Source organism: Cimex lectularius, unplaced genomic scaffold (genome assembly GCF_000648675.2).
Source record: "Cimex lectularius strain Harlan isolate CLEC.00 unplaced genomic scaffold, Clec_2.1 scaffold10, whole genome shotgun sequence".
NCBI classification, from domain to species: domain Eukaryota; kingdom Metazoa; phylum Arthropoda; class Insecta; order Hemiptera; family Cimicidae; genus Cimex; species Cimex lectularius.
Window position 1 is genome coordinate 3381020 of NW_019392665.1, and position 245048 is coordinate 3626067.

The 245048-nt window shown below is 35.4% G+C and overlaps 19 protein-coding genes, 5 long non-coding RNA genes and 1 other non-coding gene across 40 annotated transcripts; 5 read left to right on the top strand and 20 right to left on the bottom strand.

Annotated features, from left to right (window-relative positions):
* The first annotated feature begins 5509 nt into the window (after positions 1-5509).
* Positions 5510-10916, top strand: LOC106667443 (eukaryotic translation initiation factor 3 subunit L). Of its 2 annotated transcripts, none has more exons than XM_014395398.2 (6): positions 5510-5683; positions 8959-9131; positions 9193-10000; positions 10064-10210; positions 10277-10660; positions 10730-10916. In XM_014395398.2, the coding sequence occupies exons 1-6, from the start codon at positions 5639-5641 to the stop codon at positions 10868-10870; spliced, it is 1698 nt and encodes a 565-aa protein (XP_014250884.1). In that variant the 5' UTR covers positions 5510-5638; the 3' UTR covers positions 10871-10916. The 2 variants fall into 2 exon arrangements, with proteins under 2 accessions (XP_014250884.1, XP_014250885.1); XM_014395399.2 differs by lacking the exon at positions 5510-5683 and adding an exon at positions 8707-8872.
* Positions 10917-14497: 3581 nt separating this feature from the next.
* LOC106667464 (longitudinals lacking protein-like) lies at positions 14498-22446 on the top strand. Its single transcript, XM_014395425.2, has 4 exons — positions 14498-15245; positions 19597-19990; positions 20056-20169; positions 20250-22446. Exons 1-4 carry the CDS (start codon positions 15072-15074, stop codon positions 20504-20506), a joined length of 939 nt encoding a protein of 312 aa, XP_014250911.1. The 5' UTR covers positions 14498-15071; the 3' UTR covers positions 20507-22446.
* A 4957-nt stretch (positions 22447-27403) lies between these two features.
* On the top strand, positions 27404-35201 carry LOC106667408 (protein abrupt-like). Of its 7 annotated transcripts, none has more exons than XM_014395339.2 (14): positions 27404-27520; positions 31846-32053; positions 32111-32372; positions 32434-32514; positions 32572-32625; positions 32692-32778; positions 32845-33318; positions 33381-33425; positions 33741-33852; positions 33918-34419; positions 34483-34556; positions 34620-34787; positions 34851-35127; positions 35185-35201. In XM_014395339.2, exons 2-9 carry the CDS (start codon positions 31880-31882, stop codon positions 33821-33823), a joined length of 1260 nt encoding a protein of 419 aa, XP_014250825.1. In that variant the 5' UTR covers positions 27404-27520; positions 31846-31879; the 3' UTR covers positions 33824-33852; positions 33918-34419; positions 34483-34556; positions 34620-34787; positions 34851-35127; positions 35185-35201. The 7 variants fall into 7 exon arrangements, with proteins under 7 accessions (XP_014250825.1, XP_014250824.1, XP_014250823.1 ...); XM_014395338.2 differs by having other exon boundaries at positions 34623-34787; XM_014395337.2 differs by having other exon boundaries at positions 33918-34013; positions 34273-34419; positions 34483-34787.
* Positions 35202-43412: 8211 nt separating this feature from the next.
* LOC106667409 lies at positions 43413-48335 on the bottom strand. The gene is made up of 2 exons (XR_001340571.2): positions 48059-48335; positions 43413-43729 (listed from the first exon to the last, which is right to left on the bottom strand). It is a non-coding gene; the product is annotated as an uncharacterized LOC106667409 (long non-coding RNA).
* A 1248-nt stretch (positions 48336-49583) lies between these two features.
* Positions 49584-58363, top strand: LOC106667380. Of its 2 annotated transcripts, none has more exons than XR_001340557.2 (2): positions 49584-50498; positions 58213-58363. It is a non-coding gene; the product is annotated as an uncharacterized LOC106667380 (long non-coding RNA). The 2 variants fall into 2 exon arrangements; XR_001340558.1 differs by having other exon boundaries at positions 50463-50502.
* On the bottom strand, positions 52646-53886 carry LOC106667378. The gene is made up of 4 exons (XR_001340553.2): positions 53718-53886; positions 53287-53457; positions 53004-53162; positions 52646-52877 (listed from the first exon to the last, which is right to left on the bottom strand). It is a non-coding gene; the product is annotated as an uncharacterized LOC106667378 (long non-coding RNA).
* A 12906-nt stretch (positions 58364-71269) lies between the features above and the next one.
* Positions 71270-72467, bottom strand: LOC112126273. Its single transcript, XR_002909863.1, has 3 exons — positions 71977-72467; positions 71741-71911; positions 71270-71488 (listed from the first exon to the last, which is right to left on the bottom strand). It is a non-coding gene; the product is annotated as an uncharacterized LOC112126273 (long non-coding RNA).
* A 1175-nt stretch (positions 72468-73642) lies between these two features.
* LOC106667268 (zinc finger Y-chromosomal protein 2-like) lies at positions 73643-77699 on the bottom strand. Its single transcript, XM_024225042.1, has 6 exons — positions 77657-77699; positions 77285-77404; positions 75618-75807; positions 75363-75457; positions 74250-74419; positions 73643-73930 (listed from the first exon to the last, which is right to left on the bottom strand). Exons 1-6 carry the CDS (start codon positions 77697-77699, stop codon positions 73643-73645), a joined length of 906 nt encoding a protein of 301 aa, XP_024080810.1.
* Positions 77700-80300: 2601 nt separating this feature from the next.
* LOC112126280 (putative nuclease HARBI1) lies at positions 80301-81574 on the bottom strand. Its single transcript, XM_024225043.1, has 4 exons — positions 81532-81574; positions 81339-81490; positions 80969-81274; positions 80301-80904 (listed from the first exon to the last, which is right to left on the bottom strand). The coding sequence occupies exons 1-4, from the start codon at positions 81572-81574 to the stop codon at positions 80401-80403; spliced, it is 1005 nt and encodes a 334-aa protein (XP_024080811.1). The 3' UTR covers positions 80301-80400.
* Positions 81575-84660: 3086 nt separating this feature from the next.
* On the bottom strand, positions 84661-97800 carry LOC106667269 (zinc finger protein 184-like). The gene is made up of 10 exons (XM_024225044.1): positions 96305-97800; positions 95130-95332; positions 90988-91350; positions 90225-90333; positions 89813-89987; positions 87379-87527; positions 87135-87239; positions 86698-86891; positions 84964-85348; positions 84661-84876 (listed from the first exon to the last, which is right to left on the bottom strand). Exons 1-9 carry the CDS (start codon positions 96537-96539, stop codon positions 84995-84997), a joined length of 1887 nt encoding a protein of 628 aa, XP_024080812.1. The 5' UTR covers positions 96540-97800; the 3' UTR covers positions 84661-84876; positions 84964-84994.
* LOC112126272 lies at positions 90636-91793 on the bottom strand. Its single transcript, XM_024225031.1, has one exon. It carries the CDS (start codon positions 91483-91485, stop codon positions 90979-90981), a length of 507 nt encoding a protein of 168 aa, XP_024080799.1. The 5' UTR covers positions 91486-91793; the 3' UTR covers positions 90636-90978.
* A 4702-nt stretch (positions 97801-102502) lies between the features above and the next one.
* Positions 102503-103454, bottom strand: LOC112126281 (zinc finger Y-chromosomal protein-like; the record flags this gene model as incomplete). Its single annotated transcript, XM_024225045.1, has 2 exons — positions 102503-103056; positions 103225-103454. Coding segments are annotated over 2 exons (648 nt in total), but the record flags the coding sequence as incomplete, so codon positions are not given.
* Positions 103455-106952: 3498 nt separating this feature from the next.
* Positions 106953-122044, bottom strand: LOC106667284 (zinc finger protein 91-like). The gene is made up of 19 exons (XM_024225046.1): positions 120238-122044; positions 119882-120171; positions 118617-119806; positions 118181-118492; positions 117506-117664; positions 117005-117106; positions 116582-116766; positions 115996-116293; positions 114052-114247; positions 113679-113944; positions 113285-113450; positions 112650-112675; positions 112164-112315; positions 111867-112110; positions 109881-110051; positions 109476-109665; positions 109241-109407; positions 109046-109160; positions 106953-107422 (listed from the first exon to the last, which is right to left on the bottom strand). The coding sequence occupies exons 3-19, from the start codon at positions 118663-118665 to the stop codon at positions 107146-107148; spliced, it is 3075 nt and encodes a 1024-aa protein (XP_024080814.1). The 5' UTR covers positions 118666-119806; positions 119882-120171; positions 120238-122044; the 3' UTR covers positions 106953-107145.
* Positions 116642-117435, bottom strand: LOC106667285. Its single transcript, XR_002909862.1, has 3 exons — positions 117183-117435; positions 116835-117106; positions 116642-116766 (listed from the first exon to the last, which is right to left on the bottom strand). It is a non-coding gene; the product is annotated as an uncharacterized LOC106667285 (long non-coding RNA).
* A 624-nt stretch (positions 122045-122668) lies between the features above and the next one.
* On the bottom strand, positions 122669-128161 carry LOC106667270 (zinc finger protein 135-like). The gene is made up of 10 exons (XM_024225047.1): positions 128110-128161; positions 127808-127993; positions 127531-127731; positions 126045-126319; positions 125980-125986; positions 125741-125920; positions 124310-125675; positions 123931-124180; positions 123075-123164; positions 122669-123003 (listed from the first exon to the last, which is right to left on the bottom strand). The coding sequence occupies exons 1-7, from the start codon at positions 128159-128161 to the stop codon at positions 125626-125628; spliced, it is 951 nt and encodes a 316-aa protein (XP_024080815.1). The 3' UTR covers positions 122669-123003; positions 123075-123164; positions 123931-124180; positions 124310-125625.
* Positions 127952-134697, bottom strand: LOC106667282 (zinc finger protein 62-like). The gene is made up of 11 exons (XM_024225048.1): positions 134668-134697; positions 133197-133315; positions 132612-132856; positions 132158-132211; positions 131710-131844; positions 130882-131016; positions 130404-130475; positions 130176-130310; positions 129192-129437; positions 128486-128691; positions 127952-128419 (listed from the first exon to the last, which is right to left on the bottom strand). Exons 1-10 carry the CDS (start codon positions 134695-134697, stop codon positions 128501-128503), a joined length of 1362 nt encoding a protein of 453 aa, XP_024080816.1. The 3' UTR covers positions 127952-128419; positions 128486-128500.
* On the bottom strand, positions 133279-141030 carry LOC106667271 (gastrula zinc finger protein XlCGF57.1-like). Its single transcript, XM_024225049.1, has 7 exons — positions 138851-141030; positions 138549-138779; positions 138225-138430; positions 135820-135822; positions 135707-135740; positions 135448-135642; positions 133279-135120 (listed from the first exon to the last, which is right to left on the bottom strand). Exons 1-7 carry the CDS (start codon positions 138873-138875, stop codon positions 134810-134812), a joined length of 1005 nt encoding a protein of 334 aa, XP_024080817.1. The 5' UTR covers positions 138876-141030; the 3' UTR covers positions 133279-134809.
* Positions 141031-145022: 3992 nt separating this feature from the next.
* LOC106667283 (zinc finger protein 425-like) lies at positions 145023-145933 on the bottom strand. The gene is made up of 3 exons (XM_024225050.1): positions 145846-145933; positions 145460-145606; positions 145023-145231 (listed from the first exon to the last, which is right to left on the bottom strand). Exons 1-3 carry the CDS (start codon positions 145931-145933, stop codon positions 145023-145025), a joined length of 444 nt encoding a protein of 147 aa, XP_024080818.1.
* Positions 145934-151138: 5205 nt separating this feature from the next.
* Positions 151139-154029, bottom strand: LOC112126282 (RE1-silencing transcription factor B-like). Its single transcript, XM_024225051.1, has 4 exons — positions 153797-154029; positions 152170-152193; positions 151830-152123; positions 151139-151770 (listed from the first exon to the last, which is right to left on the bottom strand). Exons 1-3 carry the CDS (start codon positions 153897-153899, stop codon positions 151918-151920), a joined length of 333 nt encoding a protein of 110 aa, XP_024080819.1. The 5' UTR covers positions 153900-154029; the 3' UTR covers positions 151139-151770; positions 151830-151917.
* A 2629-nt stretch (positions 154030-156658) lies between these two features.
* Positions 156659-160034, bottom strand: LOC106667272 (zinc finger protein 333-like). The gene is made up of 10 exons (XM_014395120.1): positions 160025-160034; positions 159446-159582; positions 159235-159310; positions 158975-159145; positions 158777-158920; positions 158244-158378; positions 157395-157576; positions 157311-157331; positions 156996-157047; positions 156659-156882 (listed from the first exon to the last, which is right to left on the bottom strand). Exons 1-10 carry the CDS (start codon positions 160032-160034, stop codon positions 156659-156661), a joined length of 1152 nt encoding a protein of 383 aa, XP_014250606.1.
* A 1886-nt stretch (positions 160035-161920) lies between these two features.
* On the bottom strand, positions 161921-188253 carry LOC106667280 (longitudinals lacking protein, isoforms A/B/D/L-like). Of its 4 annotated transcripts, none has more exons than XM_014395140.2 (6): positions 187850-188253; positions 175250-175535; positions 175139-175171; positions 164210-164374; positions 162451-162618; positions 161921-162315 (listed from the first exon to the last, which is right to left on the bottom strand). In XM_014395140.2, exons 1-6 carry the CDS (start codon positions 188018-188020, stop codon positions 162113-162115), a joined length of 1026 nt encoding a protein of 341 aa, XP_014250626.1. In that variant the 5' UTR covers positions 188021-188253; the 3' UTR covers positions 161921-162112. The 4 variants fall into 4 exon arrangements, with proteins under 4 accessions (XP_014250626.1, XP_014250625.1, XP_014250627.1 ...); XM_014395139.2 differs by having other exon boundaries at positions 161921-162321; XM_014395141.2 differs by lacking the exon at positions 164210-164374 and having other exon boundaries at positions 161922-162321; positions 187850-188248.
* Positions 188254-190040: 1787 nt separating this feature from the next.
* On the bottom strand, positions 190041-193749 carry LOC106667273 (ATP-dependent RNA helicase DDX24). The gene is made up of 10 exons (XM_024225062.1): positions 193631-193749; positions 193210-193448; positions 191966-192095; positions 191730-191908; positions 191483-191625; positions 191248-191420; positions 190855-191185; positions 190540-190769; positions 190255-190429; positions 190041-190191 (listed from the first exon to the last, which is right to left on the bottom strand). Exons 1-10 carry the CDS (start codon positions 193704-193706, stop codon positions 190041-190043), a joined length of 1827 nt encoding a protein of 608 aa, XP_024080830.1. The 5' UTR covers positions 193707-193749.
* Positions 193729-199623, top strand: LOC106667420 (phosphotriesterase-related protein). Of its 3 annotated transcripts, none has more exons than XM_014395365.2 (9): positions 193729-193778; positions 197884-197919; positions 197996-198097; positions 198270-198429; positions 198488-198669; positions 198747-198878; positions 198937-199101; positions 199155-199372; positions 199434-199623. In XM_014395365.2, exons 3-9 carry the CDS (start codon positions 198064-198066, stop codon positions 199566-199568), a joined length of 1026 nt encoding a protein of 341 aa, XP_014250851.1. In that variant the 5' UTR covers positions 193729-193778; positions 197884-197919; positions 197996-198063; the 3' UTR covers positions 199569-199623. The 3 variants fall into 3 exon arrangements, with proteins under 3 accessions (XP_014250851.1, XP_014250854.1, XP_014250852.1); XM_014395368.2 differs by having other exon boundaries at positions 193757-193783; XM_014395366.2 differs by lacking the exon at positions 193729-193778 and adding an exon at positions 197087-197184.
* LOC106667421 (transcription initiation factor TFIID subunit 13) lies at positions 199551-205293 on the bottom strand. 3 transcript variants are annotated; one of them, XM_014395369.2, is made up of 3 exons: positions 204992-205293; positions 199854-200015; positions 199551-199792 (listed from the first exon to the last, which is right to left on the bottom strand). In XM_014395369.2, the coding sequence occupies exons 1-3, from the start codon at positions 205028-205030 to the stop codon at positions 199619-199621; spliced, it is 375 nt and encodes a 124-aa protein (XP_014250855.1). In that variant the 5' UTR covers positions 205031-205293; the 3' UTR covers positions 199551-199618. The 3 variants fall into 3 exon arrangements, with proteins under 3 accessions (XP_014250855.1, XP_014250856.1, XP_014250857.1); XM_014395370.2 differs by lacking the exon at positions 204992-205293 and adding an exon at positions 203599-203703; XM_014395371.2 differs by lacking the exon at positions 204992-205293 and adding an exon at positions 200164-200267.
* A 35504-nt stretch (positions 205294-240797) lies between these two features.
* On the bottom strand, positions 240798-240870 carry Trnay-aua. The gene has a single exon. It is a non-coding gene; the product is annotated as a tRNA-Tyr (tRNA).
* Positions 240871-245048: the final 4178 nt, after the last annotated feature.

Sequence of the window (245048 nt, forward strand, 5' to 3'; positions counted from 1 at the left end):
CATTTTTTCAAGACGTGGCTGATAGTCTCTCTTCGCTCGAGGTGGAAGTTGACCGCAAGCCTCTTGTCGTTGCACTTGATCCACCCTCGCCCTTTGAGGTCGTACGGTATGTCGTTGAAGACCTTGTAGTCGTACGGCTGGATGAAGTGCTCGTCCTTCTCATAGGACGTCGCCACGTAGATCGTCTGGTTGTTCGCGTTGAAGAGCCTGACCTGGGAGGTGAACGATGACGGCGTGTACGGCAGACTGGGGACGATCACCGCCTGCAAGACGACCATGACCGAGCACGAGAGCAGCAGAAGCCCGTAGCCCAAAAAGAAGAGGTAAAAGTCTTTCTTGAGCCACTTGGACACGGAAGGCCGCAACAGCTCGACGACTGGGAAAAACACCAACTGGAATAAGAGGAAGTACGAGTACACGTCGAAGCGGTCCAGAACGTCCATCGAGGTTTTCTTCATCATGTCGCTCTGTGACATGGTGAATAACAAAATCATGTTGCTGATATGAGAGAAAAAAGATGACAACAATACAGCAGGAAGAATCCTGTAGAACCGCAACGTCTGCAATATCACGTATTCCGAACTTTCCGGCCTCGATTTGAGGAGCCAGTGTTGTATCCTCACCATATAATTCTTTTCCTTAATCACGTAAACGTTGACATCGGGTACGATCGCTCTGAGAAATCCGTACAGACACTTTCTGGCCTTCTGGTTATCTTTGAACTTGACTCGGTCCCGGTCGGTGACTTCCAGAATCCCTACGACTATTTCGTCCTTTCTATAATACACCGGCCTTTTTCGAGTAGACCACGCGTTTGTGAAACAAGCTAAAACCTTGAAGTTTATGCATTTGTAGGTCGGCTCGTAGTACAAGTCTTTGAGAAACGTCGTGAACGTCAAATGGTACAAGATGAAAAAGACGAGACTCGACGCTGTAAAATAGACGTGGAACATTTGCTCGAACCCTTTTTCTACGAGCAGGACCGAAAGGATCCTGACCCAAAGCCTCGTGTAGCTCAGACGGAATACGAAACTCTTCACTTCATCCAATTGCCTTCGATCCTTCTGTTCGAGCAGGAAAACGTTGCGGACCGGCGAGCTGGAAAAGTAGACGAAGAGGACCAAAGCGAGGAAAGAGACTCCGTTGCCGATGAGAAGGAAGACGCCGGACATGAAGCAGGAGAAGATGCCGATCAGGACGACGCCCGGCCTGCCGACAGGACTCAAAGAGTCGGACACTACCCCGAACACGATGGTCAACAGGCATACCCCGATTAAAACATAACTGTTATGACTGAACGGTAAGGCGGCCGTCAAACTCAATTCACTCACGACGGTGATGTCCGTCCTATGGCTCAGGTAGACGAGGAAGAAGGTGAAAACGGCATCTGTCAAAATCAAAACTAATCCGCTCTTAACCATTTTCTCCAAGAGAATAAATCTATTTTAACACATGTTTATATTAATGATAATATCATATTATTTATACTTGACGTAACCTAAACCTAAAGCTAATATAACACGCCGCACCATATGTTAATCCATGCTGTACACTGCATTAAAATAACAAGGGTTTTTGAAGCTTTACACTTTAAACATTCAATAAATCAGGTTAAAAAGTAAATTGGCTGAAATTTATCACTTGCAGCTCCTGTTCTGTCCATACACACCCAATTTATTCAAGAAAACATCTTCTACATGAATTTCTGCTTGCATTTCCAGCTGTTATGTAACCCTAAGATTCTATTTAACTATCCAATTGGGAAAAAGACTGGCACGATGTTGGGGAAAATAAGCTTAGGGAAATAAAACTAACAGTTAAACCTTGGCTGAGTTCAATCAGGACTAACGTAGGGAAGAGGTGATACAAGATTACGAATTGGCCACTGTAGGATCACTAAGAGTCATCTGATGGCTAGAGAACCACCCCCTGTCTGTCCTTGTTGCAATGAGATTATTACAACAAAACACTTTCTTCTGCACTGTCCAATCTACTCAGCCTACAGACACCACATCTCTTATCCGCAAACCCTCTATAACATTCTAAAAGACGATCCAGATACCATAGATCAACTTTTTCAATATCTTAAGACTGCTGAATTAATGAACAGGATATAAATTAGTGTGGCCTTTGCCGTCTGTGTGGGCGGGGGGCCTTATTCCCTGGGGGTGGCTGCCGGGGGTCGGGCGCGGCGGAGGTTCGGGCGCTTTGCGTATGGGTGAAAAAGAATACCCCGGCTCTTGAAGGATGTGGATGTCCACAGCCCATGCACATCCTTCTGGAGGAGCCGAAACAACATTAGTTCAGCTTCAGCGATAACATCACGCTGTTTATATAGTGCTCGTCCCTCGGCAATGCGGCTGGCCCTCCGGGCCTCCTCCTTCCTGGGGCCGTGGCCCCTCTGGTTCGTGCGGTGGGGAGGCTGCATTGGTTGATGCTTTAAGGCAGCTATGAGCTATGACCCTTAGTGGTTTTATGCCTTAAAAAAAAAAAAAAAAATAAAAAAAAAAAAAAAAAAAAAAAAAAAAAATCTATCCAATATGGAAACTTGTAAAATTTGATGAGTACTGGTCTTTCTTCTGACAACATTTTGATTAAAATGCTTAGACACTTTCACAAATTAATTTCAATTCTTCTTTTTTTGGACCTTTTCCCGCCGGACGTTTTTGGACAAAATCAATGGACGCTTGAACAATATTTCATCCAAGATTGTTCTTCTATTTTGCCTTTACTCTTGTCTATTATAATGTAACATACTTTTCTTAATTATAGTCCAATTTTGATAAAACTGGCCCCAATTGGCGAAACGTAACTAACCGTAATATTTAACCATAGCAAATTTTCGCTTTGAGTGTCGTATCAACGCCTAAACCGTTGTGGCCACCAGGTATTTTTTTTAAAATGACCAAATATTTTGCACCGTATTTGATTCTTAGGACCTCAATAAATGGATTCAACTTGATACCTTTTGAAATATTTGACCGTTAAGATCACATTAAACAGTTCTAAAATGTTATCTTGCGACATATTTAAATCTTAAAAATTATTAAATGGAGCAAAATTGTTTATTTGTCTATTAAGACTTCATTAAATAGATTCAGGCTTGTTAATAGAAGTCAAATATGTTCTAAAAAATACAATTTTGATTCGTTGAATGGAGTCTTAAGGGTCAATAAGAATTTACTTATCAATGGAGCTGTAGTTGATTCTATATGTTGTTTTATTGACTCTTAATTCAAAGTTCAGGGATGTGGTTTGGACCATATCTTTGATGCAAATTTAGAATCGACAAATGCTGGTCGATAACTACACATACTGATTACCAATGCTGGATTGCTTTCTTCTACCTCCACCAACATATTGAACGAAATCATTTTACCTTTTTCTCTTTTGGCTTTTCTTTTGTAATGTGGTTTCATCATCCTATTATAAATAATTGATACTTACTACAGTGCCACACCCCCATGAGCTCTACCTCCTTCAGAAACCTCAGCCTCTTTAGAAAAAATGTTGTAACCTCTCAACGTAAAGGATTCCGTTTTCTTAAGGTGAGTCTCCTGAAGAGCAATGATAAAAGGAGTATGATCCACCATGATCCTCTTCAAAAAGCAATAATTATTCTTCAGTCCTCTCACATTCCATTGGATGATTGATTCCATATTAATCTAAAATTTCAACCTTCTACCTAACAGGAGTCAGCTAAACTGACTACTTAAGATTTTCTACAACTATTTTCCTTGGCCTCCCCTTTTTCCAGCCCCTCTTATTTTTGGGGGGCGTCGTAATTTTGGGGGGNATGACCTATTCGCAATCTAGAGAGAATCACAAGTTCTTTTCTCTCAAGTTCCTCAGTTGGCCATTTATGTACAACTGGCTTAATTTCTTTCATACTATCTCTACAGACATTCCATCTTGCCGCCCACTTTCGTTTGATAATGTTTTTCACATAAACGACTATATCATCTGGACGGAGAGTATTATTATTATTAAATAAATTTATTTCTAATACATGTACAAATTATAGCTAATTATTTGAGATGTTCGTTTTTAAAAAACGTTTATTTAAAAAGTAGCAGCTCCGCCGATATACATTCGAGGAAGCATACACAGAATCTAATCTAATTACCCTCAATCCATCATTAAGTCACCTCGGTTTAAGGGAGAGAAAAATGCAATTGTGCTTAATTGACATCTGATAAGTCAAGTGCCTTTTTCTGTACAACTAATGCTATAACTAATATTGTTTATAATATAACATATAACTTGCATGTAAGGGGGTGTAAAGCTCTATTTGTACCTTTAAAATAAATAAGTTAAATTATAAATTGGTCAAATTGTTTATTTTTTCTTACCTTATTAAATGGCTCCAAATTGTTATACTCTTCCATATTTCACTCATAAGACCTCATTGAATGACTGAAAGTTCTTTATTTGACGACTAACTTTCATTAAATTGATCAGAGTGATCAAATTGTTTATTTGACTCTTAAGACCTCATTAAATGGCTTCAAATTGTTACCTTGTGACTTATTTGACTCTTAAGACCTCATTAAATGGCTGCAAATTGTTATCATGTGTCATATTTGACAAATAAGACATTGAATGAGTGAAATTTGTTTATTTGACAATTAACATTTCAAAATTGATCAAATTGTTTATTTGGCTTTTAAGACCTTATTAAATGGCTTCAAATAGTTATCTTGTGGCAAATTTAACTCTTAAGACCTCTTTAAATGGCTCCAAATTGTTACCTTGTGACTTATTTGACTCTTAAGACCTCATTAAATGGCTACAAATTGTTATCATGTGTCATATTTGACAAATAAGACTTTAAATGAGTGAAATTTGTTTATTTGACAATTGACATTTCAAAATTGGTCAAATTGTTTGTTTGGCTCATAAGAACTCATTAAAATCAAAAGTGTATTATTTTAGAATACATTTGACCTTTATCCCAGAATTAAAGGATCAAACCTATTTCATTTTGTGACTGATTAAATCTTCTAAAAAAATAAAGATTTTGTTCTTTTACAAAAGGTTTGGAACATTTTCCATTCGATATTTAGTCTGAACCGCCGTCTTATGAGTGCGCCACGTTCCGGCTCATAATTTCTCGAATTAAGTCAAATAACATAAAACTCTCAAATGTTGATCAGTATCGTCAAAAGAGATAAAAAGCGAGACGAAACGGGCCAAAAAAAAGATTTTCCGTCACAATTAAACATAAATAATGTGTCCTATATGAAGGAAAGATGTGTGTGGCACGTGGTCCTAAGTAAAATCGATGTTCCAGTATCGATTGTTTTGAACAAAATAAACATTTAATTGTAAAATTAGCACTTAAAAAATAAATTTTAATAAATCAATTTTTACAAAATAACTAAACGTTGTATTTATTTAACAGCTCGTTAATTATTTTAAATACATTTGAATATATTTAAAATTTTGTTTAATTAAAAATATAAATTGATTTTGAATCGATTGTAACCTTTTCGATTTAGACATCGATGTGGCGTACACTCAAAGTCTGTGTGGTTCGAGGTTGGAATTTTGGAAAGCGTAGTTCGTCCGATCCACTGATTTATTTACAAAAAAAAGTCAATTTTCTTGTGGTTTCCTGTAAATTGTGAAATTCGAGATGTACGCGATTACGCCTTACGACACGCCATACGATAATTACGAAGTGAGTGCAATTTAATTTAAATATAGTTGTACATTTACCCTACATAAATTGCATGAGGGTGGCATATTTCGCCGGTCTCTGGCCATAAATATAGTCTTTTCTTTATCGGTTTAACCGTTGGACTTTTATAAGGGAAATAAACGGTGGAAAAAAGTTAAAAAGGGCCAACCAAAAGGTGTCAATATTGATTTTTTTAGTGGCTAACTACCTTTGGACCTGATATGGTTAAAAGGTTCCAGATTGTTACCTCATGGAACATATTTGACTCTCAGTACCTTCTTTAAAAAGCTCAAGTTATTTCACTGTTGTACTAAAAAGGTTTCATGCATCATATACAAAGGATACATCAAATGGATCCATGTTGTTACCTTGTGATAAGTTTATCATTTAAGACCTGATTAAATGGATCAAAATTGTTACCTTGTGACATATTTGACTCTTAAGACCATATTAAATCTATATAAGTTGTTATCATATATGCTTGCCTTGTAAAAACAATAAATAAATAAAAATTGTTTCCTAGTGCAATACTAAAAAAAAAAGAAATTAAATGGATCCAAATTGTTACCTTGTGAAAAATTTATCACTTCAGACCTCATTAAATGGATCCAAGTTGTTACTTTATCACATACTTGTCTTGTAAAACCATAATAAATAAATCAAAAAATTGTTTCCTTGTGCAATATTAAACAAAAAATTAAATGGATCCATATTGTTACCATATAATATAGTTGTTTTGTAAAGCCATAATAAATCAATCAAAATTGTTTCCTTGTGCAATATTAAAAAAAAAAAAAATTAAATGGATCCAAATTATTACCGTGTGATACTCGTCTTGTAAAGCCATAATAAATCAATCAAAATTGTTTCCTTGTGCAATATTAAAAAAAAAAAATGGATCCAAATTATTACCGTGTGATACTCGTCTTGTAAAGCCGTAATAAATCAATCAAAATTGTTTCCTTGTGCAATATTAAAAAAAAAAAATTAAATGGATCCAAATTATTACCGTGTGATACTCGTCTTGTAAAACAGTAATAAATCAATCAAAATTGTTTCCTTGTGCAATATTAAAAAAAAAAAAAAAAATGGATCCATATTGTTAACCTTGTGACTTATTTGACTCTTAAGACCCGATTAAATGGATCCAAATTGTTACCTTGTGACATATTTGACTTTTGTAGATGTAGATGTAATTTTTCCAGGGTCTGGTATACTGCGCCCTTTAAGAGCTATTGTATCCCCCAAAGCACATCGGTGAGTCCTATTTCATCAAGAAACTTGATTAATAGGCCCAGTTTCAGTAGTTCTTCTATGGTCACATTGTACATCCCAAAACACTTCCTCCTGCGGGCTAATGTAGCTCCGCAGTTTGTTAGTAAATGTGTTGGTGTCTCTTCTGCCTCCTTGCAGAATCTACATGTGCCATCTTGGATTGTTCCAATTTTCTTTAAGTGTCCTGTTAGGATTCGCAGTCTGTTCTTGCTTCCTTTGACACATTCTGTGATTTCTTTCTTACCAAAATTGGTTAGAAGATTCTTGGATTGTTTATGTCCAGTTAGTGAATTCCATTGTTCCTTCATTTTCTTTTTGTCCTTCTGTCTGAGATATTTGTTAATAGTGTGGATTCCTATGCCACAGAAGTGTTCGGGTCCTATCAACGGTGTAGCAGCCCCTTTCCTTGCAAGGGTGTCTGCTTTCTCGTTGCCTTCTACTCCCTATTTGACTCTTAAGACAGTATTAAATGGATATAAGTTGTTACCATATCATATTTTTGTCTTGTAAATCCATAATAAATCCCCCATTAAATGGATCCAAATTGTTACCTTGTGACTTATTTGACTCTTAAGACCTCATTAAATGGATCCAAATTGTTACCATATATTATACTTGTTTTGTGAAACCATAATAAATCAGTCAAAATTGTTTCCTAGTGCAATATTTAAAAAAAAAAAAATTAAATGTATCCATATTGTTACCAAAGTGACTTATTTGACTCTTAAGACCTCATTAAATGGATCCAAATTGTTACCTTGTGACAAATTTATCCCCTCAGACCTCATTAAATGGATCCAGGTTGTTACTTTATCGTATAATTGTCTTGTAAAACCACAATAAATCAATCAAACTTGTTTCCTTGGGACATAATTTTTTAAATAAAACTACATTAAATGATGTTGTTAAGTGTGGCCCTGTTCTTGCTGTGAAATTCATAATGGTGGTTTTATAAATAAATATAAGCCTTTAGTTCCAGCTTATATAAACCTGCTGGAACTAAAGGCTTATATTTATTTATAAAAAGCACCACTACATTAAATGAATCCAAATTGTTACCTTGTGATATATTTGACTCGTAAAGCCACATAAAATGATCAAAATTGTTAGCTTACGATATTTTTATTGTACAAAACCACATTAAATGGATTAAACTTGTTACCTTGTGATATATTGTACTCTTGAGACCTTATCAAATGGATCTAGATTTTACCTTGCGATATATTTGACTCTTAAAACCAAATTAAATGGATCAAACTTTGGAACATGTTTGGCTGCATTAAAAGGTTAAATGTTTAAATTTTGTGGCAGATTTGCCTATGAGCACTGAGTTAAATTATTCCCCACCTAATGTCCAAGCAAGGCTGTAGTACAAAGTTAGGAAACACAAATTTCCTTTCTATGCATGCAGCTTAAATTTACATTCACAAAAAATTCATTCTTCCAATAATAAATTCATTAAATTTTTCAAAAATGTACATGCCTTGGTTTAAAAAAAATTTAAGACCACACTAAACACGTTCTCCTAAGACAATTTTTCCATTGGTTCTTTTTTATCTCTGTGCACAGTTCATAAGTTTCTAGTGGGTAGTTTTTAAAGCTTTTCCCTGATTGAGATGGGAACTACAGTGAAAACACTAAAAAAAAGTCAAAAATAAGTAGGGACTTTTTTGAATTATAATTTCTTCCAAAATCAAACAAAAACAAAATAATGGCTTAATTTTAACACATCTGTTTTCAATAACTGTCATTGCTAAATTCATAAAATATCTGCAGAATGCATACAATTAATTTTTTAATCTATAAACTATTATCCAATTAAAAGGTGTCAAATCCTGAATTGAAAAGATAACACGTTGGACAAATATTTTAAACGTTACAATGTTCACCTATGACCAAATTAAAACATTACAAGTGCATAGTATATTTGATTTTATACAATTAATCGTTTTGTAACCAGGCCGTCAGAGAAATACGCTAAAGATTTATTATCTTTATAGGGAGTTGATGATAATGGCTATGACTATGACAGCGGCCAGCATTACGATTCTGAAGGGGAAAGGGGCAAGAGCGTTTCACATATGCACGAAGAGGTCGCGTCATTCATCACGTACTTTTTTAAATGTATCAACGAAGGACGGGTGTTCGAAATTCAGAATATGTATGAGAACAGGTAAAAGTTGTTAAAAATATTATTTTTTTAAAATAATAATTTAAAATGATTTGTTTTAAAGCTTTACGAGGTTTTCCGAGATCTACTTTGAAAAGAAGCCCTGGCCGAGTGAGCAAGAAGTGATGCAGATTATGGGAAAGAATACGGCCGAAAGCATCCCCATGGTGCTCTACAAGGAGCTTTATTTCAGGCACCTTCATGCCAACCTGCCTCAGACGGTGACACTAGAATATCGTATCTCCTCGTTCTCAAATTACTGCACCTTCATCAATAAGGTCATGACCGACGGTGAGCCCGTCAACCTCGTCCTCCCTGACCAATGGCTTTGGGAGATTATCGATGAACTCATCTACCAGTTCCAATCGTTCATACTCTTCAAGGCGAGATTATTTAAAAACAGTCCAGACGAATACAACGCGATCGTGAACGACTGCCCGCCTACGACCTGGAATGTACTCTGCGTTCTCAACATCCTCCACTCGCTCATCGACAAGAGTAATATCAAGAAACAGCTCGAAGTGTACGCCAGGGGCGGCGACCCGAACTCAGTCGCTGGAGACTACGGAAAGCTCCCGTTATACAAAATGCTCGGGTATTTCAGCCTGGTCGGGCTCCTGAGGCTTCATTCTCTACTTGGCGATTATTATCTTGCCATCAAAGTCCTCGAAAACATTGACATACATGAAATGCACAAGAAGACACAGTATGCACACGTCCCGGCGTGTCAAATTTCGACTTCATACTACGTCGGCTTTGCATATATGATGATGAGAAGGTACTCAGACGCCATTCGTACCTTCTCGTCCATATTGTTGTACATCCAGAGGACTAAGCAGTTATTCCAATCAAAAACCTACCAGAATGATCAGGTGAATTTAAAATTAAATATTGTGGGAAAATAAAAGCCAAGAAATATTTTGTTTTTTCATCAGATTAAGAAACAGACAGACCAGATGTACCATCTTTTGGCCATTTGCCTTGTCCTTCATCCACAATGCATCGATGATTCAATCCAGCAGTACATGAAGGACAACAAGCTTTATGAAAAAATGTACAACATGCAGAAAGGAGAGCTGGAGGTAATTAATTACAAATATATTATTTATCCTTTATTTTTCATTTTTACACCAGTCCTTCATTTTCAGGAGTTCAAATCGTGTTTCCAATTCGCTTGTCCTAAATTCCTGAGTATCCCGCCGCCAAAAGCTCCAAGCAGTACAGATCACGATTATGTGATGGAGGCGATTAACCACCAGACAGATGTCTTCATGCAGGAGGTGACGCAGCAGATCCGCCTGCCGATGATTCGCAGCTTCCTCAAACTGTACACGACGCTGCCGTTGATCAAGCTGACAACACTCGTACTCAACGCCAACAACTGCTCGACGCCCGTCATGTCGAGCCAGGCGATCGAGAAAGAAAAGGTGAACCTTCGCACGACCCTGTTATGCTTCAAGCACAAAATGAAGAATGTCGTCTGGACCAAGGGGACTTCGGGGCTTGAAGGCTCCTTCCAATCAGGATCAGAAGTAATTTTCAAATTATTTTATTAAATAAAACAACCCATTATAATACATTTATTTATTTTTTTATGACAGCTCGACTTCTATATTGATCACGACATGATTCACATCGCCGACACAAGAGTCGCCAACAGATACGGAGATTTCTTCATTAGGAAAATTGTCAAGTTTGAAGAATTAAGCAATAAAATCTATGCTCTCAAACTTTCTTACTAATGAATTTTGTAATTATATTTTATAATATAAAAATGTTGTTTCTCCATTTTGTTTTATTTTTAATTTTATAACGGTTACCATTCAGATTTTTTTTTTTTTTTTTTTTTTTTTTAATAAATAGAGAATGTGATACTGGTATATACTCCTATAAGAACGTACAAAAAACACTGGTGTTTGAGAAGCTCCTGATGTTCCAATTTAAAACCAAAATTTATAGTTAAACAATGTTTAAACATAAAAAATAGTAACCTTAATAAAAAGATAAGTTAATCTGGCCCAAATAAAAACTAAGTTCAAAACCTGTAGTTACAAAGCTCATCATGTATTTGTTGTACTTATTTATGATAGCTGATGGCACAACGCCTCCTTCCTACAATCAGAGGACTCGCATATAGACAACCTTATTTGGCTCTTAAGACTTAAGGTATAAAAGTTAACAAATTGTTACTTTTTGGCTCTTAAGATTTCATAATCATATTTATTTAGAAATTGTGAGATGCGGTCTGGTGTGATGTCGGTTTCAGAAAAACATTTTCTTTATCGTGCCAACGTTTCGATCTTTATTGAGATCATCTTCAGGGCCTGGGATTTACAAACATTGTTTACATATAACAATTACATTTTGGATGTGGAAAAGTGAATTTATACAATGCAAAAAATATATTTTATATATTCAATTTCTACTCACTCAAAGTGTCTTCTGTGTAATTGTGCCATTCTTGCGTGTCGTGTCGAGAGTGCCAGTGAGATTTTGCTATTTTGTGTTTAAATACGTTGGATTTTGAAGGGGTGGGGAAGGAAGTCGTACAAAAAAGACATTTTTGTATAAGGCGTCGGCTTCTTTGAGGTGAAAATACAGATAACATACCCATATCATCACATTGCATTCCACACATCAAATATTTTTCACAAAGTCTAATTTCCCAACAATTTAGCTTTCCTATTCCTATTTATCCCTTTCTATATAATCCTGAAAGGATAATCTGGCCGAACCATTACCAACACATTTTTTCCCTTCATCGGCTCTTTTCACATTTCATAAACATTTTTCTATATTTGCCTATTGGAATATATTATACTTTTAAGTTTCAAGATAACATTGGCTTAATCAAAATGTGAACCTTGTGATAATCTTTGACATAAAGCTGCGTTAAAATTACCTGGCCAACCAAAAGGTGCCAATATTGACCCTAACCATTCCTTAGTGACCGACTACTTTTGGACCTGATGTTAAAAGGTTCCAGATTGTCTCTGGAACATATTTGACTCTCAGAACCTTTAAAAAGTTTTATTTATTTCACTATTGTACTAAAAAAAGTTTGCATCATATATGAATGTTAAGGATACATCAAATAGATCCAAATTGTTGCCTTGTGACAAATTTATCACTTAAGACCTGATTAAATGGATCAAAATTGTTACCTTGTGACATATTTGACTCTTAAGACCATATTAAATGGATATGTTACCTTATCCATATACTTGTCTTGTAAAACCACAATAAATAAATCAAAATTGTTTCCTTGTGACATATTAAAAAACATTAAATGGATCCAAATTGTTAACTTATGACATATTTGACTCTTAAGACCTCAGTAAATGGATCCAAATTATTACCGTGTGATACTCGTCTTGTAAAACCACAATAAATAAATCAAAATTGTTTCCTTGTGGCACATTTGTCTCTTAACACCTCATTAAATGGATACAAGTTGTTATCTTATCATATACTTGTCTTGTAAAACCACAATAAATAAATTGAAATTGTTTCCTTGTGACATATTAAAAAAACATTAAATGGATCCATATTGTTACCTTGTGAATTATTTGACTCTTAAGACCTCATTAAATGGATCCAATTTGATATCTTGTGACATATTTCACTTTTAAGGCCTCATTAATTGGATCAAATTTGTAATTCTGTGATACACGTGTCTTCTAAAATTACAATAAACAATCAAACTTGTTTCCTTGTGACATATTTTTAAAAATTCCACATTAAATGCATCCAAAATGTTACCTTGCATTTAAAACTGTGAAGCTCATTAAACAGTTCTAAATTGTTATCTTGTAACATATTCGACCTAAGATGTCATTAAATGGTTTTAAATTATTACCTTGTGACATACTTCACTCCACATTAAATGAATGAAACATGTATTCCGAAACAAATTTGAATTTAACACCTTCATAAAATGTATCAAACTTGTTACACTGTGGAACACATTTGACTTTTTTACTATATTAGGTCTAAAATTTGATTGGTTCCTAGATGTAAATTTAGATGTATTAGTTGGTGTGTGTATTATGCTGTGCCGTTTAAGAGTTATTGTATCCGTTGTTCTGTGCTTATAGCACACTAGTCCTAGTTCATCAAGGAACTTGATAATTAGGCCCGGTTTCAGTGGTTAAATTTCTTCTATGTTGTAATCCCAAAACACTTCTTCCTGCAGGCACAACAGTTTGTTAGTAGGTGTGTTGGCGTTTCCTCTGCTTCTTTGCAGAATCTGCATTTGCTGAGTTGAGCAAATTCAAAGTCCTGGGAAGACTGAATCCTACCATCCCAAGTAAATTAATTTGGCAATTTACTACAAATTGTTATCTTTGGGACAGATGTTCTTCACATGTCCATATTGTTTGCTGTATCCTGTTAGCATTCTCAGTTTTTTCCTGCTTCCTTTAATGCATTCTATTATTACCTTTTACTTACTAAGTTTTTCAGTTTGTTCTTGGATTGTTTGTGTCCAATGAGTGAGTTTCATTGTTCCGTCATTTTCTTTTATACCTTCTGTCTGAGGTGCTCATTGATTAGTGTGGATTCCTCGAGGAGGGCTTCAGCTCCATCAGCGGTAGATGTAGATGTAATATTTCAGGGTATGGTATACTGCGCCCTTTTAGAGCTATTGTATCCCCTGTGCTCTGCCTAAAGCACATCGGTGAGTCCTATTTCATCAAGAAACTTGATTAATAGGCCCAGTTTCAGTGGTTGTAGTTCTTCTATGGTCACATTGTACATCCCAAAACACTTCCTCCTGCGGGCTAATGTAGCTCCGCAGTTTGTTAGTAAGTGTGTTGGTGTCTCTTCTGCTTCCTTGCAGAATCTACATGTGCCATCTTGGATTGTTCCAATTTTCTTTAAGTGCCCGTTTAGTCTGCAGTGTCCTGTTAGGATTTGCAGTCTGTTCCTGCTTCCTTTGACACATTCTGTGATTTCTTTCTTGCCAAAATTGGTTAGAAGATTCTTGGATTGTCTATGTCCAATAAGTGAATTCCAAAGTTCGCTCATTTTCTTTTTATCCTTCTGTCTGAGATATTCGTTAATAGTGTGGATTCCTATGCCACAGAAGGGTTCGGGTCCTGTCAGCGGTGTGGCAGCTCCTTGCCTTCCAACGGGTGTCCGCTGTCTCGTTGGCTTCTACTACCATGTGTCCTGGGACCCAGCAGAGGCTGTCCATCAGCCCCTTTTCTTGCAAGGGTCTTCTACTCGACACATGTCCTGGAATGACTGATTCCTACCATCCTGAGTTAATAAATATGGTAATTTATTACAAATTGTTATCTTTGGGACAGATTAGACTCTTATGAATGCTTCGTCTTATGGGATGGAATATGCTTAACCTTTGGGATTATAATCTGCTCTATTCTTCATTCTTTCTTAATGCTTTTCTACTAAATTATTAACAGTTGATACAGAATAGACCAAAAACAGGCAGTTCTCTGTTTTCATTGTATGTTCTGGTCATTGTTGCATGGTGTTTATGATTGAACCATCTAAGTGATGGATTCTGCTTAGTTTTTAGCTTTTTTTCAAAAGGATGTGGTAGTTTAAGTTTGTAATTGGACTAGTTGTAGCATTTTACTGTAGCATCAAGTGGTAAAAGAGTGTAAGAACACATCAGGATATGACATATAATGTCAATAAGGGAGAGTAAGATCAAGATTCTTTTTGGTCCGATCCTCCCGTTTTGGTGTTTTTCCAGCATATTCTAAGGTATCAAGGAAGTCACTGCGTTTCGAATGCGGGTCTTATGTTTTCAGGACGGGTAATAGGTCATCGAAGGGCAGAGAGGTTGCTAAAGATACGTGTTAGTGTTATTGTTTTTCTGTTTCTTGGCTCTGCCGAGTTTTCCCACCAAGAATTTCCAGGGGACCCAAAGGCGAATCTGGTCTTTTTTAAGGTTTTGGATACATTTCCACCAGAATGACGGCGAATCAGCACTTCTGCCTCAAGTGGAACAATCACCAGGACACGCTCATCTCCCTCTTCTCGTCGCTCCTCGATTCAAACACATTCGTCGACTGCACACTGGCAGCAAGCGGAAAACAGATAAAAGCTCACAAAATGATACTTTCCGCCTGCAGTCCTTATTTTAAGGTAAGCCCAAGATCGCTTTATCGATTTCACAAAAGTGACTTTATTATTAATATATAACCTTAAACAACACATACAAAAAATAATACTACCTACACCTTACATTAAAAAAAATACACCACTTTAGAATACCGACTGGAAAATTTAAAAAATCAGAGGAAAACGGACCTATTTGAGAGTTAACAAGTAACAAAGACAATCACAACAAACAAAAGATAAATTTGCAACCTACACCGGGCTCCGTTTTCGCTCCAAATCGTGCAAAAACAAAGATACATTGTGCAGAACCGGTAGATTTCGATAGGCCCTTTTGAAATTTTCGAAATGTTTGCACTTCTTCTTTCGAACTGCATTCCGAAGATGGCAACATGACAGAATCACTGATGAAAAATGAATCTGTCCATTGTTACTGGACAGCACGAACCAATGACGTTCTGCAAACCGTAGTTTCCTTCTGTTCCTTCTCGTTCCAAGACATCTGGAGCTCATTCTAGCCTTTCCTGATCACATAGAAACCCCTTGAATTAAAAAAAAAATCCTGCCCTTTTATTCTAGACTGTTTGATTCAATGACATTCTGCAAACCGTAGTTCCTTCTCGTTCCAAGACATCTGGAGCTCATTCTAGCCTTTCCTGATCACATAGAAACCCCTTGAATTAAAAAAAAAATCCTGCCCTTTTATTCTAGACTGTTTGATTCAATGACATTCTGCAAACCGTAGTTCCTTCTTGTTCCAAGACATCTGGAGCTCATTCTAGCCTTTCCTGATCACACAGAAGCCTCTTGAATTAAAAAAAATCCTGTACCTTGTTACTGGGCAGCACGAACCAATGACATTCTGCAAACCATAGTTTCTTTCTGTTCCTTCTCGCTCCAAGACATCCTTTCCTGACTAGCCTTTCCTGATCACTTAGAAACTTCTTGAATTAAAAAAAAATCCTGAACCTTGATATCAGACAGCACGAACCAATGACATTCTGCAAACCATAGTTTCTTTCTGTTCCTTGTCGCTCCAAGACATCCTTTCCTGACTAGCCTTTCCTGATCAGTTAGAAACTTCTTGAATTAAAAAAAAATCCTGAACCTTGATATCAGACAGCTCGAACCAATGACATTCTCCAAATCATAGTTTCCTTCTGTTCCTTCTCGCTCCAAGACAGGTGGAGCTCATTCTAGCCTTTCCTGATCGCATAGAAACCTCTTGAAATGAAAAAATCTGAACATTTAGTATTTTTGTATAAGAATAACGAGAAAACCAAACTATCAGTTATACAAGAATCCTCCGGTTTCTTCCTTCTTCAGGGTCATCGATGAAGAAAATCTCCCATTCTTACACACCAATATAAACAATCTATGATTGAATTGACCCTTCTTTATTAACCAACTTTGACAATTCCACTACTTAAGGTAATTTAGCACTACCTAGAATTCCTTTTCTCTTATGTCTTTCCAAAGTTTTTGCCTCTTCATGAAGTTGGCATATTTCATTCTTATTTCACTTCAAATCATGCAAAACCGAAGATAGATTCTGCAGAAACGGTGGATTTCAATGTACCGTTTGAAATTCTCATAATTTTTGAAATTGTTCTTTTGTCATGCATTCTGAAAATGGCAACATGACAGAATCATTGCTGAAAAATGAAACTGTCCATTGTTACTGGACTGCGTGAACCAATAACATTCTGCAACCCATAGTTTCCTTCTCTTTCTTCTCATTCCAAGACAGGTGGAGCTCATTCTAGCCTTTCCTGATCACATAAAAACCTCTTCATTAAAAAAAATCGGGCCACTTTATTCTAGATAGTATGAATCAATGACATAATGACATTCCGCAAAGCGTTGTTTCTTTCTGTTCCTTCTCGCTCCAAGACATGAGGAACTTATTCCAGTCTTTCCTGATCACATAGAAACCTCCTGAATTTAAAAAAAAAATCCTGCCCCTTTATTCTAGACAGTGTGAATCAATGACATTCTGCAAAGCATTGTTTCCTTCTGTTCATTCTCATTCCAAGACACGTGGAGCTCATTCTAGCCTTTCCTGATCACATAGAAACCTGTTGAAATAAAAAATCTGTACATTTAGTATTTTCGTATAAGAAAAACGAGAAAACCAAACTATCAGTTATACAAGAATCCTCCAGTTTCTTCCTTCTTCAGGTCGTTGATGAACAAAATCTCCCATCCTTATTCTCCAACATCTATTGTTAAATGGACCTTCTTTATTAACCAACCTTGACAATTGCACTACTTACGGTATTTTAGCACTTTCTGGAATTCCTTTTCGCTTTTGTCTTTCCAAAGGTTCTGGCTCTTCATGACACTTGGCATGTTTAAGTGTCATTTCACTGCAAATCGTGCAAAACCAAAGACACATTCTGCAGAACCAGTGGATTTCAATGTACTGTTTTGAAATTTTCATAATTTTTAAACTTCTTCTTTCAAACCACATTCTGAAAGTGACAACACGACAAAATCATTATTGAAAAATGAAATTGTCCATTATTACTGGACAGTATGAACCAATGACGTTCTGCAAAGTGTTGTTTCCTTCTGTTCCTTCTTGTTCCAAGACATCTGGAGCTCATTCTAGCCTTTCCTGATCAGATAGAAACCTCTTGAATTAAAAAAAAATCCTGTACCTTGATACTGGTCAGCACGAACCAATGACATTTTGCAAACCATAGTTTTTTTCTGTTCCTTCTCGCTCCAAGACATCCTTTCCTGACTAGCCTTTCCTGATCACATAGAAACCTCTTGAATTAAAAAAAAAAATCCTGAACCTTGATATCAAACAGCTCGAACCAAGGACATTCTCCAAACCATAGTTTCATTTTGTTCCTTCTCGCTCCAAGACAGGTGGAGCTCATTCTAGCCTTTCCTGATCACATAGAAACCTCTTGAAATGAAAAAATCTGTACATTTAGTATTTTTGTATAAGAATAATGAGAAAACCAAACTATCAGTTATACAAGAATCCTCCAGTTTCTTCCTTCTTCAGGGTTGTTGATGAACAAAATCTCCCATCCTTATTCTCCAACATCTATTGTAGAATGGACCCTTCTTTATTAACCAACCTTGACAATTGCACTTCTTATGGTAATTTAGCACTTTCTGGGATTCCTTTTCGCTTTTGTCTTTCCAAAGGTTCTGCCTCTTCGTGACATTTGGCATGTTTCAGTGTCATTTCACTCCAAATCGTGCAAAACCAAAGACACATTCTGCAGAACCAGAGGATTTCAATGTACTGTTTTGAAATTTTCATAATTTTTGAACTTCTTCTTTCAAACCACATTCTGAAAGTGACAACACGACAAAATCATTATTGAAAAATGAAATTGTCCATTGTTACTGGACCATATGAACCAATGACGTTCTGCAAAGTGTTGTTTCCTTCTGTTCCTTCTTGTTCCAAGACATCTGGAGCTCATTCTAGCCTTTCCTGATCACATAGAAACCTCTTTAATTTAAAAAAAATCCTGTACCTTGATACTGGGCAGCACAAACCAATGACGTTCTGCAAACTGTAGTTTCCTTCTGTTCCTTCTCGCTCCAAGACAGGTGGAGCTCATTCTAGCCTTTCCTGATCACATAGAAACCTCTTGAAATTAACAAAAAATTGTACATTTACAAAATTACGTACAAACTATCAGTGTTACACAAGAAGCTTCCAGTTTCTTCCTTCTTCAGGGTGACCAAAGTCTTCCTTTACCCTAAATGATTCATTATCTTTTCTATTCTAAAAGATTAATGATCAAATTACTGCTTCAATTCCCGTTTGCAAAATTGTGTCTACTCTCAGTATTATTTTTGCTCCTTGTCTTTTGCAGTTTTCTGGTCCTAACTGATCATCTTAGCCTGCCAATTCTCACACATTATTTCAGTATAGACACACTGAAGATGGCGATGCGCATCTGACAGACCAACCCAGCAAGGATCAATGTCAATGAAATGAGAGTGTTTCCTGTCTTTTGTTTTGGTTTTCTTTAATTAATTAAAGGCCTATAGGAAATTGTTGACAGTCAGGAAAACAAAATATTAAGTATTTTTTAATTATAATTTATGACTGATTCTAAGATCAGTTATATTTTTAATTTTGCACTTATTCTCATTGAATTATTTAATTTATGATAGACCACGGTAGCTAAGTGGTTTGTGGGTTAGACTCTTGGCTCTTAAACTGTCATGGGTTCGATTCCCACTGTCACCCCTGGAATTTTCTTTCATATTTCTCTTCCTTCAAATAAATATATGAACACATGATCACTTCTCTGGCTATATATATTTTTAAAAAATCATAAGAACAATAAACAAAGATTTATTCTTTATTTTTAATATAAATATCTTGTTGCTTTAGGAGATTTTAATGGAACACGGAGACATGCATCCGATAATAATCCTCAACAACGTCCAATTCACTGAGTTGGTGGCCATAGTCGAATTCATGTACCGGGGCGAGGTGAACGTGTCTCAGGACCAGTTGGCGATATTCCTCAAGGCGGCGAACGCCCTTCAGATCAAAGGGCTGACAAACGACGAGGAAGAGAGGGTCACGACGACGGAAAAGAACGACGAAGGCGACGATGAGGCAGGAGACGCAGAGGCGCCCAAAGATCTTTCGGTGAGCGACGGCCTGCCGAGCAATTACCACTCGAGCGACGAATCATTCCAAGAAGGCTCGATACACAAGCTCGACAATGAAAACGACGATTCTCACTCATACCCTGGGCCGTCAAATCAGACAAATCAAGGTATTTTTCTATTTTAAAATCCTGACAAGATTTCTTAAAATTCAATTGTTCTTGATATTTTTCAGGTGTGATTTTTCCAGATGCAAACACTTTTCCTCAAAATCCAACATTTTTAGGTTTATTACAGCAACAGAAGAGATTCTCGGAGGAAAATATCTCGCCTATTGTTAGTTTCCCAGGTAAAAAACCAAAACAAAAAAAAATTATTAAACCTAAACCTGAATTTATATAGAGTTTATTTTCTATGTAAATATTCCAGGGTATTCGAAAATGATCCAGTTGAGAAGGCCGAATGCGACGGAAAAGGACGCCAATTTCAAATGCGACGCCTGCTCCAAGTTTTACCGTTCCAAGACGAGCCTGAACCTCCACAAGAGATGGGAGTGCGGGAAGGAGCCCAAGTTCGCCTGTCCGTACTGCGACAAAAAGTGCCACCAGAAAGGAAACCTCAAAGTGCACATAATAAGCAGACACCGCGACCGCATACAGCAGCCTCATAGCAAAAACAACACTTGAGCTTCTTTCGTCGGCCCGCTTTCGGTTTTTCCTCCCTCTTGTTCCTCGATAACGTCTCCAATAAGGTCTGATCTCTCTTTCTACTTATCGAATCCTTGTATCGCAATGGAAAAAGTGCTGAACAAATTTTATCCATTCTTTTATTTTATTTTTTCTATTTGAAAAAGAAATCTGCGTTTTTTTAACCCATTGAATGAGACGTGTTGAAAAAAAAAATTCCCCTGACAGGACCAAAAAATCAAAGACAATATTTCAGTACAAATCCACTCGGAAATTTTGCCATTTTGATTCCAATTGCAAAGATTCAAGTCAACTTTGTATCATTTCAATGTACCATCTGAATTCAACCAAATTCGCAGAAAATGTGTCGTCTCGTTCTTCTCATTGGGTTCGAAATGGAAAAATCCCATGACTAGAAACGATCAGGGATGAATAAACAACGCGTAAAAATGAAAAAGCGCAGTTTTTTTAATCATTTCCAATATAAACTACCTCATAAAGTTATTTTCTGTCAAAATTTAACTGTCTAAGGTAGAAAATTATCTTTTTAACAGAACCAGAGGTGTTCCTAGATGATTAACATATACAAAAAAATAAATAAAAGGCAGAAATTCAAATCCTAGGCCTTTTCTGATAATCAATCCCTGATTTACCGTAAGACGAACATCAATGTTTTATCCATGACAATAATTTGAAGTACTTAGCTTTTATTGTATTGGGAAATTATTCTCTTTGTCCTGTTTTATCATGTGCTATTGACGTTTTTATAATTTACCATAATTTATTTATTCTTTTGTTTTTTCTTATGTTTTTTAACACTACAATCTCTAATTTTTGTCGCAACAACTGGGATTTTACGATTTGTATTTCTTCAAAATCCGAACACATTTTAGCTCGATGAAATTCCGTATTTTTCTAGAGAAACATTATGTTGAGCGGTTAATGCTGGCAGGTGAAGCCAAAAAAAAATTTTTTTACAACAAATTTGAGCAAATTTCTGGCAATGAGTGTTTTTAATGTTGATAATTTTGTTCAGATCTTTGATTTTTTTTTTGTATATAGTTTTGATACAAATTTTGAACAAAAGAGAAAAAAATTTAGTACTTAAAGATCAGTTTCTTATTGCATGACGTTAAATTATGCTCTCTATCTTATAATTTAAAACAAAAAATATATATAAATATGTATATCATTAATTATTATCAATTAAATATAATTGCTATTATATTAGGCTGATAATATTTAAAAAGAAGGGAAAATATTATTTAAAAAAAATAATTAAAAATCCAAAAAAAAAAAATTATTATTATTCGGGAAAAAAAGATAGTTTGTAGGTAGACATCTTCCACCGTGTTTTGTATAGATTATACGGTCAGAGAAAATGGTAACTTTGCAGTATCACCAAAGTATTTAGTAGTTTGTAAAACTCGGTTTTAAGCGGATACGTAATAAGCGGCCAGCCTTGTTCTCAGTACAATACAAAACTAAAAGCATCCTTTTTTTATTTTAGTTTTTATTTTCGTTTTCGAGAGGCTGTGAGCGAAATCATTTGAACAATAACTTTTGTACAAATAGGTGTTTCTCCGTTTGCCCCCCCCCCCACAAATACTCCCAACTACAATCCCACGGATTAGAATCTATATTTTAGTAAAACAAAAAAATTTTATATAGACACGAGACTTTCTTATAGTAAAAAAAGGAATAATTAAAGAATAAAAGACAAATGATCATTAGTATTTTTTAGATGGAAAAAGGTTGTTTTTACAATAAGTATAGCGGAAAGAGAAATTCCCACTCGCAAGATTTTTTAAAAACCAGCTATTTTTTTATTTTATGACTGTACATGATTACATTACAACAGGCTTGATCTTTTTTTTTTATTTGTAAAATCGAGCCTCGAGTCAATTAAAACTGTTGTTACCAGTGGTGAAAAACCCTTACCCGTAATTTTCCTCAGTATACCATTCAGCGCCTTATACAATAATAATAATAATAAAAAGTTGCATTATTAGACTCTTCCTGGAGCATTTCTCTTTCTCCGTCTGGACAGTTTGGTTTTTCCCGAAGGAGAAAGGCTGGTCTTTTTTTTCACAAATTTATTTCAAAAGATGAAAAACCAAAAAAACAAAAAATAAAAAGGAAGCGTTTAATACTGTGCAATTAATTATAATTAAGACATTTAAAACAAACAAAAAATACAAAGTTAGTATACGATTTTTGTAAATATTATTTATTAAGGCAAATTGTTTAAAAAAATTAAAAAAAGGAAAAAATTAATAAAATCTATAAAAAAAAGTTAAAAATTGGATTAAGGTCCAGAGAAAAACCAGTGATAATAGATTAGATTTTCAAATACTCAAGAATTTCATTCAGAGACTACAAGTTATCCCATCGATATTGTTTATTCAGGATAATAAAAACAATTTTAAAGAACAGTAAATTTAGGCTTTAGATAATAAAATAATTAATTATATAGTAGATACATTTCAAAAAACAAACTAGGTTGTATAATTAATAAAAACAAACATATCTTTTGCTTTCTTTGTGTTTTAAGGTTCTTTTTTATATTATTTTCTATTTTTTTTTTTGTTAACTCAAAATACTCAAGTTACTATAAATTAAGACTTTTTACTCCTCAGTATTATTTGCAAGGTAAAAGAAAATACTCCTCGAGAAGAACAATTTTTATACTCTTTTTAACTCTAGTCTCTCTTTCTCTCTATTATTTTGTGCCTAGCTGCGTACTCATCCTTTACATCACTTACTTATTTTTTCCCCTGTGTGCGAACCGCAGCCTTTGCATTTTTTTAATTTTTATTATAATCGAATGCAAAACATGTTCCTTCCTTTTATTTTATAAAATAATTTGTTCGTTTGTAAGACTGCTTATATGTCTTTTTTTGTTTCTTTTTTGAAAAAAAAAATCATTTATTATGTAATCTGCTACGGGTAGTGTTGCAATTGGATATTTTTGCAGATTTTTGATATGACAAAACTATAAATAAAAAATATTAAAAAAAAAAGAATGTATATAGGAAATAGATAGTTATTTAATTGGTAAGCAATACTTTTTAGGCTTAAGTTTCTTTGATAATTTATTAATGCAAAACATGTATAATTCTTGATCATATGTTGCATTAGTTGCATCTATATTCGTTTTTTATTTTTCTTCTTTTTATTATTATTATTATTATTATTTTTTTTTTTTAAGCTTCTGCTATCATGAAATATTTATTTTCAAATATATTTTATATTGCAAGAGAAGAGTTTTATTTTGTTAACCTTTGGTGACTTGGTGGATGATTGTGAAGGGAAATTTGGATCAGTTTACAAAATGTCCTAAGCATAGAAAGATCTACACGAGGAGAACGTTAAATCTGAAGGTACCCACTGTAAAATGGATGAAGCCTAAATCTTCCAAGAAACAAAGTACCAACCTAATGACCAAAAGCTCAAGTGAAGTCACATAGACGACAAGGTCAAGACACTACTAAGCATTAGGTAGAGATGCAAAAACTGGCAATACACCAAATGGTCAGATCCCAGATCATACATGGAGCACCATAAGAAGACACAAAAGAAAAAAAGTCTACAAAGACATCTTAACAAGGTCGGAGCAATGACAACTTGTCCCACAACAGAGATGAAAACCTTCGTTACACACTTACAAAAGGTTTTCGAATGTGCCAACAGACATCTGGGAAACAAGAAAATAAAACAAGACCTAAGGAGAAACTTTTAAAATTTTAGATAGTATTAAAATAAACGAGATGACTATGACAGTACCTGACAAAATGAAAGGAAAACAACTTCGCCAGATGCTTTCAAATGATCGTAGAGACCTTTGAAAGAAAGGCAAACTAAATTTTCAGAAAGGGGTCCTAGAATGGCACTCTGATGTATCAAAGGTGGAGGGAGAAGGTATATGATTTATGAGGACCATTATCAAGTAAAGCTTCAAGCAGATAGCTGAAGATGCCTGTTATGCTACCCTAAATGAAGATTTGAAAAACAATTTCAAAAAAGCAAACAGTTCAGTTAATGCTGATCATATCTAGTATAGCTCGAAATCGAGGAGTTTGAATCAGGAGCTTTTACATAAATAAACCAAGGGCTTTGGGCAAATTGCTACTGTCTTTCAAGCAGAAAATATGGCTTTTGAACATTATGCCAAGGAGATTAAAATGCTAGTTAAAAGAAGAGTAGACGTCTACTCGGGTGGTCACAATGAGGGCTGTGGTGACCATCAAGTCTTCCAGTAGGCATCACAACCGGTTCAGGAATGATCTTGCTCTCCACTTTCCAGCCAACCAGCATTGGGCGATTTTGTATATAAGCAGGGGCACTGCCTGCTGATTTAAACTTTTGACGAGGTGTTATTATACACTTTAAGCAAGTCGACCATACCAGCTCAACAGCAAGTGGTAGGACTGCTACACAAGTCCCTTCTTCCGCTGTTTCTACCGACATCACTGTATCTAGGTCCCAGAACTTGACCATCAGCACACACAGTCCTTAACTCAACGATCAGCTCACCAAAACTCTTGGTCACTACATTGGTAGTAAAAGTCCAGAGCAGTTTAGTTTGGGATGGCATTAGGGCCATTGGCAGAGGGGGGGAACTCTTTGTTTTGGTACCAAAGAGGCTGTTTGGCCAAGGAAAGTTAGATGAGGATAACATTTTGTGGCATACCAAACTGCCAAAAACATGAACTCATCTGACAATGGATTAGAAATAAGCCCTCCATTCAACGAGAAAGTAGAGGACATGCAAAAAGTTCATCAAGGACAGTTGTAGAAACTAATGGCAGAACTACTAAATATAGGACATGTTAGGACTACAATAATAATTGGACTGCTAACTGGACACTGCAGACTCTGGAGATGTATAGACTCAGAGTGAAGGAAACAAGCCTGTGCAGATATTGCCAGGAAGAAGAGGCAGCAGAATATTTCCAGTTCAAAGGTAGGCTAAGAAGATTCCTATTCCTGGGAGAGGAAAAGCCCATGGCCTGAAGGATACCCAGTCGTTGAAAAAGCTTTGGGATCTTGTAAAAAACCTTAAACAACAATTTTGGAATGTTGCATGTGTGGCCAGGGGTCATGCCTCACTGTCTACCTAAAAAAAATTTTTCTCCATTCGGTTGAGAGACCAATATAAAAAAGGAGGATTGGAAAATGAGAGTAGAGAATGCAGAGTCCAGTAAAGACAAAAGGAGGGTTAGAGCCATTATTAGTATAAATATGTTGTAAAAAATGTTTTATGTTGCATTAGTTTCATTAGGAGCAGCTCTTGGCTAGTGAATGATCCTTGGATGATTACAGTGCCAAATCCTCAGCCATGTTGGACCACCTCCTATATTTCTGCCCCGTGTATTAAAGAGAATGGCTCTTAACCTTAAAACCGTAAAAGATTGTTGTTAAAAATATATATACATATTTCTTATAATGAAGTCCAAATGATTGGTCAAATTGAACAATGTTTCATTTTTTTATATTGTTCTTTTTCTCCTATAAGGACCTGTTAATTTTATTTAATGACTGATTACTGATATAAGTTCAAATCTGCACATGCATATGTACAGAGTTGAGCCTTCTTCTTCCCACAGTTCATCGGTGATTCCAGCTTTCATAATGGACAATATTTACCCTGGGTATTGACAGTCTCCTCAGTCATCCTTCCAACCACCGAGTTTGGGTTCCAGGTCCTGTCAACAGCTAGGTCAGCTAATGCGTGCAGTTCTTAGATCCAAATCCATTCATTCCAAAAAAACATCTTTCCTATTTACAAACCATGCACATTGGCGGTGGAGTACTTGATATTCCTTTACACCTATTATAAAACAAACCTAATTGAGCGTCGATGTCAATATTCTGCCATTGGCCCTCTCGCATCCACGCCAATAAATACATTCACTAGAGGAAACAACATTATCAGTACTTTTTTCCTCCTAGAATTGGAACAGAGTACCCAGGTACTGCCATGTCAAGCACATTTCTCATATCAAGCGGCATTCCGACACGCTCTCTATATGGAGCCAAGGAATTGCACTCTTCAAATAGGTAGGACACAAGTGGCAGGGTTTGGCCCAAAAGTGTCCATGTGTCAACCTCACACGGCCTATTCTTAATCAGGTGAAGATGACCCCTCTTCTACGAATCAAGTATTCTGAGACCTATCAACATTACTCTTGATACATGAGATCTGGCTGATCCAGCTCATCTAATGATTTTTTAAATCATGTTCTTTATTATTTTTTTTAACGTCAATGGGCCGGTTTATTTAATTAAATCATTACATATGTTTATCTTTATAAATACATATCCAGTATAAATTCAAATAAAAGTCGGCTGATGTTTTTAGTCCTAAATGACCTCTTTATCTCGATTATCTTTGCATAGAAAAGTTTCTAATTTTAACAATCAAAATATTGGTATTTTTAACTCCTACATAAATCAAATAAATCGAAAGTTCAAACATTTTATGGATTTTTCAACCAAAATGGGAGTTTTTGTTCTCATTTCAAAAATCGAACGTCATCATGACTGGAGCATAAGCCTTCATGAGATTGATTTTGCGCCAGTGATGACAGTTGACATAACATTTTACCAATTTAAACATAATATATTAATTAATTGATTGATAATGATAAAAAATACATCAATTAATTAAATATTGATAATAGAAGAGAGTCTATGTCTATTTTAAGGGATTTCCTACGTGTTCAATTGCGTATAGGAGGGTATTTCGAGGCAAAGTTCCGCTTAAAATTAACACACGACTTAAAAAAATTAAATAAATTTTTCGTTAAATTTCGTATATATTATTTTTTTAAAGTTGTATTATGAAATATAACGAGGAAAATAAATATTCGGTAATCACGGCCGGCGGAAGTTCGACGAGGCCCATCCACCATCATTCATCTTTTGCGACCGACTCGTTACACATCTACAAACTTTTTTTTTTTTAATTTAATTGGGACCGACATTGTCAAGGCCAGAAAAATTTATAAGGTAAGTCTGTTTAAATTTCATTTTTTTAAATTTATTAAAAATGTATGCGTTTGGATTTTTATTACTTGGGGTTTTGAGGCTATGGATTTGGGCGAAAACCGTATTGAAATTTTTTTCCCGATGGAAAAATAATGTTATTTGTCATGCGTAGGATTATGTTATTTTGCTTGGTGAAAATAACTTTTAATAGTTTTTAATAAAAAACTATCTCTGGGTGGCATGAAAGTACGAAACGTAATTTGGATTTTCCAAACTCGTCCTTGTTTTCTCGTCAAATATTTGATAAATACTTAAATATATGACATTATTTTCTTTTGGATTATTAACTGTTTTTTTTTACCCAGGAAAAAGGAAAAATCTTTTATTTTTCCGAGTAGCACGTGGCCGGTTGTGCCCTGTGACCGTTAAGGCTAAAATCAAAATGGCCGACTTTTGAAATTTTCAAAATGGAGAACTACCTATTGGCAATGAAATCAACCCCGTCAAAAACTCTCAGCCTTTTTACCTGAAAATACTTTTTTTCCTCGAAATTATCCTAGCCAAACTGATACCACTGAAAAGCTGGAAGCCGGAAATAGGGGCTTGCCAAATATACTGACCAGTGTTTTTCCCAAAGGGGGGCAGTTTTGAAAATAACTTATATTTTTAGTCAAGTATGCGCCGATTATCATTTGTAATTTAATTGAAAAAAATCATCGAGTATAGTAGCTTCTGTTCTCCATGAAATAGCTGAATTTATTTGTCGAACCTAGGGTTACCCTTATCCTCAAACATTCCGTGCTATTTTTCAATACCCTGTAATAATTATTTTATGTATTTTGTTTTCTCAGCATTTCGAGTAAGGTTTATCGTCATTGCTGTAGAAATTTAAATTATTGTTCGTTAAAATCTTTGTAAAGTCTCGCTTTTTCATAATTCTGTATATTTTGTTAGTGTCATATTAATGGTATGTATATTAAATTGTCAAGTTGTATTAATTCAGTTTTTAATGGTCCTAAATCTAGAATAATGACAAACAAAAAATTTTTAAATTAATCTTTCGGTAAATTTAGCATTAATGTTAGGTAGGAGCTTTTCGCGTATTTATGAACAGGAAAAAACAAACTTAAAACTAAAATTTTATACATATTAAATAATACCAAAAGGCAAAAAGGGGGAAAAATTCAAAAGGTGGGATTGAGATGGGAAGTTGGGTCCGAGTGGATCGAAGTCACGATAGCTCAAGTGGTAGAGCAGCGGCGTATCAAGCGGAAGGACGTGGGTTCGAATCCCGCTTGAGACACTGACTTTTTTATCTCAACTAAAAACCTTAATTAATTGAAATATAATCAGTATCTTTTTCTATCATAATTTTAATGTGGGGTGTTGAAGGTTAGTTAATGATTATTCGGAAATCGTGAGATGAGGTCTGGTGTGACGTAGGTTTTAGAAAAAATTTTCTTTATTGTGCCAACTAGTTTTCGTGATCCGCTTAACCAATTAATATCTGTCAATTAATTAAGGTTTTTAGTTGAGGTAAAAAAGTCAGTTTCGATCTTTATTGGGATCATACAAAACAAACACTTTGTGCCCTGAAGATGATCTCAATAAAGTTTGAAACGTTGGCACGATAAAGAATATGTTTTTCCAAAACCTACATCACACCAGACCGCATCTCACAATCCCTGAATAATCATAATTTTCATGTTAAATGAAATTTATGAGCCCGAGCCGCATAATTTAAGAAAAAATCTATTTATTCACACAAAACTCGATAATCGAGATCAATGCAATTCACAATTTTCCTACTGAACAGAATAAAGCAATATTTTACACGAAATAATATTAATAAGTATTTTGCTATTGCGGACTAATATAACTTGGTTTATCAGGTGAAGGAAAACAAATTTAATGAAATATATCCCGAGAATCGTATTACTTTCCAAGATAATAATTTACACGAGAAAAATTGCATTTTATCTGATATTTTGTTAAATTCGGAAATTTCAACCAAATCTTTTTTTTGAGAAAATAAGTTTATCAGATCTACGAATTTCCCTTAAATGAACTATTTTTCACTTTATCTGGATATTAATTAATGTCCAGCAAATAGTTTTCAACGATGCACCTGCTAAAATGCGAAACGTCAACTATTTTGTGACGAAGTATAATTTGGATCTACCAGATGCCTTTTTTAAAAGTACTTTGGACTTGAAATCAGACACTTATTTATTTGTATATTTTCGATAATAATTATGCACAAAGATTAATAGTTGATTTAAAGCATAAATACGGCATTAATAACTTCATTCCCTTTAATAGAGTGTTACTAATGTTTTTACACTCTTTAGATAATTTTTTAAAAAAAAAAGCATGGTTTTAAGTATCCTGGGAGATGATTTGGCCAACAATGGACAATCACGTTTTACCATCCACGATGGTCCACAACGGTTTAGGGCCACCGGAAATTTCTGTAAATCTTCATTCTAATGTTCCGGTGGTTTGATTTTTTTTTTAAGTGGTACCATTTTTAAGTAGTAAAATTTGAGTGATGGTTTTAAGTGACACAGATTCGGCCAGAATCATAACTTTGTTGGAAGATGGAAGAAGTCAGTTGGATGTTGCCAGGGTGCTTAATATTCCCAGATTCCCATTCGCCATTGTGTCAGAGAGATGATCGTTTTATTGTTTCTAATTTGCTCTGTAATTGACATTCTACTGCTGTTGAGATCAAGCAACGATGTAAGTTTCCACACTCTAAGGCAAGGACTTTCAAAAGCTGGATTACGTGCGAGAAGGCCTGCATCTGATCTATAACTTTTACAAGGCACAAGTCGGTTAAGTTTCACAAGAACCGCGCTGACGCTCACGTAAGTTGGTCTGGATTAGATTAAATTGGATGGAAAGGTTGGATTAAAATTTTGTTTTTGAATGAGTCGAGGTTTTGTTTGGGGCCTTCTGACGGTTGAGAGAGGGTTTGTTGAAGAACAGGAGAGCGATATATCCCCACAATATTTTCACTTTGGAGAATCCATGGAGGTGGGTGGGCATTTCTTTGGAAAGTCGCACAAACTTGGTTTTCTAAAAGCTATGCAATACATTTAAGATGTATCTGAAGTTACGCCAGTAATTAGTCACGGTTTTATTTTTATGCATAATATGCATTGTTGATGACTACTCGGAATGGGCTTAAATTCAATGTTTGGAGTGGCCAGCGTGACTTTCGATTTAAACCCTATTGAACACTTTTGGGATGAATTGTTAAAGAGAGAAAAAAGTCGCCAGAGATTTTGCACAGATTAAGAATGGTGCTGTTAGAGGATTATGAAAATATTTCCACCTCATAGAATTTATGTCGAATGCGAGCAGTGATCAACGCAAAAGGAGGAAATTCTGAATTGAATATTTTCTTCATTGGCTCTGTAGCAATATTTTTGATAAAATTGTTTTACTCAGTTTAATTTTTTATTTATATCTAATATTTTTCTTGAAAAATATCCAGTAAACGACTAAAAATTCAAATTATTACAAGTATCTTATTCCGATGGTGGCCGGTTTTTGGCTCCCAAGTGTTTGTTTTTTTTTGGAAAATTCTCATTTGATTCTTTGAAGTCAGATTATTGTTGTTTACAAATTAATTAAGGTTTTTAGTTGAGATAAAAAAGTCAATGGCACGAGCGGGATTCGAACCCACGATCTTCGGCTTGATACGCCGCTGCTCTAACCACTTGAGCTATCGTGACCTCGAACTCCCACTCGTGCCATTGACTTTTTTATCTCAACTAAAAACCTTAATTAATTGTAATATATTAATTGGTCAAGTGGACCACGAAATTAGTGAATTTAATGATTCACTTCAATAAAATGAAGTATACTTCACTAAAACTCTCCGTGGCCATTTCATTTGTTGTCGAGAATCCAATCTGATTACATGACATTTGAAAAATGGCAAAAAGGAGGGAAAACTCATAAGGTGGGGTTGAGATAGGAAGTTGGTGTACGAGTGGATCGAGGTCACGATAGCTCAAGTGGTTAGAGCAGCGGCGTATCAAGCCGAAGATCGTGGGTTCGAATCCCGCTTGTGCCATTGACTTTTTTATCTCAACTAAAAACCTTAATTAATTGTAATATATTAATTGGTCAAGCGGACCACGGAATTAGTGAATTTAGTTGTTTACAAATATTATTTTCAGTGCATTTATGCTTTGTAATGTTCACATAGCATGGAAAATATAATCATGTTTAATTAGCTGCTGACTCTGCGTTAAATTTGTAGAATCCTTGTTCAAACCTCTTAGGTGTAAATAATCGTTTAATGTATTTTTTGTGAAATTTTTTTTTTGTAGTTTTACAGGAAAGTTCCAAGTGAAAAGTACTGTAATGATGACACAAGAATTATACTGCTTGAAGTGGAATCTCCACAAGAGCACATTGCTGGACGAGTTTGAGAGCCTTTTCGCTACGAACGAACTGACAGACTGCATCCTCGTATCAGAGGGTCAGCAGATGCGAGTGCATAAAATCATACTCAGCTCATGCAGCGCGTATTTCAAGGTATGCTCTATTTTTCTTAAAAATTGTACATTTACTTGATTATTATTAATTTTTTAGAAACTCTTTGATAAGTGTGAGGATAAGTGTCCGATGATCATATTTAACGACATCACCTTCCGCGAGCTTCGCTACATCATCGAATACATGTACAGAGGTGAGGTGAACATCGAGCCGGACATGCTGCAGCGTCTCCTGCGTGTCGCACACGCTCTGCACGTCAAAGGACTGGCCGACGAGCCGCCCAGCTGTCCTCCTGTACCGCCTGTGTTCCCCTTCCCGAGAACCATCGGTGCAGGCGATTATGATAAATTCGATAGAAGTAGGATTATACCAAGAAGTAAGAAGTAGTATAAGTACATTAATTTTTTTTTCTTCTGCAGCAAATATCTGGGCTCCGTCAAGATCTTCATATTCAATTTTCAACCAAGACATAGACCAAATTCAGTTTAAAGATGATAAGGGTATTTATTTTAAAATTTATATTTTCATAAATTGTTATTTATTTATTTTTCTGTTAGATAAGTCAACGAAAAACACCTGCGCTGGGAAAGACAATGGAATCGATATTAATGGTAAATTGGTTTTATGTTGCTTAGCCCATTATCAGATACGGTTTTGAAATTTTTTTTTAAATTTAGGATTTTCTAATATGTCATCTATTTCATTGACTAAAGAAAATGGCAGTGAGATCGACAATTCATCACCAATGGCAACAGTATCAAAAAGTAAATCAGTTTATTTTTGAATATTAAAATTTTGAAATATAACTCGACTGGTGGTTTTAAATTCAGTTGTAGAACGTACAGAGAACAAAACGGCTTTGGAGACAGAAGATAAAAGCGTTGCGGGAAAGAGAAAGGTGAGCGTTACGAAAACGACGCCACCGATGGTGCGTAAAAGGTCGAAGCCGAAGCCCAAGTCGCCCGAGCCGGCGGTCAAACCGCCCAAAACGCCGGATCCGTCTCAGGCGAGCACGTTGCCCGAACCCGCCCCGACCAAACCTTTGGAAATAAAACCTGTCGAAGCTGAATCGTCCAAAAAGAGTCTTCCGTCTCCGAGGCCGCTCACGCCTATCCTCTCTTCGGCGAATGATACGCCGAGACCGGAAATTTCCCCCATCTCTACCAAGCCCACGACCACTGACTTGACAGCCGATGATATCGAACCTGAAGACGTTGACGATCTGACCATTGATGACGACGACGATGATCTTGTTTCACCTGGAAACACCACGGCTCTAAACACCACTGTCAGCAAAGCAAGCGGTAAATAAAACAATTTAATTCTCATCAAGGCTTTACTTACTTTTTTATTTTATATTTTTTAGAAATCAACGAGGAGACTACAGACAACGATAAACAGAATTCAGGAGGTAAGCATTTTATTTTTAACTTTATGGCCGATGCTGTTCATCAGCATCGGCCCGAGTGGGAGAGACAGGTAAGGGCTCGCCTCAGCCTTCTCCCTCACTCTTTAGTTTTGATCTGCACCTGCACGGTAGGCCTTTTTGGTGATGGGCTTTTTGTTTTGACATAACAACACTTGACAACACTAACCGCCTGGACGCGTTCCTTAATCCGCGATTTAAAAAAAAAGTTAATCTTTACCAATTTTTCTTTGTATTTTTTTTCCCTCCTGTAAACGGTAATATTTGATCATAAGGTAAGTAAAAGTTAATAACATTAAGATTTAGATGCATGCTACATGACAGAAGAAATTTTATATTATCAAGATTACGTTTCAGAAGGCTTGAAACATTCAGCTTTGTAATCAACCCGATCGACGCTAATCATAAAAAGGTCAGTTGTAATATAGCTTAAAAGTTGAAAATATATATTCTAATTAATATTTTTATTATGCGCAGCATTTTGACAAAGGCGATGCACCAAGAAAATAAAATTGCAAGGCAATGGTTCAACCAACCGAATAACAGCAGAGAAGAAAACACTACATAAAATTGGTAGGTATATGTATATTCATTTTTTAAAGTTTATTTTATGTTTAATTTTTATTATTAAAATGTTAAAAAAAGCTGAACAGGTAATTTGTTTAAAAATATTTATTCTTCATCGTACAATATGTATCTTTTTCAAACAACATCAGGTATGTATTTTCCTCTTGGACTATATCACAAAAAAAAAAAAAAAATTAGTCAAGGAATTTTCTTGGCTCAATAAATCGAGCACATGATGCAAAGGTAATGTATCGGACTTTTATAGTTTTAAATATTTTATGAAAAGTATGGTGCAACGCATTATTCTGTGCGGTTTTTCTTTCATTTCGAACTGCATAAAATCTTAAAATTGGTAAACCGATGGGATATTTGGAACGAGAAAAAATACAAATTCGAACCAACAGTACCAATGGTAAAGTATGAATTTAATTTAATTTTGTACAATGAATGTTTCATTCAAATTTTCATCAAACAGGTGATCAAATTTGGCCGATTTATGTAAAACGCGGAGCCTTCAAATTTTTGTTCGTCATCATGACAGCCTGAAATGTAAGACAAATTTATTTTAAAAAAAAGTTAAAATCGTCATGATCATTCTCGTTTATAAATGAGCAGTGAACATTACAAAATACTGAAACAAGAGGAAAAATAATTTACAAAGATTATAAATGGGAAAAGTAATTACTGAAAGGAAAAAGTTGAAAAATTTTACCAAAATTTGGTAAACTGATGAGATATTTGTAATGAGAAAAAAAAAAATTCCAACCAACAGTTCCAATGGTAAAGTATGAATTTAATTTAATTTTGGACAATGAATGTTTCATTCAAATTTTCATCAAACAGGTGATCAAATTCGGCCGATTTATGTAAAACACGGAGCCTTCAAATTTTTGTTTATCATGACAGCCTGGAATGCAAGACAAATTTATTTTTAAAAAAGTTAAAATCGTCATGATCATTCTTGTTTATAAATGAGCAGTGAACATTACAAAATACTGAAACAAAAGGAAAAGGTTGAAAAATTTTACCAATTGGTTTAACGTGCTGAAAACAGAACAAAGGTGCTGAGAAGTATGCAAAAGGAAAACTGGCTCGAGTTATGCTTTTTCATTCTAGCCAAGTAAGAATTTTAAAAATGCATTTTTTTATGCATTAATAACAATTTGAAAATTTTTAGATAATGGAATATATTGAGAAAAAAAAATTCCAAACTAACCAGGTGCATGATTTGACTATGCCAATTAGGAAATGCAGTGAGTTCAAGTATGTTTGCAGTGAATTAAAAAAAAAATTGTTAATTATTTTCCACAAACGATAGCACGTTGAATTTATGTGAATATTTGCATGAATTTTTACAGGATTTTTCTTCATAAAACTATCAGTTTAATGAGAAAATTGATCAAAATAGATACGACTACAGGAACGACATATTTCCACCAGACAAATAAATATTCAAAAATATTGGAATAAGGAAAAAAGGTGGTTTGGACAATAAATTATTTATTTATACTATTAAAATTTAATCAGAATATTAAATACATAGTGTTAAAAAAAAAATCACATTACATAGTATACAATCGAATTTCCCATAAGTGAGCACTATTCAGGAGTGTGATTTTGTCCACTTATTAGAATTGTCTATATGTAGAAAAAATAGGTACGTAAAGTAAATATAAAATATGCTAAAAGAAAGAAGGAAAATAGCCACTTTTATTTATTTGTTTATTTTCCATAACAGCTGGGTACAGATCAGTACAGTGTTTTAAAATATTTTTTTATAAATTATTTGAAGAGCGTGAGATGCAGTCTGGTATCGTAGTTTATAGTGGTTTAGTCCCACGATCTCCAAATAATCATTAATTAACGGTCACTAAACACCACACATTTTGTAAATAAATTTTTCATAATTCTCAATGTATGTATATTAATTTTAAAAACTTCAACTATGGGACTTTTATTCATCGTTTGAAATTCGTAAAGGCTACCAAATCGCCCTTCCACTAGTCGCATGTTCAAAGAGGCAGGAGAGTTTTTGTTCAAAAGAAAAATTAAAGGTGTTCGCTATTTTAAAAGACTAGAAATTATCTCATGTCGTTTGTATGTTGGCTTCCATTGAAACTTTTTTTTTATATGTGTATTTTTATTAGGTATTTTTTACGTATAAATTTTTCGAGAAATGCGTCTGGACTAAAACAAAAATAAAACTAATAAAAACTATGTATTACATTCACTAATTTTGTGGTCCGCTTGACCAATTAATTAAGGTTTTTAGTTGAGATAAAAAAGTCAATGGCACGAGCGGGATTCGAACCCACGATCTTCGGCTAGATACGCCGCTGCTCTACCACTTGAGCTATCGTGACCTCGATCCACTCGGACACCAACTTCCCATCTCAACTGCACCTTTTGAATTTTCCCTCCTTTTTGCCATTTTTCAAATGTCGTATAATCGGTTTGGATTCTCGACGACAATTGAAATGGCGACGGAGAGCTTTAGTGAAGTATACTTCATTTTAAATCATTAAATTCACTAATTTCGTGGTCCGCTTGACCAATTAATTTATTACAAATAATTAAGTTTTTAGTTGAGATAAAAACCTTAATTAGTTGTACTATCTATTACTTTAAAAGCTACTTGATACACAAATAAGTGTTCACTTTTGTGATTTTTTCCGTTTTTATGACGATAGTCATAAAATCACAAATTTTCGGATTATCTGGACTTTTGATCTCCAGATAAGAACCGGTCCCTTCCAGTCCAGATAAACAGATTTCTACTGCGGTTGATTTGAACCAAACTGGTAATTAGTCTAGCAAAGCTATAATAGAGCAAAGCCAACAAATAGCTCTTATAAGAACCACAAAAGGGTACAGGACGATTTCAACACATGCCCTACAAGTAATAGCCAACGCACCGCCAATAGACCTAGTCCTTAAAGAAAGGGTGGTCATCCACCAAAAAAAGAAAAATGAGGCTATTGATGTAGGAGCAAGCCAAGGAGAAATAGACCGGTTCCGAAGCACAACGGTGAAGGAGGCAAGAGAGTACTTGGGGAAAATGTCAAGGGCATCATGGCAAGAAAGATGGACAAATAGCAATAAAGGTCGGCTAATATCCAAATTTTTCCCAAGCGTTGAAAAAAGACAAAAAGCAAAATGACTACACCCCGACTACTGGACCACTCAAATGCTATCAGGACATGGAAACTATCTTCATAAATATAAGAAAAGAGAAAGCCCTTTATGCTCCGTTTGCAGCACTGAAGAAGACGCCAAACATAAACTCTTCAGCTGTATCAAATTCAAGGCAGAAAGAGAACGTTTGCGAAAGACCATCACCTCAGCAGAATGGCCGCCTAATTTCCAAAAGCTAGTCTGCGATATCAAATCTTTTGGAGCACTAAAAGACTGCCTCAAATTCGCTTAAATGAACAAGTCCCTATTTATTCTAATTATTAAGGCCTAAATATTGTTTTATTACCGTTATTTATTTATTTATTGCATAATTAAACATAGGTTTAGGGTTCCGGGCTGTTTTCCTCTTCTTAGAAAGAAAATTTTAGATAATATAAATAGATAGAAAATAAAACCAAGGAAAAGTAAATGTGCTTTTGTTTTAGGTTCTAAAATGAAAATATGGTCCCTTCAAAAACCGACCAGCGGTCTCGCCTGAAGGAAAGATCGTTGGGAGGTATTTTTATCCCATTTATTTGAAATCCCTTAGATATACAAATTCGATTAAGCTAAAGCGTTTGTCCGCCGGTATCGGGTCTTCCTCAGGTAGTGGAAAGGGTAAATACAAAAAAAAGGTAATTAGTCTTAAATTCTTTTCTTTGATTAAAACAATTATTAATTTTTTTATTTCTTAAATGCATGGTTTTGAGTCTTGCTGGCACATGACTGATGCTACATAGCCAAAATTATGGGTGTGCTTCACTTTACCATCCACAGTGGTCTACAATGTATGATGGCTAGAGATGATCATACTGCTTTTACTGCATTACAAAACTTACTGAATTGCTTCTTTGGTAGGTTCAGTCCATAAGGTAAGGGTGAGCTATAAAATTTCAAGCTTAATCTTTAAACGTTCCACATCAGGTTCTCTTCTACTGAAGAGGTATCGAGTAAAAAGGCTTTGCAAATCTACATCTTGGACACTTGAAAAATGGGGGCTGTTCTCTTCACAAACGAGCACTGTTTTGTTTGTAGCAACAAGAGTGTGACAGGACGCTTTGCTTGCTTTCCAGACATAAGACAGTTATGGCATGATTAGAATCGTCTATGTTCATACTGAACACTAAATGGACTTACGTGTTAATGAATTCTGTAGAACACTTACAGGGCGTGATAAAGCCGGATTATAAATTGTGTGCCACCTCACGAGCATTGAACAGGTTCAAACCGTTCTTGTTGAAGAGTGGGGTTCTGCTTAGATTGCTTGATGCTTAGGAGACTTAACGCCCTCTTTGAGACCATAGGAATGTGCATTATTAAAAGCAAAACTAGGTAATAGCTCAAGTGGTTAGAGCAGCGGCGTATTTAGCTGAAGGTCGTGGGTTCGAATCCTCCTCATGGCACTAATATTTTTGTTTTAACCACACTACATAAAACATTATAAATCACTTTGAATAATTGCTCTTTGGTAAGCTAAGACAAACAACATATTGTATATACGTATTTTTTTTGCCTAAACAAACTACGTAAAAAAAAGAAACAATTATAAATTACTTTGAAAGTTTGAAGTAAACAACAAAATATGAGTGGCTATTTTTTTTTTTTTTAACTTCAAATATAAAAATGTTATATGCATAATAAAATTTGAACTGTTCCTGTAGTAAGTATCCTGATGATGGCGGCCTCTGGTCCTGCTCTCCTAATTCTCCGCATCACCACAAAACATGGCTAATGTGCAAATCTCAACAGCACAAAAAAATAAGTATCTTGATCAATTTGGGGCTGCAGTTCAGTTGCTTGCATTTCACTAGCTTATTCTGATGACTAAAAAATCAGAGGAAGAATGTGAAGAAAAATAGTTGAACCAGAATTTTTTTTTTATAATAAAATTTACAAAGTACATTCAATTCAGAACAGTTTGACGATACATATATTTTTTAACAGGTAAGAAATAGAACATTCTCATTACATATGTGGTGTTTAGTGACGGTTAGTCAATAATTATACATAAATCGTGAGATGTGGGCTGGTTTGACGTAGGTTTTAGAAAAACATTTTCTTTATCGTGCCGTTTCGATCTTTATTGAGATCATCTTCAGGGCTCAAAGTGTTTGTTTTCTGTGATAGATGTTGGTGCCCTCTCAACACGATAGACAAGAATGACATCTACACGGAAAACAAACACTTTGAGCCCTGAAGATGATCTCTATAAATATGGAAACGTTGGCACTATAAAGAAATTGTTTTTCTAAAACCTACGTCACACCAGACCGCATCTCACGATCTCCAAGTAATCATTCGAATTACATTTAAAATAAAAAAAGAAATTTGGTGAACCTTGCTATAATTATTGGTCTATTCAAAAAAATAAAAACTAATTATAAATTTAGAATAATGTACATATGTTGAAAAAAATCCGAAAGATCAACAGATATATAAATAAATGAGGCCAGTTCCAAAACCAGTTCATATTTTTGACAATTTTTTTTTGTTTTCAAAAGTTCTCGACTGGCTGCACCAGGTTAAGGTTAAGGCATGGATATGGTGCTCATTACATAAAGTAAAGGTCTTAGGGTTTGAACCCAACATACAATTTTTAAATTTTTTTTTATTGTTATTAAACACCACCCCGAGGGTAGAACCTCTGCTGTTGCAGTCCCTCATAAATAAAAATAATCTAGGCAGTCCACTTTTTTCAAGACTTTTTTAACTTGATTTACAACAAAAAAAAAAAAAAAAATGGCGGGATTTGGACCAATAAGTTGAGGGTAACTTCGACTTATTACATTAAAATAATTGACTAGCTAAATAGATTGCTTCAAAACCGGTTTATGAAAAAGAGTACAATTTTGAAAATTTTGCCTCAAATCTTTGGAGACTCTTTCACCCCCTCCCAAAGTAAATAAAAAATTAAACCACAATGTAAGGCTTAAAATGATTTTTGTTTCTCCTGTAAAAATTAAGAAAACGGATTGAGTTGGTTTTGAAACTAATTGCCTCAAATTGTCAGGCAGGGTACAAGAATTTTTTGAGAAAAAATTAACTAAAGGTAAGATAATATTTTCAATAATCCATTAGGTTTTGTGGTCTGATTGACCAAATAAAGTCTTTTCAATTATTAATCTTTAAGTGAGGTATTGGTTGAGAAAAAAATTCAGTGTCACGAGCGGGATTCGAACTCACGACCTTCGCCCAAATATGCTGCTGCTCTACCACTTGAGCTATCGTGACTTCGATCCACTCGGACACCAACTTGAAAAATGGCAAAAAGGAGGGGTGAAAATGGGTTTTAATGGGAAGTTGGTGTCCAAGTGGATCGAAGTCAAAATAGCTCAAGTGGTAGAGCAGCGGCGTATTTAGCTGAAGGTCGTGAGTTTGAACAAGACTTTTTCTCTCAATCAATACCTTGAAGATTAATTAATTGAAAATAATTTTTAATAATGATGTTGGGTTATGGGATGTGCAGTCATACAGAAAACAAGTGTAGTGCTCAATTTTTTAATTTGCCAACGTTTCGATTAGTTTTTATTATTTTTCAAGGCAATGCTGGAATAAAGGTAGAGCTACTTTTTTCTGGTGTTAGCATTAAAATTTCAAATTCTTAAAAAAAAAAAAGAATTGAAGAACTGCCACTTTGAAACGAATCTATGGCTACGATTTTAATGCTAACACCCGGAAAAAAAGTGAACAAAAGTGGCTCTACCTTTATTCCAGTGTTGCCTTGAAAAAGAATGAAAACTATTTGAAACGTTGGCATATTAAAGAATTGAGCATTACGCTTGTTTTCTGTATGACTGCACATCCCACAATCCAACATGGTTGAATACAATAACAGTCATAAATAAAAGATATTTTCAATAATAAAACAAATTTTACAACTATTAAATAAGTGGGTAATTTTGACAATAGGCTGGAATTACATCCATTTATTTTTTACAAGATCGAGACTATATCCATGCATATACAAGATACTTTGTCGTAGCTTCCTCTCCCTTCTTTTTTCCATCTTGACACTTTTTAGAAAATTATTGGCTCCAGCTAAATTATTGCCTTACAATGCCCCCAATAAACTGAAGTGCCTAAAATTAAAAAAAAAAAACTGCTAGGTGTGTTAAATGTTATATATTAAATTTAAAAGTTAATTAAAAAGAACTGCTCAAGCTGGATGTTCAGCTACTTCAGACTAAAGCTATACGAATTTGGATGAAAATCCATCCATTTTTGGATGGTCTGTCAGGTATATTGTACAAGTTGCCATCTGTGAGAAAGGTTTAGTGAATTTGGAAATAATCAGAGTTGCGGATATTACGGTATTATCATGGTTTAAGTGCCTTTCTGCAGAGGAGAAATTTTTTTTAAAAAGGTCCCAAGTGGCCAGCTCCATACTGCGTTGACTTCGATTTTGGTGAAAATGTCAAATTTGTTCAGACTTAGGAAAAATTTACACAGACATCAGTTTTCATAATATGCAAATCTAGTACACCTGAGAAATTTTATTTAGGTGGTTAGTGGATAAAAAAATTAAGCTGAAGCTCTATGGCATAAATAATTTTTTATTTTATACATTTCAGGATCATTTGCCATCCGCATTCCTCAGCATCCCCGATAAGTCCTCAAACTTAAATCTATATACAATGGATGTTTGAAATACAGTATAGCAGGGGTGTCAAAAAAATATGGCACCCCTGCATTTTCTGTTATTTGTATGTGAATATAAAAATGACCACTGTAGACATGAGGATACCATTTATAAAAAGTACGGATATACAATTTAAATTTATTCTTACCTTGATTTTGATCTTATTTTAATTGGCGTCAGATTTTTTATTTTACTTCCTTCTGCTACAACTCTCACGACATGCAAATTTTTTCATGTATTTATTACTATAATTTCCTTAAATGCCAGTCTGATGTTTGACTATGGCCTAGTTTGGATTTTTCGCCTACCTTGAAACATCTTTTTTTGGACATGCTTAAATTTTCAACTTAAGGACATGCTTGCCAGCAAATGTGTTTTTATTCTTGGAAATTTTTCTTATTGCGAGCTTTATCCATGATCAGTATGATGAACCCTTAGTTCGGTCATTTTCATTAATATGCCTGATGACCAGAAAATACCAAACTAAACTAATTCTTAGTAAATCCTTAAATTTATATGAAAAATAGACAAAGAAAAACACTGATAAATTTGTTTATTAAAAACAAACTACAATAAATAATTTTTAACAATATTACTTGAGTATAAGTTTGTTCAGATAACACTTTGAAGTTGAACTTGTAAATTTTAATATTAGACTTAAAGCTTTGTCAAACACGTCACAGTTTTCTAGACCTGAAAAAAGTATCAAACTTGGGAAAACTTTTTTTCTATTTATTTGCCACGTCGTATCTTTCGATGTTTTCTCGTTTTGTCTCTTCGTGGAAGAGAAGGCTGTTAAACACGATTCCGGTGTGCTTGATGGCGCAGTGGGTGAGCAGGTGGGCCTTCCGCTTGGCGCTGTAGGGGCAGAACTGGCATAGGAACTGCGGTAAGGTGCCGCACTCGTACCTGAGATGCCTTGCAAGCGTACACTTATTCTTGTACATTTTCAAGCACCTGCTGCAACTGTAAAAACCTGTAAAAATATAATATTAGATTCAAATTATTCTCCTGATCGTCCGAGTTTTTAACGATTTTATCCGTATTATTTAGATTGACGCTGATAAATCATTTTCAACACGGTTCGCCAACGGTGTTTCAACTTGTAAAAAAATTACGGTTTGGGCAAGAAAAAGTTTTAAATGAAAAACAAATCGACTAGTACAGTATTTATTTAATAAATATAAATAGTAAATTTTAAGCGTAAATTTTCATCTGGACTCTGAAATTAAAACACTTTCCACTTTTCCTCCTCTCTCGACGTTAAAAATATTTGACTAGGCTTTAATTACGGCTGTCGTGCTTTCTTAAACAGTGCCTTTTGATGTCGCTGATGCGGAAAGTTTTATAATCGCACACTTTACACGCGTACTTAGAATTTTTACCACATTCGTATTTGATGTGGCTGGTAAGGTGCCAGCTGTGCTTGTAACTTCGGCCGCAGTCCTTGCAAGTCACCCGACCTAGAACAGGAATTGGTCAACTATTAGATGGCGAGGAGTCCGGGACGGTAAACTAAAGACCGAGATGAATCCGTTTTATACTTGTCTGTACGATGAGGCTTGCTTAAATGAAAAAAAAAAATCCTACCCTAGACCTCATACATTTTTATTAAAACAAAAATATAACGTTTTTTATTTTATGAATAAAATAAACAGTATCCTTCAAGTTTGAGTCAGATTTGATGTACATCTTTGTATTTATTAATTAAAGCTCTCAGTTCGGATGAAATCGCTCATGGGTAGCGCATGTACGATAACTCTGTGCCGGTTGTAATTGTACTTGCGCTTTGTCTTGAAGTTGCATAAGTCGCATTTAAACTGAGCCATCTTCCCGCATTCGTACCTCTTGTGGCTCTTGAGACTGCTTTCGGATTTGTACCCCATGGAGCAAACGTTGCAAATGAATCCTGGTAACAAGTAAATACGTTAGTTTTAAAAAGTCTCGCGAGTCGAGAATGCGAGGGACTATGCCTCACGACAAAGCTAATTTGAATATTTAACAATGAAAACTAAAAAATATAATTTTATTCAGTTGTTAATGACTTCTATCAGTGGCCAATTATGAACCGTTTTTTTTTGTAATTTAAAACCAAGACTGAATCTTAAATCTAATCTTGGTAAGTTAAGATAGTAAACTATCATCCAGTATTTCATAATTGAGAAATGATTTATGATACCAATCAATTACATGAATTTTTCTGTCGGTAGGCAGCTCATATTTAATTGACATTTAAAAAGTACTAAGACTACCATCTATTATCTTAAATCTTGGTAAAACAATTAAGGTTTTCAGTTGAGATAAAAAAGTCAATGGCACGAGCGAGATTCGAACCCACAATCTTCGGCTTGATACGCCGCTGCTATACCACTTGAGATATCGTGACCTCGATCCACTCACCTACTTCCTATCTCAACCCCACCTTTTGAGTTTTCCCTCCTTTTTGCCATTTTCCCCGCTCGTGCCATTGACTTTTTTATCTCAACTAAAAACCTTAATTAATTGTAAGATATTAATTGGTCAAGCGGACCACGAAACTAGTGAATTTAGTATGTTTAAAATGAAGTATACTTCACTAAAGCTCTCCGTGGCCATTTCATTTGTTGTCGAGAAACCAATCCGATTACACGACATTTGAAAAATGGCAAAAAGGAGGGACAATTCAAAAGGTCGGGATGAGATAGGAAGTTGGTGTCAGAGTGGATCGAGGTCACAATAGCTCAAGTGGTAGAGCAGCGGCGTATCTAGCCGAAGATTGTGGGTTCGAATCCCGCTCGTGCCATTGACTTTTTTATCTCAACTAAAAACCTTAATTAATTGTAAGATTTAATTGGTCAAGCGGACCACGAAACTAGTGAACTTGGTAAAAACTGTGAACCATTCAGGAAATACCTAGAATACTACCAGTAATACAGGTACAAGGTCAAGATTACCAACCAGTCAATTTTCTTAAATCTTGGTATGTACTATGAACAATTTAGGAAATACCTAGAATACCACCAGAAAATTATCCTCGAATCTTTTTATTACTGTCATCTGATTTTCCTTTAATCCTTCATCTGGCGCAGCTGACCTGAGAGATCAGCTAAACACCTTTTTGCCTGCCATTCTTTTACCTGGCGCCCCTCCTAGTAATTTCCTATTTAGGGGTGGTGCATAGGAATCCCTAATTCATTCTGTCGTCAACCTTCACTCTGCTAGCCTAGACCCATCCTGGCTTGTCGAGCCGACTGCGTCATAAATTAAAAGATAAGTTTTTTCACTACATTTTTGTTGTAATCGTTCATTTTACTTTTCAATTCAGTTTTCCTGACTTTTATTCTAGATTTCCTGCTGAAATGGACAAAAAAATGTATGATTTTTCCACCCCTAATGATGTTGCCGAAATTAGAAAACTCCTCGAGGATGATGCTTCTGATGATCCAGCGCTGGTTGAGGATTTTGGCGAAGAAAGCGATATAGATTCTCTGGACGAAGTAGAGCAATGTGAGATGCTGGAAATGCAAAAACAATATTGCAATGTTGGGAATGTTTCCGGCACGGATTGCGGCAATTAGGGCCATGAGTGGAGCAGCGTGGGGCTTAAGTTGGAAGACGAGGCAGACGTACTACTCGGCTTTATGCCAATCGGTCCTACTTTACGCCGCTCCCGCGTGGGCAAGAAGTCTAAAAAGAGCCAATTGGGTGAAGCTTTGCAATGCTCAGCGAGCGGCCTTGCTGGACCTGCAGGCGAAAGCAGCGTGTGCCGCTTGGGAACTGTCCAACGGTTACCAGCCATGCATACCGGTCCAGTCGAAAGAAGAAGCTGCTTTATGGGTAACGAACGAATGGCAACGATGATGGGAAACGTCAACGAAAGGAAGACACACATACTGGCTACTTAGCAGTATGGAGAGTCGCATGGGCATGACCCATCTTAAGACGGACCATTACATGTCCCAGCTGCTGACTGGGCACGGGGACTTCTCGGCCAAACTTCACGGTTTTGGGCTAAGAGATAGTCCTTTGTGCGAGTGCGGCATGCCGGAGACGGTTGAACATCTGGTCATAGAGTGTGAAATGTACACAGTCCCACGGATGAGATGGATCTATGAAATCGATGTTCAATATGCTACCATGGACACCGTGCGCCGTGTGATATCAATCCCAGCCGGTTACAAGGCAGTGGAAAAATTCTGGAAAGCCATCATGAGGCAGAAAGGATGGCAGCCTAAATATAAATCAGATCCCCTTATTTTTTAAAGACTGAGATAGAATCGACATTCATTATGCAAAACAATAACAAGGCCTGATATCCCGAGCGAGCCGCCTCCGTGACGCCCATCCTGGATACCAATCAAGAGCTCGCCAGGAGTGAGAGAGATGCGACCGTCCTATACACGCATATAAAATGCTTCCGTCATAAATAAAAAAGCAGTGAACATAAAAATCAGCCACCAAACTGTAAAGCGCCGAATGGTGTGGTACATGAAAGGCCAAGACGGTTGAGAATGTTTGTTCACTACAGAAATTTTGGAATTGATTGTAAAATATACCAATCAATAGATTCAGTCAAATCCAAATTTGCCAGAGAGAGGGATGCCAAGGAAACAGGCATCATTGAAATCAAGGCATTCATTGGTTTATTATACCTTGCTGGAGCATACAGAGGAAATCGTCAGAGTCTGGAGGAGCTATGGGGCCAGAAGGAGATGGGGTTGAGAAATTTGGCCTGGTGATGAGCCTAAAAAGATACAAGTTCCTCATATTCGTTTTTGACGATCGTACAAGCCGAGCACAATGGAAAGAATATGATCGACTTTGCCCAATTCATGAAATGTTCGATTGTTTTGTTCAAAACTGCCAAAAAAACTACCTCCCCGGAGAAAATGTTACAATTGATGAGATGCTGCCAGGGTTCTGTGGGAGGTGTGCATTCAGACGATACATTCCCTCCAAACTCAACAAATATGGTAAAGGTATTTGCCCTTGTTGATGCCAAAATGATATACACCTACAACATGGAGATATTCGCAGGAAAACAGCCTGAAGGGCCATTTTGTGTTAGAACAAGCCAAGTGAAGTGGTGAAACGAATCGCCGCACCCCTTTTTGAGACAGGGCGCAACATAACCACTGATAATTGGTTCACAGACATAGATCTCATTAATGATTTGAAAAAAAAAAAAGGCTTTCTTATGTTGGGACAATTAAATAAAATAAAAGACAGATACCAGACAATTTTGTCAATATCAGAAGGAGGGCTCAACACAGCAGCTTGTTCGGCTTCAACAACGGTAACACTTTGGTTTCATACATTCCAAAGAAAGGGAAAAATGTGATTCTCGTTTCATCACTCCACGAAACTAATGCCATTGATCAAAATACCAGAGAGCAGCAAAAGCCAGAAGTGATACGTTTTACAATACCACCAAAGGTGGAGTTGACACTGCTGATCATATGTGTGCAACGTTCAGTGTGAGCCGGAACACAAGACGCTGACCGATGGTCATCTTTGCCTGTCTGAACGTAGCCGGCATAAATTCTCAAGTGATTTCGCTTGCGAATAAACTGGAACCGCTAAAAAGGAGAATCTTCCTCAAAACTGTCTCGTCAACTTATAATTGGACGACTAGCCCGACGAAGTCTAAATACAAGTGGAATGCCGACTCACCTACAATCCCGCTTGAAAAGGTTTTTACAAGAAAAACCTGAAAATTCGCCCACCTTACCTCCGAAAAGACGCAAATGTGGCATGTGCATGGCTGAAAAAGGATTTAGAAGGATGACAAATTACAAATGTAAAAATTGTCATCAACCGATCTGCCTTAGCCACGTAAATCCACTGTGCCAAACCTGTTATTCAGCTGCAAAGAATCGTTGCGCCACATCAGACTGTATACATTTTTTCCAGTATTTTTTTACTATTATGATACTTGGTTTGATTAATTTTTGAAAACTTGTACAAAATTCACAATTTTGGTTGTTTTAGTTTAAGCTTTATTATATTCAATAAACTGGTTTGTTTCCATCCAATTTGGTGTATTTGATTTCTGTAAATCCAAGCAAAGGCTACCTTAACTGTGTTTTGGATTAAATTGATTAGAGGGGAAGGGGAGGGTAAAATAAGTAGGTGGCCTCTCAGGCCGGTGCGCCTGGTTTTGTTTCATTCAGAGGTGCGCCCGATGGAGGGTTAAGAAGAGCTAAAACTACCAATCAATTATCTTAAATCTTGGTAAGGTGAAGTATTTAGGAAATACCTCCAGAAAATTATCCTCGAATCCTCTTATTACTGTCATCTGATTTTCCTTTAAGAAGGACCAAGACTACCAGTCATTTATCTTAAATCTTGGTAAGTATGTTTTTTTTTTTACTATCATCCAATATTTTGTAAAAGGTATGTTATATATTAATGAAATTTAAAAAGGACCAAGACTACTAGTCGATTATCTTAAATTTTGGTATGTGCTGTTGCCATTTAAGAAATATCCAAAATATAAATTTATTTATTTCTTCTGGCTTTTTCCTTTCGAAATATTGCCATATGATTTTTTTAAATTTATTGATTATTATTTTAGTAGGTAATAGTTTTTAGCAGGTCAGTTTTTTCCTGGAGCTCCACACCGGCAGAATCTGGGAGGTGTTGCCTTATAATTTTCTCCGTCTTTTGTGAGGGATTTGCGCCAGTTCCCTCATGATGGGGTTTCGCTCCAACCATTCTACCCCGTCCAGAGCGGACCCAGAGCACTCCAGGCCAGCCAACACCCCCGTCACTGTCTGATAGCCCAGTGTTTCTATATTATCTTAGAAAGAAATGTAAATTATTTAAGAAATTTAAAACCATCATGTTACTTGCCAACAGCGTTTCAAGGCTTACTTACTGAGCCGAATATAGTAGAGTAATAATTGTTTCCTCTCGTTTTTATACTCAGGGCATTTTAGAATTATATAATCGGCATTTAACGGACTTTTGCATGTTTGGCAGTTCGGGGATGTCCTTATTCTAATTCTATACAGATAACTCTCCCCAAGGTTAGTTTTCATACTGAAAATAGTGGAATAGAATTTCTTTTACCCACTTCCTTCCAAAACCACGGTTTTGTTTTAAAATTTGGGTGTAAATGTTTGGTGGGACATAGGTTTTAAAAAAACATTTTTTTTTATCGTGCCGTTCCAATCTTTATTGATATCATCTTCAGGGCCTGGGATTTATAAACATTGTTTAAATTTTACAAATACATGTAGGAAGTGAGAAAAAAAAAAAATAAAAATGTATACAATGCTAGAAAATTTTAGATTAAAAAAGTGAATTTATACAATGCTAGAAAATTTTAGATTAAAAAAAAGTGAATTTATACAATGCTAGAAAATTTTAGATAAAAAAATGAATTTATACAATGCTAGAAAATTTTAGATTAAAAAAAAGTGAATTTATACAATGCTAGAAAATGTTAGATAAAAAAATGAATTTATACAATGCTAGAAAATTTTAGATTCAATCAAAGTATTAGTACTCACTCAACTGTTTGTTTTTTGAGTAGATGTCATTCCTGTGGGGAGTGCCAGTGAGGTATTGATGTTTTAAGTTTACCTACGTTGGATTTTGAAGGGGTGGGGAGGGAAGTTGGGAATAGAAAGACATTTTTATACGAGGAGTCTTTTTTTTTTTTTTTTTTTTTTTTTTGGTGAAAAGATGGGAAAAATGGGTAATGGTTCGGCCTGATTACCTTTTCAGGATTATTGTTGATTATGATTATTAAAGAATTAGACTGTAGAAATGTTTGATGTGTGGAATATGATGATTGTTTTATATGCTGTATTATATGTTTTGTGTCACGATATATGTATGTTATTTGGGTGTAAAGCAAAGCTAGTACTTGCTGTTGCTGAACTGTAGTCTTTATCCCAAAAATTAGAACACAATTTATTATTATGTAACTACATTTCCTTTTAATTTAAGAAGAACCAACAAGGAAGTACCTAGAATATCACCAATAAATTATTTTGAATCCTGCTATTACTGCTACCATATTTTGTTGTATATTATTAAAAAAGGACTACGACTTCCGGTTAATTCAGTTAAATAAATATTGGTATGTGCTGTCAGACAATTTGAGAATACCCAGAATACTATTCTTGAATCTTGGTATTTATTGTCTGCAAAATAAATAGTAAATCAGGAAATGCCTAAAATACTGGTAAATTATCTTGAATCCTGGAATTACTACCACCTGATTTTCTTTTAATTTAAGAAATAACTAGAGACCACTAGTAAAATATCTTGAATATTATAATTACTATTACTGGAATATGAAGGACCAAGACATCCCTACCAATGAATTATCTTGAATCCTAGTTGGTAATTGTCACCAGATTTTCCTTTAATTTAAGAAGGACCAAGAATACCAGCCAATTAATAGAAATAGCCATTTTTGATTAAAAAAAAACTACTAGTCAATTATCTGAAATAATTATTGTATGTGTATTGTCACTCATTTTGAGAATACTGAGAATATCAATCTTGAATCCAGGTAAGTATTATAACAATATTTTCAAAAATGAGAAGCTTATCTCAAAGGATAAGCTAATCCCCAACAGCAGGATCGGGCAGTGCAAGCTGAGCTACGAAAGGACGAGGAAGGACTCTCTCTCAATTTTGCTTGAAGGCACCTGCTCTTTTTTATGTAAATGGCAAGGAGAGTGCGTATGTCATAGATCACATATTTTTATTTTTTTCAAATCTAAATACATTTATTTTTTTGAAGGCTGTTATAATTTGTTTGGATCAATTTTTGTCGTTTCCGTTTAATTTTAATTGAGTTTGTGGCACAAATATTTTTTTTTATTTTACAGTCGCAAGGAAACGAGTTTGCATCGTGTGAAGGGAGATTCACACTAACGCGTCATAGTATTGTCAGTGAAATAAACAGTTCTTTAGAAAAATTCCTAAAATACCAATAAATTATCTTGAATCCTGGTATTACTGACACCTGATTTTCTTGTAATTTATGAAGGAACTAAACTGCCAGTCAATTATCTTAAATCTTAGTATGTACTGCGAAACATCGGAGAAATACCTAGAATAACACCAGTGAATTACCTTGAATTCTGGTATTAATTAATTAATAGAAATAACCATCTTTCACAAAAATGTACCAGTGAATTATCTTAAAACTTGGTATATGCTGTCAGACATTTTGAGAATATCATTCTTGAATCCTGGTAAGTATTGTGAGCAAAATAAATAGTATTTTAGAAAAATGCTTATACCGTGGTATGCAACTGCAAAACATCAGGGAAATACCTAGAATAACACCAGTGAATTACCTTGAATTCTGGTATTAATGAAGTAATAGAAATAACCATCTTTTACAACAATGTACCAGTCAATTATTCTTAAATCTTGGTATATGCTGTCAGACATTTTGAGAATACTGAGAATATCATTCTTGAATCCTGGTAAATATTGTCAGCGAAATAAATAGTAATTTAGAAAAATACCTAAAATATTAATAAATTATTTTGAATCCCAGTATTACTGACACCCGATTTTCTTGTAAGTTATGAAGGACCTAAACTACCAGTCAATTACCTTAAATCTTGGTATGTGCTATCACACATTTTGAGAATATCATTCTTGAATCCTGGTAAGTATTGTGAGCAAAATAAATAGTATTCTAGAAAAATGCTTAAAATACTAATAAATTATTTTGAATCCCAGTATTACTGACTTGATTTTCTTGTAATTTATGAAGGACCTAGACTACCAGTCAACTATCTTAAATCGTGGTATGTACTGCGAAACATCGGGGAAATACCTAGAATAACACCAGCGAATTACTTTGAATTCTGGTATTAATTAATTAATAGAAATAATTTCACAAAAATGTACCTGTCAATTATTCTTAAATCTTGGTATATGCTATCAAAAATTTTAATAATACTGTGAATAACATTCTTGAATCCTGGTAAGTATTGTCAGCGAAATAAATAGTAATTTAGAAAAATGCCTATAATATTAATAAATTATCTTGAATCCTGGTTTTACTGACACCTGATTTTCTTGTAATTTATGAAGGATCTAAACTTTCAGTCAATTACCTTAAATCTTTGTGTGTACTGTGAAACATCAAGGAAATACCTAAAATACCATCAGTGAATTACCTTGAATTCTGGTATTTATTAATTAATAGAAATAACTATCCTTTGCAAAAAGTGTACCAGTCAATTACCTTAAATCTTGGTATGTGCTGTCACACATTTTGAGAATACTGAGAATATCATTAGTAAGTAATTATCATAGTAAGTATTGTCAGCGAAGTAAATAGTACTTTACAAAAATCCTTAAAATACAAATTTATCTTGAATCCTGGTATTACTGTTACCTGATTTTCTTGTAATTTATGAAGGACCTAGACTACCAGTCAATTATCTTAAATCTACGTATATATCGTCACTCATTTTGAAAATACTTACAATGCCAATATTGATTCCTGGTACATACTGTCAGCAAAGTAAATAGTAATTAAATAAATTAATGTTCATCCTGGTATGAATAGACACTCAATTTTCTTACAATTCAGAAAATACTTAAAATACAAGAAAATTAATGTCATTCGATAATTTTCGTTCGCTCGCCTCATTCCTCTGCACCAGCCGGAAATGTTCCCAGTAATTCATAGTCTTATATTCCTCTGCCAAGTTTTTTCTCCATAAATCAGACGCTCTATCAGTTGTCTCCGATGCCTGCTAATTTTGTAAATTACTAATGACAGAGAACGGTAACCAAAAACATGTATGAATTTAGGGACCAATATTGCCAGGTTAATTTTGTGTAATTAACAAAACAAGTTGAAAATTATTATATTTATTTTATTAAATGTGTCATGCAGAAAGACGTCATACAGTTAGATTTTAAAAAAAGTTACTACAATAAAAATTTAAAACTACAAAAATGGATGTTAAGTAAAAATTGGCTAACTACTATTATAAATTATATAAAGGCTGATTTTCATAGCGGAGTCCTTTTTGATGCGTTTTGCTGTCTTATCATGACGATTCTTTTACCCTTCACTGCACCTAAAATAAATCGCATATTTTTAATAGGCCACGTTTTCGAGATTTATCAATAAAACTAATTTGAAGCAATTAAATATGAATTATTAATATTTAAGTTTAGGTGAATTTTAATTAACTGATCCATACCTTTTAGAGTTGCGTGAATATATTCATTAGATGTCTTATTAGAGGCTTTGCCATTTGAAGTCGCACAATTTAAATCTGAATGGAGGCCATTTGCTGAAGATCTTGTAATCCTTCTAGAACATGCCTTCTGTCTTGTAATCCTACAATTTTGTCTGGATTCTAAAAAAAAATTAAAAAAAGTAAATCAAATGTAATATTTCTCTGTTTTTCAGCTACATAATTGTATGTTATCAATTTAGAACATAAATTTGTGTTTATTAAAATAAAATTAAATAAAGCAGACCTTTTGTGTGACACTTTTTTCTTCGGTGCGCGAGGTACGTGTGCTTCTGGTGATATTTGCGTCCACACACTTTGCATTTGTACGGCTTCCTCTTTCTGCAGAAATAAGCGATGTGACGTATAAAACTGTAATTTGTCTTGCATACCAAGCCGCAATAGTTACAAGTGAATCCTAGAAACAAGTAAATATGTAATACTGCTAGATTGTCAGTTGTTGAGAGATTTAATTTTTTTCAGTTTAATTGAAATTGATTGAAAATTCATACTAGGAAAATTGGGGGAAAAAAGTATATTATACGTAGAATTACTTCTTTTTCTTTTTCACTCATTTGAAGAAAATGTTTATTTCAATGGAAAAAAAAATGCCATGTAAAAACATGAAAGTACAGAGTTGACAAAATATTTTTAATGACAATCTTTCAAAGAATGCACCATTATTTTGTGTTGTATGTAGTTGTCTCTCCGTTTTGCCTTGAAATTACACAGGTCGCAGAAGAACTGCGCCTCTTTGCCACATTCGTACTTGCGGTGGCGGTTCAGCGTCCCCTTCGATTTGTACAGTTTCCCGCAACTGCAGTAGAAACCTAAACGAATGAGAACGGTTAGTTTGAAAAACGAGATTCGAAACTGTCGGCAGAGTGACGCGTGACGAGATGGCGCAGGTAGTTGCCCTTCCTTTTTGACTTGTACTGGCAGAGGGTGCACTGGAAGTTAGCCGGCTTCCCGCAGTCATACCTCATATGCTGCTTGAGACTGCCTTTGTAGATATAACTAGAACTACAATTTGGGCAGTTATATGGACCTGAAAATTAAAAAATATTTCAAAACGATGCCTTCATAATATATCAAAAACACCGAGTCTACAGAAATTTTTTTATGTCCTTCATATGTGTTTTAAGAGTATAGCATCTTTTTCGATGTAAGAAGAAATATAAAGGGAATGAAACAATTCAAAATTATATTTAAATAATTTATATTTGGGTGTTCATGTTTAAACTAGTGGCTTCAGGCAACATAGCATGACGAGAAGCGTAATGGGCTTTGAGGGCGGACTTTTGCTTGCATTTGTAGGAACAGAGCTCGCAGAAGAAACGCGGCGTCTTCCCACACTCATACCTCATGTGACTATTGAGGTGGCTTTTTTGTTTATAGCTTCTTCCACAACTGCTGCACATGTGCCGAACTGAAACAACGGCTTGAATTAGACGAGTGGAAGGAATCGACTGGCGGGCGCGGCTAGAACAGCCTGTTCAAGTTCATGTGCTTGGTGCTCACGTGGAGCTTGAGGTTTCGCTTTCGTTTCGCTTTAAAAGGGCACAACTGGCACATGAACTGAGGCTCTTTCCCGCATTCGAATTTCAAATGTTCCCAAAGGTGGCACTTGTGCTTGTAACTCCTCTCGCATTTCGGACAATGGTGTCTACCTGAAAATATGCAAAATCATTAGGGCAACATAAGCAATTAGGTCTTGAACCTGATAGATTTTCTTTTTTTTTATTTGCAAGAAATGTAGTTGTATGTGTCATTTTTGCAAAGTAGCTACTGGTCTGACCTAAAAAGTACACTTTAAATAATATATTCGGGGGGTGACCTCGATCGTTAGTGTTGACAAGGTGGGTTCAAATCTGACTGCCATGAATTCAAATTCAAAATACTTTTGTTGCAAACTCCCGTAAAGACGAAGATCTGACAGAGGATTAAATATATAAATGCATCTGACAAACAAAACCAGTTAAATGAAATTAAATGAGATCCAGAGGTCATAAAATTTGACTGAATTTCATTTACTTTCAACTTAATCAAGGGGTCTTCTTTGATTAAAACCATTGAGGACAGGATGATCGGAGATGATCAGACTACACAAATTTTAATCAACAAAACAGACCGATTTTTCTCTATTTGAGTCAAAAACAAACGCATTAATTATAAACATTTATTAATTATAAAAACAAATATATAATTTAAATCTACATAATATAAATCTTATTTAAAAAGGTGCATATGTTTTATTTTCATATGAATGTTCAGGTTGGCTTTGCGCTTTGTTCTGTGTGGGCAGATTGTACAGCAGTACTGCGGTTCGATGCCGCACTCGTATCTGATGTGGTGCGTGAGGTGCCCCTTCTGTTTGTAGCTTTTCCCGCATCTGGTGCACGGGTGTCTTCCTGAAACGAAAAAGAAAAGCCATGTCAAATTTGATAAGTTCGAGTCGATAAGGGACAGACCAAGTTTTTATGGTGTTTTTCGAAACAGGGGAAGACGCAGAGGGCGGGACGGTTAGGGCATCCGGGGCAATAGTTGGTCACCATCTTCCGGATTTTATTCTTCTGACAGAAGTTGCACCTCCTCTGGACCTTACGGCCCTGTTTCCCCACAGGGGTAGACGTTGGGAAATGTCCTGGAATTCGATCGTAGTTTATACATACACATATTAACAAAGATAGAATTTTTTTTATGGTCATGGGCTCTCTAATTTTATTTTAAGTCATGGAAATGTGTTTCATCGGATAGTGTTTCGATCGTATCAATGAAAAAGTGTTTTCGCGCTATGTGTATTTTCAGGTAGGCTTTCCTCTTGCATTTGAACGGGCAAAAGCTGCATGATTGTTCCGGCTCTCTGCCGCATTCGTATCGGAGATGCCGCGTCAGATGATACTTCTGCTTGTAGCTCCTGTTGCAATTTTGGCAATAGTGTCTACCTGTAAGCGAAAAAGAAAAAAAAGGACCATGTCAATATTCTCACTGTAGAATTGATTCCAGTAGCTGCAATCACACAGAACAGAAAGTAAAAACAAAAAATCAGCAAAAGACAGTAAAGACGTAAGAAAGAACCTTAATCTTGCAGACTGTCTGGTTGATAAACACGTATCTAGTTGAAATGAACTACTGCTTCAAAATGAAAATGAAAGGATGGCCATTACTCTGAATCAACAGCTAAAGTTGGGTCTAGTTAAACTTGGTAACTACCGGTGAAATGACTAGCTAACCAAAGTCAACAGCTGTAAGAGGATTTTATGAACTGTAGGCTAAGAAAATCATCTTGAAATAAGATCAAAACTGTCTCACCACATTTTAAGGATTTGGGTTATGAACATAAACAAATAGTATTTAAAAAAAAATTTATTTTGAACATACAAAGTTCACAACTATTGTTGATACAGGTCGAAAAAAAAATCGGAATGCTTAAAACCCATATGGGCCTTGAGCGTGCTTTTGAGCTTTGCTCTGTACGGGCAAAGTTTGCACGGGAACTGAGGCTCTTTTCCGCAGAATTTAAAGTGTTGAGTGAGGTGCCCCTTCTTCTTGTAGCTTTTCCCGCATTTGGTGCACGGGTGTCTTCCTGGAATGAAAAAGACCGTGTCAGATTTGATAAGCTTAGGTCGATATGGGACAGACCGAGTTTTTATGGTGTTTTTCAAAACGGGAGAAGATGCAGCGCTGGCTGGCTAGGGCAATAGTCATCTTCTTCTGCACCTGTCCTTGCAGAAGTTGCACCTGTTTCCCCACTGGGGTAGACGTTAGGAAATATCCTAGAATTTGATCATTTTACAGGTCCGATTGACCAAATTACTCCTTTTAATTAATTAACATTTTTAAAATTAGGTTGAGATGGGAGTTGGTGTCCGAATGGATCAAAGTCACGATAGCTCAAGTTAGAGCAGTGGCGTGTTAAGGTCGTGGGTTCGAATCCCGCTCGCGACACTAAATTAAATATAAACATATATAAACTAGGTAAAATCTTTTTGACTTTTTTTATGTTCATGAGATCTGGCTTTATATGTCGTGGAAGCAAGATTTATCGGATAGTTTTTAGATCGTATCGGCAAAAAAGTGTTTTAGCGCTATGTGTGCTTTCAGGGAAGATTTCCGTTTGCACTTGAACGGACAAAAGCTGCATGATTGTTCCGGCTCTCTGCCGCATTCGTATCGGAGATGCCGCGTCAGATGATACTTCTGCTTGTAGCTCCTGTTGCAATTTTGACAAAAGTGTCTATCTGTAAATGAAAAAGAAAAAAAAAGGACAGTGTCAATATTCTCAGTTTAGAATTGATTCCAGTAGCTGCAATCGAAAGCGAAACGCAAATTACAACAGAAAAGATAATATCAATAAAAAGTCAGCAAAAGACAAAAGGCATTATTGAAATCCAAGTCAAGTTTAATTATGAGTATTGAAATTAAAAAAAAATCTCAAACTTCTCTTATGCAAGTCCTAAATGAAAGAAACCTAACAAAAATGAAAAATGGCCTACTGATTGCTTTGGTCAGAAAAAATAAAACAATGTTTGCATTTTTGTTCCTGTCTGTAAAACACCAATTTTATGTGGTACATTTTATTTTGTCACTGTTTACTTTTTCAACGAGGGAAAAGGTTAAGGAAGAACATTAATCTTGAATATGACTGTCAGGTCGTAGATTGTGTTTAGTTAAGACTAGTAAATGCAGTACGATTGCGATAAACTAGTCGAACCCAGCTTAAAGATGAAGACGCTCTACTCTGAATCAACTTGGCAACGGTGAAGGTCAACAGTTGAGTGAGGAATATACTGCAGGCCAAGAAAAACATCTTGAAATCGCATCAGAACTTTCTCGGTACTAGTAAGGTCTTTGGTTATGAACTTAAACAAACAGGATTTAAAAAAAAAATCTATTTTACAGTACAAAGTTCACAAATATTGTTTATTGTTATATATATTGTTTGAAAAAAATAAATTAAATAAAATCAGAATGCAGAAGTTGTACCTTATCTAGACTTTGCCCGATGCTATTTCCCCACTAGGGTAGACGCCGTAAAATGACCTGGAATTAAATCGTAGTATATACATTTAAACAGAGATTGGATCGTTTGGCTTTTTTTTTTTTGTAGCCCTCTGATTTTAAATTACGGTATGTTGTATTTATAGTGTTTTAGCGCTATATGTGTTTTCAGGTTGGATTTCCTCTTGCACTGGAACGGGCAAAAGCTGCATGACTGTTCCGGCTGTTTGCCGCATTCGTACCGGAGATGCTGCATCAGATGTGACTTCCTCTTGTAGCTCCTGTCGCAATTTTGGCAAAAGTGTCTAGCTATAAATGAAAAAGAAAAAAAAAACAATGTCAATATTTCTCACTGTTTATTAGTTCCAGTAGCTGCAATTACAAACAAAATGCAAATCACAACAGAACATATCGACAGAATTAAAAAAAAAAAAAATTAATTTATGTGTATCATAAAAAAAATCCCTTTCACACTTCTCTTTTTCAGTCCAAAATTGGAGAAAACTAACAAAAAAGAAAATGGTCTTTTGGTAAGTGCAGATAGAAAAAATAAAACATAAATCTACTATAAAATTATTTATCTTATATTGTTAAGTTTTATTTTCTATATGGTGTTTGTGGCTGGTAGCAATATACTTTATTTTTGACAGTTTACTTTTTCAAAGAGGAAAAAAGTAAGAAAAAACAATTAATTAAGGTTTTTAGTGAGATAAAAAAGTCAATGGCACAAGCGGGATTTGAACCCACGATCTTCGGCTAGATACGCCACTGCTCTACCACTTGAGCTATCGTGACCTCGATCCACTCGGACACGAACTTCCCATCTCAACCCCACCTTTTTAATTTTCCCTCCTTTTTGCCATTTTTCAAATGTCATGTAATCGGATTGGATTCTCAGCGACAAATGAAAATGGTCATAGAGAGCTTTAGTGAAGTATACTTTATTTAACTTCATTAAATTCACTAATTTCGTGGTCCGCTTGACCAATTAATATATTACAATTAATTAAGGTATTTAGTTGAGATAAAAAAGTCAAGGGCACGAGCGGGATTTGAACCCACGATCTTCGGCTTGATACACTGCTGAAGGACACCAACTTCCCATCTCAACCGCACCTTTTGAATTTTCCCTCCATAAAAAAAATGGAAAAAGGAGGGAAAATTAAAAAGGTGGGGTTGAGATGGGAAGTTAGTGTCCGAGTGGATCGAGGTCACGATAGCTCAAGTGGTAGAGCAGCAGCGTATCTAGCTGAAGATCGTGGGTTCGAATCCCGCTTGTGCCATTGACTTTTTTATTTCAATTAAAAACCTTAATTAATTGTAATATATTAATTGGTCAAGCGGACCACAAAATTAGTGAATTGAATGTAAGAAAGAACCTTAATCTTGAAGATGATTGTCAGGTTGTAGATAGTGTTTAATTAGAGTAGTAAATATGGTAAGATTGCGCTAAACAGATAGCTAGTTGAAATCAACTACTGCCTCGAGATGAATATGAAAGGATGGACAATAATCCGAATCGACTGTTTAACTTGGGTCGAAGTAAATTTGCAGGTGAACGGACGTAACCAAGTTCATAAGTTGAACGGGGATATTATGAAGGAGTAGACTGAAGGCTAAGAAATACACGAAAAAGGATTGGAACTTTTTCACTAGTTTTCCCTTCAAATTAAGGACTTTGGTTATGAACATAAACAAACAGTATTAAAAAAAATCTATTTTAAACATACAAAGTTCAAAACTATTGTTGATGAATGTCGAAAAAAAATTCAGAATGTTTAAAACCCATATGGGACTTGAGGGTGCTTTTGTGCTTCGCTCTGTACGGGCAAAGTTTGCAAGGGAACTGAGGCTCTTTGCCGCACTCGAGTTTGAGATGTCGTGTCAGGTGATCTTTCCTCTTGTAACTCCTCGTGCACTGAGGACAACAGTACCTACCTGAAAGAAAAAAGAAAAAAGTGTCAAAACAGGCACAATCGACAAAACTGTGACAAGTAATTGTTTTTAAAAAAAGTGCATTTTTAAGTACATGAAGTTTTATTTGTATGATTTTTTTTAATACAAAGTGTTAAAAAAAAATTCTCTGTAAATATGCTAGTTTAGAATTTGTGCATGTTTGAGTGCAACGTGAGATTTGAGGGTGCATTTCTGTTTCGCCTTGTAAGGACAGAATTGGCAGGCGAATTTCGGCTCCTTTCCGCACTCAAGATTCAAATGCCTGCGCAGATGAACCTTCCGCTTGTACGTCCTGAAGCAATTCGGGCAAGCATATCTCGCCTTGGCTATAAAAGAAAAAAAGAACAGAAGTCTGTTAGCAAGTTGATTTATCCTAGGGGTACTAGGCAGGAATGGGGAAGAAAAGAAACAACCGAGACACCTGACAATTTTTCCATTTAATTAAGATTCTTAAGAACAAAGTCCATATTGACACCGTGTTTGTGGCTGATGTGAGATTTTAGGGTGCATTTCTGCTTCGCCTTGTAAGGGCAAAATTGGCAGGCGAATCTCGGCTCCTTTCCGCACTCGAAGTTCACATGCCTGGTCAGGTGGTCCTTCCGCTCGTACGACCTGAAGCAATTCGGGCAACCGTACCTCATTTTAGCTATAAAAGAAAAAAAAGACCAAAAGATCATTAGCAAGGGTTGGGAAACGACAGAAACTACCGAGACACTCAACATTTTTTTTGTTCATTTATTTAAGATTCTTCAGAACAAATTCCATACCGACGCCATGTTTGATGCCGATGTGCGTTTTAAGGGCCGTTTTCTGCTTTGATTTGTAAGGGCAGAAAGTGCAGGCGAACTTGGGCTCCTTCCCGCATTCCAGGCTTATGTGGCGTGACAGGTGGGTCTTCCTCTTGTAACTCCTTGGACACAATGGACACTGGTAACGCCCTAGAATAAAAACAAAAATTAGACAGAGAAATATACACAACTCGGTTAACAAACATCTAGAAAAAAAGTATGATAAGTAGCACATTGATAACTTATTTTGAATTTAAAGAAGGCAACTTACTTATTTTTGCCCTCAGCCGGTCTGGAGGTTGTCTTCAGCTTGGGATGGCAATAGTCAGAAGCATATGCAAGTATGAAAACAGACGATGCTTAAATGAAGCGTGAGAGGACATAATGTTAGCCTAGAGTTTGCCGGATAAAAGGGGAAATTTTAAAACAAGTTGAAACAATTGAGTTTAAATTATGAGATTTCTCTGTGTAGTGCACAGGGTACACCTGCTTTAATATCAAGACCAAAATCAAAAAAGTTTTTCGGTCGACTGGTCTGCCAAGTTTTGGTTAATTTTATATCTAGAAGACAGAAGTGTATCAATTTCAAGCTCTCGTGCCATCCTCATCACAGAAGTTATAGAAATCTTAAATGCCTCCTTGATAAATAAAAATGACACAAAAATCTAATCTAGAGAAACGATCTTAAGAAAAGAAAGTAGTATCATTGAACTAATTTTTTTTTAGCGTGGTTCCCACTAAAAATTTACTTTCTCCAAATGTTCAAAAATTACATATATTCCCCATCCCCCTGGAATTCTCACTCTATCCTATGTTACAAAAATTACCCTTAAAATATTAAGAAGTTTAGGTCAAGAACCAAAATTTCCCACCTTCAGAATAATAACTTTATAATCCATGAAAAATCAACTTTAATACAAATTCACTAATTTCGTGGTCCGCTTGACCAATTAATACATTACAATTAATTAAGGTTTTTGGTTGAGATGAAAAAAAGTTAACGGTATGAGCGGGATTCGAACCCACGATCTTCGGCTAGATACGCCGCTGCTCTACCACTTGAGCTATCGTGACCTCGATCCGCTCGAACATCAACTTCCTAACTCAACCCCACCTTTTGAGTTTTCCCTCCTTTTTGCCATTTTTCAAATGTCGTGTAATCGGTTTGGATTCTCGACGACAATTGAAATGGCGACGGAGAGCTTTAGTGAAGTATACTTCATTTTAATCATTAAATTCACTAATTTCGTGGTCCGCTTGACCAATTAATACATTACAATTAATTAACCGCTCGTGCCATTTACTTTTTTTCATCTCAACTAAAAACCTTAATTAATTGTAATTTAATACAAATTTTAAAAAAATTTGATAATCATAAAAGTATAATTAAATTACATCAAGTAAATATAATTTAATTGAGAAATACAATAAGTTACTCAGTAATGATACTCTGATATAAATATTACTCAAGCACTCGTTTTTCACTCGCAATCAGTCAGATTGAGATATCAGGGCCATCGGAGTATCAGTCGGCATTGAATACTGTCAGGAGTGTGCTTGAGGAAAGAAAAGTTTCTCTATTGATAGGTTGAAAAATTCCAAGTTCTCCGTGGTTGAACAAATTTATTCAATTTAGTAAATTACATGGACGTTTCGGGCTCCTGGCCCATCATCAGAAACTAAAAATAGAGAAATCTCATGGTATAATTCCCAATCCATCACTAATTTTCAATTTTTTAAATAAAAGTATTTATACCTGGAAAAATAATATATATGTATCATGGCATAGTCCATGATATTTCTCTATGTTTAGTTCCTGATGATGGGCTAGGAGCCCGAAACGCCATTTAATTTACTAAATTGAATGAAGGTTTTCAACCACGGAGAACTTGGAATTTTTCAACCTATCAATAAAGATATGAACCTTGGTAATATATAAAAAAAGAAAAGTTAATAAAGACTTGGAATTCAAAGCAACAAAAACAAGCCAGTGCCATTCAAGAAGAAGAAATAGCACAACGTCCTCAGTTGGTGTGAAGGTTTGTGCGGGCTAAGATTCGTTCTTCTGGAAGAGGAAAAGCCTGGTGGATACGAGTGCTTAACAAGGATCTGGTAAAAAAAGCTCAATGATGAGCTGGAGAATCTTAATGGTCACGATGCATAGGTCGTTTTAACAGTTTTAACCCTTAAAGGATTGGAATGACCAGAGAGTGAAGAGTGGAAAACTTATGTTAATTTTATGCTGGACTAAGGACACATAGAAAGGAGTATTTAGATGCTTTGGTCGAGTATATTTTCATACAGTGAGTTCATGTTGGATCTGTCTAACGAGTCGAGGAAGAAGTTTAAGTATATTAAGTACTTGTTTAAGTCTAGTATGGAGATTCCAAGACTTCAAGCGAGCACTGTTTATTATGGGCAGAGCAGAATTGGGCAAAATCTAACTAATTCAATCATGATTAAGAATTCTGATTGAGTTTAATCATGACTGAATTTGTCATGAGTAAATTAATCATTATATGATTTAATCATAATTAATTCAATCATGAGGTATGACTAAATCATATAACGATTAATTTACTCATGATTAATTCAATCATGATTAAACTTCAATCAAAATTCGTAATCATGATGGAATTAGTTTGATTTTGCCCATCTCTGGCTACAATGACCAACTTACCAAAATCCAACCGACTCCGGATAAAAATTTTGAGATGAGAGTCGTGCTTAAGGCCAACCTTCAAAAAGTGTTATCATAAACGAAAACCAAGTTACATAATTATTCTACATGTCTGTTTTATTACAATCAAGACCCCTAGATGGTGTATTTTCCAAATAATGTAGAAATCTCTCCTTTTAAGTGGTATAAATTTTAATTCAAAGAAATATTTTTTCCATTGATCGGTTATGTAAACATATTTACTTTTCAAAGCATAGCTTGTTATAGGATTTTTTTATTTTATTATTATTAAGATATCGATTAACGGTCACTAATCTCTACATATTTTATTATTATTATTATCATCATTATCATTATTTTTGGCTTTTCATAACGATGGAGTTTTACTTACAATTGGAAGATTGATTTTTGTTAAATAAGATGAAGGATTTTCGTTTTGATGAAATAAATTTGTTAGAAATTTTTTTTAAAAGTGATGGAAGTGTATTTTTCATTTGTTGAGCACCCATTTGAACATGATTTAACGAAATTTAGTCATGACTAACTATATTGTGACTAAATTAGTCATGCCTCGTATTTAATTACTAGTCATGACTAATTTAGCCATCAATCACATATGGCGACTAATGACTAAATTAGTCACTTACTACCAATCATGACTAACGGTCTGAGTGATCAATCATTAATCATTAGACATGACATGACAAATTTTTGCCCAACACTGGGGCAGGAGAACACAGCTAAGGTATGCAGGAGGAAGGATTTCTCACCGTATCCGCCATGGATTTAGTCAAAGTTCAAGGGTAAAGTGAGATTGGAAGGAACGAAAGTCAAGGACCAGAAATTCTCCAGGGGGTGGTAATAAGTTTAATATAATAATAATAATAATTATGATTAAAAGTATTATTTGTGCCAGTCTTGATGGCAAAATAGGCCAACACTTACGCCACACTTTAAAGCAGTGCGGGTTTAGCCTATTGGAAAAATCTGGCTGGGCCTGTACATTATTTTTCAATTTATTTAAAGCTTAAAAATAATGCATTGCCTTGACTTTCTATGAGCTTGTTTTCTCTTTGTACTTAAAAGGATGGTATAGCTTCAATCAGGGTTTAAAAATTAAAAAGTAAAATGTAAGAACTAGCTTTAATTTAAAATAAAATAAAATAACAGTTATAATCTTTCGAGATAAAACTGTGGGTTGAACTTGAAGTCGTCGAGCTTTTGTGTGATGACGACTGTTTTTTCATCCACCTTACTAAAAAATAAAAAAAAAAGAGGAAAAACGTTACGACGAAGCTCTCATTTAAACAGACAGATTTACTCACATGTTGTGCTTGAGAAAGACGTGACGTTTTAAATTGTGCTTCAGCCTGGATTTGTAAGAGCAGATGTTGCAGCTGAAGCTCGGCTCTTTCCCGCATTCGAACCTCAGATGACTCAGGAGATGGCATTTCTGTTTGTAGCTCCTCGTGCACTGGGGGCAATGGTGTCTGGCTGTGGAAAGAAAATTCGTTAGTAAAAATCGAAGCTATCCCTTCAAACGGTGTAGATCGGGTAGAAATTAAACATTCCACAAATATTAAAGTAGTTATTTATTACGATGAGAAAAAGGACATGTGAGTCCAGCTAAATAAAATCCTAACCAATCCATAGGTTGCTCTAGTGGAAATAACAAAGTTGGGGGGGGGATCTACTGGGTTTACATTACACGGGCATTTTTTTAATTATTATTTTTAATTACGCCCTAGACAACAATGTTTGAGTGCTTCAGTGCGATGTGACTCTTCAGAGAAGACTTGAGTTTCGTCTTGTACGGACAGAACTGGCAGAATAACTTCGGCTCTTTGCCACACTCCACCCTCAAGTGGGCCAAAAGATGGCATTTCTGCTTGTAGCTCCTGGGGCATTGTGGACACTGATACCTTCCTGGAAAAATAAATTGGATCAATAAAAACCCAGTTTGGTCCAAAGAAGAAAAAAGAAGAAGAAAAAGAAGAAGAAGAAGAAGAAAAAGGATTTAGAACAAACGACAAATTTGTTATTGTACCATTTTTTATCTATTTATCATCAACAAATTAAATTTTACATGTTCTTTGTCCAGTTAATTAATAGTTCGAATTAAATAAAAATTATATAAAACTACTTTTTAAAATTAATTACACTTAAATATTAATCTTAGTATGCTTCAGCGCGATGTGAGTCTTTAGAGAAGACTTGAGCTTCGTCTTGTAAGGACAGTACTGACAGAATAAATTCGGCTCTTTGCCACATTCCACCTTCAAGTGGGCCGTAAGATGGGATTTTTGCTTGTAGTTCCTGGGACATTGCGGACACTGAAACCTACCTGGAAAAATAAACAGTTGGATCGTTAAAACCCAGTTGTCTGCAAAAAAAAATTCAAACAAGCAAAAAGTTATTGTACCATTTTTTAAAATCTGTTTATCGTTAAAAAATTAAAAATATACGTATATAAAACTATATATTTTTTTTTAATATTATGCTTAGGTACCAATCGTAGTATGCTTCAGTGCGATATGAGTTTTCAGTGTGGACTTGCGCTTCGCCTTGTAAGGACAGTACTGGCACAATATCTTCGGTTCTTTGCCACACTCCAACTTCAGGTGGGCCGTAAGATGGGATTTCTGCTTGTAGCTCCTGGGGCATTGCGGACACTGGAACCTTCCTGAAACAATAAACAGTTGGATCATTAAAAACCCACTCTAGTCTGCAAAAGAAAAAAAAAAAGGATTTAAAACAAGCAAAAACTTTGTTATTGTACAATTTTTCAAAAAATCTGTTTATCATCAAAAAATTAAACATATACATATATAAAACTTTTTTTTTTTTTAAATATTATTACGCTTAGATATCAATCTTAGTATGCTTCAGTGCGATATGAGTATTCAGTGTGGACTTGCGCTTCGCCTTGTAAGGGCAGAACTGGCAGAATAAATTCGGCTCTTTGCCACATTCCACCTTCAAGTGGGCCGTAAGATGGCATTTCTGCTTGTAGCTCCTGGGGCATTGCGGACACTGGTACCTTCCTGGAAAAATAAACAGTTGGATAATTAAAAACCCACTCTTGTCTGTAAAAGAAAAAGAAAAAAGGATTTACAACAAACAAACACTTGTTGCATAATTTTTTAATTTTTAATCTATCATTGACAAATTAAATTTTTCATGTTCGTCGCCGAGTTAATGTTAATAATTATTACTTTAAATTAAAAAATTACATTAAAGTTTTTTTTAAATTATGCCTAGATATTAATCTTAGAATGCTTCAGTGCGATGTGAGTATTCAATGTGGACTTGCGCTTCGTCTTGTAAGGGCAAAATTGGCAGGATATCTTTGGCTCTTTGCCACATTCAAATTTCACATGGGCCGTAAGATGGCATTTCCGTTTGTAACTCCTGGGACATTGTGGACACTGGAACCTGCCTGGAACAAACGTTAGGATCATTAAAACCCCAGCTTCTGCAAAAGAAAAAAAAAACAAGCAAACGCTTTGTTACTGTACCATTTTTTTATCTGTTTATCATCAAAAAATTAAATTTTACATGTTCCTTGTCCAGTTAATATTTATAATTAATAGTTCAAATTAAAAAAAAAAAAAAAATTATACGAAACTTTTTTAAAATTATTACGCTTAGATATCGATTTTAGTATGCTTCAGTGCGATGTGAGTATTCAGGGAGGACTTGTGCTTCGTCTTGTAAGGGCAGTACTGGCAGAATATCTTTGGCTCTTTGCCACATTCCACCTTCAGGTGGACTGTAAGATGGCACTTCTGCTTGTAGCTCCTGGGACATTGCGGACACTGGAACCTGCCTGGAACAAACAGTTGGACCATTAAAAACCAATCTTGTCTGCAAATGAAACAGGATTTGAAAAAGAAAAAAAAAACTTTGGTGGTCTACCATTTTTTATTCGTTAAAATGTGATCAAAACTACACATTAAAAAAAAAAAATGATTACATTTAAACATATATCTTAGTATGCTTCGGTGAGGATTTGTAAATTTCCAAGATAACGATTCTATGTTCGGTGTGGAGGCACTGTCTTTACTGTTATAAACAGTAAAATAAATTAAAAAAAGTATAAAGAGAATAGAACCTTTTACTCATTCCAAATTTGACCTTTTACAGGTCAGAAGATGATAATTTCTCCTACACCTTGAAAAATTTGACTCAAAATTACTTGTACAAAAAAATAGTTGGCAGGCTTATAAAATGAAAAGGTTCGAGTGCTTCCGCACGATGTGGGATTTCAAAGAGGACTTGTGCTTCGTCTTGTAAGGACAGAATTAGCAGGCTATCTTCGGCTCTTTGCCACATTCAAATTTCAAGTGGGTCGTCAAGTCGCACTTCCACTTGTAGCTTCTATGGCACTGTGTACACTGATGCCTTCCAGGATGAACTGGAATAATAAACAGTGGGACCATTAAAGCCAGTCTTGTATGCAAATGAAACAAAGGATTTGAAAAAAAAAAAAAAAAATTGGTGTACCATTTTTTTATTGGTTAAAAAATATGAACAAAACTACACATTAAAAAAAATGATTACAAAACATCAATCTTAGTATGCTTCAGTGAGGATTTGTAAATTTCCAAGATAACGGTTCTATGTTCGGTGTGGAGGCACTGTCTTTACTGTCATAAACAGTAAAATAAATTTAAAAAAAGTATAAAGAGAATAGAACCTTTTACTCTTTGCCAAATTTGACCTATTACAGGTCGGAAGATGATAATTTCTCCTACACCTTGAAAAATTTGACTCAAAATTACTTGTACAAAAAAAATAGTTGGTGGGGTTATAAAGTCAAAATGAAAAGGTTCGAGTGCTTCCGCATGATGTGGCTCTTCAAAGAGGACTTGTGCTTCGTCTTGTAAGGACAGTACTGGCAGAAAAACATCGGCTCTTTTCCACACTCCAACTTCAGGTGGGCAGTAAGATTCCATTTTTGCTTGTAGCTCCTGGGACATTGTGGACACTGGAACCTGCCTGGAATAAACAGTTGGACCGTTAAAAACCAATCTTGTCTGCAAATGAAACAAAGGATTTGAAAAAAAAAATACTTTGGTGTTCTACCATTTTTTTTATTGGTTAAAACATGAACAAAACTACACATTTAAAAAAAAAATTGATTACATTTAAAACATCAATCTTAGTATGCTTCGGTGAGGATTTGTAAATTTCCAAGATAACGATTCTATGTTCGGTGTGGAGGCACTGTCTTTACTGTCATAAACAGTAAAATAAATTTAAAAAAGTATAAAGAGAATAGAACCTTTCACTCTTTGCCAAATTTGACCTATTACGGGTCAGAAGATGACAATTTCTCCTACACCTTGAAAAATTTGATTTAAAATTACTTGTACAAAAACCCAATCTTGTCTGAAAACGGAACGAAGGATTTGAAACAAAACAAATCTTTGTTATTGTACCATTTTTCTTTATTGGTTAAAAAATATGAACAAAACTACACATAAAAAAAAAAAAAAAATTATTACACTTAAAAGATCAATCTTAGTATGATGTGGTGCGATGTGAGTATTCAGTGAGGATTTGTAAATTTCCAAGATAACGATTCTATGTTCGGTGTGGAGGCACTGTCTTTACTGTCATAAACAGTAAAATAAATAAAAAAGTGTTAAAAAAAAAATTGCATATTGAAGATCGATACTTGTAAAGTCTTGGATGCACAGCGTTTGTTACAGACCATCAGCAATAATCAGTTTGAAAAATAAGCATTAAATGATTTTTTTTGTTAGGTTAAAAAATGCAGAAACTTTCACTCTTTGCCAAATTTGTCCTTTTACGGGTCAGCAGATGAGAATTTCTCCTACTTGAAAAAATTGATACAAAATTACTTGGACAAAAAACTAGTTGACGGGCTTATAAAGCTTAAATCAAAATGGTCGAGTGCTTCAGCGCGATGTGGGACTTCAAAGAGGACTTAAGTTTCGTCTTGTAAGGGCAGTACTGGCAGAATAACTTCGGCTCTTTGCCACATTCCACCCTCAAGTGGGCAGTAAGATTGCATTTTTGCTTGTAGCTCCTGGGACATTGTGGACACTGGAACCTGCCTGGAACAAACAGATGGATAATTAAAAACGCAGTTGTGTCAGCAAAATTAATAAAAAAAAAATATTTTTTTTTGCCTTGTTGTTATATACATTAGCCAACGAACCGACCTTTGGTGCATCTACCAGAAGTCAGATGCCACCAGCCCGGCCACAGTGAACAAACAGGGAATGACAGGACCAAAAAAAGGATTTAAAACGAGGAAAAACTTTGTTATAATACAATTTTTTTAATCTGTTTATCACCAAAACATTAAATGTTTCATGTCCTTGCCCAGTTTAGATTGTATAATTTAAATTAAAACAATTACATGGAGCAATTTTTTTTTCAGTAGGAGTATTCAGTGAGGATTTATGCATCTTGTAATGTATCGGGTTGTCCGGAAAATAATGCAGGATTTTAAGTTTTCATTAAAAAAAATCTATATAAAATATTCTGTTTACGTTTACAGGATTACTCATTTGTATGAATGTCAACACTTATTAATCCTCTTCCAAATGATATTGTTTGTTTACCTCTGTAGCATTCCGCTACTTGGAAATAATTCAGTCATCCTTATAATGTCAAAGCGAGAATTTCGTACGATTTTCTTTTACGAGTTTAAACTCGGCCGAAGCGGAGCCCAAACGGCTAGAAACATTAACCAAGTCTGGGGCGAGGGTTGTGTTAATGAGTGCACTGTGCAAAGGTGGTTTAAAAAATTTCGGGAGGGAGATTTCAGCCTTGAAGATGAAGAAGGTCGTGGAAGGCCTTCCTCTCTTAATGATGATGTTCTGCGATCAGTGGTGGAAGAAAACCCCAAAACAACTGTTCGAGAACTTGCAGAGCAACTCAAAGTCAGTAAAACGACCGTCGCTGACCACCTCAAGGCGATTGGAAAAGTGAAAAAACTCGAAAATTGGGTTCCACACTCATTAAACGATCGCCAAAAAAATCAGCGCTTTGATGTTTGTGCATCACTTCTTTGTCGAAACAAAAATGACCCATTTCTGGCCAGAATTGTTACATGTGACGAAAAGTGGATTCTCTACGATAACACTAGACGTTCTGGACAGTGGCTCGACAAAGGAGAAGCTCCAATACATTTTCCAAAGCCCCCAACTCATCAAAAAAAGGTAATGGTTACGGTATGGTGGGCTTCATTTGGTTTAATACACTACAGCTTCTTAAATCCTGGCGAAACCATCAATGCTGAATCATACTGTAACCAAATTAATACCATGCATCAGAAATTGGCAGTAATGAAGCCCTCTTTGGTCAATCGGAAAGGGCCCATTTTGTTGCATGACAACGCTCGACCACATGTGTCACGTGTAACGTCACAAAAATTATTGGAGCTTGGCTATGAAACTTTGCCTCACCCACCCTACTCTCCGGACCTCTCGCCTACTGACTACCATTTTTTTAGACACCTGGACCACTACTTACAACACATAATATTCAAAAATCAAACGGAACTGGAAAATGCATTTATTGACTTTATCAATTCTAAAAATTCTGAATTCTACTCAGACGGAATTAATAAGTTACCAACACGTTGGGAGAAATGTATTGAGAGTATGGGAAATTATTTTGATTAAAGAACATTGCTTTAAAGTAACTAGTTTCTTTTTTTTTGTTTAATACCAAAATCCTGCATTATTTTCCGGACAACCCAATATTATAGGTCAGCAGATGATATTTCTCCTACTCCTCGAAAAATTTGACACAAAATTACTTGGACAAAAAAATATTTGACGGGCTTATAGCTTAAATTGAAATGTTCGAGTGCTTCAGTGCGATGTGGGACTTCAAAGAGGACTTGCGCTTTGCCTTGTAAGGGCAGAACTGGCAGGAAAACTTCGGCTCTTTGCCACACTCCACCCTCAAGTGGGCCAACAAGTCGTACTTCCACTTGTAGTTTCTGGGACATTTTGGACATTGGTGCCTTCCTGGAACAACTGGAACATAAACAATTAGATAATTAAAAATCCAGTCTTTTCTGAAAAATAAAAAAGTGGATTTGAAACAAAACGAAATATCTTGTTATTGTACCATTTTTTCTTTTATAGTTAAAAAAATATACAAAACTAAAGTCTTTTTAAAATTATTATGCATAGAAATCATGGATTTGCACGTCTTGTAATGTATTACGGGTGAGCAGATGACATATTTCTCCTTGGACCCAAAAAAAANAAATATGGCGGGCTTACACAGCTTAAATCAAAATGTTCTAGTGCTTCAGCGTGAAGCGGGACTTTGAGGACTCGAGCCCCGTCTTGTTAGGGTAGTACTGGCAGAATAACTTCGGCTCTTTGCCACATTCAAATTTCAAGTGGGTCAACAAGTGGCGTTTCTGCTTGTAGTTTCTGGGACATTCCAGGCTGAGAACAAGGATTAAAAACACTTTGTTACTATAGAATTTCTTCTATCATCTTGTACAGCTTACAACAATATAGACAGCGTGTTATGTTGAAAAGAGATTAAGCGTAGCCAGTCTAGAGACCAGAGCGCCCGGCCCCTTTATTTTTAACTTCTGCCGTCCTCGACTTTCAACACAGATAAGCTCAAGTAAGAACTCCAGCTGAAGGACTTAGAGGTTTCATGTAGTGTGGACGACTCCCGTTTGGCAAACCTTAATGTGTTATTCTGGACAGAACGGATTTCCAAGACATTGCGTTGTTGCTCTGTCATGGGGGCTCTTTATTGTCATAAGCAGTAAAATAAATAAAAAAAGTATAAAGAGAATAATTGCATATTGAGGATCAATGATTGAAAAACAAACATTAATTTTTTTTATTAGGTTAAAAAAACAGAAGAAAATAAAGAAACATCCATACTTTGCCAAATTCGACGGGTCGTCAGATGACATATTTATTCAATCTTGAAAAATTTGGAACAGAATTAGTCAGAAAAAAAAATAGTTGACTGGTTTATCCAGCTTAGATCAAAATGTTCGAATGCTTCAGTGCGATGTGGGACTTCAAAGCGGACTTGTGCTTCGTCTTGTAAGGGCAGTACTGGCAGAATATCTTCGGCTCTTTGCCACACTCCACTCTCAAGTGGGTTTTCAAGTCCTGCTTCCACTTGTAGTTTCTGGGGCATTGTGGACATTGGTGCCTTCCAGCAACAACTAGAACAATAAACAATTAGATAATTAAAAACCGAATCTTTTCTGCAAATTAAAAAATGGATTGGAAACCAAACAAAAATTTTGTTATTGTGCCATTTTTTCTTTTATTAGTTAAAAATAAATATACGCAACTAAAAAAAAATGTACAAAACTAAAAAAAAATATACAAAAAATATAATGACATATTGAGGATCAATGCTTGAAAAACAAACATTAAATGTTAATTTTTTTTAGGTTCAAAAAACAAAACAAAAACAAAGTAAAGAAACTTCTGCACTTTTCCAAATTCGACGAGTCGTCAGATGACATATTTATCCAATTCTTGAAAAAATTGTAAAAATTTCTTGAAAAAAACAACAAATAGTTGACTGGTTTATAAAGGTTAGATCAAAATTTTCGAGTGCTTCAGTGCGATGTGGGACTTCAAAGCGGACTTGTGCTTCGTCTTGTAGGGGCAGTACTGGCAGAATATCTTCGGCTCTTTGCCACACTCGACTCGCAAATGGGTGACCAAGTGATGTTTCCGCTTGTAGCTTCTGGGACATTTTGGACACTGGTACCTGTCTGAAAACAAAATAAAAAAGCCAACTTGTTACTGTCAGTTTTCTTCTTTCATTTTTTCTGGGTTGACGGAAGCAAATTCACGCTATCTTGTACGATTGTAAAATAAATAAAAATATAAAGAGAATTAAATTTTGAGGATCAGGTTTGCAGATGACGGTTTATTCTTGTAAGATTTCGATGCACTGTGATTGTTACAATCAGCAATAATTGAAAAATAAAGTTTTTTTTTATTAGGTTTAAAAAAACAACGAATGGTTCTTCTAATAGTTCATTATATTTGTTGAGAGTAGAATGAGAAACACAAAGTTCCACAGAAACTTCATTCTTCGTCAACTTCGATCTAACATTGGTTGATTGAAGTTTATTTCTCCTGTAAGGAAAACATGGTACAAAATAAATATAATTAATCAGATTGTTCTTAGACTAAAATTTTCGAGTGCTTCAGTGCGATGTGGGTCTTCAAAGATGACTTATGCTTCGTCTTGTAAGGACAGTACTGGCACAGCATCTTCGGCTCTTTGCCGCATTCAACGCGCAAATGGGTTATGAGGTTGCACCTGTGCTTGTACTTGCGGCCGCATTTCTTGCAACAGTGATTTCCTGAAATTTCAAACCAATATGCGATTAGTTTTAATTGAGTGTGCTTGGAAAAGTTGGTGGGCTGAAGAACCTCAACCTCTCCCCAATCTTCTGTGTTGTCAAACTCCTATTTAAGTATATTAATTGAAATTAAAATAATATGAAAGGTTTGTGCGATATTTGAAACTCTTGGGGAAAAACTGTGGGCAAGGCCAAAAAGTAGCTCCACCCCTTCAACTAAGCCCCACCCCTTCAACTAAGCTCCACCCCTTCTACTCTATTAGCTCCACCTTTATGACCCAAATATTCTTTCACCCTAATTAATACATAAATTACTGGGGGGAAATGAGGTTTGATTTATGTATTGATATTTTTTTTAAATTTTGGTTTTATGCTATTGTTTTTAATTTAATTTTTTAACAATGTACAAAGGGACTTGTTTAAACCATTCTGTGCATTATGGCGATGTGGCTCTTCAGATTTGACTTCTGCTTGCTTTTGAAGGGGCAGAGAGTGCAGAAGAACTTGGGCTCCTGGCCACACTCGTTCCTCACGTGAGTGTTAAGGTTCCTTTTGTGCTTGTACGTCCGGCCGCATTTCAGGCAAACATGCCTCTCTGAAAAAGGAAGAAGAAAGAAAAGAGGCGTTAGAAAAACCTTCGTGCACCTCCTGGTGGGCGTGAATTCAGAAGGACGTGCACGGCAGTTGAATCAGAAAAGAAAGCACCGTCTGATACGTCAATAATCACCTTCGACAAAATAGGTAAAAATAAAATAAAAAATTGTGAAAACTTATTCACAATTTGAACAAATTCAATTAATTAAAAAAATGTTTTTACGTCCAAATAAATTTTATTCTTTAATATACCTGTCAAAAATGATAAAAAATATGTATTGTTTCAAAGCAACTAATTTATAAAAATAATTGCTTATCATAGTAAAATAATACAAAACATATTTGCGACAATTTGAAAGAATTTTGTGTTGCTCATGTTAATCTTATTCTACATCATGTATCAAGGATTACATAAAATATAAAAAATAATTAAAATTAATACAATCAACTATTTAAAAAGGTCATCTTTTGCTGCTGAGCAGAAGGGTTTACATAATTATCGAATTATTATATTTAAAACATAATTCCTTTTGTTCAAAATTGCTGATTATGCAGAAAGAAATAAACCAAAAAAACAATACGTTTAAATAAATTTTTTTATTTTTTTTATTGTACCCTAAGTTGTCATGGATGGTTTTATCATTTTATTTATTGTAGACATTTGGACAATGAAACAATTTCTAAAAAGTAATATCTAAAATAGCATTTTGCCCGATTTTAACAGGATTGGACTTGCTCAAGAATACTAGGAAAAAACTTATAAAATAACACTAATGGGCGTAAAATTCACCTTTTTGTAGGCCCTTAACTACATTAAAAAAATTAATTCAACTTGTAAAATGTTAAAATCTAGCAGAGCTGTGTTTCAACACGACATGGCATTTGAGTTCGTCGTAAGTCTTGGTTCTGGCGTCGCAGATGCGACAGCCGAAAGTCTTAATTGCCATTGAATTTGGTATCTTGTGGACGTGCATCTGGTGTGCCAACAAGTTCGACCTGTTCTTGTAAAACTTGCCGCATTTTTCGCACCGTAACTTTCCTGTAAAAAAGAACTTATGTTAGTAAAAAAACAAATTAACTTTTAAAAAGTCCCCCCCCCAATGAAAAAAGGGTTACAATCAAACAATAACATTTTTAACTGTTCGTTGTTTTTATTAATCATGATCTTATTTAAATTCCACCTGGCTTCATTTGATCACAAGGGATTCGGCCCTGTCCAATTGCTATGCTTGAGAGCGATATGGCTTTTCATGTTGACCTTCTGCTTGAACATCTTGTTACAAAATTTGCACTCGAACTGTGGCGCCGTATTGCATTCGTATTTCAGGTGTGAATTCATGTGATGCTTGTGCTTGTACCCACGGCCACATTTCGGGCAAATAAATCTACCTTTGAAAGACAAAACAAAAATCTCGTATTAATAAAAAATGAATTAATTAATTAAAAAAAAAAAAATGAGGAAGAAACCTCCAGGATTTACAACAGCAGTAAAAGCTCAATAATAATCTTCTTAGAGAATAATTTTATAATAATTATCAATATGGAAATTATGTTTACTTAATTACCATCATGTAGTATCACAGTTGATTTAAATAAATGAAAAAGTGAAAGCATTGTCTAGAGGTGATCAATTTAGGGAAAATAATAATAACTTGAAGATCCCTATATAACTCCAGTCCATAGCCACACCCAAAACAAACAATTAACTGCGCCCACAACACAAAATACCTTCTTAGCCACGCCCACCACACAAATCCAATCTTCTTTGACACAATCATCAAATAAATCGAATTATATTAAAATATTATTTTACATTATGAAAATGTTTTTTGTTTAACTACCCTCGGGCACCAAAATCAAAACAGTTTTTTTGGTATACAAATAAGGTAGTTTTTAGGTCCTGGAACAATTATTGACCACGCCCCCAACACAACGCCAGAAATTTTAGTCACGCCCATCGCACATAGCTAACCACGCCCACAACACAAATCCAATCTTCTTTGTCACAATCATCAAATAAATCTAATTATATTAAAATATAATTTTACATTATGAAAATGTTTTTTGTTTAACTACCACTCTGGCACCAAAAACAAAACAGTTTTTTTGGTCTATAAATAAGGTAGTTTTTAGGTCCTGGAACAATTATTGACCACGCCCCCAACACAATACCAGAAATTTTAGTCACGCCCATCACACATAGCTAACCACGCCCACAACACAAATCCATTAGCCTCCTTAGCCACATTGATCAATAAACTAAACTAATCATATTAGAACTTAATTTATATTATTGAAATGTTGTTTCTTTAAGTGCCAGAGATTATTGAATAAAAAAAAGAGTTTGGACAGGTTTGTCAGAGGTTATAAAAATAAGGGAAAACTCGAAGATCAAAATCATTTTTGGTTGATATGTCAACCATTGGGCAAATAAGGTAGTTCTAATAGATTGTGTGAATATTTGATGGCTATGCCCACAACAGTACTTTACCTTGTTAGCCATTACACAACTTACCACACCTACAACATAAATCCAACTATTAGCCACACCCACAATTGACTTAGCTGGACAGTAAAAATATTTCAACACACCATATCAGCTTAAACATAATTATATTGAAAAAGAATTGATGAAATTAGATTAATGCATTACATATACAAATTAGTTTTTATTTTCATACCAACACAATACAAGAATACAGGGATACTTGGCGTTTCGATGTTGTTTTATTCGTCGTCGATTACACTCGTCTCTTTTTTCACTTTTGTCCAAAAAGAAAGTTCTGTATTTTTAAAAATGGATTAGGGTCGGAGGCCGTTGAGTGCCTGATGATAACGTGCTTCTTCAGGTGAGACTTCCATTTACACTTGTACGGGCAGAATCTGCACATGAACTGGGGCTCCTTCCCGCACTCGTACCTCAGGTGGGCGTTGAGGGTGAACTTGTGCTTGTAGCTCCTGTCGCAATTCGGGCAGAAATGTCTCGCTGAAATAGAAATGAAACAAAATTTAAGTGGAATCTAAAATTCGGGGCTGAAAAATCTATAGTCAGGGCGAAGATGGAATGTGCTTGATAGTTGGATAGGTGGAATATGATCTTGATATTAAAGCTCCGACCTTAGTTTAAAAATTTTTGGTAATATTATTTCATAGATAAAAGACTGGAGGTTAAGGCAAGCAAAAACGTGTTTAAAAAAGGTTAAATTTGTCTGAAATTGTGCAGTGTAGTGTCCATCACCGTACCTCTCCATGGAAGGGTCACTGCATTCAAGCAGATTCATCACTGACCCTGACCATAGAATAAAACCTTATTATTGAAAGTTGTTATTTTTCTTTTAAAATGAAGCATTTCAATTGTCAGACTTGCACCTCCTAAAACTAGATTGAAAGAGATTTTCTACGGCGAATTTGTTAGGAAATAATTGCTCTTCCAAGGGTTTACTATTGCAAAAGTGATCAATAATGGGCTTTGGGCAAAATGGTTTTATTTCTCATAATCAAAACAGTTTAACATTTAAAAAACCGGCATTTTGTGCTGAGTCGTGCAGTGGCGTTTCAAATTTGACTTCTGCTTGCACTTGTAGGTGCAAAACTGGCAAGCGAACTTGGGCTCTTTGCCGCACTCGTTCTGCAGGTGGGCGACCAGATGGAACTTGTGCTTGTAGCCTCTATTACAATTTTCGCAATAGAATTTACCTTGAAAAGAAAACAGACATGTGAAAAATTAGAGCACAGATTCGACGTGCATTTAAACTACCTACTTCAATTCTAGAATGCGCACGCCACAACCAAGCACAAAAAAAGTCTGCAAAGAAATGAGGCAAAGACTTAAGTGCTTAATGAATTGTTTTGTACTTCTAATTTTCGGCTCCCCAAGGAGGTCCCACATCCTCTTCATGTACTTTGGCTTAAAGTGGTTATACCCTTTCTACCGTTGTACTTCCCTGGCTATTTACTTTACCAAAAAGTATCTTCCCATTCCACTCTTTATACATATGATCTCCTAACCTTTAGGTCTTCGGTACCCTGTCATAATCTTATTCAAGGGGCTTTAAGCTTTAGAAAGCTTATTAAAAATAAAAAAAAGTTTGTTTCTTCTTATGAATGTGGTTTATTACAAAATGATTCTTTGTGTATTTATCTTTATCACACCCACATCATCATCCACAGACTGGAAAGTTTATAATCTTTTGCATCAGAAATTGTGGGACCCTTAAATTGTGTAATGTTGTGTAAAATTGTGGTGCTTAATCTTACGTTTGTAGATATCAGGATGTGGTCATCAAATAAATAGGTAGTTCAACTACATTTGTCGCCTTTTGTCATCCTAACTACCTGGTATGAGCTTAAAGTAGGAAAAATATTTTTAAATTTTTAATTTTTTGTTTTTATTATTAATGGCACCTATTTTTATTAATTAACCATTCACCAAAATATACACCAGATTTTTTATTTTTGTTATATAAACACAAATAAATTTGAATTATCCCTTATTTTTATTAACCAGGAAATTTTTTTTTTACTTTGGCCCGTTGTACTAAGGCAAGGTGCATATTGAAGCACGACAGGTGTGTGCGCGATGCAGCACGACACATCTGACAGACGTGTCACATAGATTTCGCGCTACACGTTGGAGTCGGAATTTGCACCATAATTTTTGTTTCTTTTTATCGGCGAGAGAAAATGAGTGATGAAAGGATTAAGCAGTTGGTATCAGATTACTTAAATTACATTAATTAAGTCAGTTTTCTTATAGAATTATTCATATTTTCACGTGAAATAAACTTTTTTAAAAAATTATAAATTATTACTTTATTTAGGTTATTATTAACCTCGTCTGATTTATAAATAAACAGGTGGATGATGTTCAAGCAAAGTGTACGTACATCACAACGCTACGCATCATTAGTTGGCGCCGTGTCATCACGTTTCAATATTCACCTTGCTTCCTAGCCAATTTTTTTAAAAATGTATCATATATGCCTGCAAGAAGATTAAGTTAACGATTGAAATCTCAATTTCAGTATGGCGTTGGTCATAATATTTCTTTTTATTTGCTGTCAAGCCTTGTGAATATTTGACAATTAATTAAGGTTTTTAGTTGAGATGAAAAAAAAGTCAATGGCACGAGAGGGATTCGAACCCACAACCTTCGGCTAGATACGCCGCTGCTCTACCACCTGAGCTATCGTGACCTCGATCCACTCAGACATCAACTCATCTCAACCCCACCTTATGAGTTTTCCCTCCTTTTGCCATTTTTCAAATGTCGTATCTAGCCGAAGGTCGTGGGTTCGAATCCCTCTCATGCCATTGACTTTTTTTCATCTCAACTAAAAACCTTGATTAATTGTCATGTATTAATTGGTTAAGCGGACCACGAAAGTAGTGAATTAATGATTTAAAAATGAAGTACACTTCACTAAAGCTCTCCGTTGCCATTTCAATTGTCGTCGAGAATCCAAACCGATTACACGACATTTGAAAAATGGCAAAAGGAGGGAAAACTCATAAGGTGGGGTTGAGATGGGGAGTTGATGTCCGAGTGGATCGAGGTCACGATAGCTCAAGTGGTAGAGCAGCGGCGTATCGTCGAAGGTCGTGGGTTCGAATCCCGCTTGTGCCATTGACTTTTTTGTCTCAACTAAAAACCTTCATTAATTGTCATGTATTAATTGGTCAAGCGGACCATGAAAGTAGTGAATTAAACTTGTGAATATTTTGTATCACTTTGTCAAAAATTAGGACAACCGACTCAAATGAAACAATAATACTGTGAGATTTCCTCCTGTGATCTGCAGGGTAATAAAAAAAAAAAAATTATGGTTAAATTTAATAGGTAACTTGATCCATATTTAAGAATGTTAAGAACTAAAGGAATATTCCATTGTTAAAAAATTAAAGCGTTTATTATTTAAAGACATACAAGTTCTCATGTTAATGAAAGAGTTGTGTTTTCTACACGTTGAATCAACAAAATTTCTACATGAGCAATGTAGCGGCCATTTGGTCACGAGCAGCGATACCATCTGCCGTATCTGATGTACTTCCTTCTTCATTTGAGGTTTCTTCAGTGAATTCTAACTCATAGTTCACCTCGAAGACATCGTCTATGCTAATATTATGCAATACGCAGCATGCTCGTATAAAATGTTCTATGTAAGTCATGTTTCTCAATTTGACGTGGTTCAATTGACGAAATTTCTCCTTCAAAATGGCAAAAGCGTGATCTACTGTACTACGATTCTGAGACAACTTTGTGTTATAATTTATCTGGCTTTTTGAAAGTTGACGGTCCTTGTAAGGAGTCAACAAATTGCTAAGTAAAGGGTAGCAGCTGTCTCCTAAAATAAAGTAAGTACCACACTTTTCGGCCAAGGTTTGAAAAAGGCTGGAGTTTTGAAGTACACCACTGTCAGGAGCCGAACCTGGACACCCAATGAAGACATCGGTAAATCTCATTTTATGGTCACAAACAGCTTGCATCTAAAATAGGTATAATTCATTGAATATATAGGTATGTATTGAACAAAAATTGAAAAAAGTTTACCTGAATAGAAAAAAATCCTTTTTTGTTGATATAAGTGTCAGGATCGATTGTCGGTTTGTCAATTGAAATGTGGATTCCATCAATAACACCTATAACATCTGGAAAACCGTTTCTCTCAAAATTTTCTCTAATTGCCAATTTCTCATCCTCCGACGGCCATTTTATTATTTCAGGAGACAAGCTGCTCAAAAATAACGTCACTTTTCTAACAATGCGATGCAATGAGCTGATAGATATGCAAAACTTATCGGCTATAGCGCGGAAGCTCGAAGTCTGATGGCCTGCAAACCAAAGAAACACAAGCACCTGCAAACAGAATAACCAATTTTTTTATACAAGAATAAATAATATTACATTATATTTAAATTACCTGGCGTAGAGGAGAAATGTTTCCAAACTGGCCAGACCCACTTTTATAAAAACCACTACTTTCGTACCTTCGAGCCAGATTTTGGGCTATTCTCCTGCTTACCCTGAAATGCTTCAAAAATTCATCTTCGCTGCAGGTCAAGATTGTTCGTTCTGAAATTGAAATACAATTTAAGCTAAAATATAATAAATACCGTACGCGATTTTGGTAATGATAAGCACCAACATAATTTTCATCGTTTGTTTATTGTATCTTCATCGTCACTGTCACTGGACGTAAATAAAAAATCATCACAAATATATTCATTTTTTAAGTTGGAATTTTAATTTTAACAGCCCAGAAAACACGAGAAACAATGAAAGAGGCGGAGCTAGTGGAATAGAAGGGCGGAGCTTATTTTCCAGCCCTGCCATGATGTTTCCACCAAGTGGTAACAATTAAAACGATACTGTTACTGCATACAAATAAAACAAATCAAATGGAAGATATTCAGTTTTAAGTTTGAAGTTAGAACTTCAAGGTCACAAAACACAAGAAACACAGTAACAAAATTTACAGTGAAATCTGCTCGAAAACGTCACAGATTTATAACAAACTTCATTTGAGCATCAACGTTGATTTTAAGCACATTTTCTTTTCCTTAAGCGACATTGAACTATGAACTTAATTAAATTTTAAATGTAACACTCAATTGAAAATAGAAAAGGGTGAAAGGGGCGGAGCTAGTGGAATAAAAGGGCGGAGCTTATTTTTCAGCCCCGTCCACAATGTTTCCACTAAGCGATGACAATTAAAACAATACTGTTACTGGACACAAATAAAAAAAAAATCAACTGGAAGATATTCCGTTTTAAGTTTGAACTTTAAGGTCACAGAACACAAGAAACATAAAATTTACAGTAAAATCTGCTTGAAAATGTCTCGAATTTATGATAAGAAACTTCATTTGAGCATCAACGTTGATTTGAAGCATGTTTTCTTTCTCTTAAGTTACAGTGAACTTTGAACTTACTTGAATTTAAATCTAACCCGGGGTATAGAGCGGTAGGTCATGGGTTAAGTCCTGCTCATGATGCTAATTTTTCATCTCATCATATAAAAATTATAAATCAATTTAAATAATTATTTTGGTTAACTAGGACCAACTAAAAATATAAATTTTAAATCTATTACTCAATTTCAAAGAGAAAAGGATGAAAGAGACAGAGCTAGTAGAATAGAAGGGTGGCACTTATTTTGCCCACAATCATCGGCCAGGAATTAAGATTAAAAAAATTCATGCGCTTTGCCTGCTCTTTCACAGTTTAACACTCTGGCATTTTATTGTGTTAAAAATCATGAAATTCCAGTGAAATTGACAGACAAAAATAAACTTCTATTCAAACTCTAAAAAAAATATGGGGCTAGGATTACTGAAATTTTATCCAAATTAAAAAATTGAAAGACAAATGGGTAAATGTCAAACTCAGTGAGGTGGTGTTTTTCAAATTATACCCAAAAAGTATGCAATCCTTGCCAGCTATCTTGTTTTGACGGAAGACAAGAAGAGGTTCAATTTTTTTTTTTTTTTTTTTTTTTTTTTCGTGTAGCCCAAATTTAGCCATTCAAGATCTCAAAATGATCCCAAATTCCCAGTTTTCATTGCAGATGCAAAAAAAGGTTCATTTATCTTCCTCCATAAAACAGGTTTCATGCTTCCTCGTAAAACAGTCAAGAATCGACAAAATCCTGCTGAAGTTTGGCGGACCTGTGTTTTGGACGTTTCTGATTATTTTTTTTTTTAGTTTTGGTTCTCAGAATAGATTTTTTTTTTAGTATGACAGACTAAAATGTTGAAGATAGGCAGTCCAAAATGAGTTGCACAATGTACTTTTTGTCGTAGTTGGCCAAAAAAATAACAATAATAGTTATTTTATAATTTTATTATTAGAAGTGGTATAAAATACTGGATTTGAGGTGGTTGATGGTGGTTTAAAAGTTCCACCCACTGAAAACAAAAGGGCATTTCATTCATATTTTTTTGAGGGTAGTCTTAATTAGGACAGTAAACTAAATATATTTAAAAAAAACCAAACACATCTCTCGTATTCTTCATTTATTAGACATTTTGACTAATAGACAGGTATAAATCTCGGCACATTGTTGCAAGAAAGACAACATAAAATGAAACATAAACTGTGACATGACAGAATGAGAAAACTGGGTTTCATAAAAAATTCAATCAAAAATTTTAAAGCGGAATATCACAAAAGACTAGAAGTTGTATGGAGTGTTCTACATGATGAGCATCGGCCAGGTGAACATCTTTTCCGGGTGTCTGATGAGCATGTGACGTTTGAAGTTGCTCCTCTGCTTCGTCGTGTGTGAGCAGTACTGGCAGCTGAACTGGCCCACTTTACCGCATTCGTAGCGGAGGTGGCTCCGCAGGCTGCTCTTCGCCTTGTAGCTCTTATCACACTTGGGACACTGGTGAGGACGGTTCAGGGCTAAAAAGTTCAAAATGCGCTTGTTAGACAAGAACCAACATCTATTTTATTATATACTCACAGCCCACAAAGGGTTAAAACTAACGGTGAATCTTATTTTTAAAGAAAATTATATATATTTAAAAAAAAAACATATTTTATTAATCTCGAACATTTGAAATTACAGTCTGACACGATCTTGAAACATTGCAAAACATTAAGGGCAATTAAGACTTAATATATGAAACAAACGCATGACAAGCCTGAGCAGAAGTCTTGTTTTTGATATGGTATCTTGGCCGTACCATGCCATTTGGCCATGGAGAAGTGCTACGGTCTGCCGGATCTCGATGTTACAATTAAATTGTTACTATGGAATGGGCTGCATTTCTATTCTCACAAGGTTTCCCTTTTCTGGTGGAATACAGCTCTCGACAAAACAACCCATTGACCTTCCAGCTTTCGCTGAAAACTGTCTTATCCAACATGATCGACTGTGGTATGGCTCATTTTTATTATTGAAGCCTTGAGACTGGATTGATGCTGAACACTGTTTCAAATTGTAGACAGGGATAAAAAAACAGACGGCAATATTGATTTCTGTCGAACTCTCTGGTTGTTCCGCCCGGTCTCGTAGTCATGACCCACCTCGAATCAAAATATTGTAACAAAAATCTTGTTTACAGGTCCAAAATAACAATTTTGGATTTATTAAAAAAAATACTTTTTTAACTTTGCTTTTTTTGTTTATACTTTATACAATAATGCAGAGATATAATGTTTTCCTGCCACCCTTGATTTTTTTTTTTTTTAATGTCTTCTGAATGAGATTGTAGGTTAAAAATATAATACACAAGTAGCCGTACTGTTAAGTATATTTTGTAAAGTTTATAAAAGTAAAGTGCCGTGCTTGGACATTGTGTGGACTTTGAGGGAAGACGGGAAGTTACATTTGTAGGAGCAGACTGGGCAATTGTACCGCGGCTCTTTCCCACATTCGTACTTCATGTGCCTCCACAGGTTCCTCTTGTGGCTGTAAGCTTTCGAACAGCGATCGCACGCGTACTTGCAGCCTGAAAAATTAGAAAAAAAGTCAAATTAGGCGAAAGGTGGAGAAACTATGGGAAAAGTAACGTGCGGAACGAGGTGGAAGAAATTGCCTTCGTCTCGAAGCGACTGATGGTATTTTATTTACAAATCCTTCTGTACGAGTAAAGTCCTGTGCTTGGAAACCACGTGGGATTTCAGGCCGGCCTTTTGCTTCGATTTGTAAGGACAATGAGGACAAGGGAATTGCGGTTCCACCCCACACTCGTACCGCTGGTGCCTTCTCAGTGTAATCTTGTACTTGTACGACCTGTTACAGATGTTGCAGACAAAGTTACCTGCTGGAGAAAAATTGGTTTCGATTAATTTCTGAACCATTTCCAATGTAATTAATAAGAAAACCAAAAATGGTGAAATCCAAGTCTGTTCCGTCCTTGTTCGTGTGACGTTCATGTACCATTTAATGCAGTCAATGATGGCAGAAAAAAAATGGACAAATTAAAAGATTGTTCGCTGTTGAGAATAGACTGGTGCAATTGTAACAGTAAACTCCAATACCAGAAATTGATAGAAGAGAGAACTAACCAAATTGACCTAGATCGACTCTCAGGTCATCCATCTCCATTAAGACGATTTAATCGAAATTGGCCTCAAAGCTAGGATTAAACAAGAAAATACTTTCATTATAACATCTATTCACATTCATTAATCTTGTAAATTTTTAATTATAGTTTTACAATCCTGATAAAGACGTTTAATTTTTCAAAAGCGCAAAGAAGGTACACTTTTCTTTCCGATTAGCCTTTTCTCTGATCTTTTATTGTAAAGCCAGAAATAAGAAAAGCTTTAAAAAAAATTAACGAATTGAACAAAAAGAGTACAAGTAAATTGACCTAAATCGATTCTCAGGTCATACATCTCTATTAAGACGATTTGATCGAAATTGGCCTCAAAGATACGATTAAACAAGAAAATACTTTCAATATAACATCTATTCACATTTATTGACCTTGTAAATTATTAATTATAGTTTTAAAGTCCTGAGGAAAAGGATTCTGGAAAGCTCAGGTACATTTTTTGTTCCGTTTAGCATTTTCCCTCATCTTTTTCTGATAAGATTAATAAAAAGCTTAAGAAACAATTGATTTTTAAGGATAAAGTCGATAAGGAAGAATAGGGTTTAGAAAAAATTACATAACAAAAAAAAAAAACGATAGCAGTGCAATAGCGAGATTTTTCCATGATGACCTCAAGTTGGGTATTCCAAACAATTTGGCCCAATCCGTCGCTGGTTCTGTCTATCGGACACATTCAGTCATTCGACATCTTCAGTAGGTAATTGTCCTATGTATTAAGTTCCTGACCAAAACAGTGAGGATTGACAAAAATTATGGTAAACTTGAGAAAACCAAGATAGGAGTCGTTTAGGATTTTTAAGAACTGACACAGTACTGCTTACATATACATATATATATATTTAATACACTTATCTCTTGGGGTTCTATATATCTAAAATACCATGATTAACAATATATTTTTACATAAATCTACTCTGCAAAGTGAAATGACTTAATTCTATTCTGCAGTCTGAAACATCTATGTCCTTTAAGTGATTCCTTCCTTTTAGCGACGTAAGGGCAGTAGCCGCAGTAGAAGGTGCCGGTTTTGCCGCATTCGTACGTCTGGTGTCTGGTCAAGGTGTATTTATGCTTGTAAACCCGTCCGCACGCGCAAATGTAACATTTCCGACCTAGAACGCCAAATAAAATGGACAGTGTTAATTCTAAGGAAACTGAACAGGTCTGGGTTTAATTTTTAGCGATGTCCGCCTTCGGTTCAAAATTGACCATATCGGGGAGGGCGTGGTGGTAGTAGTGGATGTTGAGGACGTGCTTCTTCAACGAAGACTTGTGCTTCGCCTTGTAAGGGCAGCTGGAGCAGCAGAACATGGGCTCTTTTCTGCACTCGTACGTCTTGTGCCTGTTCAAGCTGATCTTGTATCTGTAAGACCTGCCGCAGTCTGAGCACTGGAAAGCTTTACCTGGAAGCAAAACAAAGAAAGTCGATTGTTTTAGACAAAACAGGACTGAGAATTTTTCCGTCAATTTATTGTTTCGGATGAAAGGTTGTTTAAATTAATAAAGGCTTAAAATAACTAAAATTTATTATGGCTTTGTCACAGGGTTTTGTTCCGACATTAAATCGTGCTGGCGTTTGAAGTGCCGGGTATAGCTGTGGGACTTGAGCGAGGACCTGTGCTTCGTCTTATAGTCGCAGATCGTACATTTGAACATAGGTTCCTTCTGGCATTCGTAGCGCAGATGGCGTACCAGGCTCATCTTGTAGATGTAAGTCCGACCGCAGCGGTTGCACTTGTGAGCCCTATCGCCTATAAAGACAACAAGAGACCTATTAATCGAAGAGCTCTGAGTAGTTCGCGTTGTGTCTGTATAGGATGTGGGATTTGAAATGTCCTTTCAGTTGCGCTTTGTAAGGGCACAAGTGGCACTCGAACTGGGGGCTTTTACCGCACTGGTACTTCCTGTGCTGGTACAGTCCCGCTTTGTACTTATAGCTCTTTCCGCACGTGTTGCACAAATATCGCCCAGCGGAATCTGAAACGAAAACTGCATTCATTAAAATAGAAAGACTGGCTGCCAATTCGTTGGTTCCAGTTCTGTGATTTTAAGCACAAATTCAATTTGAATATGTTATATCTGTCATTTAAAACCTAAACACGCTCTGCCATGAACCTCCTAATAGTGCCAAGTACAATTAACTACTCATACATAAGCAACATAAAAATGCAGTGACCTCCAAGCAAAGACACAATGCCGAGAATCATTAGTTTTCTAAAATAGCGTTTTTTTAAAAAGTATTTAAATAGATTAATTTTGATAGCCCTAGTCATAAAAATGTCAGATAAACAGTTTAAATAATGAAAAATATTCTCCCCCCCCATGCTTGAACAGTGAAAATGTAGTGATAGTGGTATGAGTATGTCCGATTCTTCTCCTTATTCCAGCTGTCTCTGAACCCTCCATCTAAGAGCCCTTTTGTTTTCCATCACATCAAAATTACCGTTTTTTTCGCTGATGGCTTTACAAGGCTAAATCTTAGGGAACATTTTGTTTTCAATTTACACAAACGACATTTTGACTTTTAATGACATTGAAAATTACTTTTTCCCCAATTATCTTCTACTGATCTCAATAAAAAATGCCCCTTAATCTACGTGTTTCCCAAGGCTATATCTTAAGGACTGTTTTCTTTTCAATTTACATTAACGACATTTTGACATTTTATGACATTGAAAATTACTTTTTCCCCCAATTATTTGACTAATCTCAATAAAAAATAAAACATCTCCCTCAATCTATGTGTTTCTCAAGGCAAAATCTTAAGGACTATTTTCTTTTCAATTTACATTAACGACATTTTGACATTTAATGACATTGAAAATGATGGTCTTTTCCCGATTAAATTCAGTTAATCTCAATAAAATTAAAACCCTTAATCTGTCTATTTCCCAAGGCTACATCTTAAGGTCCATATTGTTTTTAATTTATTGAAAAGTACCATTTTTGCCATTTATATTCGATTAACCTCAATAGATAAAATGTTCTTTTTTTAATCTTCATGTTTCCGAAGGCTACATCTTAAGCATCATATTGTATTTAATCGACGGTATTTTGTCTTTGATTGAAAATTACCGTATTTTCGCCGTTTATTTGGTCAATTTCAACAAATTCAAAGACATTCTCTTATTCTGCGAGTTTCCCAAGGTTACATCTTAAGGCCATTTTGTTTTTTGTTTACATAAACGATATTTTTACCCTTTTTTTGTAAATAAAAATTACCACTTTTTTCGCCAATAGGTTTATCACAACACATTTTTTAAATATCTTTTTTTAAATTTATGTATTTCCCAAGGCTACGTCTTAAGGAGTTTTCAATTTGCATAAACGACATTTTGACTTTTAATGACAATGAAAATTACGGTTTCTACGCCGATGATATTCGATTAATCTCAATAGATAAAATCTTCTATTTTTGATCTGCATATTTCCCAAGGCTACATCTTAAGGACCATATTGTTTTTAATTTACGATATTTGGTCTTTTATTGAAAAGTACAGTTTTTGCCGTTTATATTCGGTTAATCTCAATAGATAAAATCTTTTTAATGTGTTTCCCTAGGCTACATGTTAGGGACCATATTGTTTTTAATTTACGATATTTGGTCTTTTATTGAAAAGTACAGTTTTTGCCGTTTATATTCGGTTAATCTCAATAGATAAAATCTTCTTTTTTTAATGTGTTTCCCAAGGCTACATCTTAGGGACCATATTGTTTTTAATTTATGATATTTTGTGATTACCGTTTTTTGCCGTTTATTTGGTTAATTTCAATAAATAAAAAAATTCTCTTATTCCGCGAGTTTCCTAAGGTTACGTCTTAAGGATCATTTTGTTTTTAGTTTACATATCCGACAGTTTTACTCTTTTTTGAATTTGGATATTTCCCAAGTCTTAAGTACAACTTTGTTTTCAATTTACATAAACGACATTTTCACTTTGAAATGAAATGGTATTAACTCTATCTCAATAGACGTTTAATATATCTGCTTTTTTAATCTGTGTGTTACCCAAGGCTACGTCTTAAGGGCCATCTTCTTGTTTCCTCTTCCATTTCTTGTCACTGGTTGTCTTCCAAAGCATTATCTTGAGAGGCAGCCTTTAAAACCATTGACTTTCAATTACATGTTTTCTCCCCTGTTAGTTAAGTTCGTTAAATTAGTAATCTGTAATTGTAGGTAGGATAGAATTGCCTGTGTTCATTGGTGTTACTTTGTTTTTCTTTTTGCGTTTTCAGATTGAAATATTTGAATTAAAAGACAATCTTTGGCAATAAAATTTATTTTCACATAAAACACAGAATTTAAATTATTCAAGACATATACATCCGTCTTTGTTTGCAGTTGAACATGTGGACTGTAATGCTCTCCTTCCTTTTGGCCAGGTGTCCGCAGAAATTGCAACTGAACTGTCTTTCCGGTCCGCATTCGAACTTCTTGTGCCTGTTGAGTGACCTCTTGTGCCTGTACGTCTTACCGCAGTCGCAGGCGTGTCCGAACTCTGTAAAATGTAAATTGTTTGGAATGAACGGTCGGAGTTTCTGTGCGGTCTCGTATAAGAACCTTCACCTCACTCAGGGCGAGGTTTGAATGGAATCAACTATAATCTAGTTTTAAGAGGTTTATTGATAAAGACAGACAATTTTAAAACGGCGACTGTAGGTCGTGGTATCGTTTCATATGCCACCTGATCATGTCCGGCCTTTTGGACTTGAACGGACACGACGGGCAGTTGTACTTCTCCCAGCTTTGGCCGCACTCGTACCTCTTGTGCCTCCAGAGGGACCGTTTGTGCAGGTAGACCTTGCCGCACTCGCAGGAATTCTTCCCTTCGACGAATCGCTCATCTGAAACAGCACGGGTTGTCTGAGATAAAAACACTAGGGTTTTCGATCTTGAAAAAGACAGATTCCATGTTTTCTGCTTCAATGCAGTAAACCACAATAAACCTCTGGAAAGATGAGACTTTTTCTCTAAACACTTTTCAATAAGACTTAAAGGAAAACGAAAAACTTTTCACTTTAATGCTCGATGCAATTTATTATCTAACAAGTATAAAGTCTTAATACAAAAGAAATAACACAGGAAAATCACATTTTAACAAGAAAACAACTATAGGAAAATATTTTTAGATAGAAAATAATGACTGTCTTTCCGACGAGAAGGAGGACAGTCCATTTGACAGTGAATCATGAACATGTGCCTTTTGAGGTTCCCTCTCTGTTTCGCTTTGTAAGGGCAGAGTTCGCAGCTGAAAGAAGGCTCTTTGGAACACTCCAGGCGCAAGTGGCGTGTGAGGCTGTCCTTCCTTTGGTACCGCTTGTTGCACTTTGTACAAACGAAAAGTCCCTCTACATCTGAAACCAAACGAAAGAACTTTCAATGAAGGTGTTTTACTCGTATCGAGCAGAAAAGGGCCGAGACTAATGCACGAGGTTGATCTACGATTTATAGAATCTAGGAACTTTTGGTATCGGGGATGACTGTCGTGTCTAGCAGACGAGGCTTCCTTTTCTCAGCTGGATGAAAGCGTTTATCTCGTCTCTGTGCCTGGTGGCGACGTGTCGTCTCAAGTTGCACTTCTGCTTCGTCTGATAGCCGCAGAACTTGCAGGAGAACTGCGCAGATTGGCCGCATTCGTAGCGGAGGTGCCGGTACAGGGCACCCTTCCATTTGTAGTTCTTGAGGCAGTTGACACAGGTGAAACCGGCTCTCATCCTCCCTGGAAAGAATGGGTCGAGTGAGTCCATATAACCCGTCCAACTTTCAAAAATTTCATTAGTTCGCCGGCTGGGGGAAAATTCAACAAGAACCTTCCTCATGATTAAAAACATTATGGAAAAATCTTGTTTTCCACTTAAAATCTGAAAAATCTGTGAAATCCTGTTAACATATGTAATTAACCTCAACGATAGACCTTTTTCGGGTTGTCTTCCCACATTTTTTTTTTGTGGAAAATATAGCATGATTTGATTTGGCAAAATTTGACTACATTTCATGCCATTTAAAAAAAATACTTTGTGCTATATACTGGCTATGTACCGAGTAAAGTCCTGATGGTGAAAAGAAGTGGTAAGAAATGGGATGTTCATCCCACCAAAGAAAACCCACACACGCCGGCCAAAAAAATTAAAATATTATAATGTATTTATATATTATTTTTCATTCATTGAATAGATATTTATAAAAATATTTCACCAAAAATTATCGATAAAAACAAATCCTAGTTTCTCTAAAAGACCCCCATATTTTTTGAGTATCGATGTGAGATATTTACATTTCTTTATATATTTTGCATCAATATGCACTATATACATATACTTATGCTTAAATAAATTTTCAATATATATAAATGTAAAATCGATTATGTGGGTTTCTGTGTAAAATATCGGTATTTTTTTCTAGCGATTCGAATTTTTGATATCTGTAAACTTGTTTGCCGTTTCTCAATCTGTTACTTATCTATTCATAAAGTATCAATATTTTCAATTTAAATAACAATTATTTCATGAAAAAGTATTAATACAAATAGATCCTAATTTTTCTAAAAATATCGATATTTTTATGTATCCATGTTAATTATGATTATATATATGTTTTTTTTTTTGTTGTTGTATCGATTCCTATTAAATTGCTTATGTATATGTCAGGTATTGATATTTGGAGTATAAATGAAAAACATCTCCCGAAAATGTATCTATAAAAACGGATCCTAGTTTCTCTGAAAAATATCGATTTTTTGAACGAATTGTTGTGAATTATGTATATTTTTGTATATATTTTGTTTAAATCGATAAATATTGAATTATTAATGTATACTTTAATTATTGATATTTTGAATATGAATTTAAAATATCGCACGAAAAAACATCACAAAACATATTCCAGTTTCTCTGAAAAATATCGATATTTTTTATTTGTTGATGCGAATTATGGCTATTTTTATATACTGTATACATCGATAAATATTAAGTTGCTTAGGTATACATTAAGCATCGATATTTTGAATATAAATTAAAAATATCTCACGCAACAGTATCAATAGAAATAGATCCTAGTCTCTTAAAAAAATCGATATTTTATGCATCGATGCGAATTACGATTATTTGTATATATTTTTTATATCGATTCTTATTAAATTGATTATGTATAGGTTAGGTATTGATATTATGAATATAAATTAAAAATATCTCACGAAAAATTATCGATAAAAACGGATCCTAGTTTCTCTGAAAAATATCGATTTTTTGAACGAATTGTTGTGAATTATGGATATTTTAGTATATATTTTGTTTACATCGATAAATATTGAATTGTTAATGTATACTTTAATTATTGATATTTTGAATATGAATTTAAAATATCTCACGAAACAGTATCAATAGAAATAGATCCTAGTTTCTTTAAAAAATGTCAAAATTTTTCATGTATCGAAGCGAATTATTGAACAAATCCGTTGTGACCATTTAAAAGAATGTCAAATTTCCAGTAAGGTGTGATCAATACTAAACTTGTAAACCTCGAAAACTTTGAAAAAATAATTTTTTTTTTCAAAATTGTAAAACTTACAATGGTGATTCTAAACTACTATTTCAAAACCTAGAGAGCAGCAAATTTCAGAAAACGATCTCCTTTTAATATCCTTTTTAGTGGTGAAATTGCTTTTTTAATTACCTTTTTCGAAGATGAAGTAATTGATGGAAGAAAGGAGAAACCGTGGCTGACGGATTGTTGGTAAGGTGGAAAATAAATAAAAAATTCTTAAGGAAATTTTGAATGAAATTATTAAACTTTTTTTTAAATTTGGGTTCGAACCCGAAATAGTGCAAGTGTTTACTTATTTATCAACACGACGGCAACTTTGATTAAAGAACTATTGTATTATTCTCCGGAATAAAAGAATTTTAAAGTTCAAAACTTTTTTTAGTTATCTTTGTGATATCTTGTTAACATTATGGCTACTTTTTCTAATGAAGAATACGCTGATATAGAGGCGTCGGTGGCCACAACGGTTTAGACGTTGACACGGCGCTCATCACTGTAAGGTAAAGGTCCCGGGTTCGAATCCAGCGGCTCGCATTCGAACCCGACATACTTACAAATGAGCTTTTTTTTTTCAAAAACACCGACACCCCGAGGGTTGATATAACCTCTGCTGTTGCGAACCTCGTAAATAAATAAACAAAAAAAAATATGCTGATATACATCTTATGTACAGGTTTTGCAGGTTTAATGCAGGTCGGCAGCGCGTCGAAAATACATTGCGAAGGGTGGAGAGCATTTAGAATCAAAATTTAAAAAAAAGTTTAATAAATTCGTTCAAAATTTCCTTAAGTATTTTCTTTTTTATTACTATTAATCTTTCCACCTTACCAATCCTTCAACCATGGTTTTTTCTTTACCTTCATCAATTTCTTCATCTTTGAAAAAAGTAATTAGAAAAGCAATTGCACCACTAAAAAGGATATTAAATGGAGTACGTTTTCTGAAATTTGCTGGTGTCTAGGTTTGAAAATAATAGATTAAAATCACCATAGTAAGTTTTTCAACTTTGGAAAAAAAATTTTTTTTCAAAGTTTTCGCTATTAAAACCCTTATTTCACTAACGTTTACATGTTTAGTATTGATCACATCTTTTTGGAAATTTAAGCAATTTTCATAGATATCAATGGATTTGTCCAAAACCTTTCAGTTTTGGAGTTATCACTGTTTATTTGAAACAAGGTCGTGAAATCTTAAAAAATCAGAAAAAGTGAAAAAACTCCGAAACTGTTGAGATTCGGACCGTAGTTAATTGGGACTTTTTGGTTCCATTTTGAATGTAGAATCTACTGGTAAAGTTTGTAGCACGAGTAGCCGAACAACCTGTATATATTTTTGGTCTCTCTCTTTCTGTCTCTCACTTTCTCTCCGCCATAAAATAATTCAAGGTCGTGGATTTGTGGGATTGAAAGAAAAATAAAACTAGTAAAAAATGTTTAATTAAAAATTTCAATTCAACATTTGTTCTGAATGTCTGTTAAAAATGTGTATCTTGAGGTTCTCCTTCCTCTTGGACTTCATCGGGCAGAAAGGGCATTCGAAATTCTTCGGTTTCCCGCATTCGTATTTCTGATGTCGTGTGAGGGTCCCTTTGTTCTTGTAAGTCTGCGAACACCCTGGACACGTGTGACCGTTGGACTCTGCAAAAGTACGAACCGGCAAAACGTCAGTGGTGAAACGGCCCAAGTTATATTACACATATGTTTTTTTGTTACAGCAATAAACACTTCTAGATTTTGGGTATTTGATTTAAACAACACTGAACGCTTTTTCTAAATTTTTTATTTACAAAAACACTAATATTTCAAGGGGTTTATATATCTAATTCTGTGAGGCCGTGTTTGGATATGAAGTGCATTTTGAGATGGACTTTTTGGTAAGTCTTGAAGCTGCATAAATGACAGCAGAGCGACGGTTCTTTCCCGCAGACGCGGTTCGTGTGGAATGACAGACTCTGCCTGTACTTGTAGTGTTTCCCGCATTTCGTGCAAGTAAATTTCTTTTCTAGAAATAAAACAGTCCGTGTTAACAATAAGAAGTTTTATATAAAAAAATTGTCAAACGAATAAACGTTATAGAATATAGCCTGTTTGTCTACCTATTTGCCACCGACTTCAGTCTGGTTTACGTGCCTGGAGAAAACGTGGAATTTCAGGTTGCCCTTTTGTTTCGACTTATAAGGACAATGAGGACAGTGGTAGCGAGGCTCTTGTCCACATTCGTTCCGAACGTGGGACGCAAGTCCTTTTTTGTACTTGTACGGCTTCGAGCAGACCGTACACACGTACGGCTTCCCCGTCCAATCTGCCACAATTAGGCAAAATAACCAATATTAATGTAGAGAAACAACAAATTAAAAAAAAAGACCTCCCTAAATAAAACCAAACATTCTACCATATACAACATCAAGAAGGTTTAAGAAAAAACACATTTAGAATACAAATTTGTTAAGATTTGAATGTATCAAGGCGGACTTTATTTTTCACTTTTATTCATAAATTTGAGAAATCGCTGTGTCGGAGACGCCTGTGAATTTGGAGGGTGGACTTCCTTTTTGCTTTGTAAGAACAGTGGTTGCAGGAGAACTGTGGCTCTTTTCCGCACTCGTACGTCATATGGAGGACCATGCTGTTTTTGTACTTGTACTGCTTGTTGCAACGGGGGCATCGGTGTCTTCTCTCACCTGGAACTGGAGTTGATTCCGTTAAAAGGTAGCTAATTTTTCCAGAGACCTTATGCTGGATTTTTTTTAATTTTTGCCATGAGTTTTTGTCAGGATCATAGCTAAATTTCTTGAAATAATGATTTAAAAGGTTGACCAATATGAAAATCTATTTACAATAATGAATTAATTGATTATGAATATTGCTGCTGAAATTATAGTAAATTTAGGTTAAATCGGTAGGCATATTGACTGTTATTGTATATGATAATTGGATTGAGGGTTATTTTTTCCATGAACTCTCTTTTCATTTTTAATATAAAAAAATGAAAAGAGAGCACATGATGGTGTTGTAAGCGGACGACGGCGCGGCGGCCGAATTATCTCTCGATATTCGCTTGTTTTTCTCTAAGCGACAAGAGATGAGTCGGCGTAAGCGCGTCGCTACTTATTCTTGTGTAGGGGAAGGTAAGGTTCCAGAATTCAATAAACCAGAGAGCGTATTCAATAACATTTATTGTACACAGTTCTTTCTCTTAATCTTAAAAACCTCAGAATCTTACTTAATCTACAAGTCAGCCACAACTGTAAAGTCTATCAACAAAGGGACTTACCCCAAACGAAGCTCGCCACGATCAGTGTCCACAACGTCTCTTCTCTCGACCTCTGACTTGACTTCTCGCAACGGCTGGTCCTCGCTGGCTCTGGCTGGCTGAGTCCTCTTGTTGAATCCCAGACGGAGTGTGGCTGCTTCTCTCCCGGTCCTTGGTCTTGACTGCCTGGGATGAGTCTCTGCTGGGTCTTGGACTGGGGTGAGCCTTGTACCTTGACTTTTGACTTTCCAGTCATCCCTTTTATACCGGGTCTCTCCCGGTGTAGGGGTGGAAAGGAAACTCAAAAGTCGGGGGAGTTCTCACGCCGCGGCGGGGCCGGCAAAGACGGCGGTCCAGCACAGGGTTGAAATATTCCCAATTTACGATATCCCCTGTTCTTACCTGTCTACCTGGGTAACCGTTTCCAAGCTACATTTGCCAGATGTGTCACGTCGTTCCCGTCTGGGTCTGCCTCACACTTCGACGTTCTTACCTAACTGTCTTCCTGGGTAACCGTTTCCAAGCTACATTTGCCAGATGTGTCACGTCCTTCCCATCTGGGCGGTTGCCCCTTCAAAGGACAACCTTTGTCCCTTTTCCTCGTTTACCTATTTCGTTCTTATTTTACAATATAACTAAACGCTAAGACGGGGGCCGGCTTACAGTGTCATTATGGTAAATTTAGGTTAAATAGGTAGGCATATTGGCTGTTATTGTATTCGATAATTGGATTGTGGTAATTTTTTTAGGTTTTTGTATAAAAAATAAAAAGAGAACACATGATGGTGTCATTATGTTAAATTTAGGTTAAATAGGTAGGCATATTGGCTGTTATTGTATATGATAATTGGATTGAGGTTATGTATTTTTATGTTTTTATATTACAAATAAAAAGAGAACACATAATGCTGACATTATGGAAAATTTAGGTTAAATCGGTAGGCATATTGACTGTTATTGTATATGATAATTCGACTGAGGTTATGTTTTTTAGGCTTTTATATAAAAAATAAAAAGAGAACACATGATGGTGACATTATGGTAAATTTCGGTTAGATTGGTAGGCATATTGCCTGTTTTTGTATATGATAATCATATGGAGGTGTTTTTTTAGAGGTTTTTATATAAAAATTAAAAGAGAGAACATAATGATGATATTATGGTAAATTTAGGTTAAATCGGTAAACATATTGGGCTGTTGTTATTGAATATGATAATCGGATGGATCTTATGCTCTTCGAAAGTTTGACGTAAGAACTGTTCTTTTTATAATTGTCTTCATCTTAGACTTTTTATTAAAAAAATAACAATATAAAGATAAGAAAGAAGAGAGTATAAGCTGATAGATCTGACAGAATGTACCAAAAATCATTGGTAACAGTAATATTGGTGACATCCTGGTTACACACACGCGCACAAGAGCATATAAAAAATTGATCGTTAAAAGAGAACTTTCGGTGGGAACTTGGAATGGTAAAATGAAAAAGAAAATTATTAACAATAAACTATATATACACATAAATTAGAAATAAAAGTCAGCTTATTTCAACGTATATTTTTAAATATTAATTAACAATGTAAAAAAAGAACCACCGTAAAACTCCAAAACACTTTTTTTCTATATAATTATTATTATTATGAACAGATGAAATCTATAAGTCGTAGGAAATGGTCACTTCTGGGACCGCCTCACACGTCATCACGCCTCACTCATGGAGTCTGACGGTGTATAGACTTCTGCCCCCCACCCTTGGAGATACTGGGACCGCCTCACACGTCATCACGTCTGACGGGGTTCACTAGCGAACCTGGTGGCATTCTGGGACCGCCTCACACGTCATAACGTCTCACTCATGGGATCTGACGGTGTGTAGACTCCCCCTCCACTTTCTTTGGAGATACTAGGAACCCCTCACTTCCCTGCCTTCACCGTTCCTCTCCCGCCCGGTCCACATGTTTTCTGATGTGTGCCCCCCCCCTCCGACCCTTTTTGGAGATACTGGGACTGCCTCGGTCAAAGTCTAACTTTCTGGGACCGCCTCACACCTCATAAGCTTCACTATCGCATCTGGTGGCCACAATCTGAACTATTGAAATCGGGGGTCTGACGGTATGTTACCGAAAGATGAAAAAAAATTGTCGTGGTTTTGTCATTGCAATCGTGGGATCTGATGGCTTGAAATTTTACCTCCAACCTCTAGTTTGAAAAAATATGATTGACCAAGTGTATTGGGATAACTTTAGTTTCGAATTCTGCGTGAAAATTAGTTACCGGAGGGTACCACCGTTTATCGATTCGAAGAAGCGTATTTTCATCACTAAAATTGATTTTTGTAATTGTTTGTTGTCAACGCATCCTATTCATGGGTGGGTACACGACCGAGCCACCCTTCTAATTTGAGGAGCAGGTTTGTGTCCGCCTCCTTGCATCATGACGTCACCACAGCGGTAATCTGACCGCGTCTGCATGTTCGTGCATGCATCGCCCACCCTTCTAATTTGACGAGCATGTTTCTGCACGCCTCCTTGCATCATCCCACGATTGCAATGACAAAACCACGACAACTTTTTTTTCATTTTTCGGTAACATACCGTCAGACCCCCGATTTCAATAGTTCAGATTGTGGCCACCAGATGCGATAGTGAAGCTTATGAGGTGTGAGGCGGTCCCAGAAAGTTAGACTTTGACCGAGGCAGTCCCAGTATCTCCAAAAAGGGCCGGAGGGGGGGGCACACATTAGAAAACATGTGGACCGGGCGGGAGAGGAACGGGGAAGGCAGGGAAGTGAGGGGTTCCTAGTATCTCCAAAGAAAGTGGAGGGGGGAGTCTACACACGGCCAGACCCCATGAGGAGCAGTCGGGAGAGGGGGTTTTGGAGGGAAGGGAAGCGCGGGGGTCCCAGTATCTCCAAAGAGGGTCGGAGGGGGGCACACCGTCAGACCCCATGAGTGAGACGTGATGACGTGTGAGGCGGTCCCGAAAAGTTGGACTTTGACCGAGGCGGTCCCAGTATCTCCAAGGGTGGGGGGGCAGAAGTATATACACCGTCAGACTCCATGAGTGAGGCGTGAAGTCGAGTGAGGCGGTCCCAGAAGTGTCCATTTCCTACTACTTCTATAACTGTATAAAATTGTCGTTGGCTTTCAATCACTCCGGTTTGGTGGTGGGCACATTGAAGTCGGACGCCATATGTTTGTTGAAGATGTGCCTTTTCAAATGGATCTTGTACTTCGCCTTGTAGGAGCAATGGGGACACTGTGAACCCGGTTCCTTCCCGCACTCATACCTCAAATGGCGCCTCAGGGTGGACGGGAATGCGTACCTCCTCTCGCAGATGGTGCACACGTACGCCTTCTTCCCATGACCTGGAATGAAACGAAGAGTGAGAAATTATAGAATTTTCGACATGGAACCTGCGGAAGGATGGACAGCGAGGGTCACGTGTCTCTTTACAACTGTCCTCATTCTTGACTCTTTTTTACTTACTTTTATGCTGGATTTTATCGATTGTAATTTTTACCATGAGTTTTTGTGCAGATCACAGCTTAAATTTCCTAAAATAATGATTTAAAACGTTGACCAATTCCAAAATTTATTTACAATATTGAATTAATGGATTATGAATATTACAGATGAAATTATTATGATAAATTTAGGCTCAATCGGTAGGTCTATTCGCTGAACTATATAGGATAGTTATCCAGGTTTGTTTAACCGAGTCCAAGGTGAATTCAATTCGTAATTTCATTATGCTTTATTCAAAAATTATCATATGTAAGGCTGTAAATAATTATATAGAACTTTATTCATCCCAATTTACAACATCCATATATGTTTAGTAGTCATATTTAACCGTATTTGTTATTTTACTTAATTACACTTTTTATCTAAGGGCTTGTTTGAAATGGAAAAGTTAGTGTCACGAGCGGGATTCGAACCCACGACCTTTGGCTCAATACGCCGCTGCGTCAACAGATCGTGGGTTCGAATCCCGCTCGTGACACTAACTGTTTCATCTCAAACAAGTCCTTAGATAAAAAGTTGATTAATTAAAATCAATTTACAACTTCACTAGTTTTCGTGGTCCGCTTGACCAATTAATATCTTTCGATTAATTAAGGTTTTTAATTGAGATAAAAAAGCCAGTGTCACGAGCGGGATTCATAGATATATTTTCACCAGTGCCCAGAGCGATAGAGTCAGGGGAGATGGATTGACAAGCATTTTCTATTTGCAGCAGTTCCTAAACTGAGGTTGCGTAGACACTGTTTTTTTAAATGGCACCACAGAAAATAGTCAAGTGGAGTTAAATCGGGTGACAGAGGAGGCCATGAGGTCCTATCCACCTATCCGGAAAAAGATTCAGATAACGCCTCACCTGCAAAGAATTGTGTGCGGGGCATCCATCAAGCTGGAGAATACATTGCTGAGGAACATCATCTGATAATGTTAGTAAAACCTGTCTCAAAAAACTGAGGACCTGATCACCAAATAATTTATTTCCGAGAAGTTCACACTAAACGTTAATACTGCGAACAACCTGATGATGACAAGAGAAAGAAATTATCGTTTTATCCTCTGCCCACGTTCGAAAATTCCAAGGGTTCAGTATGCCATTAAACGTGAACTAGGATTCAGATTCTTCAATCGTTTTCTTCAGCCTCCCAAATCGACATTTGTGCAAGGAACGTTAGACGACTGTCATAATCATAGTCGGGAACTTAGAGAGAGGCTGTCTTCTACCTGGGACCTTTCGTGAAGCTTGCGCATGGCCAATGTATTATCCCCGGTCCTCACGGGAAACGTTGCGACCGGACGACAGCATGTAAGCGTTGAGGACGTCATGATCATGCTACAGTCCCTCGAATGCGTGAGTAAGCGACTGGAAAAGGGTAGTGGTATCGGCGGTTTCTGACGAGTATGCTTTGCATTGTTGTGCGTATGACCGGCGTGGTACCCTTGGGGAAGCGAAGGATCGGACCACCTAGGCTAGACCTATGGCGTCCCTCGATTACGTGCAGCAGGTGTAGGCTGAGCTTGATAAGAGACCTTTGTCCGTAGGCAGTACTCATCTAAGGGGTGGGTAGAAATCCCACTTTTTAATCCGAAACCGCTGTCGGGGCGTTCCCGAAAGTTTCTACGCTGGAGGAGCCTCTACACTTAGAGAGATAGAGTCGCCTTCTCTATCTAGGGAGTACGCGGGGGGGGCTGATGTATTTCGGCCCGTTAGCCCCTCGCGTGCGGCGTACGACCCGACGCACAATGCGGGCCCGACCATTCGGAGTGGACAAGCGGGGAGCGTGGCTACTGACCCTTTGGGGCCGGGACACCACTACACCAATGCTGCGGCGGTAACACTTTTCCGTCGTATGCAGAAGTGCGTCAGCTCCCATCTTGAGAATCAAAGCGTCCGATAAGGCCATGAGCCAGGTGCGGACGTTAAAGATCCTCTTGTCTTGTTGACGATGAGTAAATCGGGAACGCATGTCATAATCATAGTCCCGAGGTCCCTGGATAAGAGAAGCAACGGATCAATGGAGATTTAACATACAGAAAAACCCTAGGAAATGAAATTGTAGCAGCAACAATCTATGATCTAATACTTTTGAGAAGAAGGATTTAGTCGATTGTACTCAACTAAGGAACTAGGAAGGTACAATAAGCCAGATGGCTGAAGTGCCTGGGGGCACATACCCATCATTATATATTCTCGTCACCATCACCATCACTCTGGACAAGAATAGAGCGATATGGCTTAAAATTGTCCCGGAGTACATCTCCAATAAAAAATTTCCGGTGCGGGTTGCTTTCTCGATAATCCACCATGAATTAACAAATCCGTACGCATAGGGAAAATTGTAGGGATTATGCTGCTAGTCGGTTTCCGACTAGTTTCATACCTAAAAGCGTAACGAAAGTACTGAAGAAAAAGAGAGTGTACATGCCGGAACATAAAGTATCAAAAACATTTACGGTTATTGGAATATACATATTTTTTAATGGTTCTGATCATGACGACCATGAAATCATGTCACTCGTGTAATAATGATGGGATTCTGACTACACATACAAGAAAGAACATAAAAAACGTTATAATTAAAAGAGAACTTTTATGGGAACCAGGAATGGCAGAATAAGAAAGAAGCTAAGAATTTACAATAAACTAAGTGTACACATAAATTAGAAATAAAACACAGCTTATTTCAACGTATATTTTAAAATACTAATTAACAATGTAAAAAAAAGAACCACCTTGACATTTTAATCCACATATTTTTTTTATATTATTGTTATGGACAGATGAAATGCTTAACCTTTTCTGAATGTGTGTATAAAATTGTTTTTGGCTTTCAATCACTCTGGTTTGGTGGTGGGCACTTTGAAGTCAGACACCAGATGTTGGTTGAAGATGTGTTTTTTCAAATCAATCATATACTTCGTCTTGTAGGAGCAATGGGGACACTGGGAACAAAGTTCCTTCCCGCACTCATACCTCAGATGACGCCTGAGAGTGGACGAGGATGCGTACCTCCTCTCGCAGATGGTGCACACGTACGCCTTCGTCTCCTGACCTAGAACGAACCGAAGAGTCAGAAATGATAGATTTTTCGACATCGAACCTGCGGAAGGACGGACAGCTGGGATCACATGTGTTTGAGGATGAAGTGGGATTTCAACTTCCTCTTGTGCTTCGCCATATAAGGGCAGTTGGGGCATTGAAACTGCGGAGGCTGGCCGCACTCGATTTTCCTGTGTTGGGTCAAATTTCTCTTATACTTGTAAGAACGATTGCATATGTCGCACGTGAAAGGTCCTGAAAAAGAAAAATAATTTAACGTACCTGTCAGCCTTCTGGGTTTCAACAATAAAGGTTTTCGTATCGAGCGGAAAAAAACTCGCTTCAACAATTAAAATGAAGTGTATATTACAAATCAACTACAGCAAGTCGTGTTTGAATTTTTGGAAGTGTTTGTTGTGCATGTGCAGCTTCAGAGTCCCTTTCTGCTTCGCCTTGTAAGGGCAGAGTTGGCATTTGAACTGCGGCTCGACACCGCACTCGAACCTCTGGTGTCTGATTAGGTTGTCCTTATATTTGTACGACTTGTTGCACACTGGACACGGAAAGTACGGAATGGCGAAACCTGAAAATAAATCGCACTCCGTGTTACGTCATTTCTCATAGAAAACCATCTTCCTGGACACGTAGAGAAGCGTCCCTGAAAGTACTACTCTAATTTTGACCTTTCACACCAAACCCAGATTGAACATCTTAGAAAAAGAAAAACTATATATATAAAGTTACAGGCTTACATATTATAATAAGCCATAATGAAATTATGAACTGAATTTACCTTGGACACGATTAAACAACTGCCTATATAGTATTACCTTCATCCGTTTTTCTATATACAGCCAAATCACCTAACCATTTACTACACATACGCAACAATAGCCAACACTTAATCATCATACAAACAATTATAATTTAAATATCGATATTTGAAATTGTGTATTTATTAGCGTGAGTGGTGAGAGGTGTTGGTGAAATTAGAGTCACCATCGCCCCTCGAGCAGTGAATGTGTCTAGGGTCGATGGAGGACTTCAATGAATATTCCGCTATCGACCCTAGAGTTGATCGTCGGACTTTGCCTAGGCCCGTAGGGAAGGGTGCCTATGGGCGAGAGTCGGTGCAGTACTTGTTATTCCTCCACCGACCTACACCCAATATTAATAATCTTAATTAGGGTCGATGGGGTAGTTTTATGAATATTCCACTAGTACTGCACCGACTTATCTCGCCCATAGGGAAACCTTCCCTATGGGCCCGGCAAAGTCCGACCATCAACTCTGATGATTGGGGTATCGATGATGAATTACCGAGTCTTTTTCCCCATTTACTTTCCTTTTCGTTACCTTATCCCCTTATACTTTCCTCCCTCTGTTTTGGCAGAAGCTTCTTAGGTTACTGAACCCGCACCCCTCAGGCAACGGTTCCATCAGAAGGGAATTCCCTAGTGGGCCATCTTAAAAATAATTACAATTAATTAAGGTTTTTAGTTGAGATAAAAAGCCAATGGTGCGAGCGGGATTCGAACCCACGATCTTCGGCTAGATACGCCGCTGCTCTACCACTTGAGCTATCGTGACCTCGATCCACTCGGACACCAACTCCCCATCTCAACCCCACCTTTTGAATTTTCCCTCCTTTTTGCCATTTTTCAAATGTCGTGAACTCGGATTGGATTCTCGGCGACAAATTTAAATTGTAATATATTAATTGGTCAAGCGGACCACGAAATTAGTGAATTTAATTAATTAAAATGAAGTATACTTCACTAAAGCTCTCCGTGGCCATTTCATTGGGCTCTCAAAAGGTGGGGTTGAGATGGGAAGTTGGTGTCGAGTGGATCGAGGTTACGATAGCTCAAGTGGTAGAGCAGCGGCGTATCTAGCCGAAGATCGTGGGTTCGAATCCCGCTCGTGCCATTGACTTTTTTATCTGAACTAAAAACGTTAATTAATTGTAATATATTAATTGGTCAAGAGGACCACGAAATTAGTGAACTTAAAAATAATATTGTACCATGGGATTGGGTGACTCCAAGTGGCCCCCGATTGAGGTTGGACTCCTGGCGGTCGTGGTTTGCCATCAACTTGTACCGTTGGAGTGTACCGGCTTACCTTAGAGACAAAGTTGCCTCCTCTATCTCTCCGGTAGTGACTAAAAGCGGACTTTGTTAGTAAGTCACAAAATTCCCTTTTTCAAGACACTTTTAAAGAGCACTTCTGAACTTGGCTAGCACTGCACCACCAAGGAATGTGACAAGTCCATGCGTGTAAAATCTTCCTGGTATTCTCTTAGAGAACTTTAGGCGTCTTAGAAGTCCCTTCGGGGATAAGTCCGGACGTTAAAGCTCCTCATGGGTCTAAACATCCATGAGTAAAGATGAGTACATAGGTGTGAATGTATTTATTTGTGCGACTGTATTATAGAAGTTAATTAGTTTTAGGTTTGATTATATTTTGCATGCCTTGGTTGCTGAAGTGACCAAACTGTCGAAAGACCCCGTTCGACGTATCTACTAGCTTATGGCTTATGTGAAAAACCAGCGCACCAGCAGCATAACGGGGTAGGTCAACTCCAATTTGATACAGACTAAGGCCAGCACATCGGAGAGTCTTCCGGGTGAAAGTACAATACCGATAATATTGTGCTTAATTTAGTGATAAAATAATATCTCTAAGCTTAATTTAAGTCCAGGCCTACCACCGCGGTAACAGCGTCGTGGGTTCAATTCCCAGTCCCCCAGCCTTTTTTCACGCCCCCCCCCCAAAAAAAAAAACAACATGTACGTTAATATGTGCGTTTCCTCCCTTCAGTTCAAGATTCTGGAACCATTTTTAGCTAGCCAGGTTAATTTATTATTTTTTCTGACCTTAGATATAATATTTTTTACAGGACTTGAACATGGAATGAAACCAAATTAGAATAAGACACTGATGGATGTTCCGAGCGGAAAAAGGGATAAAACGTCCAAGCTTTAAAAATCTGGAACTTCCAGAGCTTGAAAATCCTTTCTTTGTAATCCTGGACTAAAAGAGGATAGACACCTTCTTAATCCTGGTATCGAATCTACTATAAAACCACAAAAGGACCTACTTTCGACTGGGTTCGTAGGGCTTAGTTTTGTTTGACTTTAATCACATTACTTAAGCCATGTCCAGCTTGAAATTCCGGGAATATACAATAAATATTAAAGACAAGTTTTTGTAAATTTTATTTAAAGGTTTAATTGATTATAAAAGTTTTCAGTTGATAAAAGTCTTCTCGCCGAAGTGCCTTAGCCCGATGTGGGCCTTGAGGTGGCTTTTGTGCTTCGCACGGTATGTGCACTCGGGGCAGGCGAATTGAGGCTCGATCCCGCACTCGTACTTCCTGTGTCTGCAAAGGTTTTCCTTGTGTTTATAGGATTTGGTGCAGTTCGGACAGGGGAATGCCTTGACTGAAAATTGCAAGAGATTGTCAAGTTAAAGTCGAGTTGGGGTAAGAAACAAAAAAATATTAATTGCTTAAACGGAATCGAAAAAAGAAGCCCTTGAAGGCCAAGAAAAACACTTGGTGGGCGGTATGTTCGTACAAAATACGTATTGATTAAAAACTACTTGACGTTTTAAGCAATTGTTTTATTTCAAAGACAGCTTTTTTGGGGTGTCGTATCAAGGTTTTTCTTCCCGTTTTTAACCTTGTCAGCCCAAATAATCTACATGAAGTGCTTGAGCGCGAAGTGGGCCTTTAACTGGTCCTTGTGCCTCGCACGGTATGAGCATTCGGAACAGTAGAACTGCGGCTCTTTCCCGCACTCGTACTTCATATGCCTTTGCAGATTCCTTTTGTGTTTGTACGATCTCGAACAGGTCGGACAGGCCAGGCGCTCGTCTAGAAATTAAATGCAGAAAAGAAATGAATATATGAAAAATTGGAGAAAAAAAATAAAACTAAAACACAATAAAAATATATATCGAGTTTCTCACAATGCGATGGAGCTCTGAATTACTAAAAAGTTTTCGACCCTAAGATGGAATTTTTAGGTTTCAAAAAACAAAACAAGAAAAAGAATAACAGTACAAATAGAAATTATACATGTATTATAATTATTTAGCATAAATAACAAAATACCTCTAAACACTGGGTAAATAAAAAAAACACATTTCTTATATTGTATCGTCAATGGGACTTTAAACATCCCTTATACTAAAGTTCAACCTGGCGTGGATAAAAGTGAAAAATACAATCGAAAACTGGACATGGAAGATTATCATGCGGTCAGACATACCGCCCACCAATCCTTCACTTTTACCTCAGCGAGGGTCCGGATTGTGCTTCAAAGCAATGTGCGTCTTTAGATGTGCTAATTGTTTCGACCTGTGCGTGCAGTAAGGGCAGAAAAACGACCTTTCCTTTCCACACTCGAGGACTTTGTGACGCTTCAAGCTTCCCTTGTGCTTGTACTTCCTCTGACAACCGTCGCACGTGAAGCCAAGCTCGGTATCTGAAATGATCAACGTAATATTAATAAAGGGCATTATGGTTATAAACTGACAAACCTGGACAATGGCGATAGTGATGGATGATAGTTATCAAGCATACTAACGGAACAATTTTTTCTCATTCTGAAGACACTTTTTAAATATAACTTCAATTAGAATAAAATAAAGACGTGATTTACCACCCGATTTGTTTTAAAGCAAAATTTTCTTCTTTCAAAAAAACCCGTTTCTAAGAGATAAAACAGGGTTGGATTCAAATACAAAATAAAAGTCTGTAAAGCTTATTATTTGTGTAAAATGATACACATCCTCGGATCAATTAAGTTTTCTGCTCAAAGCATGCCGCAAAGCTCGAGATGCTTCACGGCGATGTGGCTCTTCAAGTTGGACTTCTGCTTGGATCGGAACGGACAATGGGGGCAAATGAATTTCGGCTCCTGGCCGCACTCGTTTTTGACATGCCTGGACAGATCTCCCTTGTATTTGTAAGTTTTGCAGCACATTTGACACTTAAAACGCGATCCTGAAATAAAAAGAAAGTTATTAAAGCCCCACACAAGCCTAAATTTGAAAAATGGCAGCTAAGCTCGAATGAGATTTATAAACTTAGTTACCCTAGCTCAATTCACGAAGTGATTAATAACTTTGGGTAAAAGACCAAATGTATTTAGGTAAGTATATTTTGACTTCAACTGCCGTAATATTTACTCTGACTGGGTGGTTGGGAAATCACGGTTCCGCAAGGGTACAACTTTGGTCCAGTGCTGTTTTTTAACGTAAATTTTTTCTCGTAAATCCTAATTGATTCGATCGTCTAATTTGGTTTGTGTTTTCCCCTTTGAACATCTCTGTCTATAAATTAAATTTGAGAAGTTATTATAATTAATATCGTGTACACGATTAATTTTACAAATAAAATACAATAAAAATAATCAGTTTTTTGTAGGATTTAAGGTGATGTAAATTAAAAAATGAGTTACACACTTTTTACACAAGGATATCAATTTAGTACATTGTCGATTTTGCTTTCTGTATTGTATTTTATTTTATTTATTTAACTATAATTTATATATTGTGTTTGTTATGTGTGTAGAAGGACCGATGTAACTGGGCGTATTCACGTTGCAAAAAAAAAATTGGTGGGCGGTATGTTCAGACCATCGACCCTTATTTCAAAATCCACTTTGGTCTAAGGTTATTTTTCCTTATTCTCGACAGTAGACGTTTCAGTTTTAATTATTCACGTCTTTGATAAAACGTTATGTTAAAAATCTAATAAATTTGAGCATGACTAGATGCTTCAGAGAAAAGTGGCTTTCACAGCACGAAAGATGGACGAAGAAGAAAACAAAAGCTACATTAAATTAATGTGTAAAATATTCAAAAAAGCTCCAAACATTGTGAAAATTGCACAAGTATCACTAGAAGAAAATCATCATTGATTTATCCGACCTTTTTTTTAAATAGGTAAATTAGCATTGATTACTACTTGGATACATTCTTATTTTTGATTTTCATAGATACTTTACTTTGGTTTACACGTCAATTTTAGGAGGAAAAAAATAAAAAGCATACTGAGACAAAATACAAAAATTTATTGAGTCATATTACAAAGAAAATTGGCTTTCAAGAAGAAGAGAAGTCTGAAATGTTGTGCTTATAGAAAATGTGCTTTTTGAGTGAAGACTTGTATTTGGTCCTGTGTAGGCACAAGGGACATTTGATTTGTGGCTCCTTCCCGCATTCGAACTTCTGATGTTTGGTCAGGTTCCTCCTGTACTTGTAAGTCCTGAAGCAGAACTCACAGGTGAGGCGGCTGGAGGCCCCTGAAAATAAAACCAGTTGTAAAAAAAAACGCCAGTTTGTCTTGGTACCGGGGTTACTTTATAGATTCAGCGTGTTTCACTGCTATATGGGACATGAGGTGTACTTTCTGCCGAGACTTGTGCGGACATATCGGACATGAGAATTGCCGTGCCTTGCCGCACTCCAACCTCTTGTGCCTGTTCAAGCTGTCCTTGTATTTGTAACTCTTGGGGCAACTGTCGCATCGGAAAGGTTGAAAAACATAATCTGAAATCGGACGGAGTTATTATTTCTTTTTGTCGGATAGAAATTTTCCTCTTATGTCTCCCGATCACGAGTCTTCGGGGAGGCCGTGTTTAAGGGCGATGTGAGCTTGCAGGTGGACTTTTTGTTTGGATTTGTGTGGGCAATGCGGGCAAGCGAACTGCCTCGAAATTCCGCACTCGAACCGTTTGTGCCTGTAGAGGTTTTCCCTGTATTTATAACTCCTCTGGCAGCCGGTGCATTTGAATTGTTTAACAGATTCTGAAAAATCAAAATGACAAATTACGTAGGTCTAAGAACGTCATAACCCCTAGATAAACAGGTCCAATAAATAAAATTAAAACAAAAGTACAAAAGCCGTTTATTTGAGATGTTTCGTGTGTTTTTTTTTTAAGTTTTTTGGTTTTTGTTTACAAATATTCAAAGGTTTCCGAGGTTTTGGAGTCCCTCTCGACTGCACCACGACTGGTGTTGACCCGCGATGTGGGTTTTGAGGTTGGCTTTCAGTTTCGACCTGAAAGGGCAAACCGGGCAGCCGAACCGTGGCGGTTTGCCGCACTCGTACTTCTTGTGGTTGTAAAGACCCTCGGGGTACTTGTACCTCCGGTAGCACTTGTCGCACCCGAACTTCTTCCTTTCGACCAGACCTGTTGGGACAAAATGAGGTTAGTGGTCCGCTGGGAAAAGCCAAAAAACGGCAACCTTTGGCGGTACTCTCGTTTTAAAAGACTCAACAGTCCGGTAGGCGTTTTGGTGAAAGGCCGAGAGTAAAATGTACACAAAAACGAGAGAATTGTACAATTTAATAAAAAAATTATCAAAAAAATGTTGATTTCATATTCTCCTCTTGACATTTCAATGAACTGACAATAGGAAAATAAATACACTTAATAAAGGCAAATCACGTGGCCACCCTTAATATTCTTATCTCTTAGAAAATCTTCCATTTATTATCTTATAACAACATTTGGTCTGTTTTAAAGGTTTTAAAAGCACAGATAAAATCTCTCTGTTTACGATTGGATTTTGTAAATTTTTGTGAACAGTCATTCTCTTCTTTGTTGGTTTTTCTGTAAAGCTTCATTCTAACGTGGTATGCTTTTTTTATAAGTGGTACCATTTTTCAGTTTCAAATTAGTTTAAGTGACGGTTTGATGATTTTTAAGTATGTCTCATCTCAAGTCTCATCGCGTTGTTGGAAGACGGAAGAAGACATTCGTATTTGGACAGGGTGTTTAACATTGCCAGGAATAACTGTCCGAAGGGTCTCTACCAAGATACTGGAGGTTGCTCAAGAAGGCATAGTATATGTATATACTCCGTAATCGACATTCTACCGCTGCTGAGATCAAGCAACTACTTCCAGAAGCTGCATTACCCGCGAGAAGGTATGCCATTGGCCCAAATCTTTTGACAAGGCGCGACTCGGTTAAGTTTCCCAAAAAGTCATGTCAATTGGTCTGAGCAAGATTGGTTTAAAGTTTTGTTTTTGGATGAGACAAAGTTTTAAGGTCTGCTGACAGCCCTCTCGTGGAGAAGAACAGGACAGCGATATGTCCCCGCAATATTTTCACTCCGAGAAGCTATGAAGGTGTTATGGTTCGGGCTGCCATTTATATGGAAGGTCGCACAAAACTTGAAGATGTATCAGGACAAGTTGGTCCTTAATAATTAAGTCCCCACAAAGCTGTGATTGTTGGTGACTACTTGGAACGAACTTCAACTCAATATTTGGATTGGCCAGCATGTAGTCCCGAGTTAAACCCTATCGAACACCTTTGGGGCGGAATGTCAAAGAGGGTAAAAGTCGCCCAGTGATGTCTGAGAATATGCAGGAATTAAGTATGACACTGTTTGAAGGGTACGAAAATATTCCACAAAAACCTCATAAAATAGATGCCAAGTCGAATGCAAGAGGTGATGAACGCAAGATGAGGAAATAAATTGCTTACAAAGCAACATTTTTTGTAGTAAGCAACAAAAAATAAATCTTATACCCAATTCAAGTATTTACTGAAGAACGAGGGTAGCCATTTTTTTTACCTCTTAGTGTACATAATCAAAACATCCCTTGGTTGGGTGTTGACGGTCCGCGTGTACTCGCTCCTTCCCCGACAAGTTCAAACAGTTTGTGGTGAATACGATATACTTCGGGATTCGGAAATCTTGAAGATGCTCTGTATAGAATTTCTTTAATACTTTATTCACATACAAGATATCTGGGTAAATCTAAACTTTTTGGCTTTGACGACTGTTGAGGTCTTTGGACGAGGTACGAGAAAATTTCCATCTTACTACCGAGAAAAAGCCCTCTGCTTGCTAAATAAGCCGAGTTGTGTTGAAACTCGTTCCGCCTCTTCTCGCTGTGACAGCAGGTGATCCAAGTACAAAAAGCTTGTTATAATCGAATAAAATATATATTTGGGCTACACTTTTTACAAATTATGTTTTAAAAATGGGTTAAATGTTTAAAAACGGCGTGTGTTGAGTGACGAGGTGTTTCTTGAGTGAGCTTTTGTATTTCGTCATGTGGGGGCAGTGGGGGCATTTGAACCTCGGCTGCTTGCCACACTCAACCTTCTGGTGCTGCACCAAGTTGCATTTGTACTTGTAGCTCCTTCTGCACCTCTCGCATGTGAACCTGGGCAGGTGCGCTGCAAAAGAGAACATGTTAAGCCGTTTCCGCCCGTTGTAGAATGGATCGGTTCACAAATGAAACATTCGCGGCTTTAAGGCATTAACATGTGCTTTAAGGCTACATGAGCTTTCAGATTGGCTTTGTGCTTCGATTTGTAATTGCATTCGGGGCATTGGAACTGCGGTTCTTTCCCGCACTCGAACTTCTTGTGTCGGATGAGGCTGTCCCTGTGTTTGTACTTCCTAGGGCATTTGTCGCATTCGAACTTGACACCTGTGGGGGAAAAATAATTCTGAATCAGTTTTTTCCTCAGATTTGGCACCAACGGTAGGCCTGCACATCTCCCTCCTTTCTTACGCAATAATATTTTTAATAACTGTTATAGTGGTTGGGAATAAATTTTAATGTAAAAATACGTGAGTCAGACTAGGCACAATATCACCCAAAGGTTAGATCGCCCTTGTGCCATATGGTTGACCATTTCACTACCTACTCCATAATATATTAATTTCAAGAATCCTTGTTTGAAATGCATTTAAATAAAAAAAAACAACTTGCCAGATTAGGTAAAATAATTGATTGCGATATCACCCCTAGCTTATGTTACATTTCGGTGCCTCATGGTCGATCATACTAACACAAACACTTTAAAAATTTAAATTTAACTTAATGCAGTATTGTTGAAAATACATTTTAATGTAAAAATACCACGGTCACACATCTTGAAATATTTGATAAAACATCACCCAAAGATCACATATTTAAGTGACTCGTGGTCGACCATTAACTTAAACACATTTGAAATAAATTGGAAGGTAGAAGCAATAGAAAGACTTTTTTATGCAAAAATACTTTTATTTGACTAGATAAAATGTATGGGAAAATATCACCCAAAGGAAAGAATGGTACTAGGATGTAACTTAATTGATAATTTAACGACCAGAGCTTTAATATTTTCACTGAAATTTTACCAAGGAGTGGTGTAAACGCATTTCAGTTCAAAAATACCATTGCCAGACAAGGCCTGGAGAAATAAAACCTTTTCACGTTTCCATTTCAATATTAATTTGATAAGTTCAGAAATATTATTCGACACTGTAAAATATCTAAGATGAATGAAACTGAAGGAAGCCAGAAAGGAGAAGAGATTGAAATAGTTGAAAAGACAGAGAAGAAAATGAAATGTATATGTGTATTTTATGCGGGGGAACAGAACAGGTGGGCGTTTTCGTCTACAAATACGATGTCAAGTGTTTCATTTTCATGTGGAAATGAAGCTCTGATCGTCTTTTGTAGGACTTAGTGCACATGGGACAGTCGAACTTTCTTCCGCATTCCTTTCTTTGGTGCCATTTCAACATAGCGAAGCATTTAAATTTTCTCCCGCAGGTGCAAAGATGTCTAAGCTCTATAAAACAAAAAATAAAAGAGAAAAAGTTAATATTTTATCTGTGATCATGGCTTGTTTTGGGGCTGTTCTCTTTTTTTGTTTAATTCCTTACCTATTCGATTGTCGTAAAGTATAATTGGAAAGACAAAGAAGAAAACATTGATTTTTATTGTGATTTATTTAAAAATAAAAGTTGAATTGGTGAAAAAATTACTAGTCGTAACAATGAGTGACAATTGGATTATTTACTAGTGTGCCGGCATATGACATGGCTTTTTAGATTTCCCTTGTAAGTTGCCTTGTAAGGGCAATAAGGGCACTGAAACTGGGGCTCTTTGCCGCACTCGAACCTCTGATGAAGCTTCAGGCTCCGCCTATATTTGTAGATCCTGCCGCACGTTTCGCAAGGGAAGTACTCCGGTATTTTCAATATGAGCGATTCGATGGTGCCTGAAAATGGCAAAAACGGCATGAGAAGGAATTCCGTCTCGATACCGAAATATCGGAGAAGAATAGATTAAAAACATCTGTAGGGGTTTAAAATGGTGTTTTTATTTGTTTGGAACAAAAACGAAAAGGAAAATACTAGGCAAACAGGGATCAGTATAGAACGGCGGGCCTGTCCGTGTGTCCGGCGTGCTTGACGGCGATGTGCGTGTTGAGATTGAACTTCATCCGCGTCCTGTAAGGGCAGAGTGGGCAGGAGATTTTCACATCCTTCCCGCACTCGTGCTTCTTGTGCTGGTAAAGTCCAGACTTGTACTTGTAGCCCCTTCCGCAAAGTTCGCAGAAGTAGTTCTTGGCGGGGGCAGCGCCTGGAACAAAAAACCTGTTATGACTCGAACGGGTCCGAGGTCGGCTCGTCTTGATGGTGGGCTCGTTTTGATAAGTTTTATGACGAATCGTGCATTAATTGTCTTGGATGGTGAGAATTAAAAAACCCTGCAGATGTACCTTGCCCTACTTAAACCACACAAGAAAAATTGTAAAGGTTTTTAAAATAAACCACACCCTTCATCAAAAATGCCATGCCATTTTACAAAATGATGGCGAGACAAGGTAAAAATGGCCGGGAAAACAACACCCAAAAATAAGACCGTACTTCGATGTCACATGTTTGATTATTTCTCGAGTAATCCTTTAATATTTTCATTAAAATTTTATAAGGCAGTGTTGGAAATACATTTCAATTTAAAATACCTAGTCCAGACTAGGTAAAATGACTGGGAAAACAACATCCAAAAGTAAGACGGTACTTCGATGTCACATGTTTGATTTTTTCTCGAGTAATCCTTTAATATTTTCATTAAAATTTTATAAGGCAGTGTTGGAAATACATTTCAATTTAAAATACCTAGTCCAGACTAGGTAAAATGACTGGGAAAACAACATCCAAAAGTAAGACGGTACTTCTATATCACATGTTTGATAATTTCAAGAGTAACGTTTTAATATTTTCATTGAAGTTTTATCAGGTAGTGTTGGAAATGCATTTCCATTTAAAAATACCTCGTCCAGACTAGATAAAGTGACTGGGAAAACAACACCCAAAAGTAAGACCGTAATTCGATGACACATGGTTGATAATATCAAGAGTATTGCTTTAATATTTTCACTGAATTTATATTAAAGTGTTAAAAAAGCGTTTTAATTTGAAAATATCTCTGTCGGACAGAGTAAAATGTTTTGAAAAATATCACCCAAAGCTGAGATCGTACCAGAATGCCATCTGGTTGATGATTTCACGACTAACGCTGTACGTTTTTACCAGCCAGTGTTATATATTATTATTATATATTATTACAAAACACATCGCCTAGATAGGGTAAAATGGACGGGAAAATATCACCCAAAGGTAAAACCAAACACGATGTCACATGGTCAACGATTTCACGTATAATTTTATAATATTTTCACCGCGTCTTTACCAGGAAGTGTTAAAACTGCATTTTAGAAAACAACTCGATCAGAAAAGGAAAACAACCGAATGTCATGCCATTTATAAACGCATATTTGGCTGTTACAACTCTCATCCATGGTGCTCGATCCTATTTTGTGCCTAGTTATTGTACATACAATCACGCTTATCATGCACATAAACTCATATTTCGACAACTTCGTCTGTACGAAGGTTTAAATTAGATTAGTAGATTTTCGACTATTGGGTTTTGGAGCTGGTTACAGAGTACCCTCTTGAATATAACACTTGGATGAATATACCGCCCACCAAATTTCGACCAACATGGCTGAGCATGATCTTTTCTAAATTATAAAGGGTTTACTATTGGCTTTATATTATCTAACTAAAAACCCTCAATTTTTAATTAACCTTTCTTTGACTATTTTAATAATTAATATAGTGTGTGTTGAAATAATAAAAATAAAGGATAGTTATAAACACAACATTTATTTAGAAATGGTCTTAAGAGGAAGCCTCCTCATTTTCTTTTTCAAGCCATTTAAATGTTATTTTTGTTGAAGATCGTACATTTTGAAATAAAAAGGTTCTTAAAGGATTTTTTTATTGCTGACATTAAATTTTTATTATTAACGCCACAGTTTCAGTTTATACAAGTGGTGTGTTTGTAAAGAATGTGAGAGTTGAGAGAAAATCGCATCAGGGCCTTATAGGGGCAATGAGGGCAGCTGAAGCTCGCTATCTTCCCACAGGCGTGCTTTCTGTGCTGGTACAGGCCGGCTTTGTACTTGTACCTCCGTCCGCAGTCACTGCAGGCGAACTTCCTACCTTGAAAGGGGGGAAAAAAGAAGTCCGTTAATAATAGACAACACGACGATAGAGCCCGTTGGACGGGGATTGAAATTTGAAAAACCTTTTCCTGACCGTGGGCCGAACGATCTCGCTATCCCCCGTATTCACGTGCGACGGACAGATCTCAATATTTATTTTGGGGAAACAAAGGAAGGGGGAGAAAATCGTTCTTGCTTTGTTTAAAGAAGGTACATGCAGAAATGACAAATAAATAATTTAAGTCTTTGTTTATACATATAGTAACTTTTTTATAGGAACATTCTCGTTTTCAAGTCAAAGAAAGCTCGATCTGTTAAAAAAAAAGAAAAAATAACAAAATTAACACAACATCGGAGTGTTTAAAGAAAATTTTATTTTACCCTCATTATCTCGTCATAACTGCCGAATGTATATTCCGTATGTGGTCTTTCAGGTTGCTTTTCCTTTTCGATTTAAAAGTGCAGATCGGACAGCTGAACTGCGGCTCCTTACCGCAGTCGTATTTGAGGTGGTTGTACAGTCCCGACTTGGATTTGTACCTGTTGAAGCAGCCGGGGCACTTGAAGAAGTTACCGGGTGTTCCAGCTGCACAAACACAAGTCAGGTTAAAACACAACTTCAAATCGAAAAAGAAAAAAAAATCGAGAACGTACCGGAGTTGGTAACAACCAAGGGAAAAATTGTTTATATTTAAATAAAATAACTTTATTGCCAAAAAAATCCATTTTTACAAATTTCTCTTAAAGTTGGACTTGGCTGTGTCTTCTGAACACGTGAATGTTTAGTGTGGCCTTCCTGCTGCTCTTGTAAGGGCAGATCGGACAGCTGAAGGAAGGCTCCTTCCCGCACTCGAACTTCTTGTGGTTGTAAAGACCACCGCGAGACGTATACGGCTTGTCGCATTTGTCGCAGAACATCGTCTTCTCTGAAATAAGCCAACAGTCGTGTCAAAAAAACCAAAAACTTACTCATGAAATAAAACAAGAAAAGAAGAAACCCACAACAGTCTTGTTTTTATTTGTCCCATACTGCTAACAGTCACGAAAGTTCAGACCTTAAGCGTTATGATTCCCGTTGTTTCCCTTGAGAGATCTCAAGTCAGTATTTGTAAGTACAAGTGTAAGTATAAAGGCCATAATGGGACTTCAAGGTAGAACTACCAAGAGATCAATGAAACTTTTTTAGAACAAAAAAACCAATGACTTTATTTTCGAGAAAGAAGACATAACAATTATTTTGAGTATTCAATGTTTTCCTCTTTAAGGATGTTAAGAAATGTTTTTATCGTAGTAATAATTAGCATCTGCAGCAACGTTGTGCTTGCTGATCAAGTGGGCTTTTAAGTTTCCTTTGAGCTTCGTCTTGTGGCCGCAGAGACGGCAGGTGAAGCCCGGAGGCTTACCGCACTCGTACTTCTTGTGGTTGTACAGACCACTGCGAGACGTGTACGGCTTGTCGCATTTGTCGCAGAACAACTTTTTCTCTGAAATAAGCCAAAAGTCGTGTCAAAAAAATTACACATGAAATGAAACAAGAAAAGAAGAAAACCACAACTGTCTTGTGTTTATTTTTCCCATACTGCTTACAGTCACGCAAGTTCAGACCTTTCAGAGTTATGATTCCCGTTGTTTTCCTTGGGATCTGAAGTGTTCGACAATAATTTGTAAGTACAGGTGTAAGTATAAAGCCCATAATGAGACTTCGAGGTAGAACTACTAATATCAATGATAGTTTTTTAGAATAAAAAAAACGAAAGACTTTATTTACGAGAAAGAAGACATAATAACAATTATTTTGAGTATTCAATGTTTTGCTCTTTACGCTTTAAGAAAAGTTTTTATCGTAGATATAATTAACATCTGCAGCAACGTTGTGCTTGCTGATCAAGTGGGCTTTTAAGTTTCCTTTGAGCTTCGTCTTGTGGCCGCAGAGACGGCAGGTGAAGCCCGGAGGCTTACCGCACTCGTACTTCTTGTGGTTGTAAAGCCCCTCGGCGTACTTGTAACTCTTGTGGCAGCTGTCGCAGACGTGTTTCTTAATAGATGGCCCTGTAAAACAAAAGAAGAGATTAAATATTTATAGACGGGCCGGTTCGACTGGTCTTCGGCGTCGTACATGTCGCCCAGGGCCTGTTCCGGGTGGACGTTGGAGATGTGGGTCTTCAGGTTGCCCTTTTGCTTCGACCTGTGGGCGCAATGGGGGCATTTGAACTGAGGTTCGATCCCGCACTCGTACTTTCTGTGGTTGTGCAGGCCCGCTTTTGTCCTGTACGGCTTCGAGCAGTCCTTACAAATAAACACTTCCTCGCTTACTGCAAAAAAATAATTCGTCTTCATCATTCAATCAAATATGGTCAAATAAAAAAAAAACTTGGCTATCCACAATATGTATATGAATAATAAAAAAAAGACATTCAAGAGAATAAATTAACACACCTCCAACTACAGATGACCAGTTCATGCTCTTGTTCCTAAATAACTCCATATTTAGTAACTTCTTCGAGCTCAGACCTTGATTAGGAAAGACAACAAGATTTAGAAAATTAATGTAATGCCGAGAAGAAAATCAAAAATTTAAACCTTATTCCCTAGACCGTTGAAAAAAGGCAGGTTGATATTTTGCCATTTTCCCCTTTCGCATCAAAATGAAGGGTTCAAATTTTCCAAACCGTCATTCTGTCGAAGGAGGGGCGTTTTGGAAAAATCACTGTCAACTCGGTTTTACTATATACTAAAATACAGGCAAACTTCGTACATAAATGTAAACACAAAATACTTATGTGTACTCGGTAGAATATACGGATGTAAACACATACATGCATTGTATATATCCCTGGCTTATTTGATATGTATAATAGAACGAATGTGCCCGTTGGCATTTACCTAACAGAAAATAAAAAAATGGTGGGCGGTATGTTCAGGCCCAGGTTTAACAGAAAATAGTCAAACTATTTGTTTTTCCGGGGGCGAAGGGGTTAGTTTAATGATACTATGCTTTAATGTATTCTACACCAATTTCAGTAAGTATAAAAAAAGGAACTTTATTTTTCCATATTAATAATGTAAATTTATGGAGAAATACTTTCCCATTACATAAATCGGCATGATGGCATTTTTGAAATTTGATACTTTCTACTGTTGCTTTACCCAAAATGGGTAATAATAAAACCCAAATATATCTTCGACTAAACCGCTAATACTCCATGGATACTTTTAAAGATTTTATTAAAATAAAAAAATCTGACCACAATTTAAATAGTTAAAACTTACAGTTAACAAAATATAAATAAGGATTGTTCGGTATTTATTTATTATTATTTTCTTTTGTTAGTTATGATACAATAAAAAATTATAAAATAAAAAATAGAAACATTGTTCGTCAAGATCGGCGAGGCACTGGCTACTGGTGAAATCGTGTTATTCCCCTTAGTCATAAGTTCAGGTGTACTTCATGTGGCGAAGTGCGACATGGGACTTCAAGTCCCCTTTGTACTTAGAGATGTGCGGGCAGATCGGGCAGGGGAACTGCGGCGCTTTACCGCAGACGTACTTCTGGTGGTTGTACAGTCCCGGCCGCGACTTGTACACCTTGGAGCAGTGCTGGCACACGTATTCCTGGAGGCAGGCTGCTCCGATAAAACGAAAAAACAAATTAGAAGACAATTTTTTGAAAGTCAACGTATACAAAATCCGAAAGTTACAACGATCCGGTGAAAGAGCGAAGAACCAAAGGACGTCGTCCTCCTGAAATTGTTCGGTTTTTATTTAAAAAAAAAGACACATGGCATACATTTTCTGTATATTTCCCGTTAAAATGCCGAGTGTTTAGTTATAATATGCACTTTGAGGTTCCCCTTTCTCCTTGACTTATGAGGGCAGAGAGGGCAGCAGAAAGAGGGCTCTTTACCACATTCATATCTCAAGTGATTCCAGAGGACCCTCTTGTTTTTGTAGCACTTCCCGCAGCCCGAGCACTGCAGAGGTTTCGGATCTGCAACATCATCAAAACGCAATTACAATTTTTTTCATTTTTAATAATTTCCTAGTTAAACAAAACCTGAGTCGAAGATATCAATAAATTCGACCTCCTTTCTCGAAAACTTTTAATCTTCAGTCCTTGGATAAGCACAAAACCGCAAATCTTTATTTTATTACAGAAGGCAGTTCGTAATTGATTGTATACAAGGAAACACTAGCCAGCATTGTTATTTATCTTGAGTTTAGAAGGGAAATGCGTGCGGATGTGGGTATTGTCCATGGTTGAACTTTTGGCCATGTAGTCGCAAAAATGTTCAAAATACCAATCGTTTTCGGTTGGTTCCACTCGACTGCTGCCTTAGCTCTTGAGTTCTATAAGTTCTGGAAATCAAATCATTATGAAAATCACATTGAATTATTGATCGACCAGATGCAAAAGTGCTGATTCCGAAATATAATATGTATCAAGGTTTCAACAGTTGGCCTACTTCGTCTGCCATTGACAAAGAATACTCGTGGATAAAGTTAGGACCTATACACAAAATGAATACTCGTGATAAAAACGTCTAACCTACGAAAAATATAGTGTGTGCGCGTTTTTATGCGTGTCAAAATATATACGGAGACACGTACTTAAATAGACCCAAAGATAATACAGTTTTCGTGTAATTAATACAAATACAATATTGGTGGGCGGCATTCTTGGGCAAGGCTAGACAGTAATTACTCGTACTCTTGCTTTTTTTCGTGATTAATAGGTATATAGTACGTATTCGATATAAATTGTGCGTAGAAGGTCTGATGTGCCTGAGTGAATTTGGGCTGTGAAAAGTATAACATTGGTGGGCGGTATTCTTGGGCAAGGCTAGACAGTAATTACCCGTACTCTTGCTTTTTTTCATGGTTTATATATACATAACACATATTCTATATAAATTGTATATAGGAGGTCCGGTGTGCCGGTGTACATTTAACTCATGAAAAGTTTAATATTGATGGGCGGTATGTTTATGTTTTTTCGGGAGATTTGGGTTAGGGGTTGAATAATAATTTGTAGGAAATATTCTAGAACAATTATTATGTATATTGTTTGTTTATTTGATTTTTTAATAAGATCGACCAGGAACCCCTTGATTCGGTCCCTGTGCATTTCAAAAGATGTCCTAGCATCTTGCATTTTCTAGAGCGTTCAAGACGTGGATTACGAAATCAAACTTTATTGAAAATAAGATGTATTATTTATTGTTTTGTTAACATGCTAACTTTTCTTAGAACTAGGCAATAAGTACAAAAATCCATTTTTGTTTGTCTAACATAGAAGGTTTTAATTTTACATTTATAAATTTTTGAAAAAAGATCTAAGCACTTCACAGTCTTATTTTTGGGAAGTATAGTCGACAGTTGTTTTGTCAATATTGTGGTCTGCCTGTGGTTGCTGGTAGTGAATCGGTCGGATTGTGAGTTTAAAATTATTAGAACAGTTTTAAAATTGTATTTTGCCTGGGAAACATCCTCAGAGCAGGTGTTCCTTGGACGTGTGCCGGCAGAAAATGTGTGTTCTCAGTGTCCCCATCCTCTTGGCTTTGTAAGGGCACGACGGGCAGGCGAATTTCGGCTCTTGGCCGCACTCGAACTTCCTGTGGTTCCACAACGTCGACGAGTTGGTGTAGCTGCGGTTGCAATTCGGACAGTCGTACTTCTTCCTGGGGGCTGGAGAATAGAGAAACAGGCATGAGAACGTGACCGACAGAGCCTACGACGGCTATATGCTCATATGCATGTTCATTATGTGGACTTTGAGATTGCCCTTCCGTTTCGCCCTGTGAGAACAGTGTGGGCATTTGAACTGGGGTTCGATCCCGCATTCGTAATTCCTGTGGGTCCAGAGTGACGCGGCCTGGCTGTACACTTTACCGCATTTCGAACACGGGAATTGCTTTTTCACTAGAAACAGAGAAAAAAAACAAGTAGGCTATGAATGAAAAACAGTTAAGAAACCCCTAAACAAAAATAACTAAAAACAAAACAAAAGCAAAGTTTCTTTCTTAAAACCCGCGGATTTGAAACATGAGAAACCTGCTGCGACCCACTCCGAAATAAACTGTTTAGTTTCCTATCAAAAAGAAAATATGGGATTTGGAACCAAAAAACTCTTACAGCCCCCAAAAATAATTATTTAAAAATATATATTGAACATATTCTAAGTGGTGTCGAGTTTGACAATGTCGTTGTCGAAAAGTTGATGTTTCATTATGACATGGCGTTTGAGGGAGCATTTGTGCTTCGTCTTGTAGGCGCAGTAAGGACATTGGAAGCGCGGAAGCTTTCCACATTCGTATCTCAGATGGACGACCAGGCTCTGCTTATGCTTGTAGGATTTCCCGCAGGTCGTGCAGGAGTGCCTCTCCTGGGCCGGCTTGTCTAAAACAAGAATAAATAGAAGACAAAATCAAAACCTTGATTTGGCCAAATAAGGCGGGGAGGTTTATAAGGTGATCAACTCACAAATGTTCTATCAACGGTTTCTTTATTTCGAGTAAAAACATGTTAAAACACTTTTCTTTGGTTTCTTTAACGAGCGAAGCAATTTGCATACACTACCGATTCTAGTTACAGATTTTTTTTTTTTTGACTAGTAGGTTTTATATCAAATGTGGCACTATGTTTTTATGTATTCGAAACACGTGCATCCTCAAGTTGCCTTTCTGCCTGGCTTTGTGGGGGCAGTAAGGGCAGCAGAACTGCGGGTCTTTACCGCACTCGTACCTGACGTGGAGTCTGAGGCTCTGCTTGTGCTTGTAGACCTTCTTGCACCGGACGCAGGTGAACCAGGAAAGACTGTCATCTTCAACAACGAAAAGTTTATAAACAACCATAAACGACAGTTGACAAACCGTGGGGAAATTTTATACTCACTGTTTAACCCCTCTTCGGGGTTCGTGCCAAGCGAGAAGAACAGTTGAGATTTCTTTACTGTACTCTCGGACTTCAAGGCAGCTCTGCCGGCTAACAAAATTTCAGTTAGGGATTAGTGGAAAATGAAGTGATTAAGCAAAAATTAGTGGAGAAGAAAAGAGCTAGTAATAATCACAACACCTTTGACTTTTTACGGCTTAATTTGCCCGTCCCCTGATCCTTTTGTCAATTAGCCATATCCTTGGTCCGCTTGTTCTCGCTTGAGATGGGCCAAGACGTGCTACTAAACGTAACGCAGCCGATTCAAATTGAGAACATGGTGGAAGGAACATCTCTTTTATTTCAACCAAATCAAAGATGGCGCGATGATAACACCCTTCTAGCATGCCTAGTCCAACAGTTAGCATAGTTATTCTATAGTCGAAGTGCACCAAGCTATAAACAAGAACCGATGGAAAGGCACAAAGGTGTTGCATGACGTTGTTTGCACATCTGGACACACATTTGCGTGAACAAGAGAACAGGGACTATGTCCTTAAGTTTTATTATTATTACAACAGCAAAAAGACTTGCACCTATAAATACTAATGAAACTGAAGCTGTAACTTGACAATTTTAAAGAAATCAAGCGTGAAAATATGAAGAAACAGCAATGGATGCTTGTCCATGGGATACCCCCTCCATGTAGTCCTAGATCTTTTCACCTACCACCATGTTTTTTTACAGTTTTTTTTTTAACGAGGGTTCGCAACAACAGAGGTCATATCAGCCCTCGGTGTGTTTGTGAGAAAAAGCGCATTTGTAAGTAAGTCGAGTACGATTGCAGGGCCGCTGGATTCGAACCCGGGACCTTTACCTTACACTGATGAGCGCCGTGACAACGCCTAAATCGTTGCGGCCACCGACGCCCCAGCCATCATGATAAAACATTGTTTATTGACGATCACGAAGACGGTAAAAATGTGAACGTGTAAGAAGCATTTTTTTTGTTAATTCAGCGTGTCAAAGGGTGAACAACGGTCCGTTTCGTTTCGCATCAGATATCCCATGTGTATCTCCTTTGGAAGACAACGCATCAAGATCAAAACATGTTTAACCTTGTGAACCTAAGAGGAGAAAATTTATAACTGTATCCTTCCTAATTAACAATCAATTTAAAAAAAATCAAATCGGGTAAATGAATTTTCTAGTTGATAGATGATGGATTTTATTATTATTTTTTTAAATTGAATTACATCAAATGATGATATGTCGCACGGCTATGTGAGTCTTGAGGTTGCCCTTGATTTTCGACTTGTAAGGGCAGTGCGGGCATTGGAACTGGGGTTCGACTCCGCACTCGTACTTTTGGTGTTCTTTGAGGCCGCTTTTGTACTTGTAAGATTTACCGCAGCGCAGGCAAGGGAAACGTCGCTGCCCTGAAAGAAAACAAGCTATAAATTAATCATTCGGCCGATTTTTACGGAGTACGAGGGACTTTACCGTTAATCCAGACCTTTTTTGGTAAGGCTTTGGTTTATTTTTTTTTCTAAATGACAATACATCATTGCGCAGTGGTTGGCAATACTAGCATGTCTAGCTTAACAGTTTGTCAAGTAGTATGGTTATTCTATAGTCCATGGATAAGTAGGCAAGGTTTGAACAAGAACCGATGGACAGAAAGGCGCAGTGTTGCATGACATAGACATGATGATGCTACTTAGTTGCACATCTAAAGACTAAACCCACCGTTGGTCGGGATCAACCACATCAAACAATGTCTATATATTGAACGGTAAGTTGATTAAAATACAAACAACATGAAAAGAAGAGAAAACTTTACAATAACACTTAGTACAAACATAAAATACAAACAAAGAACTGATTATATAAAAACACATTAAAAAAAGACAAGTAAAACAATAGTATTAACAACACATGGGCAAGACGGAAATAACACATATAACTATGTAGAACGAGCAAGGGAAGTAACAATACATGGGAAAGCATACAAATGCATTCGCCTCGAGTATTGCCAAAAAATAAGAAGACAAAATAAAATAAAGGTAATTAGAAAATTGGCAAATAGGGGGAAAATTCGCAAGGTGGGTTGGGAAGTTGGTGTCCGAGCGGATCGAAGTCACGATAGCTCAAGTGGTAGAGCAGCGAAGTATTTAGCCGAAGGTCGTGGGTTCGAATCCCGCTAGTGACACTGACTTTTTTATCTCGACCAATACCTTTCATAAAAAAAGAAAATATGTTATTTGGTCAATCGGACTACGAAATCTAATGGATTTAACTGGTAATTACAAAGTAAAACATATAAGACACAAAAACGCAAAATTTCTATTCGTAAAAGGGGATAACTATGTGCATTTTCTTTGGTATAAAAATGGGAATTTCTTATTAAAAAAAATCGAATCGCCCAAAATTTCACTTTTGTTTCTGTGTCTATGTTGTTCTAAAATCGTTGACAAAAAATCTATTCAGAAACAAAGGGGCCTGGTGGTAAGAATAAGAACAGCGACATTTCCCAGTCTTTTTTATTTTATAGAAAAACAGCAATAAAAGATTATTCGAATTTTTCGCTCGATTGTTTCTGCTCCGGCCGGAAGAACTGCCCTGCAAAATATAGATTATTAGAAAAATAATAGAATTTTGTGAGTTTTTAATTGGCTGTTACTTACCGAAGGAGTAGTGCTTTTTGAAAACGTGCGACTTCAAATTTGCCTTCTGCTTCGACTTGAAAGGGCAAACTGGGCAGGAGAACTGCGGTTCCTTTCCGCATTCGTCTTTCCTGTGCTTGTACAAGCTGGAGTTATGCTTGTAAGACTTTCCACAGTCGATACACCTGAACATTCTCTCTTCTGACATAAAGGAAAAAAAAATCAAATCATGTAACGAAAGTTAAGACAGAATAGGTTACCTCGCTTCTGAAAGATTCAGGGGTTTGGGGAAAAAAGGGGCCGAGATTTGCATGACTATTATTTATTGTTTTCCGTAAAGATACAACTTTTGATAGGAAGTCGAGGCGGGGTGTTTCATGATGATGTGGGACTTGAGGTGGGCCCTTTGCTTCGCCTTGTAGTCACAGTGGGGGCAGGAGAACTTGGGCTCGACCCCGCATTCGTATTTCTTGTGGCTCCTGAGGTTCCTCAGGTACTTGTACGACTTTGAGCAGACATCGCAAACGAAGTTCGCCCCTGTAAAGTACAATCGTTGAGGTTTGGCGATTGTGGTTTTCACTGGAGACTGTTTGGGCCTCGCTTAAAAAATACCTTTCAAAAATCCTCTAGGATATGGACTCCCAGAAATCAAAAATGAAAAGACACGCTGTTCGTCAAGAAATTTTGGGTTCGTGGTCCGATTGAACAAAAAAATTCTTTTCAATTAATTAATCTTTAATTAAGGTTTTGGTCGAGATAAAAAAGTCAGTGTGACGAGCGGGATTCGAACCCACGACCTGACTCATGACACTGACTTTTTTATCTCGACCAAAACCTTAATTAAAGATTAATTAATTAAAAAGAATTTATTTAGTCAATCGGACCACGAAACCTAATAGAAGTAATAATCAAAATGAAGTATACTTCACTAAAGCTCTCCGTGGCCATTTCATTTGTCGCCGAGAATGAAATAGATTACACGACATTTGAAAAATGGCAAAAAGGAGGGAAAAAGGGGGATAGCTCAAGTGGTAGAGTAGAGGCGTATTGAGCGGAAGGTCGTGGGTTCGAATCCCGCTCGTGACACTGAAATTTTTTAAATCTCGATATCATTCTTCACACGCCATCACTCTCAACCACTTTATGTCTGATTTCCTTACTCATTCTCTCGACTTTACTTTCTCATATTCTCAGTTTCTCGCTCTCACACATTCGTTCATTATCCCATTCTTTAGAATACTTTTTGTCATCGATTCTTTATTTTTTCCCCCGGCCGATTTATCTTTTCTTAGTGAAATCCATAATGAGATTATTTCCGTTCAGGATACTTGTATGCCAACATGCAAAATAATTGGATAAGTTTGAATGAGTCTAAATCAAAGTAATCAATTAATGAGAAAACCGCTGTAAGTAATGAACCATATCGTTTTTGGATTGGTGGGAAGAAAATATTGGAAAACTCTTGAACCAGGTTTCAAAAATAAAGTTTATTTTTAAATGATTAGTAACACGATTGAATTCTCTTCTTAAATGGCTAATTGTCCATGTATGTTGAATATATGTCTTCTCAGGTTGCTTTTGAAGGCGGTCCTGTAGCCGCAGTTGGTGCAGAAGAATGGCGGCTCTTTACCGCATTCGTACTTCTGATGTGCCATCAGATTCCTCTTGTACTTGTAAGTTTTGTTGCAGAGCCCGCAGAGGAAGAGTCCTGTAAAGAACCCTCTTGTCAATTAGATATCAACGGCCGCCGTTTAACCATCTCCTTCTAAATAAAATAACACCCGTAATGAGATTTTATTGGAACGTGTTACAGGTTTTGTCCTGGACCGAATTATAGTGGGCTTTGTGGATGAGGAAGAGGTGGCGTTTCAGGTTGACCTTCTGCCATGACTTGTAGGAACAGAACGGGCATACGAACTGCGGCTCCTTGCCGCATTCGAACTTCCTATGGTTGTTCAGGCTCTGCACGTGTCGGTACGCCTTGTAGCATCCTGAGCATTTGTATTTTTTCCCTTCTGAAAAAAAAAAAGCCACACACATGTATCTTATGCTAAATAGAATTTTTTCCCGGGTATTGGAAATATCAACAAATCATGGAATTTAGCATGTGCCGGCAGGCGATATGAGTTTTCAAAGTCCCTTTCTGCTTGGACTTGTAATCGCAGTGGGGACAGGAAAACTGCGGTTCCACTCCGCATTCGTACTTCTTGTGGTTCTTCAGGCTCCTCTTGCTCTTGTACCGTTTCGCGCAAACATCGCATTGATGAGGTTTGTCTAAAAAATAATAATAAATAAAATAAAAGTATCGACAATGTAATAAAATAAAATCTAAAAAGAGAATATCAGAAACCTTCCACACGCCGATTCTCACCTAAGAAATCCAAAATTACCACGCTTTATCTCGTTTTTTTCCCACGCTCTTTCTCTAATGAGAAAAACCATGTCGTTACCCACAGTGAAGGAAAATTAAAGAAAAGCCTTACGAGAATAAATCAATATATTTCCTACTAATTATATCAGATAATTATTGAATTATTTACATGGAAAATACTTTTTTTTAAGGTCAATGAGATAAAAATAATATGTGATTTGAGACCCCTCCAGTCGGATTTGGACTTCCAGTGACACTAGATCTTTCGGATCCAGCAAGCATTGAAATTTGCCCTGGCTCTGCATGAAGCCTGAGCGTATTCCTTCGTTCTGAAAAAGAAATCGATCTCATTTATTATAATAATTTTGTAAGTTTTATATTATTAACAAATTTACTTCAATTGAAACGTCTTAAGTTGGTGGAGTTTTGGGCGTGTGGCGACGGGCGATGTGAATTTTCAGATGTCCTTTCTGCTTAGACTTGTACTCGCAATGCGGACACGGGAACTGGGGTTCGACTCCGCACTCGTACTTCTTGTGTCTTTTAAGATTCCACCTATTCTTGTATCTATTGAAGCAAACATCGCATACATAGTATTTTCCTAAAAAAAAAAATAAACAATTCTACAGGCGAAAACAAACCCTAAAAAAATTAGGTAGAAGTAGGTAGGGATTGTGAAAGAATAGCAGGAAAAGAATACCAAAATTCCGTCTATAAAATAAAGAATAAGGTTTAAAAATAAAATGACATTAAAAAAGAGAAAGAGAAATCCAAAGAGAAAAGCACAGTTCCAATCAAAAAAGGAAAAGTAAATAAACGTCTCGCGGCAATAAACAAATATATTTAATAATTACATCAGCGAATTTATTTACATGAGAATTGCTTTTATATGTATAATAATTTTGGTGTGATTTCGAAATATATGAGATGCTAGATGATCCCTCCTGTTCGATTTGTATGAACGGAGATAACCATCTCTATTTGTCCTCTCTGGATTAACACAAACGTCATGTAATTTTACTAGTTTTTGTTGCCTCCTTTTGAACTGTCAGAAAGAAAATTGTGGCACGTGCCAGCGGGCGACGTGTCTTAATAAACTACCTTTCTGTTTACACTTGAAATCGCAATACATGCAGAGAAACTGGGGTTCGACTCCGCACTCGTACTTCTTGTGCCTTTTCAGACTCCTTGTGCTCTTGTAACGTTTCAAGCAAATATCGCAATGATGTCGTTTATCTAAAAAATAACGAATCGATATGTTAAAGAACAGAAAAAAACATAAAGCTGAAGAAGAAAAATGCTGAACATTCCGCCCACCAATTTTCACTGAGGACTTAGTACTAAATCCAATATTAAATCATATGTAGAAAATACATGTCCACCTGTTTCATATTAAAAAAAGGAACGCTTTCCAAGTATTTTATGATAAATACGCATTTTTTCATACTTTCCTTGAAGAGATGATCTCAAACGAACTTTCTGCTTCGACGTAATCATACAGAAAAGGGAAGAACATTGGTTCGATTCCGCACTCCCTAGTCCATCCGGTACCGGACACCTATTTTTACAAATATTTTAATAACGTCGGTCTAGAAAAGAAAAAAAGACATCCATTAAAGTAATAGAAAGAGGTAGGAATCCTGAAAAGTCAGATACGTACAAACATTCCGCCCACCAAATTCCATTAAGGAAGTAAATGTAAAAATGACGGCTCAAAATTTGCTGAAATCTATATTTATATGGTCATTTCAAACGAAAAAAACCGTGTATGTAAATTTTCCAAAAGGGAAGTAAAATCAAGAAAAATCTCATGAAAAATATGTATATATTTAATACTAATTACGCCAGTATTTACATCGAAATTATATATAAAATATAGGTGTGATTTCGAAATGTGAGAGGTTCCAGATGATCCCACCAGTTTATTTGTACTCGCACAGCAGATCCTCATCGGATCTTTTTTCCTCTTAAAATTCAAAACATGAAATTTTTCTGGATGTTTTATCCTAGGAAGTTGTGTCTTTTGTAGTTATCAGAATGAAAATTGTGTCATGTGCCTGCAGGCGATGTGCCTCAGCAGACTACCTTTCTGCTTCGACTTGTAGTCGCAATGTGTGCAGAGGAACTGAGGTTCGACTCCGCACTCGTACTTCTTGTGCCTATGCAGGGTCCTCGAGCTCTTGAAACGTTTCATGCAAATATCGCAATGATGAAGTTTGTCTAAAAAAATATACGAGTGGTTATGTTACAGGACTAAAAAATAAAGTAGTCGAAGAAAAAGAAGAAAGTTGAGCATTCCGTCCACCAATTTACAATGAACATAGGAAGAACATGGGTTCGACTTCACCTCGTACTTCTTCCTGTACCAGCCATGTACCTTGCTACCTAGTTTTACAAATATCACATTATGCCTAAAAAAAGAAGACGTTTCTTAAACTAGTAAGATGAGGTAAGTATTCTTAAAAATTCTGATACATACAAACATTCCGTCCACCAAATTTCAATAAGGAGAATTCAAAACTAGGTGAAAACTATAGTTTATCCACTTTTCAAAGAAAAAATCCTTCTGCGTAAGTTTCTCCAAAAGGAAGAAAAACTCAAGAAACGTCTCAACAAAATATATTTTTTTACTAATTACGTTACACAATAAATCAACGTCTGCATTTTTTCTCTGAGTTGAATCGCAAACCATGGAAATTTTTCCGCGTAATTTATCCTTGGGAGTTGTCTCCTTTTAAACTCTCACAAAATTGCGCGGTGTGCCGGCATCCGATGTGTCTTAACAAAGTACTTTTCCGCTTTGATTTGTAGTCGCAATATGTGCAGAGGAACTGGGGTTCGATTCCGCACTCGTACTTCTTGTGCCTATGCAGGGTCCTCGAGCTCTTGAAACGTTTCATGCAAATATCGCAATAATGAAGTTTGTCTGAAAAAAAAATACGAATGGTTATGTTACAGCACTAAAAAAGGAAAAACAAAAACAAACAAAGTAGTTAAAGGAAAAGAAGAAAATTCAGCATTCCGCCCACCAATTTACATAGAAGACAGGAAAAACGGGTTCAATTTCACACTCGTATTTCTTCCTGCACCGGTCACTGCTACCTATTCTTACAAATATCAATCTTTAAAAAAAAAAAATTTAAAAAAAAAGGAAGACATTATTAATTTAGTAAAATGATGTAGGTATTGTGAAAAATTTTGATACATACAAACATCCCGCCCACCAAATTTCTGTAAGGCCAACTCAAAACTAGGTGAAACTATAGTTTATCCACTTTTAAAAGAGAAAATCCTTCCACATAAATTTCTCCAAAAGGAAGAAGAAGTCAAAAAACGTCTCACGAACAAAATATATTTAATTACGTCAGAAGTATTTACATGGAAATTTGTATTTGTTTGTATAAAATGTTGGTGTGCTTTGGAAATACAAGAGATTCGAGATGATCCCTCCACTTGAATTTGTTCTTACCAAACAGATCAGCATCTCTACTTTTCCTCGCTGAATTGAATGGCAAACCATGTAATTTTTTCTAGATGCTTTATCCTCTGGAGTTGTCTCCTTTTAAAACGTCACAAAATTGCGTGGCGTGCCGGCAGGCGAAGTGTCTCAACAAAGTACCTTTGTGCTTTGATTTGTAGTCGCAATATGTGCAGAGGAACTGGGGTTCGATTCCGCACTCGTACTTCTTGTGCCTCTGCAGGCTCCTCGTGCTCTTGTAACGTTTCATGCAGACATCGCAAGGGTGAAATTCCTCTAAAAAAGAATAGGAATTGTCATATTATAAGAATAAACAAACATTCAGCTGTTGGGAAATAGAAAACAATATCAGCATTCCGCCCAACTCCTCACTGAGGACTTTAAGTACTCAACACAAACTTAGATCATAAACCAAGCATAAACGAAAGATTCGCCCCCTTTAAAAGTCGAAAAAAAAATAAGTTCAATACAAAATACATTCACCTTTTGAGAAATGCGCACTTTCCTCGGAGTTTTCTGCTTGTGGAGGCTGGTATTTTCAAACGGACTTACTGCTTCGACTTATAATCTACACAGAGGATAGAAAAACTGGACTCCACACTCGAATTTCTTCCAGTACCGGCCATTTTCTTGTACTTTCTTACTAATAGCCATAATCAAATATCAAAGAGTATAATTATAAAAAAATTAATCTATGTTTTAAACAAAACTAAAGAAACGGAAGGCGTTTTGGGAAAATCTGTACAAACATTCCGCCCACCAAAACTTTATTAAGGAAGTAGCCTAGAAGGTTATTAAAACACTTGTTGAGACCAACATTTGGTCTCCTTTAAAAAGGGAAAATCACATAAATTCTTCAAAATAAAAAGCAAGGTCTCACGACAAAATGAATATATTTAAATTAATTACATAAAGTCGTTTGTGTTGGTGCACTTGAGAAATATGTGAGATATGAGAAGGTCAAGAGAGCATTTGTATTTTGAAATAAAAGAAAGACATCGAAATCGTGTCATTATTCGTTACAGGTCTTTATTTGGTTTGTCAAAAAGAAAATCCCGGAGTGTGCCGACAAGCGATGTGCCTCATCAAGGAGACCCTCTGTTTCGACTTGTAATCGCAGTGGATGCAGGAGAACTGGGGATCGACTCCGCACTCGTACCTCTTGTGCCTCTTGAGGCTCTTCTCGTTCTTGTATACCTTATTGCAAATATCGCATCGATGAAATTTGCCTAAAAAAAAGAAAGGGATTGACACGATTAAATAGAGAGAACGGAGAAACGAATAGTATTTTTAAAAAACCGCCTGAGTAAAACGCAACATACCGCCCACCAATTTTCAAGGTAACTATTGAGAAAGTACAAAATTACATTAACCATGTACAAAATTGTATTTTTTACCTGTTTTCTTTTATTGCTTTTTACAAAAAAGTACCAAGTCACATGACCAATCAAAATAAGGAAGTAAAGAAACGACCCGTGACAACAAACATAAATACATTTAATACAAATCACGTTAATAAATTATTTACATGATAAAAACATATATTTTTGCAAATGTATTTTTATGATATATTGGTGTGCTTCCGAAATATATGAGATTTGAGATGACCCCTCCAATAGGTTTTGTACTCGCAGTGGGGACACCAGATGGGCGGTTTCCGCCCGCATTCGTACTTTCTGTGGTTGTACAGCGACCTTTTGTTCATGTACCTTCTCGGGCAGCCGTCGCACTGAAACTGTTTCAACGGCTTGAACAAAAAGTGACCTGAAAAAACCAACGGGAGAAAATTATAGAGCGTGTCGTCATCATCTCGGAGGAGGCGGGGGGGTCGGAAGCTGGAACACTATTGGAAGGACCGGGGTTCGAGGTTGGCACAATGGAATACTTCGAATATATGAGTATATCAATAATACCTCGAGAAAATAAATAAATCGAAGGAGTAAAGAGACGGATCGGACAAATTATGTACATCTAACAAAACACATTTATAAAAACAAAACCATACCTAACCTGGAAGCCAAGGAATTAGAAACCAGTTCAACTTCAACAGCCAAAAATATTTATTATTAATAAAATAAAAATCCAATTAATTTTTTAAAATATAGTTTATAAAGCACATACAAATAGAGTAATTAAAAAAGAAATTATTTCATAATTATCCTAGTCCAACCCAACCAATCAAATTATCACTATTACAAACAGTACAATTATTTATTTACTTTTTTGTGTTTACATGACATTGAAAAACATAATGTTAACCGAGCCAGTAATGCTTAGTTTTGCTTCCATCAAAAACGCATTAACATTAAACTAATTAAATTTTAACAAATAAAATCCAGTCTTTACCTAAAGATGGTGAGAAATTAATAATATGGGGACTTGATATAGTTAACATCGACAGGAAAATCGCACACAATGACTAAAAAGTTCTTTTTAATTCTTTTTTGTTTTCTTTTAAACGATTTGTGAAACAATGAAAACAAAAAAAAATATTCCACTGCATTCCACATCACCAAATACTTCAAAGATGAATATTCGCTAAAAATCATTTTCGGAACCTTTGTCAAGGACGATAAAAAAAAAATTAAAAGTCAAATTAGAGCCGAAGGAAACAATTATTTCATCTTTGTTTTTGTTCATCTTCCCACGATTTGTGAAACAATGTCGAAAAAAAAATTATTTCTCTATATTCCACATCATCAAATACTTCAAAAATGAAAACTCGCAAAAAAAAAAAAAATTCGGAACCTTTGTGAAGGATGATAAAAAAAAATAAAAATAAAAGTCAAATTACGGCGGTAGGAAACAATTATTTCATCATTGGTTTTGTTTGACTTTCCACGATTTGTGAAACAATATCCACACAAATCGTGGAAAGTCAAACAAAAAATAACTAATTGTATCATCCGTTATATTTATTATATTTTCTTTTCCGGGTCGAAACCTTTAGATTTTGGCCATACCTCGGCTAAAAGAGAAATTTTATCTAGGTAAAAATAAAATATATTATTAATTGATATGTCTAGGTAAGGTTCCATGATTTTTTTTTAAATTTAATTTTTACTTCAGTGTTAAAGGAAAAGATTGGAGTGAATTTACCATCGTGAGGATCTGGAAGGCATGGGCCATTATAACTCGTTCGTGGGTTTTAGAATCAATTTTTATTTTGAATGAACAGTTCAATAATTGTTAAAATAACAGTATATTTGTCACAGAATTAAAAAAAAAGTTACTAATATAATTATCCCAATAACAAGCTGTGAATTCTGATGGCATGAGTTTTGACGTTGTGCTTCCTTTTGGACTTGAAAGGGCAAAATTGGCAGCCGAACTGCTTCTCGATCCCGCACTCGTATTTGACATGTTTTGTCAAAGTATGCTTATGCTTGTAAGAAGTGAAACACTTGCTGCACGTGAATCTTTTATTCAATTTATCTACAAAATAAAAAATAAAAATCAGTAATGGAAAAACTCCGGGTACTGGCTTCTTCAGGTGATCGTCACAAAAGGGTTCATCTTGTGACGCTTCACGATGTGCAGGATCAACGCCTGCTTATGACGCGTTGTATGAGAGCAGTACGGGCAGCGAAACTGCGGTTCGATTCCGCACTCGTTCTTCTTGTGGTTGCAAAGTCCTCCCTTTGAATAATAAACCCTGAGGCACCTGTCGCAACGGTAAGTCTGCCGTGAAGTGTTCACGTCACCTAGAAGTAAATAAGCAGAATATCAGGGGACCTAGAAACCCGGTTCTCGATACGTCACGCGTCCCCTCCTGAAATCTAAACCTTATCTTCTAAAATTTCAAAAAATTCTAACACGAAAACAGTTTATTAGGAGAATTACAATTACAAAAAAAAAAAAAAAAAGTAAAAGATCAACGGGAATAGAAATGTTTCAGGACTAGGTGGGTTTTCAGGCTGTCTTTCAACTTTGCCCTGTAAGGACAGTTGGGACACTGGAACGTTGGCTCTTTTCCGCATTCGAAGTCGACGTGCCTTTTCAGGTGCCATTTCCTCTTGTAGGACTTATCACAGTTCTGACAGGCGAAGTAGTTCGTCTTGTCCTTGTGCCTCGCTGAAATTTCAATTTTTAATATATTACTTGAAGACTTTCTTTGGTATTTTTTGTTTCTTATTGCCTTGACCATTTGAAATTTTAACTTTTGCTAAAAGCTAATGGAATAAAAGTCATGATATTTATTGTAAAAAAAAACGTATTTATTATTTAAAAAGAACACTTTAACTTTGTTACATTCTGAAACAAAAAGAACAAAGGTAAAACGTATTTAAAAATTACTCATTATACAAGAGATTTCCATCAACAGAGAAGGCCTCAGAAACTTCCATTAACTGTTCGTTAACTTTTTGTGAAGTACCAAGTTTATTATTATTCATTTTAAACAAGGAACAAACCTCCGGTGAAGAAAAGGCGTCTGACGAGGAAAGATAAAAAAAAGCCTATTTAGAACATAAAAAATAATTTATATATACCCAATGATTCCTTAACTTTCTTTTTTGAACTGTGCCAAGTTTATTAAACTATTACTCTATAATAACGAGGAAACGTTTACCTATGAAAAAGAGCCTTAAAAAACAACTATCGAGATGGGAGATAAGACAAAACATTTAGAACCTAAAAAAGTAATTTCTATACCAATAATTCGTTAACTTTCTTTTTTGTACCAGTGCCAAGTTTATTAAACTATTACTCTATAAAAACGAGGAAGCAGAAAGCAAAAAACTTTTACCTATGAAAAAGAGCCTTAAAAAAACAACTATCGAGATGGGAGATAAGACAAAACATTTAGAACCTAAAAAAGTAATTTCTATACCAATAATTCGTTAACTTTCTTTTTTGTATCAGTGCCAAGTTTATTAAACTATTACTCTATAAAAACGAGGAAGCAGAAAGCAAAAACTTTTACCTATGAAAAAGAGCCTTAAAAACACAACTGTAGAGATGAGACAAAAGAAAAAACATTTAAAACCTAAAAAGTAATTTCTGTACCAATGATTCGTTAACTTTCTTTTTTGTAACAGTGCCAAGTTTACTAACTATTACTCTATAAAATCGAGGAAGCAAAAAGCAAAAACTTTTACCTATGAAAAAGAGCCTTAAAAAACACCTATTCAGATGGGACAAGAAAAAACATTTAGAACCCCCCCAAAAAAATTTCTACACCAATAATTCCTTAACTTTCTTTTTTGTATCAGTGCCAAGTTTATTAACTTATTATTCTTTTTAAAAAAGTACGCAAAAGTAAAAAAACACTTTTGCGACGAAAAAGAGCCTTAAAAGCGTCTATCGATAGGAGTCATAAGAAAAAATCATTTAGAAGACAAAAAAAATACTTTCTATACCAATGTTTCGTTAACTTTCTTTTTTGAAGTAGTGCCACAAATTTATTAATTTATTATTCTTTTTAAAAGGCCAGCAAAACGGAAAAAACCTTTATCGATGAAGTAGAACTTTACAAAAACATGTATCAAGAGGAGACATAAGAAAAAACCTATTTAGGACGAGCCAATAATTTCAATAACAATGTTTCGTTAACTTTATTTATTTATTTTTTTTAAGTAGTGTCAAATTAAGTTTAAACTTAACTTGATCTAAAAGTTGTTTATTTAATTATTTATTTTAAGGAAAACAGAAAACCTATCCATATTCAAGTCTAATAAGAAAAAAGAAGAAATGGAAATAGAAAGAATGCACATATCGAGAGTTAGGGTTTTTAAACTTTTTTCCCGTTTTTATCTTTTTCGGCGGATCGCCGCTGAAGAACAGAATTTTCTAAAAATCTGCCCGGGCTATGAACCTACAGGTTTCCGATCATTTTGGCCTGTGAGACGAGTTCCTGCGGTTTGCAATCTTCAGCGGTCGTACGGGTTTTAAGCACGGCGAGGCACCGTCAACCGCTAACCAATACCCTCGGACCCCCCTACTTAAAATGGCTAGACACGCATTTGCAACCAAAACGTGCCATGCCAAAACGATCGGAAAGTTCGAGCTAAAAACAAAAATAATCTTGATATTTCCTCCTGTGGTCCACCCATACTTGATGGGTTTTTTAAACGAGGAAAATACATTTCAAATTTACTAATAAACTCACACAGACACTCTGAAGATGGCGAGGATTTGAAACGCTTCTGAGAGAACTCTGCGAACCAAAGAAAACCAAGGCAGATGGAAATGATAGGTAAAGTTTAACTTTACGGAAAAAAATAAATTTAATTAAAAAATGTTAGATTCCCTATTGGGATGTGTATTGTAACCTGTATTGATTGTTTCCGACCATTTTGGTCTGCCCATACTCGCTGCTTTGGTCTGTACCAAAATGATCCAAAATAAGGCATACCAAAATGATCCATCCTTAAAAAATGTGGTTTTTTTTTTAGTATTAATGGGGGGGGGGGTAAAAATTCGATAGTGGTTTTTTAAATATTTTTATATAAAGTTTTTCGTACAGTAAGGAAAAGTCTTTATTATGTTAAATCGTATATTTGCGATTAATCCAATTTACACCGAGTAACAAAACTGCATCGGACTTCACCCACCGTCAAATCTCTTTTTATTGAGGAGGGAATATAAAAATTCACCAAAACTTAACACTTTATTTCACAACAATAAAAGCATCATTCGGAACAAAACGAGTAGACGTTGTTGAAGCCGAGGTGTCTGTGGGACATGTGGCTTTTGAGGGCGTGCTTCAACTTGGCCCTATACGGACAATGCGGACAGGCGAACTGCGGCTCCTTCCCGCACTCGTACTTAAGATGGCGCTTCAGATGGGACTTGTGCTTGTACCGCTTGTTGCAGCCGGTGCAGAAGAAGTACGAAGCCGCCGACCCGCTGTATCCTAGAACTGAAAATGCAGCTTTAAAATACTGTCGTGGAAATATTTCACCCGGTCAAACTCACCTAACGTAGGTATTAAATTTTAAATTATAAAACTAGACTCTAATTCTAAACAGATTATAAACGGGTTGTAGGTGTTGTTATATTGAAGCCGTTTTTTAATGTTTCCTCCAAATGCTGGTTGTACATGTGTTTCTTAAGATTGTCTTTCAATTTCGACTTGTGAGAGCAGTAAATGCAGGAGAATCGCGGTGCTTGGCCGCATTCGAACTTAAGATGGCGCAAAAGGTGAGCCTTCCTTTTGTAAGTTTTACCACAGCCGGGGCAACGATGCGGCTTCAAAACCACCTGTGGACCTAGAAATAAAGTCGTGTTACAACCCGTGGTGCTGATTTCGGTTCGATTTTTTTTAAACGACGGCGGAAACCTGGAAAAGCTGGGAAGCTGCTCATGAAAAAATAATTAAAATATTTAAATAAGCCTCTATTGGGGAAACTCTTGTACAAAAAAATGTTTGTTGGCAATGTGCCTTTTGAGATTTTCTTTTAGCTTCGTCCTGTGGGGGCAATGGGGACAGCTGAACGCTGGCGATTTGCCGCATTCGAACTTCTTGTGTCGTAAAAGGTGGGACCGCCTGACGTAGCTTTTTCTGCATGAGGGGCAGTCGAACTTCTTTTCGGCGTCTTTCCTTTCTGAAAAAAATCGAGAAGAAAAATATTTCGTTTTAATATAGTGAAAACAAACTTCCCACTGCATTTCTTGGGCCGGATAGACAATTAATTTGTATTTTAATCTATCCATTTCTAGTTCGCCGAATCTTTTTCTGCTCAACAAGATTAAATCTCAGGCTGAAACAGCTCAACAAAGAGGATAACAAAAAGATGAAATTTTAAGTTACTGTGATAAATTGAAGACAAAGTGGAGTGGAAAAGCCAATAAGCGGGCAGTGATTGAACAGAATAAGAACAGATCTCTGGTCCGCCTAGCCTCGCTTTAATCACACAACCCTTTCTGCTCCCTAAATTTTCTTATTGTACATAAAATAAGAAAAATAAATAAAACTGGAATTAGAAAATATTTCCGTTTTTTTTTTTTTTTTTTTTTGAAGAAATTTAATTGATCCGTCTGGCTTCGCTGTTAACACCCCCCTTTTTACTCCTCCTATTATGGCTCCTATATTTTCTTACTCCACGTGGCAAAAAAAAAAAAAAACATGAAACATGAAACAAACATGAAATTTGGAAAAAATGCACTTTCTGAACGCATTGTCGAAAACTAATCATCACCGGTCCGGCTGGCCTAGCTTTTACACACTCACCCCTTTCCTTGGTTAAACCGTTTTGGCCCCTTATATTTTCTTATTCCACCTGACAAAAAAAAATCAAAATTAGACAATAGAGATATGAAAATTGGAAAAAAATGCGCTTTTTCTCGTCAGACGTATTTTCGAATCACTGGTACGTCTAGCCTCGCTTTTGACCACCCATCCCTTTCCCCCCAAAAAAAGAAAAAAAAATAGAACGTAGACATGAAATTTGGAAAAAATATGCTCTTTTTCTCGTTAGACGGATTTTCGAAAACCAATCACTGGTCCGTCTAAGTAGTGATAAAAGGCCGGTTCTGGCAAAGTGAATACTGGCACACTTGATGGGGTCTGGTGGGGGGATAATTTCATGGAGTCTGGTGGGGGATAATTTCATGGGGTTTGGTGGGGGATTACTCCTTGGACCGAGGCGGTCCCAGTATCTACAAAGGGGGGGGGCAGAAATCTATACACCGTCAGCCCCCATGAGTGAGGCGTGATGACGTGTGAGGCGGTCCTGAAAAGTTGGACTTTGACCCTGTGCCAGTAGCTCCTTGCAGTGACGCCACCTGTGCCAGCTCCCCCTTCAAGTGACGTCATCTGCGCCAGCTCCCCCTTCCAGTGACGTCATCTGTGCCAGCTCCCCATTCAAGTGACGTCATCTGTGCCAGCTCCCCCTTCAAGTGACGTCATCTGTGCCAGTTCCCCTTCAAGTGACGTCATCTGTGCCTGTTCCCCCTTTCCGTGACGTCATAACATCGTCAAACCCCATGGAGTAATCCCCCACCAGACCCCATCAATCATAACATCGTCAGACCCAATGAAATTATCCCCCACCAGACCCCATGAAATTATCCCCCACCAGACCCCATCAAGTGTGCCAGTATCACCTGTGCCAGAACCATCCTTTTATCACTACTCGTCTAGCCTCGCTTTTGACCATTCAACATTTATGATACTATATTTTCTTTTTACAAATAAAATAAGCTAAAAATTAGGTCAAATTTCCGAATGCATATTTTTAACAGAAATGTCTGGCCCGGCTGGCCTCGCTTTTAACACCCCCTCCAATTTTTTTTTAATAATTTGGCTTCTTATACTCTCTTATTCCACGTTCTAAAATAAAAAAAAATTTAAAAAATGAGAACAAACACACAAGAAATTGGGAGAAGATGCAGTTTTTCGTTCGGCGCATTTCACCAGTCCGCAAAGTCTCGCTTGGATTATTTTCAACATAAAGATATAACTTTCTGCTGGCGTTTTGGATGAGATAGTTTATGCAGAGGAAATTCCAAATCTATTTTGAAAATATTTTAAAGTTGCCACTTTCTTTCATAAAATGTATTCTTTTGTACAAAACAGTTTTGGGAAGGTTTTCAATATAAAACAAACAACGAAAATGTTAACAATCGTGATATATTATTTTCTTTTTAAATTAAAACAGTGCATAAAACAAATAAAATAAAATAATATTTTTTAAAATCTTTAAAGGTACATTTTCATTTTGATGCAAATATATAACAGTTAGGATCTGTCTTTGTATAAAAGATGCTTGACGACTAGATGGGACTTGAGATTGTGCTTGAGCTTCGCCTTGTAAGAGCAATGTGGGCATTGGAAAAGCGGCTCTTTCCCGCATTCGAACACGATGTGCCTCCTCAGATGGCATTTCCTTTTGTAAGCCTTTCCACAGGACCAACACGGAAAATTCCTATTCCAGGCTAGAAAACAGAAGAAGAAAAAATATTTGAAGCATGTGATCTCAACGAAGAAGGGCGTGGGGATGGGCCTGGAGTAAGAGAAAACGTAAAAGACGAGAAAAAAAATAAAAATAGAAGGATTAAAGGAAGGACAAGAAATTAAACCGACCTTTATTTAGATAATTATTCTTTTTTTAATTCAAAATGTAAAAAATTCACCAGAGGTTGGTATAGGAAAGGTTTTGTTTTTCGACCAATGCCAGATGTCTCGTCGCTATGTGGACCTTAAGATGTTCCTTCAGTTTCGACCTGTGAGGACAAATCGGACATTGGAACTTCGGCTCGATGGAACACTGGTACCTCATGTGTCTCATAAGGTGGCCTTTGTTCTTGTAAGACCTTCCACAAGTCTTGCACAGGAATTTCGTCTTCTCTCCTAAAAGGCCAAAGAAAAGAATTAACACGTAGACAGTCTGCAAGTCAATGGACAAGAAATCAGGTTGAGCAAACGAGTGGTAAAATTAAAAAAGAATTTATTCGTCTAATATATAACAAACCTAGTGTAACAATTTTTCTCTTTTTTAAAGATTTTTGTTTTTTACAATTCGCCTTTGTTTTTGTTTAATTCACGATAAATCTCTGAACTTTAACACACAAAACAATTATATTTCAGCCCAAACAATTCTCAATGAGTCATTTATCAACAACAACATTGCACTATTAAAACAGTGTGACCGAATTAACACCTAATCCGAGTTCCATCCACGAAAATGCTTCACAGCTAGAAAGACTTCAAAAAGTTTAAAACTGCTAAGCCCCCTCTAAAAAAAACTATATTTGACCGTAAACTGACCTATAAGCTTCAAAATTGTGCTTTGTATCAGTTATCTGAGTCTTATCATTAGAAAAATCCCTGTAAATTGGCCGAATTATTTTTTTTGTTTTATAATCTTTTTTACTCAGTTCTTTAAGTCTTTTAACACAAAAAAAAAGATTGTGGCTAATTAACTTTATTCGCCTGCAGTCGCCTAACTTCTGGTGATTTTTTCTTAATTTTTTAGTCTTCTATAGCAGAAAAAAGAAGGTAGTTCATTAGCGTTTTGCTGTCTCCTAACTTTTGTTGTGTTTTTTCTTAATTTAAAGTTTTCTATGACAGAAAAAAGGAAGTAGTTCATTAACGATTTGCTGTCTCCTAGCTTCTGTTGTTTTTTCTTAATGTTTTAAAGTCATCTATGACAGAAAAAAGAAAGTAGTTAATTTGTTACTTTATCTTCTATGGTAGAAAAAATGGCTAATTAACTTTATTCACTGCAGTCGCCTAACTTCTGGTGATTTTTTCTTCATTTTTTAAAGTCTTCTATAGTAGAAAATATGTAGGTAGTTAACTTTTCACTGTCTCCTAACTTCTGTCATTTTTTTACTTTTTTCTGTCTCCTAACTTTTGTTGTGTTTTTCTTAATGTTTTAAAATCTTCTATGACAGAAAAAAGAAGGTAGTTAATGCAATTTTTGCTGTTTCTTAACATTTGGTGATCATTCTAGTTTTTTGATCTTCTATGGTAGAAAAAATTGGCTAATTAACTTTATTCGCTGCGGTCTGCTAACTTCTGTTGACAATTTTTTTTAATTTTTTCAATTTCTCTATAACAGAAAAAACAAGGTAGTTCATTAACTTTTACTGTCTCCTAACTTTTGTTGTGTTTTTTCTTTAAAGTCTTCTATGACAGAAAAAAAGAAGGTAGTTAATGAACTTTTTCCTGTCTCTTAACTTCTGTTGACCATTTTATTGTTTATTTTCTTCTGAGGTAGAAAAAAGGCTAATGAACTTTATTCGCTGCAGTCTCCTACCTTCTGTTCGCTTTTTCGTAGCAGAAAATATGTAGGTAGTTAACTTTTCACTGTCTCCTAACTTCTGTCATTTTTTTTTATAAGTCTTTAATGGTAAAAAAAGAATATAAGGCTAATTAACTCTTTTCGTTGTGGTCTCCTAACTTTTGCTGGCTTTTTTCGTAGATTTTTAGTCTTTTATAGCAGGCAAAAAGAACGTCGTTCATTAACTTTTTGCTGTCTTCTAACTTTTGTTGACTTTTTTCTTACTTTTGTGAAACTTTCTATAGTAAAAAAACTAGGTAAGTAAATTTATTCGGTGAAGTTTGCTAACTTCTGTTGGTTTTTTTGTTAGTTTTCTTATGCCTTCTATAGCAGGAAAAAAGGAATATCGTTAATTAACTTTGTGCTGTCTCCTAACTTCAGATGGTTTTTCTTCTTAGTTTTCAAGTCTCTTATTGCAAAAAAAAAAAGAATGTAGTTAATAAAGACCTTTTTGCTATCTCCTAACGCCTATTGATTTTTTTCTTAATATTTTTAGTTTTCTATAGCAGAAAAAAAAGGATGCAGTTAATTAACTTTGTGCTGTTTCCTAACTTCAGATGGTTTTTTTTCAAGCTTTTCAAGTCTCTTATTGCAAACAAAAAGAATGTAGTTAATAAGACCATTTTGCTATCTCCTAACGTCTATTGACTTTTTTCTTAATATTTATAGTTTTCTATTGCTGAAAAAAAAGATGCAGTTAATTAACTTTCTTTGTTGCCGTCTCCTAACTTTTTCGTTTCATTGTAATCTTGTACATAAGAAAAAAAATATATTTATTGTTCTTCTAACGTGTATGCAGTTGTTTTCTTAGTTCTTAAATTGTGTAATATAAAACCCGATATATTGTGCGATTATTAATCAATTTTGTGGCCCACATTGCGGATATTTAACTTTATTTCTCACTTCCTTCAAGTCTTGGTTTTATAATAAAAAATATTCTTGCTTTTTCAAATTAAATTTTGCTTTTATTAAATATATATTTTACTCAGTTCGTTCGATTTTCGGTATAAAAAATAATATATTTTGCTCTAAGCAATTTATTTCTTTAAATCCCTCTTTAATGTCTCGTACAGTTTATCTCAGTACTTTTAACAACTATGGCAAACCAATATTATATATCATTTGTTTCCTACCCACAAAAACAATCATGTCTGTTTTGTGATTTTGACTAGTTTTGCAGATTTCCTACTTAATAATAATTGGCACGCAGTCCTTGAATGTCAATGTTTTACCTAATAAAAAAGGTCTATAAATTTCTATTAATTTTTTAAATTAATAATCAAATTTTTTGTTCTCAGTGATTTGAATATTATCTATCAAGACAAAATACATTTTGTTTAAAGTCCTATCTTTTTCTAACCAACACCCCCCTCACATTTTGATTAAATTTATGAATAGAGGCATTGGATTTTTTATCACATTCCAATAACCCCTGACGTTGCGCAATAATGATCAATCATGATTTTGGACTACCTTTTGTAGAAACCTCTACTTAAACCCTATTGTGTCCGTTTTGGGGGAAACAAGCTGAACTTTGACGCTTCGAGGTTGAACAAATAAATCCTACTTTTAAGCTTGAAAGCCGTGCTGGAACTCGAAGCCAATCATTAATCTCTCCGACGGACTTACGCGGTCGCGGTAAAAAGAAAAAAAAACAATCAAACGAAGCATCGTCTTGTATAAATAGCGTGGATTTTGACACCGTTCGTCGTTTTTTCGTCCGAGTTACTGGTTAAGAGAAGGGAGATGCTTGGTCGCGAAATGGGCTTTTAAGTTGTCCCTGTGCTTGGCCCTGTAAGGGCAAACCGGGCAGCCGAACTGCGGCTCCTTCCCGCACTCGTATTTCTGATGCCTCGTCAGATGGCCCTTGTGGACGTAGGACCTTCCGCAGGATTCGCAACGGAAATTGTGCGGTATGCTTCTCCTCCTCGAACCTGAAAATTCATAGGGATTAGAAAACGGTTCGGACCGGCTTCTCACGGGTACGGAAGGAAGAGGAAAAGGGAGATTTCCGAAACAAAACCCATCCTCCGTTGATTTCAACACGTCGTTTATTTTACCTATCAAATATAATTTACAAAAAGAAAGTTATAACACGTTTTAAAACATATTTACAAAATGTCACTTGGGTAAGTGACAAAGGTGTTTGGAGAAAATGTGACTCTTCAGGTTGTCCTTGAGTTTGGACTTGTGAGGACAGTAAGGGCACGAGAATTTGGCTGTTTTTCCGCATTCGTAAGTCAGGTGTCGATTGAGGCTCCTCTTATATCCGTAACCCCTTCCGCAATGATTGCAGTAGAAACACTTTCCTGTTGGAAGAACGAAAGAAATATATCAAGAAAGACGGTAAAACGATCTCCCCTGCAGTCAGTCTCGTTATTTTACCATTTTCCGAAGTTTTATTTAGGGATGTGCTTTGCAAAAATGTGCGCCTTGAGGTTTTCCTTGTGCTTGGTCCTGTGCCAGCAGTGGGGACACTGGAACTGAGGATCTTTCCCACATTCGTACCGTTGGTGCCTGTTTAGGGAACCTTTCGTACCGTACGTACGATCGCAGTCGGGGCACTTGTACCGTTTCAGACCTGAAAACAATGTCTCTTGAATTTTCTTCCACGGGGGTTTTAGTAAAAAATGCATCGATCTTGTGGACGGACGGTTCGGGATTGAAGAGACCCGCTACCACACTCTACCCTCATCATTGAAACTCTGGCATGCAACAAGAAATGAAAAGCCGGAAGAAAACATCGGGTGATTTGGAAAATAAAGGAAGGCTAGTGTCAGTTTCGGGAAAAAATATTTTGCTTTCTTAAGTAGTTCAAAACATTAAGCATTAAAAGAAAATATATCCTGAAGCCCAAGTGGTCCAATACTCATGTGCATGTTCCTATGAACACATTACCCATGATAAATATTCCATTTATATTGCATGTGTTTTATTTTATAACTATTGCTTATATCCATACAAATAATTGTCAATGTTTATGTATGAACATCGTGCATGTACTCTGTATGTTTGTGATAAATGTGTGTGAAAATTAAAATTGTAGATAATCCATTAGATTTCGTGGTCCGATTGACCAAATAACTACTTTCAATTAATTCATCTTTATGTAAGGTATTGGTTGAGATAAAAAAGTCAGTGTCACGAGCGGGATTCGAACTCAGGACCTTCGGCTAAATACGCCGCGGCTCTACCACTTAGAGGCGTATTTAGCCGAAGGTCGTGGGTTCGAATCCCGCTCGTGACACTGACTTTTTTATCTCAACCAATACCTTACATAAAGAAGAATTATCGATAATATGTGTAACACTGACGGTGTTCGTTTGCTTGTCTGCTTTTGTGATAGTGAGGTCATCGTTAGATTTTATTTTTACTAGTGTACTTCAAGCAGTCGTCCTATTTCTTCGTCTTGTATGGTAAGTTTTTAGTTCAATGGATTATGTTACATTCGGTGTTGGATAATTTATGTTGTGTTTTAATCATTTCTCTAGGTCCTGTTGTTCTCCTAGCCAGAGATTTGGGGGGGTCTCAGAGTACTGAATATTCCGCTGAGAACCATAAACATTCACGCTAATGAATACATTCGCTGAATAAAAACATTCATACTATAATTACTATATAACAATAAAAAATTTGGAAGGCACCGGGGGTTCNAAAAAAAACTGTTGGCCGTGTACTTTTTATTTAGCTACAAACCTAAAACTTTGGAAGTCACTTAGTATTTGGTATGCCAGTGCCTCCACCTATCATTCTAAGCACTGTTACCTTAAAAAATTAGAGGTCCCACAACAAACCCTTCACTCAATCACGCTAATAAATACATAACAGATAGTTAAAACTAAGGAAAGCCATCAAATGCGACCATATGCTTTTATCCGCTTTAGGTTCGATGCCATGTTTAGGTAATATCTATGCTGTTACGCTATTGTTTATGGTTTTTGTTAGAATAAAGAGTGTATTGTTCACAGTTCAGTGTTTATGGTTTTGGGTTTGTTTTTGAATTTTTTTTTTCAGAAGTCCTGGGTTTTAACGAAGTCAGTAGTAATTTACTTGGTTATTGTTTGTATGTATTTTAGTCTATTTTCCACGGATAATCGTGCCAAAGGTTTTGATATGTGCAGATTTGTTTGCTTGAATTTACATAAAAGTGTAGATAGATGGAAAAATAGATGCAGTCACTTTGAATAGATTCAAGAGCAGATCAGCAATCTTAGGACACCTAACGTTGACACTAACTTTCCTTATATTGAAAATAAAAAGATGATAAGGAGAAAAGGCTTGAAAATAATTATAAAACAAATATTACATTATAACATAGAATTTTATTCAACATCTACTTCTATATAAACTAAAAACATACATATGTCTTAGTTATGCTAAGATGGTTGGATTATGTGTTTGCTTGCTATGTGGGCCTTTAAGTTATCTTTGATTTTCGCCTTGTACGGGCAAAATGGGCAAACGAACTGTGGCTCTTTCCCGCACTCGAATTTCAAATGGCGTAGAAGATTGCTCTTGGTACTGTACCTCCTGAAACACTGAAGGCACGGAAATCTCTTACTTCCTCTCACACCTATCAAAAATAAATCTATTAGACACGGTTTCTGTTTTGTCGTTTTTCTAACGCCGGGGGGAAAAGGGTAAGAAAAGGAGCTTTTTTTATTTTCGAAGAGGAATCGATTTTATTAATGGACATCGTATGCTTTCATTAGGTGCTGGAGTTGGAGCTTCAGAGGGCCGTGATGGAACTTCATGTGGCGCGTTAGGTTGCCCTTGGTCGTGTAACTTTTACCGCAAATCTTACACTGCGTCTCTGAAGACGATGTCCCCGCCGGTTGCTTGCCTGAAAAAAAAAACCCCAACGGGAATGTTAGTCGTACGAAGAATACAGAAAAATGAGGATGTTGACGGGAAAGGATACATTGATACCAAAAGGAGTCAACTCTGAGCGTGAAACTTACTTATTATTGGACGAACATGCACCGAAATCTAGAATCGCTAACAAATAACGTCATCATGAGGAGGCACTAACAGCTTTGTGACAGCAGGACTGCGGAATCGATCAAGAATGGGCATAGAATTTTACTCAGGGAAACATTTTTCAAAATGTCATAACTAAGGACACGCTTGGGACTCTTTTCTACAGAAGATTCGGGCGAACGCAGCAATCCTTTACAAGTTTAAGCAAGAAACCATTTTACTTTTCCACTGTGGATTTGGGACCTATTGTAGATAGCTTGATGGTTTTGGAATACTTTACTATAGCGGAATTGAGACAAATGTGCTGAAATGGGCAATTTTTCTAGATAGCTCGGAGGTACCAAGATTCTGCTGAAGATTTAGGACAAATGTGCTAAAATGTTCAAAAATTGTAAAAGACAACTGCTGTAGATAGCTTGAAGTGGTGGATCACTTTTCGACAATTTGGGACAACTGGGCTCAAATCTTCAAAAACTGGACAAGACTGCTGTTGAACCCATCATCTACTATAAATCAATTGCTGTCGATAGCTTGGAAGAAGCTGGATTACGTTTGTTCAGAAAATTGCGAGTTAATGAGGAAAATCTTAAAGCATTGGGAAAGACAACTGCTGCAGGTGACTTGTAAGTTCCTTAATCCTTTTCTACAGTTGATTTGAGACACCAAATCAGCTTTAGAATGCTTAGAGGTCTTGCAAAATTGCAGAAATCCTGTAGACCACGTGGTCAATTTCTACTGTGAGATTTTATGTAAAAAAAGGATTGAAGGTTGCAAGATTACGATTAGAAGATTTAGAACAAATGTGCTAAAATGTTCAAAAATTGTAAAAGACATCTGCTGTAGATAGCTTGTAGGTTGATGAATTACTTTTCGACAATTTGGGACAACTGGGCTAAAATCGTCAAAAATCGGGTAAGACAAGTGATATAAATAGGTTGGAGGTTGTTGGATTAGTTTTCGACAATTTGGGACAACTGTGCTCAAATCTTCAAAAACTGGACGAGACAGCTTTTGAACCCATCATCTCGTATAAGTCAATTGCTGTCGATAGCTTGGAAGCTGTGTTACTTTTGTTCAGAAAATTGTGAGATGATGAAAATCTTGGAACCTTGGGCAAGACAACTGCTGTAGGTTGCAGGTTCCTTAGTCCCTTTTCTACAGTGGATTTGAGACCCAACTCTGCTTCGAGGTCTTGCAAAATTGCAGAAATCCTAGAGACCCCGTGGTCAATTCCTACTGTGAGATTTTACACACAAGCTAGTACAGATTGCTCGGTAGTCACCCGGAACCAGTGACTTCAAGTCTTCATAACTTGTCAATACTACTGTCGAAAGGGTTGCCTCGATAGTGGAAGGACATCAGACTTTTTGGGTTTGCTTCTCAAAAATAAAGAAAAACAAGAACAATTGATCATAAAAGACAACTTTCTCTTGAGTGGGACAAAAATCAACAATTGACGACAGCTGTAAACAGGAAAACTGTTGTAAATAACAAGAGGATTGATTTCAAGATGAGATATGACAGCATATGGCGAGTGATATAAATAAATGCTGGTGCAGTTGAGGAGAAGAAAGCTAAAAGTTAAGAAAATAAAATAAAGTCTTAAATCACACCATCGTTTATTAAAACCAATATATAAATACATATTACATTTTTTTGTCTACTTTAATAAACTATATAGTAATCCTTTAACCTTCTCAAATATATATATTTCAAGATGCTTTAACAATTTCAAAGAAAAAAAATATACGTTAAACTATCCAACAGGTAAGGCTGAAGTTTCAAGTTTTTAGAGTTTCGTTTAGTAGCACCAGGTAGTCCACATGCAACGAGTAGATATGTTTTTTAAGATTGCCTTTGTGCTTGGCACGATGGGGGCAATAAGGGCATTGGAATTGTGGCTCTTTCCCGCACTCGTATTTCTTGTGGCGAGCCAGGCCGTCTTTGTAGATGTACGACTTGTCGCAGGTGTTGCATTGGAAACGTTTCCTTGAGGATGTCGACCCTGGAGAAGACACTGCTGGTTAGAAATGAAAATAAAATATTCTGACACAATGGAAAACCAATAAAAGAGGATCAAAGGAGAGGATCGTTCCTGTTCTATAGGAGGACGGTTAGTCAACAAGGATACTTTCATATACATATATTTTTGTGTGTTAGAAAAGAAATTAACTGTTACAAGTTTAATGAAACTTTATTTTACAACTTTTTTATATGATTTTCTCTTTTTTCTTATTTGAAAAAAAAATTGTTTAATTATGCTTAAGGGTCCCAACTCCTTGGTTAATCGGAAGAATGTTCAAGCTGATTTGTGTGAGAATCTACAGGAAAAAAAAAACAAAGAAAAAGAAAAGAAAACAAGAAATAAAAAGAAAATACGAAAAACCAAAGAAAATAAAAATTACCTTTTTATCTTGATTTCAAGATCGTCCTTTTTTTGATATTTTCGTACAATTAAAAACCATTTGCGTTTTGGTAAGGAGGAAGAGGATACAAGTTACAAAAGGGAGGATTTGGTCTCGTCGGAAAGTTCGGACATGTGTTTGATGATGACGTGCCTCTTCAGGTTCGTCTTTTGTCTCGCCCTGTAGCCGCAGAACTGGCATTTGAACCTCGGCTCGGGTATGCACTCGTACCTCAGATGCTGTGACAGTCCCGCTTTGTACTTGTACGTCCTGTTGCACCTGTTGCAACCGAATCTTTCTCTCTGCTCTAAAATAAATTACAAACAATTAATATCAAATAATGAAAAAAAACAATCAAGGCAAAAAAAAAAGAGGAAATTGATTACTTACGAAATATTTAAATAAGTGAAATAAATACAAAGCAAGTCAAAAAAAAAAAAAAAAATCACAAGGGATTACTTAAAAAAAGCGCTGTAAATTCAAAAAGCTCTCCTCCATATCTATTTGACTCAAGTGACAAATTCACCAGAGTTGATAACGTTTGATCAAATCTCTGCCAAATCAAAGAATAAATATCACATTTGTGTACTTATAACTTTTAGCCTTTTGAAAAAATCCCATCAACTGTTCAATGTAGATCACAGCGAGAACAGACGGATCCCTGAAATTAACTCCTAAGAAAAAATCCCCTTATTCATCTGCTGGAATCTAGGTTTTGGAGTAAAAGAAATTTCCGAATATATATTTTTTTGTCAGAGGTTTTAATCCAATATATTACAAAATATAAAGATTTTTTTTTAGCAGATAGGAATAAATCCTGTAGTAATTAAAGCTTGTTTCAGGCCAACAATTGAAATTTTTAGATTTTTTAAAAACAAATCAATCGAGTAAAAAAGGTTATTTCATGTTAACATATACATAGAGGCACATATTTCAAAAAAATAAAAGGAAAAAAGATAATTAAAAAATATCTTATTATTTTATTAAACAAGACAAATTTTTGTTACAAGTTTTATTTCTCAGTCGGCTGAAATATAAGGCTGTTATCAATTTGTAGCTGTAGAAAACCGTTTTCGTTGCATATCGATCTGGAGAAAAGTGGGAAACAATCAAAAAATTAAATAATCTTTAATTTTATCGATATTACCTCATCCCCAGGAGTGGTCTTGTGGAAAGTTCCAAAACAGACCTGAATTAATTTTTTTTTTTTATAGAAAACGTACGGGAAAATAAGCTCATAAGCTTATTTTCCCTTTTATCCTCATGGCGATGATGTCGGCGTGCTTGGAATAAAGGTGGAAACGGAGGTGCGAGACGGCCGATCCTTTGTAGTCGCAGTGCATGCAGGAAAGGCGGTCCGGTTGGCCGCAACTGTGCTTCCTGTGGTAGACCATGTTGTGTTTGTATTTGTAAACTCGGCCGCAATCTGAACAAGGAAATCCTGGAAAAAAATTCCAAAAAAAAATGTTTTAAAACGGACTGGATACCAGGGGAAAAGCCTGCTCGTAAGACTGGGAAAAATCCTAGTTTTATTAGCGATTATTCGCTCTCCTAAGGATGAAAATAAGGTTTTTGTTTTAAACTTTCCTAATTAAAATTAATTCATAAAGCAGAAAAAATGATTAAAGTTTGCTCGTTTCAAAACAACAGTTTTAAAATTGGCCGTCTTTCCTTCCACCTCTCTGATAAGAAAGTCCAAACTTTAAATGTATCTACAAATGTTTATAGAATGTTACTAATTGTTCTATAGATTTTAACAAATAAACTTTCCATTCCTGGAGGGAAAAACCTTCCCCACAGTCAGACTGGAAAAATCCCCACTTTACCACTAAATATTCGTTTTCCTAATGTACACTGAGGATGGAAATAAAGCCGTTTTATATTTTATAAATTTAACTACTTTATAAAGCAGAAAATAGTAAAGGAAATATTTATTTAAATTTATTCCTATTCAAAACGACCCTTTGAAATTTGGTCGCTTTCCCTTTCTATTTCCCTGCCAAGAAAGCATCCCCACTCCATTTGTATAATCAATTTTAGTTATTTTTAAATGAAAGCAACCGTCGTACAATTCAGAACAAAATGTCAACAAAAGAATTTAATAACTGTAAAAAAATAATCCTCCCCTTTCCTAAACAAAAAGTGAGAGAGTCAGAGAAACTCTGTGTGTGTGTGTGTGTGTGTGTGTGTGTGTGTGTGTGTGTGAGTGAGTGAGTGAGTGAGTGAGTGAGAGAGAGAGAGTGAGAGAGAGAGAGAGAGAGAAAATACTTTATTCAGTGACCCTCCCAATAAGGTCACAAAATTTTTCAAATCTGGCACTTGAACAAATAAAGGTTTGGCTGAAACAAAAAGTGCTAGTGCATATTTGAAAATCCATTTTATTACGGCCGATATAACGAAAATAAAATCTGATCTAACAACTAAATGTAAAACACCTTGAAAATATCTTTCAACAAACAAAACCAAAACTGTAATTTTTGTTCAAAAAAATCTTCCCCCTTGGCTCATGTTTTTTATTAATGTAAATTATATGCGACTTCTACATTATAAAAATAGAACATAAGACAATTTGCAAACCAAATTCAGACGGAATTAATAAAGGCAAATAAGGAAGAGAGTTATATGGGGCGAATCGTTCAAAACAGATATGCACACACTTTGCGGTTAAAAAACTGAACATTAAGGAAAACAGGCATTTCATAAAATCTGTTATATTGATAATTAATTTTACAAATTTTTGGCATTTGTATATCAGTTTAATGGTGCCAATGTTTGTTTTTTTTCACATAGGGACACACAAGAAGTAAAAAATTTTCGTGATCACTACAACAATATGAAAGTTTATCATATCATAAAATCCAAATGTTATAATACTGTAAATTATTTCAATCAATTATACTTTTTGTTAAAGGGCTTGGCTGTGATAAAAAAAGTTAATGCCAGGAGCGGGATTCGAACCCTCGACCTTGGGCTGACCGAGCTAGCCACTTGATCAAAGCCGAAGGTCTCGGGTTCGAATCCAGCTCGTGACACTAGTTTTTTTTTCATCTCAACCTTGGATAAAAAGTATAATAAATTAATTATGACAGCTAAATATACATGGATTAATATTTTATATTATATTAGCGGGGTTGCCGTTGTGTTTGAAGGCGAGGTGTTTCTTGAGCTGGACCTTCTGCCTTGCCTTGTACGGACAGGAAGGACAGGTGAACCGCATGTCCGCATCGCCGCAACCGTGCCTCAGATGTGCCAAGTAGCTGATCCTGCATTTGTACACCCTCTTGCACTTGGGACACTGGTTGGGCAGCACGTTTTCCTCTGTGGGTAGGTACGGTAAAATACGACCTAAAAAAAATCGGAAGGGTCAATTTGGGTCAATTGTAGGCCTAGCGGAGGGTATAGAAATTTATGTTTTAATTGACCAGTTACCAGTTTCGTTCTTTCCTTTTTTTCCGGTTCTTACGGCGGGACGAAGCCAAACTAAAAATATCCAGGTCGATACACAAGGGGTGGGTGACTACCCAATCGTATCTAAATTATTTACGATGCTATTTTTTCGTAGCGACAAAGAAAAAAAATTGTCTCTTTACAACAAAAACAAATAATCCAAATACTCCCAAGAAACTTACATAACCTTCCCATAATTCTATCAAAAACCTATATACTACTGTACAGTAGTAGTGGTGTATAGCCACCACCTTACAATTTCGGATTGTTTTAAGTTTTAATTTTTAAACATGAGTTTATATGATAAAACGAAAGGTTTAAATAAAACATTCAAGTAGGATCATAACTGAAATAATTAATTGTAGAAGGTATCCTTTAAATTATTTTCCTTAATCAGTCGTGAGAGAGAAAAATGATTTATTCGTTGACCGTCTTCTCATTTTGAATAGAAATCTTGGTTTTTTGCTTTAAAAGGACGCGATTTTAATAGTTTTTTAATGAATTTTGTTTACATGGTCGATTCAATCGAACTTCAAACAGTCTGAACAAGTTTTGTTTACCAGATCGATGTAATTCACCTTCAAACAGTCTGAACAAACAAATGTACACTTGGAGTTAACATGTCTGTCTATAATATCAATAATGGTGTCATCATTTTGCATCGGCGACACTGCGGAATGACGCGGACCCGTGTTTCAAAAGCTCGAGAAGAAGAGATGTCACCTTAGGTTTTATGTTATTTTTCCCTTATTCGTAAATTTATTTGCATATAAAATTTATCTAAGTAGTACAGAGTAACTTGCGAGGTAGCTTTATGAAGTACTTGCTTTAAGTCTAAAACCTGACTGTTTACAATACCGTTGGATCAGAGCAAAACAGTACGACCGATCATTAATCATAAAAATCAGTGGGTTTTTTTCCCCTAAGCCTAGGAAGTTTTTATTCTGAACAATTACAAATCTCGTTATAAGTTGAATCTGGCTTGAATTGTATGCATTAATGTTTATTTTTGCAGATGGTCGTAAAAAAAAAAAAAAAAAGTGGAGATTTTTAGCAGTTGAATATTCATTCAACTGTCCTAAAGGCGTTTAATCGTTTATCGATTTAATCGATAAAATCAACGGAAATAGGTAACTGAATAATAATTGCATTAGGAATAACTTTATTCGTTCCACGTTAAGTCATTTTTACTCGAAAAACAAAATTAATACGGCGGACACTGGCTAAATTCAAAATACCCAGTATTTCGACATTAAAATACTACTATAAATAAAGACTCCATTTATGTTTAATAATCTAATTGACCGAATTACTTATTTCAATTAATCATTCTTTTTATGTAAGGTCTTGGTTGAGATGGAAAAGTTAGTGTCACGAGCGGGATTCGAACCAACGACCTTCGGCTCAATACTAAACACTTGAGCTATCGTGACTTCAAGTGGTTAGCGCCGAAGGTCGCGGGTTCGAATCCCGCTCGTTACACTAACTTTTTCATCTCAACCATGACCTTACATGAAAAGAATAATTCATTGAAACAATAAGATTCGATTTCTCATAAAATCCATAATGTTTCGGGATAAACGGATCCTATATTAAAATATTGCATACGTCTTGATTATCCCCCATAAATTTATAACACTAGATTCCTCTTTAAACATAACATTCATTTTCCAATCGAATTAGCTGTTCAAGTTAAGGCGATCCAACGGCAACAATTTAGCTTCATTTTTCCATTATTCAACAACACGAGCATGTAAATCGATCCAGCTTTAAAATAAAATAAGCAGCATAATGTTAAAATTGATAAACATATTCATCAATATATGCACAAGTAATGCCAAAGCTCGCGTGTGTGTATGAGGATGTTGATGTTAGATGTCCCACGTAATCGAAAAGAAACGTTCTTTAGTTCTACAAAGGGAGCGTGTAGGAATGCCACCTCGTATAAGAGTTGAACTGAAAGTTTGCTCGAGCACTGCATCGACTGTCAAAGCCCGCTTTTCAGAAGAAAACGGGTGTTTTTCAGTACGTTGGGATTTCTTGTTAAATGTATTTATTAGCACGAATGTGTAGTAAATTAATAACATCAATTAGCTCAGTTGCTACGTTCATACCGCATGCCATGAGTGAATGATGTATGAAGGAAAGAATGGATTTAATAATTGGGTTAAAAATTGCGTAGGGAATTGAAGTTGGGACGGACGAGAGGTCTCGGGCTGCTGACAAACCCGGGAGTCGGTGAGGTAACCGAGGTCTCAGGTTTTTGAAGAAATTTAAATGAAAGGACTACTGAAAGAATAAATGTTTTATTGAGATCGTACAGTTTTGTTTTTTTTTACAACTGGGGCGTCATAGTGTGATGCTTGAACGCCATGTGCCTCCTAAAGTTCCCTTTGTGCTTGGCCGAGTAAGGGCAGACCGGACAGTGGAACTGGTTCGGCCTGTAGCTGAGGGCCTGGCTCTTCTTCACACCGGTAAAATAATCGAAACCTTTACTAGCTCTGTCTGGAAAAAAGGCCGAGAGTTAATCTAATGGGTTGTGCGTGGCGGTCCTGCGGCGAGGGCGTGGGCGGTGGCCATGTGCCTCTTAAGGTGGATGTGGTACTTGGCGTGGAAGGAGCACAGAGGGCAGAAAAACCGCGGCTTATCCCTGCACTCGAACTTCTTGTGGTTGTGGAGGCTCTGCCGGTGTCGGTACGCTTTCGGGCAGTCGGGGCACTCGTACAGTCTTTCTTTCGGCCGAAGCCTCACCACTGAAAAGCAAAGTCGAAAAAAAAACGATAAATGTAATTTCATCCGTCGCAATGGTGCATCAGCAACTATGGTGTATGATTACGGACAAACGTATAATAGCGACAACTAAAACCTGGGCCTAGTCGAGATGTTAAATTTTGGTTTTGGTTATCACAAATCTGAATCTAAAAAACAAAAAAGGACGCATTCTGCTTAGTGCTTTTCAAGTTAAATAGCTCCTTTTCTGCCGCGATACATGTCTGTGTGGAAAGTATGCCAAGTTTTTAGCGTGAAACGGAACCTTTAGGATCCATCGTCCACCCCAAGGAGGAACAATCAACAAACATTATATACAAGAAATTGTATTTATAAAATATATTTTACATAGAAATATAGTAAATATTTGTTTTTGTTTTTTTCACTCCGTGGGCGGTATCATCGCTGTTGCCTTGAGCGACGCCCTGTACTCCTGGAAAAACGGAAAATCCCCATGAAAAACATTCTTTTAAAGAGATAAAACGCTTTGTACAACCTCGTAGTGTTTATTGATGATGTGCGACTTGATCGGGGCCTTCTGTTTCGATCTGTAAGGGCAGAAACTGCACGAGAACTGCGGTTCAAGTCCGCACTCGTACTTCTTGTGCTTCGAAAGGCTTCCGCTGTGTTTGTAAGTCTTTCCGCACGAGTTGCACGCGTATTCGGAGGGCGGCAAAGCTGGAAAAAATCGAAAAGCGGCATGCGTCAGAGAATTTGTCCGGGGGATTTTTCGATAAAGAGAAAATACTTTTAAGGTTTTTGTATGTGTGTTTCTGTGATTTTGACAAAACGAGAGTGCCATTTCAGCTTGGAACGCCGTGAGATTTTTTTATTGCTCCCAAAACGGATTTTCTTTACAATATGTAACGATTAATTTTCAAAAAAAAAAAAAAAAATGTTTTGTGAATTATAATCCTTGAATGCTCGCGAATGCAAGGTGAACAAGATTCATCTGTACAATAATCCATTTTAATTTAAAACAATAATTTTTCCAATTGTCTTTGAAGAGCGGATTTCGTTTTTGTGGGATGTAGAAAAATTGAGTTACGGACACTTTCAACTATTTATTCAATTTTAAAAAACTGAAAAAAGTTCATGTTGTGTTACATGATGACATTAATTCTCGCACTGCATCTAGTCCGATTCAAATTGTACTTTTTATGATCTCATCGTCTAAAAACTCAAGATATTATGTCTTAAAAGTCTCTAAATTAATATGTATATAAAAAAATGCCTGTTGTTCAGGCAAAAATCACATTATTAAAGTTTCCAAGTTTCTTCGTTTCGTAGTTCTACTTCAAAAAAGTCCCATTGTGTTTGAAGATGACATGGGCCTTCAGGTTACTCTTCAGCTTGGATTTATAAGGGCAATAAGTGCAGGCGAACTGAGGTTCCTTCCCGCATTCGTACTTCTGGTGCTGCCAAAGTCCGCTGTGGTAGCGGTAGCTCTTTCCACATTTGGAGCATACGTGTCCTGCTCCTGAAAATTTAAAAATTGAATTGATATTCCGTCCGTTGTACTCGCCTGAACATGATGACCGATAAACAACTAAAAACTGGCGAAGAAATAATTCTCACTAATGCACATAACTATGTTGAATGGTAGGCACAGTATGTATCACACATGGGAACCGGTGAACAGTCAAGCCAGACCATTTTGCAAAATCTAAGCTTTTTTTAACCCACCCACCCGAATGACGGTCTATGTCTAGGGCGTACTGCAGGCAATGGTACGTCTCCTAATGTTATCAGTAATAATTTAACAAGTTTATTTATTATTTGTGATATGAATTCGTTATTTTTCTGCTTTGTCTTGTAACGGTACTTAGGGCAGAGGAATATGACCTCTTTCCTGCGTGCCAAAGGCCGCCGTTTTACCGGTAGCACTTTCCGCAGACATGGCACTCGAATTTCTCCTAAGGCCCTTTAAATTAAGACAGAAGACTTGGTCAAATTCGTCCACCGATCTGCCGACTCTTGAGAGCGTGGGTGTGAAAAAAAAATCACTAGACGTTAAAATACCTATATTTACAAAGAAATAAAAATACATTTAAATGATACTGGTTTGATGTTTGCAAGCGACATGGGTTTTAAGGTTTCTCTTGAGCTTGGCTTTGTAGGGGCAATGGGGGCAGACGAATTGTGGGTCTTTGCCGCATTCGTATTTTTTGTGAGACCAGAGTCCGCTGTAGTACCTGTACGTCTTTTTACAGTTATCGCAGCTGAAACGGCCCGGTTCGCCCCGTCCTGAAATTAAAATTTTTGTATTTCAATCGGACGTGTAGCCTGAAATGTCCCGGTAGAAATGGAACCGCCTCCGGTCCATCGAGTCGCACTCGTATTTCCTGTGCGCCCAGATATCGGTGTAGCAGCTGAATCCGCGACGGCAGATGTCGCAAACAAACGTCTTGCCTAAAAAAAGCCCAAAGTATTTCTGGTAAAATAAAAATCAGCGGATGAAAACAAAAAGAGGTGGATGGTTTCGGTTGTCGGATTACGCTAGGCGAGCATGGTATGCTTCATAGCGACGTGCTTTCTCATGTTGACCTTCTGCTTCGATCTGTGTGGACAGTGCGGACACTGAAACATGGCCTCTTTGCCGCACTCGTACTTCATGTGTTGGCTCAGGCCGCTTTTGTACGTGTACTGCTTACCGCAGTTGGGGCACGTATGCTTGCCGAGTGCTGAAAACCAACAAAACTGTTAAATGACTATCTCGAGTGAAAAAGTAATAGCTAGATAGCACCACCGGCACAAACACTGGGCTTAAAACCTCAAGAAGTGACATTTTCAAATGGTAAACCTATATCCAAAAAACAACAGCTAGTCGTGTCTCGAATGTTTTCACAAACTTATGTTACTAATCGTTTTTCTTACACGGTGTCATCACTTGGCTCCATACAAGGAGCAAGTAAGAATGTCACTCGATATAATTGTGCTCGACTACGCTAGCAAATTTTCGAATTCCTATACATACATGAATTTTGGAGGAAATTGAAGTATTTCTATTGGAGATCAGACTAGTTAAACACGTAGAAACAAAACCATTCAGGTTTTGTACATCGTATATATTTCGGGATTCCTCTATACATGCATGGTGCATTGTATACAATTGTACATAGTTACAATGCCCCATGATGTATGTTTAGAGCACAACCTTCCAGGCTTGTGAAAGGTTATCGCTGAAGAGGGACAGATTCCTTGAAATATATACGACGAACGAAAACTAAATGGTTGTTATTGTTTCTGTGTGTTTAATTAGTGTGACGACCAATTGAATGAACAACAACTTAATGAAGAAAGTACAGATACAACTACAATGAAGTATTTCTGGTTGCAGGCAATCTTATTATTTTGAAGTTTTATATGGATCGACCACTTTTCCACTCAAGAATACTCTGGATCAGTGTTGTCTTTATGAAAAAGCAAATTCAGTTGCTACTACCAAGCTGTCTACTTATTTCAAGGTCTCATAATCAGGGCACATTACTTGGCAATGTTGGGAGTGAGTCAGACTTCACAGCAATTTGAAATCGTTTGTGAAAAACTTAATTATGTCAATGTGTAGACATATTTAAGACTGGTTTGCCATCATGATGACCTTAAAATAGATCGAAAACTTGGCAGTAACTACTAAATTTGCTTTTTCATCAACACCAACCGTGATCCAGAATATTCGTAAATATTATCATTGCATATGTAACAAGTTTAGTGATAGATTCTGTGTTAACCGTTTCATAAAAATGTATTTATAAACGTGAATGTATGTGCAGTACAAGATCGTCGATGGCGGAATTTCGATAACCCCCATTAGACTATTAGTTTATTTATGTGTAGCTATATGTTTATTTATGTGTAAAGGGGAGAGGGGGAGATTCACTTGCATAAATGATTGAGACAGTGAGTGTGTTAAGGTTAAAACTGCGTCGGCTGAAATGACCTAATTGTCCATCTGAATCAGGTTGTTTGATTGTATATAGTAATGATTATTTTGGTGTACCTAGCGCGTGTGGGGAGTGAATGTATTTATTAGCGTGAATGTTAAGTACGCGAGGGCAATGGCGGATGATTGAGTTATTAGTGCATGGTAGAATGGTATGTAGTGTATGCGTAGGAGTGAATGTATTTATTAGCGTGAATAATAAGTGTAAGAGGGTGATTGAGTTACGTTATTATATAGTTGCATAGTATGGAAGTCAAGGGTGATGGAAGAATATCCAGTTCTCCATCCTATTTGAGTGAATGGTATGCAAATAAGAATGATTCAGAGAATGAGTCTGTCTAGGTTAAAACTGCATGCATTGGGGGCTGAAAATGACCTTATTGTCGTTAGCCCCTTGAGCCCATTTGAAGCAGGTTGTTTTTATTGTATTCAGTAATGATAATTTTGGTGTACCTAGAGCGTGTAGGGAATGAATGTATTTATTAGCGTGATTGTTAAGTACGAGAGGGCAATGGCGGATGATTTGAGTTATTAGTGCATTGTAGAATGGTATATAAATAAGAATGGTTGAGAGTAGGTGTTTAGGTTAAAACTGTATACGTTGGGAACTGAAATTACCTAATTGTTTGTCGATATCCCCTTGGGCCTATTTCGGAAATGGTCCAGATAAGACCGAACTGCGTGAAGTCATGGGTCCGGATTTGCACGTATGTGTTTACACGAAAAAAAGTCTGTAATTGCACAAATTTTCGACCACTTCTTTACACATTGCATCTCCACTTGCTAAAAATGCAGTTCTCTATATTAGCGTGTTATTCAACAACCCTCAAAATTATTTTCTTACTTTCACTAATGACATAGTGTAAACGTGTCCTCCAGCGAAACTAGACGGGCCAAAAAGATAAACAACTGGGATAAATACGGTCGGTAAGAAAGATAGTTAATTTTGTCATTCTTTGCAAAATTCTCTGCACCTTGTCTTAAACAAAGCCATTTTTTTTTAAAGTGATGTAAGGTTAAATTTGTAACAAAAAAGTCATTAAATAACTGATAAATAACATTAACTTTTTTATCTTAAATATATTTTTATTTAAAAAAGCTCTCCAATCCCTTTGGATATAACAAAATCGTCGAAACTTTAACATAAACAATTAAAATTTCGCAGTAACAGTAAAAACGATGCATGAAGTAACAACATATTTGCAAACAGTGCGATAATCCCAGTGGTCCATTCGAAACAAAAGTAATCCAACCCTCGCATAATACTTTTTTTAAGTCTCGCTCACAAAAAAGACCCCATGTTCGTAGTAAATGTGGCTCTTGACCCGGACCATTTTCTTGGCTGTGTATTCGCAGTAGGGGCAGAGTATCGCCGGACCCCGGCCGCACTCGTGCTTTTTGTGAGATTCGAGAGTCTCTTTGAGCCGGTAGCTCTTCCCGCAGTCGCACCTGTGCTCTTTCGTCGAACTGGTTTCTGAACCTGAAAGTTTATAGCTTCATTACACTTATATTGGACTCGGCTCTGTCAAATCCAAAGTGCGTAATAAAAACTGTGGGTTCAGTTTCAAGAAAGTTCAAAGACAACACAGATAAATATGCACATATGTACTTCCGACTCGGCTGAGCACTCTTTCGGCGGGCTTTTGAAATTTGGTCTCGTCTTCCGCTCTTTTAAAAACGGCGAATGAGGACTTGCGTTCGACCGGTCTGATCGGTATCGTCGTCCTCGTATAACTATGCTTGGCGAAAGTCTGCAACTCGACACTTTCCTGTACATCTGAAATTGCCATTTATCTCGAATAAGTTCAAATGATTCATTAAAAAAAATAGAACACAGGTGCATTCAATACGGTTTACATGGAAAGTTGGAAGGACAGACGAGAAATCTTCAGACAGACAGGACACCATAGTTTATTAGAATAAAATGGCACGTGATACCAAGCAAACAGAAAAGAGTTATTACTTTGTCAAATAAAAAAATTCTTACAAGTAATAGGTACATATAACAAACAGACATACTTTACTTTTCTCTCTTTTTCATCTGACCGCCTCACTCTTCCTATCTTCCTTTTTTTCCCCATCATTTCAAAGTCTGACGACCCGACTCTCTTTCTCTCTCTCTTTTCTTCTTCCACTTCGCTCTTGGCCTTTATCACTCTCACTCTTTACCTTACCATCTCTCCCCGTACACGGCACTCAAGATATGCTACCATCACACTCTCTATCGCTCTCTCTCCCCCAACTCATCCTCTCAGACTCATTTACTCTCTCTCCCCCCCCTCTCTTTCACCCTCACTCTCTTTCACTCCCCCTCACTCTCTCTCTCCCCCTCTCACTCTCCCCCTTTACACACACATTCTTATCTTCCTCCTCGCCTTCTCTCTCTTGACCTTTATCGTTCTCAATCTTTCCTTTATCATTTTCTTTCTCGCTACACGTCACTCACGATTACACACTTATTCTCTCTCTCTCTCTCTTCCTTCTTTTTCTCAGCCTCCTCCCTCTTGGCCATTATCACTGTCACTATTTCCTTTTATCATCTCTCCCCCTTCACGTCACTCACGATTTCACACTATCTTCCACTCTCTCCCCCCTCCATCAGCCTCAGTCGCTCTCACTCATTCATTCTCTCTCTCTCCCTCTCTTTCTTCTTCTTCTCCCTCACCTCCTCTCCATTACCTTTATCACTCTCACTCTTTCCCTTTATCATCTCTCCCCCTTCACGTCACTCAAGATTGCACACTATTTTTACCTCTCTCTCCCCTTCCTCAGCCTATCTCACATGACCTGTCTGTCTGTCTGTCTGTCTCTCTCTCTCTCTCTCTCTCTCTCTCTCTCTCTTCCTTCTTCTTTTTCCTCACCTCCTCTCTCTTGATCTTTATCGTTCTCACTATTTCCCTTTATCGTCTCCCCCCTTCAGGTCACTCAAGGTATCACACAGTTAAAGATCTCTCTCCTCTCCCTCAGCCTTTTTCACTCACTCATTCTCTGTCACTTCCTCTCCAACTTGACCTCTATCTCTCCTAACCCTCTACTTGCTCTCACACCTTCTCTCTCTCTCGCCTCTCATTTAAACACTATCCTTCTTGACCTTTACCACTTTCCTTGCTATCTCATCATCAACTCTCTCTCTTTCTCTAGCGCTCTCACTCTCGCATTCTCTCTCTCACACTCTCTTTCTGTCTCTGTTCACTCGATTTAATTTTGCTTTCTACGCATCGTTATAGTACACATTTTGAACGGACAAGCAAGTTTTCTGAATTTTTCTAAGTGCTTTTGAGTTTAAAACTTGAAAAAGTGAAGCATGTCATTCGTCATTCGTGCTGTGCTTTCTTAGGTGTTTTTATTTGATCGCAATCGATTATTACTTCCGGCAAGACTGCGCGCTCTTTCTCTCGCAGTTCGGAATTCGGCCTCGTCGCTTATTCTCTTACAACAGGCCGCAATGGAAGATTTCCTTTCCACAACACTTTTCGTTAAAGTCCTTCCATCGAAAACACTCTTTGAAAACCGCTCCAACTTTTTCCACTCATCTGAAATGGCCAATTGTTACTCATGGGTTAAAAAAAAAGAAAAAAAATTGGGGGAGGGTCACCGATTGAAATAACAGGTCTAACAGGTCCAGTCTCAACGACTTCATAAATCATTTATTTCCCTTAAATATAACAAATGTGCGTTTATACAAGTGCTTAGAAATGTATGTTTTTGTGTCGTATGTGTAGAAAAGAAAGCCTGGAAATGGCGGTTTCTCAAACACTTTGTACCATTTGAAATATCTCTTAAATCTTCTGTTTTTCCTTTTGAACTGAAAAAGCTCTGATTTGGTAAATAAGTTTTCTTCGGCTTACATCAACCAATGCCACCTCACTTCATGCAGTTTAAACTAAGGATTTTTTTTTAAGTTTAAATTCGATGAAATATGAAGCACTAAGAAATGTACTTAGAAGCTACAAGTAAACCTGAAAACAGCTAAAATCAACTAAGATACCAAAGAACATCGAACAAAAATAGAACTATAAAATTAACAGTAATCCATGATAATTTGGAAAATTGCACTTTATCTTCTCTCCAGTCCTATTTTTATTATTCAACCTTATAAAAAGTCAAACAGATTTAAACTTATTAAAATAAAATAAAACTACAAGGTTTCTGTTTACCAAAATTAACGATTATTGTGACAAGGTGTTAATAAATACGACAATCAGAAATAACATAAGCGTCAATTTATTTCTGACTTGTACAAAATAAAATACTCTTCTGTCTTTGTTTAAAAATAAAGCTTTCAAACACCCATTGACAAAATTTTATAACAAAACTCATGGAAACATTAAAAACTCTTTTATAATTCTATAATAAAATTATGGTAAATTCATTATAAAACTTTCTAAAAGTGTCTATTGTTTGTTTGATTGAAACAAATACAGAAATTACAGAATAATTCACTGTTCACTGACTGGCGATGTACACACATACACACATATTATATACACATTAATATTTAACAATTGAATTTAAAATATTCAATTATATGAGTGTATATGTGCTTTTCAATAAATAATTTTAAAGCTTGTTTAACTAAAAAGAAAACTTAAGGGTTCTAAAAATAAGATTTTTAATTTCTATTCACGTCCGGAGAGAAATTAATTATTAAAAATTAAATTTGAACTCTTTACAGACACAGAATTGCAATAATTCAACGTCAAAACGAACAAACGAGATTTTTTGTTAGGTCTTGGGATTTTTATGTCGAATCGTTGCCAACTAAAATCGCGGTTACATCTAAACCCAGGGTTTTCGAAAAAGTTCAAAAGTAAGCACTTCATAAAATAATCTCAGCCTTTTCACCAGTTCATTTTTAAAAGGCAAAAATGTGTTCAGTTTTTTTGCCCTTTAAAGAACCGATTGGTGTTAAAAGGCAAGGGTATCTGTATCAAGTGCGTTCTTCATTGTTTTGTTCGAAAACAAAAAAGAAAATTTTTGTCTGGAGTCAGGTACTCTGGATAGGTGGAGTATTTTCCCATCTTTTTATATTATGTGTTTTCTTCTTCGTCGTTTTTATTTTCGTCTACGACCCCGAATGCGAACCGACCGGGGTATCGTATGCATATTTTTTTGTGCCTCTGGAGGGATCTTCTGTATTTGTACTTCTTCCCGCACGTGTTGCAGGAGGATCCGGAATCGTCGTCCTCGTCTCCTTCCGCGGTGTTCTCTTTCCGGAGGACGGTAGGTTGGGGGATGAGGTGTTTCGGGGCTTCGGTCAAGTCCGCGCCGTCCGGGTGGCCGTCCTTCTTCCGGATCAGCACGGGTGTCACCCCTTTTTCCGCGAGCTTCGCCAGGGCTTCCATGATCCCGCACCGCCTCTGGTGGCGTCGCAAGCCCCGTATGTACTTGAACGTCTTGTCGCAGTCGGGACACTTGAACTGCTTCAAGTCCTTCCCGCAGTACTGCATGTGCCTTTTGAGACCGCGGCCGTACTTGTAGGTGCTGCCGCACTTCTGGCACGCCAGCCTAGGCAGGTCCTTCCCGCAGTAGACCTTGTGCCTTGTGAGGTCCTTTTTGTTCTTGTAGGTGGAAGGGCACTGGTCGCATTTCCAAGGCAGATCCTTGTGGATGACGCACGACTTCCTGTGGTGGTCATGGAGGCCTCTGGTGGAAAAGGCCTCCCCGCACCTGGAACACGTCCAAGGAAAAAGAATATTCCCGAACATCGGCAGGCTCTCCACGAACCCGGGCAGCTCGTCCAGGTTCTCGATATCTTCCTCTTCGATGCTCGACACATCGGAATCATCTTCCGAGTTATCTGAACCTGAAAACGACAAGGGTCTCAAAAACAATTTTACCAACGTTCGGTCTTTAAAAGAAAAATCTCACCGCGACTTACCACCCTTTAAAATTAAACTCTTCCTCAATCATACATTTCAATCTCCGACGAAAAATTAACACTACTTTAAAAAAAAACACTGATTCGGAACAAGCGGCGGATATTTTATCGTTACGGTTTAGATTCTTATTTTTTTAATTTGGACTTACACACTAAAAAATGTTGACCAGATCACAGATTAATCATGCATTACACTACTTTCTCCCTCTTTCACCTACCTTGCAATAGCTGAAAACAATCGACAAAAAATTATTATTATTATTATTATACATAACATACTCAACTCATCTTTACTATGTCTATTAATTTGCTAGTCAAAGCATTTATTAGATTATAACAACCTTTGAAAAAAGTGAATCGTCTTACTCACGCCATCTTTAGTATTTCTATAAAGAAAAAAAAATATTTTTGCCAAATTTCGTTTCTTATCTATGTTAATCCCATCTCTTGACCTTTCCTATAGCTTAAGTGAACGTTTTCAAATCAAGATAAATTGTTTAAAATATTTGTGAACAGGGTGACCATCGACAGCAGTTATATCAAATTTTTGGACCTTTTGGTCCGCTTGTTTTCGCTGTATTGACAAAACTTCCATTCTTGGCTATTTTAACCCCGTATCTTGTCCTTTCTGGCAATATAATATTTAAATCCATTACAATTCGTAGTCCGATTGACCAATTAACTTTTTTTTAATGAATTAACCTTTTTATGTAGGGTCTTGGTTGAGATGAAAAAGTTAGTGTCACGAGTGGGATTCGAACTCACGACCTTCGGCTCAATACGCCGCTACTCAACCACTTGAGCTATCGTGACTTCGATCCTCTCGGACACCAACTTCCCATCTCAATCCCACCTCTCGAATTTTCTCTCCTTTTTGCCATTTTTCGTCATGGGTTCGAATCCCGCTCGTGACACTGACTTTACTATCTCAACCGATACCTTTTATAAAGATTAATTAATTGATAATATTTAAAGTTAACAAACTAAAACGCATTGTTTTAAATAATTGTGAACAGGGTGACCATCGACATTAGTTATATTGTCAAATGTTGACTGATTCGTTTTGGTCCGCTTGTTTTCGTCATTTTATCAGAATTTAACGATATAATTTATAACTGTTTTATTAGTTGTATTGTTTACTATGTATAAACAATTTTTACGACTAAAAACGTTATAATTGAATGAATAGTTTCCCTTTTAATTATTTCGACAATAAGTTGATCGAATTGAGCTAGTTCTGGTCCGCCTGTTTTCGCTGTTTTTTCGGGGCTACAATTTTGTCAAGACAGTCGAACTGGTTTGAATAATATTTCAGCGGACAATTGAACAGAATAGTTTTTACTGATGTTTGACCATATTGACCCTGGTCTTACAAATCTAGCCGTTTTCCTGTCATTTTGGTATTATCGATTTTAAGCTACCTGGCGATCTGCATAAGGTTTTTTAAGATCTCCTCGATGAAAAACTGTATAATAATTGTACTTTCTAAATGCTTATAACATATATATTCATAATAAAAAATTGAAACTTTAAGCATACAATTCTAAAACCAGGCATGAGTTAAGCAAAAAAAGACTACTCGCAAAAATAGCCCAATGGGAGAAAGAGGAATTCCTACTTAACAAAATGGAATTTGTCTAATTGGCATAATTTTTTTGACGAGGGTTCGCAACAGCAGAGGTTATATCGACCCTCGGGGTGTTTTTGGGGGAAAAAAACAGCCCATTTGTAAGTATGTTGGGTTCGAATGCAGGGCCGCTAGATTCGAACTCGGGACCTTTACCTTACAGTGATGAGCGCCGTGTCAACGCCTAAACCGTTGCGGCCACCGACGCCCCCAACTGGCATAATTGTCGTTAAGGACAATCAGATAACCAATGTCGATTATATGTCTATTATGAAACGAACATATCCTATGCAAATGTCGGTATTAGCTAGAAAAAGGCTGAGGTGGTCAAATTCAACACACCGCCCAGAGTATACTCAATTTTTCTTGGGGATAAGCCTCTCCAATTTACGCTAATAAATTACTTCTTTTAATTAATTAATATTTTTATGTAAGGACTTGGTTGAGATGAAAAAGTTAGTGTCACGAGCGGGATTCGAACCCACGATCTTCGGCTCAATACGCCGCTGCTCTAACCACTTGAGCTATCGTGACTTCGATCCACTCGGACACCAATGGCCACTATATTTATTTACAGAGTATGCTCCAGTTAAGTGCCTCCTTTAAAAAACGGGACTTAATCAGCAGATGGCAAATGTTGGCAAGTCAAAATTCTATGCAACTGCCACCCCAATAACTGGGATATGTCTGTGGCACCTGGGAAACCTGTTCTTGAACCATGTCAATCTTGATACTATACCCTGCAGAGAATTCTCTACTTCATAAAAACGAAAATCTTCAAAAGAAATCCATTAGCAGAGATCGGAACAATAGATAGAAGTTTTAATGCTAAAGGAAGAAATCCGTAGTCATTCAAGCGCATCAGAGGAGTGATAGAACTATTGACTGGTCGCTGGTAACTAAGAAGATACAACATAGTATATTCAATAACGAGGCCATCTGTAGATTATCCAAGGAGTAAGAAACAGCCACCCAAAACTTCGAAAGCGAAAGAACCGCACAATGGAGACCTTGGATACAAAGAAAAACCAGGGAATGGAATTGCAACGGCATCCAATGACCTGGTACTTCTTAGGAAAAAGATCGAGCCGAATACTCTAAACTTAGGAACTAGGAAGGTACAAGCCGGACATATGCAGTGCATGGGGAGCAAAACCCCCAAATCTCCTAGTATCCTTCATCATCGTCATTCAGAAATCATACAATAAACAGATTTAACAGAAAATATTTTGTTACTTAGCGTCAAACTAGCAAATATTTAGTGCAATATGCAAATACTTTGTGAAGTTCAGTCAGTTACAATTAAAAAGAAGAACCTTTTAGGGCAAATATTTATAATTATAAATAAGCATACAAGTATAACAAATTTAAAAGTCAAAGTCGGTCGAAAAACCCACAACTTCCTGAGTTCAAGATCGATTGGTTGTTGTTATAAACAAAAATTGTGGAGAATCTATTAGGTTTCGTGGTCCGATCGATCAAATAAATTATTTTCAGTTATTAAGTAAGGTATCGGTTGAGATAAAAAAGGCAGTTAAGAGACGAACGCAAAGAGCAAATTTTTGGCGCAAGGTCGACCTAAGCAGCCTTTAAAATTAAAATAAAATATCCTAAACGGCAGTATTTGCAATGTTGATAAGGTTTAAGTGCTGATGGGAAAATTTATTGTGAGTTTAGTAGCATTTAATCTTTAAAACCTTTGAAATGAAACGCCACCTGTTTTGGCAAAACACAAGAAATCCAAGAAAACGTGATATTAACAGAATTTTTACAAAATTTCAACAATTTGCTGTAGGTTCCAAAAAAAGTTTATAATTCCCTAAGAACATTGATTTTTTTTAACACCAGACATTTTGTGGATATATGTTGAACATTAAATAAATAATATAAACATTTTTAGAGTACAGGTTCTTCCAGCGGGACCTAGAAGGACCATATAGACTTTTTTTGATAAATTTCTTAATTGCGTAAATATTTTTTTATATCAAAATCAAATTGAATCAATCAATAAACTTGAGAATAATTTCATGGGTAAATTTGAAACCATAAGCAAAACGAACTCTGTTAGAAATGTACGTTTTGAATTGGGTAAATGGTTAGAAATAAGCAATTTATGACCTAAATTTCTATTTATTATTAACCGATATTTTCATGGGTCAAAGATGGACCAAATCGGTTTATAAGACACTGAAACATTAATCATAAACTTACTAACTCAAAAACAAAAACTTATGAATTTGAGGCAGTATTTAAGCACATGCTGTGTAAAATCTAAGCTTAAAACCCTAAGCATTTTATGATCATATCACTTAAGATTTTAACTATTTTACAAATTAATTTAGAAAAAAACTGAATATAGTAATTAAATTAAATTAAAAAATTGGAATTTAAATAGGCAATTTAAACCTAACAAGTATGATTTTACAGAGAGAATCTTATATTAATAATTAAAGGATCAACTTAAGTTGTTTATGATGTGGTTAAGTTTGATGGAAATTGAATACTAACTCTAAATTATTTAAAATCAATATATAAATTTTTAAAAAACTGATTTTGTCTAGGTCAAGTATAAAAACAAAAATGAACTTTTTCAAAGTCAAGGACAGCAAAAATTGCCTAGAAAGAAGACCAATTTCTTTGATAAAATAATCATTTAAGAGAAAACAACTTTCTGAACTCGAGGCCTGTCCTAAACAGTTTAGGAACAATAAATTTAAGTGTACATTGTGTCAAGGGCAAAGAAAAATTATTTTTGCCAGTTAATAGTCAACAAGATTACACACACGCTACAAATTAAAACCTAGTCAGCCCTAAAGAAGCTTTACGCATAGCAAAACAACTTTGTAAAATCAAGGATATAAGCATTATAAAAAACTAAAAACCTATTACTATACAAATTAAAAAACAATTTTTTGACCTCATGATTTATCTGACTCTAAGCAAGAAAAACCTATGGAGTCAAGGTTGTTAGGAATTTATTTATAATGTAACAGCGATGAAATGACCATAGTAATTAAGAATAGAGGGGGAACATTGTCAAGTTTAAGACAAGAAAAAAAAACTTTCTTGAGACAAGGTCAAATTTTGGCGCTTGATAAAAACAAATTAAAAACAACTTTCTTGTTTCGCGGTCATTATTTTGAAATCAATTATAAGAATTGATAAGAATTCAAAAAAGAAAGAAATCAATTATAAGAATATTATAATCAATAAAAGAATTATAATAAAAAATTAAATTTTTGGACTGAAGGTTTTTTGAGTCTAAGCAGTCTAATGATTGGAAAAACAACAAAGTGGAAAAATCAATTTCTGGATGAAATATCAACTTTTACAGGTTGTAAAACACAAATAAACAACGGTTTTATGAAAAGACAGACATCTTTGCGAAGTCAAGGACGCACACTAAATTAAGTTTAAAAAAAAATTCATTTAGCAGTTAATAAACACATTAAAAAACTTTTTTAGAAAAAAGCCTTTTTAAACTTTCAAAAGTCCTATGATTGGGATTGGATTTTAGAATCCACTTTTTCAGGTTAAAAAAAAAATTCTGGCTTCAAGGTCGTTCGTAAACAGTTTTATGAAAACAAAAACATCTTTGTGAAGTCCAGGACAAACTAAATTTTAAAAAAAATTGGATATATAGTCAATTAGTAGTTAATAAACACAAATTAGAAAATCAACTTTTTGACCAAAAGGACTTTTAACTTTAAACAGTCCTATTATTGGAAGCACAACAAAGTGGTTTAAAAAGAAAACCCTAATCTATTATAAGTATAGAAAAAATTTTGAAGGTTAAGACATACAAAATAAAATACAACAAAGCAGTTTAAAAAGTAAGATCTAGACAGTTTTAATAATAGAAAAGAAAAAATAATATGAAGTTCAAGCAACTATCTGGGTAAAAGATCAACTTTTTTTTTGGTTGATAAACACAGATAAAAAAATTCTTGCTTCCAGGTCATTCCTATAAAGTTTTATGAAAAGAAAAACATCTTCGTGAAGTCAAGGACACATTAAATAAAATACCTATAAACAATAACATAAAGGCAAGCAGTAGTTAATAAACGCAAAATAAAAAATCAACTCGTTTGGCTGAAAGGCCTATTGATTTTAAATCCTATGATTGAAAGCACAACGAAGTGATTTAAAAAGTGAAACCTAGTCGGTTTTAAGAATAGAAAAGGAAAAACAATAGAAATGATGGATGGTGGCGTGAGTATGTCGATTCACTTTTGCTAAATGATAGTTCTACCCATGGAATTATTGTTTATAACTTGTAAACAAAAAATATGTGGGTAGAACCATCCTTTACAAACAGTAAAAACAGAAAAAACAATGTGAAGTTTAAGATAAGCAAAAGAAAATATCCACTTTTACAGGTTGATAAACACAGATTTAAAAAAAACTTTCTTGCTTCAAGGTCGTTCCTAAACAGTTTCATGAAAACAAAAACATCTTTGTGAAGTCAAGGACACACAAAATTTAAAAAAAGTTGGATATAAAGTCAATTAGTAGTTAATAAACACAAATTAGAAAATCAACTTTTTGACTTTAAACAGGACTATTATTGGAAGCACAAAAAAAGTGGTTTAAAAAGAAAACCCTAATCTATTTTATGTATAGAAAAATTTTGAAGTTCAAGACATGCAAAATAAAACTTTCTGGATAATATATCCACTTTTACAGGTTGGTAAACACAGATTTAAAAAAACTTTCTTGCTTCAAGGTCATTCCTAAACAGTGTTATGAAAACAAAAAAATCTTTGTGAAGTCAAGGACACACTAAATTTTAAAAAAAAGTTGGATATAAAGTCAAGTAGTAGTTAATAAACACAAATTAGGAAATCAACTTTTTGCTTTAAACAGTCGTATTATTGGAAACACAACAAAGTGGTTTAAAAAGAAAACCCTAATCTGATTTAGAATAGAAAAAAGTTCAAGACATGCAAAATAAAAAATTCTGGATAAAATATCAGCTTTTACTGGTTGATAATCACAAAAAAAACCGCTTTCTTGCTTTAAGGTTGGTCCTAAACAGTTTTATGAAAATAAAAGCATCTTTTTGAAATCACAGAGACAAAAAGTAATGTCCGTACCAGGTCAACTCATCAGTGTGTAATGAAATAAACACAAATAAATAACTGCTTTCTTCTCTTAGTCGGCTATAAATAGTTTATGTGAAATTTACCATCAAAAATCATCTATTATTAACTAATTACCAGGTCCTCGCTTAAGCGTATTGATTTAATTTAAATTTGCTAAATAACTCTCCTTAAAAGTGTAGATATACACGGTTAATAAAATCTAGGTATTAAAATAAAAATCAATGATTATGACATTTCATTAGAATTTTTGTTAAATTAAAGAACAATGGAAATTTAAATGTCAAAATTACTGAACTGATCAAATTTAAGCATTTTCCTTCTTTAAAATTAAGATTAACTGTTTTGCTCGTCTATTTCTTTTTATTATTGTTTTAACTTCATTGATTACATTTAACATTGGTAAGCATCTGCTAAATTCACACAAATAAATAGAATTTTTTATTATTGTAATACCTGCAGCTGCCGCTATCTAATCATAAAAATTAAAAGCTAGCATTTCATCGTTTACAAATTGACAAAATCCAAGTCGGTAATGAAGAATTTATATCTGGTTTTTACACCACACTGTGATGTATTATGGGGATGGAAGGAAAAAAAAATGATACTGAGGTAGTTCGAAAGTTGAACTTTGAGAAAAGCAGTCAAAGTGTCTAGAAGCTCCTTATGATAGAAGCAAGTCAACGGTTCAAAGAATATGTGCTCATTTTTCAAATTCGACTAGTACAGAAATTAAAAAAAATAAAAAAAATAGTGGGCAATAAAATCTGCCTTGAAATAGCGTAGGGTGAACTTGTTACTCGACCATAATTATGCTGTGATAATATACCTATCCAATAGTGCGGACAGTGAAATATTGAAATATTTCTTTTAGCCAAATAGGTTAGAATAACCAGATGACAGGCAAACTGCTACGCTGTGCTGGACTTTAAAATCTGCCTCAGCACATTTAGCCTGCCAATGACTTGTTTCATAAAACCAGTGGACCTTAGTCAATTTCAGTTTCTTAAAGTAGAAACAGCATCCAGCAACATGGAGATTGGGAAAAATTTATTAACACAAAGTAACAATTATCATAGAAATTCCATCACAGTCGGTTTTATGTATCGTTAAGTAGTATTTCACGATAATCATTTTTGCAATCATATCCATGTATAAATTTTCAGGTGTAAAACTTGTAAAATTGTTTCACATGAATTTGTGGTGGAGGAATCTTCTTTGTAAAAATTTCCAGCTTTATTGTTTTAAACCATTATTTGAAATTTAAAAAAAAAATTATCAGTTTAACCTGGTTCACATTATGTCAACACTGATTAGACATTATTTTTCGCAATTGTGATGTAATTTCAACAAATTCTCCATTAGAGACTTGGTTATTTTATAATATGTCCAACAAGATAGCGGCAACTTTTAATTTGAACGATGACCTGAAGAGTGCCGAAGTTCCTCGCTGTGAAGTTCTTAGAGTTTGAAAGAGGGAGAGAAAAAAAATCCAAAAGCAAATCTGTGATTAAGACAATATCGTTTTTCCCCATTTACGTGGGTTTGACTTAGAAAATCCTTGCGGAGGATTTTCAACCTTTCGCTCTTACAATCATACAGGTTGGGGTCTTTGTTTTCGTTCATTTCATACGGGGGGGAAAAACGATGATAAAGCCTTATGTTGGTCTAAATAAAAAGTTCCTACCTTGTCCATCACCATCATCGCGCAGCAAATCAGCTGAAACAAACAATACAACTGTTAGTCCAATCAAAAATAAACAAGAAAAAAAGCTGAAAAATGATAATTTATACTTACTGTGATGGTTGCTTTCCGTTTTCTCGAAATCGCTGTCGGCCATTTCTGCACTGTGGTCCTCGCCGGCACTGCCGTAACTATCTTTGCCCTGCGAGCAGGAGTCCTTTTTAGCAACGATTCCCTTGATTTGGAGGAGGTTCGCACCGTGTATGAAATCTTCGAGCTCATTATGGGCTATGGTCACCTCGCCCTGGTAACAGAAGCGAACGATCGACTGGAGGACCGAAAATTTGAGATCGGTGTAAACTACAGGGTGGAAATCGAGGGAGTACTGAGAAAGGACATCCTGAAAAATACAAAAAAAATTTCTTCAATATTTTTTAAGAGGAATTTAGCTATACTCTACCTAATGACAAATTTATCTTATAAAACTTTGTATGTCTTACAAGTCTAAATATAAAATAAGATATACCACACGCCACCCCTATTTTGTTGGATATTTTATAATGGCTTATCTAAAACTAATAAAAACATTTGTTTACAGATAAACTGTTAAATATCTTCTTTGTATTATATTCTGGATGTTTGTGTGTCAGATTAAGGTAGAATAACATCAATATTTACATGAGATCAAAATATAGACCACTCCCAGCTTTCGTACTTTTGTGCATTTAATTCTAATTTTCTACTTACTAAATTTCCATTAATTACTATAGTTTGTTTGTTGTTTATGTTTAATCACACAATTGCCAAGAGGCAAAGTGATGTTATTAAAGAATAAATAGACTGTAATTAAAACAATAATCGAAAGAAATTTGAAAATTTGAAAAATCATTTGAACTTTATTTATACACGCTTTAATTTTGATAGTTCCAATGGATTTTGATACTTTAATCATGACTTATGAAAAGAAAAACCATATTGTACATTAATAAAACCAGATTGACAATATAAACAAATATATTTTTTAAAAATTTTTAGAGCTTAACTTTTTTATATAAGTTACCTAATTATTTTCTAGCAATGGATGATGAAGAAATAAATTTTATGACAAGTCTAATAATTAATTTGTACCCCTAAAACTGTAACACTATAAAACTCAAAAATTCTGTGACATTTATTTTTATTCTAGCAAAACGATATTGATATTTAACTATCAATGTTAGTCAATGGTAATAAATTAAATAACGAGTCTAATTTTACCAACCGACAGTCCAAAATATGATGTCAAACATGAGTTGGTTCCATTCAAATCCAGCCCTTCTCTGAGAAAGCCCTTAAATTGCTTAATGTCTCAATTTCACGAATTGAAACTACTCGGATAGATTGGAAACCAGTCTGTCCATAAATAACAACATATTTCAGCTTATTTACAGGCCATTTCTCTCACACAGGAAATTATTTTTGATCATACCATATTCATTTATGAAAAACTGAAAAATTAAGCAGAAGTAGAATTTTTCTTATAAACATTGTGACTGGAAAAGCCATGGAAACATCTTTCGCCTTCTTCGCTCTAAAACTACGTGCGTCCACTTTTGCAGAGTGAGGAAGGCCCAGAGCCTTCTACATCTCTGCTGAGGGGCGCTGGGATACGATACGTACAGTCGGTGATGTTCTTCAACCTCACGTTTGATTAAAAATTAAGATGACAACTGCACAATGCTACCATCGAGGAGAAGGGAAGAAAAATTGTGGCCTGTGCTGAGAGCCGGGAGTGCTACTGATTGAAATTCACAGAGAGCGGCTTATCCTCAGCCACGCGGCAGAGTTCCTTGCCAAACCTAAGCATGCAATCCTAAGATGCCAGGACAGTAGAATACAAGAGTGACTTCTGACTTGGCATGACCCCTGGCAATACGCTTCTCGGTGAAGCCTTAAGGCAGGGATGACACGAAATGGTACTCAAGCTGGGCACCGGCTGTCTCTGCCCTGGATCCTGTCAGTCAGGACGATCCCATCATAAGGTCTTTACCAAGCTAAGTTCTTGCACTGATTTTTGCCTTGTCTTCACAGATGGGTCTACATAATAGTGTATTAAGAGCAAAATCAAATATTAGGTTGCCTGTAAAATAACGGAGGTTTTCGTGTTTTCTTGCAATTACCTTCTATAAATAAACTGTTTCCCTTTGATAGACTATTCTTTTGTACAAATGTAAACACTTTTTAATCCTCTTCCAAACAAAAATATTTTCTTTCCTCAGTAGCATTTCATTACGTTGGAATAATTCAGTCTTTACTGAGATGTCAACAGGTCATTTTCGCCTAGTTCGTAACAGTGCCCAAACAGCCAGAAACGTCAATGAAGTCTTGGGCAATGGGAGTGTGAGTGAGAGCACCGTTCAGAGATGGTTTAAAAATTTTTAGGACAATTTAGCCTTGAAGGTAAAGAAGGTCGTGGAAGGATTTCTTCCCTGGATGATGTTCTGCGAGCTTTGGTCAAAGAAAATCCCAGAACAATTGTTCGAAAACTTGCATATACCACCTTAAGGCAATTGGAAAGGCAAAGCAGCTCAAAAGTTGGGTTCCTCATGTATTAAACGACCGCCACAAAAAAAAAAAAATCATCACTAAGAGTTTAAAAAGTAATTAAAAATCATCAATCATCACTAAGAAGTTAGTGCCTAGTGCCACACTTTGCCGAAACAGAAACAAACCTTGAACCACATAACAGTGGCTCGACAAAGGAGAAGCAACACCACATTTTCCGAAGGCCAACTCATTTTAAAAAAATCACTTTTTGGTTGGCTTTATGTGATCTGATTTACTTCAGCTTTTTGAATCCTGGCGAAACAATCAATGCTGAAATGTATTGCTCTCAAATTGAAGCAAAGAACCAGAAATAGGCATCATTGAAAACATTTTTGATCAATTGGAAAAAGGCGATTCTGTGCACGACGATGCTCGGCCCCACGTCTCACATATGACAACACAAAAACTGTTGGATCTTGGTCACGAGGTTCTGACTCCCCCTCCCTATTATATGTATGTATATGTATCATATGTAAATGCGATTACAAAATTTGTTAATAATAAAGGCTAAAAATTCTGCTAAGAAGTTGTAGAGAATAAAAAATGTTTAAAATCACATATTTAATTGTTTGTATTTTTTATATATAAGCCTGCATTATTTACTTGACCACTCAACATACTGTTAATTAAAATTTTGAACTCCCACTAAACGATTTTCTAGTCATAATTAACTATCATATCATAATTAAATATTTTTTATTAAAACTCGTGAATTTCTGATCTCATTATATTTGATTCACATTAAAATAAGTATGTTGTAATTCATTAACTTAATGATAAAAATACCTACTTATTGTTGGAAATAAACAATAAAATACGATACAAAGAAACAATAAGTAATGCATATGTGCTCAATATAATGAATAGATAAAGAGATGAGACAATGTCAAAAAGGGTTCTATGATTTTTCAGTGTGTTGACTCAGGTTGGGAAACAAACAAGTTACCCATCGAATAAGCTAATTTCACATTCGGCTAATTGTAACTGTCTGGCAAAAGGTAAAAAACCTTATTAGTCCTTAATTAGACGTAACAATATTGGTTTGGTTTTTAAACTCATAAAGGGTCACACGGTTGTAAAATTGACTCCTTTTAATTATCTATCAGTTTAGTAGTATGAAGGATTTTCATTTTAGAACATTTTCAAGGTACTAAAATTGCCATCAAATTAAACTACTAAGTACGATGGAATCTAATTTTGGTCATTTCTAATAAAGAAAAGTTTATTTTAAAGTTTAAAAAATAAATTGTTAGATGTAAACTTTTTGTAAATTTATAAAATAGTAAAATATCAGAAAAGTTACAGGTTTTCAAGAATGGCAATGAATACCGAGACATGCAGTGACCAACACAATTGCACTTGTTGCATTTTAAACCTTAAAAAAGTGCAATGATGATTCATGTTTTAATCATTGCACATGATCATCATGATTTGACACCCTTGGAAATTTAAGTAGACTAAATTCACCATAATTCAAAAAATTCCAACCGATTAAGTATTTACAAAAAGGACCACTGGAAAACCATATTATATTGATTGCTATTGATACCGATGTAAATAATGTGCAAAGATAAAATCTCCACAATTTTCATGAGAATCGGAGAACATTTCAAGAAACCGACTCATTTTGCGGCCATTTATTGTGCTACAGGTATTCCTGATTACAAAACCTCACGAATATGAACATAAGATTGAAATTTTGGATACTTTTTGGGCTAAAAGTATTGCTTAATTATGGATTATTGTTATAAAACGGAAAAAAATTTACGATAACAAAAAATCATTTTGAACAGTTTTATCGAGTTAGTCTTCTTAAATTTTCAAGGTATCAAATCATGACCAACCTGACTCTCTTTAATGACCCGAAAACATAGTTATCTACAATTTTCCACCTTAGGCAAAGTTAAAATGTCAACAATTTTCAAGAAGAATAGAGGACATTTTAACATACCAACTTATTTATTTGGCTGTGTCAAACTGTACTTCAGTTTGCTCTCAACTTACCACTCGTATTCCTAGTTTTCAATTTTAAGAACAAAATATTGTTTAATTACCACTTGGCTAAGATGGGAAATTGTGGTTAATAATGATTTAAAGTGATTCAAGTCTCAGGTACAACGGTCATATTTGATACCCTTGAAAATTTAAGTGGACTAAAGTAAATTCATTCTGTACATTTCAAAAACTTTCACCTGATTAAATATTTACACGAAGGAACACTGGAAAATCATATTTTATTGGTTGCTATTAATATCAATGTAATTAATAGGCAAAGATAAAAGGTTAGGAATTTTCATAAGTAATGAAGATATTTTAATGAACTGACTCATGTCATATTAATCTATTTTGCAGTTTGCTCTTTTTGATATTAAAAGCATATAATATCTTAATTGCAATTTGGCTAAGATATAAAATAGAGATAATAGTAGATAACTATGTTTTTGTGTCATTCAAGTCTCAGGCACACCGGCCACGATTTGGTGCCCTAGAAAACTTAAGCAGACTAAAGTAAACTTTGTTCCTTTTACAAAAAGAAATACTCGAAAACCATATATTATAAATTGTTATTGATGTCAATGTAATAGGCAAATGGAACAGGTCAGCAAATTTCATAAGAATCAAAGAATTTTAAGGAACAGACGCACGTTGTGCTCATCTATATTTTCCTTTGCTCTGAAATTAACACTTGTCTTCATTCTTTTTGATATTAAAAACATAAAATATCTTAATTGCAATTTGACTAAGGTAAAAAAATTGTACATAACTATGTTTTTGGGTCATTAAAGTCTCAGGTACACAGGACATGATTTGGTGCCCTTGAATACTTAAGTAGACTAAAGCAACTTTTGTTCCTTTTAAAAAGGAACACTGGATTTTCTTGATGGCTATTATTATCAATGTAATTCATAGACAAAGAAAAAATGTCAGCAAATTTCATAAGAATCAAAGGGATTTTAAGGAACCGACTAACGTTGTGTAATCTATATTTCAATTTGCTCTGAAATTAACATTTGGGTTTATTCTTTTTGATATTAAAAACATAAAATATCCTATTAGCAATTTGACTAAGGTAAAAAATTGTAAAAAACTTTTAGGGTCATTCAATAGTCTCAGGTACACCGGTCATGATTTGTTACCGCTGTAAACTTAAGTAGACTAAAGTAAATTCATTCTGTACATTTCAAAAACTTTCACCCAATTAAATATTTACTTGAAGGAACACTGGAAAACCATATTTCATTAATTGCTATTGATGTCAACGTAAATAATAGGCACAGATAAAATATCAGCAATTTTCATAAATATTGAAGAAATTTTAAGGAACCGACTGATGTTGTGTTCATCTATATAGCTCTTTTTGATATTAAAAACATAAAATATCTTAATTTGAATTTGACTAAGGTAAAAAATAGAGATAATAGTAAACAACTATGTTTTTGGGGTCATTCAAGTCCCAGATAACCGGTCATGATTTGATATCCTTGAAAATTTAAGAAGACTAACTCGATAAAACCCTTCAAAATGATTTGTATAACGTCAATTTTTTTCCTTTTTATAACAATAATCGAGCAATACTTTTAGCCCATAAAGTATCCAACATTTCAACTTTATGTTCATATTCCTGAGGTTTTGCAATCAAGAATGCCTGTAGGACAATAAATGGCCGCAAAATGAGTCGGTTTCTTGAAATGTTCTCCGATTCTCATGAAAATTGCAGAGATTTTACCTTTGCACATTAATTACATTTGTATCAATAGCAATCAATATAATATTGTTTTCCAGTGTTCCTTTCTGTAAATATTTAATTGGATGGAATTTTTTGAATTCTACAAAATTATGGTGAATTTAGTCTACTTAAATTTCCAAGCGTATCAAATCATGACTGGTGTACCTGAGACACTTGATTACAGTCAAATATGATTATAATAATAATCATAAACATTATTAATATAATAATTAAATTAATAAAATAAAATAATAATTATAAACGAATAATACAATAAATTAAGGTTTTTAGTTGAGATAAAAATGTCAATGGCACAAGCAGGATTCAAACCCACGAACTTCGGCTTGATACGCCGCTGCTCTACCACTTGAGCGTGGCGTATCAAGCCGAAGATCGTGGGTTCAAATCCCGCTCGTGCCATTGACTTTTTTATCTCAACTAAAAACCTTAATTAATTGTAATNTTTTTTTTTTTTTTTTTTTTTTTTTTTTTTTTTTTTTTTTTTTTTTAAAGATGGGGCCTGAGTGCAATGATCAAAACGTGAATCATCATTGCACTTTCTTAAGGTTTAAAATGCAACAAGTGAAATTGTGTTGGTCACTGCGTGTGTCGGTATTCATTTTCATTCTTGAAAACTTGTAACTTTTCTGATATTTTACTATTTTATAAATTTACAAAAAGATTACGTCTAACAATTTATTTTTTAAACTTTTCTTTATTAGAAATGACCAAAATTAGAGTTGGTGGTATTAAAATTCCATCGTACTTAGTAGTTTAATTTGATGGTAATTTTAGTACCTTTAAAATGTTCTAAAATGAAAATCCTTCATACTATTGGGTTGTCCGGAAAATAATGCAGGATTTTGGTATTAAACAAAAAAAAAGAAACTAGTTACTTTAAAGCAATGTTCTTTAATCAAAATAATNCATTCATACAAATGAGTAATCCTGTAAACGTAAACAGAATATTTTATATAGATTTTTTTTAATGAAAACTTAAAATCCTGCATTATTTTCCGGACAACCCGATACTAAACTGATAGATAATTAAAAGGAGTCAATTTTACAACCATGTTTATGAGTTTAAAAAACCAAACCAATATTGTTACGTCTAATTAAGGACTAGTAAGGTCTTTTACCTTTTGCCAGACAGTTACAATTAGCCGAATGTGAAATTAGCATATTCGATGGGTAACTGTTGTTTATTTCCCAACCTGAGTCAACACACATAAAAATCATAGATCCCAGAACCTTTTTGACATTGTCTCATCTCTTTACCTATTCATTGTATTGAGCAAATATGCATTATTTATTGTTTATTTATACCATATTTTATTGTTTAATTCAAATGATAAGTAGGTATTTTTATCATTATGATAATTATAACATACTTATTTTAATGTGAACCAAATTGAACAAGATGAGAAATTCAAATAAAAAAATATTTAATTATGATATGATAGTATGAGAGAAAATCCACTCAAACACTGGAAAATTGTTTAGTGGGAGTTCAAAATTTCAATTAACAATATATTGAATTGTACGGAAAATAATGCCGGCTTATGGTTATAAAATAAAAACAATTAAATATGTGGTTTTAAATTTTTTTTATTGAAAATACCCTCCATCACTCTCAATAAATTTCTCTCAACGTGATAACTTCTCTACACCCTCTTAGCAGGGACTAAACTAAATTTATTGTGTACATTTAAAAAATTTCATCTGATTAAATATTTACTTGACGGAACACTGAAAAATCTTATTTTATTGGTGGCTATTGATAACAATGAAATTAATAAAAAAAAGATAAAAAGTCAGGAATTTTCATAAGTATTGAAGAAATTTTAAGTAACCGATTCATGTTGTATTCATCTATATTGAAGTTTGCTTTTTTTGATATTAAAAACATAAAATATCTTAATTGCAATTCGACTAAGGTATAAAATAGAGATAATAGTAGATAACTATGTTTTTGGGTCATTCAAGTCTTAGGTACACTGTTTGTGATTTGATAAACTTGAAAATTTAAGTGGACTAAAGTAAATTTATTGTGTACATTTTGAAAAATTTCATCCGATTAATATTTACATAAAGGAAAACTGGAAAACCATATTTTATTAATTGCTATTGATTTCAATATAAAAGTCAATGTAATAGGCAAATGTAAAATGTCAGCAAATTTCATAAGAATCAAGGAATTTTAAGGAACAGATGCATGATGTGCTCATCTATATTTTAGTTTGCTCTGAAATTAACACATGCCTTCATTCTTTTTTATATTAAAAACTTAAAGATTCATAATTGCAACCTAACTTAGAAAATCGTAGATGTTTAGACTATGTTTTTGCGTCTTTCAAAAACAGCTACACTGGTCGTTATTTGATACCCTTAAAAACCCCATTAAATCCAAGATGGTTTTTGAACTTTCTGCCTAATCATAAGATTCGTATATTGATCAAATGGATCGAGTTAATATACTCAAACGAGTTTTGAATTAAAGAAACCAGTAAAATCATCTGTCACTGAATAATTATTTATAATGGAGGAGTTTTTGAAGATTTGTAGTGGTTAATGTCATCAAGGGGAAAACACAGAAATAGATTATTTATATATTTAAAAAAAAAGTTTGTCTTGATTTATTATTGAAAAGAATGAATTTACTTTAGCCTATTTAAATTTTCAAGTGTATCAAAACATGACAGGTGTATCAGACCATCTTGAATGACCAAAAAACATAGTTATTTACAACTTTCCACCGTACACAAAGTTAAAATGTCAACAATTTTCACAAAGATTAGAGGACATTTTAACATACCAACTTATGCGTGCTAAATTGTACTTCAGTTCGCTCTCAATTTACCTCTCATATTCATCATTTTCGATTTTAAGAACAAATATTGTTTAATTACCTCTTGGCTACGGTGGAAAATTGTGGTTAATAAAGATTTTGAGTATCAGGTACACTGATCATGATTTGATGCCCTTGAAAATGTAAGTGGACTAAAGTAAATTTATTGTGTACATTTCAAAAAATTTCAATACTGAAAAGCCATATTTTATTAATTGTTATATATGTAAATGTAGTTAATATGCAGAGATAAATTATCAACAAATTTCATAAGAATCAAAGGAATTTTAAAGAACCGACGCGTGTGATCACCTATATTTCAGTTTGCTCTGTAATTAACATGTCTTGTAATCATTGTTTTTGATATTAAAAACATAAAATATCTTAATTGCAATTTGACTGAGGTAAAAAATTCTAGATTAGTTATGTTTTTGGGTCATTCAAGTGTCTCAGGTACACCGGTCATGATCTGATATCCTTGAAAACTTAAGTAAACAAAAGTAATAATTCTGTATATTTCAAAAAATTTCATCTGATTAAATATTTACATGGAGGAACACTGGACAATCACATTTTATTAGTTGCTATGCAATTAACAGGCAAAGATAAAAGATCCGCAAATTTCATAATTATTGAAGGAATTTTAAGGAACCGACTCATGTGCTTGTCTATATTTTAGCTTGCTTTAAAATTAACACTTGTATTCATTGTTTTTGATATTAAGAACAAAATATTGTTTAATTACCACTTGACTCTGGTGGAAAATAGTGGTTAATAATGATTTTGGGTCATTCAAGTCCCAGGTACACCGGTCATGATTTGATGCCCTTGAAAACTTAGCCAGACTAAAGTAAACTTTGTTCCCTTTACAAAAAGGAATGCTGGGAGACCACATTTTATTAATTGCTATTGATATCAATGTAATTAATAGGCAAAGGATAAAAGGTCAGCAAATTTCATAAGTAGTAAAAAATTTAAGAAACTGACTCAAGTTGCGTTCATATATATTGCATTTTGCTTTTTTTGATATTAAAAACATAAAATATCTTAATTGCAATTTGACTAAGGTATAAAATATAGAGATAATAGTAGATAACTGAGTTTTTGGGTCATTCAAGTCTCAGGCACAACAGTCATGATTCGATACCTTTGAAAACTTATGTAGACTAAAGAAAATTCACAATAATTCTGTACATTTTGAAAAATTTCATCCGATTGAATATTTATTAAAAAAGAACACTGGAAAACCATATTTTATTAATTGCTAATGATGTCAATGTAATTAATAGGCAAAGATTAAAAAAAAAACTCATGTTGTCCTCATCTATATCAGTTTGCTCAGAAATTAAAACTTGTATTCATTCTTTTTCATATAAAAAACTTAAAGATTCCTAAATTAGAAAATCATAGATGTTTAGAGTATGTTTTTGTATCATTCAACAACAGGTACACTGGGTAGTTTTATGATTTGAAGCACCAGTAAACCCGATGTGATTTTTGAACGTTTTGGCCTAATCATAAGATATGTATGTTGTCAAATGGATCGAATTAATACTTTTTGATATAAAAAACTTAAAGATTCCTAATTGCAACCTAAATTAGAAAATCGTAGATGTTTACAGTATGTTTTTGTATCATTCAAAAGCAGGTACACTGGGTAGTTTTATGATTTGAAGCACCAGTAAACCCGATGTGATTTTTGAACTTTTTGGCCTAATCATAAGATATTTAAGTTGTCAAATGGATCGAATTAATACTTTTTGATATAAAAAACTTAAAGATGCCTAATTGCAACCTAAATTAGAAAATCGTTGATGTTTAGACTATGTTTTTGCTTCTTTCAAAAACAGGTACACTAGGTAGCCTTATGATTTGATACCCCACTAAACCCGAGGTGATTTTTGAACTTTTTGGCCTAATCGTAAGATATGTACATTGATCAAATGGAACGAATTAATACTTCTAGATATTAAAAACTTAAAGATTCCTAATTGCACCTAAATTAGAAAAAGAGTACATATTTAGAGTATGTTTTTGTATCATTCAAAAGCAGGTACACTGGGTAGCTTTATGATTTGAAACACCAGTAAACCCGATGTGATTTTTGAACTTTTTGGCCTAATCATAAGATATGTATATTGGTCAAATGGAACGAATTAATACTTTTAGATATTAAAAACTTAAAAGATTCATAATTGCAACCTAAATTGGAAAATCGTAAATATTTAGAGTATGTTTTTGTATCATTTCAAAACAGGTACACTGGGTAGTTTTATGATTTGAAACACCAGTAAACCCGAGGTGATTTTTGAACTTTTTGGCCTAATCGTAAGATATGTACATTGATCAAATGGAACGAATTAATACTTTTAGATATTAAAAACTTAAAAGATTCATAATTGCAACCTAAATTGGAAAATCGTACATATTTAGAGTATGTTTTTGTATCATTCCAAAACAGGTACACTGGGTAGTTTTATGATTTGAAACACCAGTAAACCCGAGGTGATTTTTGAACTTTTTGGCCTAATCGTAAGATATGTATATTGATCAAATGGATCTAATTAATACTTTATGATATAAAAAACTTAAAGATTCCTAATTGCAACCTAAATTAGAAAATCGTAGATGTTTAGAGTATGTTTTTGTATCATTCAACAACAGGTACTCTGGGTAGTTTTATGATTTGAAGCACCAGTAAACCCGATGTGATTTTTGAACTTTTTGGCCTAATCATAAGATATGTATGTTGTTAAATGGATCGAATTAATACTTTTTGATATAAAAAACTTAAAGATTCCTAATTGCAGCCTAAATTAGAAAATCGTTGATGTTTAGAGTATGTTTTTGCATCTTTAAAAAACAGGTACACTAGGTAGCCTTATGACTTGATACCCCACTAAACCTGAGGTGATTTTTGAACTTTTTGGCCTAATCGTAAGATATGTTTATTGGTCAAACGGAACGAATTAATACTTTTAGATATTAAAAACTTAAAGATTCATAATTGCAACCTAAATTAGAAAATCGTAGATATTTAGAGTATGTTTTTGTGTCATTCAAAAACAGGTACAGAGGGTTGTCTTATGATTTGATACCCCACTAAACCCGAGGTGATTTTTGAACTTTTTGGCTTAATCATAAGTTATGTATGTTGGTCAATGGGATCGAGTTAATACGCTTTGGACAGTTTTCGATTTCAGAAACGAGTGAAATCATTGTCGTTGAATAATTAAGATAATGGTGGAGTGTTTGAAGATTTGTAATGGTTATTGTTATCGAGGGGAAAAATAAAGGGGATAGATTTTTTTTTAAAAGATTGTTCTGGATTTATTATTGTTTTAATTTTTGTATGGAATGTGAGTCGAGTGGTTTTGTAAGGGTTGTATTTATGGAAATTAGAAAGGTGAGAGGAAAACAAAAGTTAACCTAAAGGCAACATTGTCGGGGAGGTTACGCGGGTTGAAAACAGAAATAAATGTTGGAAAATGTTGTCCGCCGGTGGTCGGAAAGCGGCGGGTGCGTGAAAGCTCGCCCGGGTTGAAAAGCTCACCTGCAAATACGGGCTGCAGGCCATGACGACGATCCGGTGCACTTTGACGAACTTGTCCTCGGCGGCGAGGGTGCAGTCGACGAGTATCTCCTTGTCGAAATACTGGTCGAAGAGGGAGACGAAGGCGTCGTGGTGTTTGGCCCATTTGAGGTGGTAGTCGTCTTCGTCCATGGCGTCGGCCGGGGGCGGCGCTGTTCGGACCCTTGGGGCGGTTTTTATGCACTTTCGACGGCCCTTTTTCAACGGCTCGGTTCACTCCGCGTTCACTTCCCGGCGCTGGCACACTTTTTCGCCCTCTCGGCCCGTGAGGAAGACGTCGCACCGAGGTGGAGGGGGCGCTCCCGCCATTTACCGCCAATGCCTCCTCGATACGAAATTAAAAACGTCAAACGTCTACGTATTTCAAACAAATAAGGATCAATTATACACTTTAAATCATTCCGATTTCTTTTAATCAAATATAAAAACTAATTAATAAATATCATTATCAACAAACAAAACAGATTACAATTTTTTTAAATTAAAATAAACTTCAGGCAATACAAAAAATTTATTAATTATTTCTATTTATTTAAAAAAAAAAGATCATCTTTAAATTGATTAAGAAATAAAATGACTTGAAAATATCACAGGATCGGCGAAACGTCATAAAAACGCCTTGAAATAATAAGACCTATAAAAAAGACATTTTACCGTATTTTAGTTATTTTATTTTTCTCTTCTCATGTTACTCAAATATTTATTTCATTTAATTATTCTTTTTATGTAAGGCCTTGAAATGAAAAAGTCAGTGTGACGAGCAGGATTCGAACCCACTACATTCGGCTGAATACACCGCTGCTTTTCTTGAGCTATAGTGAATTCGATCCACTCGGACACCAACTCTCCATCTCAACCTACAATCTTTCACATTTTACGTTTTTTTTGTCCTTTTTTTTCAAATGTTTTATCAGAATTCAATTTTCGAACTTATGAAAATGGCCGCAGTGAGCTGTTAGCGAAGTTTTGCGTTTATGTTTAGTGGTCTAATCAATTAATTATTCTTTTTATGTAAGGTCTTGGTTGAGATGAATGTGAAAGGTTGTAGTCAGGATGGTGAGTTGGTACCCGAGCGGATCGAATTCATGATAGCTCAAGTAGAACAATGGCGTTATTGAACCGAAGGTCATAGGTTCGAATCCAGCTCATAGCACTAACTTTCTCATCTCAATCAAGACCTTACATAAAAAGAATAATAAATTGAAATAATTAATATGGTCAATTAGAACATCAAACATAAATGGATTAAACTGAGTTGAGCATTTGTCGAATCTACAAAATGAATTACTTAAATTCACTAATTTCGTGGTCCGCTTGACCAATTAATACATTAAAATTAATTAAGGTTTTTAGTTGAGATGAAAAAAAACTTAATGGCACGAGAGGGATTCGAACCCACGACCTTCGGCTAGATACGGCTGCTCTACCACCTGAGCTATCGTGACCTCGATCCACTCGGACACTAACTTCTCATCTCAATCCCACCTTATGAGTTTTCCCTCCTTTTTGCCATTTTTCAAATGTCGTGTAATCGGTTTGGATTCTCGACGACAATTGCAGCGGCGTATCTAGCCAAAGGTCGTGGGTTCGAATTCCTCTCGTGCCATTAACTTTTTTTCATCTCATCTAAAAACCTTAATTAATTAAAATGAATTACATTTCTTTCTACTGATAATTTTTTTAAATTATTTTTTTTAAATGAGGGTATTTCAACTATAAGTTTATATGAACCTTGGGGTGGCAGTATTAAAAAAATAAAATAAAAAATAAGAAAACATTTTCAAATATGTCGGGTTGGTAGAAAATTTAAGTCCTGGGAAAACATTTTTTATTAGAAGATTGAGCGACCGTTATTTCAGTGGGCTATTGATTGATATTCTTTCGTTTTTATTTAATAAGTTAGAAACCGTTATTCGGACGGCACTCTCGTCAAGTTTATTCATAAATAAAACAGTCAGTATTGATCTGATGTTCTATATTTAGAGTAGAATCTCTTATAGAAGGAATTATTCTATATAAAGTGCCCGGCAAAAGATTTATGTAGCGACGGGGAATACAATTAATATTTTATGCCAGAGGTCATTGAGTTTTTTCTTTTTTTTATAGTTGGAGTTTGGAAGATTATAATTATTAAATTGAAAAATATTGATTTTTATTTCTTTTTTTTATATAATTTGATTTTCTTAAAAAGTTTCTTTTCTTCTTTGCACTTTAAGGGCTTTTTGATGAGTTCTTCGAGTTCTGTTTTCTTCTGTCTTAAAAGCCTTTTAGCATCTGCTGTCTCTTTGTTATCGACATACGTTCTAAAAACAATTTTATATAAGTATTTAAAAAAAATTAAAAAATAAAACATTCGGTTAACGTACTTGTCATCGTCGATGACGATGTCCATTTCTTCAGCAGCTTTCTCATACCAGCTGACCTGGTCTTTGGTTTTCTTGAGTTTGAGCGATATAGCGTCTATATCCCTGGCAACCCTCACGATCCTCTTGGCACGTGAAATACCGTCGATGTCGACTGGAAAGTCCTCAATATCTTTTTCTTTATAAAAAAAATAAAAAAAAANAAAAAAAAAAAAAAAAAAAAAAAAAAAAAAAAAAACAATTACGTCTTGTAAGATATTGTACAAATAAATAAATAATTTTAATTACCCCTCTTAAGTGTCAAGCACAGCCTGGTGTAATGGTTGATTTCAGCCGCCTCGACTAAAAGAATGGTAAGGCCTTCTCGGTTCGCCCTGGCGGTCCTTCCGCTACGGTGTACATAACCTTCGGAAGTACGCGGCACTTGGTAGTGTATGACATGCTGAACACCTGGGATGTCGAGGCCTCTTGCCGCAACATCTGTGGCTAGCAGTATACTATCTTCTCTCGCTTTAAACCTTATTTGAAGAAAAAAAAAAAAAAATATATATATATATATAAATTGATTTTAATTAAATATTAAGAAAAAAATACTAATAGTACTTGTCTAGATTTTTAAGACGTTGCCTCTGTTGCATGTTGGCATGTAATGGTAGCGGTGGACGGTTGAGTATGTTGAGAAGAGAAGCGAGCCTCCTCACGGAAGAAATGCTATTGCAGAATACTAAAGTTCGCCCTCGATACTTATCAAGTAAATAGTACAAATAATAATCTTTCTCATCGAATGTACAGCTTATTTTTGTCTCTTTTAATTTGTCAGCGGTTCCTTTTGCCTTGGTAATATCGACAATTTTATAATTTTCCATACCGATGCTTTCAACGAGACTTTTTAGTTTCTGCTCTGGCGTAAGCCCTTTGGCTCTATTTCTTTTTTCTTTAGAAAAATAAATAATAAAATTAGACTAAAAATATTTAAATATAAATCTTCAGAATTACTTTGTTTGATATAACTCGGAACATCGTGAACTAGAGTGAGTGTGGCTGAAAAGACGAAATTCTGCCTTTTCTTGGCGGTCAAAGGGTTGGAATTAATGCTCTCGAGAAGCGAGCGAAGCTCTGGAAAGTGATCCCTCTCCAGCATCCTGTCTGTTTCGTCAATAGCTAAAAACCTGTAAATAAGTTAAAATATAAAAAGTGGAGGATTTTTTATTAAATTTTTATATTTCATTACTTAATATCCTTTGCAGAAGCCATATGAGGGTGGCTTCCTACGAGCTCCCAGAGCCTCCCGGGAGTGCCAACAACAATATGAGGACCTTTGTCAAGTATCCTGGTCTGTTTTTCTATACTCATCCCACCGACAATGACAGCAACCTTTAAAAAAAAAAAAATAATAGAAGCAATAAATCGTTGTCGTTAGAGATCTTGCCAATCAAGTATGGCCTATTCTATCAGATGGGACAAAAATCAATACTCACTTGAACAGGCGTATACTTTGCTGCGACTTTAATATGATCGTTGACTTGAATTGCCAGCTCACGAGTCGGAGTTATGACTAACCCCATCAACCTGCTTTTCCTCTTTTCTGTACTGAGTTTTTTTACCTTAACACAATTATCGCCCTGTTCATCATCTGATTCGCTGTTGTCGCTTTCATCTATAAGTATTTTTATTCGTAAAAAATATGTATATTTTTTCATCTTTAATAGCTTACCATTTTTTTCTAGTTGTTTCATTATGCCATATATCATTGGTATGCCGAATGCGAGCGTCTTACCGCTTCCGGTTTCAGCGGCTCCGAGTATGTCTCTGCGCCCTTTAATAGCTGCAGGGATGCAAAGCCTCTAAAAACAAAACAAACAAAAAATTGTTTTGTGTTTGGCTTCACGCTTCATACATCTGAGAAAATAATAAAATAAAACAAAGATTTTTTTTTCCGTTTCATTTCAGTGTCAGAAAGCAGGCGACCTAAGGTTATTTTGGGATATAACTGTGTGAATTATGATCTGATAGTCAGAATGCTGACCACATAAGAAAGTCCTAATTTATCAATTCAACTAAACTAAATATCGTCAGTTCTAATATCATCAGATCTGACAGACCAAAGGCAGGCCATCTGATCAATTCCGAAATTTTTCGATTTGACAATCTCTTAATTATTGTCAGATCTGATTGTGAGAACGCTAACCATCAAAGAAATTTTTAAAATGGGATGTATTGTCTTAGATATTATCAGACTGAAGACCCACTCCCTGAGAAATTCCTTATTTTTTATCTGACTACATTAAATGTCATTAGATCTGGTAGAAAGCTAACTGCATGAGAAATGGAACCAACTGACCTAAATATTGTCAGGTCTGACAGGCAGAATGTGGTCTCCTGAAAAAATTCCTCATTGATCAATTCAACTGACATAATTATTGTCAAATGAGACTTTCAAAAAGCTGACCAACGGAAGTATTCTTTATTTTAGATTTGAACATCTGAAATATCACCAGATCTATCAGAAAGCTGCCTACCTGAGATATACTTTCTTTTGGATAAGACTGTCTAAAAAATCATCAGATCTGACTGTGAGAAAGCTGACCACCCAAGAAATACCTTATTTTGGGATGGATTACCTTAAATAGTTTTACATATGAAGTCAGAAGGCTTGCCAGAAAATCTTATTTTTCTTGTGTAAAAATGTGTGGTGTTTAGTGACCATTAGCCAATGATTATTTGGAGGTCGTGAGATGCCGTCTGGTGTGACGTAGGTTTTAGAAAAACATTTTCTTTATCGTGCCAACATTTCGATCTTTATTGAGATCGCTCTACATGAAAAACACTTTGAGCGCTGAATATGATCTTAATAAAGATCGAAACATTGTCATGAAAAAGAAAATGTTTGCCTAGAACCTATGTTACAAAAGCTGACTACTTGACTGACCCAATCGTCAGAACCATAAACCACCGTACCTGGATCTCCGTCGGCTCGTTGAAACCCTTTTGAACGAGGGACTTGGATATTTCCTCTGGGACGCAGATCGCACTCCAAGGCAGGAGGTCGCACTGTTCGACGTCCACTTCCTCCACGACATCTTCGACCTTGAAGACATTCTTCCCGGTCGACTTTTTCCTCTTCTTCTTTTTCTTCGCTCCGTCGTCCTTCGCCTTCCTCTTTCCGCTCTCTTCGTAATCAACCAACTCCTCTATCCCTGGGGATCAAAACTTCGGTCATTTTCTTCAACCGACCCAGCTAGGAAAAGACAGCCCACTGACCATACACTTCCAGCCAGGAAAAACAAACATTCAACCAGAATAAACATTATTTTTAAACCTCCGATTGTAGTTATTTATAGGATTTATTTTTATAAGATCTACTTAGAGTTAAATTTACCTATCAACCCTTCGAAGTCCCCGACTCCTAGTTCGACCGGCTTCCAAGAAGATTTGGCAGTAACAATTTTTGACATTTTGACCCACGTGCGTCCACCGTGAGGTTACAACTATGGTTATACTAACACTGCAGAACCGTTAAAGGAGGGGTAAAGTAATTAATTAAATTTCTAATTAAATTTATTATGATCAAATCAAATTCAATCTTATTCTTGTAGATGCATAAATAGATCAAAGAGAAAAACGTGAATTTCAACGCAACTAAATACACTGATGACAATTTAACGCACCACTCAATTTATTTTATTGAAAATCTTTCTACATTAGTCACAATTAATTAGTAGCCATCTTAGTCAAAATAAACAGTAAATAATACTTTTTTATACTTATTAATTCCATTTGGACAAAAAGCCACGCCATTCCATCCAGTTACGGATGAAGATCGCTTTCAGTTAATCTTTTTACTTTGTTGATTTCATTTGATATTATTCTTATTGTTAAACCTTTTTCAATAGCTACAGTCAGGCATTTAAGTGTCAGGGTCATAAAATTATTATAGGAAGGATACACACGGCACAAAGTCGTCTGGAGGCCGAGGGTAAATCACTCTCATACATAGATACAATCATATTATACAAATATATATTATATAATTGGTAAAATATGTAGATACATATGCTATATGTTTCAGTTTAAATTGTTGTCAGTTAAATTTATTTGCGTTAAGTAAAAATGTTCGAAAGGGTTTCAACAAACCGGCGTAGATCTAGCTGGATTTTGTTGAACTTATTCTGTCCAACTTAGTGTCTATAGTGTCTGTAACTTTTCTGGTCGTAGACTTTTGTCTAACGACTGTCAGATGTGATGATATTTAAGACGATTGGTTTTCTTACGTTATTTAAGACAGTTGAGTTGATAAATGTGAAATTTCTGAGTTGTCCGGCCTTTAGACTATTGGATCTGATGATATTTAAGATAGCCTGATTCAAAACAAGTAATTCCTCAGGTGGACAGCTTTATGACACTCAGATCTGATGATATTTCAGACACTTGCATCCAAAATAGGCAATTTCTCTGGTAGTCAGATTTCTGATGGTCTAATAACTTTACTTTATTTAAGTCAGTCAATGTGAAATAAAGAATTTCTCAGGCTAGCCATCGGACAGATCTAGTAATATTTGGGAGGGTTGAATAGAAAAATAAGAATTTCTGATGCAGACAGCTTTCTGACTGTCGATTCAGATGACATTTAAGACAGATCCTAAATAAGAAACAGTCATAGCTAAAAATTTTATACAGAAGGTCAGCTTTTTGACAGCCAGATCTGATTATATTTCACACTGTCAAATCTAACATAAAGAATATCCCGGTTGGTCAGCTTTCTGACTAACAGATCTGGTGATATTACTAGAACTAAATAAAAAAATATAAATTTCTCAGGTGGTCAGCATTCTGTCTGTCAAAGTTAAAAGCATTTTAGGTAATCCATGAAAAAATAAGGCATTTCATGAGTGGTCAGCCTTTTCACAGTCAGATCTGGTGATATTTGAGACAGTCACATAAAAAAAAAAAAGAATGTCTCAGGTAGTCAGCTTTGTGACTAACAGATCTGGTGGTATTTAGGAGAATTGAATAGAAAAGTATACATTTCTCAGGTGGTCAGCCTTCAGATTATCAAATCTGATGATACGTAAGACAATTGAATTGACAAACAACAAATTTAAGAGGCTGTCATATCTAAAACTATTTAAGGTAATTGATCCCAAAATAAGGCATTTTATTGGTGGACAGCTTGTGAAATCCGAAACAAAGAATTTCCCAGTAGTCAGCTTTCTGTTAGACCAATTTGACTATATAAAACAGTCAAATCTGAAATCAAGAATTCTCAGTCTAGCCATATCGGACTTACAGATCTAATAATATTTACGACGGTTGAATAGAAAAATAAGAATTTCAACAACAATTTCAACAGCCTTCTGACGGTCAGTTCAGATGATATTTAAGACAGTTGGATCCAAAATAAGAAACACAGAGGCATGTCTAAAATTTTTATACAGATGGTCAGCTTTCTGATGCCCATATCTGATCATGTTTCAGCCAGTCAAATCTAAAATAAAGAATATTTCATGCATTTCAAGATTGGTCAACATTCTGACAGTCACATCTGATTATATTTCACACTGTCAAATCTAAAATAAAGAATATCCCGGTTGGTCAGCTTTCTGACTAACTGATCTCGTGATATTTGGGAAAGTTGAATAGAAAAATAAAAATTTCTCTCATGGTGAACATTCTGACTATCATATCTAAATGCATTTTAGGCAACGCATCCAAAAATAAGGCATTTCGTGGGTGATCAGCTTTCTCACGGTAGAGATCTGATGATATTTTAGACAGTTGCATCGAAAAAAAAAAAAATATATCTCAGGTAGTCAACATTCACATCTGATGATATTTCAGAAGGTTGTCTAAAATAATGAATATCTCAGTCCCGAGCTATCTCACAGTCAGTACAATTTTCCAGTAGTCGGCTTTCTGATAGACCAATTTGACTTTATTTAAGCCTGTCAATGTGAAATAAAGAATTTCTCAAAAAAAAAAAAAAAAAAAAAAAATCTGAGGTGGACAGCCTTCTGACTGTCAGTTCAGGTGATATTTAAGACAGTTAGATCCAAAATAAAAAACTATCATAGCTTAAAAAAAAAAATCACAGATGGTCAGCTTTCTGATAGACAGTTCTGGTGATATTTTAGATGGTCAAATCTAAAATAAAGAATATCCCGGTTGGTCAGCTTTCTCACTAACAGATCTTGTGATATTTGGGATGGTTGATTAGAAAAATAAAAATTTCTCTCGTCTTCTGACTGTCATATCTAACAGCATTTTAGGCAATGCATACCAAAATAAGGCTTTTCATGGGTGGTCAGCTTTCTGAGCGTCAGATCTGATGATTTTTTAGACTGTCACATAAAAAATTAATTAATCAATTAAAAATGTTAAGACAGTCACATCCAAAATAAAGAATGTCTCAGGTGGTTAGCTTTCTGAGAGTCAGATCTGATGATGTTTTAGACAGTCACATCCAAAATAAAGAATATCTCAAGTGGTCAGCATTCTGACAGTCAGATCTGATTAGATTACATACGGTCAAATCTAAATAATGAATATCTCGGTCAGCTTTTTGACAGTCACATCTGATTGTATTTGCGACAGTCAGATTCGAAATAAGGAATTTCTCAGGTGGTCAGTCTTAAGACTATCAAATCTAATGATACGTAAAACAATTGAATCTTATATTGACAATTGAAACTTGTACATAAAAAATACTTACATTTTTTAAATCTAAAAAGAAAAAAAAGTAAAATTTTCATAATTTAAATGTATGTACATGTAGAATTCGGACAAATCAGTAGTGATCTGTTTCAACCAATTTATTTATGAATTTCAGGGCCAATTTGGCTCTCCTATTTAAGGCTCGTTGGAGTAATAACAAACTGAGTCATTGAGAACTCGAGTCTAATCTATCATCGAAGAAAAGACGATCGATCAAAAAAGGTAGTAATTTGTGTATGCACATTTACCAGATAAATGCACATCAATCCTTTGTAGTTATTACTTATATTTCGTTTTATTTATATAATTTTTAAGAATTTCTTATTCTCTTTCTTTTTTTTTTTTTTTAACTCCTTTCGACTTTACTTCATTGGTCCCTATTTTTGCCTGTATGTCTGCATATTTACTTATCTTATTTGATTTCACTTCCTTGCTTTCTCCTTATCAAAAATGAAATAAAAAAAAAAAATAAAAAAAAGAAATCATTGCTCTTGTAAAATTCCTTTTCTTCCATTTCTGACCAAACTGTTTCTGACCTCACATAAGATATATTCCGATATCTCTGCTGTTTTTCCTATTTTGTATGGTGGTGAGGTAAAAAGGACTGTTATTTTCCTTAATTCTTACTGCTGAATCAGAGGTTGATTTTTATTTCCCTGATCGAGGTGATAAGGAATTTCTTTGTTGTTTTGCATCTGAATTAATCTAGTTTTTTGTAATTTCTTCAGTTCCGTTACGCTTTTAGCATGGGGTATGCCGATTTGTGGTTCTGTTCCAAACAAATTGCACTTTTTCCATGCCAAATTGTAATATATCTGCTTAACTGACCTTAACTTATGAAATTAAGTTATTTTAAAAAATAATAAGACTGAGGGAAAGTATTAAAAATGTTTCTAATTAATATTTTAATTTATGCACTAGCTTTTAAAAAAGAAGTCAGTCCACCTCATAATAAAGGTATTTGTAAACAAGTTTTTTTTAAATCTCAACGTTCTATAGATAAATAAATTTACATATTTTCCTGTTTGTCTAGTTTATCTTGTTCTCCTTATCTTGATGAGGAATGCACTGTACACACCGGGTGATTAAAAACCAAAAAACATGTCTGGATCATTGAAAGACTTTGTGAAAACTGGTACAATAATTTTGACATTTTATTGGCAATTAGTTATTTAATGTTTTTGACTGAAAAGTCTGAAATTTGAAATATTTACTGCATGTATTTTTCTATGGACAGAATTTTCAGAACTCATATTTTTGTATTTCATTTTCAAATTTGGACTTATTTCGTTTTAAAAAATGTCTAGTGAAAGGAAATGTTCCTATTTCCGAACTCGGTTTGACTCTAACGCACGAGCATTTGAGCTTGGATTATGAAAAATTCTACCTCCAGCCGCCGGCCCAATTGAAATTGGCTCTTGATGCCACGATACGGCTCGACACAGTCGGATTCATCAAACAGTATCCGTAAGTCGTAGAAAATCCTCGAAAAAAAATCCCTACTGTACTTTCTCTTCCATTTTAGTTATTCAAACTACGACAACATCAAGTTTTACAACGTACATTCAGAGATTTTGGAAGAGATGAAAAGATACAAGAAGTTCGGCGGAGGCACGATTGTCGAGAATACGAGTAATGGATTAAAAAGGGACTTGGAACTTATGAAGAAAGTTGCTGATACTGGTGTGCATGTCATCGCTGGAACAGGTAATTAAAAATTTGTAATAAATAAAGTAAAAAAAAAAAAACTTTTATTTTTAAATAATCGGATGAAATGGTGTTAGGGTATTATGTTGAGCATTCTCAACCATCTGGTGACAGGAGACTGTCCGTGGAAGAAATGTGCGATACGATTAGAAAGGAAATGAGCTTCTGCGGATTCATCGGCGAAGTCGGAAGTTCATGGCCGATAACAGGTATCTTAGATTTATTTTTGATTTTTTTTAGATTCGATTGTTAATTTTTTTTTTTAAGAATTTGAGAGAAGGTCGATTCAAGCGACTGGTATAATGCAGGACGAGCTGAAATGCAGCGTCAGCTTCCATCCAGGCAGGGACAACTACGCGCCCGAGGAGATAATGCGAATCTACACCGAAGCGGGGGGATCTGCCGAAAAGGCCATCATGTCTCACGTAGAACGTAAATTTTATGTCGAATATATTAAGCAAAGTTGAGAACTAAGTTTTTTTCAGGGACTTTGAGCAACGTTGAACAGATACTCGAATTCTCAAATCTCAACTGTTATTGCCAGTTCGACCTGTTTGGCATTGAATGCTCGTTTTATCAGTTCAATGTGAAGCAGGACATGCCGTCCGACGCTCAAAGAATCGACTACATCAAGGCTTTAATCGAAGAAAAGAAACTAGAGAAAATCTTAGTCTCTCATGACATCCATACAAAACACCGTCTGGTAATTTTATAAAATTATGTATTTAGAGCAATTTTAATTTTAATTTTTTTTTTTTTTCAAGAGTCATTATGGAGGACATGGATATTCACATTTGATCACGAATGTCTTTCCTCAAATGAAGAATAAAGGTATGCAGGACGATCAGATCAATCAAATCAGCATTAAAAACCCTTCGAAATGGCTTTCAAAATCTTGATTTACATAGATATTTATTTATACAGAAAAATACAATAAAAAAAAATTGAATCAAGGCACGGCGTATTTCACTTCGTCGAAGGCCTTTCTCGCTTTCTTCAACTGTTCGTTCATTGTAAGCAAATCTTTGACCCTGGCGTATTTCCTCTGGTCTTTCCTTACTAAGAAGATTATGTCTTCGACTTGAACTCTGCCCGTACGGCCGATCTCCATCGCCTGGTGTGTCTGAAATGAAAAAAAATTAAGGATAAAAAAGCCAGGTCGGAAGGTAAGTGTTGTGGCGTACCAGGTCAGTGATGTACTCGATTACCAAATCTTCAAGCAAGTCGACGCTCTCGGTGTAAGGGTTCTGATCGTCCCCGAACCCGTACATCATGCAGCGTAGTTCTTTAGAAAAGAGCCTTTTCTTCCCTGTCAAAATTATACCCTCAGTCTCATCCTCCTCAAACTAAAAAAAGAAACAAATCTGAGTAAATGACAAGAGTTTTAAGCAGTAAATCTTGCAAGCTTAGCGAAAATTGTAATCATTTACTAACACACCGACAAGAAAGTATAAAATTTAAATATAAATCTATTAAAAAAAAAAAAAAAAATACCGTTTCGAAATTATCCTCAGCCATTATTTTAAAATAAATCTAATCATGTCATAAAAACATAAACATTGGTAACAGCCAGGAAGAGGTTACACGTGGCTATAGGCAGCAAAGACAGCAAAAAAGTTACATTTCTATAAATTGCTGTATTCAAAACTTACACAAAAAGCTAATTTTAGTAAAATATTCGTTTTAAATATTTAATTAAAAATAATTTACTAATATTCAACAAAGATTAAGGAAGAATGCTCTCTCGTGGTTCTAAAAAGAGGTTGTCAAGAAGGGACAGAGACAATGAATCCCAAACTCAAGTTCATTTTTGTTTGAACAATTTATTAATAGAAAAATTTAGTCATTAATTAATGAAAATATTTAAAAGCACAATTTAAAATTTCTGGATGTAAAAAGTTAATTGCTGATTTATATAAGCTCAAATATGCACATGTACAGAGTTGAGCCTATCACCTCTTGCAGTCCAATTCCATCTTTTGTAATTTATTTTATTTTTTTACCGGCAAAGCCAATTAAAATTATGCAAAAATTACAAACTACTTAGGAGACATATTATATAGATTCATTACAAAACGCACATAGATGTTTAAAGAAACTGAATTAGAAATAGAACACAATAACAAATAACTGGAAGTATGAATTATTAAATAAAACATAGCTGCGTGAACTCTGCCAACAATTATGCAGTTAACATAAATGAAAAAAAGTTGAGCTTTTAGATATAACAATTATTCCTAAAAACAATGCAAATAACACTGGGCTCATAATGGAACCCTGTCAAACCCCCATTACCTATTTGAAACAAATCAGAGAGTTTTCATAAAAATGTTAATTTTTATTTTGAACAAAACATAATAAACATGCACGTTTCTGAATAAAAACTAATTGAAAAAATTGATTTAGAAATCGTGAGATGCAGTCTGGTGTGATGTAGGTTTCAGAAAACATTTTCTTTATCGTGCCGTTTCGATCTTTATTGAGATCATCTTCCTGAGATCATCCTGGGATTTACAAACATTGTTTACATATAACAATTACATTTTGGATGTGGAAAAGTGAATTTATACAATGCAAAAAAAATTTTTTTTATTCAATCAAAGTAATTCTACTCACTCAATGTGTTTGTCTTCTGTGTAATTGTGCCATTCTTGCGGGTTGTGTCGAGAGTGCCAGTGAGAAAAAAAAATATTTTGCATTGTATAAATTCACTTTTCCACATCCAAAATGTAATTGTTATATGTAAACAATGTTTGTAAATCCCAGGCCCTGAAGATGATCTCAATAAAGATCGAAATGTTGGCAAGATAAAGAAAATGTTTTTCTAAAATCTACATCACACCAGACCGCATCTCACGATTTCTAAATAAATATCGATTAATGGTCACTATTCATCACACATAATTGAAAAAAGTTGGACTTTTATATGATAAATAATATTTCTAAAAACAATGGAAATAACACTGGGCTCAGAATGGAACCCTGCCACACCCCCATTACCTATTTTCAAGAAATCAAAGTTTTCATAAAAAAGTTCATTTTTATTTTAATTAAAACATATTTAAATTATAAACACGCACACTCTGAGGAAAAAGTAATTGAAAAAAATGTGCGGTGTTTAGTGATCGTTACTTGATGAATATTTGGAGGTGACCACACCGCATCTCACGACATCCAAATAATAACTGAAAAAAAGTTCAACTTTTAAATGATAAATATTATTTCTAAAAACAATGGAAGTAAAACTGGGGTCAGAATGAAACCCTGGCACACCCCCATAACTTTTTTCAAGAAATCAGAAATTTCCATTAAAATTTTCATTTTTATTTTAAATAAAACATATTTTAGATAATAAACATGCATGTTCTGAATAAAAAGAAGTTTGCAATCAAAGGAATACTTATTTAAAAAAAAAGCTGAACTTTTAAATAATAAAAATTATTTCTAAAAACAATGAAAATAAAACTGGGTTTAGACTGCAATCCTGTTCCACCCCCATTACCTGTTTTCAAGAAATCAGAGAGTTTTCATAAAAATGTTCACTTTTATTTTAATTAAAACATATTTAAATAATAAACATCCACGCTCTAAATAAAAAGAAGTTTGAAATGAAAGGAATACTCATTTAACAAAAAGTTGAACTAATGATAAATATTATTTCTAAAAACTATGGAAATAAAATTGGGCTCAGAATGCAACCCTAGCACACTCCCATAACCTATTTTCAAGAAATTAGAGAGTTTTTATAAAAATGTTCTCTTTTATTTTAATTAAAATATATTTAAATAGAAAACATGCATGCTCTGAGTAAAAAGTAATTGAAAAAACTTTAACTTTTAAATGATAAATAATATTTCTAAAAGCAATGGAAGTAAAACTGGACTCAGAATGCAACCCTGTCACAACCCCATTACCTATTTTCAAGAAATCAAAGAGTTTTCATAAAAATGTTCATTTTTATTTTAATTAAAACATATTTAAATTATAAACATGCATGTTCTGAATAAAAGAAGTTTGAAATCAAAGGAATACTCATTGTAAAATGTAAAACTTTTAAATAATAAAAATTAAATATCAATTAGCAAATGATTGCAAATTTTGCAAACCAGTACAATCAAAATACAGCACGCTTACGAACAAGGAGAGCTGTTGTGGCTCTGTGACATTTGTCTTTAGGCCACTAAGGTTAAATAAAACATTTATTTATTAAAAAATCAAACGTAACATAAAGCATTTGATTATAATAAACTTTATTAATTCATTTGTAGAAAAGAAGGAAGATTTGTAATTTTGTTGGTTTCTGATTATCCTTAAACTGATTATCACATATTATGATGTGCGTGAAATACATTTTGGCATATATTGATAAGTAATCGTTGATAACTTTTAGTCTTGAATTTTATATCTACACACTCTGAGTGTATTGTCACTGATCATCCTGCCACTTATCGTTGGGTTTATCTTTTGTAGGTGCTATGCTTTTTTTTTCTTTTTTACGTACCACCCTTCTCTGGTACACAGAGAATTCAATACCCTATCCGCAAGCTACTTTCAATATTCCACCACCCTCATGCAATATAAAACACACATAAATATCTACAACAATACACAGCGAAAGACAGCTAACTACAAACTATCAATAATTTATATCAGATATTATAAAAATTTAAAAGAATACAAATGTACTTAGGATCGTAAATTTTGTCTAGTAAAATTTTTAAGATTGCAGTTTTTTTTTTGCAAATCGTTTTGTACTGTCTTGTAAAATTTGTTATTTATAACATCGAACATTAACAAATACTGTTAGAATCAAACTGCAATAAAATGTCTGATAAAATTGTGTAAAGATCAAGTAGTAATTGTTATTTTTAATTAATTGAGATTGAGGAAACCTTATGAACATACAAAATATATAGTAATAATAGTTACAATTGGCTTTTGAGGGTTGTCGATTCCCATTATTGTGCAGCAAATCCTTCTAAATTTGGTCACGCAAAGGATTAATGTTTGTTGTTTGTTTAGAAAGGATTTAGCAAGATTAGGATCATTTCGTTTCATCTAAACTGCCTTTTTGTTTATCGTTGTGGCCAAATACTATGAAATTGGAACTGCAGATAGATAAAAATAATCTAAATTGACTTAAAAAGTTTGACCAATAAATAGATGTGGGAACTGGGAAAATATTGGGACTTTCAAATGTTTTTCATGGATTGTTAGGAGGCAAATAAATAGATATGTAGAGTAAAAGTATTAGTATTTTATTTGTTTTCAGGGAGATATACAATAATATCATAATAAATATAAAATATTACAATTTTATTAAATAAGGAATATAAGTAGAGTAAATAGTTTTCTTGTAATTGTTTAAAATATACTTTTAGAAATTGCAGTTACTTCCTTTGTTTTCTTAAAGTTATCCTTTGATTATGGTAAATACGGTCAGATCTGATAATCAGAAGTCTACCATCTGAGGAAATATTTTTTTGGATCCAATTTTATTAATTATAATCATATCTGAGTGTCAGAAAGTCTGAGAAATACTTAAAAAAAAAATCCAACTGTATTAATTATCATCAAATCTGAGTGTCAAAAAGCTGAACACCTGAGAAATACTTTCTTTTAAAAATCCAACTGTGTTAATTATCATCAAATCTGAGTGTTAGAAAACTGACTACCTGAAAAATACTTTTTTCAAAAATCGAAGTGTGTTAATTATTATCAGATCTGAGCGGCAGAAAGCTGACCACCAGAGAAAAACCTATTTTGGCTTTGACTGAATTAAATGTCATTACATCTGACAGTGAGAAGGCTGACAGACAATCTGAGCTTTGTTTTATTTTGGATCCTACTATCTTATTTATGTCAGATCTGGCTGTCAGAAAACTTAACACCAGAAAAATGAATTTTGAAACCAGTTGTGTTAATTATCACCAGTTCTGACCGTCAAAAAGCTGATTACTTGAGAAATGCTTTATTTTAGAACAGATTATGTTAAATAACATCAGATCTGATAGTCAGAAAGCTGACCACATGGTGTGATTCTCTATTTTTCAAAATATTTGAAACACCTATCTATATTTACTGATGATTCTCTGTAAATAGAATCAACCCTATAAGAGGCCTTTAAAAAGGTCGTGTCATATTAATAAATATTATTTTTATTATTAATTAATTCTTTGCCAAGGTAATACAAAAACTGTCATAAATCTAAAAAAATTACCAAAAATATTTATAGTATTCTTTTTCATTTATTGAATAAATTTTTAGAAAATCAATATTTTAAATATTATAGATATACAAAAGGTAAATAAAATGTAGTTACCTCACTGTCTGAAGAGAACCGAAAGGTATTCAAGCTCATGTTGAAAATTAAGAAAAAAAAAACTTGAAAATTATAACTGTAAGATCAATTATTTATAACAGTGCTTTTAGGTTTATTCCTGCATAAACAATTGTGATTGTTAAATTTTATAAAAATTTAGTATAAATGTTTATTTCTAAATGTAAATCTTTTGTAAAAAAGAACGAAATAATTTAAAAAAAATTATTTCCATTTAATTTTATTTAAAGTTTGATAACAAAAATAAACATATTAGATATTTAACTAGGTATTTAGTTTTTTAAGTAATCAAGAAAGCTGCGATCTTTCCACGAAAAAATGAAAGTAGGTAACTTGTGATTTTTAATTTTTATAACATTTAAATTTAAAACACTCAAAATCATATTAAATCATATTGAAGGCTATTTGCTTAAAAAATTAAATTTAAGACAAGATAGATGGACAAACTAGTTGAGAATTTGTAATTAACTGTTCAAGAAGCACAATGATCCGGTCGTAATGTATCGTAATGTATTTGTATTCTGTCTGGATCCGATTCGTGCTCGTTTGTCTTCCGGCCACTATCACGCAGTACCTTCTGCAAACGGTGGCGGCCAATTCAAATATTAGCTGTTTCATTTTATCATCTCAATTCAAGTAGTTCGTTTTTATTAAACAACGAAATGCTTATAAGATCATGGAAAATAATAATAAACAGAGGACAAAAGAACCGTTTTTTCATTCTGTAAAGAAAGATATGTATGTGTTTCTATAAACTTAACAATTAAAACAGCTGACGGCATTTTTTGTTTCATTTGAACATCTTTCTTTTCACTAATTCGTATAATTTTACGCATACTAATTAATAAGACCTCCTAATTTATCTTAACTTTCCAAAATCCAAAAGTTTTTTCTTATACTTTCGGTAGTACATCTATACATTTCAAAACGATTACTTAATCGAAGTTCGGCGGGGCTTTTCGGGAGTAGCCGTAGCTTGACGTACTCCCTTTTTTCACGCCAATAAATATATTCGTACAGAAAAAAAACAACATCCATATCCACTGTGCTAGTTATCCTTCGTTCGGTATGTGCACAATATTCCATAACAGACCTGCCCACAAGAACCATTCACGCAACTAAGTACATTCACACAATTGGATATTCATCAGGGTTTAGCTCGTACAGCAGTGACTAGATTCCTTAAACTGAGAATACATATGAAACTACATAACCTATATTATTTTGGTTTTCTGAGGATAATTTATATTTCATTACAGACCTTGCCCATACGTACTTAACATTCACGCAAATAAATACATTCATACGATGGGTTGTTCACCAAGGTTTAGATGACTATATCCCTTACACTACAAACTAAATAACTTATACTACTTCGGTGTGTCTAAGGATAATTTATATTTCACCACAGACGTTGCCCACATATAGTTAACAATTCACGCAAATAAATACATTCACACGATGGGATGTCCACCAGGGTTTAGATGACTATATCCCTTACTGCAAATATATGAAACTAAATAACCTATACTACTTCTGTGTGTCTGAGATAATTTATATTTCACAAGAGACCTTGCCCTTACACACTTAACATTCACGCAAATAAATACATTCACACGATGGGATGTCCACCAGGGTTTAGACGACTATATCTCTTACTGCAAATAGATGAAACTAAATAACCTTACTACTTCTGTGTGTCTGAGATGATTTATATTTCACTACAGACCTTGCCCGTACACACTTAACATTCACGCAAATAAATACATTCACACGACGGGCTGTTCTCCAGGGTTTAGATAACTATATCCCTTATACTGCGAATATATATGAAACTAAATAACCTAGACTACTTCGGTGTGTCTAAGGATAATTTATATTTCACCATAGACGTTGCCCACATAGAGTTAACAATTCACGCAAATAAATACATTCACGATGGGATGTCCACCAGGGTTTAGACTATACCCCTTACTGCAAATATATGAAACTAAATAACCTATACTACTTCTGTGTGTCTGAGATAATTTGTATTTCACTACAGACCTTGCCCGTACACACTTAACATTCACGCATATAAATACATTCACACGATGGGATGTCTACCAGGGTTTAGATAACTATATCCCTTATACTGCGAATATATATGAAACTAAATAACCTAGACTACTTTGGTGGTTTTGTGCATAATCGATATTTCTCCATAAATGTGTCACCACGCATTTAACCATTCACGCAAATAAATATATTCACACAATCGGATATTCACCAGTGAATTTTTCCTTTGTATTCTCCTTCACATTTCCTCCTTTGTAAATATTGTATTTACGTTTCTTTCAAAAAGAATTAGGTTGTCGTACGTGTGAGACATTTGTCCTGATAGATTAGGCGAGAGTAGAAGGAACTGTTGTTAAATATTATAAAATTATGTCAATTGTTACTTTTGAGTGTTTGGAAGAATTCTTAAGTTTTTATGACGGTGGGCCGGACTGAGGTGAATTTGGTCAGCAATGAACCTGTTTCCGAGTACAAAAACACGGCCTTTAAGCCTTTTTGGAGGATTGGCATCTATTAATTAAATCGAGTGAGAAAGCACTGTGATTAATCTATCGTCCTGGTGGGCGGTAATGAGTCGTAAATCTGAAAAATCGCCCAGACAGGGGTTTCGTTCTATCTTGAGTGGAAATAAAACTCCGTTTTATGCTACATTTCCTAGTTGTTCCGACATCAAGAACCGTTATCGATTCGCTTCATGACGGCTTAATCCCGAATGAGGAATTCTAAAGTAAAGCCGTATAATTTTGGCCACGTCGATCCCGGTTTGACAAATGATTTATTTCCGTTGTAACTAAACCGTCCCTTGAAATTCTGTGTTCAATTATTCTCTTTGGGTTGAATTTCCAAACCGGGCATCGGGGCTTTATTCGGCTCTGTGCAGCCCACGATGAAATTATTTTACGGACAAGTTGACTTATTTGGACTTCCAGTTTGTCCAAGCCCCTAATCAATTCCTGTTAACAGCTTCCACTTCGTGAAAGAACCAAAAATCAAACTTAAATAATTCTTTTTCAAATTGAAAACACGGAAAGATGATTTATTCAAGTAAAATATCCCAACTGATTAGGAATATTTTGAAAATTCTTTAAAATGGGAACAATATTAGAAAGAAACAAAATTAATGTTATGCTCCGTGGTGTTGTTAGGTGTTCGTCTACGAGTCGGTGAACTCATGCTGAAAACTCGCAGGTTTGTTGACCTGCTCAAACGTGTTTCGGCATTGCGCCATCTTCAGTGAAGAACTGACAGGAAACAGTCTATCACTAAAAATGGCGCAATGCCTAAACGCGTTTATTTAGTTTTTTATGTAGCATCTCTATTCAGTTTTTAGGTTATTTAGTTTTATATTTCCACTGAAGGGGTAGTAGATAATGCCGTAATATCAAAATCCTTGAAAATATCCCATTCTGTAAATGTGTTTACATTACTTCAATCTAATAGCATTTTACGGCGGACTGGTCAACAGATCTGCAAGAACAGCTGGTCGAAACGGTTTAGCATCCGGAGCGCCGTGAAATTTCCTATCCAACATTCCATTCAATCTTTCCATTTCGTCTTCAAGCCTCAAGCTGTCCAGTGATGTGCTTGAGCACGTATTTTTTAATAAAAGAGGACGAAGAGAGAGAGAGAGAGAGAGAGAGAGAGAGAGAGAGAGAGAGAGAGAGAGAGAGAGAGAGAAGAGACAGAAAGACAGACAAACCGAAAAAAACCATACATCATAAATTAACATGTCAATAATTCCATGTTAAAATGTATCATAACCTGCTTAAAAACTGTTGTTTTTATTTTTTCATCCTCCTTCTCCCCTAATTTCAGTTTAATGTTAAATGAATTGCGTTATGAGTTTCGTCCGTTTATTAACCCTTTTTATTAGTTTATTAACAGAGTACGAAAAAAAGAAAAGAAAAACTGGAAAAGAAATACTTTGAATTATTAATAACATAAAATTAGGTAATATAAATTGTTTGTGAATTTGTTGGGAAATATCTGTCTTTTAATGTACATTATATATTAATTTTTATGTATTTGACATTTTTAGTTTTAATTTATGTCGTTTAATATTTAATTTATGAGTTAATTTCNTATCCAACATTCCATTCAATCTTTCCATTTCGTCTTCAAGCCTCAAGCTGTCCAGTGATGTGCTTGAGCACGTATTTTTTAATAAAAGAGGACGATGAGAGAGAGAGAGAGAGAGAGAGAGAGAGAGAGAGAGAGAGAGAGAGAGAGAGAGAGAGATTGTAGAGTAATTCATGCCAACCTCACAAATCCATACATCATAAATTAACATGTCAATAATTCCATGTTAAAATGTATCATAACCTGCTTAAAAACTGTTGTTTTTATTTTTTCATCCTCCTTCTCCCCTAATTTCAGTTTAATGTTAAATGAATTGCGTTATGAGTTTCGTCCGTTTATTAACCCTTTTTATTAGTTTATTAACAGAGTACGAAAAAAAGAAAAGAAAAACTGGAAAAGAAATACTTTGAATTATTAATAACATAAAATTAGGTAATATAAATTGTTTGTGAATTTGTTGGGAAATATCCTTTGATGTATAGCGGGTATTAATTTTTAATTATTTGGCATTTGAGTTTTCATTTATCTGGTTTAATATTTAATTTATGAGTTATTTTCAGTTCAAATTAACATTTAACAGAATCGATAGTGTGCCAAATCCCCCCCCCACAAATACAGTTTTGCAATACTTTTCAGTCGTGATGGTTTAGCATCAGGAGCGCCGTGATTTTTCACAAGCAACATTCCATTCAATTTTTACATTTCTTCATCGACTCACGCTCTCAGAGCACATGTTTTTTAATAAAAAAAGGGTGACGAGAGAAAAAAAGAAAGAAAGAGAGAAGAGAGAGAGAGAGAGAGAGAGAGAGAGAGAGAGAGAGAGAGAGAGAGAGAGAGATTCTAGAGTAATTAATGTTGAATAAATTGTGTTATGAGTTTCGCCCGTTTATTAGCCATTTTTTATTGGTTTATTAAGAGCGTACCAAAAATGGAAAAGAAATACTGACAGTCATTATTAATAACTTAAAATTAAGAATATAACTTGTTTGTGAATTTGTTGGGAAATATCTGTCTTTTAATGTACATTATATATTAATTTTTATGTATTTGACATTTTTAGTTTTAATTTATGTCGTTTAATATTTAATTTATGAGTTAATTTCAGTTTACATAATAGAGTGGAAAATCCCCAAACTTCATCAGGGTCGTCCGAATTTTTCAGACGTTTCGAATCAGTTTTCCAATGAATTCAGTTCTGGCGAAGCGTCGAATCGTTTTGCCATCAACGGGCCACCAATTTGTCCTCAATAACATCCCTGACGATTATTGCTGATGCTTCTGGCCATAAAGGCCCGCGCGAGGAATATCAAGTCCGACCGATTCGCGGGACGAACCAACTTGCAGCACCCTTTGTAAAATTCAACGGTTTTTTTCGCGATCTCCCACAGGAAGTTTCATTATTTTTCGCAGTCGAGGAACTAGGCCAGTATTGGTTTTTGAGGGTAGCCCCTCCTTCATAAGTGTTATAAATGGACCGGCAATGAGGCTTATGTCATTACCTTATATCAGAACAAACCAACTCGGCCTAATTTTTCTTCAGAGAAATTGAACAATAAACCTCGACCATATACTAGAAAATTTTTTTGCACCAATAAAATAGATGAAAAACAATAGAGTTGAAAAGATAAAATCTTCAAAATAAAAAAGTAAAATATGTTCTTTGACTAATAAATCTCACAAAAGAGACTGTAAAAAATAAACATACAGACACTAAAGTCACAATCCTTTTTAAAAAGATAGTTCCTACTCACAGTAAGTTTTTTGCAACGATCCGGATTTCGAGCCTTTTAGCTCATCATCAGGTTGAAGGACTTCTACAACCACGTCTCTCGTCATGAATTGCCAAAGTGAACCCGCTGATACCTCCGCCAACGCGACGTTCCAATTAGCAGCTGATTTTTTTAATGGCGCTCAATTTGAACGTGCGAAACGCGGATATTATGACACAAATAAATATTATACTAGTAAATACGTAATATTATTAAATTACTATAAAAATAGTAACAATTAAAATAATTAGTTTAATTTTTTGGATGTTTGATATTATTTATGTACATATTTAAAATGGGAGGTAGATCAAAATCTGTTATATTATTAATGCATTTATCACCACGTTCAATTTTACATTTTTTAATTTCAAATTTCTCAAACCAATCTAATTCTTTCCCCTTGTTGAAACTATGTAACACTCTTGTATTTAGATTTGAATTGAAATTATGTTTTGTTTCTTTTAGATGGTCCTTAAATTCCGAAAATTTGCTCGATTTAGGCAAGTGTTCTTTTACTCTTCTTTTTATTTCTCTACCGCTTTGCCCTATATATTTAATATCACAATCATTACAATTGAGTTGGTAAACCCTGCTTTTTGCCAAGTTGTCTACTTTGTCTTTAGGTTTTGAGAGGCTGTTTTAAGTCCGTACTTCTAAAAGCTATTCTAAAACCTTCTTGTTTAAAAATTTTACTAACTTTTTGCGATAATTCACCAATGTATGGCAAACAACGGAAACCTAATGATTCATTTATGGTGGGGTGGTTGAGTCCTATCGTTGATTCGTTTAAAGTTAATTTTTTTATTCTTTTAACTAGCAACCTATCAATAAATATTTCTTGATACCCGTTGTTTTTTGCTAAGGTTTTAATAGTTTTTAATTCTTTTTTATAGTTATCAGGTGTTAGCGGAAGTTTTAACATCCGGTCTATGAGCCAAATGAAACCAGCAGCATTTTGGGATCATGGGTGGTAAGAATCCGCTGGTATCATAGTGTCTCTAGTTGTGGATTTTCTATATACGTCTATTTCTATTAGATTGTTTATTATGAACAGTTTTAGGTCTAAAAAGTTCAAACAACCATCTTTGCCAATTTCGAATGTAAAATTTATATTACGGTGTAGAGAATTAATTAGTTGGAGGAATTCTTTGAGAACCTCTAATGTTCCCTACAAAAAGGAACTATTTTTTTAAAAAGGATTGAACACCACACTCACTCCATCATTTATCATTTCTACTAAAGTCACAATAGTCGGCTACATTCATCATCAACATTTTCCAAAACCAAAAGAGAAATTATCTAAAAAGATATTTTCCAAGAATTAAAAGTTCATTTTACCTAAAAAATCATACAATAGATTTTTCTTATTAAAAAAAATATATTTCAAAACCTCATGTTTTTCTTGTTTACGTAAAATATATCATGACTTATTAAAAGGGCGGCATGAAGAAACCAAACGCAGAAATTTTTTCTTTTATAAAATTCACGACACACACAAACACACAAAAAAAGAGCTCTATCAAAATGATCCATTTCTAAATCGAATCATCACGTGGTGAGAAATGGGTCCTTTATAATAACAGGAGGCGTACAGGTCAGTTGAACAAGGATGAAGCGCCAAAACAATTCCCGAAACCAAATCTGCCCCCAAAAAGGTTGTAGTGACTGTTTTTTGGTGTACTGTTGGGGCTGTTGATTGACTATCAAAGAAACTATCATAGTAGAGCAATATTGCCAAGAAATTGGCAAAATGTACGGGAAACTTGAACGTCTTTGCCCAGCAAAACCGTAAGGGGCCGATTCTTCTTCTCTGTAACGTAAGCCACATGTCCCAACCCTGCGGAAACTTAAGGACTTAGGATATTCATCCGACCTCTCGCCGACGTACTTCCACTTTTTTAGGCATTTTGATAACTTCTGAGGGATACAATTTTTAGAGAAGGTGGTGAAGCCGAAAAAACCTTACAAGATTTTATTATGTCGAAATAAAGATTTTTATGTCAGCGGAATAAAAGTGCGTATTGCTAAGATGTCTATACTGTGATGGAAAATATTTCGAATAAATGTTCTTTATTTTATAAAAATTAAAACTTGTTTTGACTACAGATTCAATATCTGCTTATTTTTGCACCAGCCCAATCCCAAGGGATGTATTGAGCACCTACCGAACGAATTAGGTTAACTAGTATAGTGGATATATATGTTTTTATTCTACATGAGTGTATTTATTAGCGTGAATGATGGAATGGTTAATATTGACACGATTTGTTGTGAAATATTGAGCACCTACCGAACGAATTAGGTTAACTAGTATAGTGGATATGTATGTTTTTATTCTACATGAGAGTATTTATTAGCGTGAATGATGGAATGGTTAATATGGACACGATTTGTTGTGAAATATTGAGCACCTACCGAACGAATTAGGTTAACTAGTATAGTGGATATGTATGTTTTTATTCTACATGAGGGTATTTATTAGCGTGAATGATGGAATGGTTAATATTGACATGATTTGTTGTGAAATATTGAGCACCTACCGAGCGAATTAGGTTAGCTAGTATAGTGGATATGTTTGTTTTTATTCTACATGAGTGTATTTATTAGCGTGAATGACGGAATGGTTAATTTGGACACGATTTGTTGTGAAATATTGAGCACCTACCGAACGAATTAGGTTAACTAGTATAGTGGATATGTATGTTTTTATTCTACATGAATGTATTTATTAGCGAGAATGATGGAAGGTCGTCAAGGTGAAAAGCGCCTTGCATGCCTCTCAACCGTCCCAGCAGTATATCGAAAAGTCTCGCAAAACTTAGATTGTTTTGAATAATATAAATGCAGTACCGAAAATATGAGAAATACAGGCACCAATAAATGACCTAATGCCTTGTCAGCAAGAAAATTAAAATAACTCTCGACGAGTTTAAAAAACGATATAAACAATAATAATAATAAAAAATCGTGCAAGTAACACGGCTTATACAGAATTCGATAAAATATTCTATGTCATACAGTTCCTTCGCGTGACGTCCGGCATTTAAACATAAATGGGAGAAAAAAGGCTCCCTCTTTAGTGTTTTACAGGGGCTGGGGGAAAATGGGACCAATTATAATTTTTATCCTGGGATTAACATTCGCCCCCCTCCGATCGACCTGTCAGCTTTTTGAGGTCTTGGGTCGAAAGGTCAGCGGGAAGGCGGCCACCGGCCTGAAATGTTCGTCACAGTTTGACATAATACCCGACCAAAATCAGCTTCCGGCTAAAATACAGCTGGGTGTGTTTAGTAAAAAGAAAAAAAAAAAAAAACAGAAAACACTTTTTAACTTTAGCGCCGTTTCGGAACGATTTTAGTACCTTTTTCTGGCCTACATACTCCCACAAAATTTTCATTTTTTTTAAATATTATTATAATTTTATTCTTCATACAACGAGAAAAACATAATCTATAATAATAATTAAGCTAATAATTAAGAAAAATATAATAATTAATATAATGATAGATTATTTTTAAAAATAAATATTGACAAAAAAATGAGGATTTTGAAATACATCGTGACATTTGATACGGGTGGATTATCTGGTACGTATGAACCGTTTTTTGGCACTTTCACTGTCGCTTGTTATCAGAACTGTTCCCTTATCCGCTTATCAACTTATAAAGACCCTAAACTTGGGTCCTTTGGAGTTTTCACATATACGTTGTTCTAAGAATTTTCATTTTTTCTATCTAATCTCAATATCCATAATGACCTAAACATTCCTTTGCCCAAGACGACCTGTTTTCGTTTCCTGAAATTCCACTGTAATATTTCTTCTTACCCTAACCCATCCGTTCAAGAGACCTTTTCCCCTCTTAATCTCTCAGCTGCAAGTCCCATCCTAGACTGGTTTCTCAAGACGTTTTGTCCTACGGGAGCAGTTACGACCGTAATGCCAGTGATGGAATCAGGTGAAGATATAATCTGAATCATGAAGTACCGCGAAATCATCCAATCCAAGCTATCCAGTTAAATATCCTTAGAAGAATTCTCCATGCTCCATATTACATCTCTATCCTGACCATCAACAATGACCTGAAATTCATTTCGTCCAAAACTGATCCATTATTCTTTCCTTAACCGTATTACGTTTACTTTCTTTCAATTCGATACCATTTATCATCTCCAGAATCTTCCTGACTGCCCGTAGGCCCAAAGACCTCGTCCTTTAACCTCTCAGTTGCGAGAATGCCAGCTTAGGCTGGTTTGTCCAAGTGTCCTCTTGTAGCAGTGCTGACCATAGTACCAATGATGGAACGAGTGAAAATATGACAAGACTTATGGGGTACCATCAAAATAAGTCTTACCATTAATCATCTCCAGAATCCTCCTGATTGCCCGTTGGCCCAAAGACTTCGGCTATTATCCTCTCAATTGCGAGAATGCCAACCTAGGCTGGTTCGTCAATGTGTCCTCTTTTAGCAGTGCTGACAGTAGTTCCAGTGATGCACCCGGGTGAAAACACAACCTAGTATATAACCTTGCGTACTATGGGGGTACATGTGAAACCATTCAATATTCAATCCATCCAAACTATCCCGTCTAATTGTTTAATCTACTCCAACTCTAACCTCATTGTTGTGGCCACCTGAGGTCACCACATTACCAGGGTGCTACTACCGGCTATGGAATGGTCTCGCCCTTCACTCTACAGCAATCAGAGTAGAGCCCTTCTGAATATAAGCAGTAGCACTGCCCCACTGACTTCAGACTCGTTGGAGACTCGTCTCCTCAACGAGGTCTCACTAAACACTAATCGAACAGCAACAATAGACTCGTCTTCCCGACTCGCAAATCACTAATGGAGGATCGACAACGACGACAGCAAGGGCACTCGCAGCATTAGCCTGGATTTCGCCTTCTCAACACAGCTGACATAGTTATAGAGGCCAACTGCTGCACTCGTGTGCCTTCAACAGCTGCAGAGTCAACCATCTACGGCCCCCGGAACTCACCTTAGCCAACGGTTCCCGGCCTCGAAATACCGTCCACGACGCGTCGAAACAACACCGGCCCTTTTCAAGCCACCAAAAACTCCCAGTCACTGAACTCACCATATATAATTATTGCAATGACCTTAACATTCCGTTCTTCTGTGAAATCTTTCGTCTCGCCCTAGCCCAAGACCTCTCTATCATCTCCCATACCCAGAATCCTCCACGTCGCCTTGAAGGTCGTTGGCCCAGAAATCTACTCGCCCCCTCATCCGTCAGCGACGAGAGTGTCAGTGCTCTCGGAGCAATTCGGATCTAGGGAAAACAGAAGAACAAATTTGTAAGCAGTATGAAGCAGTATATACAGGATCCATTTTTGGTATGCAAAACTCTAGTAAAAGCATTTCTTTAAAATAGTTGTAAGTGGAGTAATAGCTTATTGTAAAAAAAAGTAAGAAAAATTGAAGGACAAAGAGTGAAATATCAAGAAATTGTGTCAAAGAGTAGGCGTTGTTCAAATTGTAATAATTCTATGCTCGAGTATCCTCTAGGGTATTTGAATAATTAAATTTCCGTTGTTTACCTCTTGTTTGCGACTTCAAAAAGATCAATGTTTGTTTACGCGATAGTGTAATGCAAAACGGCCAACTGTGGTGTTTGTAATTAAATAGATGGGCCAAAAGACTCCCCTATTATCACTCACTCTGTATTTGAAATTTAATAAAGCCCGTTTCAACAGCCGGTTTTTCAATTAACGGTGAAACCAGTAAGCAGAAAAATACATTATTTTCAGTATTCGACATTTCGACGATAAAAAAAAATGAAAATGTCATTTTTTTATAGCGAACTTTATATTCTCCAACTTTATGTTTTTGTTCAAAAGTCACTTGTATTAATCCCGAGTTTGTTATTTAAGTTTGGCGTAAAACGGGTTGGAGGGAATCCTTCCCACTAGTCTAAAGAGGGGCGGATAGGAGAAACGGGACAGGTCTCTGGAGAAATTACCGGGTTTGTCAAGTGTAAGAGAAATGCTCAAAGCGGGTTCTCTATCAGCTAATAGTTTTCCTGGAAGATCACGGCTACAACGGTCCGTCTAGCATCGCTGTTTCAAATCACACGATATATACAACCGGCACAATATTCTCTCGGTTACACAAACAAATCAAGACTTTATAATAAAAAACTACCTAAACTGCCAAAAATAAAACAATGATGATGATTTTATGATTTTAGTATTTCTATCTAAAATATTAGAGAGAATTCACATTATATGTAACTATCCCCTTTCAAATCCTCAAAAAATCATAACAGATTTGGCTTCCGTTCCTATCACAGCATCATTCAACTGGTTTATCGATTATTGCTTTATTGTATTTCTAGACGTGCAAGCCTTCGATCGAGTTAAAGTTTCTTCTCCTTTCATCGAACTACCTGATCCTAAGATCCTACCTTTCCAGGTCTGTCGTGTCTCGAGTACCTCATGGGAACATCTTCAGTCCTCTCCTATAGAAAATATACATTACCGTTACCCCTCTAATCTTAATACACTCCTTGCTACATTCGCAGACGAAACACTTATCCTTTCCTCGCATCAAAACTCAGACATCAAAACGTCCGATAAGGAAGGCTAGGGGCGGACGTTACAGATCCTCATTGTCCTTTTAAGGACGACCGAGTATACTGGAAAGCAACGTCTGACATTTCCAACACTCTACTTTAACAACATATCTATACCGATTGCTGGCAGTGAAATATTTAGGTATGTTTCTCAATAAAAGACTGACATGGAACCCCACACTAAAGTGAAAAGACAGGAACATAACAAACGATATAAATTTCTTGTAAGTATACTAGACAAAAGATCAAAATTTTTATTTACCAACAAACTAATATACATCAATACTCTGACCTATTTGGACTACTTACTAGAACTGTGGGACTCAACAAAATGCTTTAATTCTAAAATAATTCAGTTATTGCAGTCAAAAATTCTCCGTAAGATCGCAAATACTCCTTATTACGTCTCAAACCGTACCTTACACACCGACCTACAAAACCATTTTGTCCTTTACTTATGTTTCCCACTGGGGTCGCAATGTCATTTAACACTGAGGTTCTCTAGCACATAGGCCTTATCACACGTTTAGATTCTCAAGTTAGGAGCGACTTACCTGCGAGAACGGAAAATCTGCCTCTTCTGTCATGTTCGGTGTGGAAGCTCACATCATCCTGCAGCTTGCTGCCGACATGTCGACTTCTCCCGCTTGTCCCTTCCGAGAGAGGGTGGGTTAACATTGTGCACTTAACCAATGCCACGCGTAAAGTGATACCCAAAAAGTGGTCAAAATGGATCGACTAAGTCTCCCACGCACTCCCGAGATAGAGAAGACAACTCTATCTCCCTGGGTGTAGGGGCTCCGCTAGCGTTGAAACCTTCGGATGCGCTCCGGCCGCGGTTTCGATTTATGTGGACTCTAACCCCCTAGAGGAGACCATGCCTTCGGTAAAGGCAGCCCAGACGGCCCACCAAAAAACATCCCGTCCACTGTTCCTCACGCATTCGAGGGACTCCGTCTGTGTAGACAAAGCTCCTCTATGATTGTACGCTTCGGCAATCCGATCCTTCCGATTCCCGCGGGGTCGGGAGGTAATTCGGAGGTCATACGCAAGTACTACGGTCCACGGCCACGAATGAAACACAACCTCTTCTCTAGATAACCGCTACGGGACTCGCCGCTAAGCCACTGCCAGTCCTTACCCATGCAGCTGGGCTTGAACTTTGGAAAGAAAAAACGCTGCCCCGCACACAGATGGTTATGCACTCTCCCCCGTCCGTATATATATTCANTACGTATAGACAGGATCTGGTACCCTAACCCCCGTATGCCTCTGATGGAGCACGCGCCGTTTGAGGTCAGCTGGCAAGTCTACAACTCCCTTAACGCATCGTCTCGAGGGACCAGATAGGCGTAGTCTCGGCGTGCTCGCACGCTGTACGCTTCCTTGGTCCTATCGTTAAAATGCATGCAGAGGATGTTTCAGGAGTTCATGCGCGCCACGAAACTCGTGCAGCTTTTTGTTGAGTTTTTCATGCTCTCAAGGCTACACCATTATTGTGCCTGGAAACCGACACTACGCATACCCCCTTCTGCGGCCTTCTGCACTAACATAGTCCTCCAAAAACATAGCCCACATTGTGCCGCCTCCTGGCCCGGTTGTTCCCAGGGCTTCGCACACTGCTTTCAGGCCACACTACCTCAAAACCAACCGTCCATATCGGTTATTCTGAGTTAACTCCGAGAGAATGATCTACCCTTCTTCTGCGGGATCTCCAGTCGAGACCCTCGAAGAGGGAACCACCTCTCCGAGCTGGGGGGGGGGGGACGGCCCTCCTAGGCTTCACAAGCTCACCTTTTCAGGATTCGCTCGATACACCTAGAAACGACTGCCCCAATTGTATTTGCCATCTATAACCATCTTTTTACTCTTGGGTGTTGTGACCCATGAGGATCTTTAACGTCGGACTTATCCCCGAGGGGACTTCTCAGAGAGAACATCAGGAAGATTTTACTGTCACATCCCCTGATACCAAGTTTAGAAGTGCCCTGAATCCATACATATGCCCTGAAAAAGGCAGTTTTGTGCTTTCCGGCACGACCTTTCAGCCGTGCCTTTCGCCACCCTCGGAGAGACAGAGAAGGCACTCTATCTCCGGCTCCGGTTGGCCGGTACCGTCCAGCTAAGGTACAATTTGTTTACAAACCACGACCACCACGAGTCCCCTCAATTAGCAGGGCCGCTTGGATACTCTACTCCCGTGGTTCATTATTATTTTTAAGGTAGGACTGATCGCCCACTTGAGAATTCGTACGAACCCCCTGATTCACCCGTTGCCTGAGGGGTGTGGGCTCAGTAACCCAGGAGGCCGGTAGAAGGGTAGGGACAAGGAAATGGGTAAGGAAGGGGAAGGATTAAGGAATTTTGCTTCCATCTTTGGTTAACCCCAGGCACCAGGCAAAGTTTTAGAATCTACTGTCAATGTTTGTAACACGAGTAGCCGACACCCTGTATATGCAAGAAAAGTGTCAAAACTAAAAAAAAAGATAATTTTTAGGGGTAGTGCAGCTGGATTTGTAAAGTTTTGTGGTTTCACTGGAGAAACGAAAGACAATATTGATTGACCATGGCAATTTTTATTGCCAACAACCATAATAGCGTGTACTTAATAAATAAGTAAAAAATCCGTGAAATTTTCTTTTGTTTCTTTGTACAAGGTGAACGGGGGAGTTTCTCAAGGAAGTTGGTGGTTAAATATTATTTTCTTAAAAATATCATGTACCTATAGTATATATGTATAATGTAGAATATAATTTTATACTGAAGTAAGATCAGGGATGAAGCTAATTAATAAAAAATCACAGGTATCAATGTGATAATGACAATTTGAAGACTCGTACGTTTGTCGTTTTAAGTAGGAACGGCAACAGTTCTTTACAGTGCCCAAATTAAAAAAAAATCAATTTCGAAAAACAAATTGTATTATTCATGGTCTGAGAATTTGGTAAGCGTAAACGTCGGTCCTTTTGTGGTAAGATTATTAAAAGGGATCGCTATGGAAATTGTGCGGTTAAGCAGGAGGAAAGTCGTCGAAAAGTGGCCGTTTTCATTACCATGTGGTATATAACTAAATCCTCTCCGCGCCCCTAAAGGAAACGGGACGGGCTTTAAACGGGCTTAAGGCCACTGCAGCCGTGGGTCAAAACGGCAACTAAACGGGGACTTAATTGCCTCGAAAAGCTACGCCCGTTACGAGTGAGAGTGAGGAGGGCCGACTGTAAAGCCGGTCGTGGGCGTTTGTTTGCCATCGGCCCGGAACTTGCAAACTGGGATTAATTGAACACGTTAACCATCCCTTCTATCTTCCCAGGTCCCTGCTTGTGAATCAACGATAAACAAACGCCCTCCAATTTGTGCACGTTTAAGTAGTAAAGTTTAAACAGAACTAGAAGTACTTAGCATGAGTGATTGATGCAAAGAGTAAGTTTTTTCTCATAAGATAAAAATAAAAGAAAAAAATCGTCCACATAATCACGCTTAATGATTATTTGGAGATCGTGAGATGCGGTCTGGTTTTAGAAAAACATTTTCTTCCTCGTTCCAACGTTTCGATCTTTATTGAGATCATCTTCAGGGCCTGACATTTAAAAACATTGTTTATATTTTACAAATACATGTAGGATGTGAACAAATGAATTTATACAATGCTAGAAATTTTAGATTCAATCAAAGTGTTTGTTTTTTGTGTAGATGTGTTATTATTGTGTGTCGTGTTGAGAGTTCCAGTCAGATATTGATGTTTTATGTTTATGTACGTTGGATTTTGATGAGGTGGGGAAGGAAGTCGGGATAGGAAGACATTTTTATATGAGAATTCGGCTTTTTTTGAGATGAAACGAGCCGACAATTGGAAAAAATGGGTAATGGTAATGATTATCCTTTCAGGATTATATAGACGGGGATAATTAGGGAATGAAAAGCCAAATTGTTGAAGAATTAAACTATGTAGAAATGTTTGATGTGTGGAGTGTAATGATTGTTTTATATTTTTTGTGTGATGTGGTGATGATTTATAAATATTATCGATATTGAATTGGATTAATGAGATTAGCGTAGCTGTGACTGAGTTTACATGTGTTTGTTCAGTAATTGATCTGTGTTTCTCTGTTGATGTAAACCATTTCTAAAAAGTTATGTTTACGTTTGTTTTGTTCTGTGTGTAATATTTTTGGATTGTTGAAGTAGAAATTGTCTTGTGTTCAAAATGGTGAGTACCCAGTGCTGTTGGATTTTGTTTTGGTTTTTTGCAATTATTGATGTATTGCGTGTGTGGTGATTAGTGACCATTAATCGATAATTATTCAGAAATCGTGAGATGCGGTCAGGTGTGATGTAGGTTTCAGAGAAACATTTTCTTTATCGTGCCAACGTTTCGATCTTTATTGAGATCATCTTCAGGGTGAAAAGTGTTTGTCTTCTGTGGGCACTCTCAACACGACACGCAAGAATGGCACAATTACACAGAAGACAAACACTTTGAGCTCTGAAGATGATCTCAATAAAAATTGAAACGTTACCACGATAAAGAAAATGTTTCTCCGAAACCTAAATCACACCAGACCGCATCTCACGATTTCTGAATAATTATTGATATATTGCTTTACTTTCTTATCAAGATATTGGGAAGTAGTATCGATGTAAGTTGCCGGACAATTTAAACAATTGATTTTGTAAATTAAGTCAGGTTTATTTGTTACTGGTGTGGGATCTTTAATTTTTGAAAAAAGTGAGTGAATTTTTTAAAAGTTTTTTAAAGCTATTTTAAAGTTAAGGGAAAATTCAAAAGGTGGGGTTGAGATGGGAAGTCGGTGTCCAAGTTGATCGAAGTCACGATAGCACAAGTGGTAGAGCAGCGGCGTATTGAGCCGAAGGTCGTGGGTTCGAATCCCGCTCGTGACACTGACTTTTTTAACTTGACCAAAACCTTAATTAATTGTAAAAAATTTATTTATTGGTCATGCGGACCACGAAACCTAATAAATCTAAAAAGCAAAAATGAACTATACTTCACTAAAGCTCTCCGTGGCCATTTCATTTGTCGCCGAGAATCAAATCGATTACACGACATTTGAAAAATGGCAAAAAGGAGGGAAAATTCAAAAGGTGGGGTTGAGATGGGAAGTTAGAGCCCGAGTGGATTGAGGTCACGATAGCTCAAGTGGTAGAGCAGCGGCGTATCTTAGCCGAAGGTCGTGGGTTCGAATCCCGCTCGTGACACTGACTTTTTATCTCAACTAAAAACCTTAATTAATTGGTCAAGCGAACCACGAAAACTAGTGAGTTATTAGTAATAGTGGATGGTGTTAGTGTTGAGTTGTGGTTGTAGATTATTCTGTTGATTATGTGTTTAGGGTAGTGATTTTTATGGAGGATATGTTCGTATATCTTTATGTTCTTGCGGTGAAATGATTCATGGCTTAGGGCAATAATTTTGTGAAATAGCCTTTTGGCTGTGTTTATTATTGTACGAAGAGGATGGTGTAAAGTTGAGGTAGCGATCTGTTTTTCTTGGTTTTTGATACCAATCTGTGATTAATATGCCATCGAGTTGTTTTGTTACGAGTATATCTAAAAATGGTATTGTGAATATTAAATGATGTCAAGGCATCCCAAGTCGATGTAAAAAACAACCTACTTCACACCAGACCGCATCTCACGATCTCCAAATAATCATTGGCTAACGGTCACTAAACACCACACATTTAATGTTTAAACACTTTCAGAGGACAGTCTATAAAGAATATCTTGTATGATACATTTCTAGATAAAAAGTTTCCAGATGGGTGAATTACATCTCGTGCGAAAGATTCACCACTTTAGCATTAATGTCGGCAAAACCGTATCTTTTTTTTTGTCAGTAAAAGGCAAACAGCTAAAGGGGCGAGTCATAAGGGTGGAGATGAATGTACAATTCAGCGATGCGACCCCCTTCGTCGCTACTGGGGTTGAAGTTCGGGCCGAGTCAGCACTCGGCACAAATTAGTCCTCGGGCCACCTGATGTAAAAGAGATTAAGTCGCGTACGATTTATAGGCTTTCGGCTTTATTACAAGCTCACGACCGGAACGACTCGGCCTGGCAGAAAGACACGGGTACCGCAGCAAATATTTGTCCCGGATCCAATCCGATTCCCCCTTCCTTAAGATCCGAAGGGCTCGTTTCATCAAAGAAATATTAAATGTGTATAAAGGGAGTCTCGGCCCATCGCAATAATCTACGACGGATAAGACGGTCATATTAAACCATAGATGTTTTAATTAAAAAAAAATTACATGAAGATCAAAGCTAGCAAATTCATATCTCATTAGTCTCATTGATCTAGGACCAAACTATTAAAAAAAAACCCAAATAGGTTTTCATATTTTTTTCCCAAATTTCTCATCACGCAAGATTTCAGAATAATCAAAATTTGTATTTACAAAGGAGGAGTAGATGATTAAATATGATAATATTAAGAGCTCATAAAGAAAAATTCTTTTGAACAGCTCCCTGTAAATTATAAAATATTTTCTTTCTCACGGCTTCATAACTTATAATTTTGCGGGATGATTGGCCGAAACATCTTGGAAAATTTGCACTGCATTCGTTTGTGAAATGTTAAGTGCGTAGGTCCAAAAAGTTTGCTCCTGAGTATGAGGGGATTGAAGATGAACTATGGTCTGGTAGTTCTGTCTCTGATAAAGACGAATTGAGGGATGCTATTGAACTTGATTGAGTCAAAGTCAGTAACTTGACAGTTTCAACGTAAGCGATGAAACCATCTCGCTTACATCGACTTGAGAAGACTTGAAGTCTCACGCAAAGTAGAGACGTTTATTGACTGGTGACTGATTATCACATGCGACACAAAATGGATCCTGTATGTAAGATATCGGGAAAAATCTACTCAAGATGCAACGAGTATCTGTTGCCTGGTCCAGAAATAACCTGTTCTCGTGAATAGAATTTTTTTAGAACATGACAAAAGACTTCGTACAGTCAGATTCTCCGGATCTAGCCCAATCTGACGTCCACCTTTCCTTAGCAATGATCAATCTGCGCAGTCGGGAGTTCAATAATCGCCAACAGCTGGAAAATGAGCTTTGTTTTAAATCCCTGGACTAAAACTTTTACAAGAAGGGGATAACTAGGCAAGTACTCGTTGGGAGAAGTTGACAAATGCCCATGGAGACTTATTTCTCCCTAAACTAATTTTAATTGTGACAATTGCTAAACCTGAACGAGCTTGCAGACTATTTGGTAAATACACCCTGCTAAGCCTGGCAAGATCAAGTGCGATAATTTAATCTACTTACCTTTTTACTCGATCTTAAAAAGAAAAATACTAAATACTTATTTTGACAAAATTTATGATCTTCAGCCAATAATTTCCTTCGTCTTTTTATACGTTTTGTGCAACTGTAGGTTTTACCCTGAAAAGTGGAAATTATATAAGTTTAAAGGTTAAAATGATGATGATATATGACTTGAGGTTATAACCAAAAAGTAAAAATTATACGAACTGTTTAGTTTATCGCCAAAAAAGTGGATGGTGAATGACTTGAGGTTATAACTAAAACAAAGATGTTATACAAATTTAGTTTGTAGCTTGTATTATATGTGTTATAAGACTTTATTTATACTATTTATATATAATATNTTATATATAAAGTTTGTACGTTAACAAGCAGATGTTACATGACGTGATGTAATATCCTATAAAGAAGTTAATGAAAAGGTTAACGAAAAGTGTTATACGACGTGAGATTATAAGAAAAAGAAAATGTACAGATTTAGTTTATGGCCTGAAAATTATTGCGTTTAAAGGCGAAAAAGATGTTATAGTACGTGAGCTGGTAATTTATTAAGAACGTGTTATACGAATTTAGTTTACTAAACCAAAAAAAAGTCGATGTTGTATGGCTTGAGGTTATAACAAAAAAGAGGTTATATGACTAGAGATTATAACCTATAATGAAGATGTTATACGACTATATGTAAAGTAGGTGTTATATTTATATTATTTATTTATATATATTTATAAGTTTAAACATAACAAAAACATGTTAATGACGTGATATAATATCCTGTTAAGAAGTTGTTATACAAATTTACTTTATAACCTGATAAATATGTGTTACATGAGTTTACAAGCTAATGAAAAGTTTTATACGACGTGAGATTATAACGAAAAGAAGATGTTGTACAGATTGATTTTATGGCCTGAAAAGTAGGTGTTATACGAGTTCAAATGCGAAAAAAGATGTTATAGTTCGTAAGGTGGTAATTTATAAACAACGTGTTATACGAATATAGTCTATCCTCCCCCCCCCAAAAAAAAATCGATGTTGTATGACGAGGTTATAACAAAAAAGAAGATATATGACTGTGGCTATAACCTTTAAAGAAGATGTTATATGACTATATGAAAAGTAGGTGTTATATACGAATTTACTTTATCCCAAAAAAATCGATGTTGTATGATTTGAGGTTATAATAAAAAAGTTGATATATGACTTAGGCTATAACCTTTAAAGAAGATGTTTTAGACTATATGAAAAATAGGTGTTATGTACGAATTTAGTTTATCCCAAAAAAAATCGATGTTGTATGACTTGAGGTTATAACAAATAAGATGTTATATGACTTGAGGTTATAACCTATAAAGAAGATGTTTTATGACTGTTTGAAAAGTAGGTGTTATATACGAATTGAGTTTATCCCCAAAAAAATCGATGTTGTATGACTTGAGGTTATAACAAATAAGATGTTATATGACTTGAGGTTATAACCTATAAAGAAGATGTTTTATGACTGTATGAAAAATAGGTGTTCTATTTATATTATTTATATATTTATAAGTTTAAACGTAATAAAAACCTGTTGTGTTATATGTGGTTATAAGCGAAAAAAAGGTTTTATAGTACGGGAGGTAATCACTCGCAAAGAAGATGTAATACGGATTTAGTTTATCACATGAAAAGTTACTGTTATTTGACATGAGGTTATAACCTAAAAAAAATTTACATGAATTTAGTTTACAGCCCGAAAAGTTAGGTTATATGAGGTTAAAACTGAGCAGAAGATCTTATACGCATTGGTGTTATAACCTGTAAAGAAGATGTACAAATTTAGTTTATATAACCCAATGTGCACTTGTGTATATGTCCTTGTGTTATTTCAATTTACTTCTTTGTTTTGTAACTTTTTCATCTATATAAATTATTAATATAATTAATATAATATCTAAAGTTTATTTTATTATATAAATAAATTTTTTAATAGAGCTGATTTGCAGGATGTTACATTCTGTTCATTATTTTGAATATTGAGCATTGAATATAATTTAATGACTTTTTGATTATCCACAATATAAAAAAATTTAAGTTTTCCGAAAAAACATTTATTAAGGCTTGTTCGTAAAGTAAAATTTAATGACTACCTCAGTCCCGATTAAGCAACGTCAAACCTGAGAACAGAGGCGAGGGGAGGGAACAAATTCCTAAGATTATAAAAGGAACACTAATCCCCATAATCCCTCCTTCCACTCTCGGGGAATAATGAACGAGGAAAGAGGTTCGGCCGGTATCATGCGGTTTCCACCTCATTAAACCATATTGGTTCAAGAATTGGTCGAGTACACCCTCGAGGGCCTTCTTAGCCGAGGCAACGCGAAGCCGTTTAACATCGTCCAAGTTGGTTACTTCTGGAAACTACAACTCCAAAACTGTTTGAACAGAAACTAGTTTACTCGGCAAATACTACAGTAACAACTGATCAAACCCGAATAAATCAAAACGGAGCGCGTTTCAATGATGAGATCAAACGATTTTTATTGATTTTGTAAAAAAAAATGAAGATTTAGTAACAAATTTAAAAAAATCAAGATTTCATGTCACTAACTGTTCTTATGGAATTTTTTATGGCGATTTGTAGGCTCAAGTTTACTCCTCTCTACTTTACCTCCTATAAAATAAATGTAAACAAGAAGAAAACTGGTAATCATTCGTTACTCTGTCGGAGACGGTTAGAAAATATATAATTATCATTTTCAAAGAGAAGCCTTTTTCTGGTAGACTGCGCTCTTCGCAAGGCCGTGAATTTGCTTATATAAATTATCCCATCGCGTTTAATGTTAATAAAAGAGGGGGATAATTAAATCTAGAGGAGGTGCCCCGGCGCGACGGCGGGGGGTAATTAAGTTAAATAGTAAACCTTTTAATGATAAAGTTAACCAAATATGTCAGCTTTGTAATTAGACTGGTTAAAGATAATTATCGCTTTTTAGCACGTGCCCGGCTCTGGAGAAAATCAAACACTTTGAGAGAGTGAGAGAGTGTGTGAGAGGCCTCATTGAAGGGAAAATGCTCTTTTATTTGAACTATACATGAAATGTCCTCTTTAATCATCTTTTTTGAAATGAGATTAACCCTACGTACAATAGTTCACAGGGTTAGTTTATTTAATATTTACAACTTGCACTATCAACAAAACATTCAAATATATTTTAAATAAAATTTTAAAAGTGTTACAGTTCATAAGAACAAGATAAAAAACAACAAATAAATAGAGGTGAAATGACCTTAGCCGTTAAAACGCCCTTAAAAATTAATAATAATATTAACAATAATAACAAATAAAATAAGAAATATATCTTGTTTATAATTCATGTTGATTAGTAATCTACCAAAATGCAAAGAAAAAAGAAAAAACACTTTTCAGGGAAAACGAGTTTCTGAGGGAGCGAGAATTTTTAAATATTTTCCCCTCTGCCAACCATTTTATGCCAAAAATATACACCGATTACTCCCGCAGTAGAGAGTTGACCGACCATGTTTTTATTAGGAAGGACTACAAGGAACTTCAGTCTTCAAACATCTAAGAAAACTTATCACATTTTTAAAACAATATTTAAAACCATATAGGTCTAGTAGTCATAACTGACCGTATTAATTTTTTCAATTAATAATACTTTTTATCTAAGGTCTTGGTTGAGATGAAAAAGTTATTGTCAAGAGAGGTACTAAATCGGAACGGAGAGGTTAATGAGTTTAAGAAGCTAAAAAGAATTCGTTATATTGTGAAGAGGTTATAAACTATAATGAAGACGTTATAATAATTTAGTTTATAGCCTGGATAACCGGTGCTATAAGAATTGAGGTTATAACCTAAAAAGAACAAGATATACAAATTTAGTTCATAGTTTCAAAAATAGGTGTTATTCGATTTCAAAAGCTCAAAAAAAGCTATTATATGATTTGAGGTAATAAGCTATAAAGAAGGTGTTCTATGAATTTGGTTTATTTTCCGAAAAGATTGTGTTATATTAGTTTATAACCTAAAATGATGATATTATATGCGTTGAGGTAATAATCTATAAAGAAGATGCGGTACTAATTTAGATTATAGTCTGAAAAATAGGTGTTATTTGAGTTCAAAAGCTAACACAAAGCTATTACATGATTTGAGGTAATAAGCTATAAAGAAGGTGTTCTATGAATTTGGTTTATATTCCGAAAAGATTGTGTTATATTAGTTTATAACCTAAAATAATGATATTATATGCGTTGAGGTAATAACCTATAAGGAAGATGCTGTACTAATTTAGGTTATAGTCTGGATAATAGGTGTTATAAGAATTGAGGTTATAACCTAAAAAGAACAAGTTATATAAATTTAGTTCATAGTTTCAAAAATAGGTGTTATTCGAGTTCAAAAGTTCAAAAAAACTATTATATGAATTGAGGTAATAAGCTATAAAGAAGGTGTTCTATGAATTTGGTTTATATTCCGAAAAGATTGTGTTATATTAGTTTATAACCTAAAATAATGATATTATATGCGTTGAGGTAATAACCTATAAAGAAGATGCTGTACTAATTTAGGTTATAGTCTGAAAAATGGGTGTTATTTGAGTTCAAAAGCTAACACAAAACTTTTATAGGACTTGAGATGATAACCTATAAAGAAGATCTATGAAATTGGTTTATGTTCCGAAAAGTTTGCGTCACGTTAGTTTAAAACCTAAAATGATGATATTACATGCCTTGAGGTAATAACCTATAAAGAAGATATTATAGTAATTTAGTTTATAACTTAGATAATAGGTATTATAAGAATCAAGGTTATAACCTAAAAAAAGAAGTTATAAGACTTGAGATTATAACGCGAAGAGAAATTATACATTAGTAAAAAAGAAGATATTATAAAACTTGAATGTATAACGTAAAAAAAAATGGCGAGTTTATACATTTCATTTATCATTTATATTAAGCATTACATATTTAATACTAAGGATGTCTTGATAATATTAAGCATAAAAGTATGTTATATAAATGAATATTAATAACCTAAAAAGAAGAGGTCGAAGCAATTAAGTTTGTAAACTAAATAGGATGTTATGTGAACTAGTCGTTATCGTTATGTTTTTAAGTATGTTAATCTGTTTTTATGTTTTTACGATTTCTGTTTTTGTTTTGCCGAAGGGCGAGAAGTTCGTTTTTTGGTTCGAATGGTTACACAACAGAAAAGGTCGCAAATTCGACGAGCCGTGGTGTAATTGGAGTTTCAAAAGATCGTCTCGTCGACTCAAAAACCCATCCCTTTTCATTAGGGCGACCTTTTGACTTTCGACGAGCCCGTGCAAGCGAAAAGTCGCCCAGACAAAGGGGGAAGTAATTAAAACAATTAACCTGCACGACACACGAGGGAGAAGGGGGAAAATATTGCATGTCAAGATGAACGGGTGTTCGTCATTAGGCGATGAAGCCTTTGATCAGGGAAAAGATGACAACCAACTTCGTACTAACAAAAACATAGCTTTTCTATTCCAACTTTTTTGTCGTGATTTGTTACTTAAATTAATTACTAAAATTAATATGTAGTATTTAGTGACCGTTAATTAATGATTGTTTGGAAATCGTGAGTGCGGTCTTGTTTGAGTAAGAAAAAATATTTATTTTTATTTTTTTAAATTTATTTTAACCTATTATAGGTTTAGAAAATCTTTTTCTTTATTGTGCCAACATTTCGATCTTTATTTATATCATATTCAGGACCTGGGATTTACAAACATCACTTTCACATCATACATGTGTTTCTATAATTTAAACAATGTTTGTAAATCCCAGGCCCTGAAGATGATCTCAATAAAGGTTGAAACGTCACAATAAAGAAATTTTTTTTCTAAACCTACATCACACAAGACCGCAACTGATGGCCTTCAAATAATCACTAAAATTAATAAGTTACCTAATCATGATGCGTAAAACAATCAGACATAATACTGGCATTAGTAGGATAGAATAGAGAAAATAAAATACATGAAGTGTCGTTATTAGAACATTACAGTAAAATAGGTGTGTCCGGTGATTTTGTATTGTAAACATAAATAAAAAGTTAGGAATACAAGGAATTACGTTGCATTTGATTCATTTGGACAATTTTTGGCAGTTAGAAAATTATGTTTGGATTTATTCGAACCATATTTTTACAAAAATGAAATAACAAATTGATCGTACTAATAGGTTATTATCTAAAAAGAATGGTAAACTAATGTGGCTGATAACCTGAAAAAATGTATTAAATGTATTCATAACTTAAAAACAAGATGTCTAAGACTTGAGTTATAACCAAAAATATCCTTTACGAATTTAGTTGTTCCTGAAAATAAAGTATTACGTTTGTTTATAACCTAAAAAATAAGATATATATGACTGGAGGTTAAACTAAATATGTCCTTTAGGAATTTGGTTGATAACCTAAACTTAAATGTCTTCATAACTTAAAATAAGATGAATCTGACATGAGGTTATAATTAAAAAATATCCTTTACGTATTTAGTTGATAACCTGAAAATAAATTATTACCTGTGTTTATAACCTAAAAGTAAGATGTAAATGTCTTGAGGTTATAACCAAAAATATCCTTTACGAATTTAGTTGTTCCGGAAAATAAAGTATTACATTTGTTTATAACCTAAAAAATAAGATATATATGACTGGAGGTTAAACTAAATATGTCCTTTAGGAATTTGGTTGATAACCAAAACTTAAATGTGTTCATAACTTAAAATAAGATGAATCTGACATGAGGTTATAATTAAAAAATATCCTTTACGTATTTAGTTGATAACCTGAAAATAAATTATTAAATGTGTTTATAACCTAAAAGTAAGATGTATATGACGAGGTTATAACCAAAAAATATCCTTCACAAATTTAATTGATAACCTGAAAAGAAAGTATTACATGTGTTTATAACCTAAAAATAAGATGTATATGCTTTGAGGTTATAACCAAAAAATATCCTTTAAAAATTTAGTTGATTACCTGAAAATAAAGTATTACATGTGTTTATAACCTAAAAATAATATGTATATGACTTGAACTTATAACCAAAAATATCCTTTACATATTTACTTGATAACCTGAAAATAAAGTATTACATGTGTTTATAACCTAAAAATAAGATACTCTGTCTATGTAGATGTCTTGAGGTTATAACCAAAAAATGTCCTTTACAAATTTAGTTGATTACCTGAAAATAAAGTATTATACGTGTTTATAACCTAAAAATGAGATGTATATGACGAACTTATAACCAAAAAATATCCTTTAGGTATCTAGTTGATAATCTAAAATTAAATGTGTTCATAACTTAAAAATAAGATGTATTTGATTTTAGGTTATAATCGAAAATATCGTTTAGGAATTTAGTTGATAACCAAAAATTAAATGTGGTCGTAACATAAAATAAGGTGTATTCAACTTAAGGTTATATAACCTTAACGAATTTAGTTTGTAACCTGAAAATAAGGTAATACATGTGTTCATGACCTAAAAACAAAATTATTTATTATTACCTAAACTTTAGATATTAAATCGGTATGTTTAACTTAACCGTTAGATTAAAAAGTCGTATATTATGCAACCTTAAGGTTACAAACTGTTTTATTACTAAACCTTTCGGTTATAAATTCTACCTAACCTTTAGGTTAAAAACTTGTACATTATGTAACCATTAGGTTATAAATTGTTATATTACCTAAACCTTTGAGTTACAAACTGGTATATTGCTTACCCTTTAGGTTATTAACTGGCATATTTTCTATACTTTAAGTAATAATAATATATAATAAACTAAAATCATATAACGCCTTCTATATAGAATATAAAGTGATGCATTACCTTACTCTTTAGGTTGTAAATTAAAAGGATGTGTTGTAAGTTTAGTTTTATATAAGAAGATCAGTTTTATTTTTTATTATACTTTTTTATTTAAAAAAGTTTAATTTTTTTTGGAGAGGGGTTAAATAAGAAGAATTTTGAATTTAGGATTTTATCTGACCTGAGTTTGTTCTGAAATTTAATCTGCTAAAACAATTTTTTCAGATTGTCCGTCGGATCTCCTCTTGGAGAAAAAAGATAAGAAGTTCATTTTGGTTGAGAGGCTTGTCTAATTTTCCTAAATTAATTAGTGAAATAGGAGAATTAACAATAAGGAAGAGGGGCTATTTGTCATAATAAGGAGGGCGAGAGGTGTATTCTGCGCCGCCTCGTCCGCCACCCCCAACCTCGTGGAGGGCGCGAGCCGCCTCCGGCCCAGTGGCCTTTCCGCCTCCGTTTACGACGCTTCCGAACCGTCCCCCGCACTCGGTGAAACCCACGTGTTCAAAGACGACAAAAACCGCCACCGGGGACGAAAATGTTTGAATTTCGATTCGCCGTCTCTTAGGAGCAGCTTTTTCCCGCGACCTGTTTTGTGCGTATTTCTAGTGCAGTTATGTTTTGAAGTTTCGACAATTATAACCCAGGTAAGAAAGACACAATTTTTAAACAATACGAATACCTAAACAAAAACCTTTTTCTGAATGTAAATTAAAAATTATTTAAAAAATACTAAGCCTATTTAACTTTCCTACAAAAGTACAAAACCATAAAATCAGTCTACTGACGAACAAAATTCTCATGTTTTTCTTACATAGATTTTACCATAATTTTAAAATTTGTTCAATGTACCGATGAGGCTAGGCCTAACTTGTTGGTTGAAAAAACTAGTAGTCTATTCGAAACCAAATCTAAAGTTTTCTTAAAACACGAACAAAACGAAGTCTAAATTTGGCACTAACAACTGAAGAAACAACCAAACCTAAATTCTTCCTTAACAGCCAAGAAAACTAAAACTAAAATTTGTTCTAAAAACCATCGTACCAAGCCTAGAATTTTCCGAAAACAACTAATGGAACCAAATGTATAATTTGCCCTAACTACCAACGAAACTAAACCTAAAATTTGCCCTAACTACCAATGACACCAAATCAGAAATCTTTCTTAAATATCAACCAAATTAAACCTAAAATTTTCTCTAAACACTATCGAAAGTAACATAAAATTTTCTTATAATACCAACGACACCAAATCAGAAATATTTCTTAAATACCAACCAAATTAAACCTAAAATTTTCTCTAAACACCATCGAAAGTAACATAAAATTTTCTTTCAATACCAACGACACCAAATCAGAAATATTTCTTAAATACCAACAAAACTAAAATGTGCCTTACTCACCAACAATACTAAACCTAAAATTTATACTAAGTACAACCTAGGACTTAAAAGCGTCCTAAAAACTAGACCTGAAATTCACCTAACACATTAACAAATCTAAATCTAAAATTTGCTCTAAACACCATCAAAACTAAATCTAAAATTTGCCCTACTTACAAACAACAAACCTAAAATTTCCCATAAATACCAGTCAAACTAAAACTTTGTTTTAACAACCACGAAAACTAACAGACCAAAGTCTAAAATTTAGCTAATAACCAACAAAAGCACACCTAAAATTTGCCGTATATACTAATGAATCGAAGCAAAAATGGGTCATAGTAATTACTCCAACCAAGCCCAAAATTGGATTTAACTACTCACGAAATCCATTTTGCTTAACAACCAAAGAAGCCAGCGATAAAATTTTGCCGAAATATTCAACAAAATCAACCCAACAATAGAACCAAACATAAAATTTTAAAATCGACTTCCTAGTTAATTAGGTGAATTTTAGTTTGCAGCAAGAAAAAAATTTGTGAGTTGTGTGGTAAATGTTTGGCTTGGCTTAGTAAATAGATTCGGCAAACTTTTTCCTTTGTGTTCGATGATCTTGAAGCTGTTTTATTTTTTTATTAATTTAATTAATCACTAATATACGCAAAAACAGAGAAACATATATAATCTATGTAGAAAAGATAAAAGTAAAAAAAAAAATTCGGTTAAAAAATTTATTTTTTAAGTTCCGATACGAGATTTTGTTGTATAATTAAACATAATGTTTGTTATAATTAAACATATTGATGAAATAATCTAATTGAGATTGAGTGGATGGAAACAAAAATATAGAATTACGAGAAATTATTAATTAATTAACATAGGAAAGCTTTTTCAGTAAACCACTCAACACGCTGCGGTGTCATTGTAATACTACCCTTGTCAATGATTATGATAATTTTTTTTGTAATAGAAATTTATAGAATGTATTTGCTGGATTTCGTCTGTACTGTATGCTGAAAACGGTAAAGATTTTATTTACTATTTAAACAAGATTATTTTTTGAGTATTTCTGTTTAATGAATATGTGAAAACTGATTTATTTTAAAGTTAAAAATCTAATTGCATGTTGTCATTTTATGTATTAATATTAAGGATAGAAAACTACGTTGATTTTGGAGTAAAGTTACGAAATTACAAGGTTGAACAGGTATAGATTTGCCAAATTTCTGACTGAAATAATATTGGATTTTTTTACAAAAATATTAATTTTTAAACACTTAAGATTGGTCGAGAAATGTTAGAGTTTTGTAGAAATTATAAAAGAATTTATATTATTATTAATTAATTTTTTCTCGAAATTTCTTACATTTTGCATTAATTTTGTTAGAAAACTTGTGTTAATTGCCTAATTTTAGGCTTGGGTATTTTTTTAGACTGGTCAAACATATGACTTGTTTTCGGGAGGGTATATATTAGACTTTGGCTAGTTGGTATGTAAAACAAATTTTCGCGTTGCGTTTGTTGATGTATAAAACATCAAAGGCCTCATTTTATTGATAGGTAGGACGAATTTTAAGCTTCGTTTTGTAGGACTTAACTCTGGTTGTTAAGGCAAATTTCAGGCTTAGTTTCGTTGGTTGTTATGGCAAACTTTGAGTTTGGTTCTGGTGGATGTTAATGAAGATTTGACACCAGCTCAGTGATTGTTAAGGAGGTTATTAGGCTTGTTATAATTGGTTGGGTGACATTGGCATATTTTCGACTGACTTTGTTGATCGTTATGGCAAATTTTAAACTTAGTTCATTGTTGCTATGGAAAATTTTAGGATTAGTTCATTGGTTGTTATTGCAAATTTTAGGTACAGTTTCGTTAGTTTTTTTGGAAAAATTTTAGACTTGTTCATCATCAGGGCCTGAGATTTATAAATATTGTTTAAATTTTACAAATACGTGTAGGATGTGAAAAAATGAATTTATACAATGCTAGAAATTTTAGATTACAAAATTTCTTTTAGAATGCTACAAAATAAGTCTAAAATTTATCCATCCTACAAAAACGAACCAAAAATCTAAAATTACCCGAATCTAACAACCTACAAAATCAAGCCTATAATTTGCCTAAAAACTAACGAAACCACTCAACTTTGTCCCAAGTTAATAGCTAGAAACAAACCCAATTTTAAAATTAATCAAACTTACTAACGAACATAAGTCTCAAATTGCTCCATCCTACAAAAACGAACCAAAAATCTAAAATTACCCGAAGCTAACAACCTACAAAATCAAGCCTAATTTGCCTAAAAACTAACGAAACCAACGTTTCGATCTCTATTGGGATCATCTTCAGGGCATGGGATTTATAAACGTTGTTTAAATTTTACAAATCCATGTAAGATGTGAGCTAGAAAATTTGAGATAAAAAATACGTTTATACAATGCTAGAAAATTTTAAATTAAAAATTAAAATTTTCTAGCATTGTATAAATTCATTTTATTTTTATTTTTCTTTAATCTAAAATTTCTAGCATTGTATAAATTTATTTTTTCACATCCTACATTTATTTGTAAAATTTAAATTATGTTTATAAATCCCAGGCACTGAAGATGATCTCAATAAAGTTCGAAACGTAGTACGATAAAGAAAATGTTTTTCTAAAACCTACTTCACACCAGACCGCATCTCACGATCTCCCAATAATCATCGACTAACCGTCACTAATCACCACACACTTTTCTAAAAGAATTTCATATTTGTCGATAAAGACACATTTTTACTTCCTGTTTTTTTCATTGGTGTTTGTAAAATGTGCAGCTGGACTGTACGGACCCTCGAGGCTAAACGTCGTGACCTCTCGAATTGCCTCCTTGGCCAGAGCAAACTCTTGCCAGACACTCGAACATTTGTTGGCCATTTGTAATTGACTGTCCACCCACGAGAGCCGATCAATCAGGGCGTGGGAGGGTGCAAAAACACGGATCTGAAAATACCGCCCCTTCGGTTATTTTCATAGGGATTATAAACCGAAGATAATCCTCTTATCTCTCTCTCTCTCTCCCTCTCTTTCTCTCTCCCTCCCCCAGTGAGAGCCGAAGAACACTTAACCGAGAAGATTAGCCCTGTCGCACAGGTGGTCGATCAATCCCGTAAATATGCGGCAGGGACTTAAGACGATAAACTCTCTGTATATCAACTGTGATCTTACACAAAATTGATTCATGCAGCTTGATTTGTAGTTTTGATTAGCAAAATAGTAAACTAGTAATTATAATATTCAAATAGAACATTTATAATGTGTTTATACCCAAGGAAGGATAACAAAAAGAATAGTTGGAAAATAATTAACAATTACATAAAATTATAAATATTTATGGTTTAATGTTCGTTTTTCATTACTGCAAATACAAGTTTTTAATTTTTTCAACCTATCAGCTAAATCAAATCTAATACTTTTCGTACCTACGAACAAAAAAATTTTTTTTTTCTAACAAATTAAAAAAACCAAGCCTAAAATTTGCTGTAACTACCAACCAAAAAAATAAAATTTGCAGTAATAAACAACAAAACCATTTTTAAAATTGGCTTATAAATCTAATAAGCCATGCATAAAATTTGCGTAAGGATCTACGAAACCAAACCTAAAATTTGCCTAAAAATTAACGAAACCATTCAACTTTGTCCAAAGCTGATAGCTAGAAACAAACCCAATTTTAAAATTAATCTAACTTGCTAACAAATATAAGTCTAAAATCACTCCATTCTACAAAAACGAACCAAAATCTAAAATTACCCGAAGCTAACAACCCAAGTCTAAAATTACTGAACTTACCGACGAACATAAATCTAAAATTACCCCATCCTACAAAAACAAACCAAAATCTAAAATTACCCGAAGCTAACAAACTTCAAAACGAAGCCTAAAGTTTGCTTAAAAACAAACGAAACCACTCAACTTTGTCCCAAACTAGTAGCTAGAAACAAACCCAAGTTTAAAATTAATCCGACTTACCAACGAACATAAATCTAAAATTATTTCATCCTACAAAAACGAGCCAAAATCTAAAATTACTGGAAGCCAACAACCTACAAACCCAAGCCTAAAGTTTGCCTACAAGCTAGTAGCTAGAAACACACCCAATTTTAAAATTAATCCGACTTACCAACGAACAGAAATCTAAAATTATTTCATCCTACAAAAACGAGCCAAAATCTAAAATTACTGGAAGCCAACAACCTACAAACCCAAGCCTAAAGTTTGCCTACAACCTAAAGAAACCACTCAACTTTGTCCCAAACTAGTAGCTAGAAACAAACCCAATTTTAAAATTGATCTAACTTACTAACAAACGTAAGTCTAATATCACTCCATTCTACAAAAACGAACCAATATCTGAAATTACCCGAAGCTAACAACCTACAAACCCAAGCCTAAAGTTTGCCTACAACCCTAGAGAAACCACTCAAGTTTATACCAATCTTGTAGCTAGAAACAAACTCAAGCGTAAAATTACTCAAAGTACAAACAAACTCAAACGTAAAATTAGTCAATCTACTATCGAACCCGAGTATACAATTAGTCCAACTTACCCACTGGGTCTAAATCTTAACTCGGTCAACCGTATCAATCAATCCAAGTCTAAAGTTAGCCAAACTTACCAACGCGCCAAAGTCTAAAATTAGCACAACTAGCCAAAGAACGAGGAATAAACCAGTCATCGTACCAACAAACAAAAGACTAAAATTGGTCCGATTTTCCACCAAACCAACATCTAACATTAGCCTACGAACAAATCCAACTCTAGAATGAGTCAGATTTTATCAAAATCAAATAATATTATGCAAAAAATATATTGATAATATATTCATTTTGATGAGATATATTAAAGAAAAGTAAACCATTTTGGTTTGTTCTGTTTTGCTTTTCCTTTCTATATTTATCAAATAGGTTTCTATTAGGTGAATGCGACCGACTGCGGCGAAGCCCTGCGGACCGAGCGTTCAAGATCAATTTCGATCAGACATCAACAGTCCATCCCATTCGCGGGTCGCCGACGCATTATCAAACATGTCAATGTTTATGTTTATCGATCTACTCCTAAAGTGTATTGCTTCTTCCTTGATTTGAAAATCCGCTTCCGCAACGGGCTCGTCTCTTCGTCCATCCTCGAATTGCTCCTCTTCACATTTCGACAAAATTTCACAAATTTTAACGCAAAATATTTCATTTTTAAAGTGATTTTTTTTTAAATTTAATATGCCTCTGATGTAATAAAACGGGTTAATTTTTCCAGTTTTACAACTCGTCGTTTATTAAAACGAATTTTTAATGGTCTCTGTGAATTTTTCCGTCTAGGGCGTTCATTTTATTTTTTGATATCTGGGGTTTTAACGACGTCAGCATATGTGTCGAGAAAAGGGCCATTAAGATTAATTAATTATTAACATGAAGTGCTGCGACTAACTGAAGCAGACTTCATTTCCCCTCCTTCATTTCGCCCGGCCTCCTCTCTCCCAGGGATGTTGGCAAATTATAAATTTAACCCATTCAGCAATAACAGTCGAATAGGTTGACAGTTTAAATTTCCGCACCTTTTAGTTTAATCGTGTCCGATCAGTTGGAGTTTTTCCAAGAAATTAAATCTATTTACACTCTCGAACAACGCTCCTATAAGCAATAATTCCATTCTAATTGTACAAAGATAAGGCACAATGAAACAATTTCCGAACTCGTGGAGCTTAAAGGAAAATCACTCTCCATTTTTTTTAAGTCCATCGATCCGATCTTAATTAGTTTATTTTAAACGATAGGAGAATAGAAAGCGACCGAATGAAAAAAAAATGATGGGATCATTTCATCCCACCCCTATTTCATGCACGGGCGAGTCCAGGTTAAACTTTAGCAACACAACGAGAGTAATTGGAAACGTATCGACCTAAAGTGATCAGGACTTGTTTGTAATTCCGCCATTCGTTCATCCATCGGAAAATATCTGGTGTTTAAACTACTTGTAAAACAAAACTCAACAATCTTTTGTTATAACAACGATTTGTCATTTCGAATTATGCCAAATTAGATCGTGAGTAAAATCTAGGATAAGTATATTTTCAATGGTTTTAAGCTACAAAATAAGCGTGGATTTAAAGGTGAGGTAGAACGTTACGCTCGCTCAATGTATAATAAATATAAAGTCTTAATATTATCATCACTCGACACCATTAAGCATTGTCTAACAGGACGAAACGTACTAACAAAATAACCATACTTAAAATATAACCTGCCTAAGAGCAAAACTAAGCTTAAAATTTGTCAGAACTAAAACTGAAATTATTCCAACTATTCCAACGTACCAACGAGCCAAGTCTAAAATAACTTTTAACGAACCCAAGCCAACTTACCAATGTACCCAACTCTGGAAACGGTAAAACTAACCAACGAAACAAACTCTACAATTAGTCACCTTACCGACGAATCAATTTAAAAAGTTGTCCAACTTACCAACCTAAGTACAAAATGTACCCAATCTATCAACCCAAATCTAAAATTCATCCAACTTTCCAACAAGCCGAAGTCGAAATGAGTCAAACTGCCATCAAACCCAATTCTAAATCAATCAACAAAATGAAATCTAAAATTACTCCCATTACCTAAGTTCAAATTGGTCCAACCTACCAACGAGTTAAATTCACTATTTTCGTGGTCCGCTTGACCAATTAATACTTTTCAATTAATTAAGGTTTTTAGTTGAGATGAAAAAAAGTTAATGGCACGAGAGAGATTCGAACTCACGACCTTCGGCTTTATACGCCGCTGCTCTACCACCTGAGCTATCGTGACCTCGATCCACTCGGACATCAACTACCCACCTCAACACCCACTCTCAACTCTCAAAATGGCAAAAGGAGGGAAAACTCATGAGGTGGGGTTGAGATGGGTAGTTGATGTCCGAGTGGATCGAGGTCACGGTAGCTCAGGTGGTAGAGCAGCGGCGTATCAAGCCGAAGGTCGTGGGTTCGAAACCCTCTCGTGCCATTAACTTTTTTTCATCTCAACTAAAAACCTTAATTTATTGTAAACTACCAACGAGTGTAAGACTAAAATTAGCTCATCTTATGACTAACCACAATCTAAAATTAGGTCAAGATAACAACAAACCCAACTTTAAAAATAGTCAATGTACCACAAACCCAAGTATAGAATCGGTCAAACCAACCAACGAACCAAAGTCTAAAATTAGTCACCCTCCCAATGAACCAATTGTAAAAGATGCCCAACTTGCCAACGAGCCCAAGTCCAAAATGAGTCAACCTGCCATAAACCCAATTCTAAAATTAGTTAAACTTCGCCCCTAACATAATTCTAAATTAATCAACCTATCAACAAACTCAAATCTAAAATTAGTCCAATTACCGATGTACCTATGTTTCAAATTGGTTCAACCTACCAATGAGTACAAGACCAAAATTAGTTCATCGTATGACTAACCAAAATCTAAAATAAGGTCAAGCTAACAACAAACCCAACATTGAAATTAGTCAATGTACCAAGAAACCCAAGTCTAGAATCGGTCAAACTAACCAACGAACCAAAGTCTAAAATTAGTCACCCTACCAATGAACCAATTATAAAAGTTGTCCAACTTACCAACGAACCCAAATCTAAATTAATCCAACTTGCCAACGAGCCCAAGTCCAAATTGGTTCAACCTTCCAATGAGTATAAGGCCAAAATTAGTTCATCGTATGACTAACCAAAATCTAAAATTAGGTCAAGCTAACAACAAAGCCAACTTGAAATTAGTCAATGTACCAACAAACCCAAGTCTAGAATTAGTATAAAATGTGTTCTCCCAATCAATCAGCCCAGGTCTAAAATTAGCCAGACTTACCATTGAATCAAAGTCTAAGGTTCACCCAACTTGCCAACGAACACTAGTCCAATAGCCAACTTGCCAACAAACACAACTCTAGAATTAGTTAAATCTTCCAACAAACCCAAGTCTAAATTAATTAACCTATCAACAAACCCTTGTCTAAAATTAGTCCACTTTACATATGTACTCCAGTTACAAATTGGTAATAAAAACTAAAATTAGTCGATCCTATGACTAACCAAATTCTAAAATTAGCCCAAGCTAACACCAAAACCAACTTTGAATTTCATTCTACCAACGAACTCAAGCCTACAATTAGTCCAACTTACGAAACAACCCAAGTGCACTTACCCTACCAACGAGCATAAGTCTAAAAGTAATCCATCCTATGAACAAACCCTTAAATTATTGCAAGCATCAGTCAACCCTAGTTTAAAATTAGTCTACCCAACGAAACAAATTTGAAAAATTTGTACCCTATCAACCAACACAAGTTTTATATTGGCCTAACTTACTAACGTATTCAATCCATTTACGAATGTATCAAAGTAATATGACAGTAAAAAATGTATTTTCGACATACAAAAACCACTTATTCAATACTTTTTAAAATTTAAATTTCAAGAGCTTTCGTCGAAGTTTGAACTCAGAAAAGTCAACATTACTTGGGGAATACAAAATACAAAATAAATTTCAGTACTAGCAACACTCTTAATGGACTATGCAACACTTATAATACAAGCGATTCCAAACGAAAAGTTTCATCCAATAGATGACAAACCACGATGAACAATATCTCGTCTTGATGTGCGAATTATCTCAGACATATGTACAAGAGAGTTTGGTGGGATTAATAGATACTGACCTGTAACGATGATTAATTGCTAGTTCGTAATCCTTGACATACCGACCAATGTCGTAATGTTTGCATACTAATAATTTATTGTTAAAAATAATTATAATTTAACTGTCAATGATTTCATATTTGGTTTAAATACTTTTAATAAAATAAAAAGAAGGAAATATTTATCCGAAATATCAGCATGATACCAAACCAATACTAAATTTTATCTTAATCACACTTAACCAACTGAAAACTAAAATTGGACGAACCTTCCAGAAAAACCAAACCCAAAATTTGATTTACTAACGTAATCTATGTTCACGACTAAAATTAGTCTACCAACAAGTCTGAAAATAGTTCAAATTGCCAACAAGCCCAACTCTAAAATTAACCAACCTACCAACTAACGTAAGTGTAAAATTACACTATCTCACAAAAACGAACCATAACCTAAAATTACTCCAAGTTAACAACCCAAGCCTAAAGTTAGTCAACTTACCAACAAACCCAAGTCTACAAATAGTTCACCTTACCAACTAACTCAAGTCTAAAAATAATTCAACTTACCAACTTACTCAAGTCTAAAAATAATTCAACTTACCAACTAACTCAAGTCTAAACATAGTTCAACTTACCAACTAACCCAAGTCTAAAAATAGTTCAACTTACCAACGAACTCAAGTCTAAAAATAGTTGAACTTATCAACGAATCCAAGTCTAAAAATAATTCAACTTACCAACGAACCCAAGTCTAAAGATAGTTCAACTTACCAACAAACCCAAGTGTAAGATTAGGCCAACTTACCAACGAACATAAGTCTAAAATTAGTCTTCCTACCAACGAACCCAAATTTAAAATGAATTAATCTTATGACCAAACCTAAATCTAAAATTAATCCAATTTTCTAACGAGTCCATGTCTAAAATTAGTCTACTACCGACTGGTCCAGGTCAAAAATGTCTCTTATCTATCAAAGGCTAAATCAGAAAATTAATTTTACAAAACAACCAACCCAAGTCTAAAATTTTTAGCACACTACCATCCAATCCAAACCTAGATTAGTCCTCCTTACAAACGAGCCCTAATCTAAAGTTATTCCAACCTAAGGAACGACCTACAATTTACCTAAGTTACCAACGAACCAGTTTGAATTTGCCCACGAAGCCAAGCCTCAAAATAGGCCGATTTACCAATAACCGGAAATCTAAAATAGACCAACTTTTCAAATAACCCAAAGCTAAAATGAATTCCTCTTACCAACGAACCCAAGTCGAAAGTTCGTCCAATTTACCAAGCGAAAAATTAATTCAAACAAATTAACTCATGCTTAAAGGTATTTCAACTTACTATCACATCTACAACATGTCCAATTTACCAGCTAAGCCAGGGATCAAATTAGTCCAACTTATCAATTACGTCAAGCATAAAATTAGTTCTACTTACCATCTAACCTACATCTAAAATTTGTCAAATTTATCAACCAATCCAATTGTAAAATTAATCCTTAAGTAATTAATTTAATTAAATTAATTAAAACGAATCCTAGCCAATTTACCTGAACCAATTTTCCTACAAACCCTAGCCAGAAATTAGCCCAATTTATTCAAGTCTACAATTAGTCCTAATTTCCAACTAAAAAAAAGCATACAATTAGTCCAAGGCTAAAGTTATTTTAATTTACCCACGAATCCAAGCCACGCATTACTATTGGCTTATCAACGAGCCCAAAACTAAAGTTAGTCCAAAATACCAAAAAACCTAAACTTAAAATTAGTCCAACTTACTAACTAGTCCAAGTTTAAAGTTATTCTAATTTACCAACGAATCCAAGCCTCGAATTAGTACTGCTTGCCAACGAGCCCTAGACTAAAGTTAGTCCAATTTACTGACCAACCCACGTCTAAAACTTGTATAATAAGCAATTTAATTATAAAATCTTGTGATAGTTTGGGGGAAATCTTCTCATTTCGCCTATTTTCATCTTCTTGCTTTCTCTCTAGGGAAAAGTTGACTTTAATGGAAATGTAGTTTGTGATGGAAGCTAAAAAGCAAACAGGGTTTTTCTTTGTTTATTAAAAGTGTATATTTAGTTTTTATCAATCCGAAAACTTTATTAGCTTGTTTAAGTTAATTGGATTCAGCGTTAATCGCGATAGTGTGGTTTCAAATGTTTGAGTTGAACTCGAAGTAGAGGGAAATTGGGGGAGCTGGGACACTTTTTTAGACCAATCAGAGCTCGCCAAACCCCACCACCAATTAGGCCACGCCCCCTTTACCCCCTCCCCTTCCCCCACCCC

Excerpts from the sequence above, each read along its gene's own strand:
- LOC106667443 (XM_014395398.2), top strand. The coding sequence starts at position 5,639 with ATGTACGCGATTACGCCTTACGACACGCCATACGATAATTACGAA. Across the intron at positions 5,684-8,958 it reads CGCCATACGATAATTACGAA|GGAGTTGATGATAATGGCTA; the intron begins GTGAGTGCAATT and ends TTATCTTTATAG. Across the intron at positions 9,132-9,192 it reads CAGAATATGTATGAGAACAG|CTTTACGAGGTTTTCCGAGA; the intron begins GTAAAAGTTGTT and ends TTTGTTTTAAAG.
- LOC106667464 (XM_014395425.2), top strand. The coding sequence starts at position 15,072 with ATGACGGCGAATCAGCACTTCTGCCTCAAGTGGAACAATCACCAGGAC. Across the intron at positions 15,246-19,596 it reads CCTGCAGTCCTTATTTTAAG|GAGATTTTAATGGAACACGG; the intron begins GTAAGCCCAAGA and ends TTGTTGCTTTAG. Across the intron at positions 19,991-20,055 it reads GTCAAATCAGACAAATCAAG|GTGTGATTTTTCCAGATGCA; the intron begins GTATTTTTCTAT and ends GATATTTTTCAG.
- LOC106667408 (XM_014395335.2), top strand. The coding sequence starts at position 31,880 with ATGATGACACAAGAATTATACTGCTTGAAGTGGAATCTCCACAAGAGC. Across the intron at positions 32,626-32,691 it reads CAATGGAATCGATATTAATG|GATTTTCTAATATGTCATCT; the intron begins GTAAATTGGTTT and ends TTTTAAATTTAG. Across the intron at positions 32,779-32,844 it reads AATGGCAACAGTATCAAAAA|TTGTAGAACGTACAGAGAAC; the intron begins GTAAATCAGTTT and ends TTTTAAATTCAG.
- LOC106667268 (XM_024225042.1), bottom strand. The coding sequence starts at position 77,699 with ATGAATCTGCTTGAATGCAGTGACCCTTCCATGGAGAGGTACG. Across the intron at positions 75,808-77,284 it reads CAGATTCTGCCCGTACAAGT|GTAGATTTATTTGCCCGAAA; the intron begins GTAAATGGAAGT and ends TGTCTTTCAAAG. Across the intron at positions 73,931-74,249 it reads TCGCCATAATGCACAGAATG|GAGTTTGACAACACAGAAGA; the intron begins GTTTAAACAAGT and ends ATACTTAAATAG.
- LOC112126280 (XM_024225043.1), bottom strand. The coding sequence starts at position 81,574 with ATGAAAATTATGTTGGTGCTTATCATTACCAAAATCGCGTACG. Across the intron at positions 81,491-81,531 it reads CATTACCAAAATCGCGTACG|AACGAACAATCTTGACCTGC; the intron begins GTATTTATTATA and ends TTTCAATTTCAG. Across the intron at positions 80,905-80,968 it reads AAGGATTTTTTTCTATTCAG|ATGCAAGCTGTTTGTGACCA; the intron begins GTAAACTTTTTT and ends TACCTATTTTAG.
- LOC112126272 (XM_024225031.1), bottom strand. The coding sequence starts at position 91,485 with ATGAAATGTAGTCAAATTTTGCCAAATCAAATCATGCTATATTTTCCA.
- LOC106667269 (XM_024225044.1), bottom strand. The coding sequence starts at position 96,539 with ATGACTGGAAAGTCAAAAGTCAAGGTACAAGGCTCACCCCAGTCCAAG. Across the intron at positions 87,240-87,378 it reads GCACAGGAAGTACCAGTGCG|GCGATAGGGCTCACAAGTGC; the intron begins GTAAAAGCCCCC and ends TTGTCTTTATAG. Across the intron at positions 86,892-87,134 it reads GAAGGAACCTATGTTCAAAT|GTAAAGCTTTCCAGTGCTCA; the intron begins GTACGATCTGCG and ends TTTTGCTTCCAG.
- LOC106667284 (XM_024225046.1), bottom strand. The coding sequence starts at position 118,665 with ATGGAGTTATTTAGGAACAAGAGCATGAACTGGTCATCTGTAGTTGGA. Across the intron at positions 116,767-117,004 it reads GAAGGAGCCTTCCTTCAGCT|CTGGAACACCCGGTAACTTC; the intron begins GTCCGATCTGCC and ends GTGTTTGTGCAG. Across the intron at positions 113,451-113,678 it reads CATATGCCGGCACACTAGTA|AGCTTAGACATCTTTGCACC; the intron begins AATAATCCAATT and ends TTTGTTTTATAG.
- LOC106667270 (XM_024225047.1), bottom strand. The coding sequence starts at position 128,161 with ATGGTTTTTCTCATTAGAGAAAGAGCGTGGGAAAAAAACGAGATAAAG. Across the intron at positions 127,732-127,807 it reads CATGCTAAATTCCATGATTT|GGAAAAAATACAAATGCTCA; the intron begins GTTGATATTTCC and ends TTTTTTCAGAAG. Across the intron at positions 126,320-127,530 it reads TTCGGTCCAGGACAAAACCT|CGAGGCCCAAACAGTCTCCA; the intron begins GTAACACGTTCC and ends GTATTTTTTAAG.
- LOC106667282 (XM_024225048.1), bottom strand. The coding sequence starts at position 134,697 with ATGGCCCATGCCTTCCAGATCCTCACGATG. Across the intron at positions 133,316-134,667 it reads CCTTCCAGATCCTCACGATG|CCGTTGAAACAGTTTCAGTG; the intron begins GTAAATTCACTC and ends TTTTTGTTCAAG. Across the intron at positions 130,476-130,881 it reads CTACAAATCAAAGCGGAAAA|GTAGCAAGGTACATGGCTGG; the intron begins GTACTTTGTTAA and ends TTGTAAAACTAG.
- LOC106667271 (XM_024225049.1), bottom strand. The coding sequence starts at position 138,875 with ATGAGCAGCTTCCCAGCTTTTCCAG. Across the intron at positions 138,431-138,548 it reads TATAACAACACCTACAACCC|TTCTAGGATACAGCGGGTCG; the intron begins GTTTATAATCTG and ends CTGCATTTTCAG. Across the intron at positions 135,121-135,447 it reads CCTGAAACATTTCTATTCCC|CAGGCGTTGATCCTGCACAT; the intron begins GTTGATCTTTTA and ends ACGCGTCATAAG.
- LOC106667283 (XM_024225050.1), bottom strand. The coding sequence starts at position 145,933 with ATGCATTTTTTACTAAAACCCCCGTGGAAGAAAATTCAAGAGACATTG. Across the intron at positions 145,607-145,845 it reads CAAGTGCCCCGACTGCGATC|GAAAGTGTTTCTACTGCAAT; the intron begins GTACGTACGGTA and ends TTCTTCCAACAG. Across the intron at positions 145,232-145,459 it reads ACTCAAGGACAACCTGAAGA|GTTCGAGGAGGAGAAGCATA; the intron begins GTCACATTTTCT and ends ATGAATTTTCAG.
- LOC112126282 (XM_024225051.1), bottom strand. The coding sequence starts at position 153,899 with ATGCGGTTCACCTGTCCTTCCTGTCCGTACAAGGCAAGGCAGAAGGTC. Across the intron at positions 152,194-153,796 it reads CAACCCCGCTAATATAATAT|TCTTACGAGCAGGCTTTTCC; the intron begins AAAATATTAATC and ends GATTTTTCCCAG. Across the intron at positions 152,124-152,169 it reads ACGAGCAGGCTTTTCCCCTG|GATTTCCTTGTTCAGATTGC; the intron begins GTATCCAGTCCG and ends ATTTTTTTCCAG.
- LOC106667272 (XM_014395120.1), bottom strand. Across the intron at positions 159,146-159,234 it reads TGGGCGCACAGGAAATACGA|GACGGGGCGAACCGGGCCGT; the intron begins GTGCGACTCGAT and ends TTTTAATTTCAG. Across the intron at positions 158,921-158,974 it reads CCTTAAAACCCATGTCGCTT|GTATTTTAACGTCTAGTGAT; the intron begins GCAAACATCAAA and ends TTGTAAATATAG.
- LOC106667280 (XM_014395138.2), bottom strand. The coding sequence starts at position 188,020 with ATGGACGAAGACGACTACCACCTCAAATGGGCCAAACACCACGACGCC. Across the intron at positions 175,536-187,849 it reads CCTGCAGCCCGTATTTGCAG|GATGTCCTTTCTCAGTACTC; the intron begins GTGAGCTTTTCA and ends TGTATTTTTCAG. Across the intron at positions 175,172-175,249 it reads AACGGAAAGCAACCATCACA|CTGATTTGCTGCGCGATGAT; the intron begins GTAAGTATAAAT and ends TGTTTGTTTCAG.
- LOC106667273 (XM_024225062.1), bottom strand. The coding sequence starts at position 193,706 with ATGTCAAAAATTGTTACTGCCAAATCTTCTTGGAAGCCGGTCGAACTA. Across the intron at positions 193,449-193,630 it reads GGACTTCGAAGGGTTGATAG|GGATAGAGGAGTTGGTTGAT; the intron begins GTAAATTTAACT and ends TTTGATCCCCAG. Across the intron at positions 190,192-190,254 it reads ATCGTCATCGACGATGACAA|AACGTATGTCGATAACAAAG; the intron begins GTACGTTAACCG and ends AATTGTTTTTAG.
- LOC106667420 (XM_014395365.2), top strand. The coding sequence starts at position 198,064 with ATGTCTGGATCATTGAAAGACTTTGTGAAAACTG. Across the intron at positions 198,098-198,269 it reads GAAAGACTTTGTGAAAACTG|TGAAAGGAAATGTTCCTATT; the intron begins GTACAATAATTT and ends AAAAATGTCTAG. Across the intron at positions 199,102-199,154 it reads CATCATGTCTCACGTAGAAC|GGACTTTGAGCAACGTTGAA; the intron begins GTAAATTTTATG and ends AGTTTTTTTCAG.
- LOC106667421 (XM_014395369.2), bottom strand. The coding sequence starts at position 205,030 with ATGAGCTTGAATACCTTTCGGTTCTCTTCAGACAGTGAG. Across the intron at positions 200,016-204,991 it reads GGTTCTCTTCAGACAGTGAG|TTTGAGGAGGATGAGACTGA; the intron begins GTAACTACATTT and ends TTCTTTTTTTAG. Across the intron at positions 199,793-199,853 it reads TCGAGTACATCACTGACCTG|ACACACCAGGCGATGGAGAT; the intron begins GTACGCCACAAC and ends TTTTCATTTCAG.